Source organism: Biomphalaria glabrata, chromosome 9 (assembly GCF_947242115.1).
Source record: "Biomphalaria glabrata chromosome 9, xgBioGlab47.1, whole genome shotgun sequence".
Classification (NCBI taxonomy): domain Eukaryota; kingdom Metazoa; phylum Mollusca; class Gastropoda; family Planorbidae; genus Biomphalaria; species Biomphalaria glabrata.
In genome coordinates this window covers 12,658,106-12,946,463 of record NC_074719.1, presented here as the reverse complement: position 1 = coordinate 12,946,463, position 288,358 = coordinate 12,658,106, and the positions used below count along the sequence as shown (strand labels likewise).

Here is a 288,358-nt window from a genome sequence, read left to right as displayed (position 1 = left end):
CAGTCACAAATCACGTCCGCATCTCAGCGGGTAACAATAAGAACAATTACTACTAGTGACACTGGAGCTTCAACTATAGATATCCATTGAAATACGAATAATACCTTAATATTCAATAAGCACATAATGAAATCAACTCTCAAATATAATTAATCAACAATCATTAGTCCATCGACTTTCATGCTATATACATATATATACACCAGTCCAGGAAGCAACGTCCAACCTTCCTGGACCGGGAGCAAAACCTTACTGACTTGACTTGACTTGACTGAACTCAAAGTCAACTTTATTCATTCTACTTCCTGTTTTCTACATCAGGAATTCCACGTGTCTTTTCAACTCTTAACATGACGTGAACTTAAGATCATGCAATGTCAACTAAGACTGTGACATGGTGACAACGTATATTTTTGGATAGATAGATAGATAGATAGATAGATAGATAGATAGATAGATAGATAGATAGATAGATAGATAGATAGATAGATAGATACACTGGAGGATCCAGGGGGCGATAAGGACGATTGCAAACAAATTTTACAGAGAAATCACACTATTTATATACGAATTCTATACTAATGTTAATATTTTATACAAATTATTTCTATTATAACCTATTTTTGGATTGTATCGCCCCCTCCCTCTTGTATGTTGGCCGATTTGGTGAGCCGGGGTGGGACGATTGTATCAATTCCACCATCCTCCGACCCTTAAATTTCGAGTTTTTGGGGCTTCCAATTTTTTTCGCAGAAATCAAGGGTTGTCAAAATAATTAGTTACCTATATATATCTACTTATTGATAAATATCTTAACTAATTAAATTATGTTCTGGTATCTTGACCGCTGCTGTCGCCGTGTGGAGTGAGGTGAGTGACTGCAGCGACTCCCCACTTGTGGGTGGGGGCGGTCCATATTTAAAGCAGAAATCATAGTGTATGAAAACAATTAGTTGAGAATCTTTAGACTAGATTTGACTAGAAGCTACTTAATGATATTTGTACCCATTTGTATATTATGTCACATCACACATTAATCTCAAATTAAATCATTAGTAAATATAAAATGAAAAAGGGTTTTACCAGGTGGTAGGAGCGATAGATGTAATCACCTTCTCCCTACCAGGCAATCCATTACTTATTCTTGTGTATTATAGTTAATTTATATATGTTATATCTTATACTATAAATTACATTCTATGGAATCGCCCAAACTCATATTCTTAATGCCAAATGCAATTATCAGCAATAATTATACAAAGGAGAGAGGACTCTTACTGTCTCTTACATGATAACCGGCCCCGACGAAAATATGACGTTTTAAAGCAGAATAATAATAATTAATAATAATAATAATAATAATTTTATTTATAAAGCGCTGTTAACAAACAAAATGTAGGCTAAAGGCGCTGTAATAACATTACAAACACAAACACGACAATTTGGATCAAAAACTAATCTAAAAAAGTTTTAAACAAGTAGGTCTTAATGTTCTTCTTAAATGTGGTAGAGCATGTTGTCTGTATGAGATCAATGGGGAGTGAGTTCCAAACCTTTGGTCCGTGCACTGAAAAAGCCCGCAGACCGTAGCTTTTGAAGGAGAAACGTGGCGCCACTAAAAGCGTGGAGTCCATTGAGCGCAGGGCTCTCTGGGGGACATATGGAGTAATCAGTTCTCTAAGGTACAAGGGCATCTCATTGTTATGTATACACTGATGACAAAGTGTGGCGACCTTGTAATCGATTCTCGCTTTCACGGGAAGCCAATGGAGCGTGCGCAAGAGCGTAGTAGCAGAATCTTGTCTTGTTTTTCTAAGTACTATTCTGTGCGGCGTTGTTCTGTATACGTTGCAGTTTGGCTATTTCGTCATCAGGTATACCTGCTAGCACGGCGTTACAGTAATCAAGGTGGGAGAGTATGAATGCCACAGCTAGCGTTTTTGTTGACTCCGTTGTTAAATATGGTCGGATCTGGCCTAATCTACGCAGCTGCAGATAAAGACCCTTGCAGAGCTGACTAGGTGTGGGTCGAAAGATAGTGTTGAGTCGAAGAAAACTCCAGGATTCCGCACTACATGGACTTAAATAAGGAAGCTGGCAGTTCGTGATAAAAAGAGAACCTGTGCTTTCAACTTTTGAGACGTTGTTCCGAGTGCCAATCTTAATTAATTCTGTCATATCTTCGTTCATCTTGAGCTTATTTTCAACCATCCAATTGCTCACCCTTTGCAACGGTACTACTGATTTTCTCTGCCAGATGCGACACCTCTGAAGGTACTGAGGAATCGTATAACTGTGAGTCATCGGCAAAGAAATGGTATAGGATGCCGGTTGGCCGTATGACACCGCTGAGTGGATATGTATACATAGTGAACAGTACGGGGCCTAGAACTGATCCCTGGGTACTCCGTACTTCAAGATTAAGCTTGTTGATTCTGTTCCGTTAACAACGACACTTTGGGTGCGTTCAGTCAGGTAGGATCCAAGCCATTTTAGGACGATTCCTGCTAAACCAAAAGTGGCAGAGAATCTGGCCATCATAATTCCATTGTCAAAGGCTGCGGACAAGTCCAGCATTGAAAGAATTGAGATGTGGCCTATGTCGGAATTGTGAAGTAAGTCGTTTAGTACTCTGACCACTGCTATCTCTGTTCTTCGGCACTTCCTATATGTAGATTGAAATTCTTCCAAGAGACAGTAGGCCCTACTGTTCAAGATGAGAAAGAAACACGATGCGCTCCAGAAGCTTTGACAGGAAGGGAAGATTTGATACCGGGCGATAGTTTTTTTTAGACATTCCGGGTCAAGACTGGATTTTTTTAAAAAGGGCCTGACAATTGCATGCTTAAATTGCTGTGGTACAATGCCTGAAGTCAGTGAAGAGTTCACAATGTTAGTAATTGTGGGTACAAGCTCATCTAAACATTCAAGGAGCAAGGAGGTTGGAATGAGATCAAGGTCACATGACTTATTTTGACATAATCTTCAGTTCAGATACAACCTAAACTCGCTATACCCCTCAGCCACAGTATCTCTTTACATTCATTTAGCGTACACTTATACTTTTTAAATTAATAATTATAAACCTTATACATACATTCAAAATTAATAACATGTTACATGTAATAAAGAGAAACTAAAAAAGATTTATTTTTCTTACAAAATTAGATAAATTGGCAACACGAAAAAAATAATTCTTGACTTACTTTAGGTAGTGAGCTAGCTAGAAATAACTTGACAAGACTTTCCCCTCGCAAATAAAAATTAATATCTCCATTGTCATTTGTCATACAAACTATATAGATCTAGAACTAGATCTAATCATCTAGATCTATAATTAGATAAGGCTCCTTTGAAGAATGTTACGCAAGTGGCAGCGCCGCGCTGTCTATCGCAAAGGTCATCATGTCACAAGGTTACTATCTAACATTTACTGCGTGTGCGCAGTTGAGATCACATCAGTACGTCATCATACGTGTGGATAGACAGCTGCCAAGTTATTGACCTGAAAAACTAGTGGCCTTCGTTGGGAAGTTGCACCATAGAATCTACTAGAACTAGTATGACATTACTCGTTTAACCTTACAATTACTTGACCTAGGCCAATGTCATATATCAGGAATAATAGGCCTTTTTTTTACCGGGTTATGGTGTACTATGCTGTTCGTATCCGATTCATTTCTTAATGTGATACTACTGTTTACATAATAAATAAATCTTCATCTCTAAGCTGTCAGAAGATAAGTTATTGCCTTAATAATTAAAATTGTATTCAAATTATTAATACATTTTTAATTTATATATAAATATATATATATTATTAATATATATAGATCTGTGCTCTATTTAGTCTTATTTAGTTTGTCAAGTGATTAATGAAACTTACAACTAAAACGAAGTTCGTATCAAAATTCTTTTTTTAAAACAACATGTGAATCAGTATTGCATTCAATGAGTTAGTTAATAAATAAATATACTGTATAATGATCCATTGACACTTTTTCTGTTGTGACCTTAGATGCAAATTTTGTGTACCGAGGCGTGAGTCTATGAATGAAGCTTGAGTTATTAATAATTAACAAAGAAGTCCATGACCTTTTTTTAAAAAAAGTTACCTTCCCTTAATTTTTTCCATTTAAAAATGGTGTAATTTTTGAAAATCTGCTTGCATATATAATTTAAAAAAATTAAATGATTCACTTTCGGAAAAGAAAAAAAAATAGCCGTTGCATCAGAACTTCAGTGGAAACGTCTAGTAGTGGAACTTGATAGGCTAAGTACGAGTAGCGAACCAGGCCCTTGCAGGTCTCCCTGGGTGAGCTTTTGTTTTTGTTTTTTTATCTTACTCGGGGTAGGGATGGAACAAATAGCCGGTACGTGACGTTTTGGCGCCACCGTTTTGGCCCGGCGTTTTGGCGACGAGACGTTTTGGCGCGAGACGTTTTGGCGACGGGACGTTTTGGCGCGAGATATTATTTGACGATTATTTAATAAGCACGTAGCTTTTATCACAATGTTTATTTCACTCTACCATAATATTGTATGTATAGTATGAATTCTAACATATGTCTTAACACAAACACTCATGCAAAACATAGATATGAATAATTCTTTTAAAAGAAATAATACAATAAACGTACATAATGTATTTAGCGCCAAAAACGTCCCGTCGCCAAAACGGCTCGCGCCAAAACAACCTTCGCGCCAAAACGGCGGGGCCAAAAAGGCGTCGTCAAAACGGCGTCGCCAAAACGGCGTCGCCAAAACGGCGTCGCCAAAACGTCCTGCTTAGCTGTTCTCGGCCACTTGTAGCGAGTGGGGTCCAGGAACGGGGACGGTGCGCTGTGTACGCGGCACGGTCCGGTCTGGCCCAGTCAACCGATATGACCGTCTACCGCTGGGAGCCCTCAGACAGGACAGGAGTTGGAGAATCCCATGTCCAGGCCTGGTAGTTGGATAAAAGCCTTTCTAACGACCAACGAATGAATGGTGCCCCTGCAGGCGCCGATTCCCTACTGGACTTCATCGAATGTAGATGTAAAAAAAATGTGTTTCTAGCAGTGACCAATGCAAGAAGACGCTTAGCGTCAGGGCTTCTCCCCAAACCCCAATGTCGGAGCTTACAGCGCTCAATTAGACCCCCTAGCTTCTAAAAGCAGGGCCACCTTTTGTTTTTGCCGAAGTTTGAGAAACACTGCTCTAGTTGAGATATGACCATTATTGTTTTTCTCTATTATATATACATACATACATATATATATTATATATATATATATATATATATATATATATATATATATATATATATACATGGGCGTAGCCAGGGAAGGGGGGTTTGGGGTTCAAACCCCCCCCCCCGAAATGAAATCTCCCCCCCCTAGGGGGGGGGGGGGAGACGGACTTTGGTGACTGATTTTTTGCTTTGATTTTCTTTATTTTAGGTGAGATTTTAATACTAAACCATCGCTTGCCCCAGCGCAGCCAACGGGGTTTTGAGTTTAAAACCCCAACCATGGGGTTTAGAGTTTAAAACCCCAACCATGGGGTTTTGAGTTTGAAACCCCCTACCAAGGGGGGGGGGGAAGGGAAAGACGGACTTTAGTGACTGATTTTTTGCTTTGATTTTGTTAATTTTAGGTGAGATTTTAATACTAAACCATTACTGCCCCAGCACAGCTAAAGGGGTTTTGAGTTTAAAACCCCTACCAGGGGGTTTTGAGTTTTAAAACCCCTAATCCCCAAATTCCAAGTGCACAGTTAAGGAAAATTTTGATTTTAAAACCCCCTCCAAAATTTACGATAGACCTCCTCTTCAATATAAAAAAAAAGCAAATTACACACTAAAATTATTTGAGCGTAGCCAATCCAATCGGGGTTTTGAGTTTAAACCCCTTTTCTACAGATGGCTTTTTTTTTAAGTTTAAACCCCCTCCAGATGGTTTTGAGTTTAAGATCCCCCTAAAGAGCATTTTGAACTGGGAAACCCCCAACAGATGATTTTGACGATAAAACTTCTCTTTTCGATATAAAATCTAAAGCAAACTACAGTCACTTAATTCCAAGAGCGTATTCAAGAGAGGTTACACATTTTTACCAGTGGCTGGGCTCCATTAATAAACTGCAGTGAATAGTCATCTGCCGAAATTGAAAAACACTAAATGTGGCTCAACAAAAATGGCTAAGACAGATTTTAGGAGTCAGTTATAGAGATCGGGTCTAAATCAAGGAAATCCTATGCCGAACTGGGAGTCGACCCCTTAGTAAGATTGTACAAGAGCGACGCATGAGGTTTGCTGGACATGTTCTCCGACAAAATGAATTGCGCATAAGAAGAGTTGCAATGATATCCTAGTACAATTTAGCGCCACACTTTCATGGAGGTCTTCAGAGCAGGTGGGAAGAGGCTTCAGACATTGCTAGTGACTGATTTTTGTGGAAACATCTTGCCGCCAAATACGCCGAACGGCGCGGTAGGGTCTAAGTCAATAAGAATAGCAGATTAGGTTTTTTAAATAGCTGGATAATACACTGTAGATACCTCAGAATATGCATTTTGTTAGCTTTCAATACAGGAAATAGTGCTTGGCGGCGGGGCTATGCCCCGCGCTCGGGGAGCTCCCGGCGCTCCCCAGACCCCCTTGCTAGCAAGAACGGGGAGTTTACAATTTTTTTCACTAACTCCAGAAAGTACCTATTTTAGAGTAGAAAGAATGAAGGGTCAGACGCAACTCATTCATGGAGGTCCTCATGGCGGGTGGGATGAGGCTTCAGACATTACCAGTGACAGATTTTTATGGAAACAGCTTGACGTGAAATGCTCCGAACAGCGAAGGAGGATCTAAGTCAGTAAGAATAGCACATTAGGTTTTTGAAATAAAACTTTTTAATAGCAGGAAAATGCAGTGTAGATACCTCAGAATATTTATTTTGTTGGCTTTCAATACCAGAAATAGTGCTTGGCGGCGGGGCTTCGCCCCACGCTGGCGCTCCTCCAGACCCCCTTGCTAGTAATGGCGGGGAATCTACAATTTTACGGAAATAGCTTAACAGCAAATGCGCCGAACGGCGCGGGAGGGTGTAAGTCAGTAAGAATAGCACATTAGGTTTTTGAAATAGAACTTTTTAATAGCAGGAAAATGCAGTGTAGATACCTCAGAATATGCATTTTGTTGGTTTTCAATATCAGAAATAGTGCTTGGCGGCGGGGCTTCGCCCCGCGCTGGGGAGCTCCTAGCGCTCCACCAGACCCCCTTGCTAGTAATAGCGGGGAATCTACAATTTTTCCACTAACTCATGGAAGAACCTATTCTAGGGCACAATAAACGTCTTCCGAAAGAATGAAGGGTCAGAATGTAATAAAGATTATGTACACACATAAATACATATAATTTTTTTTCCGCGGGGGGGGGAGAAAAAAATCCCCCCAACCCCCCCCCCGAAAAAAAATCCTGGCTACGCCCATGTATATATATATATATATATATATATATATCCATCCATCCATCCCTGTGGCGCTACAGCCTATGGAAGGCTCTGGCCTGCTTTAACACATCCTTCCATTTAGATATCTCCTGGGCCTTTCGACTCCAAGCCCTAACCCCAAGCTGCTTCAGATCTGCTTCCTCATCATCAATCCATCGCATTCGGGGTCTGCCTTAGGTCGCCTATCCTTTGGTTTTTGCCTGTATATGATTTTCGCTCCTCTGTTGTCTGACATTCTTTCAAGGTGACCTCCCCAACGTAGTCTGTTCTTTTTTATTTCGTTCACTATTGGTGGGTCTTCATACAATTGATATATCTCATGGTTAGTGCGTGTCCTCCACCCTGTTTTGTCCTGTATGGCACCATAGATTTTCCTAAGAATTTTTCTTTCCCATGTGTTAAGTAAATTATCAGATGTCTTTGTCAGTGTCCAGGTCTCACTTCCATACATTGCTGCTGGTCTTATTATAGTTTTGTATATTATTTTCTTGGATTTCCTGGAAATCGTTTTGCTCTTAAGTAAATGGTGGGTGCTATAAAATGCCCTGTTGCCTCCTGCTATTCTTTCCTTTATTTCTGTTAGTAGGTCATTTTTGAAATTAATAGTACTTCCTAGATATTTGAAAGTTTGGATGTTTTGATTTTGATATTTTGTCCCTCTGTTTGATTGTCTCTTGTCATTGTGATGTACTTGGTTTTACTGTCATTGACCTCAAGTCCTGCTGGTCGAGATGCTTCTTCTAGTTGTATGAAGGCTCTAGCGATGTCAGAGGTTTCTTTACCCAATAAGGCAATGTCATCGGCATAAGCAAGGTATTGTAGAGGTTGGCTGTATATCGTCCCTGTTGATTGTGGACCCGTGTTTTCTCTCCTGAAGTAGTTAGTAATAGTTCCCCTTGTGTTTATGTGTATATTTCTTATAACTCTCTCCAGTGTTAAATTGAAAAGCATGCAGGAAAGTGCGTCTCCTTGTCTTAATCCTCGTTTAATCCTAAATTCCCGTGAGTGTTCTCCTTGTATTATGACTGTACTTTTTGAGTTGTTTAATGTCATATGTATAAGTCTTTTCAGCTTGTTGGGTATTCCAAAATCCTGTTGAGTGTCATATAGGTATTTCCTTCTGATACTATCATAAGCCATTTTATAGTCTATAAAGAGTTGGTGGATTGGTATGTTGTATTCATGGCATTTTTCTAGTATACATCTTAGTGTGAAGATGTGGTCGGTTGTGGATTTGTTGGGTCTGAAACCACATTGGTAGTCACCTAAGATTTCTTCTGAATATTTTCCAAGTCTCTTAGTTATAAGCCTAGACAGTATCTTATAAGTCACATTTAGTAGAGAGATTCCTCTGTAATTACAACACTTTAACTTGGATCCTTTTTTTGTGTATTGGGGTTATAAGAGCCGTTTCCCATTCTGTTGGTATTACTTCTTCTTCCCAAATTCTTGATATTAGTCTGTGTATTTTGGAATGTAAGTCTTTCCCTCCATATTTAATTAGTTCTGCTGTGATTTGGTCCTCTCCTGGTGCTTTGTGATTCTTCATGGTCCTAATTATTTCTGATGTTTCAATGAGTGTTGGAGGGTTCACTAAGGGATCTGGTTCCCCATGTGGCAGTTCATATTCTCCATTGTCTCCATCTTCAGTGGTATTTAGGATCTCCTCAAAGTATTCAGCCCATCTCTCAATGACCCTGTTGTTTTCTGTAATAAGCTGACCATCTTTGTTCTCACACACGTGTGATCTAGCTTGAAATCCGTTCTTTTCATCTTTAATTTTCATGTACATTCCTCTCATGTCTCCCTCCTTTGCTAGTTCCTCAATTTGAGTAATATTGGACTTTTCCTATTCCCGTTTTTTCTTTCTTACAACTTTTGTGGCCCTTCTTCTTGCTTCATTGTATTGCTGTCTAGTGTTCCTGGTTTCTCTCTGTAGCATTATCATTCGGGCATTGTTCTTCTCTTCTATAGTTTGTCTGCATTCATCATCATACCACCCTATTTTCTCGTGTGCTTTTTTGTTTAAATCCAACTACCTCTTCTGCTGTTCTTTTGATAGCATGCTTTATTATTTCCCAATGCTCATTTATGTTATTTTCGCTGTCCTTTTCTAATGTTGTCAGTTGCGTATGGAGTGCCATTCTATAAGTTTCTGCAACAAGTGGATCCTTTGTGAGTTTTTGACTATCATATTGCTGTGCTCTCTTTCTTTGGTAATTGTGTATGGTACTTATTCTTTGTCTAAGTTTAGCTTTTACTAGTAGGTGGTCTGAGTCAGCATTAGCTCCTCTGAAACTTCTTACATCTAGTATGTCTGATCCATGTCTCTTATCTATGAGTATATGATCTATTTGATTCTGGGTGTTGCCATCAGGTGAGATCCAGGTAACCTTGTGAATATTCTTATGTTGGAATTTTGTGATGCTGATAGACATTCCTTTTCCTGATGCAAAATCCACTAATCTTATGCCATTATTGTTGGTCTCTTCATGTAAGCTTTCTTTGCCAATTGTTGGTCTGAATGTTGGTTCCTTTCCAATTTTTGCATTGAAATCTCCTAGGACTATTTTGATGTCATGCTTTGGTGCTTCATCATAAATTCTTTCCAGTCCATCATAGAAGGCTTCTTTTGTGTTATCATCTGCATCTTCAGTAGGGGCATGAACATTGATAAATGATATGTTGAAGAATTTTCCTTTCAAACGTAGTGAGCAGAGTCTATCACTTAGAGGTTTAAATCCAATGACATTACCTACCATTTCCTTTTTAACAGCAAAACCTGTACCTAAGTTGTTAGTGCTTCCACCACTATAAAATATAGTATACTCCTTGGTTCTGAGAATGTCCGAGTTTTCCACTTGATTTCCTGTAGGGCTATAAGGGGTATTCTATATTTCTTTAACACTTCAGTAAGTTGGGCTAGCGCACCTGCTCTATAAAGGCATGTCGCAAAACAAAAATCATGTCCTTTTCCAGGCCTAGGTCGTTTTCCGTTGAGATCTGTCCGGGTTTTCTTGTGTGTATTAGCTTTCGTAACAGTATTTTTTATATGACTGAGTTGTTAGCCCTGTGCATAACCATCTGGGGGGCTGCCCCTTTCAGCTCTCTGGATAATTGCCTTTATTTTCGGGTAAGGTGCCCTAGCCTTTGTGGATCCCTCCACTTCCTGCAAGGCAGCAGGTTTGATTTTGGTCCACCCCGGGTATTTTATTTCTCCGGTACCCACCATATCTGGAGGGCATTCCCCTATCCGCCACCTGGGGAGGCGCTCGATGTGAGATCAAAAACTGCACACGTCAGAAAAATAGACTAATTGGACAGAAAGGCAAGGTGCTAGGACACAGCCTTGTTTTACCCCGTTTGATACTTCGAAGGGCTCTGATGGTTCTCATATATATATATAGTGTTTGGATTTACTGGGCGTTAGGGTTAGAGTTAGGAAAAAATCGAGTCCCCCACTCAAAATATTATGGATATGCTAGTAGTCGATGACCTCTGGAATTTCATTAAAAACCATCGTAAAAGCATTATAGAAAATCATATACCAACTGAATACATGGCAAACAAAATAAATAAATGCTGGTTTAATAATAGACTAAAGAAGCTTTGTAAACAGAAGGAAAACCTATATAGAAAATGTAAAGAAACTAATGCAGAAAGAGTTTACAAAAAGTATATAAAAATTAAACACTTAACCCAAAAAGTAAGCAGACAGCTGCAGAGTGAATACATAAACAATGTAATATCTAAAGATAACAACAAAAACCTATGGTCATACATTAAGTCTAAGAAAATGGAAACAACAGGCATAGCACCATTAAAAGATGAACATAACATAATACATAATGATAATGAAACTAAAGCAAACATCCTAAACAAATACTTTGCATCAGCATTCTCAGCCCCAGGAGACAAAGACATATTACTGAATTTGAACCAAGTAGACAACATAGAAGATATAGTAGTACAAGAAAATGGAATTCAAAAACTATTAGCCAACACCAAACCAAATAAAGCGTCTGGACCTGATGGTATTCCAGCTAGATTACTCAAAGAACTAAGCAATGAGCTAGCCCCAGTGTTCAAAATATTCTTTCAGGCTTCACTTAACCAGGGCAGAGTACCAAAGGACTGGAAAGAAGCTAATGTCACCCCCCTATTTAAAAAAGGAGAAAAATCTGACCAAGGAAACTACAGACCAGTAACACTTACCAGCATCACATGTAAAATCCTAGAACATATAATATGCAGCAACATCATAAACCACTGAGACAAACATAATGTCCTCACACCATACCAACATGGCTTTAGGAAATATAGATCATGTGAAACACAACTAATAGGACTAATTGATGATTTTTCAAAAGGTTTAGATAATAGTGAACAAATAGATGCTATCTTACTAGATTTTTCTAAGGCTTTTGACAAAGTTCACCACCATAGTTTGCTTAAAAAATTAAAATACTTCGGCATTAATGGTTCACTGCATCAGTGGATTAAAGATTTTCTGATAGGGAGAGAACAAACTAAAATAATAAATGGCTCTAAATCAACACCGATAACAGTAAACTCAGGTGTACCTCAAGGAACAGTCTTGGGTCCACTACTATTTTTAATTTACATAAATGATTAACCAAATTGCATTACTTCAGGAACAAAAGTCAGATTATTTGCAGACGATTGCATAATATATAGAACAATAAAAACAACACAAGACACAGATATTTTACAAAGAGAATTAGATGAATTACAGAAATGGGAATCAAATTGGAGCATGTCTTTCCACCCAGAAAATGTCAGTTGTTAAGAGTAACAAAAAAACTAAAACAAATTAATTCCACTTATCTTATTCATGGCAAACCAGTAACACAGACTAAAAACGCAAAATACCTGGGTGTTATAATAAATGAAAAACTGTCATGGAATCCACATATTGATGAAACTACAAAAAAATCAAACAAAGCATTAGGATTTATTAAAAGAAATTTCTATAAATCAAATAAGAACATAAAACTAAAATGTTATTTAACCTTGGTTAGGCCAATAATAGAATATGCATCCTCCGTTTGGGACCCCTCAACTCAAGAAAACATTTGGAAACTGGAACAGACACAAAATAGAGCAGTGAGATTCATAACAAACGAATATTCACATTTGACTAGAGTAACACATTTAGTAAATCACTAAATTTAGAAAGCCTTCAGGACAGAAGGCTCAAAAGTAAAGTAGCAATCATACATAAAACAGTGAACCATAATCTTCAAATACAAAAACAAAATTTAATAAAATACTCTGAAAGACACAAAGATAAAGGCACATTTCTCGTCCCATATGCTAGGACACATTTGTACAAATACTTCTTCTTCCCTAGTGCTATTAGAGCATGGAATGGGTTGCCTGAGCTAGCCAGGAAAACCAGTGACTTGGCAGAATTTAAGTCATTGGTTAATATGCATGACTAAATGCATGACGCGTAGGACGTAATCATCTTCTTTTTTGAAGTAACGTCTGTATTATATAAGATAAGATAAGATAGATAGATAGATAAAGATAGATAGATAGATAGATAGATAGATAGATAGATAGATAGATAGATAGATAGATAGATAGATAGATAGATAGATAGATAGATAGATAGATAGATAGATAGATAGATAGATGAAGTCAACTGCTTTGATTTTACTTAATCTCTTGAAACTTAAATTTAGATCAAAACAAGGTTACAAAGACAGTTTGTGTAGAAACACAAACTTAAAATCGGCCCCCGAAGTTGTCCACCCAGGCAGGTAAAAGGCAGGAAAGAAGGTTGACAGATCTTGTATGGTGCCCCAGCGGTCCAGCAGACCAAAGGATAGGGGAAAGTGAATGTGAAGTTAAACTCGAACCTGGCTTAACTGATGTCTTATAATGAATATCTAATTGATCTAATTGTTTTGTGAAGGGTCAATCTCTTATTCAATTCCTCAAGAATAACTTTTCCGTAAAAAAAAATAAATCCTTTAGTTAATTGGTGAATGTCCTTTGCATTGCATTGCAGTTGACGCGATAATACGAAAACTAACTTTTTTTTTTTTAAATTATGTCTAACTTATATGCATACTAAATAGAATTATTTCTTTAAATATTTTTTTTTTGGTAAATGTAGTAATTAGTAGGACAGAACTTACATAACGTAGCAATGCAAATGTAAAAAAAATTATATTTTTACCATAAGTCTTAAAACCATTTGCATAAATTTGTTAAAAATATGGTAAATTGTTATCTCGCCTACTAAAGCGGTTCCCGTGTTTGTTACTATTAATAGTGAATAGTTGTAAAAGTGGTTTATTTTTATGAAAAAAAACTGCTGGCATAAGTGCTTAAAAAATAAAATTTTTCGCTTTTAGAAAAGAAAAAAGTAGCCGTTGCATCAGAACTTTGAATGGACTAAAATATTATGATGTCGGATTTTCACTATCTTTTCTAGTTTTCGAGATCTAAACGGGACGGACGGACGGACAGACATTTCGCACAAAACTAATAGCGTCTTTTCCCCTTTCGGGGGCCACTAAAAATGGATTAAGGACATATGTAGAATAGTTTTTAATTTCATTATCCTTAACTTAAACAATAAGACAAGATCGAAAAAATACTATTAACTTTCGTGAGAATGTTTTAAAAAAAAAAATAAAAAAAAATAGTATTAGCACTATCTTTATTTTTCCATTCACAGCTTCTTATAAGTATACACATCAGGAAGCACGAGAGACTGGAAGAAAATGAATGTAACGGATAGTATGTTCGATAAGTTGGCAGTAAACTACCAGACTACAACGTTTTCAATTAATACAAGTAAACCTCAAGTAATTGTTAGAAATGATTACAACTTCTACTGTTTTCTGGGCTCTCAAGATTATTTGTACCCTTTCCAAGCTTTCAATTGTTTTATCAATCCTTTGTTATCTCTCTTGGGACTCTTTATCAATGGACTATGTCTGATCATACTGACCAAAAGTGGACTCAGGAAGACGTCTAACATTTTGCTTTTTGCACTAGTTTTGGCTGACTCCATGAATATGTTTACAAACCTAAATTTTGGCGACAAGATTCGATTATTTGGACCAATAAAGTCCAAACCTGGCTACTGCACATATGAATATGATACCACAATGAACCAGTTTCTCTACGTCTCACAGCAATTTTTTATCTTTGTAGGAGTTTGGGGCCGGACAATCAGCGCTTCGATCCCGATAATTATTACCATCGAACGAATATTCGCTGTGTACTTTCCCGTGACGTTTACTAGGATAGTCAACATTAAATCAGTTACTGTATCCTGTGGTATAGCTTATATCATTTGGCTGCCCTCCGCCATTGTCCAGACGTTTTATAGGCGATTGGACTATATCCAGCTGTCTAGCGGAAATAAAGTTGCCTTTATCACCAGCACCGAATTTCTGATTAAAAACTTCAGCATACTGTACACGTTGTCAGCATACGCCCTGGAAGCTTTGGCGTCATGGGTGCCCATCTGTTTTATCAGTTTAGGCTGCGTTCTTATCGGCATCAAGGTCTATGTTTCCATCTCTCATCGGCGGAAGCTGACCAACGTGAGCAAAAAGCACAACTGGTCACCCAGAACCACTCGGACTCTAGTGACTACATGCCTTATATTCGTTATCACCCACACCATTACCACACTGATTAGCGTGTTTGCAACAGTGGAACTCAAATCTCCATTATTGACTTTTTTAATTGTGGAAATATCAGCGTTTGTCAACATCCTTTGCTGTACCAGCAACTTCCTTGTCTATTTCCTCTATAATGAAAAACTTAGTAAGATATTCTTTGATTTGATTCATACAAGAAAACTTGGTATCGATTAGAAGGCCTAAAGAATTTTTGTTCGGAGTGTTTCGAGAAGTGACATTTCTAAACTGAACCTTGTGTAGGTCTTATGTAGGAAAATTGTTTGATTTTAACTGATACAAATAACTATTTAAATACTAGTTTTACCATTATTCATATATTAGCATACATAATTTAGATATTGTTAGGCACTTAGTTTATATTGTTACGTATTTCTGAATCTTCTGGCTAGATGTATTAGTTGGCAAACAAATAAAAACACAGCAAAGAACTTGACGACTAAACTTTCAGTTGCATATAAATTTAATGACTATTAACTCTAACATTACTGTAACATGTAGCGTAGAAGACTGTACAATATCTGTCAGTTTACAGTTAGCTATACTTCGTTGCACTGCATCTCTTCACTTCGTTGCACTTCATCTCTTCTCAACTTGCATCGAGCCGTATTCCACAGAACAGACCAACGACACACTTCCCAGTGTCGCTCCAGGTCTCCCAAAGCTGAACCAAGTCGTACTCAAGTCTACCGAATCAGAGCCGCACACGTCTTACATCGACTGTATCGACTGTAACGGCTCAAGTCCACTGTAGTTCGCTGTATAGACTTTAACGACAGTAGTCCACTCCAGTTAACTCTACCCTAGTTAACTTGCATCGAGTCGTACACATTTCTCTTCCACAGAGCCGCACACGTCTTACATCGTCTGTATCGACTGTAACGGCTCATACGACTCCATACGACTGACTTTCACATTAACTCTCTGGCTTATATAGAGTCCCTAATCGCTTGTCCAAAGTTGCACAAACACGGCTAGTATTCTCTGAAATAACACGTGAGGAAACGTCACATCCTGTCTCTATTTATACACGTAGATTCCAGAAAACACTCGATGCAGTGTCATCAAGTCGGGGTCACACGTAGTGACCTTTATCTGTCACTGTTCATTAGTAACTGTCCCCCTACTTAGATCTGTTCGTCCCCTGGAACAACACGTGTGGACACGTCACATCCTGTCTTTGTTTGCACATGTAGATTCCAGGGAACACTAGTTGCTGTGTCATCTCGCCGGGGTCATACGTTGACCTCTACCTATCACTGTTCATTTGTAACACTGCCCCCTTCTTAGATCTGTTCGTCCCGAACAGATTCTACTTCATCACGATACTGATGAAATCGATCGACGATCAATTAGGAAGCTTTGGTGGTTGCCCCCTTCTTAGAGATGTTCTTTCAATCTGGCAGTTGTCCATCTTCTTTGCATAGAAGAATGGGAGCCAAATCCTAATTTTTCAGCAGTTCCTCACAAATGTTTTCATCAATCTTGGTATGGAAACATCGACCTTCAGATGACGACATTAGGCACTCTTGTCGAGAAAATTCATCAGCATTCTAACGAGTTCGTGCTTCACTGGCTGAGTTTTACATTTTTAAGCATCTTTTTCCAGATGGGTTAGGGCTTTTTCCAGAGCTTCTTCAGAGATGACCAGGTTCATTACAGTACAGCAATATTCACATGTTCTTCTTACAACAGCAACTGACTTTGGCTTTGTACGATGCCTGTTGGGTTGATCTTCTCGTACAGTTTTATTTGTACAGTTCTATCTCAGATGGTTACTCACTTCACAGTTCTGGCATCTTACACTTGTTCTGTCCTTCTTGCTTCTGGCTTGATTATCGTTCTTCTAAAACCTCTGTTATACTTCATCAACCTATTCTCATGAGGAATGTTCTTAGATTATTCTTTAGTGGCTTCACACTTTCAACTGATTCGTAAGGCTTTCTTCTTTGGTTTGATGGTCCCGGACATAATCTTTTCTAACAACATGGGCTGTGGAGTTTCATTAGTGCAGGTGGGGGTCTATCAACGGGAGAAGTGGTGGGCTTGTTTTCTAACAACATGGGCTGTGGAGTTTCATAAATGCAGGTGGGGGTCTATCAGTGGGAGAAGGGGTGGATTTGTATCTTGATCTTGTTAGAGCCATCCACGTTTCACTCTGCATGTGTCGCTTTCTCCGCCTCCTCAATTTGATATTTCTTTGGTTGCGTTGATGTCGTTGTCGTTGTCTTGCTTTATTGTCGATCAATGCTGATGGCAGCGACTTAGCACATAGGAAGGCATTGCATTTCATAGCTGTAGTCATCAAAACTGTTGATCTAACAAGTTGCTTCAGCATTATTCTTCGATGGGTGCTTTGCGAATGAGCTGCAAGTCCACTTGAAGGTAAGGTGTCAAACACGTCATCACCTTCATCCGAGTCTGGAGCACTCGCCTGTGGGGCAGGTTGATAACATTCAACGTGCAAAGGTCCATCAACTTCAGCATCAGATTCTATTGTGTTTCCTTGACTTTGACCAGGACTTCTCGCGCTGATCTTGACAGCTGGACAAGCTTCTGTCCAGTTTAGAGCTTCTTGGTGTGTTTCTTGGCATTCACAGTCTTCTTGCAAAGCTACGTACGTACAGTTCTTGTCAAACGCATTGTTGCAGTAATCAAGTTTCGAGTTCCTCTCGTAGACACTGGCAGATAGAAGACAGAAGTCTTTAAGGCCCACAGCAACAGGCTTGGACGCAGACCCAACGTTGTCTTGATCTGTTTGGCTGGTTGAGGTACTCATATCAGGTTTATCTGTAGCTAAAGCTTCGGTCAAACTATAGGTCTCTTCTATTGTTTCTTCAGAGGTCTCATTCTGCTTTTCGTTGAAATAGTAACAGCTACCGTCTCTTTTCATTTTTTGTGGGCCACATTCGTTTGGTTTGCTATCACAGTCACAGACAGCACAACCATCACCAACATGCCTATCGTAATTGTCTGTATCGCCACATCCTTGGTTGGACAATGGTGTAGCTCTTTCATCTGTCGACTCAATCTGATACTGCTGAGTGTTCAGTAGCTCGTTCATCATGTTTCTCGTTTGTTCTTCTGTCTTGTTGGGCGTGGTAGCTATTTGTTCATTCTCATTCATGATGCTGATCAACTGGTTAAATGAAGAAAATCTAGTGTTGATTTCTGATTCTATCTTCTTAATGCTCTCTTTCACCGAGTTCATTTTGTATTGCAAAGTTCTCAGGAGCTCCGTCATATTAAGTTTGATTTCAAATTGGCAGGTGTCCGGATTCTCATCTTCCTCCAACAGGGCTTGTCTGAGACGTGCTGTTAGCGTTTCCTTATTTCCGTTAAGCTGTAGACCTCTTTCTCGAAGCTCTTGTCTAAGTTCTTTCATGTCAAGTTCAAAAAGAAGTTTAATGGAACACATTCTAGCCAGAAAGATCCCACTTCTGACACCAATTGTTACGTATTTCTGAATCTTCTGGCTAGATGTATTAGTTGGCAAACAAATAAAAACACAGCAAAGAACTTGACGACTAAACTTTCAGTTGCATATAAATTTAATGACTATTAACTCTAACATTACTGTAACATGTAGCGTAGAAGACTGTACAATATCTGTCAGTTTACAGTTAGCTATACTTCGTTGCACTGCATCTCTTCACTTCGTTGCACTTCATCTCTTCTCAACTTGCATCGAGCCGTATTCCACAGAACAGACCAACGACACACTTCCCAGTGTCGCTCCAGGTCTCCCAAAGCTGAACCAAGTCGTACTCAAGTCTACCGAATCAGAGCCGCACACGTCTTACATCGACTGTATCGACTGTAACGGCTCAAGTCCACTGTAGTTCGCTGTATAGACTTTAACGACAGTAGTCCACTCCAGTTAACTCTACCCTAGTTAACTTGCATCGAGTCGTACACATTTCTCTTCCACAGAGCCGCACACGTCTTACATCGTCTGTATCGACTGTAACGGCTCATACGACTCCATACGACTGACTTTCACATTAACTCTCTGGCTTATATAGAGTCCCTAATCGCTTGTCCAAAGTTGCACAAACACGGCTAGTATTCTCTGAAATAACACGTGAGGAAACGTCACATCCTGTCTTTGTTTGCACATGTAGATTCCAGGGAACACTAGTTGCTGTGTCATCTCGCCGGGGTCATACGTTGACCTCTACCTATCACTGTTCATTTGTAACAATATTATTAGTTAGTTATATTGAACGGGACTAGTGACGCTTGGGATATTTTGGGTTAGAGACTGAAAAATCTGTTAGCGATAAGATTCTCTTGGATAAAGACGTGTTTTATTTGACAGAGACTCTGACTGTGGCCTTTTATTGAATTAAACTTATTATTCAGTGTTCATCAGTGTTGACCACATCTTTTCACTAGTTAAAATCAATGTGTGTTAATTATCTGTGTCGTTCAACTACATTGAATACACCCGAACAAGAAACCCAAACGCTTGCTGAGTAAATGAAATCTAACAATCATCTACAGTTGACTTCAGTACAGAAAAAACATCCATCACAATATATAAAATTATATTCTCAATTTTTCCCCTCCTACAATTTTCAATAACACAAAATTGGTCACCTCCTCGTCTTTGACTTTGATTAGAAACACTGAAGAATTTGTTAAAACCCTTTGATCATTGGTCCGCATGAAAAATGTTTGTTAAGCTCTATGATGACTGACAAAATAGCTTTTAAAGGTACATTTTTGAAGGTACATTTTTGAAGGTTCATTCAATTCCGTTACATCTCTTAGTTGAACTTTAATCAACACGGGTAGTTGCTAGTCAAAAGTTTACGACTTTGTTTTTCTTTTGGTTGACCAGTATTACAGGTTACTACTACAATCTGTTAATTAGAAGGCCAATTTCTGAACAATGTAAAGTTTCCTCGAAGTCCCTTTAGTAGGTCTTCCATGTTGAGCTATTCCACCAGTTCTTTTCTTTAATATTCTCCGTAATAAAATAGCTATAGCTACAACTCTGAGCCATAGTTGGCATATTGCATGCCCCTGTAAAGTATCCTGGGGACGCCCATAGTTCCGGCATCCCCACTGCTCTTTTGTTTAAGAAAAAATTGATAAAAGCAATTGTTCAAAGTGTGAAAGTGTGACAAATATCATCAAAGAAAAAAGTAGGGAGTCAAAAAATGTGTAGAATAATATAGTTCTTTCACATAAAAATCTTTCACTTGCAGAAGTTACATAGAACATGAAATAATGTTCACAAAAAATAGAATACTGTTTATAGCCTATAGAAAATTAATAAAGTAAATAACTGTACGTTTACAAAACCAAGTGTTATGTTATTGTTAGTATTTTAATGTAGACCTTAAATTTTGTTTTGTTTGTACCCCGTTAAGCGAATTCTTAATTACGCAAAAACATTTCTTACAAAATGTAAATTTTTTAAAATATCATTCATGAGCTATTTAATTTTTTCTAAGCATTGAATTCTAACACAAACATTATGACAACAGAATCATCAACACTCACTTTGAAACCTTTTTCTGAAACACAATAGAAGTTTAGAAAAGAGGCCATCATTTCTCTTGAATTGCAAACAGGGGTTAATTGTATGATGCATTGGTGGAGATAACTGAAAACACTACGAATGACTGAATACTAGAATAATGATCTCTGTATTAAATTAAGAAGTGTTTAATTAATGTGTTACATCTTTTATATGACATACTATATTTATTATTTATGTTAAATCAGCATTGGAAGCATTGAAAGAATTTTAAAAAGGGTTGATATACTTAAGCCAGGATAAAAATCTCACTAATATTATTCTGGAAGCAATAGGAATGTTACGAGAACATAAGACGCTTTTGTAATAAACATAGAACTGCAAAGTCCATACATATATTTAGCTTGATACAAAAGATAAGCAATATCAATAGTCTTTATACTTTTTACATCTTTTGTTTCACTAACTTCCCTTCTTTTTCTTTCAATAAGCATTCACACTATTCCACATTCACACCATTCCACATTCACACTATTTCACATTCACATCATTCCATATTCACACCATTCCACATTCACACCATTCCACATTCACACCATTCCACATTCACACCATTCCACATTCACACCATTCCACATTCACACCATTCCACATTCACACTATTCCACATTCACACCATTCCACATTCACACCATTCCACATTCACATCATTCCATATTCACACCATTCCACATTCACACCATTCCACATTCACACCATTCTACAATCGCACCATTCCACATTTGCACCATTCCACATTTGCACCAGTCCATATTTGCACAATTCCACATTTGCACCATTCCAAATTTAGACCATTCCACATTTGCACCATTCCAAATTTAGACCATTCCAAATTTAGACCATTCCACATTTACATTAAGATGATTCCACATACAGACCATTTTACATTCAGACCATTTTACATACAGACCATTCCACATTTAGAACATTCCACATTCAGACCATTTCACATTCACACCATTCCACATTCACACCATTCCACATACAGACCATTACACTATTTTAAAATCTTCTTTTTCTATACCATACTTGATACAACAATAAAAGCATTTAAAGAAAGATTTAAGGTATTGATATTGAAAAAAAAATTGAGATATTGAAATAATGATTGGAAATTTAAAAAAAACAAGGTTACAAAGAGAGTTTGTGTTATCACACTAGCTCAGAGGCGGCCCCCGTCGAAGTCGGATCCATGTCGGATCCGCCTATTCGCAAGGAATATTCAAGATGTGATTTAATTTTGATGGTTAAAAGTAATGATGTTTGAAAGATTCATTTACCGTTATAAAAAAAAATGTTTTTTCTCTTTTAAATGTTTCGGATGTTCCTTCTAAGTTAAAAATTATTAACTTCTCGATGGACGACGGAGGATGGCACTGAGAATATAAACCCTGCCTGGTCATGCAGTTTGCGCACTGGACTGCCGTTCGGATTTATCGATGGTAATGGTTCACACAATGCCCGCTCCCATCCCCCGTCGTCCTGCGGGAGGTTTGGACTAGGAAGTAAACAATCTTCAACTCTGAAGGAACAACCAAAACATGTAAAAGAAACAAACAAACAACCCGGGACCGTCGTGATAATCAATTCAGCACGCACGACCAGGCATTGCTGTTAACTTAATAACAAACTGGTTACAAACTAATATCCTATTATTGATAAAGAGATATATTACACAATACGGCATGGAATCAACCGAATATGTACAATATGTCAGACGAGCGATTTTAGATCATCTTTTAGCATTGATTTGTAATTGAAAAAAAAAATGAAAAAAACACATATAACTTGCTTGTACTTCGATGTCTCAGCACAGTTATCAACAGAGCTATTGGCATTTTCAATTAAACAGAACTAGAATGAGGATGTAGATCTACATCTTATCTTATCTTATGCAATACATAAACTAAACTTCTGATTTAGCACTGCTAAGATCTGTATCTACTAGATCTAGATCTATAATATAAATTTGGAATAATTTAGATGTAATTTAGAATAGATTTATGCCAAAAAAAATCCTAGATAGTCTATCAATAGACTAAATGCAACATTAAATTGAAAAATAGTATATTAGTTTTAGTATATTAGAACATTGCAATTTGGAATTCAAAATCTACTTTTTATGTCTAGAAATTGAAATTCTATATCTTAATTTAGTCTATATCAGTCTAAACTAGACCTAGAAATTCTAGATCTAGACTCTACAAAGATTTTAATTACAATATAAATCCAGATCTAGTTTAAAAAATCTAGATATACTGTAAAAAAAATAATCTAGATCTAGTTTAAAAAATCTAGATTAGGAAAAAAATTCATTACGTCACACGGCCTAGTTAGATTTTAAAAAATGGCTTCATCAATACGAGCCAGTTATCGAGGGATCATAGACATTGGTGCACCGAGTGAATTCTTTTAGAATTACAATAATGAAGAATTCATTCATATGACGCCAAAGGAAAAAAATCCATTACGTCACAATGGGCTAGTAACAATAATTGTTTTTATTAACAAGAGAGATTTCTTGAGGGTGCCTGACCTCTGTTCCACAGAGTTCTAATAGAACTCATTTAAAAATATTATAAATATTATTTACATGAAAGCCGCATTTTTTGTGCATTTTGTCTGTCAGTCTGTCCGTCCGTCATGTTAATATCGAAAAAAAAAACAATTAAAAACTATTGAAAATTTGATTAACCTTTAATTTTCCTTCCGAAACATCGCAATAGTGAGAGAAAAAGAGAATTCTAGATAAATCTAAAACCATTAATTAAATTTATTGAATGGTTTCGTATAAAAAATTAGATGTACCATAACCTTCCGGAGATATTTTTTACCAAATTTCGGTGTTAGAAAGTTGTTTTTCTTTAAAATCGGAACATAATATTAACGATAATTACATTTTAAAACGTTTAGCTAGAAAAGTAACTGTAATGTACGACAGAACTGCGATTTTACAAAAATAGAGTTAGAATGTGTTTCATAAAAATCCGGAACAACCGATATTCGTAAATGAGAAGAAAATAATTTGTTTTATTTAATAGAAGAGGGATTTCAAACAGTTATTTGTGTTAGTAGATTTTTCATATAAAATTCGGTACTATTTTGGCGACGATTTGTAAGAAAATTTAAGTAATGTAACAAATGCGGAACATTCTTAACATATAAAACAAAAACCTCTCTTAAATTCAATGTAAAATAAGTCTAAAAAGTGTTTTTCAATAATCGTTTCTAGTTAATTACTTCCTTTTTAAAAAATTCTGAACGACCTATTATCGATATTTTTGAAAAAAAAAGTCATTTGACATAAAAAAAAAATTAAGTTGAAAATACGGAACGATTTGATATCGATAATTAAACTAATGTGAGCAGGTCAGGCAGGCGCGAGTGGGAGACCTATTCTCTTCTGCTCAACATTAAATTATTTAACAGTAGGCAGATGTTAGCGCTACTGGGTGGGCTCAATCTGTGACACCTCAATCTACGACCAACGGGCTAGAGTCACCTAAGCAACCAGACATACTAAACTATACTAACTAACTAAGAAGAAGCAATAACGAAACTTTACTTCAAATTAAATAAAACAAAGAGACACTTATTTACATAAAAATAAATCAATAGTAAAATATAATATATACACTACAATGAAAACAACTAATACTAACCCTCTAAATCTACGCCACTACAAACACTAACAAACTAACCAAACTAACTAACACAAACTGATCAAACCAACTATCTAACTAAATCACTACAACTACTACACTAGACCTAGATCTACACAAACACACTACAATAAACTAGTCTAGATCTTCAATATCCTACTACTATAAACAACTCATAACTAAAACTAAAACAAGAACATCTTAGTATTCACTAAGAACAGAAACAAACTATAACTAACCACTAATGTCTAAGTCTAAGGCAACACTACACTAGTCACTACAGAAACAAAATATGAAAATAACACTAGATTTCCTAGCCTAGATCTACACTCTACAGCAGCAATAACACAGCAGTAATATTCAGCAGCTAAAAGCAGTTTAAAGCAGCAGTTAAAAGCAGTAGCAATAGCAAACTTACAGGCCGTCCCAGGTACAGAATAATAAAATAATTAGACGACAGACCACAAAGATCTTCAGCTGTCACACAGACAGATATGGTACTGACCACTGGTCAAATGTACACTCAACTGTTTTAAGACAGCATGTAGTACATTACTTTTATACTATTCCGCACTAACCTATATAAATATGCGGAAGTACAATTATAAAATCTGACACTAACCTATAAAAATAAAATATATAAAAATAGATCTAACCTATACAACAAAAATACATATAAAAAATAGCAAAATTGCATATAAAACTAGCTCTGGGAGCGCAAGCTCACACTAAAGTGACGTATTTTCAAATAATACAAGTTTAATTGTGGTATTCAGGCGAGACCAAAACCTACAAGACATATTAGTGCACACTAAACCCCACAACATTTCGAATGAACCTGGCACTTGGCCTTGTAAGCGACGTAACTGTCAGATCTGCAAACACACACTCGCCACCCCCACCATCACCTGTCCTAAAATGACCATTAACATCGGTGGCAAATTTAACTGTAATAGTAGAGGAGTCGGTACGTGACGTTTTGGCGCCGCCGTTTTGGCCCCGCCTTTTTGGCGACGGGACGTTTTGGCGCGAGCCGTTTTGGCGACGGGACGTTTTGGCGCGAGATATCATTTGACGATAATTTAATAAGCACCTAGCTTTTATAACAACGTTTATTTCACTCTACCATAATATGTATGTATAGTATGAATTCTAACACAGTTCAGCGAATTGTTTTTTTTTTAATTATAAAGGTTTTGCTTATTTCATTAATATAGGCCTATAATAAGTCTATAAGCCTATAATAAGTCTATAAGCCTATAATAAGTCAGATTCCTGAATGGTAATGACAGGCTATATGTGAGTTCTGCTAATCGCACTGGATGACATTTTTGGATTTCTTTCCAAAAGATTTTTTTTATTTGACGTTAGTGTAATATACGAACTAGCTAAGTGTCACACTTTAATATAACAAAACCATGTTAACATCTAAAGCTCTATTACGCTGAATGACAATAACTCCACACATAGTAAAGATCAAGACACGGAATGTGGTCATTACAAACTCTAACGTGAAAAGATATATTTTTAGAAATTGGGTAGGGGTGATTTGGGTGACACATCTCGCATTGACGCAGGCAGAGTTAAACAAATGAAGACAAGACCAGCACCGATCACTGGTCGTTGGCGTCATGCGTCTGGCGATCATCTCCTTGGGAATGGTCATTACATGTGACACCTATCCCGCCCCCTCTCTTCTCACATTTCACTCCTTGTATATACTCTTTCCTCCACCCCTCCCCTCTCTCACGCGATTTTTGTTTTTAATTTTAAAGTAATATCTTAAAAAACTTTTTTGAAAATAAAAGTGTGCCTCTTAATAAACACACATGCACAAGCCAAATGTTTATTAAACACAAACACACATTTACATTTAGTACGTGAAAAATATGTCTTAACACAAACACTCATGCAAAACATAGATATGAATAATTCTTTTAAAAGAAAAAAAAATAAACGTACATAATGTATTTCGCGCCAAAACGTCCCGTCGCCAAAACGGCTCGCGCCAAAACGACCTTCGCGCCAAAACGGCGCCAAAACGGCGGCGCTAAAACGTCCTGCTTCGTAGAGGAGTCATATATGCTATAATATGCTCAAGGTGTCAAATGATCTATATTGGGGACACAGGCAGAACCTTAAAAACACGACTCCAAGAACACCTTAGAGACATTCGTAATTTTGCAACTAAGCCCGTCTCTATCCATTTTAATAACACAACTCATAGGGGTACCACCGACCTCCTCGTCACTGCCATACAACAATGCAACGACAAAAACACCCGTCTGCAGATCGAAAACGAACTTATTTACATGTCAGGTACCCTCCAACCTAACGGTATCAACAACCAGAACACTTGTATTTAATATGCGATGGGCACTAACACTAAGCCCCTTTTCCCATTTATCTTTGCCTGGCATCTCCGCCCCCTTCCGATTTCCCACGCTTTTACACCACCGTAGCTCATTTCTTTTCTGCCTCGATAGAGAACAACATCGGACAGATAAGTTAAGTTGACTATTTTGTGTTAAGTGTTTGTTATTTTTTGTTTGTTTTGTAGCTGATAAAGGCCTCGTGGCGCAAACGTCCTTTGTTTAATTTGGTCCGGCAGGGTTACATATATGCATGTTTTTTTCATATTTCCTATTGCTATAAGAGCCAGGAATAAATTGGAAGAGTTTTGATTAACATGCATGACTAGATTGACCTAGGGAAACGCGTAGGCCGTAATCATCTTTTATTTGTATTTTATTTTATATGATACGAAAAGATACAAAAAGAACGGTTATTTTTTAAATTAACACTTATTTTTTTACAATTACTAAGATCAGCCACGATATCCATTGAGTGTTCTTCTTCTTCTAGCCAGCTTTTTGCTGCTGAGCTGTCAGCTCTTTTGCAGGCTGTGACAAGAAAAAATAGTGTGCTGTTTTCTTCAGTTGTTCAGCACTGGTGTACCGGGTGTTGGTTATGTTGGGCTGTAGTGGTAGTAGGGTTTTCCTAAGGTGGATTAGGAAGGGGCATTCAAAGAGGATATGGTTACGGCTTCATAAGGGTGGGCGCAGTGTCTACAAATGGAGAGTTGTGTGCAATATATTTTGTTAAGATGGCAATTTATTACTGTTAATACAGTTTGTTAGGCATGGTCATTTCTTTGTACATGGCTCTGCCTGTGTTTCCTGGTGCCCATTGGTTGAGCCACTCCTCTTTGTGAATGTTGACTAACATTGACCTTAGGGTGAGGTAGTTAAAAGACATATCTGTTTGTTCAATAGATGATCCTGTTTTTTTATTTTTTATCGGCCTTTTCATTTTCCATGATTCCAATGTGTCCAGGGATCCACTGTAATGTAATATTGATATTTAATTTTAACATCATTTGATGTATTATCACAATTAATGTTTTCAACTCTCTTGGGCTGTTTGAGGTGCTGCTTTTAAGTGTTTGAAGAGTGGATTGGGAGTCTTTAAAGACAACAATATCTGATGGTGATTGTACTCCTTCATAAAAAAAATTTCCACTGTCTGTAATGCTATGGTAAAAAAAAGTAAAGTTTCCCTTTCAGACCTAGTGGTCTATAGGGCAGAGGATGTAAAGGTCATCTGATTCTGTGGCCTACTGTTAACGAGGGTGTCATGTGGCCAGCACAACGACCACACCGCCTTTACTTTTCCCAACTAATGTCAGGTACCCATTAGAGCTGGGTGGACTCAGAGGCGCCCAAGGATCCCGAAATAAAAATCCCAGTCTTCACCAGGTTTCGAACCCGGGAACCCCGGTTCAGAAGCCAAGCGCTTTACCGCTCAGCCACCGCGCCTCTTTAATGCTATGGTAATTGCCTCAATTTCGGCTTAGAAGTTTGAGCAGTAGTCGCCACAGGGTGTATTTATTTCAAAGTGTTTATTTTTAGGAAAGACCAAGAAGGCACCAAGACCAGCATTGAATCCATTGAGCATCAGATACGCGAATCACTTCTATTTGCAAAGTAGTTTGTAGGCCTCAAAATGATTATTTGAATATTTATCATTTAAAAGCATTATTCAAACGATCCTTTTAAAATAAGACATTTCAATATGTATCCGCCACGCCATTTCGACCCGTATTGCGCACTCAATATAATCGAATTTCCTCAGAGCATTTAACCAACGTTCTGGAACTTCTGTTGACGTCTTCTGCTGACCAAAACAAGCCTATTCCAATAGATTTCGTTTAACTTGAAGATGATGATGTCAAATTAAGATTAAGACTACGCTACATGTGCCTTGATTTTCACTCATACTTCAGTGTCAACTTTTTCCCCTTCCTTACGTTACTTAATTTGACCAGCCCTTTTGAATAGGTTGTATAGTGAACTGTAGACATCAGAAAAATACTTTTGAATAGGTTGTATAGTGAACTGTAGACATCAGAAAAATACTTTTGAATAGGTTGTATAGTGAACTGTAGACATCAGAAAAATACTTTTGAATAGGTTGTATAGTGAACTGTAGACATCAGAAAAATACTTTTGAATAGGTTGTATAGTGAACTGTAGACATCAGAAGAATACTTTTGAATAGGTTGTATAGTGAACTGTAGACATCAGAAGAAGAATAGTTGGGGAAAAGTAAAGGCGGTTGGTCGTTGTGCTGGTACCCGTTAGAGCTGGGTGGACTCAGAGGCGCCCAAGCATCCCGAAATAAAAATCCCAGTCTTCACCAGGTTTTGAACCCGGGAACCCCGGTTCAGAAGCCAAGTGCTTTACTGCTCAGCCACATATATGTTAAGAGTTTAAAAGACACGTGGAATTTCTGATGTAGAAAACAGGAAGTAGAATGAATAATGTTGTCTTTGAGTTCAGTCAAGTAAGTCAAGTGGTATCCTTTAGACCGGGCGGTCAAGCATATCTTACTCCGGGACAGGCAGTAGCGACTTAGAAAAGTCGAGTATTAATTTTAGTTAGAAAGTAACTTTTGGGCAGTTGATGCCAGTGATCTTTTTGAGACATGTATTTCTAGTAGTTATACTGTATTTTTATGTACAGTGTTACCCGCTGAGATGCGGACGTGATTTGTAATCTACTCTGGAGAGTTTAACGTATTGGATATTTTTTATACCGCTGTTATGCGGATAGGATTTTCTTGACTTGTAGCACTAACAAGGAGTGCAGTATTATTATTATTGTTGTCAAATAAACTTTATATTTGTCTGCTGAAACGGACTTAAGTCAATTTGTGGTATATATGTTTGTCACGTGTCAAGAGTATTCCAGGAAGCACGAACCCAGCATTGCACGACCTTCGCATTCTTCAACATTACACCATTTAACCTTTGGGGTCTATGTTGGTCACTTCTGGGAATCATTGGTTTAAATGGACGCTTTTTTCACCAGCGCTTTTCAATGGTTCCTAAACGCTTTATGTTTAAATATTGTAAAAAGAAAAAAAATACGGACTATTAGAGAATAGCCTAGTTCTGCGCGTAAAAACCACTTATTTACAGTTAAGTATTTATGGTAACTCAAGGAAAATAATAAATTGGTTGTAAGTCTTACTACTGAGCACTGTCCACATAATGAAAAATCAATGAAAATATGTAAATTTCAAAGTCTTGGATCCGAGATTTCTTGCAAACAAACTCATCTCATCTCTGGCTGTGGTAGTGTCTGGGTATAAGTCACCAACCAGCTTCCTCCAGGCTTCTTGTTTCAGCGCTAGTCTTATCTTGTCCATTTGCTTGACGTCTGTTTCCATAAAGCGTCGCCATGTTTTCCTGTGCCGTCCCCTCTTCCTCTTTGCTTAGGGTTCCAGATGAGGGTTTGACGTAATGTTGGATGCAGGCTTATGAAGAGCGTGGCCTATTCATCTACAGCGTCTCATAAGGATATCTATTTCAATAGGCTGCTGCTTTGTTTTTTCCTCATTCTAGACCTTGTCTGGCTACCGGATTATAAGAATCTTCCTGAGACACGTATTAATTAATACCTTGATTTTGGTCCTCGGCACCAAAATCAGACTGATGCGCTCCTTGGTCATGGCCACATTTTTATATGCTTGCGAGTCTTAGACGCTGACAGCAGAGCTAGAGAGGAGGATCCTAGCTATGGAATTGAGATGCTACAGAAGGATCCTAGGCATCACTTTCAGAGACCGCATCGCAAACCAAGAGATTAAAGACAGGGTTACTGCAGCGATCGGACCTCATGATGACCTGCTAACTATTGTAAAGAAACGCACGCTTAAAATATATGGCCATATTACAAGACCCACGGGGATCAGGGAACAGTACCAGGAAAAAGAAGAAGAGGCAGACAGAGAAAGCGATGGGAGGACAATATAAAAGAATGGACGGTCCTACCATTGATAGAGGTTTTAAACAAGGCAAAAGACAGGGAGGAATGGACAAAAGACGGTCGACAAATTTTGCTTGGTGCCCCAACGGACCAACAGACTAAGTGATAGGTAAAGGTAATGGTGACGCTTCTTCAAGTCTCTGGTCTTTAAGTAATATTGGCAAAACAATAAAAAATTATAGCGAAATGAAACATTTTTTTTTAAAACCTAAATGTACAATGATCTAGTCATTTAAAAAACTTTGCTGGAAGCCACATTTTTAATTGGGAGATAATAAATTAATAAAATAATCACTATGTCGCACAAGAAAAATGTTATCTGTTCAGGTAGGAGATCTATTTTTAAACAGTTAGTTTGTCAGTCTTAAATCATATTATCAATTATTTAGATAAGAGATAAGATAATATCATTTTTATTTGTTCAATCAAATGGAAATTCAGTTTGACTACAATTGACAACATCAGCGTAACTACTGTACAATTACAATATAGATGAAAAATTCGAACAACATTCACACACGAAACACATACACATTCACAACCAGCGCTTTATGAATTTGACTTCTATGTACTTCTCGATGACGACAGCTTATCTTGTAACACTCTGACCGAAAGTGGGATAAAGGAGTTTTTAAATCTTTCTGTTTTAGTCCTAATGGAAAGGAGACGACCACTTCGTTCAGATCTTATGTAACAGTGGTTTAATGGGTGCAGGTTGTCCTTAAGAATCGAGAGTGTTTTGGAAAGGCATTTTTTATGAAAAAGATCTTCAAGAGATGGTAGCTGTGTTCGAGTGATATGCGATGCTTTTTTAATTAGTCTATTTAGTCTAAGTCTTTGTGCCAGTGAAGTATTACCATACCAGCAGGTGATGGCAAAGTTAATTAGACTGCTGATGGTTGCTGTATAGAAAAGTGTAATAATTGTTTGTCGATGTTAAATTTTCTTAGCTTTCTGAGATAGAAGAGTCGCTGGTGAATTTTGTGTAGAGGTATTGGAAGTGTTCACTCCATTTGATGGTTGTTCCTAGGTATTTATATTCTTGTACTTGTTCTATGGTTTGGTTGTTTATCTAAATTTCTGCAATATGGCCTTTATGTTTCCTAAAATCAATAATTGTTTTCTGAACATTTAAAATTAGAAAGTTATCTATACACCATTGGTAAAAGGTGTTAATTGTTGAATGGTACAGATTTTTGTCACCTGCAATAAGGCCATGATTGCTGTGTCGTCAGCAAATTTTATGATGGGAGTGTCAGCTGATAGGCTTTGAATATCCTTTGTATATATGGTATACAATGCTGGTGACAGGACGCACCCCTGCGGCGCTCCAGTGCTAAGCTCTCTCGTACCTGACACATGTCCGTTCACTTTTACATATTGTGGGCGTTTGATAAGAAAGTTTAGAATCCAAGCTTGTATGTTTTTGTTAACGTTAAATTCAGATAGTTTTTGTATCATGCGATGTGGTTGGATGGTGTTGAATGCAGATGAAAAATCTACGAATAATACTCTGGCGTAGTGTCTCTGAGTATCAAGATGATGGTATAGACAATTCAGCATGAATAGCATTGCATCTTCTGTACTTCTTGACGGTCTGTAATCGAACTGGTGCGGGTCAAGACGTGTTTCGACTTCTTTCAGTAGATGTTTTAAAATCATTTTCTCCAGTCACTTCATTGGAATTGATGTAAGGGCTACGGGTCGTTGTTGGAAGCAATGATCTTCTTTTTGGGTACTGGAATTATTTCAGATGTCTTACAAATGGAAGGTATTTTGTGCGTTTGCCAAGACTTGTTGAATATAGCACAAAAGATATAAGCCAGTTGTTCCGCACATAGCTTTACAAGATTGCCACTTTATTTGTCGGGTCCCGATGCTTTCGCGGTGTTTACTTGTTTAAATATTTTAGTCACTTCTTTATTAAACAGTTCTTGAGACTGGTTTATATTACTGTTTTCAAATGTTGCCAATAAATCATGGTGGTCATTCTCGAAGTTGTGGCAGTCAAATCGGCTGTAGAAATCATTTAATTCATTGACAAATTTGTTATTGTCAGCGACGGACATTAGTTCGCGCTTGGGTACGTAGCCAGTAATTTGTTTCAAGCCACTCCAACAAGCTTTAGAGTTATTTTTCTTGAAAGACCTTTCAATTTTTTCCTTGAATCTCTCTTTTCCTTCAAATAATTTCTTTTTAAGGGCTTTTTTGGCTGCGATAAGAACTGCTCTTGAACATTTTTAGCGGCCCCCGAAAGGGGAAAAGACGCTATTAGTTTTGTGTGGCCTGTCTGTCCGTCTGTTCGTCCGTCCCGTTTAGATCTCAGAAACTAAAAGAGAAAATGAAAATCGGACATCATGATATTTTAGATCATTCAATGTTCTGATGCAACGGCTACTTTTTTCTTTTCCGAAAGTGAACCATCTTATTTTTTAAATTATATATGCACGCAGATTTTTGTTTAAATTACACCACTTTTCAAGGAAAAACTTCAGGGGAAGTAAGTCTTATTAAAAAGTTCACAAGCTTCTTCATTAATAAATAAAGCTTCATTCATAGATTCGCGCATTGGTACAAAAGGTCACAATTGAAAAAGTATCAATGGATCATTATAAAACAGATTTTCCATTTATTAACTAACTCATTGAATAGAATACTGATTCAAATGTTGTTGTTTTTTTTTAATAATTTTAATACGAACTTCGTATCAATTGTAAGTTTAAAAAAAACGAACTACTTTTATACCGCTCAGTTTTCAAACCTCGTCATTAGGCTATATACTTGACAACAATCTAAATTACAATAAATAGAGGCCAGACATAAATCTAGATTTAGATTCAATTGTATCATGATTGTGTTAAACAATTTGAACAAAACTTACATTTATAATCCATTAAGAAAATAGTATATCTTCTAACAGCTTAGGGGTGCAGATTTTTTTTTTTTTATGTCAGCAGTAGTATCACATCAAGAAGTGAATCTGTAACCCAGTAGTAGGCCTACTAATCCTGATCACACTATTGACCTAGATCTGGTAGGTCTAGATTCTATTTATAGATCTAGTCTAGATTCTAATCAAGATTAGGCTATAGATTTAGTTCTGGATTTTTATCTTCAACGTTTGAAGTTTTTGTTCAATAGACCGTTGGGAGGCAAGGGCCAAACAGATCAACGTACTAACGTGTACAGCAAAAATTGTGTTCACTTGCTTTTTTTTTTCTTTCATGAAACAAGTATTTACAGTGCTTTTAATATCGCATTGGTATGGTAGGCCAGAGGCACCACTTCTTTTCTTTAATAGTCTCCGTAATAAAATAGTGGAAGCTACAACTTTGAGCCATGGGTGGCATAAGGCCTGCCCCTTGCAAAACTCCCTGCGGACGCCCATGGCTTCGACAACCCCACTGCTCTTAAGTTTAAGAAAAAAAAAGATACAAGCAAATGTACAAAATGTGACAAAGATCATAAAGAAAAATGTGGGAGTCAAAAACATGTAGGCTAATAGAGTTGTTTCACATAAAATCTTTCATTTGCAGAAGTTACATAAAACCTAAAATAATGTAGACAAAAACATATAACAATGTTTATAGACTATAGAAAATTAATGAAATACCCGTTCATTCAGGTGCAGGGAGTGACACTTAATATAGCTCGCGTACTGAGTTCTTCAGAAGTGACATAATGTTGTTGAACGGGATCAGAATGAACAGGAAACCAATGTGAAGGTCATGTTACAGGAGTTCCAGTTGTCCCGTCTCCAACACCGAGTAGCCATTTTGTGAAATGTTGTTCGTCAGTGCTCTCATATTTGTCGTCAGTTTAAGTACATGTATCTGACGCCACAAATGTTGCTTGTTAATCCAACTGGCGACAGTGAGTGTTCGGGATGCACGCAGAATGACAGGGAGTATTTGTCGGAAATCTTCACCCAATAGTATTGTCTTCACTCCTAATGGGTGTGTCTCACCTGTGGAATACGTATGCATGTGTCAGTGGCGCTTCGTCCAATATGATCAATTGGGATTGCAGACTATGTTGCGCGTGTTGCGAGGTTTGATATTGCATGTGGAAGTAGCGGTGAGCTTCAACGAATGTGTATTACGTCCACCCGGTAACAATGTTGCAGCTATTCCTGTAGATGCAACTGTTTTAGGAATGTCTCCCCTGGCTCTGATGGTATGAATCAGGGTTTTGTAGACAAAGGTTTTCGCTGTTCCTGCGGGACCATCTAAGAAGAAGCAGGTTTGTCGCGGATGGGAGTCGGTGTATGCAGTGTCCAAAACAGTGTCGACAGCGTGCTTTTGTTCTGTGTTGAGTTTGTCCTAGTAAATTTCCGCAGTTCGTTGGTGTATTTACGTCTCTATGGAGACCTGGCAACCACTGGCCAGATTTTTCGCTTTGACCAGGCGCTGGATCAAGACTAAAAGAATATTTCCCGGGGGGGAGGGGATAACCTAGTTGATTTGTAATATCGCCAGTATAGAAAGAAAATAAAACATATTGTTATGACTTTGCCATGCGCACCGCCATCCAAGATAGTGCAGAAAGAAGGTGCGCACTATCAGTGACCAGACAAATCGGATGTTGATATAAGAGACTAACGATTTCCGCCCAAGGAGAGAGAGCCAATATGGAGATGCTGTACTCAAGGCAAATGCCCTTTGTGTTTGTCATGTCTCTATGTAAATAAACTTCCATGGCCTCGTTGAGTTGCCTCACTTAAGTTACAACAATTGGTGTCAGAAGTGGGATTATAATCAACTCAACGAGAGGAGGTAGGCTTTGATTACAATGACATATTTGAAGCTATTACATCAGCTCTCAATTAAAGAGCTACGACAAGAGCTTCGGGACCGAGGTTTAAAACCCGTCGGTAGCAGGGAAACGCTCACGGATCGTCTGCGGCAAGCCCTGATCGATGAAGAAGAAGATCCGGAGACCTACACATTTGAAATTGAACTTGGGATTGTTGAGTTCTTAGGCAGGATACAGGAAGAAATTGATGCAATGCGTGCACAAATCAATAGGATGGGGAGTAAAGTAGATGAAAGTGTATTGCAAGTAGAAGGCCGAATAGACTAAAGTGATAAAATTGAGTCGCAAGCAAAAGGAGGAATAAACTCGTTAGGGAAGGAGCAGTTGCCTGGTCAGGACTGTGGCTGCACAAACAGTGGTGATGGAGGCGCTGGGGATTGGAGAGCTGTCTGTGACTGTGTTGTGGGCAAGTCTGGCGGGGATGACTTTCATGGCGAGAAACGTGACAACGATAGCAATGGGATATACAGAATTGAAAGAAAAGAAACAAATGAAGAAACTAGAGAAGTCTGTTATGAGCCTGAAACTTTTGTTCCTGGTATACCTGCAACGGGCCGGACAGATCAAGATAACGTTGGGTCTGCGTCCAAGCTGGCTGCTGTGGACCTTAAAGACCTCTGTTTATCTGTCAGTACCTTTCATAAGAACTCAAGCCATGAAAGCCTCAAGACCGTTTCTGATTCCTTGCCTTTGATGTCGTCGAGGGAAATTGCGAATACGGGCCCCAACAATTGCCGAGACAGAAACAACGAATTTGACTTTGGCAGCGGCATAAGAGAGAATTCGATGCTTGGCAACTGCATCCAGGCGATTGACATGAACTGTGTATGCGGCGTCCTGCGGGGACAGTGCCCATGCCAAGAAACCCAGCTACAAGATCTGAACTTGACAGAAATGTGTACTTCTGCCCACTTCAGTGAGAATGACTTGAACGGTTGTGAATTAATTCCAGCGAAACCTGATGTAGCGGTGGAAGAACATTACAAGGATGCTTCATCGGCATACCGTACAGATGAGGCTGAGAAAGACTATGTGCCTGAAACCATGGCTACCAGAGGGCCTACAACTGTGTCACGAGACATCCATGGAAAAGGTCCGCTGACTCAGCGTCTTGGAACAACAACCGTGGAATCTACAAAGATCGCCACAACCTCCATTTGTGTTACGTGGCTGGCAACCATGACCGCCACTAACTCTCCCTGTGTCATCTGGCTGGCATCAGCGACTATCGTCATGAGGTCAAAGCGTAGACTGGCCAACTGGAAGAAGAGGAAGCGACGGCCTCGGAAAACTGTGCAGATGGCTTCGTGGACAACAGGCTCTCTGCCGCCTGTGGCTCCCACTGATCGACCTCCACCTGAACTGTCAAACATCAGCTGCAGTGTTTCTTTTCGGGACGAAAAGTGCTATGACGGGGGCAATGTTATGACTTTGCCATGCGCACCGCCATCCAAGATAGTGCAGAAAGAAGGTGCGCACTATCAGTGACCAGACGAATCGGATGTTGATTTAAGAGACTAACGATTTCCGCCCAAGGAGAGAGAGCCAATATGGAGATGCTGTACTCAAGGCAAATGCCCTTTGTGTTTGTCATGTCTCTATGTAAATAAACGTCCATGTCCTCGTTGAGTTGCCTCACTTAAGTTACAACAATATATAAATAATAGAATCAATAGCGCAGTAGAGCAGACTCACAGACCTATAAAATAAAATATCGCCAGCTTATAAGTGATTTCAAGAGAGAGAAAGGTAGAATGGCTAGAGAGTCGGCGTGCGTGCGTGGTGTCTAGCATGGTTGGGCGACGTAAATAATTATTCTCCTCCCCCTCTCTTTTTTTCTGAGCCGCGCTCTCTGTCGCCGCAAAAGTTACGTGGGCGATTTCTAGTCCGACTTGCAGAAATAGAAGTTTTCTATATAACACCCTTATTACTGATCAATTTATTTGATGTTACTTTTTATTCTTTTGCGCGTGTCTTGTGTCTCAAGTAGAACAACATACGTAGTAATTTACTGAATAACACACTCGTCAGCAGACAATATAGTTATTCAAATGAAATAAATACATAGGCAATCCAGCCATAAAGGCGCATTGGTGGAGATAAACAATGGCATCAAGAATCAGATGTAAATCCAAAAACAAATACATTTCATTATGATACTTAATAATACTTTATTCGATGCAACATAAATTATTGATCACACGTCCTCCTCTCTGAGGACCAAGTAACAACTACTGCTTTCACATCATGGTCAGTTTGAAATCGAGATCACGTGATAAAAGCACAAGTCACGAGTCTCAAACGAGGCTGTGACAATCTTTCCATGGCTTTTTCATCGAGGGATTTCGGCGTGCGTGCGTGGTGTCACGCATGGTTGGGCGATATAAAGAATTATATATACAGATAAAGAAGCATTTGTTTGTTTTTAAATATATTAGGCCTGCGTATTTACCTTTTAGTTTTTACTCTTTGTATAAAATGTTTTAAAATTTATAAAAACATGACATTTCAAAGTCTTGGACCCGATATAAGGATATCTACTTCAATTGGCTGCTACTTTATTATTTCCTCTATCAAGATCTTGTCTTGCCACCGGACTATAAGAATCTTCCTGAGGCAGGTATTGATGAATACCTGGGTTTTTTTCTCTATAAATAGTATAGGCTTAACAGTGGCATTGTACAGTCTGATCTTAGTCAAACAAACTGACGCTATCAAATTACCAATATCTGAACTAAAGACAAGGCTTTTAATGATAAGTAATCTAAAAAAAAAAAACAACTTTGTACCATGTAAAAATGCCAATGACCAGTTTTTTTTAACTGGATATAATTGAAAATTAGAACGAAATTAAATATATTTGTGTAAACATAAGCTAATTTTAAAACAAAAACTTCGCTGGAAGCCATATTCTCAAATGGAAGATAAAAATAGAATCCTAGTGTCGCACGAGATACACTTTTACCGTCTACTTTCAAATTATTTCTCATATTATCAATTATTCATTCTTTGTTGTCTAAAACAAAAACACAGCAAGAACGTAGCAATTGCACATTTATTTTCTTTATTTTTCTAATATAATTCTAAAAGTATTTCGTTAATCTGCCATCAAGACTTTATTGTAAATCATACAAGTCAAAAAGAAATTATTTCAATTGAGTAGATTTCTCTGTATCATGTTTAATTTGGCTTCCCAGCGCCCGAGGTCATGATCGTTCCAAGTATTAGAACTATGTCTAAAAAACTATTGAGTATGTAATTACGATTAGTGTCTGACATTTTTTACTTTTCGTATCTCGGAGTTACACATTGCTTTATGAACTGAATTAGAGTCTAGAGGGTGGGGGAAATAACCAGGATAATAACTGTAAACTGTTCGATATAATCTTCGGAAAAAAAAAAATTCTTTCTCTACTACATACAATATTCTCATTGCTATTATTTTGAAATATATATTTTGAAACTGTATTAAAGCTGAATTTTTTTTCTGATTTAGAACATCTGGCAAAGATTTTAATTCAATCTTAAATTCAAGCTTACTTTGTTCCGTTCGAACATATTCGTAGCTTGTCGACGTGACTGTTTCTGATCTAAGTCAGACTTGATGAAATGTATCCAATGTTTCCGTATGTTTCCGTATGTTCTTGCTTTATTTGTAATTTTTTTTTTCTATGTCTCAAAAGCGAAAATTTGATTTGTGAAAGTGGGCTTTGTTTTTTGTTTTTTCTAGCGCCGTACAAATAGAAGTGGGAAATGAAACAATTTAAGGAAGTAGAAAACGACCTTAGTATCTCAAACCCATGGGTGTCTATTTGATTAAGTCGTAATACATTCTTTTCATATATATCTTTAATTTTCCTTTCACACATGTGTAAAGTACAGTTTGTACATTTATATGGAAATTCGTTCATCCATTTATACAGTGGGTCCTAAGTACATTTTCAACCTATTTAATTATTTTTTCTAGTACTAACAAATGTATTTATGTCCAACATAGATTTGCCTAATAAAGCAATAGGTATTTAGTATAACATTAAATGGGTAATATAAAATATTGTTATTTAGTTCTACTGTTAACTATTTAATTATGTATATTGTTGTGGTACGATTAAGAATTAGTTATTTGTTTCATAGAAAGGGAAAGTTTTGACCTAGAGACAATGACGCGACTAATGAAAACGAGACGAGGATTTGAGAAAGAATAGCGAAATGTCAACAGACGACTTTTGTTATGGACGTTGAGATTTAGCTTGAGTTCCCATCGTTATTAGCGGCATCGGAAAGGGGAAAAGACGCTATTATTTTTCTGTTGAATGTCTGTCTGTCCATCCGCCCGTCCGTCCCGTTTAGATCTCTTAAAATACACCAGTTTTACAACTATTCACTATTAATAGTAACAAACAAGGGAGGCTCTTTAGTAGGAAAGTTGACAATCCACCATATTTTTAACACTTTTATGCAAATGATTTTAGATTTTTTTGTCAAAAATTATTTTTTTTACATTTCTATTGCTAAGTTAAGTAAGTTCTGTCATACTAACAACTAAATTTACAGACAAAAAAAAATGTTTACTTTTTTTAAAGAGAAAAAATCTATATAGTATGCATATAAGATGGACATAATTTAAAACAACAATTAATAAGTAGTTTTTCATATTATTGCGTGAGCTGCAGTGCCGCACTATAGACATATAACACTTAACTAAAGGAATAAAAAAATATTTTATTAAATATTTTTTTACAGAAATATTTTAATTTTGAGGAATAAGAGATTGACCCTTTACAAAACAATTAGATCAATTCACTATAAGACATCAGTTAGGCCAGGTTCACATCTAACTTCACAAGATCTGTCAGCCTTCTTTCTCCATTCATTTGTCTTTGATATAATTTCATTCTGATGTTCTTTCTGAAAATATTGAAACCTGCCTTTTTACCTGCCTGGGTTTTGAAGCCGGTTTTGAGTTTATGTTTCCACACAAACTGTCTTAGTAGCTTTGTTATTAAACGTCTTATTCGACATTTGCTGTCAGCGTATACTTACTTATATTGTAGGTCTTCGTTTGTGTTATTTGATTTTGTTATTTGAATGTTACTCCCGTTTGAATTATCTGCATAAGTCACAACTCGAAAGTGTCTAGCAATATATGACTCATTCACCACTCATGTCTAGTTCTTCCACTTGAAATGTTATTACTTACCCTGTGCCTAGAGCAACTCAACTTTTTCACATCGATACCGAAACGGCGAAATTTCCCCAGAACGATTTTTTTTTCTTTTCGCAATTTCGATATTTTTTGTATTAAACCGACATTGGCTTTCTAATGTTTAATACCAATATATATATATATATCCCTTTAGACATATTCAAGTAATAAAAGAAATGATATTTTTAAAACTAATTCTTAGATGAATATTACGCCATTAGAATCAATAAGTTTTTTTAAGTATTTTTTTTCTAAACTTCTCGCAAAAAAGAGGGGACTTTTTTTTTTAAATATGAGATTTCACCTCTTAATTCCCAAGGATGGTGGCTGAGTGGTGAAGCGCTTGGCTTCCGATCCTGGGTTGAATTTCAGGATTTTAGGGTGCCCCTGAGTCCAAACAACCCTAATGGCTACCCGACTTTACTTGGAGAAAGTAAAGACGGTTGGTTATTGTGATGGCCACATGACACCCTGCTTGTTAACCGTTAGCCAAAGAAACAGATGACCTTTACATCATCTGCCCCATAGATCGTAAGGTCTGAAATGGTAACTTTATTTTACTTTCTTCTCAATCATGGACCTGCGTAGAAGTTATTAGGTTTGTATCTGGAGTAGAAATTTAAAAATTATAGTTTTGAAAGTTAATTTTAACACTTGAAAGGTCGATATTTGTGCAAGCTTATCTCCTCTTGGAATAATAACTTATTGGGCTGGAACTGTGTTTTTCGTTTATGAACATGGAAGAGTGTATATTTATCTATTTCATTTTTTCATTTTTGTGTTAACTAAGCCTGAGGCCTGAGACGGCAACCAAATGTAAAGGGGACTAATTTAGCTTATACCACCACTTCAGTCAAGTATTATTTCTTTCCCTTGTTTGAGATACCGAACAAAGTAATTTATTACCAATAGTTAATTAACTAATTGGTTGTTGTTTTTTAGCGGCCCCCGTAAGGGGAAAAAGCCGCTATTAGGTTTGTGCAAAATGTCCGTCTGTCCGTCTGTCCGTCTGTCCGTCTGTCCGTCTGTCCGTCTGTCCGTCTGTCCGTCTGTCCGTCTGTCACACTCAGATCTCGAAAACTAGAAGAGATATGAAAAATATTATTTCATCATTAAATCCGGCTTGAAAAGTTTAGGTGCAACGGCTACTTTTGGTTTTCTAAAAGCAAACCGTTTAATTTATAAAATTAATTATGCAAGCGATTTTTTCATAAAAATACACCAATTCTAAAACAATTACGTAAATGTAAGGGAGGCAATGTTACAATATGCTAACAAAGATGAATAATTTTTGTGTATTTTCAGTATCACTAAGTCAAATATATTTTTAAAATGTACAGGAAATGTTTACAACAAATACAAATAATAGTTAAAGACGTTTTTTCTGGTCAACTAGCTGCTAAAATTAAAAGAAAACATTTCTGTTTGTTTATAAAGGCTAATAATGCACTTTGTATGTAAATATCACGCACATTTTTTTAAATGGACTTTTTATGCAGCGATTTTCGTGCAGTAGCGTAACGTCGCAACATGATCAGGTGCTAAACCAATTCCTTAAACTTTTTTTAAAAATCAGATTTTATTTATTTTTTGTTTAGTGCCCCCATCCGAATAAAAGAAGCTTATTTTTGTGCGTTTTGTCTGTTGGTCGGTCTGTCCGTCACGATTAGATTTAAAAAACTAGAACTCTAAAAGCTATTGAAAATCTGATTTACCCTTTAATGTTCCTCCCATAACATCTCAATAGTTTTAAGTATCTAAAATTGATTGTTCCGGATTTTTTTGTGCAAAACTAATCAACGCCAACAAATGTTTGTTTGCTCTTCTAACTTATATTACATTCAATTTCCATGCTTAAACGTTGCAAAAACACATTATCAATAATATGTTGTTCCGTTTTTTATGTAAATAGCATATTAATGCTAAATCATAATCTCTATACTGACTTATATTTCATTAAGTGTAAAAATGTTCCGGATATTGTTTTATAAAACATGAATTATGCCTAATGATTGTTTGAAATCGCATAAGGCTTTTAAAAAAAAGTAATTTACTAGAATTGATTACTGAAAATTACTTTTTAGACATTTAATTTTCTTGTAAAACATAACATAGAAGTTTTGTAATCGATAAAGAAAGTTCCGGATTTTGTTTCTTACAAATCGTCGCCAGAAATTTCCGAATTTATTTAAAAATCTACTAACGCCAAATAATTGTTTGAACTCCCTCTTCTAATTAATAAACAAATAATCTTCTCATTTACGAAATAATGTTTTTACGGATTTTTATGAAAAATATTTTAACTCACTACTCTCTTACAGTACATTTAACTTTCTACCTAAAACATTAAAAAATCTAATTATCGTTAATATTATGTTCCGATTTTTAAGGAAAACAGAATCCAAACATCAAAGTAAGGTATGAAAATCTCTCCACGTGGCTGTAGTACATCTAATTTTTATACGAGACCATCCAAAAAATTTAATTAACGGTATTACATTTATCTGAAATTCTCTTTTTCTTTTACTATTTATACAAACATCCGGAACAATCTATTATATAAACTTTTCAATTGTGTTCATACCTAAAAATTATTGCGATGTTTTGAAACGTAAAATAAAGGTTAATCAATTTTTAATAACTTTTAGTTGTTTTTTTTATATCAAGATAACGGACAGACCGACTGACAGACAAAACGCAAAAACAATGTGGCTTTGATCCTTTTTAAATAATATCTATTAGAACTCAGTGCACCAATGTCTATGAACCCTCGTTAAATATCTCGTGTAAATAAAGACATTTTTTTTATGGTACCGGTACTAGCCTATTGTGAGGTAATGGAATTTTTTTTCTTTGACGTCATATGAATGGACTCTTTAAATGTAATGTTAAAAGAACGCACTCGGTGCACCAATGTCTATTAACCCTCGAAAAAATTGCTTGTATTAATGAAAACATATTTTAGTCTAACTAAGCCGTGTGACGTAGTGTTTTTTTTTTCCTTTGACGTCACATGGAATGAATTCTTTAAATGAAATGCTAAAAGAACGCACTCGGTGCACCAATGTCTATGAACACTCGAGAAATGGCTCGTGTTGATAAAGGTGATTTTTAGTCTAGCTAGGCCTTGTGACGTAGTGTTTTTTTTTCCTTTGACGTCATATGGAATGAATTCTTTAAATGAAATGCTAAAAGAACGCACTCGGTGCACCAATGTCTATGAACACTCGATAAAAGGCTCTTAATGATGAAGGCGATTTTTATTCTAGCTAGGCCGTGTGACGTAGTGTTTTTTTTTCCTTTGACGTCATATGGAATGAATTCTTTAAATGAAATGAAAAAAGAACTCGGTATAGTAATGTTTATTAAGCCTCGTTATGTGACTCGCGTTTAAAAAAGGAATGATATCTTGATTTAGATCTAATCTAGATTTTTTAAACTAGATCTAGATTTTTATTACAGTATATCTAGATCTGGATTTATATTCTAATTAAAATTATTTTAGAGTCTAGATCTAGAATTTCTAGATCTAGTTTAGACTAAAATAGACTAGATTAAGATGTAGAATTTCAATTTCTAAACTTAAAGTGTAAAAAAAAATTTTCATTTCCAAACGTTTTGATCAATATTGTAATGTTTTAATATACTAAAACTAATCTACTATTTTTTTATTAAATTTAAATTTAAATTTACGGCAAATGAATCTTTGAAACATTATTACTTTTGACCATCGGATGGCTGCCTGGTCGAGCGGTTTGCGCGCTGGACTGTCGTTCAGATTTATGGATGGCCAAGGGTTCAAACCCTGCCCGCTCCCATCCCCCGTCGTCCTGCGGGAGGTTTGGACTAGGAAGTAATTATCTTCAACTCTGAAGGAACATCCGAAACGTGTAAAACATTTTACATCAAAATTAAATCACCTCTTGAATATTATTTGCGAATATGCAGATCCGACAGGGATCCGACTTCGACGGGGGCCGCCTCTGAGTTTGTGTAACACAAACTCTCTTTGTAATCTTGTTTTATTCTTGTATTGTCAGGTAAAAAAAATAATTGTGCACAATTTCAGCTTGATCCGAAATTGGGTGTGGTAGAAATAACGTGTACAAACTTTTTACCTGACAGGCAGACGAACAGACAGACAAAGTTAGTTGATATAAGCTTTTTTTTAAAGGGACACTGATGTTCCGTTATGTTTCAGATTCACGGTTCACGATTTTGTTAAGATCGAATTTTTTTAATTCACCTTTGATAAGGTGGCGAAATCTTTAGCAACGGATATTAACCTGCGTAAAGTATACTATAATTACACAACATCTACTTCGACCTAGACGTTAAAAATGTATTGCTTAAAGATGATAGGCCCACAAATGTTGAAAACATCTTCATTTAAAAGTATAGTTCAGTTTGATCCACTACTATCAAATCAGTATTTTAATTTCTCGGAAAATGTCAAGAACTAGTCATACATATCATCACAATTTCAAAATGAATTTATTTATCGTCTGGCGTCCACAGTTGATAGTCAAACAAATAGTAAATTTAAACTAATAAATATCAGGACCTTTGATTTCGTTCGACTTTTGTCTTTGTTAATCAAGAACACATTTACATATTAAATTGTTTTTGTTTTTTTGGGTGGGGGATTTACTGGAATACACTTCAAAGAAACATCCTCGATGTCAGAAAATAAAAGTTTTGATCATATTTCATGATTAAACTGTTGACCACACTGTTATGATAATAACGCCCTGATATCAGACTACATATCTACATTCAAAAGCATTTTGTGATGAAAAGATGTTTGTAATTCGCATAAAATGACTGTTTTAATTTATTAAGACTTTCTGTAGCCAATATTTAAACGTTGTAATTTTTTTTTTATTTTTAAACATTTTTGATGTCTTTTGATCATGTTCAACATCAGGATTGATGGTAGATATTGCAATAGTTCTTCCAGTAAGAAGAGCGCAGGACTAAAGCAATGTTTCTCAAACTTTTACTAATGGTATTTCCCCTAAACCCAAAAGAAAAATGCGTCCGATCCTCCCACCTTATCCAACTACTGGGTCTGGGACAGGGGCGTAGCTAGGAATTTTCAATCGTTTGGGGGCCCGTGGGCTGGACCTCTTTGGGGGACCCCTGCATTTTGCGTAACATTTAATTTTTAACGTAAAAAAACACTCATATGGGGGACCCCCTCAAGTGGGGGTCCGGGGGATTTTCACATTCTCCCCCCCCCCTCATCTCCCCACCCTAGCTAAGCCACTGGTCTGGGAAAAACTTTAAGTTAGGAGGCCACACGTTTTCATGCTAACGTTTTAAAAACTCACTATCCTTAGGTCTACATCATTGCCAATAAGCTGAAGCTCCAGCTCTGTGTGTGCAAGAAGGGCGTAATCATCCTCATAAAGAAGCTCAGTAACAATAACATTTTTAATTTTAGCAGGGGTACTAGCTCGAAAGTTAAATACTTTGCTATTGGTGCGTAATTTTTAGTAGATACCCTAATGAATACTCAGAAAGACACAAAGATAAAGGCACATTCCTCATCCCATATACTAGGACAAATTTGTAGAAATACTCCTTCTTCCCTAGTGCTATTAGAGCATGAAATAGGTTGCCTGAGCTAGCCAGGAAAACCAGTGACTTGGCAGAACTTAAGTCAATGGTTAATATGCATGACTAAATGCATGACGCGTAAGACGTAATCAACTTCTTTTTTGAAGTAACGTCTGTATTATATAAGATAAGATAAGATGTAGACGTTGCCACATTTTAATCAGCATTACGAAGAGTCTCCAGGTCCTATTGGCTTCACATTGGTATTTAGGAGCCTATTTTTTGCGACGTTACTAATTTCCCTTGATCCTCAGTCGCTCTACAGCTGCTCGTGCTCTAGCGATGCGGGCTCTGATATCTACATCAGTTCCTCCGAGTTTGTCTAGGATACTGCCAATAATATGCGAGGCTTTCCACCTCTTCCAGCACTGAGATTGGTGTCTCGTTGGGTACATTGGTCTTGAATACCTTACTCTTTGGTGTCTCGTTGGGTACATTGGTCTTGAACACCTTACTCTTTGGTGTCTGGGGTACATTGGTCTTGAACACCTTACTCTTTGGTGTCTCGTTGGGTACATTGGTCTTGAACACCTTACTCTTTGGTGTCTCGTTGGGTACATTGGTCTTGAACACCTTACGCTTTGGTGTCTGGGGTACATTGGTCTTGAACACCTTACTCTTTGGTGTCTCGTTGGGTACATTGGTCTTGAACACCTTACTCTTTGGTGTCTCGTTGGGTACATTGGTCTTGAACACCTTACTCTTTGGTGTCTGGGGTACATTGGTCTTGAACACCATACTCTTCCTTCTTGTAATGGTAAGGCTCAGTAGAGTTGTGTTTTCCGCAATTGTGCTGGTATTTTCCCGCATCTGTTGTTAAGAAAGAAGAGCCAGGACGTCTGCTAAGTCAAGGTTATCTAACAACTTTCAAAGTGTCAACTGGATACTGCTTCGCGTTTGGTCTGTTGACGTGGGATAATAAACCTTTTAGTAATCGGCTGTTCTGTTTGTCTAAAAAAACATTGTATTATTGTGCCAGAAAGCCGCTGGTTAGTTTATCCATTGTTTTCAAGGGTTGTACGATGGTGCTCATCCTGGGCACTGCTGGAGGTGTAGTTACTTCCTACAACAGTCTTAAAATATTTACATGGTGGCTAATTTGTTTCTTATTTTCTTGATGAAAGTAAACTGCTGTAAATGCTTTTTAATATAAATCAAATGTTATATAACAAAATCTGATGTTGACGACGGATATTTTTGTGATAGATAGATAGATAGATAGATAGATAGATAGATAGATAGATAGATAGATAGATAGATAGATAGATAGATAGAGGCGACTGTATTGATTTTACTTAATCTCTTGAAACTTAAATTGAGGTAAAAACAAGGTAACAAAGACAGTTTGTGTGGAAACACAAACTCAAAATCGGCCCCCGAAGTGGTCCAACCAGGCAGGTAAAAAGGCAGATTTTAATATTTTCAGAAAAAAATATCGTAATGAAATTCTATCAAAGGCAAATGACAGAGAAGAATGGAGAAAGAAGGTTGACAGATCCTGTGTGGTGCCCTAAAGGTCCAGAAAACCAAGGGATAGGTGAAAGTAAATGTGAAGTTAGATGTAAACCTGGCCTAACTGATGTCTTATAAGGAGTATCTAATTGATGTAATTGTTTTGTTAAATGTCAGTCTTTTCTTCGAAGCCTCAAAAAAAAAACATTTCCTTAAAAAAAAAAAAAAGAACATATTTTATAAGTGTTCCGCCCAGTGCAGTTCGCGCGATAATATGAAAAACTACTAATTAATTGTTGTTTTAAATTATGTCCAACTTAATTGCATAGTAGATAGATTTTTTCTCTTTAAAAAAAAAAGTTAAATTTTGTTTGTAAATTTAGTATTTAGTCTGACAAAACTTACATAACTTTGTAATACAATTGTAAAAATATTTTTTTTTTAAATCTAAAACCATTTGCTTAAATGTGTTTAAAAAATGGTTTAAACAGTGTACATCTCCCTTTCGTAAACGCCTCCAGTGCTTGTTACTATTAATAGTGAATAGTTGTAGAAATGGTGTATTTTTATGAAAAAACTGCTTGCATAATTGATTTTAAAAATTAGATTTTCCGCTTTCAGAAAAGTAGCCGTTGCATCAGAAATTTGAACGATCTAAAATATGATGTCCTATTTTTATTTTATTTTCTAGTTTCTGAGATCTAAATGGGACGGACAGACAGGCCACTCAAAACTAATAGCGTCTTTTCTCCTTTCGGGGGCCGCTAAAAATTGGATTAAGGACATTTGTAGAATTATTTTTAGTCTCATTATGCTCAACGTAAACAATAAGAAAGATAGGCAAGTTAGTTAATATTAAGATGGAGAAAATATTAATAACTTTCTTGGGAATGTTTTTTTTTAAAGAAAAAAAAGTAGTATTACAAATACCTTTCTTTTTCCATTCACAGCTTCTTATAATTATACACATCAGGAGGCTCGAGAGATGCAAAGAAAATGAATGTAACCGATAGTATGTTCGATAAATTGGCAGAAAAATACCAGACTATAACGTTTCCAATTAATACAAGTAAACCTCAAGTAATAGTAAGAAATGATTACAACTTCTACTGTTTTCTGGGGTCTCAAGAGTATTTGTACCCTTTCCAAGCTTTCAATTGTTTCATCAATCCTTTGTTTTCTCTCTTGGGACTCTTTATTAATGGACTATGTCTGGTCATACTTACCAAAAGTGGACTCAGGAAGACGTCTAATATTTTGCTTTTTGCACTAGTTTTGGCTGACTCCATGAATTTGTTTAAATACCTAAATTTTGGCGACAAGATTCGATTATTTGGACCTATTAAGTCCAAACCTGGCTACTGCACATTTGAGTACGATACCACAATGAACCAGTTTCTCTACGTCTCACAGCATTTTTTTATATTTGTAGGAATTTGGGGCCAGACAATCAGCGCTTCGATCCCGATGATTATTACCATCGAACGAATATTTGCTGTGTACTTTCCCATGACGTTTACTAGGATAGTCAACATAAAATCAGTTACTGTATCCTGTGGTATAGCTTACATCATTTGGCTACCCTACGCCATTGTTCAGACTTTTTATAGACGATTAGACTATATCCAACTGTCCAGCGGAAATAATGTTGCCTTTATCACCAGCACCGAATTTCTGATTAAAAACTTTAGCATACTGTACACGTTGTTAGCATACGCCCTGGAAGCTTTGACGTCATGGGTGCCCATCTGTTTTATCAGTTTAGGCTGCGTTCTCATCGGCATCAAGGTCTATGTTTCCATTTCTCATCGGCGGAAGCTGACCAACGTGAGCAAAAAGCACAACTGGTCACCCAGAACCACTCGGACTCTAGTGACCACATGTCTTATATTCGCTATCATTCACACCATTACCGCACTCATTAGCGTGTTTGCAACAGTGGATCTCAAATCTCCATTATTGACTTTTTTAATTGTGGAAATATCAGCGTTTCTCAACATCCTTTGCTGTACCAGCAACTTCCTTGTCTATTTCCTCTGTAATGAAAAACTTAGTAAGATATTCTTTGACTTGATTCGTACAAGAAAACATGGTATCGATTAGAAAGCCTAGAATAGTGTTTCCAGAAGTAAACTGAACGTTTTTTGCAATTTTTCATTACAAAATTGGTCACCTCCTCTTCTTTGACTGTGATAAGAAACCCTTTGATCATTGGTCAATTTTAAAATAAAACATTCCACACGACAAAAGTTTGTTAGCTTTTTGATGACTGACATACACAAAATAGCGTTTGTATTTATTTTTAAGGTGCAATTATTTCCAAAACATCTCTTACTTTAACTTTAACAAGACACTCGCTAGAGAAAAATTTAAGATTTTGTTTTTGTTTCGCTTGACCAGTATTACAGGTTACCACTTCTATCTCTGCAGTAGAACGCCAGTTTCTGTTGTCATGGGTCTCAAGATTATTTGTACCTTTTTCAGGCATTCAATTGTTCCATCAATCCTTTGTTTTCTCTCTTGGGACTCTTTATCAATGGACTATGTCTGATCATACTAACCAAAAGTGGACCCAGGAAGACGTCTAACATTTTGCTTTTTGCACTAGTTTTGGCCATGAATATGTTTACAAACCTAGATTTTGGAGACACGATTCGATTATTTGTACCTATTAACTCCAAACCTGGCTACTGCACATATGAATACGATACTACAATGAACCAGTTTCTCTACGTCACACAGCAATTTTTTATCTTAGTAGGAATTTGGGGCCAGACAATCAGCGCTACGATCCCGATGATTATTACCATCGAACGAATATTCGCTGTGTACTTTCCCGTGACGTTTACTAGGATAGTCAACATATAATCAGTTACTGTATCCTGTGGTGTAGCTTACATTTTTTGGCTGCCCTACGCCATTGTCCAGACTTTTTACAGGCGATTAGACTATATCCAGCTGTGCAGCGGAAATAAAGTCGCCTTTTCCACCAGCACCGAATTTCTGATTAAAAACTTTAGCATGCTGTACACGTTCGCAGCATACGCCCTGGAAGCTTTGACGTCATGGGTGCCCATCTGTTTTATCAGTTTAGGCTGCGTCTTCATCGGCATTAAGGCCTATGTTTCCATCTCTCGTCGGCGGAAGCTGACCAACGTGAAGAAAAACCACTCGGACACTGTTAGGGTGGGATTTCTGATTAGCTAGGGTATGATATGATGGTCCCGTATCCCCAACCTGAACAGAGTAACGCAAGAACATAAAGGTAACAGCATGTAAAATACACACATTGAATAAAATTTATTCAACTGAACATTTACTCAATACCAACAGTTGTTCAACGTGAATGATATTAATGCTAACGTAAGGTAATGTCCATTAGTTAACAACAAGGTTGTACTTTTAACAATTTAATGAATGTATGAAATATGATGATATGAGTGATAAATAAAAGTCAATAGTATGTTCCAAGGAAACACAAAGTATACATATTATGCAACGAAATATATCACACCTTCAACTCGAGGCCATAATTCAATCACGACGCATCCTACACTCAAGGCCTTAGATACACGGGCCATACCAAACCACACTGTGAATCAAGCCTGCGTCCCTATTAAGAAACACATATTCCTTGAGATCGTCGTCCACACGATCATTGGAACAACGAATTTTCGAGCTACACACTAAGAATAATAAAGTAAATAAATAACTTACCCAATACTGGGGAAGAAAACCCATGAGAGAAACTCACAGGAGATCTAGCCTCAGCACACAACAGAAGCAAAACAAGTAAGCAAAAATGACAACAAAAGCGCGTTCCTAGAAACCAAAACTCACAATCTCTTATGGTACCCAAAGGAAAACACCAAAAGAAGATGCGCATGACAACCACATGTCTTATATTCGCTATCACCCACACCATTTCCGCACTGATAAGCGTGTTTGTATCTGTGGATGCCAAATCTCCTTTACTTACTTTTTTAATAGTGGAAATATCAGCGTTCATTAACATCCTATGCTGTACATGGTTGATCTCCAAGAGCTGAGCCGAAGGCTCTTCGAGCTCTAAGTTTGAAAAAAACCCTGTTTGGGCGCCAAACAGTAAAAAAAACACAAAAAAAACCTGTGTGAACACAGTTTTGTTTATGAGAGTCAATGCCTATGTAAAACATTGCTTTTTCCGATGCCTTTGGTACCGGACTCATGCTTGGCTGGACATGGCCGGAGGCCGAGGACACCGGGAGCCTCCGTCATTTTTCTTCGTTGTACCAACCTAACTGTGGGGGACTCGCCATTTAATGTAGCCTAACCACTTCCTCTAATGGTCGTTTCCACACGAGCGCTACGATGAGGCAGAGTAGCTCGCTCGCGTACCAGCAACTTCATTGTCTATCCATATTGGGTTGTTTAAATATCGAGACCTATGGATGAATGGCGTTGGTATATTTAGATGTTGATGTAGTTAATATTCTAGACGAAGCTTTTTTTTCCCCATTCCACTTATATCTTTATATATACTTAAAGTAAGTTGAGTATATACTTTGTTATTTAAAGTATCGGAACCATATCTGTTAGTTATGGGAGTAAAAGTTTATTGGTAGATACATGGATTTAGTTTTTCCTTTTAAGGCATTCTTACGTCGTTTAAAATCCATGAGAGTAGACTGGAGCTGTGAGTGTGCGAAGGCATTGAAGAGAGTGCAGGCCTGTCTGTGTAACTATCCTATTCTTCGATTGCCTTATTCTTCTCTACTGTTTTATCTCCAGACTGATGCCTCAGACAAAGGGATCTCTGGCATTCTAAGCCAGTGTGTGAATGGTATGTTGCATCCTATAAAATTATGTGAGCCGTAAGTTGTTGCCTCGGGAGCAGAAGTATCTTACCATTAAACCTGAAGGAGTGGCCATTGTATATTCAATAGAAAAAGGGACAGTTATTGGCCGGGAAAAAAATTTAATCTCCAGACTGACCACAAGGCTTTATGTTAATTTAGGAGCACTAACTGTACCAATGCACGCATTACAAGATGGGCGCTAGTGTTACAAGATTATTCCTTTGATGTTGTTCGCGTCTGAGGAAAGGACAATCTGCTTGCTGATCCGTGCTCAAGATAGACTTTCCAAGGTGCAGCTACATAAGTTACATATTTATGTATTTTTGGTATATACATGTCTTATGCATTTTAATGTTCGAACATTAATGTGTACGTTGTGGGAAAGCAAGGTGTAGAATTATTATTTAATTAATAAATTCACAGTATTAAAATGTTCCAAATTCAAACTAACTAACATACTAAATGCAACATAATATCATCTAACATAAAGTGCAAACATTTTCAAACAATAATGTATACATTGGAACATACGGTCCTCACTTCCTCATAATTTTCATTCAAAAACAGACTGTCACGCAGCATACAGTTTCTTAGAAAGGTAGTTAGTTTATAGGACAGGAGCAATGACCATTCCTTTCTATCAATCTTGCATCTTGTTGCGACGGCCTCAAAGTGTGTTAAATATGCCATCAGGTCATCGTCTTCCTTCATTCCCTGGAAGCTCTTGTCAAGTTTATCTAAAACATTTCTAGGCCGCACCTCTGCCTGTGTTGCCGTCCCAGTTACATATTTATGTATTTTTGGTATATACATGTCTTATGCATTTTAATGTTCGAACATTAATGTGTACGTTGTGGGAAAGCAAGGTGTAGAATTATTATTTAATTAATAAATTCACAGTATTAAAATGTTCCAAATTCAAACTAACTAACATACTAAATGCAACATAATATCATCTAACATAAAGTGCAAACATTTTCAAACAATAATGTATACATTGGAACATTAAAATGCATAAGACATGTATATACCATGTATATACATGTATATACCAAAAATACATAAATATGTAACTTATGTAGCTGCACATTGGAAAGTCTATCTTGAGCACGGATCAGCAAGCAGATTGTCCTTTCCTCAGACGCGAACAACATCAAAGGAATAATCTTGTAACACTAGCGCCCATCTTGTAATGCGTGCATTGGTACAGTTAGTGCTCCTAAATTAACATAAAGCCTTGTGGTCAGTCTGGAGATTAAATTTTTTTCCCGGCCAATAACTGTCCCTTTTTCTATTGAATATACAATGGCCACTCCTTCAGGTAATGGTAAAATACTTCTGCTCCCGAGGCAACAACTTACGGCTCACATAATTTTATAGGATGCAACATACCATTCACACACTGGCTTGGAATCTGAGGCTACTAGTATTGTGTTGGATTGTCCTGTGGCAACTATATTTCGACGCTGTGGTCTGAGTGAGGCACTTTCCTCCGACGTGGGATACTGCACAGATAGGTTTCTTTCTTTGCCATTTAACCGCAGGCTCTAGGCTTTAGTTGAGCTCTTGTACAATTAGTAGACTTTTTTTGGTTCCCATATTGTATATAATTTAAATATAATACAGCCAAGTAGTGTACATTGTATTTACCATGGAAACTAGGTTGACAATTACTGCCCAGTTTATAAGTGATGGTCGTTCTCTGGGGTACGAAGGTGAAAGGTTAGAGAGGTATGTGGCTGAGCAGAAAGAAGACTATGAAAAATCTAAGAAAGAGGAGTTTGAACGAGAAAAGGCTAGATTTGAGAGAGAGGAAAGATTGAAAGCAGAGGCGAAGGCAGAGGAGAAAGCCAGATTTGAACGTGAGGATAAGGCCAAGCGTGAGGAACACGAAAGGTGGAAAGAAAGAGATGCCAGGGAGGAACTCAAGAGGAAAGAGGAGATGGAACTAGAAAAAATGAAGGAAAAGTCAGCAACAGCGGCTGGGACGGCAACACAGGCAGAGGTGCGGCCTAGAAATGTTTTAGATAAACTTGACAAGAGCTTCCAGGGAATGAAGGAAGACGATGACCTGATGGCATATTTAACACACTTTGAGGCCGTCGCAACAAGATGCAAGATTGATAGAAAGGAATGGTCATTGCTCCTGTCCTATAAACTAACTACCTTTCTAAGAAACTGTATGCTGCGTGACAGTCTGTTTTTGAATGAAAATTATGAGGAAGTGAGGACCGTATTACTCCGACATGCGGATATAAACGCGGAAACCTGCCGCAAGAGGTTCCACCGGGTAAAACCACGACAGAACGACTTTAGGGGTTTTGTCACAGAGCTGCGAAATGCGTTGGACAATTGGTTGAAAATGGCTGAAGTAGGCAAGACTGTGGAAGAAGTGAAAGAGTTGCTGGTGAAAGATAGAATACTTGAGAATGTGTCCGGTGATGTGTACAAGCAACTGATAATAAGTAAGAAAGGCACCGTTGATGATATGATTGATGTTATTAAAGGTTTTAAGGTTGCTAGTTCGGGTGTGTCGCTTGCTAAGGAAGACAAAGTGTATGTTGCGGCAGCGTGTAGTGAGCCTGTGATGAATCGGAGTCCTGGGGGCAAAAGGATGGAGATCGCTTGCTTCAGTTGTGGGGAAAGGGTTCCAAACACTTACCCGATTAATTCAACTGATAGGGAAGACGATTGTAATACTGTGGTCAGAGCACATGAGCAGAGGCCAAGTGATAGATGACTAGAGGGCCGTCGCGAGTCCAAGAGTCGTCGTGACTATAAGCTGATTCCGGATCGTTACACAGTGACAGTTAGAAATTTACCATATAATGTTAACTGGCAGAAGTTAAAGGATAGGTTTAGAGATGTTGGTTTGGTGGGATTTGTGGAGGTTTTGATGGCGAATGGGAAGTCAATGGGTGTAGGTCATGTTAGGCTCAGGAACCTGGCAGACGTTGCGAGAGCAGTTAAATATTTGGACAAGTCCAAATTTGGAGGTAGGAATATTGTGGTTGTCCCTCATCGTATAAGCACGCGGGGATAACTTGATGATAACTAGGGTACTCTGGTAAATTCATATTGGGTTGTTTAAATATCGAGACCTACGGATGAATGGTGTTGGTATATTTAGATGTTGATGTAGTCAATATTCTAGACGAAGTGTTTTTTTTTCATTCCACTTATATCTTTATATATACTTAAAGTAAGTTGAGTATAGAATTTGTTATTTAAAGTATCGGAACCATATCTGTTAGTTATGGGAGTAAAAGTTTATTGGTAGATACGTGGATTTAGTTTTTCCTATTAAGGCATTCTTACGTCGTTTAAAATCCATGAGAGTAGACTGAAGCTGTGAGTGTGCGAAGGCATTGAAGAGAGTGCAGGCCTGTCTGTGTAAGTATCCTATTCTTCGATTGCCTGATTCTTCTCTACTGTTTTATCTCCAGACTGATGCCTCAGACAAAGGGATATCTGGCATTCTAAGCCAGTGTGTGAATGGTATGTTGCATCCTATAAAATTATGTGAGCCGTAAGTTGTTGCCTCGGAAGCAGAAGTATTTTACCATTAAACCTGAAGGAGTAGCTATTGTATATTCAATAGAAAAAGGGACAGTTATTGGCCGGGAAAAAAATTTAATCTCCAGACTGACCACAAGGCTTTATGTTACTTTAGGAGCACTAACTGTACCAATGCACGCATTACAAGATGGGCGCTAGTGTTACAAGATTATTCCTTTGATGTTGTTCACGTCTGAGGAAAGGACAATCTGCTTGCTGATCCGTGCTCAAGATAGACTTTCCAATGTGCAGCTACATGAGCTACATACTTATGTATTTTTGGTATAAACATGTCTTATGCATTTTAATGTTCCAATGTATACATTATTATTTGAAAATGTTTGCACTTTATGTTAGATGATATTATGTTGCATTTAGTATTATTGACATTAATTTGTTGATTATGCATTTTAAATTTGATCGGTTGGTAGATTGTGATTTTGTGAATGGTTCATAGTGTCATGTGGATACTTTGGTAAAAAGTATAATTGGTAATTATTCTTCTAAGTTGTTATGTTTGGAAGAGTGATGTTATTGTTCTGAGATGTCATCTGGAAAGTCATAATTGTTGTCAAATCTGTTTGCTTTCTCAGAAGACTTTCTGATGTGTTTTCTGTTTCTTCTGTAGACCTTATTTCCACTTTTGACATTATATGATCTAGGCTTAGAATGCTTCGAAACTACTGTTCCTGGTTTCCACTTAGAATTAAGTTGCATTCTGACTGCCGTTCCGTCTTGTAGTGGATTTTGACTCTTAACTCCTTTCCTCTTATCATAATAATGTTTCTGAGACTGTTTCTCGGAGTCAAAGTGTTTCTTCACCACCTTGAGATCTGGTGTCTTGGTAGGTATTAGCGGTTCTGACACATTTTGATTCTGATGTTCAGCACACCTGCTACAATCCCTAACTGTCACTTCAATGTCTGCATTCATGCCTGGCCAATACATGACTTCTCTGGCTCGCTGCTTACGCTTGACTATTCCTAAGTGAGACTTGTGAATCAGATTTAGCATGTATTTACGTAAGCTTGGTGGCATGACTATTCTCAGACCTTTGTATATAATACCATCCGAAGTTGATAACTGGTCTCTTAAATCCCAATATGGCCTGACTTCAATTGGAGTCTCGCTTCTTGTGTCTGGCCAACCAGTCATAATTACTTCCAGAAGCATTGAAAGTTCCTTGCTTGTACAGTCTTTAATTTCACTGTATTTCGAATCACTTACAGAGATCATATGCACTGAATCATCTGTAAATTCACATGTCTGTGTATCAGTATTTGGTAGATGTGCACGAGAAAGTGTATCGGAGATAAACATTTCCTTGCCTTTTCTATAACAGACTTTCAGATCATACCACTGCAGTCTTATTAGCATCTTCTGTATTCTCATTGGTGCTGACAATAGAGGTTTCTTGAAGATTTGCTCCAGAGGTTTGTGATCATTATAAACTGTTACTTCTTTACCAAATATGTAGCAGTGAAATTTGCTTGTACTATACACAATTGAGAGCATTTCCTTCTCAATTTGAGCATATCTTGTTTCTGTATCTGTGAGAGCTCTTGATGCGTATGCAATTATACGACCTTCCTGGAGTAATACTGCTCCCAGGCCATCTTTACTTGCATCACATTCTATCTCTACGTTCTTGTTGACATCATAATATGCTAAAACTGGAGGGTTTGTACAAAGATGTTTCAATTCTTTGAAACTCTTGTTTTGTTCATGATTCCATTGAAATTCTATATCATCTTTTAGAAGCTTTCGTATTGGAGCATCTGCTTGACTTAGATTAGGAATAAATTTTGCTAGGTACTGAATTAAACCTAGAAATCTTCTGATTCCATCTTTGTCTTGAGGAGCTGGCATGTCAATAATTGCCTTTATCTTTGCTGGATCTGGTTCTAAACCTTTCTCTGACAAGATATGGCCCATATAAGGTACTCTGTTTTGCCTTATCTTGCACTTGTCATAGTTCAGCTTTAGATTGTACTCCGTTGCTCTTTGCATGACTTGTTTCAAAATGTGATCATGATGCTCAACATCTTTACCAGCTACTAGAATGTCGTCTATGATGACATATGCTCCTTCAATACCTTGAAGCATTTCATCCATAATTCTTTGGTAAATTTCTGGCGCTGATTTGATACCAAAAGGTAATCGTAACCATCTATATCTTCCCAGAGGTGTGTTGAAAGTTGTGAGAAATGAAGATTCTCTTTCAAGCTTTATTTGCATAAACCCTGACTTGGCATCGAGAACTGAGAATATCTTCGAATCTGGAATATTAGTGATCACATCTTCAATAGTTTTCATCAGGTGATGTTCCCGCCTGATAGCTTTATTGAGATCTTTTGGATCAATACATATTCTAACTTTGTCATTCCTGAACGAAACAACCATGGAGCTAACCCATTCAGTAGGTTCATGTACTGGAGTAATAAATCCATCAGCTTGCATTTCTTTAAGTTTTTCTTCAACTTTATTGCGTAGAGATGCTGCTAAGCGACGCGGTGGATGAATAACTCCTTTAGCATTTTCCTGTAATTGAATCTTGTATTCTCCTGGCAGTGTTCCAGTAGTTTTCAGCATTTCAGGAAATTCTCTTTGTAACTCGTCTTCTGCCTTGGATTCTATGCTGTCTATCCGTTGTAGTAGTCCCAAACATTCTGCTGTGTCACCACTCAAAATGTTCTCTTGGCTAATGTCTACTACCTCAAACCTTGCTTTCACCTCTTGGATATTATTTTTCAAAGGTAGCACCACTGCTCCTACAGTCTTAATAACATGATTAGTGTAAGACTTGAGCGACTTTGCTGAATAAGCAAGTTTTACTTTGTCTTTGAGCTTTTCAAACTCCGACTTGACAAGAATGTTACATCTTGCACCAGTGTCAATACGAAAAATTAATGTCTTGCCATGCACGACTAGTTTTACAGTCCACTTGTCTTCAACGACATTGATATTCTCAATATTACCTTTTTTATACTGGCTACTTGCAGTGCTAAAAGGTACAATATTTTCATCACTGTGGCTGTCATCTTCTACCATATTGACGTTGCGTCTTTTTCTGCACATTTGAAACCAGTGATTTTTCTTTTTGCAGAAATTGCATGTGGTTCCTATTGCTGGACATTTTCCCTTTTCGTGGTTCTTGCCGCATTTACTACATAATTTATCTGAGTTGTCTTTAGACTTCTGCTTTAGTACATTGTGTGACTGTCTCTTGATTGCTAGAACTTCTTGGCCCCTAAACATTTTCACTTGGCTTTGTGACAATTCATATTGTTGTCCAATTTCAATAACCTTGCTAAGGGTCAACTTCTGTCCCCGATCAAGTAGTCTTAATTGTACCTTTTCGTGTATGACTCCACTAATAATCAAATCAATAAGCATATCGTCTGGGTTGTCATACTCACAGTCCATAATGAGAAGCTTTAGGTCTTTAATAAAGTTATCAAAACTTTCTCCTTCTTCCTGCTTTCTCTGATGTGCTCTAAATCTAGACACTCTTTTATTTTGTCTTGGCCTTATGTAGTCTTCTATTTTCTTTAATAGCAATTGCGGATCTCCCTCTTCACTATCATTAATATTTAGAGTTTTGTAAACTTCACGGCCTTGTTGACCTATCCACATTCCCAGCCATCCGGCTTTTTGTTTACTATCGGCACCAGCTAACGGTCCTTTGAAACAAAAGCTCACCTGCTGTTGAAACCTTAAAAACTCTTGATACAGATCTTTAGCATTCCAATTCAAGATTGGTTGCTCAAAATAAAAAGAAGCCATTATTAGATTAATAAAAACCTTTGTCTGGACAGCTTTTCAAGTTTTATTCTGACACCATGTAGAATATTCGTGTTACACAAATAACAAAACTAGTGTTTAAGAGGGAAGACATATTAGGAACTCCGTTTATTACGTAAACACAAGCGGTGTTGCACTGACGCGCTAGTGTGCAAATGTACATATAATACTATTATGTTACACCCTCCGCAATTTTCAGCAACACAAAATTGGTCACCTACACGTCTTTGTAATTAGAAAAACTAAAGAATTTGTTAAAACTTTTTGATCATTGGTCAGTTTTAAAGTGAAGCATTCCGCATGGCTGTTTTCTCACTAGACTTCATTTTCTAGTTTCGCTCCTTCCGGATTTCCTAAAGACAATAGCATTGAACAGCTTTTGGCATTTTATCTGGGCAGTTAGGTCATTAATGAAGGTCATGAGAAAAGCTCATGACAGAGCGGAGCTAGAGGGTCATTTTCCCTGATTTTTCGTACATCATGGTTCTTATTTTACATTCCTGGATCCAGCAAAAATATCCGTTACGGCACTCTTGCTGCTCTTATGGTTAAGAAAAAAATAAAGATTTTAAAAAATTGTTCAAAGTGTGACAAAAATCATACAAGAAAACTTTGTGAGTCAATAATGTGTAGAATAATAAGACTCCTTCACTTACAATCTTTCACTTGCAGAAGATACATAAAACCTAAAATAATGTAGCCAAAAAAATATAACACTGTTTAAAGCCAAAGTGAAAGTGTCTTATTAGTGCTTTAGATTATTGTTGGTGTTATTAGATTGTGTGTATTATCTCAAGTAATTCTAATTCTTAACCTTGATTAACGATTTGTATGGTTCACATAAGTAGCCTAGAATTTCCGACCTTAACCTAGAATTTCCGACCTTAACCTAGAATTTCCGACCTTAACCTAGAATTTCCGACCTTAACCTAGAATTTCGTTTGTACGTTAACCTAATTCTTAATTTCGCAAGAAAAAAACTTCATTGGAAACCGTACTTTATTTTAAAATCTTTCAGGAGTTATTTATGTTTTTCTCTGCATTGAATTCTAAATGAAACATTTCGACTATAAAAGCATGAACATTCAGTTTGAAACCTTTATCTGAAAAGCAATGGGAGTGTTGAATAGAGGCAATCATTCCTGTTGGACTAAACACAGGGGTGAAATGTATGATGCATTGGTGGAGATTAGGAAAGACATGAATACTAGAGGATCTAAGAAATGTTTGAATAACGTGTTCGATATTTATATGACATACTACATTACAGCAGCCTATAGTACATGTTTTATCCGCATTAGAAGCATTGAACATTGAGCATTGAAGTTAACAAATTGTAGACAGACCTAAGAATGGATACAATTTTCATTAATATTATCCTGGAAGCAATAGGACTGTTACGAGAATATAAGACGCATTAGTAATAAACAACATAGAACTGCAAAGTCTATACATAATTTAAGCTTGATGCTTAGGGTCTTTATGATTACTATATCCTTTGTCTTCCTTTCTCCTTTTCCTTTCAATTCGCACCATTCCACATTCGCACCATTCCACGTTCAAACATTCCACATTCAAACCATTCCACGTTCACACCATTCCACATTCACACTATTCCACATTCACACCATTTCACATTCAAACCATTCCACATTCACACTATTCCACATTCGCACCATTCCACATTCACACCATTTCACATTCGCACCATTTCAAATTCCCACTATTTAACATTCGCACCACGCTGTGTATCGACCGTAACAAAAAATCTGGCTACTGTTATGCAGTAGATGCTGTTAAAAAAATTTTCACCATCAGAAATATTTAGGATATGAATAATAAAACGTATGTTTGAAATTAGTTCCCCGTTCAGACCTTGCGATCTTTAGGGTAGATCAGTGATTCCCAAAGTGGTCTACATAGACCTCAGGAGTGTACGACAACTTCCAAAGGGCCTACGAGAGAGTAAAAAAATAATTGAGGGTCTACGATCTTATCTAAGGAGGTCGAGAACTTAAATTTGATTTCCCTTTATAGGAATAAATATGATTTGTACCTTAGTTAATTTTATAAATTTTAACCCTGTTTTACGAATGAACTTTTTTTAAAATTTAATTGTAATCTTATTAAAATAGCTTAATTAGACTTGGACTTAATCTAATTTCCTCCTGAGCCGTTCGGTACACAGACCGGCAAGGTCTCTCCATAGAGATAACATGAAACTAATATGAAACATGGTTGAATCCAAAATGAAGTGTAGGCACTACAGTGTTGGTTATTCAAAATGTGTTTTTATCTTTTCCTTCATTGCCTATGTGCCTTTTGTGCAACAAAGTCCTAAGTAATGACGTCCTGGAGCCATCTAAGCTGAAGGATCATTAGATATGATGACACTCTGATAAAATAGATAAAGATATGAATTACTTTTAAACAAGGAAATGTTGTTTGTTTTTCTTGAGGGTTTGAATAAGAGATTGACCCTTTACAAAACAATTAGATCAATTAGATAATCATTATAAGTCATCAGTAAGGCCAGGTTCACATCTAAATTCACCCTCATCTTCACCTATCCCTTAGTCTGTTGAACCCTTTGGGGCACCACACAAGATCTGTTAATCGTCTTTCTTCATTCCTTTCTGTTCCTCGCTTTTGATAGAATTTCTCTCAATAACAGGTCTGTTTGTTCTTTTATGTTGCATTCCCATCGTTTTCTTTGTCTGCCTATTCTCTTTTTCCTGGTAATGTTTCCCGAAGGAAGGTCTTTGCGAACCCTATAAGAACATTGAAATATTGCCGTAGAAATTAATTAATGAAGGGAAAAGAAGGCATTACAAATTTTCCCAATTTCCAAATTTAAAATACGCTCTTTTCCTATTTTCAGCTGAGGTTTGAGGATATTCTTAATAGGGTAACACCTCAATGGAAAATCAATCCATGTGAAAAAGATCTAGAAGAGACGGGTGTAACATTATAAAAGGAACTACTCAGAATAAGTAGTAAAGAAGAATTTAAAGTGCAATTGTATAAAAAAAAACGATAGCAGCTCTTCTCGCTTCAAAACGATTCTACCTAATACTTATCTGATATTATATAATATACCCAATAAGTTTCTTTTTTTTTTCATCTTCATATCTAGTGGATAAAGGTTTGAGCAAAATTTCCAGTCTTCTTATAAAACAATAAAAAAGTAAAGCACTAACTAAGAAGTTGTTGATATTAAACCTAACTAAATTCAAGCCCAATATCTAAACTTTATTATTAATATAACAGCCCACTATAAGCGTTTGTCTTTTGTCAAGCCCAATATTGAAACTTTATTATTATTATAACAGCCCACTATAAGCGTTTGTCTTTTGTCAAGCCCAATATTGAAACTTTATTATTATTATAACAGCCCACTATAAGCGTTTGTCTTTTATTTGGTATGGTAGTGGACTCATTGGTAAAGGGGGGGGGGGGAGAAATCCCTTAATTTGAAATCTCAGACATCACCGAGATTCGAGCCCAAAAGTCATGGTTCAGAAGCCAAGCGCTTAACCACTAAGCCACCGCCCCTACCCTCGTGATGAAATTAATGACCATGAAAACAATGTTTCAATCTTTTTTTTTCTATTCCATACTTTATACAACAATAAAAGCATTGAAAGAGAGAGATTTGAGATATTGAAAGAGAGAGATTTGAGATATTGAAAGAAAGATTTGAGATATTGAAAGAAAATGTTAGATATTGAAAATTAATCTATTTGATTGACAAACAGTGTCAACGGGTGTCTTCTTTTTCGACATTTCTGGATTAAATGTATCACAAAGACTAAACCTTGATCTAGGTCTGTCAGTACGTTGACTTTGTTGACATTTTAAAAATATTTTTTCCCACAGAGATCAAAGTTGTTGTTTTTTTAAAGTTAGTTTTACATTTTGAAATGCAAATCTTTAATAGATTTGTTGCCAATTTATTTTCCTTTCAAAAGAGATCAAACATGTGCTTGCAGCAAGAACTAAGAATATTTCTCTCTTTGTTGCCACGAATAAAACTGTATGATATACAGCGAATTCCAGGTATCTTGTTACCTTTACTAATAATAGATTTAAATGGCGAGTATTTTAAGGTTACGCTATTTAACCTTGAAGCAAAATTTACAGAATCGGGTATAACAGATCCAATAGTTATTCTTAATAATGCTAGAACTGTCCATTATTCGGGTTTGGCTTCTATAATTTCAGAATTAAACTTCACACTCGAGTTATTACCCCTCTATTTATCTTTCCTCAATCCAATGGATACATGTTTTTCTAAATTAAAATAAAACAAACAAACTGCTCTTATAGTGTGATAAAAAAGGGAATTGCAAAGGTGGGAAAGTGAATCAAAAACCCTAAATGTATGTGTTTTCGTCAGAGGAAAATTCAAAATCATGGCATATTTTTTATTCATGAAATAAAAAAAAATTATTCTTTCCTCATGCCGATTTGACCAGAGTGGGGCTACAAAACAGCGTGACGCAAAGATTAAACCTATGATAACGCATCCAGGATAAAATTTGACTTGGACAAGCTGAAAGACCCCCAAGTAGCTGCCATATTCTAAGCACAAGTAGGAGGACGCTTTGCAGCCCTCAATATCTTGGACTCCAATGACCAGGATATCGATACGCAAGTCAATATGCTAAACACAGCAGTCACAGATACAGCCCTGGAAATATTAGGGAAGCTCCGCCCGCCCAAAAAACCCTGGGTAACAGAGGATATACTCCAACTCTGTGACAAGCGACGGGAGCTTAAATGGAAAAAGCTGTCAGACCCAAAATATGTCCACGAATACAAAAGCGTCAACAAACGGATTAGAAAGGGAATGAAAGAAGCGAAGAAAAAGTGGATAGAGAATAAGTGTCAAGAAATTGAACAGGGACTTAATAGGAACAACAGCAAAAAAGCGTACCAATTAGTAAAGGACCTCACTACCTCAAAGCATGGAAGAACCAACACAATACAAGACAAAAACAACAAATGCTTAACCGAGGACAAAGATGTGTTGAAAAAATATGGACGGAATACTGTTCAGAGTTGTATAACTTTGAAATCTCGGGAGATCCAGAGATACTAAATGTCCCGGCAGTTTCCAACATTGACGACTATCCGATTCTTCGCTCGGAAGTAGCAGCAGCAGTAAAAGCTCTGAAAAGGGAAAAATCTGCCGGAGTTGACAACATTCCTGGCGAACTTCTTCAGGCGGGAGGAGAAACTATGATAAACGCACTCTATATGATTTGCAACAAGATCTGGCAATCAGGAGATTGGCCCAAACCCTGAACCCAATCACTCATAATAACCCTTCCAAAGAAAGGCAACTTACAACTCTGTCAAAACTATCGCACCATCAGCCTCATAAGTCATCCCAGCAAAGTACTGTTAAAAATCATATTAAACCGGCTAAAACCGATAGCAGACAACATCATATCAGAAGAACAAGCAGGTTTTAGACAAGGTCGCAGCACAACAGAGCAAATCCTAAACCTCAGAATACTCTGTGAGAAATATCTCCAACACCAAGAGAATCTTTTCCATGTCTTTATTGATTTCAAGAAAGCTTTCGATCGAGTATGGCACGGAGCACTCTGGGCGACAATGGAAAAGTACAACATTAATAAAAACATAATCAAAGTTATCCAGAACCTCTACAAGGATGCCACCAGTGCGGTGTACTTCAACAATAATATTGGGGACTGGTTCAAAACCACAGTTGGAGTAAGACAAGGCTGCCTACTGTCACCAACACTCTTCAATATCTTCCTTGAAAGGATAATGGAAGATGCCCTCGAGGGCTATGAAGGTACTGTTAGCATTGGAGGAAAAAGAATTACTAACTTGCGCTTCGCAGATGACATTGACGGCCTAGCAGGGACAGAAGAAGAACTAGCTGACCTGGTGATGCGCATTGACAAGACTTCCGCAGCATATGGCATGCAAATAAATGCCGGAAAAACTCAAATTATGACCAATAGCCATCAGGGCTTTAAAAGAGGCATCAGTATTGGAGGTGAAAGCTAACTAGTGTTAACAGCTTTAAATACCTCGAGCTATTGTCTCAGATGAGGGAACAAAACCCGAATTATTGGCCCGAATAGCACAGTCCACAGCAGCCCTTTCAAAACTTAAAATAATATGGAAAGATAAGGGCTTAGCCCTCGGCACCAAAATCAGACTGATGCGCTCTCTGGTCATGGCCACATTTTTATATGCTTGCGAGTCGTGGACGTTGAATGCAGAGCTTGAGAGGAGGATCCTAGCAATGGAATTGAGATGCTACAGAAGGATCCTAGGCATCACATTCAAAGACCGCATCACAAACCAAGAAATCAGAGACAGGGTTACTGTAGCGATCGGAGCCCATGATGACCTGCTAACTATTGTGAAAAGACGAAAGCTTAAAACCTTTGGCCACATTACAAGATCTACGGGGCTCGAAAAGACCTTCCTTCAGGGAACAGTGCCAGGGAAAAGAAGAAGAGGCAGACAGAAAAAGCGATGGGAGGACAGCATTAAAGAATGGACAGGCCTGCCATTGAGAGAGGTTCTAAACAATGCAAAAAAAAGGGAGGAATGGAGAAAGACGGTCGACAAATCTTGCCTGGTGCCCCAACGGTCCAACAGACCAAGGGATAGGTAAAGATAAAGGTAAACGCATCCACAGTGAGTGGCCGTCTGTCTAGCCTGCGGATACGTCTGCTGGACATAAATCCAAAAGCAACATTTCTTAACTGTGATAATCACTCTCTCTGCTGAGATAGATCCAACAATTGTCACCTTTTTTGGAACTATACATGAATTGTTCAACTTTTTTTCCAAATTAACCCCAGAGATGGGCCAAACTGAAAGAAGATGAAGCCGGGATTTAAAAAAAAAAAAAGAGTAATACAAGAGAAGAAGCTACGTCGGCAATTTCCTTGCATCTCGACAAAATCATCATACTGTTGGAGAACCTTTTTAAATCAACAACTGAAAGAATGGACACTAGAAGCAGTGCACAGAATCTGTTCTGTTGTCACACATAGATATTAACATTAACATACTGTAGACATTTATTAATAATAATGATAATTATAACGGAGACTGTGATTATCAAAGTAGACATAGAAGACTCTCTTTTTATTTCCGTCAAATCATTTTGCTTTCGCACAAAACATAAACAACAAACAATGACATAATATCATATAATATTAGCACATCCTTCCTTTTAAAGTTCTTAAGACTGATATTTACTAGTAACTTTAACAATTCGACCACTTCTGGTTGTCTTGACTAGCACAACAAGTTCTCTAGACGTTGGTCTATAACTGTCTGTTTATTTTGTTCGAACAGTTTGCAGTTCATTGTCTTCATAGGTATCATAATATCCAAAGATGTCTTCATCAAAACACTTGTTCAAAAAGCGTTGATTTCTTCTGAATGTTTTTCCATCGTTTGTTTTTATGATGTAAGATCTGGGTGATGAATGTTTTTTAATGACAACTGCTTACTGCCATCTTTGTCCTAGAGTGTCCTAGACGAACTCTCACTTTCTCTCCGACAGAGTAATCTTTAGGTAATCTTGCTTATGCATCGTATTTGTTTTTCATCTGTCGTTCGTTGAGTAATGTCTCTGCCTTTTCAGCTACCGATGGTTTCAATAGTTTGTGATCAGTTGGAATGATTCCCTTTTCTCTAGACGTTGGTCTATAACTGTCTGTTTCGTTTGTTCCAACAGTTTGCAGTTCATTGTCTTCATCGGTATCATAGTACCAAGAGGTGTCTTCATCGAAACTCTTATGTAAAAAGCGTTGATTTCTTCTGTATGTTTTTCCATCGTTTGTCTTTATGATGTAAGATCTGGGTGCTTAATGGGTTTTTTTTATGACAACTGCTTTCTGCCATGTTTGACCTAGACGAACTCTCCGACAGAATAATCTTTAGGTAGTCTTGCTTTTGCATCGTATTTCAATTTGCTTTTCATCTGTCGTTCGTTGAGTAATGTCTCTGCATTTTCAGCTACCGATGGTTTCAATAGTTTGGGATCAGTTGGAATGATTCCCTGAGTCTTCTACTCGTCAGCAGTTGTGATGGTGAATACGGCAGTCCGCTTAACGGAGTATTTCTATACTCGAGCATAGCGAAATATGGATCTTTCCCATTTTTATATGCTTTGAATCCTTTTGCTTTCGCACAAAAGATAAACAACAAAATGACGTAATATCTTATAATATTAGCACAGAATCTTCTAAATGCATTGGAAAGTTAAGAATTGTTTGCCTATCTGGAATTCTGGTCAAAAGCTCCTGCGCCCAATCAATATAGTTCAGAAGAAACTACAAAAGTCTGAACTGCACATATGGGAAGCTGCTGAAGAAATTAGTACCCTTTCATGCTTTCTGCAAAATGATGAGAAATTGACAAAAACCCAATCCATCGAAAAAGCAAAAGACGGTAGTGAATACTATGGATTCCATGTAATCAAAACAACCAGAAGAAAGAAAAGACTTGATGGGAAGTTGAGTTCTAATGTAGGACTGTCAATAGAACTGCATTTCAAACGTGTTGCGACAGAAGTGCTGGACAGATTTCATTTGGAAAATGGATGCCTTTGGGTTTCTTCTTGAACCAAGACACCTGTTGGATGATGAAACGATTATGACAAACTGTGTTACTTTTTCCTGTTTGTATGATGAAATAAATGGCAAATCGCTTGTTCAATGATGTCATTAATGCACGAGCACTTTTCATCAGTGAAGTCACAAATACTAGAAAGTATCGATGTAGTTGATGTTACAGATGACTTTGCTGCACAGAATTCACGACGTTAAGCGATATGAATTGAGATTTGTCACGTGTGCATTATTTAGCTAAGAAACAACGGTATTGTTCCGTAAAAGAGTCTTAATGATTATTTTTTGTTAAGTTTACTGATATACTGAACCAATTTGATTTTGGGCTTATATACTTTTTGCGTACAATATCTCATGTCATATGTCGAATGTCAAAATGCAAGGGGCCCCCGGAAAAAGAGTTCAATCCCCCCGGGCCTCCAAATTCCTAGATACGCCCCTGCGTTCACGACTAAACCCTGAGTTATAGTAGAGACTTAGAGATGGGCTACTTGACATAGATATAAACGTTCACTACTAAACCCTGAGTTTAAGTAGAGACATAGATTTCAGATTTCATCCAAGTTTCACATTTTTTTAACGAAATTTGTTTCCTGTGCGAGACCCCATCCAATTGGAGGCCCTATGCAACTGCCTAGTTTGTCTATGCCTTAGGCCGACCCTATATATATATAGGCCTATAGGTCTATGTAGACCACTTTGGGAATCACTGGTTTAAATCGACGCATTTTTCACCAGCGCTTTTCAATTATTCCTAAACACTTTATGTTTAAATATTGTAAAAAGAAAAAAAAGATAACTTTAGACTGTTACATAAAAGCCAGGGATTTACCTTTATTAATGTGAATTCAAGGGAACCAACAAACTGATTGTAAGTCTTATTACTGAGTATCAGTAATATCCCTTTTGCATATGGCTGCCCACGTGTAATGGTAAAACTGAAATTTATCATATTATTTGAATATTAAGTAGCATTTGATTTGTATTTATATAAAGCCGATTTGTTAACCTTTTAGTCTGCACTCTGCGTAATCATCTCATCTCTTGTTGTGGTCCCGTCTGGGCTTAGGCCACCAACCAGCTACTTACAGGCGCCTGGGCTCTGGGCAAGTCTAATCTTGTCCATCTGCTTGACTTCTGTTTCCGAATCAGGCGCCATGTATTCCTGGGCCGTCCCGTCTTCCTCTTTCCTTGGGGGTTCTAGGTGAGGGATTGACTTGTAATGTTAGATGCAGGCTTATGGAGAGGGTGGCCTATCCATTTACAGCGTCTCAGAAGGATATCTACTTCAATAGGCTGCTGCTTTGTTCTTTGCTCATTCGAGATCTTGTCTGGCCACCGGACCAAAAGAATCTTCCTAAGGCAAGATATTGGTGAATATCTGTATTTATTTTTTCGTAATGGGGACGCTTCTTCGAGTCTCTGCTCTATAAGTAGTATTAGCTTAACAATGGTATTAAGAACCCGATCTTGTTGTAAACAAACTGACGCTATGAAATTATAATATGATATTATCAAATAAATTATCAATTATTCATTCTTTGTTGTCTAAAACAAAAACAGCAAGAACGTAGCAATTGCACATTTATTTTCTTTATTTTTCTAATATAATTCTAAAAGTATTTCGTTAATCTGCCATCAAGACTTTATTGTAAATCATACAAGTCAAAAAGAAATTATTTCAATTGAGTAGATTTCTCTGTATCATGTTTAATTTGGCTTCCCAGCGCCCGAGGTCATGATCGTTCCAAGTATTAGAACTATGTCTAAAAAACTATTGAGTATGTAATTACGATTAGTGTCTGACATTTTTTACTTTTCGTATCTCGGAGTTACACATTGCTTTATGAACTGAATTAGAGTCTAGAGGTGGGGAGGGGAAAGCCCCAAATAATAACGATAAAAATGTTCGATAGAATACTCGGAAAAAATCGTTCACTGTCTACTACGTAGTTTACGAGATCTAAACTACGTATTGCTATTGTTTTGAAATATTTTTCTAGATTGTAATAAAGATTTTTTTTCCTGATCGCAAAGATTCTAATTAAATCATATCAATTTAAGCTTTCTTTGTTCCGTTCGAACATATTCGTAGGTTTACTATTTGACTGTTTATGGTCTAAGTCAGACATTCTGAAATGTCTCCAATGTTTTCTATCGCAGTACAAATAGAAGTGGGGAAAATAAAACAATGAGTAGCTATTCGTAATACAATCCTTTCACATAGATCTTAAATAGTATTTTCCTTTCATAGATAGGCCTATGAATAGTACAGTTTGTACATTTATATGTTCATTCATTTATACAGTAAGCCATACATAGCCTACATTTTCAATCTATTTAATTATTTTTCTAGTATTAAAAATGTATGTATGTCCAACATAGATTCGTCCAAGACAGCAATCGGTATTAAGTAAGTAAAGTTGTTCTATCTGTTGTTCAGTTTTACTGTTGCTCACGTTTAATTATATATACTAGTCGACCGGCGCGTAGCATACGCCGCTATTTTGAGGGGGCAGCCTTAGGCCACTGCAACCTATGTGACCGCAGTGGACCCCGCACTTTCATAGAACTCGCACGTTCATAGAACCCGCGCTAATTCTAGGTGTATAAATTATTAAATTAAACCATTAACTAACAGATTTCCCGTGCCCTCCTGTCAATTTACCAGGAGCTCCTGGAAGTCTCCCGAAATCGCAAAATATACAAAAAAAAGTCATTAAAATATATGGAAATATATAGACGAAAATAGTCATTTTGGGGTGTCATTCAATATGGAACACCAATCCTACGCGCGATAAATAAATAGGCATTATGCATGAGCCGTAATTGTGGAATCTGGTGAAGGAAGCTTCTCGCGCCTCAAACTAAGGAAGAATTACGTGAGGTCAACAATTATCAAAGTTCTGTACGTAGTAAAGAATTAATAAAATGCATAAACGAATTTATTTTCTAATACAAACTCTTAAATTTCACTTATGATCCGCTTCCCTACCCAAACTTGGCCCCGCGAAATTCGTTACGCATTGGGCCCCACAATAGTTAAGTCCGACCCTGCTATTTAGTGATGGGTGAATATACATAGTAGATTACTTGTTCTCTTTTCATGACGTCACAATGGTCCGGCGCTGCTATTTAGTGATTTTTTGCTCCCCCCTCCCCCGAAAAAAATATATATGTTTGTACTGATGGATGTGTGTGTACATAATTAATCTCTATTACATTCTGAACTTCATTCTTCTGGAAAACCTTTATTGTGACATAGAATAAGTTCTTCCTGGAGTTAGTGAAAAAATTGTAGACTCAGCCCTTGCCAGCAAGGAGTCTGGAGGAGCGCTGGTAGCTCCCCCAGCACGGGGCGGAGCCCCGCCGCCAAGCAGAATTTCTGGTAATAAAAGCCAATTAAATGCATATTCTGAGGTACCTACAGTGCATTATTTGATATTAAAACTTTTTGTTTCAAAAACCTAATGTGCTATTCTTACTTCGACCCTCCCGCGCCGTTCGGCGCATTTGCTGGCAAGCTGTTTCCACAAAAATCTGTCACTGGCAATGTCTGAAGCCTCCTCCAACCTGCTCTGAGGCCCTCCATGAAAGTGTGGCGCCAAGTTGTCATGTAACTCTTATTATGCGTAATTCATTTTGTCGGAGAACATGTCGCGCAAACCTCATGCGAGGCTCTGTCACAATCTTACTAAGGGGTCGACTCCCATTTCGGCATAGGATTTCCTTGATTTAGACCCGATCTCTATAACAGACTCCTAAAATCCTTCTTAGCCATATTTGTAGAGCCACATTTAGTTATTTTCAATTTCATTGCACTTTATTAATGGAGCCCAGGCACTGGTAGACATGTGTTACTTCTGTTGACTACGATCTTGGAATTAGGTGACTATTTTGCATTAGATGTTATATCGAAAAGGGAAGTTTTATCGTCAAAATCATCTGTTGGGGGGTTTTAAACTAAAATATATCTGGAGTTGTTGTTTTTTTTTTAAATTCAAAACCACATTTAGCTATGGTCATATAATTTGGTGACTGTAGTTCGCTTTAGAAATAATATTGAAGAAAGAGGCTTTCAACCTTAAAACGCTCTGTAAGGGGTTTATAAACTCAAAACTATCTTGAGGGGGTTAAAAAAGCCATCTGTAGGATAAGAGTTGAAACTCAAAACTCCCCATTGCCTTGGATACGCTCAAAGAATTTTAGTGCGTAATTTGCTTTTTTTTTATATTGAAGAGGTATTTTTAGCTTCAAACCCAGCTGAAGAGGGGTTTAAACTCAAAACACCTTTGGCTACGCTCATACAATTTTGAGTGTGTAATTTGCTTTTTTATATTGAAGAGGGGTTTATATCGTAAATTTTGGAGAGGGGTTTAAAATCAAAATCTTCTTGCTCTTGAAATTTTGGGATTGTCGTTTGCATTTTTTTTTTGTTTTATACAAGAGGGGGATTTAAACTCAAAACCCCTTGGTAGTGGGTTTCAAACTCATAACCCCCTGGTAGGTTGTTTTTTTTAACTTAAAACCCCCTGGTAGGGATTTTCAAACTCAAAACCCCTTGTAGGATTTTTTAAACTTAAAACCCCCTGGTAGGGGGTTTTCAAACAAAAAAAACCTGGTAGGGGGTTTTAAACTTAAAACCCCCTGGTAGGGGTTTTCAAACTCAAAATCCCTGGTATGGGGTTTTAAACTCAAAACTCCCTTGGCAAGTGATGGTTAAGTATTAAAATTTCACCTAAAATAAACAAAAATTAAAGCAAAAGATCAGTCACTAAACTCCGATTTCATTTCGGGGGGGGGGGGGGGGGGGCGGGGGTTTGAACCCTAAACCCCCCTGGCTACGCCCATGATATAGATAGATGACTTTGCTACACGCAAGGCTCGTAAAGTAGTTCTGTACGTAGTAAAGAATGAATAAAATGCATAGACGAATTTATTTTCTAATACAAACTCTAAAATTTCACTTATGATCCGCTTCCCTAACCAAACTTGGCCCCCGCGAAATCCGTTACGCATATGGCCCCACAATAGAAAGGGAAAGTTGTGACTTTGACAATGACGCGACTAGTAAAAACAAGACTAGGAATTGGGGAAAAATAGCAAAAAGTAAACGGACTACTTGTGACGGCTTTAGAGCGAGGCAGCTTTTAGGTACATAGAGATTTAGCTTGACGACATTCGACGGTTACCTTCGTTATTATTAAATGTCTTGTTCGACTTTCGCTGTCAGCGTCGATTAACTTATATAGTTGGCCTTTCGCCTGTGTTATTGGATCTATTTTTTTTAGTGTTATCTCCGTTTGACTTGTCTGCATAAGACACAACAAGAAGTGCCTAACTAGGGTAATTTCCCTCTACCGAACAAGTTAATTAAGCTCTAATGCCGCAATTTTTACGTTCGAATTTTAAAGCTCCATAATGGCTAGTCCTAGGAAAAAAATGGAAACATCTATAAACTCGTCATCCATTTGTCAGTAAAAATAGCTATATTGTTTTGTTACGCTATGCATAGTTACAGTAAAATATGATGTTGAAGAGGGTCAGGTCAATGAGGTCCAGCGCTAACATTAAGATTAACGAACACTAACTGTACACTAACGAACACTTCATGTTATTGTATTTAAAAATAATATTATCTTTATTTTTTTATTTTAATGTCAATTTCTTTTTACACCAACTCAAGACTGACAGATTATTGTCACTTTTCCCTCTTTTAATTACTCCCTTCTCTGCTAAACCCTCAACTTTACAAAGGGCCATATAGGCCTACTGTGTGACCTACCTAGATCTAGTTGACCAAAAAAAACAACAACAACTGCGTGACCCCGCGTGTCTAGCCCGCTCACTCCGCTCAGTGAATGTGACCTAATTTGGTACCTGATCGATCCAGCTACTTTTTTTTTTCTGGTACTGCGTTGATGATACCATGCTAGGTACCTACCTAGGCTGGTCAATCAGAGAGTGAAAAGAGAGAGACAGAGAGAGCAGGATTGTGCCACTCATAAAAACATTATTTCATTCACATCATATCCAACTCTTTATCTTCTTATCTTATATGATACAGACGTTACTTCAAAAAAGAAGATGATAACGTCCTACGCGTCATGCCTTTAGTCATGCATATTAAAAAATTAACCAATGGACCTAAATTCTGCCAAGTCACTGGTTTTCCTGGCTAGCTCAGGCAACCCATTCCATGCGCTAGAGAAGAAAGAGCATTTGTACAAATTTGTCCTAGCATATGGAACGAGGAATTTGCTTTTATCTTTGAGTCTTTCTGAGTATTTATTTAAAATTTGTTTTTGTATTTGAAGATTATGGTTCAGTGTTTTATTTATAATTGCTACTTTACTTTTAAGTCTTCTATCCTGAAGGCTTTTTAAATTTCGTGATTTTACTAAAGGTGTAACTCTAGCCAAATGTTAATATTCGCCTAGTAGGGCCTACTTGATAAGTTATGACAGATTCCAAGTTAGCAGAGACTAAAGAAAGATCTGGTCGTGATAGTGATAGGAGGAGAGTCTTTGTTTTGCAAAAGAGAAGCTAGGTTAGTAGAATTGCACAGGCCATAAACTTTTTTACCAGACAGATCAGTGTCATCATAGCCCCAGGAATGTGAATGGCATTTAGATCTTCAGCTATGATAGTGTCTACAGTTATTGTCTCTCTGACATCTAAAGCCAGTTCTTGTTTTGGTCGATTATAAACATTGATGCAATTCTATTATTTTTCCAAATTTCTAACACCAAAGTATCTGTACTACCCTGGCTCAAGTCTAGGCGACCAGAGCATTAGACACAAATGTAACCAGGCCTCGGCAATCCCCACGGGAGTGGCGGAAAACATAGTACCCAGGTATTGAGACACTTCTTTTTTCAGCAATCAGGGCATTCTTGTAGTAAGGCAACATCCACACACTCTTTGTGGAGCAGGTTAGTTATTTCAAGTGTCTTTGGAATAAGTCCTCGGATGTTACATTGAAGTACTTTGAAAGTTTTAGCATCACATGTTGCTTTACCTTTCCAGCTAAATTAGCCTGAGTGGCACTTACTTTCCCCGTATGAGGTGTTGGGTTAATTTTTTTTCTGAGGCTTGTGTTTTTTTTTTTTTGTTTTTTTTTTTTTGTTGTTGTTGTTGTTGTTGTGTTCGTTTTTGGGGAAAAGGATGTTATCAGGGTTTGTGTGTTGGGAAGAACGGTAGCTCTTTTTTCACAACGTGGCCCGTTCTCCCTATGTAGCAACGTTGCGAGGCGATTAGTAGCACATTTTCCGATGCCATGCCTTACGCCCTTCACCTGGCTAGCGGAGCCTGTTATGGTCTGCTCAGACCCAGTTTTCTTTGTATTTATTATCGACATAAGTATGGGTTCCTCCAGGGGTAGGAGATTTTGGTTGCCCCTTAGAGCGAGCAGTGAAAACAGTCCAGACATGAACATTGGACTATGGAACGATCAAAGACGTGTTCCTCCAGCCACTCACTTGTAAGGGCAGAGTTTAATCCACGAAAGTGGAGTGAGGCTGGAGACCTTTTTGTAACCACATGTTTAGAGACCGAAAATTTTAATGGCTTGACCCTTCACTAGTCTCCAGGGCGGCGGCTGATCAGTTCAGCATAGCTATTGACCCCAACAGACACAGTCTATACAACAGACGAACGTGCAGGGGTTGAGGCAATCAGAGCTTAGCATTTTCCCCAAATCTCACCAGCAGAACTCTGCACCAGGAGAGGGTGAGAGCCTGCTAGGAAAGTTGGGGCTCCCGCAACGTTAGCCCTTTTCGGAACACCCCAAGAGCAAATGGGTAAACTTACTCCAGATAGATAGATAGATACATAGATACATAGATAGATGCTTTGATCTTACTTGACCTCTTGAGGCTTAAATTGCGAATATAAAAAAAGTATTTGATTAAGGACATTTGGAGAATAAATTCTTAATTTCATTATCCTCAACGTAAACATTAAGACGAGGTTGACAAGTTAATTAAAATCGAGAAAATATTAATAACTTTCTTGAGAAAGCTTTTAAAATAAGAAAATATAACATAGTACCAGGTATTAGCACTACCTTTGTTTTTCCATTCACAGGTTTTTGAGAAAGGCTAATTATACCTATCAGGAGTCAAACGAGATTCAAAGAAAATGAATGTAACGGATAGTATGTTTGATAATTTAGCAGAAAACTACCAGACAACAACGTTTGCAATTAATACAAGTAAACCTCAAGTAATTGTTAGAAATGATTACAACTTCTACTGTTTTCTGGGCTCTCAAGAGTATTTGTATCCTTTCAAGGCATTCAATAGTTTCATCAATCCTTTGTTATCTCTTTTGGGACTCTTTATCAATGGACTATGTCTGATCATACTGACGAAAAGTGGACTTAGGAAGACGTCTAACATTTTGCTTTTTGCACTAGTTTTGGCTGACTCCATGAATATGTTTACAAACCTGGATTTTGGCGACAGGATTCGATTATTTGGACCTATTAAGTCCAAACCTGGCTACTGCACATATGAGTACGATACCACAATGAACCAGTTTCTCTATGTCTCACAGCAATTTTTTTATCTTTGTAGGAGTTTGGGGCCGGACAATTAGCGCTTCGATCCCGATGATTATTACCATCGAACGAATATTTGCTGTGTATTTTCCCGTGACGTTTACTAGAATAGTCAACATATAATCAGTTACTGCATCCTGTGGTATAACTTACATCATTTGGCTACCCTACGCCATTGTCCAGACTTTTTACAGGCGATTGGACTATATCCAGCTGTCCAGCGGAAATAAAGTCGCATTTTCCACCAGCACCGAATTTCTGATTAAAAACTTTAGCATACTGTACACGTTCTTAGCATACGCTCTGGAAGCTTTGACGTCATGGGTGCCCATCTGTTTTATCAGTTTAGGCTGCGTCTTCATCGGCATTAAGGTCTATGTTTCCATCTCTCGTCGGCGGAAGCTGACCAACGTGAGCAAAAAGCACAATTGGTCACCCAGAACCACTCGGACTCTAGTGACCACATGTCTTATATTCGCTGTCACCCACGCCATTGCCTCACTGATAAGTGTGCTTGTTACTGTGGATGCCAAATCTCCTTTACTGACTTTTTTAATTGTGGAAATATCAGCGTTCATTAACATCCTGTGCTGTACCAGCAACTATTTCCTCTGTAACAAAAAACTTAGGCAGATATTCTTGGATTTGGTTCATGTGGGAACGAGAAAAAAAGGACACCGTTTGGGAGATCAAAAGTAGTGTGACGAAAGATGGACGCTGTAAACACAGAAACCTTCTCCCAGACACCTCCTCCCCCACTGGTCAACAAAAGTGATTGGACCATAGCGCACTGGGCATTCAACAAGCATGAAAGTTTCGCTAAGTAAAAACAATTAATACAAATAGTTTCAATTGCACAGATTTATTATTGTTAGTCTAGATCTATTGAAAATTAATTAGATGATTGATTCAAAATAATTGATTCAATTTCACTCAAAATAAGCTTTGGTTATTTTTTTTATTTTACTTGTTTGTTCGGTTGACTAGTACTACATGTGACTACTAATCTGCAATACAATTGCGTGCTTGTCAAGTCGCCAAATATTTCTTCACATGGCAGTTTGATCCCGACAAAATTGATGCAAGGAGACTAGTTCACTCAAGGGTGGTCTAATCAATAAATATATCTCTTTTTTGTGATCAGCTCGCTAAATGGATTTGAATAAGCTCCACTGGTGTTGTTCAATCTCATTGAAAAATAGAACAACCAGAAAATGTTCTTTTAAAAAACTAAACTCTAAGATACTATCCGCTCCTTTAAAAATAGAAAGTAAAGCTCTTTCAACATTTCTGATGAGGGTGTTACCTGGCTAACACAACTTCCGTTCATTTAGGTTTTTTCCACAACAGTGTAATGGTTCAACTTTTTGCATGTCAAAATGTGGGCAAGAAATGTTTTTCATTGTCTCAGTCAATGAGTTTAACAATAACAAGCTTAACAAAAATGTAGTCTGCCTGTCTTTGTTATTACCATTACTGTATGAAAATAGAGTCACGGTAACCCAAACTTAGTCATATATATAAAAACCTACGAAAGAAAAGTGAATAAGTGTACCGTTATTATGTTCTCAAACCTACAGTATTTTTCAAAGATAGTGTAATGAACAACAATATAAACAATATTGGTTTAAAAAAGTGTTTTACATTTTTTGTCGATGAGAAGAAGACCTCTATTTTCAAGCAAAATGAGAACGTATGAGGTCGAGGCAGACTTTTGTTTTTGTGATTTCGTATTGTATTTCATAATTACGTTAATTTTAGTAAAAATTTCACTTAACCTAAAATATTCATTTATCTGAAATGGGTCCAGTCCCAATAGTTTCGGGCTATCATAACTCCACTGTAAATAACAAAACCAATTTACTTTAATGCTTATTTGTTGTAATAGATTAAAAGAACACTGCAACAAGGTTTGAAACATTCAGGTCTTTATTTCTCCAAAGAGTATCTTACATGTGTTGAAAAATACAGATGAGAAATGAACCAAGCAGGTATTCACTGTACAAGAGCACTATTTAAGTAAAAAAAAACTCTTTCAAACAAAGGAAGAGCAAGACAGGATGTACACCGCAAACAAAACTTCACAATATGTAGACATCATATATCCAGAAACTGTAATGCAGTGATAAGAAAAAATGATTCACACTCAAGCATGCCAATTCAAATAGCTGTTTTATGCATACATTAAAAGTCTACTTCACACAAAGATAACACATATTTCTTCACACACTAGACTCATTTTAGTTAGAACAAAATTGTTGTTTTTTTTCTCTTTTTAAAACAATGTTAATGATAATACCAAATAAACGAAAATAAAATCATCAAAAACTTAATGTTATTCTTAAATGTAAAAGATGAAACCAGCAAACATAATAGCCAGTCAGACACACAAAGTTGAAAGTTAGTGCAGAGACTAGGATTTGGCAGCAGCCTTGACCTGTGCCTGTTGGAACTGGTGCTGTAGCTTGTTGAGAGAATCACGATGTGACTCTGCTTTCTTTTCCAATTCTTTTATAAGATTATCATGGCGCTTGCTAAACAACAGAAAGAAATATATATATGAGATAAGACTTAAAGCAAATATTTAACAGAAATTGTCAAGAACTGTAAAAAATCTTTTCCAAAAACAATTATTATTTCTACTATCTATAATCCAAATCTTCAGCTAGGCTGTTAGTGTGCATTGAAATAATACTACATTATAATGTCATAGCTTAAACTTCAATAACACTTATATGAGACAGAACAACTGGCCCATCTAGAAAACAATTAGTTAGATCTGACCTTAAAAATAATAATCAGATATTAAACGCAGAACGGCACAGTGGCTGAGTGGTTAAGTGCTTGGCTTCCAAACCTGGGGCCCTGGGTTTGAATCTCAATGAAGACTGATATTTTGAATTCTGGGATTTTAAAGGCTCTAATGGATACGTGACTTAAGTTGGGGAAAGATATTATATTGTTCAATAATACTGGAGATATACGAACCATATTATATTGTTCAATGATACTGGAGATAAAGATTTTATAGTTACATAGAAGAGTTAAAGATACCATAAATGTCTTTGAAGTGTACATGATCAGCTTTATCTGTATCAAATCATATCTAGTTTTTTTTTTATTTTCTGTACAAAGACAGTAAATTGTTCATAGTTTTTTTTTTACAGCTTTTGTTATTTAACTCAGCTGTTTCCTGTCAACACTATTTTGTATATAAGATGGATTTTGATCCAAAGAGATTGTAAATAATAATGTTCTAGATTTATATATATATATAACCTATATATATTTATAAGTATTTTGTATAATTATTGTTATTCTACTTACAGCTCGCCATTAATATAATCTATACGTTTCTGGACATTTTGCTTGGCTTCAGACAAATCTTGTTTGATCAATGCAGGACCCACCATTTTGAAGACACCAGCACCATCTTCTAGCCTGTCTAGCTCCTAATTAGACAAAAACAAAGAGTATAACTTCAAATGATATTGTGAATTACTTCAAATGACATTGTGTATTACTTCAAATAATTGTATATTGTGTACTACCAAGTCATAGTATGCATAAAATGCACTTGAAAAATAAAATGAAGACAAACCTCTTTAACAAGGCTATTTTCACTCAATTGACCTTCCAGTTGTTGTCGCAAACCAATGTGCTTGGCCACATCTAAAGATTTAGAATGAAAAAAAAAACACATTTAGACATCTGGATCTAAAAAATCTTGAACAAACTAAAAGGAGTTACCTTGTATATGAATCAAATGTCATAACTTGAGTTATGTTAATCAAATGTCAACTTGAGTTATGTGAATCAAATGTCATAATTTGAGTTATGTGAATCAAATGTCATAACCAAGTTATGTCTTATCATCTTTCATTATTAACACTGTATATCTACATAACAATAATTCACTATATTAAGTTTAAGTTAAGTGTCCTTTAAGATACAAATTCAATTTTGATCTGTATTTTTAGAGTGAGAATGAATTGTCTGAATTGAATTGATCATTTCACATCTGATTTCATGACATCATAGTATCATAATGAATGATCATCATGACATCATCATGCCGCTTCTTAGTGAAACTTCACCATTGAGCCATTGACACTGTGTGAAGTGTTGGTGAGTCACAAAAAGTCACTTATCTTAACCCTCTTAAGACGGATCATTTTAGCATGTCTTGTGCCAAAAAGAAGGAGCACTATTTCCAGCCTTAACACTTCTCTTACAAAAAAATTCCTAACAAATAAACTAATTACTTTACATACACAAAACTATATAATTATTGAAGAGAAATGAATGAACTAATTTAATCTTATGGAATTTATCTGAAATGTTAGCATTTATTAAAATAAACCAAGCTGATTTTAATAATTTATGCACATAAAATTCAAAAAAAATTTTTTCAAAACAGAACAGAATTATAAAGGTAAGAATTTTTTAAGAAGTTTTAGACTTGAATAAGCCCTAATACATGTGTATGTGTTTAGGATAACAAGGCACATGAATACACTTCAGACACTTCTATCACATTATTTTACTACTTTTCTCCCCCCCCATCCCCCCCCCCCCCCAGGTACCATGGAAACAAACACCTTCATTATTGTCACAGTGACAGTCACCCATTTATGACCCAGGGATCGTTTTTTTGAGCTGTTTGTTGATCAGAAAGTTGGCATCATATTTATTAGTCTCCCTGACAAATGTTTGAACTAAATTGATAGTAAAAAAAGAGTATAAAACAGTCCATTGGGTGCTAATTCACTGCTAATCCCTTGGTTCTCAAATGGGTCTTCTCTATCCAGCTACCCACCCTTACCTCTAAACCATGTTACCAAGAATAGACAACATCAACACATACTAGATCTAGATCTAGTATTAGTGTAAACTGCCCTTATTTTTATTAATTCTAGCATATTTTAAATAAAATCAGAGTCAGTGAGTTTGCTTTCATCAATATCAATGGTTGACATGTTAAAATTTTCACCTCTCACAGGCTAACTTCAAAAAATAAAAATTTTAAAAATTATCGCATTAAAACAGCGAAGGAAGCCGCCATTACAGTCTATTAATGTGTAAAAATAGTAAGAACTAATCCTATGGTTGGAAACATCGCTGCCGATAGGTCTGCCAGCTCATCTTTTTCGCCAAATAGCCTTGGGCCGATAGATTGGCCGCGTCGTCTTAAAGAAGGTTAATTTTCCACTAATCTAGATTCTAGATATAGACCTATACTGGCTATACATATATACTACCCTACCTACATCTAATCTTATAAATTACATTTAACATGTTCTTTCAAAGCAGAAAATAAGACTTATAAGAGTCTGATTATTAGATTATTTAGATATAGAATATAGATAGATCTAACGATATGTCCTACTAAATAAGCATGATTATAATTATAATATAATTATACCAGTATAACCCAGTATCCATGCATGTGGATGATGTGGACATGGTCATGGCATGGTGACTATGATGGTAAAATTCTTAAATAAATTAAATTGAGACAATGACATTGACAATTGACTCATAACTCATTGTCATAGACTCACAGTGACAGTCACATTCACATTGTCACTTATCTCTTAAGTTAAACTTAAATCTTCTACACTTCTAGACCGGTAGAATAGTTCTCTAGATTGTCTAGATCTATTGTAGTCTAGAGTCTAGATCATACTTTAATTTTAATCTTAAATCAAATGAATGTACCTTTCTGTACACTTTGAAATTTATCAAGCTCATTTTGTAGCCGTTTCTGTAGACCGTCTGCCATTTTGAAACAACAACTGAGCAATATGAGAAACTAGTTTTCATTGGTTTAATACCCCAAAAATATGCAATAAAAATTCATGTTATAGAATGTGATGGAACAACATTAAGAAATATTTGTAGCTCAGTGATGATGCTAATTATACTGATCTTCAAATAGCTTTGGAAAAGAACAAAATATAGATAAATAAAAGCAAAAGTCAATAATGAAATATAAATGATCCTCATTCGATCTAGTCTACGAATTGAAATTGTTAAAAATGCTTAGAGCTTTTCTTTTGCTAATAATAATGATCTTGTACTTCAAAAAAGAAGATGTGTATTGAGGGGGTTCAAGGGGGGCACGATGCCGCGGTCGCCACCCTTAGGAGGGCGCCACCCACAACCTGTATTTCTATGTGATGTTCATGGAAGATTGGGGGCGCCAATAAAGTACCTAGCTCTGGGCGCACGTTTTGCTCACTACGCCTCTGCACTGTTAGCAGCATGTTATAAATGTTATTTTAAGACACCCCACTGATATCATATCATCTTTGCCTGTGGTCCTGCCTCGGGAATAGCTAGCCACCAACCATCTTCCTCCAGGCATCTGTGCGAGTCTTTCCAACTGTCAACATGCTCTCACTTATTGTCTGCTGTTTTTCCAAGTTCATGGATCGTTATTTTGTTCTGTGAATATTCTGTTAAGCTGGAACGTTTTACACACTCTTATCAGCATTGTTTCACGTTAGGCTTCTCTGTCATGGCTCTTCATCCCTCTCTGTTGTAAACTACTTTGCTATTTTTAAGGGTGGGAGTTATAATATAGTTTGTATTAATTTTGGTATATGATTATCAAAGTTCAGTAGCGTATTAAAAATGTAGAGTTTTTTTTTTTTATTTATTTCTTTTAAATTCATTTTGAATTCGGGGCCAGGTTTACCTGTACTATATAATAGGCAGCACAATTAGCTTTAGCCTATTATAGGTATATAGCTTAAAAAGTGGTATTTGGACACAATAAATGATCTAGATTCTATATCTAGGTTTTATCATAAATCTAGATTATTTTTTCAATGCTATTTGACTTTGTGAGATACTTGGCAACAAAGGGCAGGCTACTCTTGTGCATTAGATCTATTAGTGATATGTTCTTGTATATACCCTTAACTTAACAAATTAAGAAAATCTAGCTAGGTCTATTAGATCTAGAACTAGAGATCTATTCTATTTAAGCTGTTGAATAATAAAAATTGTAACAATAGTTCTAAGACCGAATGTCGACCATTCATTCAAAAAGTTCTTGCTTTTTCTTTAGAATCAAAAGTCGTGTAAGACTCGATAAGGTACGTAATTCAAGTACTGAAAATCTAATTAATCTAATTGTCACTACAGGCAAGGTAACATAGTCTTTACAGACCACTACAGTCACTACTAGAATAGATCTAGATCTAATTCATAGTAATTCGGCTAATCAATAATCATGCATGCTAATCATGACAGCTAATAATAATTATAATACAATGCCCAATACCTACTTAACCTGATCTATTCCATGCCTATGTGTATGACTATGTAAAGTAAAGTATGTATCATTGTGGCTATACTTAGTAAATATATATATATACGTTAGTCAAAATATTAGTTAATATATTATATAAGTGATTAGTAATAAATGAAAAAAGTTATCATGGAACCCTCATATTGATGAAATTATTTTAAAAAATCAAACAAAGCATTAGAGTCTAGTCATTAGTACCATTTCATTAGGCAAGGCTATGATGATACTATGATTAGGGTTTATTAAAAAAAAAAAAATTTATCAATCAAACAGGAATATAGGTTTAATTAAAATATATATTAGAATATATATTTGCATCCTCTGTTTGAGACCCGCAACTCAAAGAAACAAAGAAACCAGATCTAGAACAGACATAAAATAGAGCTGTGAAATTTATAACAAAAAAATATTCACATTTGATTAGAGTAATAGTAAAATAATAAAATTTAGAGACACTTCAGCAAAGAAGAATAAAAAGAAAAGTAAATTAATACAAAACCAAAACCCAATAAAATACTTAGAAAGTCACTAAGATTAAGGCACATTTCTTATTCATATGTTACAACAAATTTGTACAAGTGCCCCTTCTTCCCTAGTGCAGTTAAAGCATCCCATAGAATCAGTTGCCTGAATCAATTAGGAAAACCAACAGCTTAACTTAGTGTTGACAAGACAACTATAGCCTACTGTGGTTGCCTGGAAATGACGCATACATGAAAAACAAGCCAACACCTTAAGGCATATAAGTATGGTGCTATGCATATAAGCCACTTCAGGCTATGTACTAATGTTTACACAGCCATAACCAACCAGTTTTTGTTGCTGAAGAAATTCAGACTGAATGATTTCTTGCACAAAACTTTCTTCTGTTTTGCAAAAAAGTGTCAGATTTACTTCAGACTGCAGTTACTTTGCTTGACACACCAAGTGATACTAAGACCTTCAACAGTCAGCAAATGCTGTAGCCTAGGACTGGGCAAAAACTCCATTGCTTTCAGTACTCTAAAGATATCAGCAAAACAGCTATAGTGGCATAACCAGTAAGACTCCAAATAAGTGTGACTTAGATGATTAGTATTGTAAAAGATATATTTGTAATATGACTGCGTTTGTAACTAAGAGTTACCTCCCTTAGCTTAGTCTTGAGGGAGATGTTGCATAGGTATGGAGCTAGTAACAAAAGTGTATTATACATCCTAGTTTTAAAAAGAAGTCAAATTAAGCCGTAAAAAAAGAAGGCAGCACTGGCCAATAATGTGATGCAAGAAACATTTGTGTTACAAGTAACGCACACTGGTTAAAAAATAGAAATATGTATAACAGTTGGGAGAGATTCAGTTGTTCTGACAGTACTCAAGAAGAATGGATTTAGTGGAGTAGTATTGAAATATGTTCTTGTTAAAAGAAATTTTGAGTCAATATTGTTGTTCTCTAATAAGAATGCTACACCTTATTTAGAAGTGGAAACAGCATATCTTACTTAAATCATTTTGAAACATTGGTTATAATGTTGATTAAAATTCAAACATGGATTAATTACAACAATGAATATGTAAAGTCCTTAAATTGTACACCTTCACACCCAATGTCTGTACATCACATCTCCACAGTTTTAGAAACCCTGTTATTATGGGAGTCTACATAGTACTTACTACACTACTATTAATACTTAAAATAGTAATATGATCTTTTTTAGTTCTGAATCTAAATTTCTAAATTAAGATCTCAAAATTATAATCTAGATCTATTTAGTTCAATGTATTTACTTAACTTTAGTTAAAAGTAAAAGGTTTTATCTTCTGTGTTCAAGGTAGGTCACAGATACACTTCACAAGATGTGAATCCCCCAAGACAAATACCAAGAGAAAAACCAGCAGTCCAGAAAAAATCCTTTCTAAGTGGATTACCACTTTTGGTAGGAATTTTTTTTTTAATACCACAAGATATTACTGTTTGTATTTGTGCATTTTAAACATAGATCAAATAGATTAGACACTAGTCAAAAATATATTCTTTTGATAAATTAAAAATGAACACATAATGAGAGACAATGCTTTATTTAGTTGTTTCATATTTAAGAAGCTTTTTTTTTTAATCTACTGTAAACAAGAGATTATGGCAAGTGCAGATTATAGGCCTCACTCTGTTATAAAGTATTCTTCAGAACATCAAAGCAGCTGATGTGTTAACCTGTCCAGTGTGATGGTTCTACATGAGCACATATCTTTTTGATATCTAAAAGTTTTCTATTTATTTTACACAGATTGTGCCTCTGGCTACTTTTGGACTAGGCACTTGGCAGATACAGAGGCGAGAATGGAAATTAAAGTTGATCAAAGAGATGGAAGAAAAAATGCAGGCTACTCCGGTTCCCTTACCAGAAGAGTAATTTCTATTAAGAACTGTTGTTGTTTTTAAACAAATAATTAAATATATAATGCACAATGTGTAGTAAAACTGAATTGATAATGTGAACATTTAAAAAATTAATGTGGTAGATTATTAAAGTAGAAATAAAATGTGCCTATAATCTGTAGCTTACTAGGGTATTCTTTGGTTAGCACTATATCTCCTAATTGTGTATCTATCCATCAGAGCATAATGAAGTTGGTTATATACCAAAGCTGCAATGCTAAAAAAAAAAGAAAGGCTTTAACATGATTCTATTTCATTAAAAAAATATACAGAAACCTTCTCTTAAATACTGTATTTTATTTAATTACTTTAAGCAAATAGTAGAAAGGTTTAGTTATAATTTGTATTGCTTTGTATTTGTAACCCTTCCTTTTTAGTGAATGCATCATCTAATTAATTAATTACAAATTAACAATTACAAATGTTTGTTTATTTGCTTGACAGTTTAAAGGAATTAAAAAACATGGAATACAGAAAAGTAAAAGTACGAGGAACATTTGATCACTCCAAAGAGCTCTTCATCGGACCTCGTTCAAACCTCCATGCTGCTGACACAATGGGAGGAGAAAACAAGGCAGCATCTATGGGCGTGCATGTTGTGACTCCATTTAAATTAGCAGACAGGGAGTAAGTCCTTGCTGTCCTCAATCCCTACTTGACAGACGTTTTCTTTCATCCATTTAAAGCACTAAATTATTTTAAAATGCTGTTTTGCTACAGTTTATATAAAAAAAATGAAGATATTATTTCACACATACTTCTGCCAAAAGCTTGTCATTTTACACAAAGCACATTAACTTTTTCTCTCAATAATTATTTTCCATGTTCCGACAGCTATTCATTTTGCTCATAAATATTTTACTACCCTGTTATGGTTAAACTTAAATAACTTTTTTTTTTTTTATCAGAAAATGTTATATTTGGTATACAATTAAAGAATGCACACCCTTTGTAGATAATTAAAATTGATGTATATAAAACCAAAATAAATTTGTTTTTTTGGATAATGAAACTTAAAACTTCATGACTGTGGACAAGTCTTCCTTAAAACTAGATCTAGACAAGATCTAGGCATTATTTTTTTATTCAAATGGAATAAAAAGTCCTTTTTATGATAGTTTTTTATATTTTCACAAAACTTAATATATTACATATATATATAAAATATATATGTTGATTGTCCTGAGATCACTATCTCATGTCACACCCCCTATAAAAAATTAATATAGAAAAATAGATCTTTTTTTACACCCAACTCTTTAAAAACATTGTTTGTTTGTAAAAACACAATGAAAATGAAAAAAAAAATCAATTTTTCCAAAGGGAAACTAATCAAGATTTATTTAAAAGCATTTTGTAAGGAAAGAAAATAAAACAACTGACTTTTTAAGCATCGAAGATAATATCGTTGATTTGGCTGCAGAATGAGGTAAAATCAATGATAATATCGTAGATTAGGAAACAAAGAGTTATGTGTAATGGCTAGATATATTTCCAGAATCTGCAGAGTGCCTTTTTATATCTCACAGTGTCATTTAATGCCCAATTCAACTATTTAATATTAAATATTGACTTGTAGTAACATTAGGAAATATGGGTTAATCAGGGTTGGCTAAGAACCATTAAAAGTTTAATTTTCAAATATCTTTTGAACATTTAATTTTGTAGTTTATCTGTACAATTTTGTTCTTTACATGCTATCATATTTCTGTTTAAATCATTAGTGAAACAATTCTTGTCAATCGAGGTCATGTGAAATTTCAGAATCGTCCTCCTCAAATGAGATCAGCTGGTCAGGTGTGTAATAGAGAGTTAATTTTTAATATTAGAACCTTATACATTAAATTTTTTTTTTAATTTGTGTAGTTTTTGTTTTTTAAGATTAACTTTGTTTACCGAGTTGTTTTTTTTTCACCTGTTAACTTTGAGGCTACTTTTTCTTGTCATAAATACACTATATCCTTTCTTATTAAACCTTTATGATCTTTAATGTATGACTTTACTATGTGATTGTCTACAGGTTGAAGGAGAAGTTGATCTTGTAGGCATTGTTAGACTGAGTGATAAGGTAAAAATGGCTATAAATCGATTTTTTTTTAATTTTTCTTTTACAAAATAGCTACTGTTGATTCTAAACAACAGACATCAGTTGGGCAATAGTTAGATTATAACACATAGTTACATATTTGTCTCTCACAATGTCTGCACCCTTCCTAAGTATTGACATTGGAAAAATTAGTCTTGAAACTTTGATATGCGTTTATAGAATTGTTATAGATTTTACTTTTAGAAGTAAGGTTTATACGTTTTCTTTGTTGTTTTTTTTCTTCCAAACAAAAATATTTGTGTTTTTCATCATCAGAATATGTATATGAAATCCAACCCTTTAAAAGATGGTTTCTGGTTGAGCCGGGAAGTAGAGGAAATGGCAGATATTGCTGGGACATCGGAAGTGTTCATTGATGCAGACATAAGTAAGCTCAGCTCCCTTAAACCATAATCAACAAAACAACTTATTTTTGGTACTGTGAAAAGAAAAACATTTATTAAAAGCAACAAGAAAAAATACAAAGTATTAGTAAATTTGTATTGTTTATACAGCTAGAAACTGAAAAATTACTTGAGTGTTGGGATATTGTTTTGGGTTTATACACAATCTTGTTTATTTTTTTTTTAAATTGATTGTATGTAAAATGTCACATTATGAGCCTCACACAGTTTTGTTAAGGTTGGCAGTGTTATATTGTAACAGTAAGCAAAGTATTAAGCATGAAAGTTGATAGTGGAAATTATTACTTTTATTTAAAAGGTTACTTGTATAAGAAGGTTTAGATGATGAAAAGTAAAAAGCATAACACTAACCAGTACACATATTTATACAAGAGTGACAGTAGCTTGGCAAAGGTAATTGGGGTTAGTAACTGTGTTGGCTACCCAACATTCTTCTAAGTCACTGAACATACAATACTTTACTTAGGATGTGAACATATCTTTTTCCTAGGGTTTAATAAAGTTTATTCCCACCAACAGATTCAAGTGTACCAGGTGGACCTGAAGGAGGACAGACTATTGTTTCCTTACGAAATGAACATTTAACTTATGTCATTACATGGTAAGCTACTATATGTCTTGAGTATGTAACTTTTTTTTTTTTTTTTTATTACTAGCACAGCATTAAGTCAAATTGTTCTTTCTTGATAAAATAAAAATTGTGAAAAAAACAATCAGAACAATCCAAACAATCTTCAGTCAGATTCAATTGGAATAGTTCTTGTCTAAGTATCAACATACAACAAAAGTTGTGGCTTTATTTGATTCTTTTTCGTTACCCTGGTATAAATGTTAAATTTCCATAACTACAGAAATAAAGAAAGTATATAAATACATATAACCACTATGAATATCCTATATGTATTTGTGCAAAGTATCACATGTCATCTGAATGTTAATTACTGTACACTATTTGTTTATTGATTAATTGTTCACTATAATTAATATTAAAATGTACATGAAACATATAGTTTCAAACAAAACAGATTGAACAAATGGATGATTTCAACCAGTTTAGTAGGCTGAATAGTTTAACATTTAATGGTATATTTCAGGTATACATTGTCTGCTTTAACCATGTACCTGTGGTGGAGAAACTACAGAAATCCTAGAATAAGCCGTTCAATGTTACAAACAGTGAAACAGAATTTTAGAAAGACTTAACCCAAAAACACTATTTTATATGAAAATATTTATATCAAGTGAAATATTTCACTTCAAAAACATTTAGCTTTTAATATTTTTGTTGGCTAATGTTTGTTAAATGACATTGTACATAGTTATAAAAAATAAAGGATTTTCTAAATTATAAACATTCATAATTGTGATAGCTTTTGTATCCATAAGTTTTGAGAGAAGTGTATATGTTTCTTCTTTACTATCACTTAAAGTTACTTTCAACTAACAAAAGAATAAGATGAATTTTTAAAATGGAACCTAAATCAAGCATGTCATTCCACTCAGATTACATCCAATTAATAGAAGATAAAAGAAATAAAAAAAACAACTAACAAACATATTTAGTTGAAATATGGATCCCTCTTTGAAGTCAAGCTTATGATACCATAGAGATGACCAAATAAATGCAGTGAACTTTATGTTCACATTAACACAAACAAGAATAACACCATTAGTTAGAATTATGTAATTTAGAGACACTCAGCAAACATACATTTGCATAAAACATTAAACCATAACTTTCAAAAAACAAGGATAATAATCATATTTTTATTCCTTAGACTTAAGTAAGTTAATATACATAGGAAACTTTTGTTCCTATTTCATATAGAGCATAAACTTATCACTTACATCATGAACATGCATGGGTAATTTTTTTTTAAAGGAACCTCCACTTGCTTATTAAATGCCATTGAATTATTTTTGTTAGAACTTTCTTTTAGACATGAGTGGTTAGGCACTTGGCTTCCGAACCTGGGGATCCTGGGTTTGAATCTTGGTGTAGACTGGGATTTTGAATTACGGGGTTTTTAGGGCACCTCTAGGGTCCACCCAACTCTAATGGGTACCTAATTTATTTGGGGAAAGTAAAGGCGTTTAATCATTGTGCTGGCCACATGGAACCCTGCTCATTAACCATTGGCCAAAAAAAATGGATGCCCTTAACATCATCTACCCTATAGATTGCAAAGGCCTGAAAGGGGAACCTTACTTTTACTTTTTATTAAAAATATGCATACAATTATCTTTTTTTTTTTAAATAATGATTTTAGCTCCCATTTGATTACATTACTACCTTTCAAGTTGTTAATTTTTAATTAGTTTCCTGCTAAACTAATGAGGATGATAAAAGTTCACATTACTAGTTTTTAGGCATTTCTGAACTGTTTGGACATATCATACTCCTATTATTAATATCACTCCTCATGGATCTCACTTAAAAGTTTTACAAATTATTTATTGAAACATATGGAGCATAAAAAGCAGCAGCTGAGAAAAGTGACTATTAATAGAATGAGGCCTACAATTACCCACTGAACAACTACAATTATCAGTGTGAAATTTGCCAAAGTTTCATTACATTTAAGACAACCAGGTAATGGCTGCATATTTGTTGCATTTGTACAACTGTACATTGTGTTTCTTGTGTCCACAACTAAAACTGTTCCTAGTGATAGAAAAACAAATAATATTTTTTTTTATAATCCAAACTATTCATTGAATAGTAGTCTACATATTGTGATTTAATTTGTTTACATTTGATTATGAAAAAAAAAATTATGTTCTGCATAAGTAATTTCTACCTAGTCAATGAACATATAGTCTACATTAAGTTAGGCCTACTAGGTAATTTAAAAAAGAGTAATTTTAAAATCAGTATTGATGACTTTTTCATCAATTTAGTTTCATAAGGTAATCAAAGGATTTGATCCTTTTTATTCAGGTATGTAAGAGCTCAGTTAAATTCCTGCTGGTCTCAGCTGGAATTGTGTGGTTACTACAATGCTGTTCTTAAGCATTAATTATGTTAATAATGCAAATTGAAATTGTAGTATTAAAAAACACACAATTATCCAAGTTAGAATACACAATAGAATTCAATGTCAATGAGAACTCCACAGAAATTCTTCTTCTTGAAACTGTCAGGTAGAGTTGAGCCTTCATCTCTTGGAGACTCTAGGCCAGCAAAAGTGAACAAGAGCTCCCTCTCACTGTCTGGCAGGGGTCAAACTTGTGGCCAGAAGGCGCGTACACTGGGACCCTGCCATTTTCCTTTTCTATACCAGGCTAACCGTGTGGAACATGCTATTTATGGAACGGCCCCTTGAAGAACAGCAGATGGATTTGTGACAAGGTTGTGGGAGCTTTTTTACAACTCTGTACAGTGCAAAGAGGATGCTCTTGTAACCCTTTAGGCACCCCCACAGGAGTCTTGTTTTGCTACTCTTTGACCTAATCGTTTCCACTTGGGCACCACTATGAGGCAGGCTAGCTTGCCCAGGACTCCACAGAAATAGATTCAACATCAATCTTAAACTTTTGGACCCTTTAAATAAGCTTGTCTTCTTTATTGACACTTTCCCCAACTAAGTTAAGTTAGGGTTACCAAAAAATTCATCAAATTCAATTTTGGTTTTTAATTACCTCCTCTGGTATATTTAGCCTTCTTAGAGAATTAAAGCAAAAATAATTAAATGTGCAGAAACAAAAACTTTTGCTTTCTCTGGCAACTTTGACACATTTTATTAATAAAAATGTATATAATCTATCTTCTGAAAATAATTTAGTGTAAGATGAACATACATAAAAAGTCTTTCATCATTTAGCACTTGAAAAGACATAGTTACTTCTTACCATAAATTAGCCAGGCTGTGTGAAAGAGAAACAAAATCAGGGTCAGGCCACAACCAACTTTGACAATGGCAGGGAATTTCCATTGTCCATTTTTGGGCCTTTCTTTGTGGCCTCTTGTGTAGAAGTAAGGCACAGTGAAGAATACAAGAGTAACACAGGCATCAACAATCAGGTATATTGGTAGGACTGGTATCATTTGACAATCTGTGAAATAGATGCTGCCTGCCAAACAATAATCATTGCAATTAGTAGAAGTACTTTTGAAACGAGCAATATATAAAAATACTTTAAAAAAAAAAAAAAAAAAGCTTATACAAAGGAAAGAAATGCTCAATTACTGGCATTTCTTTTCAATACTGCAAGATCTATTTCCCCTTTTCTACATTAAAAAAATAATTAATTACTGTTAACTAATTTGGAGTCAATTTTTTTTTAATTGATCCATGTGTTGTCATTGATAATGAATTATTATGCAAAGTTTCAACATGATCCGAGAGTAGGAAGTGGGAGAAAAAATGTATGTGTCAAAGAATCCTGACAAACAGTCCGAGGGAGTTTAAATATAAACTTTGTAATGATAAAGAATGCTAAGTAAGGGATAACATTTTTCTAAAAATTAAATGAGTTCAATTATTTATTGCTAACATGTTATATCCAAATAAATATATTGTTTCCAAAGTGTGTTGTTTAATTAGTTTAATTACACGTTACCAAGTGATTTGTTTTGCACGCCTGATTAACGTCTGTTATTATTTGTCTGACCTAACAGACAAAGCAAATAATTGTAGTAGAAAGCTGAATGGGTAACTCACCAATAACTAACTTTGTTGCTGTGTAAGCAAGCAGAACTAGAGAAACACCTGTGGATAGTACGTATCATTATTACAGACCTATAATCAAAAATTATTTTTTCTCCCTTTATACTTATAGTAACTTGTTCAAGATGAATTGAACTAACTAAATCTCGATCCGTCTTGTGAAGATTGATTTCCTCTCCTGTTTGTCTGACAATTTACTTTAGATCTTTGTGTTGAAAATCCAATGTAATTAATAGTTTAATTTTTGTTGTTGGCCGATTTCGTGGGGTGGGGAGGGGGCGATGGCATTGATCCCCCCTTAAACTTTTGAGTGGGGGGGGCGGTCCAATTTATTTGTAAAAATCAAGGTTGTTAACAGAATCAATTAAATATCTATATGATTAAAACTTGTTATTGATATTTTAACCGATCTTAATATTATTTCGTTCCTCTGTTGGCCGATGGGGGGGTGGCGAATGCATCTTCTGCCCTTTCACCTAAACCCTTTAAAAGGGGGGGGGGGAGTCCTACTTTTATGGAGAAATCATAGTTTGTGAACAAAATTAGTTGAATTAATATATAAATTTTATATTATGTCTCGTCTCTCCCCTTCTGGTATCTTGGCCAGTGGGGTGGGGGTGATTGCATCTACTGCCCTCCCCACTCTAGCCCTCTGAGTGTGTGTGTGGGGGGGGGGTCCTATTTATATGGAAAAATCATAGTTTGTGAACAAAATTAGTTGTATATCTATATAATATAATTTTAAGCTAAATATTGATATTTGAACCCATTTGTATATATTATGTCGTACACCACTCTGATCTCAAATTTTATAATTAGTAAATATAAAATGAAAAAAGGTTGTACCAGGTGGGAGGGGCGTTACATGCATTCGCCTTCCGCCCGTCGGACAAACCAATACATTTTTCTTTTTGTATTTTAGTTAAGAAATGGCAAAAGTTTTAAAAAATCTGTCACTAATATAATTTATGTATGCCATAAATTAAATTCTTAGGCTATATCGAGTCGCCCCACCTCCTATTCTTTAATGCCAAATGCAATCATTAGCAGAAATTATAAAAAGGGGCGAGGATTAATCGTTTTCACTCTACCGCCCCCCCCCCCACACACACACACATATATACATAGGCTACATATATATGCTTTATGCGCGTTTATGCTTACGGTAAGGGTTTACTGGGCGTTAGGGTTAGGGTTCAGACCCCCCCCCCCATCAAATTTCTGGATCCGCTAGTGATATATATTTATACGCTTTTAAATTATTTTTTTTTTTATTTTGCTTGTTTAATTATACTATCTCTCTTTACTTAATTGCTGTGAAATAGATACGTTATCTATAGAGCTCTACATGTAAATAATAACTGAAGGAAACATGAATTAATTATTGTTACATTCAAAAATGTTGATTTTAAATTTGACTCTTAAGTAGCGACGCAGTGTACTAGATCAGATGAAGCCGAGAGGACAGGAAAGAGCTTGGAAGCCATTAAAAAACTAGCCAAGAGACCGTGGAGAGTGGCGTGTTTTTACTGAGGCCCCATGCTCCATGAGGAACGCCAAGGAAAACATTAGATGATGATGATGGCATTTAAAATACCCTTTTAAGCTACCGTTGATTACTTAATTTAAGCTAATTCAGGTGCATGCTATTAAAAGTTGGCTGAAAGGCTGCCTGGTTGTGCGGTATACGCTCTGGACTGTCGTCTCGATTGTCCCGGGTTCATACCCTGCCCGTTGTCATCTCCTCGTCGTCCTGCGGGAGACTTGGACCAGGAACTTAGGAAGTAGATTCAAGTCTGAAGGAACGTCCGAAACATCAAAACATTTAACAAACATTTTCGTGTGGTAGGACTAACCATGCCCGCTGCCCTGCCTGGAGTTTGGATTAGGGCATGGTCCAGATAATCTTCATTTTTGAAGACACTTCGAAAACGTGCTTAAAAGGATTTAATAACAATCTACCGACATTTATTTCGACTGTTTAAAAATAAAGCCGACTTACTGATTATAGAAATGACAAGACAGCCGACATGAAAGGAATATTTGCGTGGACTTTTTGGTTTCTTGTGTAAATCCTTTGCGCTCGATTTCCTGTTAGCTGTTTCTGAGCCCAGGTCGCTCTTGGACTCAATGGCCAGGCTGACGTAGTCAACTCCCACGTTCGTAATGCCTTCCTCATCGCGTTCACTGATTTCTCCTGGGTCTGAGATTGGTGCTGTGTCTTTAAACTCAGCTACAGTTTCTAAAGTGCAGTTGCTAATTATCGACTCCGTAGCACTGTCAGGTAAACTGTACTCTATTTGGCTACCCGTTACCTCCATTCAGGATACACGAATAAATTGTTTAATACGAAATTAAGCATACTAAGAGATTCTTAAAACACGCATTTGACGATATGAATCTCCTTGTATCTTTGTTACACATCTTCTTGCCTATAGAAGATGGATATGTTTTCCACATCAGCATAGCACGACCGTGTTTCGGGCTATCCTGTGAATAGTTCTAAGTCTTAACGCTAATGTGTCAGGCTTCCTGGTTTGTTTTTTTAACATCTCATTTTGTAATCAATCTGAACTTTTTGGTTTAGACTGTATGAGTTCATCAAAGTACTTCACATCTTAAGTGTTCTCTGATGTGTCATTCATGGGTCTAGAAACTTGCCTCCAACTCTAGATCCATCATGAATTGGCTGTAATGAGGAAGGAAGAAACGAAGACTATATTAAACAATTTTAAAAGACTTAAATTAAATCTGCAATATGAAACCAAGATCTTTTAATAATTTTAAAAGACTTTAAAGTAAGACAACGGAAAAACTACTAAATACTTGGGAAGATTCTTAGGAAAATCTATGGTACTTAACAAGATGTAACAGGGTGGAGGACACGCACTACAACCATGAGATATATCAATTGTATGAAGACCCACAGATAGTGACAGAAATAAAGAAAAAAAAAAAAAGAACAGACTAAGTTGGGCAGGTCACCTTGAAAGAATGTCAGATAACAGAGGAGCGAAAATTGTATACAGGCAAAAACCAAAAGGCAGGCGACCCAAAGGCAGACCCCGAATGCGATGGATTGATGATGTGGAGACAGATCTACAACAGCTTGGGGTTAGGGCTTGGAGACGAAAGGCTCAGAAGAGATCTGAATGGAGGGATGTGTTGAAGCAGGCCAGAGCCCTCCATGGGTTGTAGCGCCACAGTGATGTATGGATGGAAAGTCTTCAATATGCAACCAAGCACTATAATCAATATTACAAGACTTTAGTAAGTCTGAATCATGAAAACAAGATATCTCAGATCTAAAGCCACGTTTAGTGTATCGGCGAAAATGTTTGAATTGGTAATAAGAAAGATGCCATTAGAACATATTCTGTATAAGAGATTCGTATGTATTTGCCGTTATATTCAACCCAGAACTTTTGATGGGGAGGGGGAGGGAGCAATCGCCCCTACGCCCCCCACCCCCGGGACACTAACTTGCAGTCAGTATTCAGCGTGCTTGAGCCATTGAAGTAGATCTTATTAGGTAACATGTGCACCGTTGTAGACCTACGTTAAATGCACACTAGCTCCAGCTGGAATAAACTGCCCAGTGTGCAGCCGAACATTCCGGACTCACATAGGTCTCACCAGCCACATGAGGAGGCACAAAACCCCAGTGCAAAGCCCTCAGCCCCCTGGATGACAAAAGTGGTCATCATCGAACCACGATGGACGAACTAGCATATATATATATATATATATATATATATATATATATATATATATATATATATATATATATATGGCTCCTTTTGTCTCGAAAGGCAATGGATGCGCCCAAATGAGTCACTGGTTTTAGCTTAATCTTGAGACGGGGCAGAATCTGGTGTGGCTAATCAAGCCAATTCTAGAACGGCAGACTTTGCCACAATTCGTACATGTGTATGCCTCTGATTTAGGGCTAGCAGACAGGGCAGCTTTCTTTTTATCCCTCTTGATTAAAGCCGCTTCAATTCTTTTGTTCTCAGCAAGGGTTGTCCCAGCACGCACAGTCTGTCTCCATGCACTCCGGTCTTTGGCTATGTTTTCCCACATACTTTCGCTGATGCCTGAGGCTCTCATGTCTCGCTTGCAGACATCTCTATATGTTAGTCTTGGGCGGCCCTTGGGTCTGACTCCTTCCACAAGCTCAGCATATAAGATATCTTTCGGGATTCTGCCATCTGGCATGCGGGTGACATGTCCGAGCCAGCGTAATCTTCTTTGTGTCAGGAGAGCATACATGCTGTTCATATTGGCCAATCTTAAAACTTCCTGATTGGAGACATGGTCCCTCCAAGAGATGCCCATTATGCGTCTCAGGCAGCGCAAGTGGAAACTAGTATATATATATATATACTATATACGTTTAAAATGCCTAGGGGTCTATATAGCTCCTCCTTCTTGGTCGTAGATGAGCATTTCATTTCCTATGAACTCGAAGATGGCAAGATGGCTACGAAGTCCAATCTTTGGTTTGAAATCTCGACCACACACAAAGCACTGGTAGGTTGGTTCTGTTGAAGACTAGCCTACTTTTTCTCTTGTTGTTATATATATATATATATATATATATATATATATATATATATATAAGGAGGCGCGGTGGCTTCCGAACCGGGGGTTCCGGGTTCGAATCCTGGTGAAGACTGGGATTTTAAATTCGGAATCTTTGGGCGCCTCTGAGTCCACCCAGCTCTAATGGGTACCTGACATTAATTGGGGAAAAGTAAAGGCGGTTAGTCGTTGCGCTGGCCACTTGACACCCTCGAAAGCCGTAGGCCACAGAAACAGATGACTCTTACCTCATCTGCCCTATAGACCACAAGGTCTAAAATGGGAAATTTGCTTTACTTTCCTCTTTCGTTATTTGCTGATGGCTGTCCTCTTTGTATCAAAGCTTGAATCCCTACATGCACGTCTCCACGCTATGAGGAGAAGTCGAATCAAGGAGTTAGGACATGGCCGATTCCATATTCCACGAGGGAGCTTTAGAGTATCTTTATATGCCTTACCAAATTTAGAATATTCGTATATCCATTGAGGGTTTTAGAATATTCTTATATCCCTTGAGGGCTTTAGAGTATCCTTATATCCCTTGGGGGCTTTAGAGTATCCTTATATCCCTTGGGGGCTTTAGAGTATCCTTATATCCCTTGGGGGCTTTAGAGTATCCTTATATCCCTTGGGGGCTTTAGGGTATCCTTATATCCCTTGGGGGCTTTAGGGTATCCTTATATCCCTTGGGAAGGCAATTGTCAGGCATACGGACTACGTGTTCATCCCGTAGATGGGACATTTTCGCTGTGGCATGGTTTATATGGATATTGATAATATGTGACAAGTGTAAACATTCGCATTATGGAAGTGGTAAAAGCAATTCACCTGTTGAATGTTTCTTACAGGCAGAGAGAGAGAGAGAGAGAGCGAAATATATTTCTTATTTCCTATTTCTAGGATTATGGCGTTGTTTTTTTTTTCTGGACAAAGGACTACCTGGCATAAAGATCTTGAACACACCACTCCTCCAAACCTTTTTAAAATAAATTGATTTAGAAGACCGCTAAATTATGTTAAAATATAATGTAGATAAACCAACCTGTATAATATATATATAGGTCTATAAGATAAACGATATATTTTATATTTGAGTAAATAAAATTCTCTGGATATTTACTAACTATGTTAATAATCTCAAGAGACACATGTTCCTGTCTTCAACCCGGACATCAAAGTGCTACACACATAGCAAACTACACAGTCGTGACAGTAACAGCGATGTTTAGGAGTAGGCAAAATGTTTAAAATCCTGTTTTTGTGAGGCAATCTGAATCGCATTACGATGCGTGTTGACAAGGCCTAGTAACTTGAGCTGGTTTACAGAGGCAGCTCTAGATCTATAATCATAGGCGCATGCAGTGGGGTGCAAGGTGGTGCACGTACAACACCCCCCCCCCTGTATTCTGAGTAGCCTAATTCTAGCCAATTTTTGCACCTTCAAACCCATTAATAATAATGAATGAATGAATATTCATTCGTTTCTAACATAATAATAATTTATAGAGCGCTGTTAAATTAGCAACTGAGAAGGTAGTGCCTCCACCAAAGTACAGTTGTAAGAATAGGCCCTAAGTTATTATTGTATCAGACTTGCCTAGGAGGCTTATCAGGAATTGATGTGGACCATGTACGTGCATCCCTTCTCAATGAATTTTGAGTATCGAAGCTTTAGACAATTTGTTTGTGCACCTACAAATCAACTGACTTCTTTAAAGTGGCAACTTATACCAGTAGTGCTTGGGGTAGGTACAGTTGTAAGGATATGCAATTGTTGTAATAAAACTAGAATAAGCTAATCAGGAGTTGTGGTCGACCATATTAAGCTTTAATAATATTCCATGGCACTATAGTCTTGACGTTATGTTTTCATTTCCACATAATTAGCCAGCCTAAAGTGTGATTAAAGTTGTTTTTTTTTTTCTTGGATGAGAAATCCTTGCCAGCAGTCTTTCGGTGTGAACAAAAGTGAAGAGTGCAGTCATCTTGGAAAATGCATTAAGCTACGTATAATGGAGTTGCGGTCGATGTTAGCACTTGATAAAATAGCAGGTTAAACACGTCCACCAGATTACGATGGCCGAAGATACAAGAAAGTTCTTCAATACCCTCGTCTGAGTCGAAACATTGATTTGGATCAACGAGCGCTGGCAGCAGCAAGAAACCAAAAAGGAGCAGCAGCATCATGATTTAACTGCCTATGCAGAGCCTGTTAGTTTCGCAGTCATTGCTGCAACTGTGATGAAACTACAGACATCTCAGGCACTGTATAGATTACTCAATTGTTTTGTCACACATTACATTCTTCTTTTTGGGGGGAATTGGGGCCCACCAATATATTCTTGAGCCCGGGCCCACGGGTACCTTGCTACGCCACTGGTGTGATGGTCACCATTTCTTTCTTTAATATCCTCCGTAACAAGAAATTTAAAGCTACGACTATGAGCCATTATATTAAGTCTCAACTTTTGCACACAAAAAATCCTGCGGGCGCCCATAATTTGCAGAAACGAGGATATGTCTCTATGTATGGTGACAGCAGAAGATGTCACCTAGGAGAGGGCGGTGAGACTACTCGTTCCCATCTCTATCCTTAATAGTCAAAAGGCTGTGAGTTTTTTGAGTTTTTATAGCCATCCATTTTTCTTACAAATGAATTTATTTGCTACAATGAGTCATTTTCGAAAAAAAAAATGTATGAGAGATGAACAAAAACTCCTTTTTTCTTAGTAGCGTTAGAAGCAATTTTTAGCGGCCCCCGAAAGGAGAAAAGATCTCTTAAACTAGAAAAGATAGTAAAAATCCGACATCCTAATATTTTAGACCATTCAAAGTTCTGATGCAACGGCTACTTTTTTCTTTTCTGACAGAGAATAATCTATTTTTTTAAATCAAGCAGGGTTTTTTCATAAAAATACACCATTTTTACAACTATCGACTATAAATAGTAACAAACACTGGATGCTATTTAGTATGGCAGATTTCCTTATGCAAACGGTTTTACATTTTTTGCAACAAAAACGGATTTTTTTTTCTGGAGGCTTGGAATAAGAGATTGACCCTTTACAAAACAATTAGATCAATTAAATAATCATTATAAGCCAGGTTCACATCCCTTGGTCTGCTGGACGTTGGGGTCCAAGATCTGTCAACCTTCTTTTTCCATACTTCTCTGTCATTTGCCTTTGATAGAATTTCATTCTGATATTCTTTCTGAAAATAGTGAAACCTGCCTTTTTACCTGCCTGGATGGACCACTTCGGGGGCCGATTTTGAGTTTGTGTTTCTACACAAACTGTCTTTGTAACCTTGTTTTTTCTTTCTTTTTTACATTCTTGAATATCTATGCTATAGTCTACAATACGAAAGAATGGGGGAAAAAAGGAGTTAATAGAATCCTTTAGCCTGACGTCTGGCATGTTAACCCTGTGTTTGAAAATGTATTTTGATATATATATAATAAAGATCTATATAGATCTATAGATATGTAAATATCTTTAAAGTAATTTTTCTGCTTGACTTCTAAACTTTACTCAACTTTATTGCTTTTCGATTTTCCAGTCCAGTTTCCTCAGTTTTTATAAACATATCCCGTCATACTTTTGTTATTAATCATTCAAAATGGCGTTGAAAGAAGCAGTACACGAAAGTAAGTAAACAAATACATTGTTCACCTGTTTATACATCATATCTAACTAGATATAGATTCTAGAATATAGATCTAATATCTAGACGCTCGGTCGTGGTTGCTCGGTTTTCAAGTTCTGTCTTTTTACTGTCACAGTCTCACTAGCTGACTAGTCTCACTCATCACTTCACTATCAAATTAATAATCAATCAATTTTATCAGTGTATCAATGATGAGTCAATGAATGATCGATCAATTCATTCAATCTCATCTGAATGAATTAGGATTCTGATCATAATAAATATGATATTCCTTCATATTCAATGATGTTCATAATCTAAATTGACTAAATCTTCATAATCAAAATCAAACTTTAAATTTACATGTAAATTATTACTAAATAGTAAATTTACTAAATTTCATATGATAGTGACAGTCATACTCATATCATGAAAATATGATAATGACGATAATGATAGTGATCGTAGATGATAGTTTAATCATCATAGTCAATGAAGTCTATTATAATTATCTATATTTCGGTTATATCCTATTTCTATATTAACTATTAGATCTATATACTATAAACATATATAGACATTCTGACATAGATTAGGGAGGTGAAATAAAAATTTATCTTGGAAAAAAAACAATTTTTGTTAGTACATCATTAAAATACTTTAACAGAACTTTTCAATAGTGTATGAATTATGACTGTATAATGTATAACAGTTAGAAAGTTATGATTTTTTGTGGTGTTTTGAGCTAACATATGGCCTATGTAATAAAAACATCAAAAACGCAATCTCTAAATTATCAGACGTTTTTTACTTCCGCACTTCCGTTTTTTTTTTCGCCTAGCTATATAAATCTATAGTCATTTCCGTCTAGTGAACACGTTAAGCCCTGCTGCTCTAATTTTTATGTTTGAATTTTTATAGCTCCGTAAAGGTTAGTCGTGGGAAAAAAACTGTAAACATCTATAAACTCATCATCCATTTGTCTATAAAAACAGATATGTTGTTTTGTTACTCTATGCAGTTAAAATAAAATATGATGTAAAAAAAGGTCAGGTCAATGCGTCCTAAAACTAACATTAACGAACACCATTCCCCGCTTTGTAACTTAGTGAACACTCTCAGTGTGCTAACTAACAGCTATCTTGTTTAGCTGGTACCTAAATTTTCTAAAAAAAATCTCCTTCACCCTGGACCTACCCTCCTTCTGTCCTAGAAGAAAAAAAATGGCATTGTCCTACCAGTGCTCTTTGAACCCATGTAAAACCCTTGTTTTTCAGAGTAAACAAAACTAAATGTGTCTGAACTATAAAGAAATGGAGTCCTGGTATAAACAAAATAATAGATTAGTTTCGTCATACATAAAATCTGAACGAAGTGGTCGTCTCCTTTCCATTAGGACTAAAACAGAAAGATTTTAAAACTCCTTTATCCCACTTTCAGTCAGAGTGTTTTAAGATCATCTGTCGTCATAGAGAAGTACATAGAAGTCTAATTCATATAGCGCTGGTTGTAAGTGTGTATGTATTTCGTGTGTGAATGTTGTTTGTATTTTTTCATCTATATTGTTACGTACAGTAGTTACGCGGAGGTTGTCAATTGTATTGAATTTCCATTTGATTAAATCAATAAAAAATTATCTTATCTCTTATAACACTGATTGAAGTGATTCACAGTGCTCCTGTGGGCCTGTTGACAGTGTTGCTAGTGTTGTTGTTGTTTTTTTTTTCATTTTATTAAGTCATTTAAGTAAAGTAAAATCATAACATAAAGACATTTACAATGTACATCTCAATCTAGATTCTATGTCTATCCTATCTATAATTATTAATTTCAAAATTTATATTGTATAGTATACTACTAGATCTAGATCTAGACTTTGCCGCTAATTGTGTGGTAATGTTGATGATGGGAGTGGGCATTCAGTGATCACTGTGTGTCTACTGGGAAGTGGGCCTGGCCTGAGAGTAGCCATATCCCATGAGTTAGCTAAACAGATCTAGGTCTAGAAATCTTGATCTAGTATTGTAGTACTACTAGCCTAGTAGACTATGTCTATAGTGTAATTAACATTAATAATGTGATTAATGTCTATTGTGAGCAATAGATTGAGCTTTCAACATTCTAATTTCAGGAACATTTTATTTCTCATTTTCAAACTGGCTATTAATTTATTGACATATAATATAATTTAGATCTCTATATCAATTTTAATTCCCAAGAATAGATCTAGACTGTCTAGAGACATTTAAAGCAGCAGACAATTTTTTTAAAGTAAAAAAAAAAACGAAATACAAAAATCAAACAAAATAATAAATTGACTTATTGGTTAATTTTGTAATTGATTAGTTTCCCTTGTTGGTATCAAACAAAATAATTAATAATCAGTAAGTAATTGGATTATTGGTTATTTTTTTAAAAATTCATGTATTGTCTAGAAGGCATTGAATAATTGTGTAAATGTTTGGAACTCACTCCCCATGGATCTCAAACTTCATTACATTCAAGAGGAACATTAAGACTAATTTGTTCAAAAGTTTTTTTTAGATAATATTGTCTCTCATTTTTATCTTTGTTATGTTATCACAGCCTATTGAGCCTACATTTTGTTTATTACTATTAAGTATTAGCTTGATCAGAAATGGGTGTTGGAGAAATAGCATGTTCAAACTTTTTAGTAGACAGACAGAGTTAGTTGATATAAGTTTTGTACAAATAGGTCAAATACAATTACCACTAATAATGAAAAATGTATATATATTTTTTTACTAAGAAGAGATGAAAGCCTTGTCAATAACTTTGTTGTTTTGTATGATTGGACAGAAATCATCAATGAAGTAATAAAACAGCAAAGAAAACCTGGAGAATGGAAAGTTCTAGTAGTGGATAGTCTGAGCAAGAGAATGATCTCTGCCTGCTGCAAGATGCATGAAATAATGTCTGAAGGAATCACATGTAAGCTTTACCTGTTTGTTTTTTTTGTTTGTTTTTTGGTATGTGCTTATGTTTTGTGTGTTAGTCTTGTGACCTGCCAAAGGTTGCCAAAGAATGTTTTTTGGTCTTCGTCAACTCTACTGTATTTTTGTTCACCTTCCTAGTTTCATTTTTTTCTACATAGTATCCAGATATCTTTGACCCAAATACCTCAACTTACTTACTTAGACTTAGATCCTCCAGCGCCATTTGGCACATTGGGTCATTTATTCAGATATCATTCTTATTTAGAAAATGGTTAACTATCCCATATTGTATTACCTTTACTTGACACATAAAAAAAATACTTTGATACTAAAATCTTATATATATATATATATATATATATATATATATATATATTACACTAGTCCTTTATGTCAGACTATCACACTTAAAAAACTTTGTTTTATTTGTACTTTTACCTCCATTATGACATTGTCTCAAGACTTAAGTCTAAAGAAAATCTTTTTATCTATTTTCAGTGGTCGAAGATATTAACAAAAGAAGGGAACCTTTGCCTCTGCTAGAAGCAATTTATCTCATTACACCTATTGATAAGGTATATTCCAAGATTTGTACTTGTAGTGTACAGTAGTAAAACTAAAGTACTTCATTATTTTTATTGTGACCTTTGATTCCATTGTTCAAGAAACTAGAACAATCGAAATTTGTTATGCCACTATTTTACCATAATAGTATCGAATGAGCTTTTATTTTGTTAAGATTCTTTTTCTTTAGAAGTGGAATGGAACCATGCACAGTCAGAGTTATCACTTCATGTTATATTGAGTGACAACTATATAACAATAAAACAAATCTTCCTATCAAATGGACATTTCTTTGTTTTATAAATGTTACTAGGGATTACGGGCATGACATGGCCTAAAGTGTGCCGATGTGCCAAAAAAAAAAAAAAAAAAAGCTCAAACAATATAATGTTACCTTTACTTTTGTACTATATTAGGTTTACTGCTGTAATAAATCAGTTTATCTGGTATAAGAATATTGATAAAGCTAACATTTTATTGCTTAGCACATCATATATCGATTCAGCACTAAAAGAGCTGACCTTTGAACTTCATATGGATCTTAAAAATTTATTCTTACATAAGACAAGTCATTATTTTTATTAACATTTTTTTTTAACACATGACATATTGTTTTCTTTATCACCAGTCTATAAAAGGGATGATAGCTGATTTTCAAAATCCTAACAATACACAGTATAAAGCTGCTCATGTTTATTTCACAGAAGGTTAGTTGGTTCATTATTTCTGGTTAGTGCCACTCTATGTCACATTTGATCAACAATAATACTATGGTCTTTTTTTTTTTTTTTCTTTTATCCTAACTGGTTAGGTTTAATAAGAAAAAAAAAAGTTTAAAGTTTCTTATAATCTATGAAAATGTCTACAATCATTCTTGTGTAGGATTAATTTTAAAAGTAAAATTTGAATAAAATGTTTCATTTCTATTTTTGAGAACACCTTTTTTTTTCTAAATGTGCAGCCTGTCCCGATGAATCTTTCAATGAATTATGCAAGTCAACTAGTGCCAAGTTTATTAAGACTTTGAAAGAAATCAACATAGCATTTTTGCCCTATGAATCTCAGGTGAGTGGATTGTTATGAATGTTAATATTCATCAAAATATTACATCCCCATCTTAATAATGAAAATAACTAGGTTAACACTTTGAATCAGTTTTTGAATTAAGAAAAGAAGCTTGTTACGAGTAATCATAACATAAATGATTATTAGACATATTAAAAAAAGAATTTTATATTAGCACAGCTACCAGCTCTTGAATAACTATTTTATCTATAGTATGAAAGATTCCTTTACACAACTTTTAAGTTCTTCAAGACAATATGCACCTATTACAATGGTTAGCTGCTCTCAATAAAGGCTAGAACAGAGAGATATAAAAAATATATGTCAGTCAGGGTGTTTCAAGGTTCTTTCTCATCACAGAGAAGGACATTGGAGCCCAACTCATCAAGTGTTAATTGTGTGTATGTTGTTTGTGATTGCATCTATATTGTTATTATTGTAGAACCATAGTGATGTTGAATTAAATTAATTGTTCTCAAACAATTTCCATTTATTAGGATCAATAAAATTATCTCATTTATATATATATATTTAGCATTTTATAGAAATGTCATTTGAACTCCATTTTAGAACTTATGATAAAATAAATATTTGTGTTTGTTTTAGAGATACTTTCACAGTATTTGCTACAATTTTGTCTTAGGTTTACTCCTTAGACTCTCCAGAAACATTTCAGTTCTATTACAACCCAAACAAATCTTCTGGTCGCACCATCAACCTGGAAAGATGTGCTGAACAGATTGCCACTTTGTGTGCAACCCTTGGGGAATACCCAGCAGTCAGATACAGATCGTAAGTCAAGTATCCTGCAGTGTGATGTGAAGATAATGTTTATTCTTATCAATTATAAAGTCTACATAATGCTTATAAGTTGTAATGCCCATGATTGTTTCTTTGCTGTGGTTAAGAGAGAAATTCTTTTGTTTCCAGAGACTTTGATCGCAATGCAGAGTTTGCTCAGTTAGTGCAGCAGAAACTTGATGCTTACAGAGCGGATGATCACACAATGGGAGAGGTAGACACTTTTGAAGTCTGCTTTTTATTAACTCATTCATACAAAACTTTTTTTTTTTTTTTGACATTTGTATGAAAATAAAATTCAATTGCAATCATATGGAGTTTTTGGCTAAGCATTCGCTGCCTTAACTTCTGCTAAATTGAAAACTTTTAATTTTACATTTCAGGGACCCCAAAAAGATCGCTCGATGTTACTGATTTTAGACAGAGGCTTTGATCCCATCTCCCCCTTGCTTCATGAACTGACATTCCAGGCTATGGCTTACGACCTCCTCCCTATAGAGAATGATGTTTACAAGTAAATCAATTTTTTTGCTTGGTTGGTTAATGCATGCTTTGAAAGCTTTTAATTGCTTGTCAAATTTTAATCTAGTTTTATAGAAGCATATATTGTTTGTAATTTTAAAAAATGCATTTATAAGAAATATTGTCTTTCAGGTATGAAAATACAAGTGGCAATGAAGTAACAGAAAAAGAATGCCTGCTGGATGAGAATGATGAACTCTGGGTTGAGTTGCGACATCAGCACATGGCTATTGTATCACAGTAAGGAGGGATTGTTACTTTTTTTCATATCTGTATATTAAGATTTTCTTATTTTGTTGTTCTTGCATATGTTCAAATTAATGTATTGTTACGACTTGGGAGTACACTAAAGATAGTTAACTCACTGATTGTCAGGTTGCTGATATCCCTTCTGATTGCAGAAGCACAATTCAGCTATTAACAGTCAATACTCCAAGTAAAAAGAATTAATTTCACAGTTCTTCTAATAAAATGTTCCTATCCCTATTCACAAAAAAAAAAACGATTCAAAAAAACAATCCTCTGTTGAAAAATCAGCATTCATAACTCTAGTTAGTTAACACATCAACACACTCGTTCCGGTCAGTTTCGCCTCTAAGCATAAACAAAATTCAAAAAGTTCTCACGTGGAAAAAATGGTCAGTCGGGGAGAAACAAGTTTACAACAGTATATATGTTTGTTGATAGAAAAAGAAAGAGTACATGTAACACATATTTGACTCATAATTAATGCTCTGTGCTTTTAATCTGAAGTACATAAAATTTCTAGAGTGGTTCTTAATTCAGTGAGATCTGAGATATCCTAAAATTACAGTTTAAAACTCCAGGCTTCACCAACATTAGAACTTAAAGCTATCAGCCTAGCACTTAACCTTTGGGTCCTCATGGAGGATGTATTAATGGCTTGGTTTTATGCTAACCACACAACGAAACTGAGACTTTTTGAATTTCAAACTGCACTACTACATTGCAGGCAGGTGACAAAGAAACTCAAACAATTTGCGGAATCTAAGCGTATGAACACATCAGACAAAACAAACATCAGAGACTTGAGCCAGATGTTAAAGAAAGCCCCACAGTACCAGAAAGAACTCAGCAAGTATTCAGCACATTTTCATTTGGCAGAGGACTGCATGAGACAGTACCAGAAACATGTGGATAAGTTATGCAAAGTTGAGCAGGTCAGGATAAGACAGCTTCACCATATATTGCTTTAGAAATGCTAATTTGTTTTTTTTCATCACAGTTTTTATATATTTCAAATTTTTTTTTCCAGAAAGATGAGGTACTCAAAATTATTGCATAATATAGTTCATTTAATAAGTCAAATGTTTATTAAGTAATTGGCTCTTAATAAAGTAAATGCTTAAATAATAAAAAAATGGTGCTGTTAAATTACACGCATCAGCCTAATTCACCGTAAGTGACAAAATGTGAAATGAATAAAGGAATCTCATTAATTTTTTTTTCTTCTTGTATGGGTAACAATCTAAATCAAATTTGTAATTTATCAAGGCAATCATCAATATTTATTGTAAGTTACATTAAAGTCAATAAGGACACAGTATGCTAGAATCACTATTACAACGCTTGTTATCTTAAAGCAACAGAAATGGCATATGGCATATTTAAACCTTTTAAAACACCAATACAATTTTTTTTAAAATATTTATTTCATGAGCCTTTTGGTTGTTTTAGGATCTGGCAATGGGAACTGATGCTGATGGAGAAAAGATACGAGATCATATGAGAAACATTGTTCCTATACTATTAGATCAAAACATCACTGCCTATGACAAGATTCGTATCATCTTATTGTATATCATCCATAAAGCGGGTAAGTGAATAACTTTGACATTGAATCTTAGTTTAAATTTATTTGAAAATATTTTGTTGTGGGGTTCTTGTTTGAGAGTTGATGTATTTGTATTAATAGTCTCTCCATAGCACAGCAGCACACACAAGGGACACAAAGTTTATGGAACTTGAATCCCTTAGAAACCTAATCCATAGAATAATGTATATCTCAATGTGGAAATGAATTAGAAATCAATACAGCATAAGCTATCTTTGGAAGTTAGGAAATAATAAAATTGACAAAACAATAATGAATCTTTTGTATGCAGCTACCATCAGTAGTTTTATTACCCTTGGTGTTATTATGGTTACACTTAAATGTCACAAAGACATTGACTAATTAAGAAAGAACCTTAAATACCTCAAGAACAGCTATTATCTCTTGAAACATTTATATTATGGAAAATGCCTTTCCAAAACATAAAATCCTTAAAGACAATTTGCATTCATTACACTACATGAGATCTGGAAGAAGTGATCAGCTCCTCTCCATTAAGGCTAGAATAGACAGGTTTAAAAACTCCTCTATTCCTCTATCAGTTGGGGTGTTTCAAGGGCATTTGTCTTAGCTGAAAAGTACACTCATTATGCTGTGGTCTTTTTTTTTTAAGCTCTTTGTGTTGCATCTGCATTGTCATTGTTACTGTAGTAATGCTGAGGTGGACAACTGTAGTTCAACTGAATTTCCATTTGACAACAATAGAGCTTGACTGACTGAAAGAACTCACCCCCATGTGCGACTTTAGTAGAGTCACATTAATTTAATTTTTTTATCTTTATTCTTTCATGCTGGTACATCAGACTTATCTACATAATAACTCGGAGGATATTCCAGCTACCGTCGCCTCAGCGTGGCGCCTCCGTGGAAACGTCCGCCGGGGGATGCGGATAGGCAAAGAATGGTAGCGCACATAGCTCTCAGTGAGCTACCACTCGTATGGTCGAGAGACTGTACACTGCACGTGGTAGGGATGTAACAAAGGCTCGCTAACCCGTCCAACCCCCCACTGATTCGTTCCCCAACGGGGGCCATACGCGCTGTGATGGACCCTCGCACGGGTTCGGTGGGACAGTATAGGCATACGAAAGGCCCCCACGCGGCTCGGCCTCCGGCCTCGCACGAGAGGGGGATACTCGTGTGGGGCTCAAGGGGGTCGTGTCCTGCGACATACCGGACGAGAGTACATGATCGTTTCGCATAAGGCGGGATTTCGGACAGAGGGATTGGTGAAGAGCCGATGCCTCATCCTGGCCATGGATAAAAGCCTTTCCCTGGTCAAGAGGTCCATAAAAGGGAACCGGAAGTTCTCGGACCTTCAGGACATCTGAAACAGGAAACAGGAAACATAATAACTGATCAAAGTTTTAACTTGAATTTTTTTAGTAATCTAAAACACATTTTTTTCCCTTGTGATGTACATGTGAAAGTATCTCCTCTTGACCAAATATGCAGACATGCATGACATTAACATAAATTCAAACATATTTTTACAGGTATCTCTGAAGAAAATTTAGCTAAATTAGTTCAACATGCCCAGATTCCAATGGAGGAAAAGTGTATTATAACTAATACACAGAACCTGGCTGTCCCAATCATACAAGATGTGAGTAGTGTCGAGTATACAGCTTTTGTAGCAGCATAGAATGTAAAATATGATAGAATTTTGTTTGTTTCTTTCTTTCAACAGCTTTAAACTACATAGTAAATGATCACTATACATGATATGTTTAAAAGACATAAGTTTCAACCAAAACATCTTTATTTCAGTTGTGTGTTATCTTTTCTAAAACATGTATAATATTTAAGATAAATTCTTTAAAATAAAGTACTGCTAAATAAAAAAAAAAATCTTAAAGCTAGTTAACTTGTGTTTTGTCAGGCTATGCATGCTAGCATGGCATCTTGAGGGCTAGTTAAGTTGTTGTGGGTTGTTTTGTTTTTGTCACAATATAATATAGTTTATATGAAGGAATCAACAAGACCAGTCCTGAAGTAAATAGTGATACATTATTTTGTTTAGCAGGATTGTTGTATTTGATTGCAAAGTCCAAGATTTGTACTACTTGTAATGTAAAGATAGTTTTATGGACATTGTTCTTAATTTCAAGCAAATTTGTTTTCCAGCCAATAATAGTGTTTTTGTTGTTTGTTTTTTTTACTTTAATTAATATTTCTTACACTCTCTCTCAATTCTGTATTCTCTTTGCCTTAAAGATAATAAATGATGAGTATCTAACTGTAGTGTTGACAGTAGAATCACTGGCAGGGTCCACTTCATGGTACACTTGGGATTATTTTATTAACTCTTTAAACACATTCTAGGAATTTTGTTTCCTTAATATATTAACATCTGAATAGAGTTTCTTTTAGTTACTTGAAGTTTCAAATATGCTTTTATTTCAACCGCATGACTGGCGTATGCATTGTTGAGTCAAATATCTGCTAGAAAGCGTGTCAGTTGTTTTCAGTTTCAGTCGTTACTCTTCAGTACACAGCATCATTAACTGGCTAATACGTTTTGTTTTGATGATGTTCATTTTATTTTATTCCAGCTTTGTTTCTAATCTCCTTCTGTGTGTAGATTTTGTTATGCATAGGTGCATCATCGTCTCATGTTTTCTTTTTCTTATTTTGAAATCAACTCCTCATGTGCCTTGTTCACTCTGTGTGTGTGTGTAAATTACATTCATTCATAAATTTAAATTGTGATCAAATGTTTAGTTTTAGCTTTTGTATTTTATTTTTATTTTTTACATCTTATTAGTTAAGAAACTTACTAACTAGAACAGTTGAAGTATTATACAAATTAGTTCAAGGCTCAATTTTCTATATCAAATAAAATAATAGATCAATGTTACATTAAGGTTAAATTGAAAATAGTAGTTTAGTTTTTAAAAAGAAAGTCTCCCAAATTATTTTTTTATGAAGTTAAATTGAGTTGATTTTAATAAGTCAGACTATATTTTTGATAGTCATTTAATCTCAATGGCTTTTCAGACATTTAGTTGGCTAGAATACATTTTATCCATAGACTATACTTAGATAGATTTTTCCACTAGACAAGCACACAGTAATGCTACACTTACCTATATATATCTTGAAGCTCCGCTACTTTTCTTTCCTCTCTCACGCTTCTGATTGCTGCCCTTAGCCCACAACGGGTAAGAAGGGTATTCTGAATGAGAGTTATGGAACCTTTCAAGGACAGGTAATTCTATAAGGATCCTGCTTGGTAACCTCCCTTACATTCATAATTGCAGTTTATTTATACATTTTAAAAAACTTTTTTTGAGTAATATAAACAGGGCTCATTCTAAAAATTTCAATAAGTTTTTTTTTTCCTCTTACCTAGTCATAGATTTTTTTTTTAAATTTAGGACTAAATGTTAGATGTATAACAAGTTCTTAATTCAGAGACTGCATGTACCTTTTTTTAGCTAGTTATTTATCATTAAATAATTAGGACTATTTCCAACAAAATCTACAGCAATTTGCAACAATTTTTAAATCATATTCATTTAATACCTTATTACATTATGTACCTATTACACTAAAAGTCAGTGTCTATATATTCTGTGAATGGAATGAGCCCTCCTTGTAACTGTGTAATAAAACTTAAAAAACAATTCTGTTTGATTATCAATTTGCTGCCAACGTTCAACACATTACTCATAAGATAGTTTGATTTGAGTTTAGTATTTTAGTCTTTTTGAGAATATGCATGTGGTGAACTGGATTTTAGCTTTTGATTTTATTTTTTTATTATTGAAGATTAACAGAATTGAAAAAAAAAAAAAAAAAAAAAACGAGGATAATTTTATGAGATAATAGTTACATCAAAATGCTCCTTTATCATTGCAGTATAAAATAATGTTTTTTACAAGAAACTTTAAACCTTGTTTAAAGCAGCTTAGTTACCATGTCTGAATGACTGATTGCCATTCCATCCTATATCCATACACTGGTGTGGTTGTAACACTTGATACATGTTTCTCTCAAAATGCTTAGCTTTAACACATTGTTTTAGTTTCCCAGCTGTTTTTTTCCCTTCCACATCTGCTTGACTAGTGGGCTTTGTTTAGCTCCCTTTTCTTTTGTATAATCCTCTTATGGTTGTTTTAATAGTTGTCACTACATGAGCCATATAATAACATTATTGTAGGAGTCAAGTATGTTTTTAAATGTACTTTTTCATATTACTGTGGCTTCTCACATTTTTGAGTCATTTTCTTTTCCTTAACAGAACTGTTTATTATTTTGAAATGACAATTAGTCTTATCATATGGTTACATTTTACAGGAATGCTTAACTGAAGCTTAAGCACTAGGTCGGCTCCAATTATTTGATTTACAGGTATTAGTTTCCTATGAGATACAGGAGTCTACAAGGCTAGTAGTGCTTACTTATTTTTGTGTCCAGTGATGGTTTCATTTGGTCAGTGTAGAGATTCACTTTTTTCCCCCACTTTTCCAACATAAGTCAGCTCCCAACTGGACACTTGCAGACACATGCATTTGTAAAAATGTGTGGCTGAGTAAAATAAATCACCTGGCTTTCTAACTAAAGAGCTTTAGTGAAATACCCGATACATAGTAAGACTTTTTTTAGATTTGACTTAAGCTGAGTTGTACTTGCTGAGCCTCTAAAGACAGTACTGAAACCCCCTCCATAATATCCAACTCCATCACATGTTCACAAAAGAAATACTAAGCAGGCTATGGCAGCATAAGCTCTAATAATGAATGCAGAATTAAAATACTCCAGCTTTGACAGACTTGAAATGAAAACCTTTTTTTTTTGTCAGGGCTTTATTATTCTGCTACCATCACCTTATATTATAATGATTGTGGACTACTAATGATACCTTGTAATAGGTCTAATAAGCATTGATTGTAGCAACATTTTATTACCAAATTATTATTATGCAACTCATTATTATGATAACAACAATAATGTTATGATAAGATAACAAACTCTGCTTTTTTCTTAAATTATTGTGCAAAACTATATTTAAACCTTTTCAAACACCAGTACTGCTTCTTTATTTATTTATTATTTGTTTGGAAACTGGGATACATGATTAGTCTGAACTACCATTTTATTTATGTATGTATATTTTTTAAAATCATCTTTTTAGATTTGTTTTTTAATGTATCTATTTAGTAATGTTGAAAATGTCTGTTTAAAAGAAATAAATATCAACAAATGTTAATAGTGTACAATGAAGGCAATAGTGATAAACTTGCACAGGTTTTGTTAGCATCAAAGCTGTAATGGGAGATCAAAGTATGAGTCTATTGTATGAAACAAAGCTGTTAATAGTGTGTGCTGATCAGTTTGTTGTAATCATGTTGCTCATACTACAGGAGATTTACAGTAATACCAGTTCAATTTTGTAGAAAGCTTCTATTTATAAATATATACAGGATGTGTTTCATGTTTGCTCCCATTATTCAATCTAAATTCTTACACTTTTCATTGACACACTTAATTTTTTTGTTTTGAATTCACATTTGAATATAACTAAAAAGATTTAGCACTCATGTATTTGTTATTGTCATGTATATTTGTTATAGTCATGCTTGAGTTTAACCAATGTATGTAAATACATCGATAGACTGCAAGTGTGTGTGTAACACTGTATCTGTGACTAATATGTAATGTTTTCTTGACATGGCTTTGTTTTAATAGGGGGGCAGGCGAAAAACACTGCAGCCATACCAACCGTTTAATCGCAAGGTGAGAGCTTCTGAACACACCTACCAGATGTCCAGATGGGTCCCATACATCAAAGATATTTTAGAGGTATTAGTGAAATTTAAAAGAAAACATATTGAGTAAAAAAATGAGGGTAATATAATCATATAGAAACATTTTTCTTTATTATTAATTGAAAAAAAAACATTTGTTGGTATTGGTTATGTATGTATGTTTTGAACAATGGTTCTATCACCAGGATGCTATTGAAGATAAACTAGAAGCCAAACATTTTCCATTCCTTTCCGGAGGGGCAAACTCTAGACCCCACATCCCAGGACCTCAGAGAAGGTTTGTTGTTTTTCACTTTAAAATGTAATATTTCATCTATAAAATTATTTTTTTTCAAGAATAAAGAATAAAGGGGTATGTACTAGATTTAAGCACTTATATGGTAGCTCTGTCCTAATTTTTATACCAGCATTTTGGTGAATCTGTTTCTTAGATAATTCCTTAAGTAACAGTCAACACATTTATATTGGCTTGCTCTCAATTAGTGCTTGGGAGGATTTTTTTTTTCTGGAGACCTGTTAGAAACAAGTTTTTGGTAGGAATTAACCCCTTGCACATTAAGATTAGCATGTTTTATAAATCTTGAAAAAAAAAATTACTGCAATTAAAATTCTGAAACAATTCAAGAGAAACAATCCCTTCTAGGATTTTAACGGCACATATTTCCATTATATGGTACTTTTTATGATACCTATTTTTTTCTAATAGGCTTCATTTTAACATACTTTAGCTGCTCTGATCATGTGGTATGCATTCTAGACTTTTGTTTCAATTGTCTTGGGTTCAAACCCTGCCCACCACCATTCCCCACCTTTCTGCGGATGTAATAACCGTCAGTTGAAGAAAACAAAGTGAAGAGAACTTTTCATTTGACTTTTGCTAAGAATAGTGTGAAAGTGAGACTCTGTTTTCAGTGCAAGATATGGTCAGTGGCACCAGGAGAAGGGAAAACAAAGTTACAAGTCAGGTCCAAGGCTGATTGTTTTCATCATTGGTGGTGTGACCTACTCTGAGATGAGATGTGCTTACAGTGTGACACAGTCTGCCAAGAACTGGGAGGTCCTCATAGGTAATAGGTTTTCTCTCTCGAGACTGTTTGGATACAAAAATTGTCTGTCATAATATTTTGCAGATTTTTTTTACATTTATTGACACTTTTTCTCTAATTAAAGCTTTTTAATTGAGATAGAATGCTTCGATTTTTTTAGTATAGCAATGTTTAGGAAGCCCCCTTTGACATTTTAGACTACCGGTACTGTTACATTATTTTATATATATAGCCAAAGCCCTAGCTGACTTACTCATTTATCCACTTATCACTGATTTCCCCACTTGTGGCCAAAAATATGTAATTTTAACATGTTTTTACCATTTATCTGGAACAATACTGACTTTAAAAAATAATTCATGTGCGGTAGCATTATAATGCTGGTTGTTCCATTGAAGAATGGAAAAAAGATTTTTTTTTTCCCAAAAATAAACAACATATATCCAATCAGCTATTTCAACTTACTGAAGCATGAGTATCAGGGATACCCAAGTATATAAGATTGCTATAGATACTATGAAAAATCATTTTAAAAAATTGTCTTTGGGGACAAACAGGAAATTTTGCTTACTAGTAATAAAATTTCATTGTGTTAATTTTGTTTTTCAAATTTTAACAGGTGCTACTCACATCTTAACACCTGAAGGCTTCCTAAGTGACCTACGCAGTTTAAGTACAAGTCAGGCTTAGAACTGGAGTCAAGGATTATGTATTTCATCTCTCACAGTTTAGACACAATGATTGTTTCATCTCTCTCACTCTAGATTCAATGATTGTCTAATGTATCTCTGAACTCTGTATATTTTCTCCTTCACTCTGGACAAATTCATTTCAAATCTCTTTCTTTTAGCCCATTCAAAATAGGGGTCATCAGAAGAAAAAAATGTGTGTTTTTAGAGTGTAATGTTATTATGTATACAATGTCATGTTTTATCTCAGATAATGTGATTAATACATCCCCTGTCATGTTCCACTTTCTGTCAGCAATGACACACATAGTAAGCTCAGTTTAGTTAATGAATATGTTCTTCAGGGTAGACTGACTATACTATGCTTTACTCTTAGAGAACATAGGAGACTAACCATGAATTTCATCTCAATGTTCATGGCTGAGCTCTTTGTAAGTTTCTCAAATCGCATTGCTTCTTTTTATCTTCACTACATGTTCATTTATTGCTATGTTCAAGTCTGTGTTAGAATCACTAGAATCCATTTTTTTTTTTGGGGTATATTTTCCTATTCTTAATTGATTATTCATTATAATAATTCTTGCACCTACTGCTTTGGAACAATTGCACCTTTTTCTTAATTTGTAATGATATAATACTCAAACCAAGAACAATTTTTTTTTCTAAATGTTTTTTATCATTCAAAAAAAAAGAAATGTATTTGGGACCACTATTTATTCAATATCCTGTGAATTTAAGTTACAGTCAAAAGAGCCAGAATGTAATACAGTACATGTGAAATGTAGTCATTCATTTCTATTATGTCTTTTTTTTTCTACGCTAATTATTTATGATAAACATAATGTCAAAATTTGATGTGCAATAAATACTTGACTACTAAGTCAGTTTATATTTTCCATTTGTTTCACCTAGTTGGTTGTTATGTTAACAATTGCAAAATAATGTGATATCTTTGTTTGTGGATTCCTTAGTTGAGCTATATAACTGTATATAGATGTGTAGATGTTGATGTGATAGACATTTCACAGGAAGTAAAAACATTTTATTAGTAACTTGTGTTTCATATATGGAATGAAAAGATAGAATTGTGCAACTGTCATGTAACCTATTGTTGTCACCTACTTAAAGAAATGTTGAAGTTTTGAGACTTTGTATGAACCATGCTAGTAAAGCTAAAACAAAAATCTAAACCATACTACTTAATTTTAAAGAAATAAGACTAAATAGAACAATTGAATTGTATTTTAATTTAATTATCTCATTCTTTTTTGTTGCTGTTTTGTTTTGTTTTTTACCCCGGTAAAATAATATTTCACTTGAACTAGAAATGAATATAATGCAGTCTATGTTTTCTTGTCCAATTTTATAATAAATGATCTTATGCAATTTAACCATTTAATTTCTTTGTATATATTTTCACAAACCATTACAAGTATAAGGAATTTTCAAAATATTTTTTTTCTTTTACTTTCCTTGTAAAGTATCTAGGTATTTTAATCAATGTAAGCCAAACCCTGTTTATGTTCAGAATGAGTTTGAAAAGTAGATGAAGTATGTGACAGAACAGATTGCATGCTATTCTGCTTCATTGCCATCAAAAGTGGCAGCTGAAAACCTGGGCAGGGAATTCATAGGATTTGTAATAATGTAGAGCCAGAATGTCAACAAAATAAAAGAGTGAAGACACTTCTACTTTCCATGGCCTGTAATAGTTAATTTCATTTTTATTTTATATTAGTTTTTAAGCATTTTGCAAATCATTAAATATTGCATGGTTGTAGCTGCTATCTTCAGGCTTCAAGATAAGCCTTATAAAGATTACATCAAACATTGACATGATTCTTGTCTGTGGTCTGTTCTGCAAGTAACATATACAAAGACATAATGTCCATAAACATCTTTTTATTTGTATAAACTGACTTATAGTGTTCCATTATATACCTGCTCACCTGACTTTTAATCTCCTTTAATGGAAATAATTATAACCATGATCCCCAGCACACTTTTAACCCTTTAACTACTTTCCTTTCACAATTTATAATCTTTGTGCCAATGTCAAAGAATTGACGAACTCCTTGACGCTATAGCATTCTGAGATAAATGAAGCATTTGAAACAAATTAATTATTTTGTTCATCATTCCAAATTAAAAGTAAAAGATTTCTTTCAACCAACATTGTTGTCTCTGGGTGTCTTGGTAAATCTGAAGATTTGTATGTGTTAGAATAGCCAATGTGAACTAGTTCTCCTGTCTTGCTGAGATGTATGTAGCCCGCAGTGTTGATATCAATCTTGTGTTTCCAATCTCTTCACCTATCTATCTCCACAATACAATTCTGATTTGGGCTTTATTCTTTTTAAGTTGACAATAAACTTGGATTCAGCAGTAAACTTTGTGTTATCTTGATTTTTTGTTTTGTTATTTATTATTCTATTGTGTGTAGGTCTAGATGAAATATTGTCTGTCAGTTAGTGTGTTTTCTGTTGTTGTTGTTGTTTTTTTTTGTGTTGCAGCCCAGGAAATATTACGAAAGAAATATTTATTTTAAAAGTATTCCATTTCTTTTGTTCTTCTTCAACAAAGATGAGATAGTGTGTCAATGTGTTATGCGCCAGGAGGTCTAGTAATCTGAACGCTCCAGCATGACAGTGAGAACGATGAAGAAGAAACAAATTTCAATCTCACTAATCAATGTAGGTCTAGAGTCTAGTCAATTCAGCTGCTAAATGTTGTTGTTGTTTTTTTAAATAAAATAATGTTAATGGATTAGTTAGTATATGGTTTGGTTAAGTGCAGCAGCATTTTTTTTTTCGGTGGTAAACCTTTCGTACAAGGTTCTTTTTTAAGCTAATGGAATTACAGTAGATGTCCCTCCCTTGTCAGTGAAAGTAGATGTACCTCCCTTTTCAGCTAGTGGGTCTGGAGATCTTTCAAGTATTCTAAAATTCAGCGCAATATCCTGCTATTCTTCTAGCAAAAAAAAAAAAATTAAGTGCAGGGCTAATATCAAATCTTGTATTCACTTCATGAGTGGAGCCCAGGGACTGGTAGAAAAACATAATAATAACAATCTTTGAGGGAAGGGGGTGAATATTTTTTTATTTTGGGGAGGGCATAACACCCCCATCCCAGCTACGCCTATAAAATGTGTTGACTGCATTAGTTTTTCCTCAGGCTGTTACTTAAATCAGGGCCGGCCTTAGGCATAGGCAACTAGGCAGCCGCCTATGTGGCCTCCGATTGGTGGGAGCCTCGCATAGGATTAAAAAGAATTAGATGAAAAAAAACAACAACGAAACTTGGATCGAATTTCAAATAGAGCAAAGCTCCATGATTGTTAGACTAGCTCCATGATTGCTCTATGTCTGTTAGACTAGCTCCGTGATTGCTCTATGTCTGTTAGACTAGCTCCATGATTGCTCTATGTCTGTTAGACTAGCTCCATGATTGCTCTATGTCTGTTAGACTAGCTCCATGATTGCTCTATGTCTGTTAGACTAGCTCCATGATTGCTCTATGTCTGTTAGACTAGCTCCATGATTGCTCTGTCTGTTAGACTAGCTCCATGATTGCTCTATGTCTGTTAGACTAGCTCCATGATTGCTCTATGTCTGTTAGACTAGCTCCATGATTGCTTTATGTCTGTTAGACTAGCTCCATGATTGCTCTATGTCTGTTAGACTAGCTCGAAGTTTTAACTATTACTCAAGGTTTAGTCACGAACGCTTAGATTGACTTGTTAGACTACCAATGTTAGAAGACCTTTTAGTGAAAATATCGAAACGTTATTTCGAGTCTGGTGCATAAAGGGCAAGCAAAAAGCGAATGACTTTAGAAGAAGTGGTCAGCGAGTCGGCTAATTTGATTGAAAAAAGTCACGGAACTTGCATGCTCAAGCGATGCAGAACTTGCAGCAGAAGAGAGCATATCGTCTTCGATTGGAGAGATCTAGGCTTATGGTAAAGTATCAACAACATATTGGTTTATTTCAATAGAGATACAGATATGTTTGTAATGAATTGCGTGATTTTATTTTTTCGTTGTTTATTTTTAATTTTAATTTGGGACTACTACTACTAATTAGGGCCTCTAATTCCCTAAGGCCGGCCCTGCTTGAATACTCGTAGATTAATTTATGAATGGAGCCCATCTACTGGTAGGAAAACATATTATTGTAAGAAATAGTTCAGGGGGATGGGGAAATCACCTCCCATCAACTACGCCCATGTATCATGAATGTAGTGATGACAATGGATCTCGAGGAATGGCGTCATGAAGATACCAGACAGCATAGAGCAAGTTGATAATTGTTTTATAATGTATTTATATAGGCCTGCAAAATTATATTTAGAAACTATCCAAGTGGTTGAAATGTAGATTTATATGGTTGCAAATTTGTTTTTAGAAATCTCAATATTATAAAAGTGGCGTGGTGGCTCACTTTTAAATTATGTTGTGGAATAAGATTTTTTTTTATTACTTTTTTTTTAAACAAGATTTACCTAGACCTAGATATGGATTCATGTATGTAGGCCAAGCTAAATGAAATTCTAAAATTGCTAATTTACAGGTATCTACCCGAGAAGCAGTGTACCACCCTTCCCCCTTCAGTCTGCCCCTTATGTTTCACACCATCACACATTTTTTTTTTTCAATCAGGGGGCGTAACTCCCAGTGATACCGTGTTGTTCACGCCCACTTTTTGTTTGCGCTAACAACAACAAAATGGTGTTGAAAAGTTTAGTTCGTGAAAGTAAGTTTAAAATTGTTGTAAAAAACATTTGTTGCTTGTTTTGGGTGGGTTACAAAAAAGATATCGAACTAGATTCTAGTATTCATAAGAAAATAAACAGTTTCAATTGCTATGCTAATCTTAGGATTGTTGGTGATTAGATCATTAATTGAGTTGGTTTTATTTTTTTGGTCTTTTAATAATTTCATTATAATCATTATGAGAATTACGTTTCAGTAGGCCTACATACACTATAATAAAGTATAATATAATTAATATAATGAGTGAAATGAAATTAATTAATTGAAGATTTTAAGACTACATATTCCAAACCTCCCTTAGGAGTTTGAACCGATAGTTTGATAAATTAGTCTCGTTTGAAACCAGCAGGTCAGGACTTTAAATTGCTTCAAGACGACGGTCCAGAGCGCATATCCAGCACATGACCAGGCATAATCTAGGCTCATTTCTTCCTGAGTCTAGATGAGTTTTTATACCAGATCTATGATTATATATATCTATGGAATATTCTAGAATATATCTCTATTTAGTTCTTTTTTATGCAAGTTTTAGACATAAGTTTGTTAATCTTGGTTTAATTAATTAGAATGTTGTAATATCTAGACTAGATGTACGTGTGTTTACTTTAAATATAGATCTATGCTAAGAGTCAGAAATAAGTATTTTCTTTTTTGTATCTTCCATTTCCTCTGTAAGTATTAGTTATTAAAATATGTCTCTTTTAGCTATAGCTATATCCAAATATTCTTTTACAGAAATTCTTAATGAAATTGTCAAACAGCACAAAATAACAGGAAAGGGAGAATGGAAAGTTCTTATTTTGGACACAGAAAGCACACACATAATATCTGCTTGTTGTAAGATGAAAGAAATAACAGCAGATGGAATTACTTGTAAACTAATTTTCATTTTATTAATATCATTTTAAAATTGTAATGATTTTAGTGTTTGAAATATGATTTATTGTAAAGAAAAGAAATTGAGGCCTCCATTATTTTTTTTCTTGTCAGTGGTTGAAGATTTGTACAAGAAAAGAGAACCTCTGCCATTACTAGAGGCAATTTATTTTATAACTCCTGTTGAGAAGGTAAACTCTTAAAAATAGTATCTGTAAGTTAATCACATTTTTGCTGGCTGAAATTTCATATTAAAATAAACAATACATTTTTTGAACATTAGGTTATATTTGAAATTCTAGCATTTAAAGTTGCTTAAATTAAGAGCAAAAGAAATTTTGCATTTATTTTTTTTATCTGAAATATTTTTTAAAGTTAATAAAAATAATTAAAATATCTACAAGTTGAGCTTTAGATAATGATGTTACAATGATAACTTTTATTAAGCCAATTAACTTACTTTTTTTTCTAGTCTGTTCATTCATTGATTTCTGATTTTAAAGACAGAAGTAGTAAACTTTACAAAGCAGCGCATGTTTATTTTACAGAAGGTACTCACTAAACATGTTTTTCAGTTAGTGTAATTAGTTCCATATATAGATTTTTTTTTAATGTAACTAAATTCATTTCTTCAGTTTTTGAAATAATTGTAATGAGTTGTTAACTAAATGTATCACTTTTAGTAGGCTATCAACAAATTTTGAATACTACTGCAATGTTTATCTGAAGGCCTATTTATACTACTTATATTATATTTGTGTTTAAGCATGTCCAGAAGATCTCTTTCATACACTGTGTAAAGCACCTGTGGCCAAATTTATTCAAACCCTCAAAGAAATTAATATTTCCTTTTTACCCTATGAATCTCAGGTAATTTTTGTTTTAGTTTGTAATTCACATTTAAATGCTTTAAAGGGAAACTCAGATGGTTTTTCAAATTTGTGTTATTGACATATTTAAATTCTGCATAAAAAGTTGTAATAGTAAACATTTTACCATTTTCTTTTAAATTCTTAGAAACATTTATATTTAATAAATTAGTCAGTAAATTCTTGACATCTCAAAAAAACATATGGTTCTTTGAGAATTTACTTTTAGCTCAGTCAAACGTCACTTCCCTCAACAATACTGAAAGAGAAAGAGATTTAACCAGTCATATCGTTTCATTCTTACAGTAGCTGTTAGGCTTAGTGACGGCCTAGTCCAGAGCTATAGTACAGTTATATATATATAGAGAGATATATATAGAGAGAGAGATCTAAAAGCATTAGGATAACCAACTCGAGAAAAAGTAGCTTTTTCATCCAAGTCCCTCCCTGTCTTAAAAAGGAAATAGATTGTGTGTCTGACTGATTCTAACAAACTGGTCAGTGTAAGGCTAGTCTAGACTATGTGTAGTCGGTCATGACAAGACAACCAAACAATAGTGTTTGTGTGTGTTGAGTGGTCAGGCGAGAAAATACATACTGCCGTATCATGCATGTAATTCTACTTTCAACACTCATTTTTTTCTTTGCTTACAAGATCTAGATCTAACTGCATAGACGAAGATATATTTCTTTTACGAGAATCTAAACTTTACTGTATGGTCTCCTGTTATACAATAAGTCAATAGATTAAATTAATAGGTTAGCGTGACGTCACATAGAAACCTGGTGAAAATCTGATCATTTTGGATGCGCAGGAGAATTACATCAGAAAAACATCAATTACTAAGTTATTACTTGAAATTTAAATAAAAAGAATAAAACATTCATTATCTGTACATCAAAACACATATTATTTTTAAAAAAATTGTCAAAACCATCGAAGTTTCTCTTTAAATAGCTGTCAATATTTTTTTGTAATTATCAAATCACAGTATTACATATGCTACCTGAATAACTCACCTAATATGTTAATATTCAGGTATTCAGTCTTGATTATCCAGAGGTGTTTCAATCACTTTATAAACCTGAGAATACTTCAGACCAAACACATTTGCTAGAAAGATGTGCTGAAAAAATTGCCACTTTGTGTGTTACACTTGGGGAGTTTCCTTCTGTGAGATTTGGATTGTATGTTTCTTACATTGTTATAATTATTGACCTAATATTTATTTCATTTAACTTATAATTTAGGATTATCTGTATGGAAAAAATAAATATGTGTAATAGATCTTAATTATGAATGATTAGCACTCCAATTTCTCTTTTTTTTTTTTTTTGTTGTTTCAATTTAGAGGTTTTGAAAGAAATGAAGCATTAGCCAAATTGGTTCAACAGAAATTAGATTCATATAAAGTAGATGAACCAGCCATGGGAGAGGTACATGTCTAAAATAAAGTTTCTCTTATGTAAAAATATCTACAAGAAAAGTTTTCAATTACCATAATGATAACATTGGCTTTTTATAACAAATGTCACTTAACTATTAGAAATAGAAAACTCAATTAAAATCCTAGTGTATCCACCAGGTACAAAACTCAGAACCCTTGATGCTGTGACATAGTGCTTTATTATCTCAGGCGTAACATAGCATTTGTAGGTTTGTTAGCATTGTAGGCTATTTTGTTTTTTACTTTAAAAGTCAAAATATATGTGATATGTGCTCTGGAATGAGATGGTCTCGAGTTCAAAACCTGCCCTCCGCCATTTCACCTGTCAACTTGCAGGAGGTTTAGGCTAGGATGTAATAATCTTCAACTCTAAAGGAACTTCTATAACGAAACAAATTTAGAAACAGCTATTTATAAAAGTTTCTTTTTCAGATATAGAGAAATATAAAGTAAGTAGAGTTTAACTGTTGCTATATTTGACCAGCATTTGTTCATCAAAACTATTTTCAATGTAATCAATAGAACAAGGTTTACTAATGACGTAATATATCCTGATAAAAATTGTATTGTTTACTTGTGTTTGAAACAGATTGTTGAAATTAGTCCTATATAGGCCTAGTACTATTCTGCCAGAAAGTAATTAAGCTTTCTGCCTGAATATTAAGTTAAATTAATAGAGCACTTAACTACTTTTTCTAACCCATCACCTTTTAAGGATGTCTGTTATCCTCTATCCTTTATTTTTTCCCAATGCACATTGGGATCTGCTGCATTGGGATCAGTTGCTGTCTCTACTTCTCATTCTGTACTTTGAACTCAGCTAAGAACTTGACAAGCTAACAGTCTGGTACTTTAAATTTTCCTCTAAATAAATTAAACTCCACTTACTTACCCAACATTCCGACACTGTTTTACCCACATGAAAGTCAAACATTTCTTAAATTACTATGAACAAATATTTTTTTAGGGACCGAATAAAGATCGTTCACTTTTGCTGATATTGGAAAGAGGATTTGATCCTATCACTCCACTTCTGCATGAATTGACACTGCAGGCTATGGCATATGACATTTTACCTTTACCTAATGATATCTATGAGTAAGTCTATATTCTATGTTTGACTTTACTTATTCACTTACACTAGCAGTTTTATTTTGGACATTAATTTCTTAGCTTAAAAAAATTATAAACATAAATTGCAAATTATTTTTTTTAAATATATATTATATAGAGAGACAGACAATTTTAACATTACTATTGTGACATTGAGAGTAAAAAAAAACATTGCATTATTTTCACACACAAAAAAGCTGTGACAGGTCAGGGTTAATGCATAAAAGAGACTTAAGATAGATCTAAGAGAAACAGATTTGCCAACTTAATTATAGGCCTAAGCCATTTGTAAACTGACCAGTTAAATATAATAAAAAATTGTTATAAGCTGATTAGCAAAGAGGATGCATAGCTACTTCTTTTCAGAATAAATTCAGGGATTGTGGAAAGCATTGACATTTATTAGGTACCCGTAGCTGCCTAGTATGTGCTTTGGACTGTGATTTGATGGTCCTGGGTTTGAACCCTGCTCACGTCCCAGGAGAAGGTTTGGGATAGGATGTAATTATCTTCAAATCTTAATTAAGTAACATCTAAAGCATTTAAAACAAACAAACAAGCTTACCACTTTTAAACTCCAAAACTGGAGTTCTCTGTATGGTTATAGGATTCTCAAGACTAAGTGAACAGCTTTATAAATAAAAATAGTAATATTAATAAACCATGGAACTAGTTACTTACATGAATCACCAAATATTGAAGTATTCACAAAAAGTATATGTTTGTTATAACTCTACCTACAGGTATGAGTGCCAAAATGGTGATGAAACACAAATCAAAGAGCATATATTAAATGAAAGTGATGATGTCTGGAAAGAGCTTCGACATAGCCATCTAGCAGTTTTCTCACAGTAAGTAAGGTTTCCCCAATCATTAAATAAATCCATATAGTTTCTAGAGCAGTGAATTGTGTTGTCATTGCACATAGCTGTTTAAAAAAAATATATGTTTTAGCCTCCTTATGCATGTCTACTAAAAACTACAATTAATTTAATTCAGACTAGTTACAAAGAAGTTAAAAGAGTTTGCAAAGTCTAAACAGATGGACTCTCCAGAGAATACAAGTGTCAGAGATTTAAGTTTAATGGTCAAAAAGGCACCACAGTTTCAGAAAGACTTCAACATGTATTCTGCCCATTTCATGCTGGCTAATCAATGTATGAAAAAATATCAAACCTATGTTGAACAATTATGCAAAGTTGAACAGGTGAGCTTTTGTATGGCACACAAAAAATGTCAAAAGTCATATATTTTTTTTGTAAGCCTATTATTTTTCTGGGAAACAATGTGACTTTTCTAAGAGTTATATAATAACTTTTATATAGGCCTATGCTAATATTAATAATAATAATAATGGCAATGTCTTTGATTCCAAAGGTTAAGGATGAGTGCTGTGTTTCATATGGCTATGCAAACCCAGTTGTGACTGTCAGCTGAGTTTCCAGCTCGTTTATGTAGGGGTAGACATAAGTTCCTTGAACTCCCAGGTCCCCCCAACCTTGACAGTGTAAACCAATGCAAAGAGTAATGGCACATAGAACTTTGGCTTACTGAACATCAAATATATGTCATTAAACTGAACAACAATTGTTCGACATGAAGAATATTAATAATTATGATAAGTTAACTTACATGCGTTTACAACAAGAATGAAAATTCAACAATTTAATGAATGTATGAATATTATGACATAAATGATGAATAAAGACCAATAGTATTTACAAGGCAACTACAAGTTATACATATTATACAAATGAAATGTAGCACACCTTAAGCTCGGTGGCACAATTTGATCAGGGCTCGCGAAGCCCACCTACAATCATTCACAATGCCATGGATGCCCGGACCATACCAAAACAAATCAGGCTTGACTACAACAGAGTCCCAAGCCTGCATCCCTAAACAAGAAAATATGCATCCCTTGAGACCGCCATTACAATATTAGAATAATAACGATTTCAAAACTACCCAGCGAGGAATATAACGTAAAATTAACTAACTTACCCAACACTGGGGAAAAAAAACACAACAGAGAACTCCATCTCAAATAAAAAACAAGCAGAGCAATGACACCAATATAGTGAGTCCTTAGAAACTAAAGCCCAAACCATTATGGTGCAAGAGAAACATCACACTAAAGCACTCTAGAAGTGCACAAAAGTGACCTCCAATTTTTAAGGCATGTCATGCAGACAAAGCCATTGTCTGACGGCGGTCTATATAAGTTTTCTTTTTGTCTTTGCACCTGTCTTCAACAAGGACTTTTCTTTGGGTCTCAAATGTGTGGGAGATCTCCGTCTATTTCAGAGGCCATAAACTGCTGCTAGCTACTTTCCTCTTTTCCAGTGAGGGAGAAATGGCAACTAATTTAAACATGGGATAAGTGTCCAACCCAGAGCAGCTGTCAAATGTTAATTCATGCATCTATGCTGTCCTCATCGGCCTCCAGTAGAACGTAGTTGTTTGTAATCTAGTTTTGCCAGTGTATGCCCATTATTGAGCAAAGTCATCTTTGATAGAAGCTTCAAGGATTAAATGCCTTTGATTGACAACCCAGATCTCAGAGCTTTACAAAAGTATGGTGAGAATCTCTGTTTTATAAACATTGATTTTTTTGCTATTTGAAGAAACTCATTCTGCCATCTGCCATACTGTCAAAATTTTAAGTCCCCAATCAGAACTATCCAGCTCCACAAACCATCTTCTTAATGTTTTTGACAACTTTACCTATCTGAGCAACACAGTGTCCAATGATGCATCTCTATCCAGAGAATAAGTTGACAGTCTAGCAAAGGCCAACAGCGCTTTTGGACGCCTAAGCAATGAATTGAATTGCATTACAATACAATTTCATTTGTCTTTGTAATCTGAGATTTACTTCCAAATTTATTTTCCTTCTCCAGGACTTGGCTTTAGGTACTGATGTAGATGGAGAGAAAATAAAAGATCATATGAAAAATATCATTCCAATTCTTTTAGACGAGGCCATAACAGCATATGACAAAATTCGCATTATTTTGTTGTACACAATACAAAAGGGTGGTATGTTGATCATTTTCATATTTAGTTATATGTTGACCTACATCTGTCTACTGTTACCCTAAAATGAAAACATAATATTATATGCTTTAAATGCAGGTTTATCTTCGGAGAACATTCAGAAGCTAATTGAGCATGCTTCCATTCCTAGGGAAATGAAAAGTATTATCACTGACATACAGAAACTTGGATTTCCAATTATTCAAGATGTAAGTAAACCAAATCATTTATTTATCCGTTTATTTAAATATCTTTATTAAATGTAAGTAAACCAAATCATTTATTTATCCGTTTATTTTAAATATCTTTATTAAATACAAATTTAGAAGCCAAAAAAAAGGTAAATCTGTAGTATTTTTAATCAAATATTTTTATAATTTGGTATGTAATATTGTACATGTAATTTTTTGTGCCATGTGATATGCATTTATATTTCTGTCTAATGTACAATTTCAGATTTAAAAAATGTTTTTTTGGTAAGATTTATTATATTGCATGTTAAATGAGTACTTGAAGCTTGACTAACAAAACAACTAATGTAGAGGCTAAAAATTATTTCAAGTTTATGCACTACACCTCTGGTTAGAGAGAGGGGGCCAAACATTTGCATGCAGTCTGTTTATGGATGTATTGTGCATTGGTTTGTTTTAGTATTTTTTACTTACCAAAAAATATTTGTTAACTTAATGTTTAAAGATTTGTTAAATACAAGGTAGCGAATTGATTGAACTATTAGAAACAACATAAATGAATGAATTTATTTCACTAAAAATTGGACAGTATTGACTGTGCCTGCAAATAAGACTACAGCTTCTAATCTCACTCCCTGCAATTAGCAAATAAAAAATATTGATGAAAGGACATAAAGCTATTAGGGAAATTTTATGCTAGCTTGTGCAGTCTCTATTTGAAGCAAAGTGTAAACTTCAAACTGGAAAGCTAACGTTCACGTTTGTCAAGAATCACACTATCAGTAAAGCAATTAAGTACAGTATATTACCTATGCTAATCACTTATCTTTCAAATGAAATTACAGAAAATATCTGCAATCATTGGGTAATATTGGGTAATATTTTCATTTATCATTAGCTTGTTGTATGTAGCATTTTATCTAAATATAGATTTATTTGGGGATTGTGTAATACTAGTAGAAAAACTAACATTGCAGTCAAAGTGTTAGCATGTATGTTATTTAAAAATTGCAATTAGTTTTTGTTTCCATCCATTTCTAATCAATATTTCCAATATGGAGTCTAAATCTGGATTTGGTCATATGCCCTGTCTACCCCAGGATCTAATAAATCTAATGTTAAACTGTAAATGTATAGAAAAACACATTGTGAAAAATTATTTTTAAAATTACAGGTTTAAAATTTGAATTTAACCGAACAAAATTGTTGAAATCAATGTATATCTTATTAACCTTTTTTTAATGCAAACAGATGATAGTTTTTAGTTCTATGCTAAATTATATCTATTGTGTTAGGAAGCTTTATCAAATATTTCACTTATGTACTGTCAAAAATGATACACTTTAGATGAAATATTTTATCTTTGCAATGCATTGGGGATCATTACTTAAGTTAGTTTTCTTTTTTTTTTTTTTTTTTATGATTTGACTAGTTTATGATTTGCTACGTAGTTCAGACTCAAAATTAATAAAAGGTGCAGCACATTAATTAAAGAATGATTTATTAAATAAAGCACAGCCTAAAAAAATTAGCCCAGCTATGTTTTAAAGCTATTTTATTTAAGCCATTTATTATTAGGACAAAACTCCTAAGCCACAGCAGCCATATTTACCAGTGAACCGCAAACCTCAGAATCTTGAAGACATCTACTCGACCTCACGATGGGTACCTTATATTCAGGACCTGATGGAGGTTTGTCATTATATAACTTTGTAAATAATTAAGTTTGATAACTAAAAAATGTGCTAGTAATTAATGAAATATGGTAAGCTATGATTATCCTGATTGTAATAAAATAAAAGAGACATGTATTTATAAATCTTATAGAAACAAAAAGACCTCATAAGACTATAATTCTTCCAACAGGAAGGTGTCAATGACAGATTAACAGCTGACAAATTTCCTTCAGTATCTGGCTTAACAGCAAGACAATATAATTCAGGGCCTAGACTCAGGTTATTGTTATTTTTATTAAAAAATATAATTTAAATACGGTCACTGGCGGATCCAGGGGGGGGGCGGTAGGGGCGATCGCCCCCCCCACTCGGCCGACCCCCCCCCCCCGAAGGGGGGGGGGGCGGACGAACTTTAGTATAGGATTCACATAATTTGTATACGAATTTATTACTTATGTTAAAAATATATACTAATTATTTATATTTCAATCTATTTTTAGATTATTTCGCCCCCCCCCTCTAGTATGTTGGCCGATTTGGTGGGGTCGGGAGGGGGCGATGGTATCAATCCCGCCCCCCCTACACTTTCGAGTGGGGGGGGCGGTTCAATTTATTGGTAGAAATCACAGCCTGCTAGCAAATCAATTAATTATCTATATCCTTGTAACTTGTTATTGATATTTTAACCGATCTTTATATTATGTCGTTCCCTGTTTGCCGATTGGTGGGGGGGGGGGGGGGGGGACGAATACCTCTTCTGCCCTTCCCACCTAAACCCTTTGAGTGGGGGGGGGGCGGTCCGTTTTTATGGAGAAATCATAGTTTGTGAACAAAATTAGTTGAATTAATATATAAATTTTATATTATGTTTCTCCGTTTTTGGTATTTTGGCCGATTCGTTGGGGTGAGGGGGGTGGGGCGATTGCATGTACTGCCCTCCCCACTCTAGTCCTCTGAGTGCTGGGGGGGGGCGGTCCTATTTTTATGGAGAATCATAGTTTGTGAAAAAAATTAGTTGAATATCTATATAATATAAACTACGTATTGATATGTGACCCATTGTAAATATGTCGTACCACACTCTAATCTCAAATTGTATCATTAGTAAATTTAAATGAAAAAGGGTTGTACCAGGTGGGAGGGGGGATACATGCAATCGCATTTCCCCCATCGGACAAATCAATACTTTTTCTTTTTGTATTATAGTTAAGAAATTACAAAATTAAAAAAATCTGTCACTAATATAATTTATATATACTATAAATTAAATTCTTATATCGAGTCGCCCCATACCTATTCTTTAATGACAAATGCAATCTTTAGCAGAAATTAGTAAAGGAGCGAGGATTAATCGTTTTCACTCTACCGCCATTCCCATTTCCAGACAGAGTTTTTGTAATTTCACATGAAGTTATCATAAGTATTTTAAGAAAGTCTTTGCATTGGAAAAGTTAGAATTCAAACGAAATTTTTCAGTATAAGCGTCATGATTGAGATGAGTTCTAAACTCAAATAACACTTTCATAGTCACCTTTTCCCAACCTTTTCAATCTGATATTTTTCTAGCTAAATAAATTTGGGACTATAACTCACAATTTATACTAGAGTTTTCTTGAATAATATTTATCGAATAAGTTTTTTTTCGGCGGCGATCCTCAAAGCCAAAATCTAAATACGTGGGGTATCCTATCTTTTCAAGGAACAAATCGGTTTTATTTGCAATATATTATGGGCCTATAAATTCAAATTAGAATATTTTTCAAGTACAACATTATTCGAAAGGTCGTTTTTTAATAGTATGAATAATGAGCTTCAGGTCAGGAGAATGCGTTTCTGCAGTGAAGAATACAAGAAAACGCTTTTGGCGTCGGGGCTTCGCCCCTAACTTCATTTATGGGTAATGAGTTGTAGATGTCAGGAGAATGCGTTTCTGCAGAGAATAATGCAAGAAAACGTTTTGGCGTCGGGGCTTCGCCCCTAACTTCATTTATGGGTAATGAGTTGTAGATGTCAGGAGAATGCGTTTCTGCAGAGAAGAATGCAAGAAAACGCTTTTGGCGTCGGGGCTTCGCCCCGAACTTCATTTATTGGTAATGAGTTGTAGATGTCAGGAAAATGCGTTTCTGCAGAGAAGAATGCAAGAAAACGCTTTTGGCGTCGGGGCTTCGCCCCGTACTCCATTGATGAATAATGAGCTGTACTTGTCAGGAGAATGCGTTTCTGCAGTGAAAAAAGCAAGAAAACGCTTATGGCGTCGGGGCTTCGCCCCGAACTACATTGTGAAGAATGAGCTGTACTTGTCAGGAGAATGCGTATCTGCAGTGAAAAAAGCAAGAAAACGCTTATGGCGTCGGGGCTTCGCCCCGAACTTCACCAGTGAACCTTATAGCGCTGCCCCAGTTGTTTTGTTTTTCGCAGAAGGTTGAGAAATGCTGCTTTTTTTATTCTCATATTATATATATATATATATATATATATATATATATATATATATATATATATATATATATATATACATATGTGTGTGTGTGTGTGTGCGTGCGTGTGTGTGTGTGCACGTTTATGCGTAGGGTTAGGGTTTACTGGGCGTTAGGGTTAGGGTTTGGAAAAAAATCGCCCCCCCCACTCCAAAGTTCTGGATCCGCTAGTGAATACGGTACTATAAATCACACAAATTAGAGAATTAAAGATTACATTCTTGTACTGCCAGTCAAGATCACTGTACATCATTATCATAATTTTAATTGAATTATTAATAGAATATATTACTGTAGCCTTTAAAAAAATACAATAGTTTCTGCACATAATTGTCATCTTTCCTTTGAGATTCTCATAGAGCCTCAGTAAAAACATGCCACTCTCCACAGTCTCTTGCTAGTTTTTTAATGGCTTCCCACCTCTTTCTGCACATAATAATTAAGACAAATTTTTGGTAGATATTTCAATCACTTTGAGAATGGGGTAGCTTGAATTATTCAAAGAAAATCAATTAATTTAATTTAGACAGCAAACTTACTTTAAGACTTAGGTCCTCAAGCACCGTTCGGTGCATTGGGCAGCAAACTGTCTCCATAAAGATCTGTCATTGGCAATGTCTGAAGCCTTCTCCCACCTGGTGTCCACTGTTGTGAGGTCCTCCATGAAGGTGTGGCGTCAAGTAATACGAGGACGTCCCTGTTTGTGCTTTCCTCGTATTGGCCTCCATGTCATCGCAACTCTTGGTATATGTAGTATTTTTTGTCGTAGAACATGTCCCGCAAACCTCATGTGACGCTCTGTCACAACCCCACTAAGTGTTCGACTCTCAGTTTGGCAAAGGATTTCCTTGTTTGAGACAGCAAAATGTCTTAGAAAAAAAAAACAGCAACTAGCTTGCAGTATGCAACATCTGTACTTTTTTTTGGTTCTCAAAATTTGAAATGCAATGTTTATGTAATTGGTTTGTTGTAAAATTGAAATAAGCCTTCTTATTAAGATCTTGCAATTATTTCTTTTGAAATCTTTGGCTGAACATACAGGTTCATCTATTACTTGACAGTACTTAGTTTACATGTTTTCAATCTTTGGAATTGTTAAAAAGGTCCTCAGGCTACCAGATCAAATGTGAATACATTACTTGTTTTAAGTAGGCCTAGCTTAGTGCTAATAAAATCCAAAATGTCAAATAGTATATGTAGGTTTACATACATATGTAATCCATGCGACAGATGATGTAAAAGTCATCTGTTACTATGGTCGATGGTAAACGGATGTTGTATTACCATTGCAATGACCCATTAATGTTGGGTGTACTCAAGACATACTGGAAATCACAATCCCTGGTATTTGCAATAAGACCCCTTATTTCGGAAGTGCTTTATCATCCAACCATCATGCCCTCACAGAATATTTTACACAGCTTTAAAGTAAATGGATATTAACCTGTACTTGTGGTCTTTAGTCCTACCTCATCTTACTAACCCAATAAATAGAGGGTATTATTTTTAAATTTATATAACAATGTTTGAAATGTCCAACTTAAGCTCTATAAGAGACATTATTTTTAGCGGCCCCCGTAAGGGGAAAAGGCCGCTATTAGGTTTGTGCAAAATGTCCGTCATGTAGCCAGCACAACGACCAACTGCCTTTACTTTTCCCCAACTAATATCAGGTACCCATTGGAGCTGGGTGGACTCAGAGGCGCCTAAGAATTCCGAAGTTGAAAATCCCAGTCTTCACCAGGATTCGAACCCGTGGCCCAAGGGTCGGAAGCCAAGCGCTTTACCGCTCAGTTACCGCGCCTCTGATGGCCTAATTCCCACATTCCCTCCTTATAATTGATGTAATTTTTTGAAAAGGCTCAATCTCTTTTTTTAGCGGCCCCCGTAAGGAGAAAAAGCCGCTATTAGGTTTGTGCAAAATGTCCGTCTGTCACACTCAGATCTTGAAAACTAGAAGAGATATGAAAAATATTATTTCATCATTAAATGCGGCTTGAAAAGTTTAGGTGCAACGGCTACTTTTGGTTTTCTAAAAGCAAACCGTTTAATTTATAAAATTAATTATGCAAGCGATTTTTTCATAAAAATACACCAATTCTAAAACAATTACGTAAATGTAAGGGAGGCAATGTTACAATATGCTAACAAAGAGGGATAATTTTTTGTGTATTTTCAGTATCACTAAGTCAAATATATTTTAAAAATGTACAGGAAATGTTTACAACAAATATAAATAATAGTTTAAGATGTTTTTTCTGGTCAACTAGCTGCTAAAATTAAAAGAAAACATTTCTGTTTGTTTATAAAGGCTAATAATGCATTTAGTATGTAAATATCACGCACATTTTTTTAAATGGACTTTTTATGCAGCGATTTTCGTGCAGTAGCGTAACTTCGCTACATGATCATGTGCTAATCCAATTCCTTAAACTTTTTTAAAAAATCAGATTTTATTTATTTTTTGTTTAGTGCTCCCATCCGAATAAAAGAAGATTATTTTTGTGCGTTTTGTCTGTTGGTCGGTCTGTCCGTCACGATTAGATTAAAAAAACTAGAACTCTAAAAGCTATTGAAAATCTGGTTTACCCTTGAATGTTCCTCCCGTAACATCTCAATAGTTTTAAGTATCTAAAAATTGATTGTTCCGGATTTTTTTGTGCAAAACTAAAAAAACACATTATCAATAATATGTTGTTCCGTTTTTTTATATAAATAAATGCTTAAACGTTGCAAAAACACATTATCAATAATATGTTGTTCCGTTTTTTATGCAAATAGCATATTAATGCTAAATCAAAATCTCTATACTGACTTATATTTCATTAAGTGTAAAAATGTTCCGGATATTGTTTTATAAAACATGAATTATGCCTAATGATTGTTTGAAATCGCATAATTTACTAATATTATACTTATATTATTTGACAATGCGTCACTATAATTTGGTTATCAATATCAAATTGTTCCGTATTTTCATCTTTAAACAAATTTTTTAAATATTGACAATAGGTTGTTTAGGGCTTTAAAAAAAAGTAATTTACTAGAATTGATTACTGAACATTACTTTTTAGACATTTAATTTTCTTGCTGAAACATAACATAGAAGTTTTGTAATCGATAAAGAATGTTCCGGATTTTGTTTCTTACAAATCGTCGCCAGAAAGTTCCGAATTTATTTAAAAATCTACTAACGCCAAATAATTGTTTGAACTCCCTCTTCTAATTAATAAACAAATAATCTTCTCATTTACGAAATAATGTTTTTACGGATTTTTATGAAAAATATTTTAACTCACTAATCTCTTACAGCACATTTAACTTTCAACCTAAAACATTATAAAATCTATCGTTAATATTATGTTCCGATTTTTAAGGAAAACAGAATCCATACACCAAAGTAAGGTATGAAAATCTCTCCACATGGCTGTAGTACATCTAATTTTTATACGAGACCATCCAAAACATTTAATTAACGGTATTACATTTATCTGAAATTCTCTTTTTCTTACTATTGATACAAACATCCGGAACAATCTATTATATAAACTTTTCAATTGTGTTCATACCTAAAAATTATTGCGATGTTTTGAAACGTAAAATAAAGGTTAATCAATTTTTAATAACTGACAGACAAAACGCAAAAACAATGCGGCTTTGATCCTCTTTAAATAAATTCTATTAGAACTCAGTGCACCAATGTCTATGAACCCTCGTTAAATATCTCTTGTAAATAAAGACATTTTTTTATGGTACCACTACTATATATAGCCTATTGTGAGGTAATGGAATTTTTTTTCTTTGACGTCATATGAATGGACTCTTTAAATGTAATGCTAAAAGAACGCACTCGGTGCACCAATGTCTATTAACCCACGAAAAATTGCTCGTATTGATGAAAACATATTTTATTCTAACTAAGCCATGTGACGTAGTGTTTTTTTTTCCTTTGACGTCATATGGAATGAATTCTTTAAAAGAAATGCTAAAAGAACGCACTCAGTGCACCAATGTCTATGAACACTCGATAAATGGCTCGTAATGATGAAGGCGATTTTTATTGTAGCTAGGCCGTATGACGTAGTGTTTTTTTTTTTCTTTGACGTCATATGGAATGAATTCTTTAAATGAAATGCTTAAAGAACGCACTCGGTGCACCAAAGTCTATAAACACTCAATAAATGGCTCGTATTGATGAAGGTGATTTTTAGTCTAGCTAGGCCGTGTGACGTAGTGTTTTTTTTTCCCTCTGACGTTATATGGAATTAATTCTTCAAATGAAATGCTTAAAGAACTCGGTATAGTAATTTTTTTTAAGCCTCGTTATGTGACTCGCGTTTAAAAAAGGAATGATATCTTGTTTAGATCTAATCTAGATTTTAAAAACTAGATCAAGATTTTTATTACATTATATCTAGATCTGGATTTATATTCTAATTAAAATTATTTTAGAGTCTAAATCTAGAATTTCTAGATCTAGTTTAGACTAAAATAGACTAGATTAAGATGTAGAATTTCAATTTCTAAACTTAAAGTGTAAAAAAAAGTGTAGATTTTCATTTCCAAACGTTTTGAACATTATTACTTTTGACCATCAAAATTAAATCACCTCTTGAATATTATTTGCGAATATGCAGATCTGACAGGGATCCGACTTCGACGAGGGCCGCCTCTGAGTTTGTGTAACACAAACTCTCTTTGTAATCTTGTTTTTAAATGTCTTAAGAAAAAAAAAAAAAGCCTTGTATGCTAGAAACTGCAACTTTGATTTATTTTGAAAATAAATGCTCTTTCTGCTGTCTCAGTGCTCGACTTCAGGATGCAGGCAAGAAAAGCAACAAAGCATTACCTCATCTCATTATATTTATACTGGGTGGAATGACTTATTCTGAAATGCGATGTGCGTATCATGTGACTGAATCTTCCACGAACTGGGAAGTCATCATAGGTAGTATCATATGGACTAAAATTTATATGCATACTGGCACAATAAAGTAGCCGGCACTGCTTTGATTTCTTTTCTTTTTTATGCAACATATTACTATAATTTATCTTTGACTGAATGTGATTCTTGCATTTTAAGGAATATTGTGTTCTTTGTGAGTCTAAACAATTCAAGGAAGAAAGTCTGACAGTAGACCTAAAATTATTTTGCCTAAAAAAATAGTGAAAACAATTATTGTCTGAATGATCACAGTCAATCTTTGTTGAGGGGCGCTGTGCATTTTATAAATGTGGGATGGGTGGACAAGACCAAATATTAGGTTTCTATTGCCTTTATGTATTGTGATGTGAATTCTATCTAATGGACTTAAGTGAAGTAATATAAATATGATAGGTACAGTAAACAATGTATAAGGAAATAAGTTATTTTGTGTGAAATTTGTATACCATAGAAATGAAAATTTTGCTGACATTGGCATATCAAGCAGTACTAAAAAAATATTTTGATTTTATTTCTAGGTTCAACTCACATTCTGACACCAACAAAGTTCTTAGAAGATGCCCAAAAATTAAGCACACAACAGATCATCTATGAAATCAATTCAACAGTGGTCACAGAAAATGAGATTGACACTACCCAAAATGGCAGCAAATAAGTCTTTGGGATACTTGCAATAGTACAGAATATTTTCTCTACAATACTCACATTTGTGATGTGATTGTTTTTCAAGACATTGACATCTTTTAATTTCAGAAAGATTAACTGAACAAAACTACTTTCAGCATTCCATTTGGTCCTTTAACTGAGACTAGTTTGATTATTTCATAAAATATTTGTACTAAGTGTGTATCCTATCTGTTAATGTCATTATGTTCTATTTTTATATTTAATTAATGGTAATGTGTCAATGATGGACAAACAACTTTACATTTGGACTAACAAAAATAAACGCAGACCAAGAGCCATGATAAATTAGAATCCATTGTTTAATGTCTTGTCAGTTTCCACCACTTATTTATCCAACTCTCTGTGCAATTTCTTTAGCCTTTGCCTTTTCCAACTTGGCCACTCTAGCTTGAGATTTGGAACCCATAACACCACCACCCCAATGTCTTCGGATCTGGAAGAGAAAGAAAAATTGTTTTTAAAAACATATTGATATTAATTTATTTATAAATATCTATTAATAAATCTATTAATAAGACACTGAAGAATAGCTTGTTCAGGGTTAAAAAGCTCAATATCAATATCACAGTAACATCAACAATATTTATGGTATCATCATTACAAGCAGTCATGAACAAAGAAATGGCTTAAAATGTTTTCCATACCTCATCATGTCTGTCATTGAAGTTGGTCTTTACAGCTTCAATCAACTTGTTAAGTAATGGTCTATCCTCACTGTTTAAGAAAGAAAAAGACTATTGTTAGGGACAATGTACAATTATACTAAAGAAAATTAAGCTAGCTTGTACAAGATAGTAAATGTTGAAAATTTCATATTTTGAGCACTAAGTCAGCTGAAACTATATTAATGCTTAAAATAGTGTGCTGAAGGCCACTTGAACCTTAGCAAACATTTTAACTTTTTTTTTTATTTATAAAACTAGAGCTCAGACACAGCCAAGGAGGTATCTTCAAAAAGAATTAAGCTTTTATACAAGATCATCATAGCTCTTTGTAATTTATAACATACAAGTTGCCTCACAACAAATATATCTTGCAATGATAATAACACTTCAATATGCAGTCCATACTAATTAATAACAATAATTCCAGACTTTAAACCACAGAAAATAAAAAAATATATTATTCTAAAAAGTAAACGTCTGGCAAAAAATTATATTATTTGCGATAACTGCAATCTAAAAAAGCCAACAAGATTCTCAATAACTAGACCACATGGTGAAACTAGACTGTGTGTCAAAATTGTATAATCTACATTACAAAATGTGTGCAAGATACAAAGTTGTATACATTCAGATGCACATGGTTCTAGTATTCTTTTCTTTAAAGATTTAATAATTACGCTATACTCTGAAAATTCCAAAAATTTCTAGGTTTAATTGTTTACAAAAATAAATACTGATGGTATACTGTGAGATTTGGGGGGTGGGGGGAGAGAATTATTAAATGTATATAAGCAAACTTTATCATTTTACAGATAATTTGAACAGTATTACTAATAAATATATGTAAAACCTAGTATGCTTGTTAATAACACAAATAAAAATTTGTCATTCTTTGCATAGAAAACTAGATCATAAACAGTTACCCCTCCTGCTTTTCATTATGTTGGAGGGTTTAGATGACTAGGTGAACTGTACACAGGTCTACATACAGTTTTATTTACTCCACAATTAATTAATTACAGCTTTATATAGCCCTATATGCTTATAAGCATGCTAAGAGCAATATGGTCCAATCTCATTTGTGGACCAGTGGGAGGGGGTATCTGGGAGAAGGTTTTCCATGCTGCCTGTAGGCGCTCAGTAAACGAGTCTGGTGTAGCATACTTAGCCTCTCAACCACGCTTCCCAGAAGGCCAAATAAAACTATTCCCAATTTTACCCCCCCCCCATTTTCCAGTTCTCAGCTTTGTTTTAAATATATAATTAAACTTTATTGCAATTACAAAAGAGCCTTTTCATATTATGCAATCATGTTTTTAGCAAACACTATATGAAAATGTTAACATTTATTTCCATATAAATTTAACAGGTCTCTAAAAAGCGCATTGATCAATGTAGGCGTTTCTAACAATAACATCAAGAGCTCAGACACAGCCAAGGAAGTATCTTCATTAGTAACTTAAGACAAATCTTAAGATCATCACAGCTCTTTTTCATAAGCATCAAACGATCAACATATAACTTTTTACAGACTTAATATAAGAGGTAACAAAAAAAAAAAAAAAAAAGAATATTAATTTATGCTTACGGGTGCACTTGAGAGAAAGCCAAACAAGCTGCAGTTTTTCTGTGGACAACCTGGCCCAATCTTGCTTTGCCCTTTACAATGCAATATGGTACACCCATCTTACGGCACAAAGCAGGAAGAAACAATACAATCTGTTGAAGAGAAAAATAATGCAGCACTGTATTTATTTATCTTGTAGGCAAATATCTTAAGTTGTTATGCTCACTGAGAAGGGTTTTTTTTAAACAGAATTTTCTACTCCAAATCTAAATTATGAGGATTTATTCACTTAACACAGGCTAGATAATTTCCATCACCAAAGTCCTCAACAGTACCTAACAATGATATCTGTACTATCAGCATAGGCTCCCCAAAAGGGATGAACATTACAATATGGTATTTTCTAATTCTAATTCACTCTGGGCGACAATGGAAAAGTACAACATTAATAAAAACATAATCAAAGTTATCCAGAACCTCTACAAGGAGGCCACCAGTGCGGTGTACTTCAACAATAATATTGGGGACTGGTTCAAAACCACAGTTGGAGTAAGACAAGGCTGCCTACTGTCACCAACACTCTTCAATATCTTCCTTGAAAGGATAATGGAAGATGCCCTCGAGGGCTATGAAGGTACTGTTAGCATTGGAGGAAGAAGAATTACTAACTTGCGCTTCGCAGATGACATTGACGGCCTAGCAGGGACAGAAGAAGAACTAGCTGACCTGGTGATGCGCATTGACAAGACTTCTGCAGCATATGGCATGCAAATAAATGCCGAAAAAACTCAAATTATGACCAATAGCCATCAGGGCTTTAAAAGAGGCATCAGTATTGGAGGTGAAAAGCTAACTAGTGTTAACAGCTTCAAATACCTCGGAGCTATTGTCTCAGATGAGGGAACAAAACCCGAATTATTGGCTCGAATAGCACAGTCCACAGCAGCCCTTTCAAAACTTAAAATAATATGGAAAGATAAGGGCTTAGCCCTCGGCACCAAAATTAGACTGATGCGCTCTCTGGTCATGGCCACATTTTTATATGCTTGCGAGTCGTGGACGTTGAATGCAGAGCTTGAGAGGAGGATCCTAGCAATGGAATTGAGATGCTACAGAAGGATCCTAGGCATCACATTCAAAGACCGCATCACAAACCAAGAAATCAGAGACAGGGTTACTGTAGCGATCGGAGCTCATGACGACCTGCTTACTATTGTGAAAAAACGAAAGCTTAAAACCTTTGGCCACATTACAAGATCTACGGGGCTCGCAAAGACCTTTCTTCAGGGAACAGTGCCAGGAAAAAGAAGAAGAGGCAGACAGAAAAAGCGATGGGAGGACAACATTAAAGAATGGACAGGCCTGCCATTGAGAGAGGTTCTGATCAAGGCAAAAAAAAGGGAGGAATGGAGAAAGACGGTCGACAAATCTTGCCTGGTGCCCCAACGGTCCAACAGACTAAGGGATAGGTAAAGGTAAAAGGTAAAAATTTTCTAATTAAAAAGCTTCTGTAATATTTATGCACGGTATGAGAGACTTACTGGCTGTTTTGCAAGGGTCATCTGGTATAAACATTGTAAGAAAAAAAGTTACACAACAGGATTACCAATTAAGATTTCTCAACCCAAATCTCTTTATGTAATGTACAGCAATATCAATAGAAAAACATGACGTGCCTGAACAGGAAGCAGGAGCAAACAGATGTGCATGCTGAATAGCTATTCCTTGACTAAACCTTAGTTTGATAAGGACATTATTGATAGAAATTGAAAAAAAAAAAATCTTGTCATTAAAAAAAAAGTGCTCAGACTGTCAAAAGTCATCCTTTAAAAAATCAGGTGAAGAAATTCTTACATCATGGCACTCTAAAATATTTACTATCACCAAAAGCCTTACCTCAATGGGATCAACATCATGTGCGATGACAACCAACTGAGCTTTTTTGGATTCAACCAGAGCTGTTACTGTGTTGATTCCTGACCTCACAACAGGTGGCCGTTTGGTGGGAACATCAGCTTTGCCAGCTACTCTGTCTTCAGCTCTACCTTGAAGACGAGCTTCTTTTTGCTTCTTAAGCTCTGGCCTGTATTTATCCATCAAGCGAAACAGTTGAGTTGCTGAAGATAAAATCAGTAGAGTAAAAAATATTTTTTTAATAATATCAGATGGTATTAAATAATGTTAGTTATATCTGTCGTGAGGTTGCAAGTATTTAAAATACTTTTGCTGTTTTAATACATGTACCAATACATGAATACATGGTAAGGAAAGTCTAGACAACATTGTGCTTAAATAGAAATTATGTGATGAACTGCTTAAAGACTACATGACCACATTATGAACCATGAAATAGTGGTGATGACTTATCCAAATGATGCATTACATTATTTTAAATGATCAATATAATTGTACTTAAAAAAAAAAAGGGGGTTCATGCACCAAAATAGTGGTGATGACTTATCCAAATGATGCATTACTATTACATTATTATAAATGATCAATATAATTGTACTTAAAAAAAAACGAGTCCATGCACCAAAATGCTTGTTCAGGGTTAAAAAGCTCAAATGTAAGTCTCAGCACAACATCAACCATAACATGATGGTCATCATCACAAGCATTGGGTAGACAATATTTCAAGAAAAATACAGTAAATCGCAGTTAACTTTATAGATCTATAATGTATCAAGAAATGTTTTCAAAGCCAAACCTGTTTGCCTATCAAGAGCCTGGGTGAACTGGTTGATAGGAGGGGGCACTTTGAGACGCTGATACAAAATCGCTCTTTGTCTTTGAAGACGAATATATTTTGGCCATTTTACAAAGCGGCTTAGATCTCGTTTTGGTTGAATATCCTGACCAATACCAAAATTCTTTGGCCTTTTTTCAAACAAGGGATTTACAACCTTTTTGGGCTCTACTTTCTTGGCAACCAAAGGTGCAGATGCCACCTTCTTCTTGCCCTTCTTTGATTTTGGTGGAGGCTGAAATTAAAAATAGCAAATGTCTAACCGTCTAACCAGAGGTAAAAATACAGCGCTAGAGTCTAGACTGGTTAAGTTAAAATAAAAGTAATGTTTTCAAAGATGGTTTTGGCATACTCATAGACATTTAAATTTAACACCATAGACGTTTAGTTGAGAATTCTTGTGAAAAAAATAGAGATAGTACATCAATTATAATTTTTTTTAAAAAGAGATTCTATTTAAATGGTGCTCAGGCGTCAAAAATCATCCTTTACAATCAGGTGAAGAAATTCTTACATCATGGCACCATTGAAAAGAGCTTACTGGGTGAGATACTCTACTCACTACTGGAACAAAATTATCGCAGCTTAACTGAATTTACTTTACATAATTACAAATTATAATTATTATTGAATTCTAGACTCAAGACCACTCAGAATCTATCTAGATCTAGAATTATACTGCATTCTAGAAGAGTTGATGTTTAAACAAAACACAGTTCTAGACTTCTAGATCTAGACTACATTTCTAGTCTTACACTTACATGAAAATCTAAATTTAGTCATCTACGACGACTACGATGATGGATCTACTGCTAGAGTCTAGACTAGAGTAACCCTACTCCCTAATGATCATAAATATCTAAAATAACCACACATAGATCTATCTTTGATCTACGTCCATTTTTTAATAAATGGCATCCTATAAAATCAACTTAGATTGTGTGTGTGACACTGTGATATAGATATACCGCTAAGTTTCTTTCAATTCGAAACTTGTTTATCTTCCATTGTTTTGAAATGTTAATTATAAGTACTGCAAATAATTTGACATATTTGGTATAATTTCTTTAAAATATTGATTTCAAAAATATAAGAACATAAATTCAATAAATGTAATGTTTACTATTACACAGATTGAAAGCGATTAAATTTATTTATATATCTAGTCTCTGTCTCTGCCACCTACCATGATTAGAAGGAAACCGGAAAAGACCTAAACTAATGATAGTACTTCCGTTTTGCTATTGGTAATATAAAAACTGAATTGGCTAATTGGAGAAAAAGAAAATAATTTATTCTTAATATTTTTATATTTAATACACATGGTCAACTCTTTTCATTTTCTATATTATTTAGATCTAAATATTATTAAATATTAGAGATCTATATTATTAAAAATATTATCTAAATCCAATTCGGGGCCTTCGCGAAATACTAAAATAAAAATATTTTTTTAAACTGTCACTAATCACCATCTCAAGGATCGGTTGATTCTAGAGCTATTACTTACTGTTCACTATGTAAGCCAACCGGCATTTTATAACACTTCTTTTCACTGGTTGCGTGTGGCTTCATAACGAGACAGCAAGATGTCACTTACAAAGGCCGCGGGATACACATTTGAGACCAAAAGAAAATTCGCTGCCGAGGACAGGCGTAGACAGCAAAAAGAAAATCAAAATCGACCACCTGCGGACAATGATTATGCCTGCGCTGGTTGTGGCAAAATATGTAGCTCAGTGTTGGGGCTGCGTAGACACGTGAAATTATGTATTTCTCATTAATCTTGAAGTCAAACCTTATTATTATTATTGCTCATGACTCACATGTGTTCGATTCCTCTGTTTCCGCAGAGATGTTGCATTTGGCAATAGTGGAACCTTTGCAAGGGTGAGTAACGTACTGGATGGTTGAGAATAAACACAAAATGAACGGAGATAAGAAAGGCTCTCGGAGTAATATTAAAAAAGTAGAAAGAACTAATTCACTATTCATCACGACCTGCCAGGTTCTTATTGTCAGTGTAATTTCTTTGACTCAACTCTTGTATTTTGATCCACAGGTCAACTCTGCAAGGGTCTCTATCAGAAGCTTCGCAGATTAGGCCAGATACGGGGCGGACTGGCTATTTAGGCAACCGGGCAAATGCCCGGTAGGCCGATTTCTAAATGGGCCAGTGGGGGTACCGAATGGGCCACTTAGGCCTAAATGTCAGTAAACGTGATTGCCCTCGCTTTACCCTTTATAAAAGAACTTAGCATATACTAACTATGCAATATAAGGCTAGATTAGCTCTGTGTTAACTTTGGTCGGTTTAGTATTTTCCCAGACATGCTTAGAGAGTTATGTCCCTCTTGAGCTAACAAAAAAAGCCATTGGATCTCAAACCAGCAGACGTGTACCAATAAAGTCAAAAAATGGCAAGATCATCAGCAGGGCTGGCCTTAGATAATTGGAGGCCCTATGTGAATTGAATTTGGTGGCCCCAAATTAAATAGAAAAATATAAAATAATCAACAAAAAAAAAGCCCAATTTATGTAAAACCTAGTAAGGCTTGTCTTCTTCAACAATAACATGCCTGGTCGTGCGGTTTGCGCGCTAGACCGTCGTTCAGATTTATCGATGGTCCCGGGTTCAAACCCTGACCGCTCCCACCCCCCGTCGTCCTGCGGGAGGTTTAGACTATGAAGTAATTATCTGAAGGAACATCCGAAACATGTAAAACATTTTATCCAAACAAATACTGGACACAAGTTAAAGCTATTTCTTCTCTTAAACAATTTTTTGTTGAGTCCTGTGCGAGGTCCCCACGAATCGGAGGCTGCCTAGTTTGCCTATGCATAAGACAAGCCCTGTAATCAGTGATCGTGCACTGCAAATGGGGCGATGGGTAGAGCATTATACAAACTCAACCAAAGCGTACATGTTATCTTGCACTATAAATGAATTGAGAGCAGCTATTGACAAGCTTAAATGTTGGAAAGCAGCCTGAGGAGTTGGAATTCTTGCAGAAACCATTTAGGCTGGAAAGCAAGACTTACTAAAGCCAAACTACGAACTGCTAAGCATGTCCCCCCCCCCCCCCCCGATTTAAAATGCATTCTTACAAGCTATGAAAAAAAAAAGCACTGTTGGAAAGGCGAGTGTACTACTTAAACGGCTGTAGATCTTATCAGAACGAATTTAGGGTTTTATAACAGATATATATTAGTTTCGACTTGCTGCAGCTACAGGAGCAGAGCAAAGAAGAAAAATAAAAGTTCCTTTATAGCCTATATCTTTTATCGACTAAAGGCCATGTTAGCAAAAGTGATTTGTTTGCCGTCTAGAAGAATTTTGTGTGTTCCAATTAGATACAGAAAATAGTGTCAAGCTTCCAATGAAAATTTGACAACTCCGCCTTTTGGACAGTCTCGATCAAGTTGGGAATAAAACAAGGATATTTCTGGCCCCAACACTTTTTGGTTGTGATCACCAGCGCCTTTAAAACCATGGAAGATAAGTACATATGCATAGTAGATTCGATGGAATCCTTTTTAACCTGGTTTGATTTTAAGTCAAAAGAAAACTGTTGATCGATGAAGATGCAGCACTCCCCTCCCATTCACAAGAAGGATTACAAATGATTTGGCAGCTGCATATCAAGAGCTCAATCTTACGTGACAAAAAAAAATAATGTCAAAGCCTCTGCAGCAATGGTTATCAATCGTAAGATTTAAAGTAGGGGCCTATTGTTGGAAAAAAAAATGCGGGTAAACAAAGTTCGAAAAAAAAAAAGTAAACCGTCTAGATTATTTAGAATTAAAAAATCTCTTTTGTGGAAGCCCTTGTTTTGTGGATTCCCTGGAGCTGTAGCCCCGCCTATTCTGCCTTAAATTTGGTCTTGTGTAGGCCCCTATCACTATCTCTTGCATAAGGTTCGCCGGCTCCTGATTTTTCCTCAGGGTTGACTTCCGAAGTCTTTCTTTTCTTTGGGTATGGCAAGGCAGCAGGAATTTAATTTCAGAGCTTTCCTTCTCCTATTTTACTTTTTTTTTTCATTGTAATTGATTAATTAAGGTGACAGAGAAAATAAGAAAAAAAAAGGATAACCGGAGAGCCAAGTTGGATTTTCTAATATTTCACATTCCGCAGAGCAGTCAGTCTCATGGAAGAAATACATTATTTCGTTTTTCAGTTTTCAAATTCAATTGTATGCGTGAAACAATCTTTTATTCATATTATACAGCACATCAGAGTAGGCCTATCCATAATCTCACCTCTATCTGTGGTCCTGACTGGGGCATAGACCACCAACCAGCTTCTTCCAGGCGTCTCGGTTCTGGGCGAGTCAGTCTCCACTTTTTGACCATCTTCTAAGTATTTGCTTCCAAAAACGCGGCGGCGTAGTAGTAGTGTTTGGAATATTTACGATTAGCGGTACGTCCAAAATTTGTTTCATAGTCAAGACAGTTTTACGGAGGATGTAGCCCTACAGTAGCTCTGAATTCCGTGGGTATTTGGTCTACTGAAGATGAGGTTGATTCCATAATAATGATTTCTTTGGCTCACTGGACCGTTAGTAGGCTACATCCTTTTCTTAATTTAAACACATCGACGGAACGTACTCATCAAAACAATAGAACTTAACTTTATAAAAGTGCATCGTTGAAACCGGTTGAAGCGCAAAATCAGTACAGATGCTGTCATGATAGTGAAAATTTTGAAAAAATAAATGGAACTATGAAAACATTGACTAGTATTGGTAAAGTTTTGTTACTAGAACCTAAGAATGTGCTCACAGCTGGGGAAGAGTACAGAACCGAACAGAAGTATTTCAAAACAAGAAAATGATTTTAGGCAAAAAAATTGGGGCGCTTAAAAAAACAACAAAGGGACGTGTAGACCTATTCCTCATAGGACCGGATTGTTCAATAAACAATATTAGCCGGTTTAAGTAATTTTTTGATATGGGAAATACACATGAATCCCCAGATTGGCATAAAGGAATGCTTTAAAAGGTGCTTCAACGCGTTGTCAGTCTCTTCGAAGCCTTCAAACTTCCAGAGCTAGGGCTTTTTTTTTTTTTTTAGCTCTTTACTTTTATCAGAAAATATCGGCTCAATGATTCATTGACGATTATCGTCATATTGATCTTTCTGATAATCGCGGTAAATGACTAAATGTAACAGTAAGGGAGTAAAATGTCTACAATATAAAGTTCACAACAAAAGATATTTGAGTTTGGGCGCTGAAAACACCATTATAATGCATTCCTGCATATCAGAATGCAGGAAAACGCTTGGCTTCCGGCTCCGTCCCTTACTTAGCTGCCGGAGCTAACAGGGCTCCAAAAATTTGAGAGAAACTGAGGTCTATATTATTCGCCTTAGAAACCGGACACAACAGAATGAGACAACATATGTTCCAGAAGCTAAAAAATTGGAACTAGCAAGATCCACCCTTGTGGAGGATGAATGCTATGTCCATCAAAACTGCATTCTTTATCAATTAAGAGGCCCGAACTAGACACTGGGCCAAAACATCCTTTCAGAAAGAAAACTATAATATATGGAGAGCTGCCTGATTTGGAAACCATTGCACTGCGCTGTTCATCTCGTGTATTGGTATAATCATCTGGACGCTCCAAAATAACAATGAGAACGGAGAAGAAGAATGAAGTCTGAAATACACTTTGTTTTGAACAAAATTACCTTCGTATTTTTATTTCGCTTCTTTAAAAGGAACTGCCACACTATAAAAGCATCTTCCCTAGGTACGCCACTGCTTGCGCGATGTCTAATGTTTTCAGCTTTAGCAGCCTACGCAGTTTCGAATACCAATATTCAAAGGTATAATAGGCTTGTGCGACGTTTATTTCAACAAATAATTGTGACCCAATAAACCCCACTGCTAGGTGGGTTAGTAAAGTACCGTAATGGTTTCAATTGCTACTTAAAATCCCCCTGCTCTAGTCACTGACTTCATAGTTTCAATAATATAGTGATTCATGGTAGAGTGATCGAGACCGATAAATCGGGTTGATGGGGCAAAAAGCCTTTTTAAACACAGACCTGGATTTAAAGGTTAAGTATATACCGTGGAAAAGTTTGATGCACCTGATTTTCCGTACGAACCGCACTGCCCGTTCATTTCTAGGTAGATCAAGAGTAATCTAGAATTATAAACAATGCCTCTTATTATTGCAATATCTTGAAAAGCACTAAAAAAAAACGTAATATAACAAGGTCTAGTAGCTTAAATTAGCAAGCAGCTGTGTTTTGAGTTAAAAGCATGGAAGATCTTATCTTATCTTATATAATACAGACGTTACTTCAAAAAAGAAGATGATTACGTCCTACGCGTCATGCATTTAGTCATGCATATTAACCAATGACTTAAATTCTGCCAAGTCACTGGTTTTCCTGGCTAGCTCAGGCAACCCATTCCATGCTCTAATAGCACTAGGGAAGAAGGAGTATTTGTACAAATTTGTCCTAGCATATGGGACGAGGAATGTGCCTTTATCTTTGTGTCTTTCAGAGTATTTTATTAAATTTTGTTTTTGTATTTGAAGATTATGGTTCAGTGTTTTATGTATGATTGCTACTTTACTTTTGAGCCTTCTGTCCTGAAGGCTTTCTAAATTTAGTGATTTTACTAAAGATGACATTAGACAGTGACACTAACCTACTAATTATGTTAGTAAAAAGGCCTATACAACATGTACACTTTTGGAAGGCCCTATTGAAGCATATATAGATCTATCTTCTTTTTTTTTTTTTTGAAGTAAAGTCTGTAATATATATATATACATGTATATAAGATTTAGATCTACTCTATATTTGATCACCGTTAGAAGCACGATAGCGTAAAAATAGCCAGGACATGAGACACGGAAGTGACGAATGACACCAGTAAAATGTCAGTGAACCGTTATTTATCACGACTTAAGATTCTTAAATAGTGATCCTGAGCTGGAATGTTTGAAAATATAACTGGAAACTCAGTAAGTGAAATGAGATAGATCTAAATTTATGGACAGATCTAGATATACATGTTCACATATCTGAATATAGACTCTTTAGTTTTATTTATACTATTTATAGTTTATTCATTTAATTCATTACTTATTGAGACTTATTCACGTTATTGACTTTGACTTTAAAATTTACTTTTTAAAGTTTATTGACTAAACTAAAAATCTAAGACTTATCACTTAGTTCTAAGTTAAGTAAATGAATGTTTGAATAAAATTAAATGAATTTCATTTGGTGATTTGGCAATAAATAAAATAAATTTGCAGTTATTGAACTTTAATTGAAGTTATTGTTGAGATTGAAATTGAGAGTGAGTTAAAACTGAAATTAGATCTAAATCTAATCTAGAATCTAGATTATTTCTAGATCTAGATCTCTAGATCTAAAAAGTTTTTAAAAATCTGAGTTTAGAATAGAATAGTAGAATAATCTTATGATTATCCGACAGAATATAAGTATAGAATAGTCTATAACTATAATAGATCTAGAGGAGGTTCTTATATTTTGAACACTTCATCAAATTCTCCTTCCTTGAATGAAAGTTGAATGCGTCACTTTTTTTTTTTGTAATTCATTTGTTTTTATGTTTGGAGCAAAAATCCACAATTCGGAACTGGGCATGTCCAATTTTAGATAAGTTCCACTAATTTTGTTCCGTTTTTACAAAGCAGATGGCAGTTTTTTAGATTCTCGGTAACCATGTATGTAAAGCTGTTGTTTTAACCTTCCCTGGCAATTCATACCCATATAAGGGATGAGGGCTATATTTTGAGCCTGTTTGATCATAGGCTGATAGGCATATCAAAATAAGCTAGTAGTGTCACAAACTATGAAACAGGCAGTAGAGGGAAGGGGGAGAGAGTCATGAAAAGAATTATAAGTTAAGCATCTATGGGAGGGAGGGGGTGTTAAGGTGTAACAAAACGAACATCCAAATTATGAAAACAAGAATAGGGTCCTTGGATGGGAATTAAAAGAAAGACAGAGAGAAAATATGTGTAGCCTAGTTGAAAATATTATGTTTATTAAATTATAATAATTAATTTATAGATCTATAATCTATATAAATTTATTTCTGTTTCTACACATAGATTACATAGGTATTTTAATAAATAAACTATAAACGATTTATATATATTTAGAGAGAGAGAGAGAGAGAGTATATGAGGAAATAGACTATAAATACATACAAAGTGAATCTACTTCTTTTACTACATTCCAATAATATTGAAGTAACACAGATATAATTTATTAGCAATTACATAGTGGTGTTCAATGACAGTGCTCACTGTCCAAATGAAGGTGAAAGCCCAAAAACTCTGTTCAACATAGGAGCATGAAGTGACCCAATTTATTTTAAAATATAATCTTGACTATGGGTGGTAATATAAAGGAACACAGCTGTTTTTATTGTCCTTTAGTTGAAGAATAAGAATCTGCTTTCATTTTTTTTTGTAAGTTAACCCTTCACCAAATAAAAAAATAAAATAAAAATTTGACCTAGTTCCAGAAAGTCTGTGTCCAGTTATAAGAATCTACCATAGATCTGCCTAGCCTAAGGCAGACATGCCTACAGTCTCGCATTATGCGGAACCGTCCCGCAAAATCATCAAAAAGCTCACATGTTCCGCCGTTCCGCATTCACGATTTTTGGTTCCGTCAAGTCTGAATTCCGACACTAAAAAAAATCGCAGCTTTTTCATTATTTATTAATAGTGCGAATTGAAAATACTGAGTGCAAAATAAAATATATATATATATATGTCTGTGTTTATTGTCTACATTTCATCTACTCCCGGACCCGGTGTGTCCTAAATTTACGAAGAAATGGTTGAAGACTAGTTCTAGACATAGATCTAGATCTACTGATCTAGTAGTCTAGGTCTAGATATTAGATCTATTCTTATAATCTAGTAAGTGCTAATTAGCCAAATATTCCATTCAAATCCCTTTCTTTTCACGACAATGGGTGGCTCTACTAGATCTAGTCTAGACTATGTCACTAGACTACTAGAATAGAATGAATAGATCTATTTAATTATATCTAGATCTAGTAGATCTAGTCTAGATTTTTTTTTTAGATTTTAGATGATTTGATAGATCAAATAGATCTGACTATTCTAACACTAACTCCTTGAACTGGTTTCTAAGTAATCTAAGAAACTTTCAAAAGGATTTAAAAAAAAAAACGTTATTAAAGATCTTGACCTAAATGTAATTAATTAACTTAGACTTAGACACAGTGAGTAAGGCTAAGGCCTAAATAAGGCTATTAGATCTAATTATTAATATTACATAGTCTAAATTAGTTTCTAGATCTAGAAGCAGGGCTAGCACTAGATAACTAGAAGTAGACTCTAGATCTAGATCTATCTAGAAATAGACTTAGAAGGTGATAGATCTCTAGATTCTAGATTTCTATGTATCATTATGTAAATTTAGTTCTTAATAAGTCTATTATAGACTATAGATTTAGACATAAATATTTAGATCTATAATATAATTATTATAATCTGTGTTCTTAGACTTAAAGGACTTATTAGATATAGATCTAGTCTAGACTAGTACTAGTAGACTCTTAAATTATTTTAGATCTAGAACTATAGACAACATCTAGCGTGACTAGAGTAGAGCCCTAGAAGTAGAAAAGGATAGATAATCAAGTAGATCTAGAATAATCTAGACTAGATCTAGTCAATAGATTTAGACCAAGTAGTAACAAATAAAAATAGAAAGTAACATTTGAGTCTAGGTCATTAGAATACATTTTGGTTAGAATTCATCATATAAAATAGGAGTTAGAGCTATTGATTTCAAACAAAGGACATAATTATGAATTAAAGGTTTTCTTACTTTTAATTATACTATTTACATCTAATTTATAAGATTCAAACTAGTATTGTTATTAAAGTAAAAAATTGAAGTTTTATTTATTGCGTACAATATGGCTGACAAACGTAAACGTGTATATGTTCCACACTGGGGCCCAAAATTCCACATTTTCAACCTGAGTGTTCCACATTCTGGGTCTTGGGGGTAGGCATGTCTGCTAAGGTCTATCTATAATAGATCTAATAACAAATTTATCTTTGTAAAAACAATTTTAGTTAGTACACATTAACACATCATTAAAATACTTTAACAGAACTTTCCAATGAGAATGGTGTATAAATTATGACTGTAAAATCATCATGTTTAACAATTAGCTAGAAAGTTATGTTTTATTTTATGGCGTTTTGACATAAAAATTGATCGCAATAGAATAAGTGAGAGCAAAGCTTGTCACTGGCTAAGCCAGGCGAGACACCCCTCAGGTCAAAAGTTCAAAGTTAAAGTTGAGTTTTGTAGACTATAGATTTACTTATTAAATAAGAAAGTTAATAGTAGATTCTATCTAGTATTAGTAGTGAATTTCTAGTTCACAAAGCTGATTTCATTTATATTTATGAACTTTACTTGTTTAGAATGTAAATATTGAAGGAAGTAAACAAATTATCAGGTCTTGAGCTACAAAAAATTTCAAGAGTGGTGTGGACCAACAAAATATATTAAAAGTGTGATTAAAATAGTCTGAAACATTTTTTTTCAAATGTGCTTTTAATTACGTGCCCATATTTTTAGTTTAGTAAGCAAAAACTATTTGAATATATGCAGAAAATGAGGCCTTACATGGCCTGATGTGGTTTTATGTCTTTTAAGAAATTTCTTTATCAAAAACTGTAAATCCATTAGCTAACAATGCTAACCGTATTTTCAACTTTTCGATATGACGTGCATAAGATATTTAGCATGATAAAACTTGGTAGAATTATAGCCAGGCATGATATCTTGCATGAAAAAAAATTAATGTTTGATTATTTTCCTGATAAAACAAAATAGGGGTATTTTTCATAATAAATTTAAAAGATATAATTAAAATTAAACAAAATCCTAATTAAGCATTAAATAGGCCATTGTCTAAAGTAGTTGATAACACTTCTTTAAAATTTCTCACATTTCATTAAAAAGGATATTTATAATAAATTTTCAAGTGCAGCCTGTGTGAAAAAACATCAAAAAAAGCGATCTCTAAATTATTGGTCGCTTTTTTAATTCTGCACTTCCGGGTTTTTTCGCCTAGCTATATGATAGAATCTAGGTATATGATAGAATCTGGGTAGATCTAGATCTATATATTATACTAGACTAGATCTAGGTCATGATACTAGATAACTAGATCTAGAGAATCTAGAATTAGATTCAGATTGTCCCAGATTGAGATTACTGAGTGATTAGTTCTATAGTAATTTTCATCTTCTGAACACCCCCTATTTTCCGATATTAGCGAACACCCCACAATATTTGTTAAAAAGAGCAGACTGTCCCACATTATGTGGAACCATCTCACAAAATCATCAACGCCATTCCGCATTCGTGATTTTTTGTGCTGCCAAGTCTAAATTCCAAACAAGAAGATAATATTATTTTTAAACACAATAACATGAAGTGTTCGTTAGTGTACTGAGAGTGTTTGTTAAGTTACAAAGTGGGGAATGGTGTTCATTAATGTTAGCACTGGACCTCATTGACCTGACCCTCTTCAACATCATATTTTATTGTAACTATGCGTAGCATAACAAAACAATATATCTAATTTTATTGACTAATGGAGTTATAGATGTTTCCAGCTTTTTCCTAGGACTATTCATTACAGAACTATAAAAATTCAAACATAAAAATTTTGGTGGCAGCGCTTAATTTGTTCGTAAGATGAAAATCACCATAGATCTACTTCTAGATTAGATTATCATTCGATAGATAGATCAAGGCTCTAGACTATAATTTTAGTAAAATTATAATAATCTAAATCTAAGGTTCAATATTGTCATTATTGACATTGTATCGAGATTGAGATTAGTTCTAGATTTAGACTCTCTCTTAATCCTGTTGTGTACTCCCAGGGGAGCATAGGGTGCAACCACACCTCTCCACCGAACTCGGTTCTGAGCAGATTTCTTCATCTGCTCCCATGTCATTCCAGTACCTTCAGCTTCACTGATGACTGACCTCTTCCAGGTTTGCTTGGGTCTGCCAACTTTCCTCTTTCCTTGTGGGTTCCAGTCAAGTGCCTGCCTTGCAACATTGGTAGATGGTTTTCGCAGGGTGTGTCCTATCCAGCTCCATTTTCGTTTTGTGATGTCTTGGGCTATGGGCTTTTGTCTAGTTCTCTCCCACAAATTGATAGAAGTTATCTTTTCTGGCCACCTAATTCTTAATATCTGGTGTAGGCTTCTGTTAACAAAAGTCTGGAGCTTTTCCATATTGGTTTTAATGACTCTCCAAGTTTCTGAACCGTATAGAAGGACAGACTTAACGTTTGTATTATAGCTTCGTATTTTGTTATGTAGAGATAGTGCCTTAGAGCACCTGAGATGAACTCCTATTGAAAAATCAGAGCAGGAAGGACTAGTCCTCCCGTAGTGCTCTGGCAAGAAACTTAGCCGTCCGGCGTAGTGCCTCATAGCTACCATACAAGTCGAGTGACTGCACAGGCAAGTCCCCCCTTAGCTTGCGGAGCTGGGGACACTCGTACAAGACATGCGACACTGTTTCGACGCTCTCTCCACAGTGACGGCATCGGGAGTCAAAGTTAGTGCTGAACCGGGCAAAGTATGCCCCAATAGGACAATGTTCCGTCCTGCACTGTGCAACTATTGACTGCTCTGACCTCCTCAGTCGCCACCATGGATCGTCGCGATCTGGGTGACGCATGTGCTGCCAGACACCACGTGCTCTGTCGGATTCCTCCCAGGACTTTAACCACTTCTCATGAATGAGTGCTCGGATTTGTGCCGTTGCTTGTAAGTACATGCTTGGTGCTTCGAGGTGTGTGGCTGCCATTGCACCCTCCCTTGCGAGGGCGTCTGCCGTTTCATTGCCCCTCACGCCGCAATGTGAAGGCGCCCACTGCATAATAACGACAGCTCCAATAGCTCGGCGGATGTTATCTGTGGCGCCGATTGCCTCTTCTATTACGGGCGACCCTCCCCCGCCGCCACCCATTACTTGGAGACTGGAGCGAGAGTCAGTGACCAACACCACCGTAGTGGCGCTAGTCTCGCGTTGTAGCATTCGGGCCCTAATGGCCTCAAATGCCCTAGTTATTCCTGTGAGTTCGGCATCCATGGAACATGCGGCGTAGCCGCATGGACCAGAGAGCCTGTCTGGTTCAGTCCGGTCGGGGTAGACGATAAGGGCCCCATACCCCGATCTGTCGGGGTCCCTCATTACCGACCCATCGGTATAACAGAAAATGGCATCTGATGGGTAGGATTTTATGGTTATGGATGCCAAATTTTGAAGAATGGCAGGTGTAAGTCGCCTCTTGGTGGCTCCCTCTTGCCCTAACAGGGACAGGTTTATTTGTGGGGCCGGCAATCTTCTCCACGGAGGGCACATACTAATTCTCCTAATAGGGATTCTATCAGTGGAGAGCCCAGCTGAATTAGACAAATTCCATATTTGTTTTAATGACTCTCCAAGTTTCTGAACCGTATAGAAGGACAGACTTAACGTTTGTATTATAGATTCGTATTTTGTTATGTAGAGATAGTGCCTTAGAGCACCAGATTGTTTGAAGAGTTGAAAAGGCAGACCTAGCTTTATTGATCCGAATTAGTATATCATCATCAGCTCCACCATCTTTACTAACTCTACTTCCCAGATAAGTGAAGTGGTCCATATCAAGGATATTCTCTCCCTGTAGCATGATTGGGTTCTCTTGTCTGTTGTTGATCCTCATAACTTCTGTTTTCTTTTTGTTGATTAGTAGTCCAGTCTTTTTCGCTATTTCTGAGAGTCTGGTGAGTTTGGTCTGAGCATTTTGTTGTGTATGGGAAAGGAGGCAGATATCATGGGCGAAATCCAGGTCCAATAAATGTTGTGTTAGTGTCCATTGTATGCCGCTTTTATTATCTAAGACTGTCTGTCTCATGACATAATCAATCACCAGCAAAAATATCAAGGGCGAAAGCATACATCCCTGTCTTACTCCTGTTTTTACTTGATTTAGACTCTAGACTATAATAATCTAAGGATCATTTTTGATGACTGTCAATAATGTCTTTAATGACAAATCTTTTTAGATCTAGAGTCTAAGCCTAACAGTAAGACTATTCAGTTCTGACTAGAGTAAATGATGCTACCCCCTAGTGTTAAGATACTTAACCAAACATTGCACTGAATCTTTGCATTTATTTTGATGGTAATAGCGAAACAAGTCAATTCCATTATGCATCATCCATTTCTTTATAGTTTAGACACATTTGTAAAAAAATGTTTTACATGTTTCGGATGTTCCTTCAGAGTTGAAGATAATTACTTCCTAGTCCAAACCTCCCGCAGGACAACGGGGGATGGGAGCGGGCAGGGTTTGAACCCGGGACCATCGATAAATCTGAATGACAGTCCAGCGTGCAAACCGCACGACCAGGCAGCCATCCATTTAGTTTCATTTACATCTAAAGACAATTTTTTTTTTTACATAGAATCAAAGTGCATTGCTATAATAACGTCATTTTTGTTTACTTCATGGGAAGAATGAATTATGTCATGGGTTAGTTTTTTTTTTTTCAAATAATGCATTACCTAAACAAAACCTAATTATGCTTCTAATTAGGCAGGGAAATACATGAAATGAATTTAAGCTATCCCTTGCTATCCATATATGAAAATTTAGGTTAATTAGCCTGTTTCAGTCATTGAACACTCCCTATCTCAGCTTCCAAAAGAATTGAACATTTTAATGTTGAAAATACACATCAAAGAGATATAACTCAAAGAAGAAAAATATTCTATTATTATTTTTTATTGTTATTTTTTCAAAATAATGCAATGCAAAATAAAAGATTGTGAATCATTCTGTTAAGCTCTGTATTATATGTTAAAAAACAAATACCTAACACATGTATGTTCGAATCTTTAAGGTAGGGGTATAAATAATGTTAGAAACTTTCTGCATTTGAAAGCATCAACTTTACCCTCTTTGACATCAAGTCTAATTTTAACTATGATTGGTAATACAGTAACACATATCTACTTTTATCTGACGTTATTTCAATACATCTAGCCAATTATAATTATTTATCAAGTCATTAATTAATAATATTAAATCAGAGTAATTTCATTATTTTTTTTTTTTTATGCTTGACTACTAGATCTAGTCAAAGCTAGTCTAAACTCTAGTAGTGTAGATCTAAATTTTACTATTACATGATTATTTATTTAATAATTTATTAATTAAGCCTACTACGTTCACTCTTGATGCTTGATACTGATTATCAGGGATAGTTACAAGGCCAGAGGAGTGGGAGGGGTGACAGATGACTGAAAATGTGGAATTACCAACAGTTGCTTCAAAGAATTTAATTTATAATGTAATATTAAATAAAATATTCTCTTGTCTTAGGCTGACTTAGTGTCTTACTAGTCTTAGACTTTTAAAAGGTATAAAAATTTATATAAGCAAAAGACGAAAAAGAAACATTTCCTCATTTATTGATCTAAAAAATAAAAATCAATGAGTTCATAATTAACATATTTTACTAAATTAAAATTTAAGCCTTCCTACATTCTAAATATGCATTCACTACAGTATAAATTAATTAGATCTACTACAAAAATCAGAATTCTTCATTTGATTGAACAGAATACAATACTATACAAAACATTCTAATACTTAATTTCATTATATGAAACACAAAAATATGAACAGATAGAATGGGAGAAAATTATACCATTTCTGTGGAGAAAGCTTGCCGTCCTATGTGCCAAATGGCACAGAAGGTCTAAGTAAGACTGTTTGGTAAAAAAAACCCTGTTTGTATTTTTTGTGTATGAATAATTGTGATCAATCAAATAAAGAATTATAATTATGCTATTTCTAGAGGGTATGTCTTGATTATTACAATGTTGGCTTGTTTTTATAGGATATAAATTCAAATAGTCAGGTATTTTTTTTATTAAAATTTCAATTTTAAATTAACTTCTAGTTCAAACTAATAAGTCTTCATCTTCCTATTCTATTGCAAATCAATGTTTCAATTCACTAATTTTCATACTAAATTGGACAGGCGATTTATATTTTTTATTAATTAGTTTAATATTCTAGAAATATGTATTATTAAAATCTCTACTTTATTTTTTATCTAAACATGATCTCTTTAATATATAATGATAAAAGGGTAAAAAGTATAGATTTCTGCTAGAGCACTTGGTCAGTTGTGACAAAGGCCACAAATTTTCAGATTTTTCAATAGTAAATTTCTTGACTTTAAAATTGATCTCTCTTGTCTTTTACTTGTTGAACAAGGATAAATGTAATGTCATAAAATATCCAGTACTTTTTAGCAATGCTAAGTTAAATAGTTTTGACAACAAAGGTAACTTTTGACAATTTTTTTGTACAGGTTATTCCTATACTTTTCCTGTTCATGAGCTGAGTAAAGAACTGCCTCATATCAAGATGAGCTCCTCAGCGGCAGCACAGATGATGAGGTTCGTCTCAGGTTATCAATTAGCCTTTTCTTTTTCTTATTACATTTTTTTGATATGCATCCCAGAGTCAAATAAATAAGGATAGATATATATCAATTATAGAAATAGTAGCAAAACTTGTAGGCAAGTTAGTACAAGTAAGTTTATTCTTTCCTTCATTTAATAAGCTTTTGTTCTTGGGCAAAGACTATGAAATGATAATATTTTTATAGTTAAAACTAAACAAGAAAGGTGCATTTTTTGGTATTTTTGTTTTTTGCAGAATATTAAATATTGAAACTATTGCGGATTTCGTTTTAAAGAAAATTTAAAATATTTTAATGATTTAGTTTTCAATCACAACTATTTAGCATACAATACAAGTATAATTCTATTTGATGATAGACTCACATAGATTATCTTGAAGATATTAAACTTTTCATATTTTAATTCTGTAGGCAAGCAGACGCTGTAAAGAATACAATGACAGGTAACCTTTTAGAATTATTTTTATTACAAAAATATCTTAGCTAATTTAAACTGAAATATAATGATATTTAAAAAAAAATGTTGTTGCCTTGTTTTATTGATAGCAATGTAGTCTAAAACACTGAAAAATATTCAGTTATAAAAAAATATTTTGTCTATTCTGTTTAGAATCTGGCAAAGCATTTTCTGATCTTTGGGTGACTAGACAAAAATTAGAAGATCTGTACAAGAAGATGCTGCTGCTGGATTTGGAATATGCCCTTGACAAGAAGGTGGAACAAGAATTGTAAGTTATTTCCTAATACAAGCCCTGTATAGAATCTGACTAAAAGTGTGTGCAGCTCACATTTTGTACTGTCTCGTTTTTAATATATTAAGTACTTTGAATCAACCAACTGTTCATCATAGATATTAGTTAGGTATACAATAGCAACAAAATTTAGTTAATCTTGTATATAGCTGCTGTAAACATTTAGTTGTCTTGCATACTGTAGCAATGAAAATTCAGTTATTTTTATATCCAGTTGCACTAAAAAGTTAGTCATGTATACAGTAGCAATGTCTTGCATACGATAGGAATTAAAATTTAGTTGGTTTTGTATACAGTTGCATTAAAAGTTAGTCTTGTATACTGTAGCATTAAAAGTTAGTCTTGTATATAGTAGCATTAAAAGTTAGTCTTGTATACAGTAGCATTAAAAGTTAGTCTTGTATACAGTAGCATTAAAAGTTAGTCTTGTATACAGTTGCATTAAAAGTTGGTCTTGTATACAGTTGCATTAATAGTTGGTCTTGTATACAGTAGCATTAAAAGTTAATCTTGTATACAGTTGCATTAATAGTTGGTTTTGTATACAGTAGCATAAAAAGTTAGTGTTGTATACAGTGCATTAAAAGTTAATCTTGTATACAGTTGCATTAATAGTTGGTTTTGTATACAGTTGCATTAAAAGTTAGTCTTGTATACAGTAGCATTAAAAGTTAGTCTTGTATACAGTTGCATTAATAGTTGGTCTTGTATACAGTTGCATTAAAAGTTAGTCTTGTATACAGTTGCATTAAAAGTTAGTCTTGTATACAGTAGCATTAAAAGTTAATCTTGTATACAGTTGCATTAATAGTTGGTCTTGTATACAGTTGCATTAAAAGTTAGTCTTGTTAGTCAGTAGCAATGTATTTTCCCCTAGCCCCCATACATTTTTGATGTATTTTAGAAAGTACATTTTGTGTGTATTATCAGGTGGAATCATGCATTTAAGAACCAGATCAATACACTGCAATCACAAGCTAAAGATAGACAGGTGATCTTTGATACTTTTCACAATTTAAAATAATTATGAAAATTATTATTATATTTATTTGAAAAAAAATGATGATAGGCATATATCAAAATGAGGAATGAGTAAAACAAGGCACGTTTTCTGATGTTGGTCAGTTAGATTTGTACCCAATATCTTTGGTTCCAGAGGCGTACACCTTTTCTGTTAAACTACACTCGCAACAGAAAATAGGTCAACAAAATAAAGATTTGAGGGAAGAAAAGTTCATGAACATTAATATGAAAAATATTTATTTTGTAGCAATAAGCCATTCTAATTAGTATATATGGAACTGGCAATGTTGCTTCAATAAAAAAAGTGTGTGGCTAAATATAATTTTAGCCTGTAACCTGAAACCAAATATTTTTTGAGCATACTTGTACTGTTTCTTGGAAAACGTGTATATCCGTATGTTTATGAGGTATGGTCTTGAATACCATGCTATATGATGAAAATATAAAATATATATTAAATAAATGTATTCTTTACTTGACATGATATCTACACACATCTTGGGTTCTAGATAATTGACATGAAGAAGAAGACATTATCTTAGCTCATAAGAAAAGCCCTACAATTATGCCTCTTTTGGTTCATTTAATAATTATTTTTATCGAAATAGAGTTATATAGTATTTTTTTTTTATACAGAATCCCAAAAAGGTAGAGGCCCAAGCCAGCTTGAATCTTTTTCTTGAAACAGCCAGTGGTTTTTACTTGCAGGTTTGTCACATTACTCACCTGGCACTAAGATGTTGAAGTAAATTCAGAATTTTAGATGTGAATCCAACTAAGCAGATTTATTGTTTATTTTGGTCAGTTCATATATTATATTATAAAGGTGTTTCGTTTGCAGATTGTGACAATAATTTTTTATTTTTTTCAGTTTCTTCAAATGATTTGCTCTACCTTCAAATTGGATCTTCCCTTCAGGCGCAAATCTGCTGCATTTGGTATTATGCGAGGTAAGGAATGGGTTAAAAAGCTAAATGTCACAGACAAAATAGTTAACTTAGTGTAAATTGCACTTTAATAAATTTTATGAATACATAGCATGAAAATGTAAATAGTGAACATCATGAGTTAAGTTTGTTGACTGCAGCTAGTTGAGGAAGTTAGTCAAGTGAAGTTAGTAGACGAAGTGAGTTGATATAAGCTTTCTAAAAAAGATAAAAAGGGTGGGTGGAAGAGAAATTCAATCTAGAGAGAACTCAAGAATGGCAGTATGATGTTCCAATATCCATAGGTTATTACTAGTTTTTTTTACAAAACATATATCAACTCAGTCTGTCTGTCTGTCTGGTAAAAAGTTTGCACACATTTTTCTCCCGACACCAAATCTCGGATCAAACGGATATTTTGCACAATTATTTCTTTTACCCAACAACACAAGAATCAATAAAAAAAAAACAATTAGTAACTATTGGTAATTAATTATTTTGTTAGGTAGCTTGAACAAGGGAATGAAATTGTACTTCACTGGAGTAGTGGTATAAGCTGAAGTACAATCTTCTAATTTCATACACACCTCATTAGCAGAGTGGTTAGAATGTCATCTTGAGTCATGAGTTAAATTTTGGGTCGTTACCCCCCTTTTTTAAAAATAAATTAAAAAAAAAATGATCACAGTAAAATTCACTCAGATATCAATTTCTTTCTCTCCTTCTCTCTCCCCCCCCCCCCCCCCCCCCCCCCTCCCATTTTCCCCAACTGGTCCAGATAAAGTGAAATGATCATAGCATATTACTTATGGCTCCATCTATTTCATAAGACAGTGGTTTTGGTTTCATCTTGAGATGGGGCAGGATCTGGTGTAGCTAATCAAGCTAATTCCGGAGCGGCATATTTTGCCACAGTTCGTGCATGTGTTGCTAGCTGGTAGGGCAGCTTTCTTTTTTTTTTTCCTGACTAGGGCAGCACAGTCTGTCTCCATGCACTCTGGTCTTGGGCTTTTTTCTCTCACATACTTTCGTTGATGTCTGTGTTTGCAGATCTCTATACCTTAGTCTTGGGCGGCCCTTGGGTCTGACTCCCTCCTGAAGCTCAGCATTAAAGATATCTTTCAGGATTTTACTACCTGGCATGTCCAATCCAGTGTAGTCTTTAGGAGAGCATAGATGCTTTGCGTATTGGCCAATTTCAAAATGTCCTTATTGGAGACATGATCTCTCCAGGAGTACACATTATGCCTCTCAGGCAGTGCAAGTGGAACCTATTTTATCTGTGCTCTTGACCAGCTCTCACTGCCGTAAAAAAGAAGTGCTGACAACACAGGCATCGTAGACAAGGATATGGTTGCAGTTGTCAATTTGGCATTTTCCCAGACACACTTGGAGAGATTGGCCATTGCTATAGAAGCCTTTCTTATTCTTTTTCTCAGCTCAGTGTCTAAATATAGGTTGCTGGCAATTGTTGATCCTTAGTAGATAAATTCCTGCACCACCATAAGGGTTTGGTTTCCAATATGTATCACAGGTATTTCTGTGGCGTGTTATGCCAGGATTTTTGGTCTTGGAGAGGCTTATTGTAAGGCATAACACTTGACAAGCAGCTGCCAGGGCATTCACTAGCCTCTGAAATCCTACTTATGAGTGCTGGATCATCAGATTTCAGCAGCTCCCTAAGAACAGCAGCTCCCTAATCAAGATAGGACATCTTTTCCTTTTGGCTTTAAGACATAGTGTTCTGAGAAAGCTAAAAAACATGAAATTGCACTAAACAAAATCAGTTGGTAAAAATATTTCTTATCGCACTTATTTATTATTGTTGGTCTAGATCTATTAAAAACGTAATTAAAAAAGGTTTTGTTTGTAAAATGTTTTCTATGTTACTGATGTTCCTTCAGAGTTGAAGATAATTTACTTCTTAGTCCAAACCTCCCTCAGGATGACGGGGGATGGGAGCGGGCAGGGTTTGAACCCGGGACCATCGATAAGTCCGAACGACACTCCAGCACGCAAACCGCACGACCCGGCAGCCATCCATAAAATAATTGATCCACACTTATTGATAAAATTACACTTCCTATCAGCTTTGTTGTTTTTTTTTTATAGTATTTTTGAATTTTTTTCTTGTTTCTATCTGATTTTGTCTTGTGGCAAGAAAAAAAAGGGAAGCTCATCAAATGTTTAATATTTCTTCATTAAATGTTCTCCAGAGAACACAATGAACTACAAAACAATTGTCACTCCCAAAAAGAGTTCCTGTCTTTATATTTGTTGTCACTGCTTAGTTCATCTGGGAGATCTCGCACGTTATCGTCAGCAGACAGAACAGGCCCAGACCTACTACAGACATGCTGCTAATCTTTCTCCAAATAATGGTGATTCATTTTTTAAATGTGAAACTTTCTTGATTTAGAAATATCATGTGTTATTGAAATAGTTCTGTTTGGACATACTTTTTTTCATTTTAATTTATTATTATTATTTTTTAAAGTTTGTTAATATTGAATAAAAGAAATATTTATTTTTTAAATATTACTTAAGAATTAACAATACTAAATGAATATACTACTTGTAAAGATAGTTGATGATTATTTATTAAAATGTTACTTTATACCAGGCCAACCTTACAATCAGTTAGCCATCTTGGAAGCCTCAAGGGGAGATAAGCTGTCCACTGTGTTTTATTATGTGCGCAGTCTTGCTGTCAGACATCCTTTTCCTGTGGCAGCAACAAATTTAGAAAAATTCTATTCTAAGCTCATAAAAGACATGTAAGAATTTTATCATTTTATAGAATATTTCGGTTTATAGTTTCTTATATACCAAGCAAACGTTTCTTATCTTATGAAATACAGACCTTATTTAAAAAAAAAAGATGATTATGTCTTACATGTAAAAAATTAGTTGATTTTTATTATTTTGTTTTAAAGTGTTTCTGTTATATATAGCCCAATTACAAAAAACTTAGTTTAGCATATTTGTGACATATATATTTTTTTTGCAAAGGTCATTTTTCTGTCAAGATTTTCTGTCAATTTTGTTTGATCTTGAACAAAAATGTGTTTGTGTTGTTACTAAATAGTGTTTGTACAAAGTTATTGCAATATTTTCATTTTGATTTGCCCTAACTAGGCGTTCAGACTTTGATGGTCCTAATTTGACAATGAGTGAAGTCATTACTGCCTTTATGCACTTCCAGGCTTTATTGCACATGTCCACAGGTAAGCAATTCAATCTGAAATACAGCTTTTGAACATATATTTTTCAAAATCTGTTTGATGACAAGTATATATTGTTGTATATATTTTTGGTCAACCTGACATAAATTATCTCAAATTTTTTTTTTTTTTTTCAAGGTCTAGATAGAGCTTCAAACTTAAAGACAAAAATTGTGGTTGGTCTGGGAAATCACATCCGAGGGCAGAGTGTCTCCGCTGCTCACTTAACTGGCATTGTGGCTATTTCCATCTTTGCTCTCCATAGAGCTAGGTTTGACACAAGTGAATCTGGAGAATCTGTGAAGAAAACTTTGCTGTCTAGTGAAGAGGAAAAAATTGTACAAATACATCTTAGTTTTATTGGTGAGTCAATACCATTGTGTACAATATTTGGTTGCTGGGCTTCAAAAATACACATTTCTTAACATCATAACAGAGTGAATAAGTAAAAATTATATTAAACCAAATTAAGAAATTTACTTTAAAAAAAGTTTAGAAACATGAATTTAGTAAGGTTTTTTTGAGAAATTATAAAAGTAGTTACTTTTTAAGATTTTTGATCAAAGATAAAAAAATATTTCATTTAGATGTACTTAATAGTTTTGATTCAGTAACAGATTTTGTTAAGACATTAAACCACTGTTGGCTTAATACTATTTTACTGGCTTGAATAGTATGCTTTCAGTTCATTTTAAAGACATACTCTTTGTACAGAAGCAATGGTAGGACATACAATGTGATCATGCTTGTTATACAGCACTAAAAGAGATCTAAATGAAGATTTGTTTTAATGTGTATGATGCAATCAAACTGATTTCCTGTTTCATCAATAAAGTAAAAAGTGTGAACTGTACTTTCTCAGTCAAACTTTTGGAAACACTGCTTCAACACACTCCCAAGGAAGATGGCAAAGCCAGGGATTTTCCCACACTGTCAGCTATCAAAGTGTTATTTGATTGGTTGTATCTGAATAAAGATCTTTTACAAGGAAGAGAGTTCAATAACACAAGGTAGATTAACCTCGAATCAACAGTTTATTTATTGTATGTCTTTAACTAAGTTCAAAATTCAAATGTTGTGATGATTTAGTATTGTGCTTTTTTTTTTTTCAAGTAAGATAAAATTATATTAATTGTTCATTTATTTATTTGTAGCTGATTTATAATTCTTCTCCCTTTTACCCAGCATTTGGTCAGATTTGTGTAAACTATTGAACACATTGCAGTGGTTGCTGAATGAAAACAACAAAGCTTCAGATTTCACTAAATGTGAGTGGCTAATAGTGGTTTGTAATGTAATCTATCTTTGTGCTACAATCTAAATGTTCTGTATAGATTGTTCTATTGTTTGAAAGCTATATAATAATTTAATGCATTCTGTATGTTTAGTATAGACTGTGTTTTATTGTCAACAGATGAGGATACACCATTACCAGAAGATACAGATCTGAGATGTTTTCAACCATTGGAACCTACGTACAGGTAATAAAGCTAATACCTTTACTGGTTGTCTACAATATTTTCTTTTGTTGAGGTCATGTCTCTGGTAAAGTATATTTCAACTATTTTCCATTATCACTAATAATTATCAACTTATTTTACTACCATTTTACAGTAATAAATACTTGATTTCTAACAGCAATTTCAACTTCAACAAAGCCCTAAATGAAGACCTGAGTGGGGCTTGTGAGAGGGATCTCCGCTGTCAGCGACTTTTAGCTCATGGCAAGTGGTTGGCTCAAGATCTCCCCAAACTTAAGTTGGTCATCTACCAACCAACCAAGTCTATCAGAACTCAGTTTTCCACACAGAAAGGTTTGCAAATAATTACATATCTGACAATGTTGCTTCAAGCTTCAGCTTGTGTTTTCTAGATAAGAAAAAGAAAACAACATGCTTGATCACCTTGTTACTTGTTACATCTAATTAGAAATGCCCAGATAATAAACATTGAAACCTTTAAAAAGCCCACTAAATATAACTTATGTACTTGAAATCATTCAGCATATGTTTCATGAATATTTGTTGTTTCTTAGTTGCACAGAACACTGATAGTCCAACCCTTCCTTCCCAAAAGTCATCTCAGCGACAAAATGTGGCAATGCAGGTGAGTTTCATTTGTGGAACATTAAAGTTGTAACATTGAATAAAGGTGGAACTACTAGAAATTGGTACACTTGTTGGAAATAAACATCCTGTCTTAATTAAAGGTGTAGGGGGTGGCTGTAAGCACCATAATGCAAGCGGTGTGGTGATTTTGTTCACCATTACCTGGGAAGTTCCACTGTGACAGAAACGTGAAATAATGATAGGAGTACTTCATTTGTCTTTGTGATGTTTTTTGGTGTAAAATCAGAGTATGTCCAAATGAGAGCTGATCCTTGTGTTATTTTTTGTATTTGTCTAAGACTATCATGAAGAAACAGATGCAGAAAAGAATGGAACAAACTAAAAGCTCAACAAGTACTAGTCCTCTATCTGTAAGTAACTCAAATAAAAGACAAACCATTTACTATTAACACAACTTTTATTGAAAAAAAAAAAAAAGAAAATGCATTCTACATTTTTAAATGATGTTTGGAAATGAAAGTTTCTAATTACATTCTATACACGTTTGAAGAAAACATTCTTAATAGTTCCTGTTTTTTTTAAATAACTTTTTGGGGAATTCATTTCACTACTGTAATGATAGGATGATGTAAGAACATGCTGCAATAGACTTTCTTCTTTTGTCTTGCATTCTAACCTCATTTGGAGAGTAGCTTAGTTTGCAAGCTTTTTCCAAGGCCCAAAACTAATTCAAGCATTGTCTTCCTATATAATCTATGTTCTGATTGAAGAGTGGTTGGGATTTGTGTTACAATATAAATCCCAAGTTAACAAGAATAAAAAGGTTTAATATTCGCCTCGTGCCATTAATCATATGTTATTTCATCATTACTATTATTAAATACTCTTTGATAGCTTAAGACAAAAAAGAAATGGCCTTGGTGTTTTGGATTAGTCCCCTGTGAGGTTGGACTAAGTCTGTTTGGTTTTTATCTACAGGTGATATCAGAGGAGGGTAAATATGCAACACCAGATACTACCCCCAGGGCTACTCCATCAGTAGTAGGTCAAGATGCTGTACATCAGTCCACCAATCAGAAGCAAGCCTCTGGCACTAGACAGGCTGGAGTTATTAACATACATCACAAAGGCAGTAACCAGAAGAACTTGCCTCCCAGGTATCACTTCATTTAGACCAATAATAAAAAAAAAAAGTTTTAGACTAATATTCTGTATCAACTACTCAAACAATTTGAGTTGCAATAAGGAATAACTGATTTAAAAAAAAATTATTTTATCATTTGATACACGTTAGTCTCAGATCTTCAGTCCTTTACTTGTTATAAACAAACAGGGCACAAGCCTAAATTGTGCTGGTGTGCCATAAAATCTAAATCTATAAACAAACACATTTTTTTTCTGTATTCCTGTTCTGTTTTTCATATCACATGTATTATTTAAATCTTATAGTCTATTTCCTGATTGTAGTTGGTAATGAAACAATTCTCAGAAGATATTTGTACATAATATATGAGTGCTTGAAGTTTAGTTATAAACATGAATCAATATTTTAAGCGTAGTAATAAAAACTTACTCAAAGCTTTGGCTTCAGTGTTTAGTTAATTTAGTCAGTTTTGTGCTATTTTGACAATGGACCCTTTTCTTGTGTTAATATTAATAATTTGTAAATCCTGTAGAAGATACATACAAATTCATCTTTGAGGAATGAAATTCTTAATTGTTATATTTTTTCCTAGACTGTCAGCTAAAGTCGCAGGAGCACACAATTCAAATCTGAGTCCAAGACTTCAAAAGAAGTTAGCTCCCAACACAGCAAGAAATGCAAATAATGCTGTTGTCATGCAGTCAAATAAAACTGAAATTTTAGATGCCAATAAAGACGGCAGTAAAGATGCACTGTCATTCATAGAACAAGATTCCTATCCCAGTCTTAATATAGATAACTACCCTGCATTACCTAGCCAGAGAAACCCTGCATCATTGATACCTGTAGATGGTGCTTCCAGCCAAAAGAACTTTCTTGCCAGCCCTCAGTGGGGAGTGTTAAATCTTGGCAGGGATTCTACAAGCACTTCTACAACCAATCCACTCTTGGCAATGGGAAACAGTGCCTCTTCCCCATCCCTTGACAGCACATCAGAGTCAACCCATTCTCCCCAACCCTCACCAAGGATGATTTCACCCTTCTCAGTTCCAGACCAGAACATAAGGCCAATGGAGCAGTCCATGCTGGATCAGGGTATGTCAGGCCTGAGTGCTGACTTTCTGTCAGCTATTAGGTCAGCGAGCCAGATCATTCAGCAGCAACAACAGCAACAAAGTTTTCATGCCATGCAACAGCTTCAGCAAAATTTGGATCCGCAGTCACAGTTTCAGCGACCACCATACCTAAACCAGCAGCAGTCTAACCAAGGGATGAGAAATCCTCTGAACTTTTTCTCTAATCAACCATCTATGAACCCTAACAACAGTTTATATAAACAGACTGCCAGTAATCCTGTCCCTGCAAACAATACCCAAAACTTAGGCCAGAATGCTAATCCATATTCATCTAGTTTAAACCAAAGTCTCAAGATGAATTCACAATCCTCATTGGGAAATTTGAATATCCCACCACCACAAAGGGGCCCTCCATCATTGATGCTTGACTCCAGACAAGCCAGTACATCCCCTGTCAGAGGTTATCAGGCTTCTAGAGTGGACGTCTCTTCAGAACCGTATATGACTAACTCATCAGGTTTGTACCTTAGACTAGGTGTCCATCTATTTGATATTTAATAAATTAATTTACATTTATTTAATTCTATGTTATTGACTTCTTGAAAAGTTTCGCTATACTACTGTAATTCATCCAAGTAGCCATTTTCTCAATCTTATTTATTTGGGCACTAACTTGATGTAAAAATGATGTTTGTTTTGTATTCAAGTGTCCTTGGCTCCAGTTGGATTTATTCCCCCAACAGCTGCAAGCCAAACTCAGCCAACTGGACTAGGTAATCCTAACTTCAACTCTTCACTTAGGTCTGGTGTACCTGTTGGGGCTGGAAGAGCTGCTAATACTAGTAAGTAGACACATGAGTGCAAAAGTAAACTGTGAATTTCTCTTTTGTTACTTAACAAGATCCCATTTTTTGTTTGTTTCTTGAGTGTCATTAGGCAATACACTACCAATTCACCTCACACCTTTTCAATCATATCCTCTTAAGTAGTACATTGTCAGATGATTAGTTAGTTCAATCTTTCAACATGTTTAGTCAGTTCTTCTTTCAGGCAATTTGAATGTTTACTGAGAATGTTTTTTTCAGGTCAGCAGCATTCATTTCTAGGAGGAGGAGCAGGAAGTTCCCATCTGAACAGCCAGAACTATGTTCCTCAGCAGATGTCTACCATGAAGCCCCAACAGTCTGGTGTGTTGTATAAAAACATCCCACTGCCTGGTACTGCTATTAATGGAATGGGTGGCTCTAACAATTTAGCAAGTCTCTTCATGTCCGGACAAAATTTATCACAAGGTAAACTCTTGTGATATTTATTTGTATTGATTTTTGTGTGAATGCTGGATTGGTTCCTATCACAATATTCTTTGTACCTAATTATATACTCTCTGTTCAGGTCAGTCCCATGGTTCACTACAACAGCAAGGCTACAATAGAGGAGGACAACCCAGTAACAGTAATCTAATGCAAGACTCAAGGCTTTCCAGTAGTTTTCTTGGCCATGCTGCTGTAAGCTGGATGTTTTTGTTTTATTGACATTAACTTTGTTTTCCATTTTGTTTTGATTTGAAGCACACAATTTGTTTTTTTTTTGTAGTTACACTAAACATAAAATTGATCTTCTCTCCTAGGGAACACCTAAACCTGAAAAACAGAATGCAACTCCACAATTTAAGTATGTTGTTGTGTTTTATGATGATCTAGTTTCTAAGTTTTATGATGGTAATATAGTGATAACTTTGCTCATCAATCTTGATTATCAGATAGAGGTATCTGTAGTGTTTCTCCATGTCGGTTTCCCTCATATGTATACGTACTTTACAGTCATCAGCAACACCCAATGAAACAAGCCACTAACAATCAGCAGTCAATGATACGTGCTGTGATGGATCCACCATTTCTGCAGGCCAGTGGGGAGTACACTTTGTTTAGCAATAACAACATGCCAGGATGGCCCACATCACTGGTCAAGACAACCCCTAACCAGATAATGAAGGGAGCACCAGGGAAAGGTAATAGTCTTTTTTTTTTTTTTTTTTTTTTCAACAAGTGATACATTTTATGGGAATGTGTTTCATGTGTCACACAAAAATATGTCATGCTGTTGCTACCTCTTTCAGACAAGACAAGAATTACCACTTTCCATTTGTGATTCTAAGTTAGTGCTGGGATGACTAATTCAGTTTTCTTTGTACTTTGTCAAGCCTATCCTAACTATTTGATAGGTCTCCATAGCTACTGAACTAGTTTAAAAGACAAAGTTCAAATGATTTAACATGGGTTAATATGAACAAAGAATGGAGACACATTGTTTAGGATATAGAATTTTAAATTTTCTTTATTATTGCAGACTTTTTCCTGAAAGTATATCCAATTTAAAACATTTCAGTTTTTTAATTAATTATATAATTAATGTGTAGCAAGTTATGTCTAATTAATGAAATTTAATTCTTTTGTCATAAGAGATTTATTTAAATGTAATTTTCTCATTTCCAATATAAATTCAGTTTTCATTTTCAAATATCTAAACCACACAGGGCTATATTCAAGTTGCAATGATACATTGTCCAATTTTTGTTGTTTTATGGTTTATTGTACTGCACAGTAAAATAGTGTGTTTTATGAAGTTTATACAATAACCATAAGAAAAGCAAACAAATTTGATGTACATCTAATTGGTGCATGTACTGTTTGTTTAGGCTCAGGTTCTAGTGGTCTAATGTCTTCAAATCAGATGATGTCTAGTGCTGGCCATTCTGAAACTGGAACTAATTTACAGGTTGGTTCAACTGCTAGTGATCTAATGTGTGAATTTGTCTTGCATTTAATGGTGCTGGTATCTTTTTTTTTTTTAATCTTGCTTCTGACATATTGTGCTTGTGTGTTTATGACAGTGTGTGCTTCTGACAGTGTGCTTAAGTGTTTATGACAGTGTGTGCTTCTGACACAGTGTGCTTGTGTGTATGACAGTGTGTGCTTCTGACACAGTGTGCTTGTATGTCTATTGGTTTAGCAGGAATCGTCCTAAAATGGCTTGGATCCTACCTGACTGAACGCACCCAAAGTGTCGTTGTTAACGGAACAGAATCAACAAGCTTACTCTTGAAGTACGGAGTACCCCAAGGATCAGTTCTAGGCCCAGTACTGTTCACTATGTATACATATCCACTCAGCGGTGTCATATGGCCAACTGGCATCCTATACATTTCTTTGCCGATGACTCACAGTTATACGATTCCTGAGTACCCTCAGAGGTGTCGCATCTGGCAGAGAAAATCAGTAGTACCGTTGCAAGGGTGAGCGATTGGATGGTTGAAAATAAGCTCAAGATGAACGAAGATAAGACAGAAATAATTAAGATTGGCACTAGGAACAAAAGTCGAAAACACAGATTCTCTTTTTATCACGAACTGCCAGCTTCCTTATGTCCATGTAGTGCGGAATGTTGGATTTTTCTTCGACTCAACACTATTTTTGACCCACACATAAGTCAGCTCTGCAAGGGTCTTTATCTGCATAGATTAGGCCAGATCCGACCATATTTAACAACGGAGTCAACAAAAACGCTAGCTGTGGCATTCATACTCTCCCGCCTTGACTACTGTAACGTCATGCTAGCAGGTATACCTGATGACAAAATAGCCAAACTGCAACGTATACAGAACAACGCCGCACTAATAGTCCTTAGAAAAACTAGACAAGATTCTGCTACTACGCTCTTGCGCACGCTCCATTGGCTTCCAGTGAAAGCGAGAATCGATTACAAGGTCGCCACACTTTGTCATCAGTGTATATATAACAATGAGATGCCCTTGTACCTTAGAGAAATTATTACTCCATATGTCCCCCAGAGAGCCCTGCGCTCAATGGACTCAACGCTTTTAGTGGTGCCACGTTTCTCCCTCATAAGCTACGGTCTGCGGGCTTTTTCAGTGCACGGACCAAAGGTTTGGAACTCACTCGCCATTGATCTCAGACAGACAACATGCTATACCACTTTTAAGAAGAACATTAATACCTACTTGTTTAAAACTTTTTTAGATTAGTTTTTGATTAATATTGTGGTGTTTGTGTTTGTAATGTTATTACAGCGCCTTGAGCCTACATTTTGTTTGTTAACAGTGCTTTATAAATAAAATTATTATTATTATGACAGTGTGTGCGTCTGACACAGTGTGCTTGTGTGTTTATGACAGTGTGTGCTTCTGACATAGGAAAACAATAAAATCATAATAGTAAAAAAGTGCAGAGGGATATCACTGACCTGCACAAGCTTCATAACACTGTCATGACTATACACATAACATCTGCACATGTAATGTTATGTTTACACTTATTGTATGTGTTGCTTTCTATTCTCCAGGGTTTATGGTCTAACACTGGACCATCTCCTCTAGAAAGACTCCTAGAACAACAGCGAGGTCAGAGACAAACTGATGGCTGAGTAGTCTTAGGGTAGAAGTCACTTGGATGACAGAAATGACCTGATTCTTCTATTAGTCCATAGACGGACACTTGAGAAAACTGGCTTGCAAAAAGTATGTAGCTGACCGATCAACTGACCAGTGTGCAAAGTATTTGATCAGGCTGCAATGCTTTTCTTTTCAAATGTATTGTAATCTCTCATTGAGCCCACTAGCGCACTAGTTACCTTCAGAATGGGACAAAGTGAGTTGGAATGGTAGACAGATATTGTCAATAAAGGCTTACTAATTCAATGAAGATTTACTCGATGGTTAGTTGGGCAAATGTTATGCCTGGCAGGAATTGTTCAGTTTGATGTGGGTCTCTCTTTTTTTTTTCTCTATATTTTTATCTTCATTATTGTGAAGTTGTTTTGGACTGAGATGTGAGAACACTTCATTGATTTCAACACCACTGTATACACACAAGTATAGTGTGCTGAGGTCATGGCCTCAAGTCTTCCACTGCTGTATCTAATGGAAGACAAATCTTTTGCGTTTTAATGACACTTGTGTAGATAATCATTATGTGAGATTCTGACCCTTTTATTTTGTTCATGTCAAGCAATGTAAATAGGATAAGAGCTGCTAGCACTGCTGTGTTGTGCATGAGTCCAGTAATTCTCTGTGCTATTGCCAGTGGCTGGTAATGTCTGCACCTCAAGTTCTTTTTGAACCCTTCCTTCTCTAGCCCTGTATCTTGCTATTTTTTAATTAGAAACATTTTTTTTTTATCTAACTGATCTTATTCTATATATCACAAAAGTAAATTAAAGAACTGGATCTTTTCTAGCTAGAGTTTTTTTCCTTCACTTCTTTGAGACAAAGTTCAAGAAACTTTCAAGTCTTGAAAGTTACTGGTTTTATTTGATTCATGTTTTGTTTATTGTAAAGAAAATGATATTTATTGGATAAGGAGATAATGGATTTAAACACACTATGATTAGTTGCAATAAATTCAGAGACAAATGTCCCATTGGTTGTGTTTTAATTTCAATGTTATTTAACATTATTTCAATAATGGTGTAATTGCTCAACTATCAAACACTCAGTCCTTGTATACAAGTAAAAGTTTGAAGTAGGTCAGAGCTACAGAAGTGGTAGTTAAGGGGAGGTATCCCTAGAGAATATTGAGTTTTAGGTCTAGGATATCGATTTTTAACTAATAACATAATTAAGTAGATCAATCATTTTTCTTTACATTACAATCATTTTTATTGCTTAAATCTGTGTCCAAAACATGTTTTTTTAATGTTTTTGTAAGGGCTATGAGACAAAATCTTAATAAAATTTATACTTTAAACTCATTTTTCTCAAAATGTTAGTTTTTGCACATGTCATTGTGCCTTACTAGGAATTTCTCCTAAACTACTTGATAGATTTTTAATGAAATTTGAAACACTTCTTAAGGACATCATTAACTTTACTCGTACAATGATTTTTTTTCAATATTTTATTTACTTTTTTTTAAAAAGTATTTTTAATTAATATTTATCCTGTTTTTTTTAGGTCTAAAAAATACTTAAAAATTCAAAAATTTTTAAAAAATTTAACATACTTAAATCTTTAATTCTGACGTTGTATCAATTTAGAGGATCCTATTTTATCTTTTAATTCAATTTCATGTACTTCTGATCAATAGTTTTTACAAAATTGACAGAATTTTAATTTGTATACAATAAACAATATGGCCGCCGTTACCATGGCAACCATCATTCAAAAAACTTTTTTTTAGCATTATTTATTTTAGAATATCATTATATGTTACCATAACAAATTTCAAAGGCCTAACTTTAGAAATAACAAAAATAAAATTTTCAGGGATACCTCCCCTTAATAAATCAGTAGATGTTAGTCATCTAAAACTTATGCGATGATTGTTCCAAGGTTTGTTTTACAATTGTACATTGGCAAGAATACTTCACATCATTTAGACATATTTTAACTCCAGATTCATGCATGACCAAACTCTCTAGATCCATAGATCAGCAATAAACTATATACATGCCAACTCTCAATATTAATTAGTAATGAACTATATACATACTACTCTCCAGATCAATTAGAATTAAAATCCATACATACTAAAATCACTAGATTCAACAATAAATAAGCATAATGTATATTATGATTTACATTCAGTTCATTATTTTTTTTTTTTAGATATGTAGTGCACTAACTTGTTCCAACTCATTTAGCCTATCCTACTTTTGGAGATGAAATGATAAGGGTGATGTGGGTGGTGGAGGGACTTTGAGGGGTTTGTTGTTATCAATTATTAGTGCATACTAGAAATATCCCCAACACTCAGCTGCTTGAGCTTGGATTGAGGACTAACAAAATTAGGAGCTAAAACTCAGGATTGTAGATTTACAATCTTCCTTTTACACTTGAGAGTTGTTTTTTTGTTCTGTAAGGGTTATTTGTCTAGTGAAGTATTGACTATTCAGTTCAAGGTTAATTATTTCTGAACATGGCACATATAAAAGGTCTCATGGATTTCAAATCGTCAGAAGATTTCAAGTACAAATTACTGAGATGACACAATCGAAGGACTTAAAAATGGTAGCATTTTAAAGAGTGACTTCCCCTTGCATATATTTACCAGAATTACTTCCCTTACATGTTATTTTGATCGTTTATTTTCATCTGATATCTTTGTTTAATGTCTCAAAAATATGAGCCTTGGTTATACTCTGTCTTCTAATGACTTCATCCACTCTATTTCTTTCTTGCGCTAGGGAGGGCTTTCTCATCTTCTCTTTTTGCTTCAACTGCGTCTGCTTTAGGATTGTCTCCCTTTCTGGCTCCATTTTCTGAACTTCCTTCAACTGCATCTATTGAAATGGATAACGTAAGACTAGGTAAATGAATCTAAAAGTTAAGTAGGTTGGTGTAGCTAACGGAGCCAGCGCCCCATTAGTTGTGAAACAAAAGTCGTAGAGTTCAAGACAGAAGGAAAACAAAACGCTGGGCATCATAAGAAAAATGGTCGCGACAAAAAGAAAGCATGGAGGAGAATAATGGATAATCTGGCCCGGACTTAGGGATGATGAGGCTCTATGCACATTTTCAAATGAGATCACGAGGCCGTGGAGGACTGGCTATATGGGCACTCGGGCAAATGCCCGGAGGGCCGGTAGGACCACATTAATCATCTTTATTGAAATCAAGTCTGTATTTATAAGATAAGGGCCGCATGGATGTCACTAAGGCACGTATTAAATTGTTGAAGGTTTTACAGTATTCTCTTACACAAGGGGCCCTCTCAGCAACGTATGTATATTTACTGTATGCATGTGTACAGCTATCGATACATTAACAGAATGATTTTGAGAACAGATATACCTATAATTGGATGTCCATCATATAATATACAATTTATGGGTCGGATGAAATAGAAATGCCCGGCCCGATTTTGACACCTAGTCCGCCCCTGTCACGAGGCACTATTATTACGATTAAAAGGCTCCGTCCTTGCAACTAGGGGGGTCTAGGTGACTGATGTGCACAGCTCGCCACCACCGGTACATGTTCTTCTGAGATTCAGAAATGCATTATCTAAACATTAATACCACCCTGAGCACGGGCGCACGTAATACCAGTTAAAAATGCTATCGATAGGTTTTTAAACTGAAGAAGCGAATCTTGCCATCTCACACACGTGGAGACTAGGTGAGATTCACGCACGATCCTACGGCCCACTCGCTTGGTGTAAGACGAATGCAGCCAGTAACTGGAGGAGTTGGAACTAAAAAGCCAGGCTTCAAGGAAGTCCGTCAGTGACTCGGTGTATAGTGCTATTATCGTTTATGCAAAGTCTCCTCCGTCCCAGACCTATTGTAAAAGAGTATGCCTAAGAAAAGCCTTAGCTAGCCTCTAATATGGTTTACTGGTGCAACGATTTATCTCTTGGGGAAAAAAAGTGCCTCAAAGCCCTGTGCAGTCACAATTTTCGCAAACCCAACAGTCCGGGTCCGCTATTGTGCACTAAATAAGCTTGTGGACTTTTTTGTCTTTCAATCGCAAGTGTCAGATGTTCCATCTTCTTTACTTCTGCAAGTTGAACTACATTCTAATTCTGAACTAGAGTTACCAACCCTTTCCAATGTTCTATTTTTAAAACAATTTAGGCCTTCAAAAGTGTAAGTTGGATGACCAAGACGTGGCAACTTACTTCAAGAGATGTTCTAGCTCGACCTGGTAGTGGAGGCGGATAGAAGACTGGCTGACTGAGGTCCACGTGACTGTGTTGTAGTATACTGATTCTATCGTCCACAGCCAACTCCAGCTGCCTATACGGAGACGTCCATACAAAGTCATTTTACAAGAAGGAATGCATTGATAAAAACAAAGTATGTGATAGAGTTGAGATGCCAATGTTGCCAGAGTTGAGATGCCAGTGTTGCCCTAGACACCTTCAAATGTTCTAACTCTTTCATACGGGGCTTCCTGATCGTGCGGTAAGCGCTTCGGATTGTCGTCTTTATGATACCGAGTTTGAACCTTGACCACTTCCACGCCCCTGTCGTCCTGTAAGAGGCTTAGACTTGGCCGTAAAAATCTTCATTTATAAAGGAACGCCCGAATCATGTATTGCAAACAAAAAGTGCTCTAAAGACCTACTATAGAGACTATTACTAATGTACTAATTAAGTCTGTTTTGATACACGCCACTAAAGGCAAACACTATCTAACATTGGGACAACTTGAGCGTTCAATGAACAAAAAAAAAGCCAGTTTATGTTTTATTGATAGAGCATGCTCAACGCCTCTAACTGTGAATCACTAGCTCAAGGTTAGCTCAAAGTTGAGGTTTTGGCGTCGAGTTGTGAGTTAACCTCTGACTATGAATCGAAAGCCAAAAGACAATCAGGGCTAATGCAAGCCAAAATTGTATCATGATCTGAAGGCAACTGGCTTTTGAAAGATCAAACTTCACATCTATCTTCGTCTACACTACACAAACAATGAGATTATTATGATCTTTGATTTCCAAGGAAGAGATTCGGAACCTTTGTTCTGATCTTTGATTTCCAAGGAAGAGGTTCAGAACCTTTGTTCTGATCTTTGATTTCCAAGGAAGAGGTTCAGAACCTTTGTTCTGATCTTTGATTTCCAAGGAAGAGATTCAGAATTTTTCAGCAGTATCGGTTCTAAGTTGTTTTTTTTTTAATTAGAACCTCCCTCTATCTCACATCATCCCGATAATGATCATACTCTTATAATAGTTCAGACTTTCAGGTTTGTTGGACTTTGTTATTTTAGGAGACTAGTTGAAAGTCTAATTATTGTTAACATACTGCACCATGGGATAAGAGTGGAGAGGAGAAGTGGAGAGGAAGAAACATAACCAACATAGTATTGAGTGACCCCCCCCCCCCCGTATCTAGAAATGTTACAATTTAACACGTCAAGCAACAAGACCCAGAAGACAATGTTATAGTTACGTTAATTTATTCGTTGTTTTGGTTGAATAACTCATGTCAATGATGTGTAATGCATTGTCCAGTCAGTGACACCACACTTGCAGCTTTTCACATTGGCATTTATGCACTCTGTACCCGACATGTCGGTTATTTAAGAAAGGAGACCTACGATATGATAGACAGTAGTGTTGCCAACTGTTCATTCACTGAAGCGGATCAGTGCTCTCTTTCTGCATATTTTGAACAGGGCCAACGCTGAAACAGCTTGAAATAAAAACTTGCTAATGCATTGCGGACATTATCATGGTCCACATAAGTAGGCGTAGCAGTTGTAGTTTGTGGTGGGCTCAGAGGTTAAGACTGTTCAATATTGGATTCGAGATAAAGTATGTCGATGAGCCATAGTTAATAAATTTAATAATGGTATAATTAAATCGCTGTTAAGTTACAAATATGCCAACTAGTTTTATTCCCTTTTTTAAAAACTTTCTCATGGTTTATGAAAAAATTGAGATACGACCCTGGTTAAGATGGTCCAATCTCACCCTCTTAGTGTTCCGTTGTCGTTTGAATTTAAATCTACACTTGTAAGACAAACTTTCCTAACGTATATTAAAGATTATTATTATTATTATTATGTCAGAAAAGAACGAGTAGGCCTATTCATTCTCTGGCACTGCCAGGGCCGAGTTTAATTAAAGAGAAACAAAATTCATCGTAGTCCCCAGTTTCCACTGAGGAATTTTTTGGTGATGTGGCAGGTCTGCAGCAGTACCGCCCTCTGACAGGCAACGAGGATGTTCCTAGGAATATGAAGGGCCTTGAAGGTGTCTGTGAGGTCAGTTGTTATAATCCCCTCGGTTGATATAACAATGGGGTATATTGCTATTTTGGATAATTTCCATAGACGCTTAATCTCCAAGCCAAGGTTCCCATATTTTCTTTGTTTTTCTTAGTTTTACTTAAATTATGAGACAGTGGTACGGCGATGTCGATAATTATAGCGGTTTTTTCTTTTTTTTTAAATCAACAAACAGAAGATCAGGGCGATTGAAATCTACCGTTTTGTCGGTCAGAATAGGCATATCCCAATACAGCAGATGTTCAGTAGACTCGAGAACCTCTTGTGGCAAATATTTATAATAAGGAGAAGTATCCTTACCGATCAAATTGTGCGTCAAAGCCAAGTGTTGGTGTATTAACTTTGCAACTTGGTTAACCTAGGTAAGCTGATTCTGATAAGGCTGAACATCCTGCCATAATGTGTTCAATCGACTCACCCATATTTTTACATTTTCGGCTTTTGTCAACAATATTGAGTTTTAGGATATTCTTCTCGTAATTTTTTGTCCTAATTACTCTGTTGCTGTAACAAAGCCTTCAGTTTCAGGGTAGAGATGACCTGCTTTGAGTTATGTTAAGGAAGCAGCTTTTCAATGTTGTCAATTGTTGTCCCCATCTAATAAAGCCGGGAATTTTCCGTGGAGGTTTTTTTCTTCCCATTGGCGAATCTTATGCCCTACGTCGTCCAAACCGACATTGACATCAGCATTGTGTAGGTTCAGAGGGTTGCTTCGGAGTCATATTTGCGTATGAAGGAAGCTAGTTGATTGCTGGAGGCGAGCAGTTTTGATCGTATTTTTAAAACTTGCATCTTACACAATTAGAAGATGTTCTGCAATCCACGACCCCCATTCTTCCTGGGCAGGTATAGGCCTAACCTTATGGTGGAGGACTTGGGGTGTAAGCATCGAAATTTGGTTAGTAATTTTCTAGTAAGTCTGTCAATGTCATGTAGGTTGGTGTCAGTCCATTTAATAACACCGAATCTGTAGAGGAGCACTGGGACGGCCCAGCTATTTATTGCAGTGATGAGGTTACTGCCAGACAGTTTGGTGTTGAGGATTTTATTTACTCTTTGCTTATATTTACCAAGAAAGTCCTCTTTTAATTTCTTATGGTTTATCTTGACATTCTGGTTTATGACAAGATATTTATAAAGAGAGGCAGAGTTCAATTCCTCGATGCCTTCAAAGCAATGTTAGTGTTGGCTGCCTTGCCCTTTTTAATGCTTATGATGCTACACTTATCCAGGCCAAAAGACATACATATATCGTCACTAAAGCATGTTACCGTTTTGATTAAGGTGTGTAACTTTTGCTCGGTTTCTGCATATAGCTTTAGATCATCCATGTATAATAAGTGGAACACACATTTTGTACATTTAGTGTCAACCCTAAAACTGTTTGTAGTGTCATGGAGTAATGTAGAGGATTTATTGCTAGGCAGAACCAGAGTGGAGATAGTGAGTCACCCTGGTATATACCTCTTCTTATGTGCACAGAACCTAGTTCATCGAGATTAAGGTGCAGATTTATCTTCCAATTATCCATACAGACTTTTAATAGTTTTTTTTTTAAATTCTTGGATTGATTCTATGAATATCCAGGGTTTTTAATAGCCAATCATGCGGAACTGAATCGCATGCTTTTTTGTAGTCGATGTAACACACGTGTACGTTTCTCCTTCTTCTATTAGCTTGGTGAAATATAATACCATCTATAGTATAATACCATCTATAGTATAATTCCATCTATAGTATAATACCATCTATAGTATAATTCCATCTATAGTATAATACCATCTATAGTATAATTCCATCTATAGTATAATACCATCTATAGTATAATACCATCTATAGTATAATACCATCTATAGTATAATTCCATCTATAGTATAATACCATCTATAGTATAATTCCATCTATAGTATAATACCATCTATAGTATAATTCCATCTGTAGTATAATACCATCTATAGTATAATACCATCTATAGTTAGCTGTAATTTATAGCCGATCAACTCTTCAATGCAACCTTGTTGTTCCTCTGCTAGTAGATTATTATTATTATTATTATTTGAAGCAGAGTAATGGCGGCTATCATCTCCTATATATGTAGCACCAAAGACCGTGTCGATAGACAGCTTTGAAAACCTCTACACATATTAAAAAGCACTGAGAGAAATGTAGATAATTATCGTATAGTTACGGACCACTTGTCGTCTGCTGTTGCCACTCTTTCTTTCCACTTTAGCCCCAATCTTTATTAACATTAGCACTTTGTCGTGTTGGCTTGACATCTTTCAATCTTTTTTTAGCCATACCAGACTAGATCAAGCTTTTGTGCACAACAAAGTATGTATTATCAGCAAATCAAAACGTATGCGCACACACACACATCACTGGCGGATCCAGAACTTTTGAGTGGGGGGGGGCGATTTTTTTCCAAACCCCAACCCTAATGCCCAGTAAACCCTAACCCTATGCATAAACGTGCGTATATATATATATATATATATATATATATATATATATATATATGTGAGAATTTTAAAACAGCAGCATTTCTCAACCTTTGGTGAAAAACAAAACAACTGGGGCATCGCTATAAGGTTTTCAAGTGGGGTTCGGGGCGAAGCCCCGACGACAAAAGCGTTTTCTTGCTTTTTTCACTGCAGAAAAGTATTCTCCTGACATTTACAGCTCATTATTCATCAGTGGAGTTCGGGGCGAAGCCCCGCCGCCAAAAGCGTTTTCTTGCATTCTTCACTGTAGAAACGCATTCTCCTGACATCTACAACTCATTATTTATCAATGGAGTTCGGGGCGAAGCCCCGACGACAAAAGCGTTTTCTTGCATTCTTCACTGTAGAAACGCATTCTCCTGACATCTACAACTCATTTTTTATCAATGGAGTTCGGGGCGAAGCCCCGACGACAAAAGTGTTTTCTTGCATTATTCATTGCAATAACGCATTCTCCTGACATCTACAACTCATTATTCATCAATGGAGTTCGGGGCGAAGCCCCGTCGCCAAAAGAGTTTTCTTGCATACTTCACTGCAGAAACGTATTCTCCTGACCTAAAACTCATTATTCATACTATTAAAAAAGGACCTTTTGAATAATGTCGTGCTTGAAAAATATTATAATATGAATTTATAGGCCCTTAATACATTGCAAAAAATCCGATTTGTTCCTTGAAAAGATAAGATACCCCACATATTTAGATTTTGGCTTTGAGGATCTCCGCCGAAAAAAAATTATTCGATAGGGGCCTAAATAATATTCAATAAAATCAAAGTATAAATTGTGAGTTATAGTCCCAAATTTATTTAACTAGAAAAATATCAGATTGAGTAAAGGTTAGAAAAAGGCGACTATGAAAAAATGATTAGGGTTTAGAACTCATCTCAATCGTGACTCTTATACTGAAAAATTGCGTTTGAATTCTAATTTTTTGTATGCAAAGTCTTTCTTAAAATAGTTATGATAAATTCATGTGAAATTACACAAACTCTGTCTGGAAATGAGAGGGGCGGTAGAGTGAAAACGATTAATCCTCGCACCTTTAATAATTTCTGCTAAAGATTGCATTTGGCATTAAAGAATAGGGGTCGGGCGACTCGATATAAGAATTTAATTTATAGTATATATAAATTATATTAGTGACAGATGTTTTTGTTTTCTAATTTCCTAACTGTAATACAAAAAGAAAAAGTATTGGTTTGTCCGATGGGAGAAAGGCGATTGCATGAATCGCCCCTCCCACCTGGTACAACCCTTTTTCATTTAAATTTTACTAATGATAAAATTTGAGATTAGAGTGTGGTACGACATATTTACAATGGGTCACATATCAATATGTAGTTTATATTATATAGATATTCAACTAATTTTGTTCACAAACTATGATTCTCCATAAAAATAGGACCGCCCCCCCCCACTCAGAGAGCTAGAGTGGGAAGGGCAGTACATGCAATTTCCCCCTCCCCCAACCTCACCGAAACGGCCAAGATACAAGAATGCGAGCGACATAATATAAATCTATATATTAATTCAACTAATTTTGTTTACAAACTATGATTTCTCCATTAAAGTAGGACCGCCACCCCCCTCAAAAGGTTTAGGTGGGAAGGGCAGTAGAGATAAATTGGCAAACAGGGAACGAAATAATACAAAGATCGGTTAAAATATCAATAACAAGTTTTAATCACATAGATATTTAATTGATTCTGTTAGCAAGCTGTGATTTCTAGAAAGAAATTGGACCGCCCCCCCCACTCGAAAGTTTATGGGGGGGGGCGGGATTGATACCATCGCCCCCTCCCGACCCCACCAAATTGGCCAACATACTAGAGGGGGGGGGCGAAATAATCTAAAAATAGGTTGAAATATAAATAATTAGTATATATTATTAACATAAGTAATGAATTCGTATACAAATTGTGTGAATTCTATACTAAAATTCGTCCGACCCCCCCCCCCCCCCTTCGGGGGTCGGCCGAGTGGGGGGGGGGGCGATCGCCCCTACCGCCCCCCCCCCCTGGATCCGCCAGTGACACACATGCACACACATAGGCCTATATGCATATACACATATCATCTACAAGCAAACCAGATGTTTGTGACGTTCATTCTTTGTTTCGAAAAAAAAAATCAATACAAGAATTACTAACTCCATGTTTTTTACTTTGTGCGAGTTATGAAGGTGTAAGTAAGGCATTATATATGTGGCCAGATGTTCGCCCAACACTACAAACCTCATATAGGCCAAAATAGCTTAGAACTCTTGACCATTCCAGTAACATGGTGCTACCGCTACTCAATAAAATATTATAAAATAATCCATCCGGGTATATCTTACTATTACACTTTCACAGAAATCTAAACGATAAGTAGATCTAGCAGTCTTTATAAGTGGGCAAACTTATTATGCTTGCAATATGGAGTTATAAAATGAACTGCGTTAATATTAACAGCAAATAAATAAATAAATATATATATATATATATATATATATATATATATAAATACACTAAGACAGGGGTGGGCAACCTTTTTTGACCGAGGGCCGCATAAAAAAAAATTGGGCATTGGAGGGCCGCATAAATATAGATTTTATTTTTGAACCCCCCCCCCCCCCCCCCCCCCCCCAATTTGGGAATTACAACAAGAGTTAGCAATTTCTTGAACTAATTTTACGAATCTTTTTTTTTTTTTTTTGTATTTTGTATTTGTCTGTTTACATCCTAACATACTATCGCATTTCACCAAATGTTCAGTAGTACTTATTATGCAGTATATAACTGTTTACTCTTGTGCTTAATGTTCCTGAAACGTCAAACTAGCTTACTAGTTGTTGTTTTTCTTGTGACTTGTGTCTTATACAGTCAATCAGCATCGACCTGTTCTAACACTTGATAATTTTCAAAAGCTTAATGAATCTGGTTCCAAATAATGTTAAAGTTTTTAAAGTGTGGATATACAGCTTCTGACCCCCATGAAGCTCCCGCGAAAGAATTGACTGGATCTTCTCTTTAGGTCATAATTTGCTAGGAGGTTTGTCCTCTGGAGCTGAATCGGCTTCTGCATTAAATGGTGAGCTGAGGGTATTGAAAACTGGTTCCAGGTTCTTGACGTCTTAAGATTTGCTTTCAAATTCCACGATCCTTTCACTAGAAATAGTTTCGATTTCAGCTTATGAAAATAACAAAACCTGTTTTCACTTACTTGTCTCAAGAAATGGAATAGCTTTGTTTGAAAGGATTTAACATGCACAAGTATTTCATGCGCAAGCAATACATTTCAGTATTTCCAATGATAAACATGAAGTCTGTCTTAAATTCTTCATTAGATATATTAGTAACAAGGTCACAGTCAATATTCTTTTATGGAACCAAACAATTTCTTCCTTAAGATCCCATATTCTTCTTATGCTAGGCTAGCGGATACTACTATGTTACCGAACATCGGAATGTTTTTTTTCCAAACCTTCAAGTATTCGGAACTGCCAGTCAGGGCCGGCCTTAGAGAAGCAAGGTGAATTTGGTGGCTCCAAATAAAATAGAAAAATAAAAAATAATCAGCGAAAAAACTAAAATGAAGCAATTTATTAAAAACCTTGTTTACTTCAACAATATCATTGAGGACAAATTTCGCTATTTCTTCTCTGAAATGCACACTCTGTGCAAGGACCCCAGCAATCATGGGCCAAGAGCAGTTGCATGGTTTGCTTATGTCTTAAGTAGCGTTATGTCAAACATATTAATATTTATACTTTTTATCCTACGAAATATGAGATTTTTTATGCAGCTTTATGTACTTTTTCATGTTATGAGATAATGGTTGGGATAGTGTTATTTACTCTATTCAAAAGCCAGTTTTTCTCAATCAAGCACGGACTGCATCAGTTATTACCTTTAACATTTTGTATAAGAAAACCCAACACTTTCAACACAGTTCTTAATAGCATTGAATAAAAACTGTTGTTAGTCTCTTTTGACTGAATGTTTTGAAATATTGTTTTTAGAATAATCTTCGTTTACTTTAAACTTTTTAGACTAACGTTTAGAGACAATGTTTCTTTAGCCTCTTCATTGTAAGTGATAAGAACCAAAAGATTCAATAATTTCTATTGGTGTTTACAATTATTTATTTGCAATATATTTGCATTTTTATATGTGTAATGTGTGGGACCACCAGATTTCTTTAGGTGTCCGCGGGCCGCATAAAACACTTCGGCGGGCTGCATGTGGCCCGCGGGCCGTAATTTGCCCACCCCTGCACTAAGATATTTAGTATTTTTTGTTTTTTTTATTTAGTTTGCAGCATTGAGGGTCAAGTTAGTGTCTTTGATATTTTTACAAACTTTATATAAAATCACTCTGTCTGTCTATCTGGTAAAAAGTTTGATCATGTTTTTTCTCCCATTTCCCATTCTCGGGTAAAGTTAAGACTGCACAATTATTCATTGAGCCTGACAAGACATGAATCAATAAAACAAAACCCAATTAGTTAATTAATTGTTTGTTATTAATTATTTTGTTAGATATCGAAATAAGGGGAATAGATGCTACTTAATGAGAGATGTGATGTATATATGGATTTGGTCGCCTTATTACGTTTTGACACTTTTTTCTCCCACTTCCCGTTCGCGGATCAAGATGAAATTTTACATAATTATTCATAGTTGATGAAAATACTCGGATCAATCCAAAATTCAACCAATTAATTAATTATTTAGTACTAATTAATTAATTTAGTTTTAAATAGCAGAAAGCGAGCTAGACCCTGTAATTTTAAGATACATGGCAGTTATTAGCAGTTCTTTCTCCTTACATAAGATTTGTTTTCAAAAAGTATTTTTTTTCTATTGATTGTTTAGTTTAACTTTAAAATTTTATCCTATCATTAAGTTCTTCCTTACAAAAATGATCAAGTCTCATTCACAGGAGCTACTTACTTTTTGTCATACTCTGCTATTTCAGCCTCTACATTTAGATCTTTTGGTCGGTCTAAAGATTAGAAACAAAAGAACAACTAGTGTCTATGAGATGGTTAGATCAGAACAACAGCAAACTAAGTTTCAGAGTAAAAAACAAACAAACAAAAAACAACATAAAAAATACTCAAAAAAAAAAAAAGACAATACCTCCTTTAAACAATTTATAGAGTGATTGTTTTTCTCTTGCAAATGAATGAATGCTCGATTAAAAACCATTAAACTGGCGCTCACATCCCCCTTCTCTCCGAGAAAGAATCATGGTTAAGCGAATGTATAGATCTAGTACACTTTATAATATTCTAATGATAAGAATTTAGATCTAGACGATGCACACAATTTTCCAGAACATTAATAAATTAAACTCTACAGTCAGAAAAGGCTTACATTCGAAATTCCAGAAAGCGATAGGCCTTTCAAGCACGCTAAAGTCCTTTCAAAACCAATGTTGGATATAGACCTATAGATCTAAATCTCTAGCTAAATTTACATTTATTTAATTTTTTACTTTAAAAATCATAACAGTCAAACTATAGATTTCCCCGTGTGACCAACGAGCTAGTAATTCTTTTCTCAGCGATATACATCAGCTGTTAAAATTCTAGAAAAATCGTTAGAGCCGTTTTTTGAGATCTGCGTGCCTCCATGAAGTTCTGACTTGAATAGAGGTATTGTAAAAAATATTTAATTGAGTCTCTGTGCCACAATAGATCACATATTCCAAAGAACTTTATATCAAAGTCTTCTTTGTGATGAGCCTAAGAGTGTAAGGTTCTTGGAACTCCTGGACTTTGAAGCTCCCTTCCATCGGCCAAGGCATCAGATAAAAGCAGCCACAGCATGGAGTAGAACTAAAGAGAAATGAAAAACATTTCAACCTATACCTCTTACAGAAGACTTTTCAACATCCTCTGACGTATGTACAGTAAAAGTAAAGTCAAGTCTATAAGGGCAGATGATGTAAAGGTCATCTGTTTCTGTGGCCTACGGTTTACGAGGGTGTCATGTGGCCAGCACAACCACCAACCGCTTTTACTTTTCCCCAACTAATGTCAGGGTGGACTCAGAGGCGCCCAAAGATCCCGAAATAAAAAAAATCCCAGTCGTCACCAGGATTTGAACCCAGGACCTTGGTTAGGAAACCAAGCGATATACCGCTCAGCCCCCACGCCTCCCTCTAAGGAAAAATAAAAGTGAAATGTATCACTAGTAAGAAATTACCAAATTTGGCAACTCATCTCAGTACAACAAACATCATGCTTCAATAGTGTAGCAGTTTTGTTGTTGTTATCGACTTAACGGATTCGCATTTGGCATAGTCATAGCCAGTTTTCAACAGTTCAAATTTGTATTTCTCGTTGTCCCGTCAGCATTTACCGTATTGGCTTCAGTCAGTTGTACAACATCGCAGAGTGTAGCCCGGACAACTTCCTTGCCAACCAATGGCTTCAGTCAGTTGTACAACATCGCAGAGTGTAGCCCGGACAACTTCCTTGCCAACCAATGGCTTCAGTCAGTTGTACAACATCGCAGAGTGTAGCCCGGACAACTTCCTTTCCAACCAATGGGTTCAGTCAGTTGTATAACATCGCAGAGTGTAGCCCGGGCAACTTCCTTTCCAACCAATGGCTTCAGTCAGTTGTTTAACATCGCAGAGTGTAGCCCGGGCAACTTCCTTTCCAACCAATGGCTTCAGTCAGTTGTACAACATCGCAGAGTGTAGCCCAGACAACTTCCTTTCCAACCAATGGCTTCAGTCAGTTGTACAACATCGCAGAGTGTAGCCCAGACAACTTCCTTGCCAACCAATGGGTTCAGTCAGTTGTACAACATCGCAGAGTGTAGCCCAGACAACTTCCTTGCCAACCAATGGCTTCAGTCAGTTGTACAACATCGCAGAGTGTAGCCCAGACAACTTCCTTGCCAACCAATGGCTTCAGTCAGTTGTACAACATCGCAGAGTGTAGCCCAGACAACTTCCTTTCTAACCAATGGGTTCAGTCAGTTGTACAACATCGCAAAGTGTAGCCCAGACAACTTCCTTTCCAACCAATGGGTTCAGTCAGTTGTACAACATCGCAGAGTGTAGCCCAGACAACTTCCTTTCCAACCAATGGGTTCAGTCAGTTGTACAACATCGCAGAGTGTAGCCCAGACAACTTCCTTACCAACCAATGGCTTCAGTCAGTTGTACAACATCGCAGAGTGTAGCCCGGACAACTTCCTTTCCAACCAATGGGTTAAGTCAGTTGTATAACATCGCAGAGTGTAGCCCGGGCAACTTCCTTTCCAACCAATGGCTTCAGTCAGTTGTACAACATCGCAGAGTGTAGCCCGGGCAACTTCCTTTCCAACCAATGGGTTCAGTCAGTTGTACAACATCGCAGAGTGTATCCCAGACAACTTCCTTTCCAACCAATAGGTTCAGTCAGTTGTACAACATCGCAGAGTGTAGCCCAGACAACTTCCTTTCCAACCAATGGCTTCAGTCAGTTGTACAACATCGCAGAGTGTAGCCCAGACAACTTCCTTGCCAACCAATGGCTTCAGTCAGTTGTACAACATCGCAGAGTGTAGCCCAGACAACTTCCTTGCCAACCAATGGCTTCAGTCAGTTGTACAACATCGCAGAGTGTAGCCCAGACAACTTCCTTTCCAACCAATGGGTTCAGTCAGTTGTACAACATCGCAGAGTGTAGCCCAGACAACTTCCTTGCCAACCAATGGCTTCAGTCAGTTGTACAACATCGCAGAGTGTAGCCCAGACAACTTCCTTTCCAACCAATGGGTTCAGTCAGTTGTACAACATCACAAAGTGTAGCCCAGACAACTTCCTTGCCAACCAATGGGTTCATTCAGTTGTACAACATCGCAGAGTGTAGCCCAGACAACTTCCTTTCCAACCAATGGGTTCAGTCAGTTGTACAACATCGCAGAGTGTAGCCCAGACAACTTCCTTGCCAACCAATGGGTTCAGTCAGTTGTACAACATCGCAGAGTGTAGCCCGGACAACTTCCTTTCCAACCAATGGGTTCAGTCAGTTGTATAACATCGCAGAGTGTAGCCAGGGCAACTTCCTTTCCAACCAATGGCTTCAGTCAGTTGTACAACATCGCAGAGTGTAGCCCGGGCAACTTCCTTTCCAACCAATGGGTTCAGTCAGTTGTACAACATCGCAGAGTGTAGCCCAGACAACTTCCTTTCCAACCAATGGGTTCAGTCAGTTGTACAACATCGCAGAGTGTAGCCCAGACAACTTCCTTTCCAACCAATGGGTTCAGTCAGTTGTACAACATCGCAGAGTGTAGCCCAGACAACTTCCTTGCCAACCAATGGCTTCAGTCAGTTGTACAACATCGCAGAGTGTAGCCCAGACAACTTCCTTTCCAACCAATGGGTTCAGTCAGTTGTACAACATCGCAGAGTGTAGCCCAGACAACTTCCTTTCCAACCAATGGGTTCAGTCAGTTGTACAACATCGCAGAGTGTAGCCCAGACAACTTCCTTGCCAACCAATGGCTTCAGTCAGTTGTACAACATCGCAGAGTGTAGCCCAGACAACTTCCTTTCCAACCAATGGGTTCAGTCAGTTGTACAACATCGCAAAGTGTAGCCCAGACAACTTCCTTTCCAACCAATGGGTTCAGTCAGTTGTACAACATCGCAGAGTGTAGCCCAGACAACTTCCTTTCCAACCAATGGGTTCAGTCAGTTGTACAACATCGCAGAGTGTAGCCCAGACAACTTCCTTGCCAACCTATGGCTTCAGTCAGTTGTACAACATCGCAGAGTGTAGCCCGGACAACTTCCTTTCCAACCAATGGGTTCAGTCAGTTGTATAACATCGCAGAGTGTAGCCCGGGCAACTTCCTTTCCAACCAATGGGTTCAGTCAGTTGTACAACATCGCAGAATGTAGCCCAGACAACTTCCTTTCCAACCAATGGGTTCAGTCAGTTGTACAACATCGCAGAGTGTAGCCCAGACAATTTCCTTGCCAACCAATGGGTTCAGTCAGTTGTACAACATCGCAGAGTGTAGCCCAGACAACTTCCTTTCCAACCAATGGCTTCAGTCAGTTGTACAACATCGCAGAGTGGGGCCCGGGCAACTTCCTTGCCAACCAATGGCTTCAGTTGTATAACATCGCAGAGTGTAGCCCAGACAACTTCCTTGCCAACCAATGGCTTCAGTCAGTTGTACAACATCGCAGAGTGTAGCCCAGACAACTTCCTTTCCAACCAATGGGTTCAGTCAGTTGTACAACATCGCAGAGTGTAGCCCAGACAACTTCCTTTCCAACCAATGGGTTCAGTCAGTTGTACAACATCGCAGAGTGTAGCCCAGACAACTTCCTTGCCAACCAATGGCTTCAGTCAGTTGTACAACATCGCAGAGTGTAGCCCAGACAACTTCCTTTCCAACCAATGGGTTCAGTCAGTTGTACAACATCGCAAAGTGTAGCCCAGACAACTTCCTTTCCAACCAATGGGTTCAGTCAGTTGTACAACATCGCAGAGTGTAGCCCAGACAACTTCCTTTCCAACCAATGGGTTCAGTCAGTTGTACAACATCGCAGAGTGTAGCCCAGACAACTTCCTTGCCAACCAATGGCTTCAGTCAGTTGTACAACATCGCAGAGTGTAGCCCGGACAACTTCCTTTCCAACCAATGGGTTCAGTCAGTTGTATAACATCGCAGAGTGTAGCCCGGGCAACTTCCTTTCCAACCAATGGGTTCAGTCAGTTGTACAACATCGCAGAATGTAGCCCAGACAACTTCCTTTCCAACCAATGGGTTCAGTCAGTTGTACAACATCGCAGAGTGTAGCCCAGACAATTTCCTTGCCAACCAATGGGTTCAGTCAGTTGTACAACATCGCAGAGTGTAGCCCAGACAACTTCCTTTCCAACCAATGGCTTCAGTCAGTTGTACAACATCGCAGAGTGTAGCCCAGACAACTTCCTTGCCAACCAATGGGTTCAGTCAGTTGTACAACATCGCAGAGTGTAGCCCAGGCAACTTCCTTTCCAACCAATGGGTTCAGTTGTACAACATCGCAGAGTGTAGCCCAGACAACTTCCTTTCCAACCAATGGGTTCAGTTGTACAACATCGCAGAGTGTAGCCCAGACAACTTCCTTTCCAACCAATGGCTTCAGTTGTACAACATCGCAGAGTGTAGCCCAGACAACTTCCTTTCCAACCAATGGGTTCAGTTGTACAACATCGCAGAGTGTAGCCCAGACAACTTCCTTGCCAACCAATGGCTTCAGTCAGTTGTACAACATCGCAGAGTGTAGCCCAGACAACTTCCTTTCCAACCAATGGCTTCAGTTGTACAACATCGCAGAGTGTAGCCCAGACAACTTCCTTGCCAACCAATGGCTTCAGTCAGTTGTACAACATCGCAGAGTGGAGCCCAGACAACTTCCTTTCCAACCAATGGGTTCAGTCAGTTGTACAACATCGCAGAGTGTAGCCCAGACAACTTCCTTTCCAACCAATGGGTTCAGTCAGTTGTACAACATCGCAGAGTGTAGCCCAGACAACTTCCTTGCCAACCAATGGCTTCAGTCAGTTGTACAACATCGCAGAGTGTAGCCCAGACAACTTCCTTGCCAACCAATGGGTTCAGTCAGTTGTACAACATCGCAGAGTGTAGCCCAGACAACTTCCTTGCCAACCAATGGGTTCAGTCAGTTGTACAACATCGCAGAGTGTAGCCCAGACAACTTCCTTGCCAACCAATGGCTTCAGTCAGTTGTACAACATCGCAGAGTGTAGCCCGGACAACTTCCTTTCCAACCAATGGGTTCAGTCAGTTGTATAACATCGCAGAGTGTAGCCCGGGCAACTTCCTTTCCAACCAATGGGTTCAGTCAGTTGTACAACATCGCAGAATGTAGCCCAGACAACTTCCTTTCCAACCAATGGGTTCAGTCAGTTGTACAACATCGCAGAGTGTAGCCCAGACAATTTCCTTGCCAACCAATGGGTTCAGTCAGTTGTACAACATCGCAGAGTGTAGCCCAGACAACTTCCTTTCCAACCAATGGCTTCAGTCAGTTGTACAACATCGCAGAGTGGGGCCCGGGCAACTTCCTTGCCAACCAATGGCTTCAGTTGTATAACATCGCAGAGTGTAGCCCAGGCAACTTCCTTGCCAACCAATGGGTTCAGTCAGTTGTACAACATCGCAGAGTGTAGCCCAGGCAACTTCCTTTCCAACCAATGGGTTCAGTTGTACAACATCGCAGAGTGTAGCCCAGACAACTTCCTTTCCAACCAATGGGTTCAGTTGTACAACATCGCAGAGTGTAGCCCAGACAACTTCCTTTCCAACCAATGGCTTCAGTTGTACAACATCGCAGAGTGTAGCCCAGACAACTTCCTTTCCAACCAATGGGTTCAGTTGTACAACATCGCAGAGTGTAGCCCAGACAACTTCCTTGCCAACCAATGGCTTCAGTCAGTTGTACAACATCGCAGAGTGTAGCCCAGACAACTTCCTTTCCAACCAATGGCTTCAGTTGTACAACATCGCAGAGTGTAGCCCAGACAACTTCCTTGCCAACCAATGGCTTCAGTCAGTTGTACAACATCGCAGAGTGGAGCCCAGACAACTTCCTTTCCAACCAATGGGTTCAGTCAGTTGTACAACATCGCAGAGTGTAGCCCAGACAACTTCCTTTCCAACCAATGGGTTCAGTCAGTTGTACAACATCGCAGAGTGTAGCCCAGACAACTTCCTTGCAAACCAATGGGTTCAGTCAGTTGTACAACATCGCAGAGTGTAGCCCAGACAACTTCCTTGCCAACCAATGGCTTCAGTCAGTTGTACAACATCGCAGAGTGTAGCCCAGACAACTTCCTTGCCAACCAATGGCTTCAGTCAGTTGTACAACATCGCAGAGTGTAGCCCAGACAACTTCCTTGCCAACCAATGGGTTCAGTCAGTTGTACAACATCGCAGAGTGTAGCCCGGGCAACTTCCTTGCCAACCAATGGCTTCAGTCAGTTGTACAACATCGCAGAGTGTAGCCCAGACAACTTCCTTGCCACCCAATGGGTTCAGTCAGTTGTACAACATCGCAGAGTGTAGCCCAGACAACTTCCTTGCCAACCAATGGGTTCAGTCAGTTGTACAACATCGCAGAGTGTAGCCCAGACAACTTCCTTGCAAACCAATGGGTTCAGTCAGTTGTACAACATCGCAGAGTGTAGCCCAGACAACTTCCTTGCCAACCAATGGCTTCAGTCAGTTGTACAACATCGCAGAGTGTAGCCCAGACAACTTCCTTGCCAACCAATGGCTTCAGTCAGTTGTACAACATCGCAGAGTGTAGCCCAGACAACTTCCTTGCCAACCAATGGGTTCAGTCAGTTGTACAACATCGCAGAGTGTAGCCCGGGCAACTTCCTTGCCAACCAATGGCTTCAGTCAGTTGTACAACATCGCAGAGTGTAGCCCAGACAACTTCCTTGCCACCCAATGGGTTCAGTCAGTTGTACAACATCGCAGAGTGTAGCCCAGACAACTTCCTTGCCAACCAATGGGTTCAGTCAGTTGTACAACATCGCAGAGTGTAGCCCAGACAACTTCCTTGCCAACCAATGGCTTCAGTCAGTTGTACAACATCGCAGAGTGTAGCCCGGGCAACTTCCTTGCCACCCAATGGGTTCAGTCAGTTGTACAACATCGCAGAGTGTAGCCCAGACAACTTCCTTGCCAACCAATGGGTTCAGTCAGTTGTACAACATCGCAGAGTGTAGCCCAGACAACTTCCTTGCCAACCAATGGCTTCAGTCAGTTGTACAACATCGCAGAGTGTAGCCCGGGCAACTTCCTTGCCACCCAATGGGTTCAGTCAGTTGTACAACATCGCAGAGTGTAGCCCAGACAACTTCCTTGCCAACCAATGGGTTCAGTCAGTTGTACAACATCGCAGAGTGTAGCCCAGACAACTTCCTTGCCAACCAATGGCTTCAGTCAGTTGTACAACATCGCAGAGTGTAGCCCGGACAACTTCCTTGCCACCCAATGGGTTCCAAGCTGGCCAAAATAAAGATCTAACAAATCAGGTCAACAAAGTTGAGGACAAAGTAGGAATGAGTTGATGTCGAACGGAACTGACCTATGGCTCAATATAATACGGGTATTGTTTGAAGTTTTGGTCTAGGCGGCCATTTTGTTTTCGAATAAAAGAAATTGAAGTTAATCTGTAGATCTATACTTAATGGACAAATAAGAATTGTAAAGATTATACGATTTTGAAAACACCGAAGCTTCGTAATAGCCAGCTCTATTCTAGAAAATAACGCAAAGGATAGCTGAGAGGTGGTTTATATAGGCCTATGTATATTTTTCCCTTCACTATTCTCAGAACTGGCAACTAAGTATTAGTTCATTGTTAAGGCGTAAGGGCAATAACTCTCCTGTCATATTCACGGATTCGATCTCCAACCTAGAGGCCATCGTAGGGCTAGGACAGGTGAATGACTTGCAGTGGTGGAACTACTTCTAAAGCACATAGTTTTATTTAGCGAATTGTGGTCTGGTCGGCCAGGGCAGAGGCGACATTGGATCGAAAACCGAGGTCCGAACGGCACTCTTGCACGTAGGAGAGGGTACGATCCGTAGCAGACAAACCGAGTGTTGGCACTTTGGTCTGAAAACTAGGACGCTTCAGACAAAGGTCGTGAGCTATGGAGGCAGATGAGTAGAACAGATCGAAAGGATGCGTGGTGGTAATGTCATCGAGCAGGCCGTCCCAGTTCCCAGTAGGTCACTGTCCACTTGATGTTTACTTCGGACGTTTTCGAGAACACTATGACACACGGTGCCGCCTCTGTCTCGGGGACAATGAGACAGTATGAATGTCGTGTTTTGTATGAAGGACGATTGGGACAAGGATATGAGAGAGAGAGAGAGAGAGAGAAGAGAGAGAGAGAGAAAGAGAGAAGAGAGAGAGAGAGAGAGAGAGGGAGAGAGCTAGTCCGTGTTCAGCAACCAATCTGTCCTTTAACTGGGACAACACAACCTTAAGACTCACTGCCCGCTTTCTTTCACGTGTTTGAAGGGAGTAATCTCAGCATGAATTTCTGCACAAGAGGTTTCTGATTCTGGTAATAATTGTAACAGATCCATTTTTGTGTATATGAAAGGGCTACGGCCTTCTTTTTTTGGTATCTATCACATGTGTGGTTTGTGTTCGTGCGTGTGCGTGTGTGTGGGGGCATTATCTCCCTACTCCAAAGTTTCGTGTGTGCCGATTAGACGAATAGAAATTTTTGCTGATCTGTTGGTCCAGAAAGTAGAACATTAAAAAGAGACTATTGCTGTCAGTTGTAAGCCAAAGTACCTAAGAATTGAACCAGGTGATGGTCATTTACGGTCAGTTGTCGAGTAGTGACTGAAATATTTGCATAGAGTTGGCTACTAAACTAAACAAGAATGTTCCTAAAGCAAGATTAGTTAACTCTGATTAGTTGTGTCTATTGGTGTAGTCTAATGACGTAGTCTATTGGTGTAGTTGAATAGCGTAGTCTATTGGTGTAGTCTAATGTCATAGTCTATTGGTGTAGACTAATGACGTAGTCTATTGGTGTAGTTGAATAGCGTAGTCTATTGGTGTAGTCTAATGACATAGTCTATTGGTGTAGTCTAATGACGTAGTCTATTGGTGTAGTCTAATGACGTAGTCTATTGGTGTAGTCTAACGACGTAGTCTATTGGTGTAGTTGAATAGAGTAGTCTATTGGTGTAGTCTAATGGCGTAGTCTATTGGTGTAGTCTAATGACGTAGTCTATTGGTGTAGTCTAATGGCGTAGTCTATTGGTGAAGTCTAATGACGTAGTCTATTGGTGTAGTCTAATGACGTAGTCTATTGGTGTAGTCTAATGGCGTAGTCTATTGGTGTAGTCTAATGACATAGTCTATTGGTGTAGTCTAATGACGTAGTCTATTGGTGCAGTCTAATGTCATAGTCTATTGGTGCAGTCTAATGTCATAGTCTATTGGTGCAGTCTAATGACGTAGTCTATTGGTGCAGTCTAATGTCATAGTCTATTGGTGCAGTCTAATGTCATAGTCTATTGGTGCAGTCTAATGTCATAGTCTATTGGTGCAGTCTAATGTCATAGTCTATTGGTGCAGTCTAATGTCATAGTCTATTGGTGCAGTCTAATGTCATAGTCTATTGGTGCAGTCTGATGTCATAGTCTATTGGTGCAGTCTAATGTCATAGTCTATTGGTGTAGTCTAATGTCATAGTCTATTGGTGCAGTCTAATGTCATAGTCTATTGGTGCAGTCTAATGTCATAGTCTATTGGTGCAGTCTAATGTCATAGTCTATTGGTGCAGTCTAATGTCATAGTCTATTGGTGTAGTCTAATGTCATAGTCTATTGGTGCAGTCTAATGTCATAGTCTATTGGTGCAGTCTAATGTCATAGTCTATTGGTGTAGTCTAATGACGTAGTCTATTGGTGTAGTCTAATGACGTAGTCTATTGGTGCAGTCTAATGTCATAGTTTATTGGTGTAGTCTAATGACGTAGTCTATTGGTGTAGTCTAATGACGTAGTCTATTGTTGCAGTCTAATGTCATAGTTTATTGGTGCAGTCTAATGTCATAGTTTATTGGTGTAGTCTAATGACGTAGTCTATTGGTGTAGTCTAATGACGTAGTCTATTGGTGTATTCATATGTGTTAAAAGACGTCAAACGTTAATGGCTTAAAAATGATATTATCATATAATCCCTCCTCTTTTTTTTTTCTACTGTGATAATTTTTAAGAATATCAAAGTCATTGTATGTATTTCCCTTGTCTGGTATCAACATTTCCCTGAAAAGGTACCGCTTATCTGCTAGCAGTTAGCTAAATTATCTTTACACTAACATTGACTTCAAATAATTGTCTCTTTTACACCAGTCATTGCAGTATACGGTTTAATCAATTGTATTTCTTTTACTGTTTTTTTTTTTACAATACCTTTATTCAAGTCAGAACTTTATGAAACCTGCAGGAACTTGCACGGACGCTGATAAAAACAAAACAAAACCGGCTTTAAAGATTTTCCTAGAACTATAACAGTTGATGTCTGTATCACAATCCTAACAATAGACTCCTACCTGTAGGTCTTCTGCTGCTCTCACTGCTGTAACTAATTGGAGACGAGGCTCCAGAAGATAGAGAAGAAGCAGACGAGTTTCTCTCCATGGAGGGATGACTTCCCTTTGAGTGACCGCCTTTACTGTCTTTCTTCTTTTTGGACGAGCTGCGTTGCTTTCCAAGCTGGTCATTTGATGAGGACTGTCCAAATTCATTGGCGTCTTTCGGATGATCCTGTGGTGGACTCTCCACATTGGACTTATTGACGTCTGCAAAATGACCTAGAAAGCGTTACTGTTAAGAATGACTCCAGCAGCTAAATATTTTTGCTTTAGCTGATACGTTTTAGAAATAGATTTTAGAAAAAAAGGTTGGCAACTTTTTGGGGCTACTGTGCTAAACAAAAATCTTTTGAAATTTCAATAAAATACAAAGTCGATCAAAGGTAGGTTTTGAAATAAATTGTTATCATGAAACACACACTTACAATTATTTGCGCAACAATACTAAATGTCTGACAAGGCGTGGTAGGACGACCATGTCCAGACTCAGGATTGGTCACACTTACATCACTCACTCCTTTGTGCTAAAGAGAGAGGAGTCTCCACTTTGTGAGTATTGTGACTCTCGTCTCAATGTCGAACATATCCTCATTGATTGCCCAGATACCAGGATATTAGGGGACAATTTTTAAGAGCGCACAACTTGAAAACGCTGTTCGATAGTGTTGACCCTGGGAAGGTACTGGGCTTTGTCCGGGAGGTGGGGTTGTCCACGAAGTTTTGATTTGTGAAATTGTGAACATATAATATTTACAAAAGATTTTTACTAAATTATTAAATTTTCACAACCTTTACTATTTTATTTTAACAGTGAATAGACCTTGTTTTTAATAACTTAACTAAATAAAATTTAGCCCTTGTGGTATGAAAGGAGAGTAACCTTTTAGGGATTACGGGCACGACAAGGCCTAAATTGTGCCGATGTGCCGAAAACTCAAACTCATATTTTATAAATTTTTGATTCAAATGTTTCACAGAGTTATGGCTGCTAAAAGTATATTAAAATTTCTCTGTGTAAATCGATGTAGGGAAATTCAGTTCAAGTGTCACTTATCTACAATGTATTTCTGAGATTTGTTTTAACTGTCAATCAGTTTGAACCAATTTTCACATATAAGAAAAGATCATCCTTGAGGCGTTACACCCCACGGAGCACTCTGACCTGCTTCAACACATCCTTCCAATCAGATCTCTCTTTAGTGTTTCGTCTCTATGCCCGAACTTTTAAGTTGTCTTAAGTCTGCCTCTACATCCCCAATCCATACTTATAGAAAATTGTCTATAAATACCATTATCTGTACATTGAAGGAAAAGTGTCAGTCTTACGGATACACATACGTTAAATTCTAATCGTTTATTTTTATAATTTATTTGTTTCTTGATGTCTTTCTACACAGACTTATTGGCGCTTCGGTTTTCTATGATGGAGGTACAAAAGTCCATAGTCAACATGGCTTTCTATACGTTTCCAAAGTTTTTGTGTGTAATTAAATGTTTAATAACATCAGCAGAAAGTGTTTCTATCATTTAATGATACCACCAACAGTAAATGATTATCATGATCATTCTTACAACTTGTTAGATTTACCCTATAAATATATGGTACGTAAAACTAAGAGGCTACTTAATCTTGGATGGACCAATTTTTAGTGGACACCCTCAACTCAAGAAAACATAAAGAAACCAAAACAGACGCAGAACAAAGCCTTGAGATTTATAAAAAAAAACAAAAACAAATATTTAAATTTGACTGAGTAGCACTATCATTAAAATTACTAAATTTAGAGATAGGGGCCTACTTATGGACAGAAGACTAAAAAGTAAAGCAATGATACATAAAACGCTGAACCATATTTACACCCAGAAAACCAAACCTAATAAGATACTCAGAATAACACAAAGATAATGGCGCACTTCCAATTTCATATACTAGGACACATTCGTACAAGTGCTCCATGTTCCCCATTGCTATTATAGCATGGAATTGGTTGCCTGAGCCAGCCAGGAATAACTTAACAGAGTTGAAGTCTTTGATTAACATGCAAGACTAGATGGATTACTATGACGTTACATTCTTCTCTTTTGAAGGTACTTGCCTAATTTATAAGATGTGTAAATGCAACTCATTTGGTAGTGTCAAAGAGCTTTTATAAAGAAAAAAAGAGCCAACATCTTCATAAATAAATATCTAGATTTAGGTGTCATTGGTTTGAATATTAAAGTTGGTAGACGGTTATTCACCCTTGTAAAAACCCAGATAAGCATGAGTTCTAAACCTCTTGACGCTACTTTGCCTACTCATAAGAATAAAGAACAAGAAGTTAAACACTCGGTTTGTGAAATGAAGGTTATGAGATCAAAGCTATATGTGATCATGAATGGTCAGGACCTCATTACGTCCAGCTAGCTGTAATAGGAGACAAACATCCAGAGGAAGGACTTTTTTTTTTTTGAAGAAACGTCTGTAAATGATAAGACTGTTGTTAGCTATTCCAGTTACAGGGAAGTCTTTAGAACGTCAAGATAAAGTCAACTTCTTGACATTGAAATGACATGTACATTTTACGTATACAATGTCACGTCAACCTTCAGACGTTCTCCCTTGATTGAAGCACCTACCTATGTATGTGTGTAGTGCTTCAAATGTGACACTAAACAAAAAAACAAAACTTTAAAACAAAAATAATGTCAAACTCACCGCGGACAGCATTAGATTTCTTGGACCCACAGCAAGCTAATCCCATCACTTAGGTCGGTCCAGACGAATAATGGTGTGGTGGATGTTACAGGACTACATTCATTTCAAAACAGAACAATTAATGGAGGAAAAAAAATCTAATAATTAACATCATTTAGTTATCAAAGTGAAATAGTTTAAATGTTAAAATGACTAGAAAAACAAAGTCAATTCAGTCATTCCATTCCCTCTTACATGACGTAGACATGACGTTTCTTAATTTCGCTGCTTCTTTTTCATAACCATCCCACAATACGCTTTCAATTTCTCTTATATGATCTTATCTTATAAGATACAGACGTTACTTCAAAAAAAGATGATTACAGACCACATTCCAGTTATTGACAGTATTGTGACTTCTTTCACAGTGGGACTTTATTCAAATTGTTTTCTTTGCATTCACTTGTAAAGAAATGTTTGTCAAATGTTTTAGAGGTTCATTCAAATGTTTGTCCAATGTTTTAGCCTACATGTTTCAGAGGCTCATTCAAATGTTTGTCAAATGTTTTAGCCTACATGTTTCAGAGGCTCATTCAAATGTTTGTCAAATGTTTTAGCCTACATGTTTCAGAGGCTCATTCAAATGTTTGTCAAATGTTTTAGCCTACATGTTTCAGAGGCTCATTCAAATGTTTGTCAAATGTTTTAGCCTACATGTTTCAGAGGCTCATTCAAATGTTTGTCAAATGTTTTAGCCTACATGTTTCAGAGGCTCATTCAAATGTTTGTCAAATGTTTTAGCCTACATGTTTCAGAGGCTCATTCAAATGTTTGTCAAATGTTTTAGCCTACATGTTTCAGAGGCTCATTCAAATGTTTGTCAAATGTTTTAGCCTACATGTTTCAGAGGCTCATTCAAATGTTTGTCAAATGTTTTAGCCTACATGTTTCAGAGGCTCATTCAAATGTTTGTCAAATGTTTTAGCCTACATGTTTCAGAGGCTCATTCAAATGTTTGTCAAATGTTTTAGCCTACATGTTTCAGAGGCTCATTCAAATGTTTGTCAAATGTTTTAGCCTACATGTTTCAGAGGCTCATTCAAATGTTTGTCAAATGTTTTAGCCTACATGTTTCAGAGGCTCATTCAAATGTTTGTCAAATGTTTTAGCCTACATGTTTCAGAGGCTCATTCAAATGTTTGTCAAATGTTTTAGCCTACATGTTTCAGAGGCTCATTCAAATGTTTGTCAAATGTTTTAGCCTACATGTTTCAGAGGCTCATTCAAATGTTTGTCAAATGTTTTAGCCTACATGTTTCAGAGGCTCATTCAAATGTTTGTCAAATGTTTTAGCCTACATGTTTCAGAGGCTCATTCAAATGTTTGTCAAATGTTTTAGCCTACATGTTTCAGAGGCTCATTCAAATGTTTGTCAAATGTTTTAGCCTACATGTTTCAGAGGCTCATTCAAATGTTTGTCAAATGTTTTAGCCTACATGTTTCAGAGGCTCATTCAAAGTTGAAGATAGTTTAATTCCTAGTTCAAAACTCCCTTAGGACGACGAGGGATGGCAGCGGGCAGGGTATGAACCCAGCACCTTCGAGAAGTCTGAACGACAGTCCAGCGCGCTTGTCGCACGATCAGGCAGCCATCCTTGTATAGAGTATAGAGTATAGAGATAGCAAAGGATGCAGTTGTAGGTTGAGTTTCGTTTGAAAATAAAATAAAAAAATATTATTACAATTTTAAATTCTAGTATTTTGTAAGTTAAAAAAAAACCAACAAAACAAAAATTTCCAATCAGCATTTTTTAAAACTAAAAAAAAAAAAGTAAAATGTTTCGCATCGGATCTTCCTTCAGAGTTGGGCAGGGTTTGAACCCGGGACCGACCAGGCAGCCAACCTATTATTATTATTCCTTCCACTTTCAACAATTAAACACATAAACAAGAAAACATTTACAGTAGGGAACAGGACAAATGTTTGTATTGGATGTACAATTGTGTGTTGTGACCTTGCCAGGTAAGACGAGAATGTTTAAAATAAAACATTGAATACTAACTGTAATGTGCCAGTCGTTCTTCTATGTGTCCACCCATCCTAAGGGTTTGTAACCATTTATTTTTAATGACAAACATGTAGATATAATATATCTGCATTATAAAACCACTACGCTAATTAAGAGGGCATACTTCTAAATCTATATACATTACAATCTACGCAGGATGCTTGAACACTAAAACTTGTCAAAGTGAGTAGCTTAAGGATCTAATATTTGCATTGACATATAGATGAGAAGAAACTATATACTATAATAAATATCATATCATTCAATATCTAGATGTAGTAGAAAGTTCAGCTAGAGCTCGGCATAAAACTGTAAAGATTTATATTCTACGAAATAAATGCAGGTCTAGAATTAGATCAAAATCTATATTATCTTAATTCTTATAATGTTAAAAAATCTGTGAGATCTACCTATATACACAAAATCTAAAGCTTAGATAGTGCCGCCAGAGTCAAGCCTTATACCAAACAGGAACATCCAATACGTGTTCAAATCAAAACTTTGACTAGTCAATTTTAAGAAACAAAGAATCGAATTTTTAATGTAAAAAGATATTCTGCACAAATAGAACCAAATCGTAAACAAACAACATTGAACCAGGTGCGAATCTATCTCTTCTATACAACTTATAATTCAAATCAACAATGGTTATCACGTGACAGTTTTTTCCCCTCGCTGTTTTGTTCATGGTTATCACGTGACCGTTCGTTTTTTTTGGTGAATGAAGACCATTACATATTTTCCTCCATGGCTAGACATGGCTAGATCTGTCGGTGTATCCAGTGCACAGAGTTGTTATTTTTTTATTGGTGTGAACATTTTAGCAGTGCATAATTACATTTTCTAAGGCTTTCCTTTTTTTAAGCTCCTTTTTAAAGCGCCTTTTATTTTAGCTCCTCCCCCCCCCCACCTTCATTTACTTGCCAACGTTGAGGTTTATTTCAGTCCTGACATTGTTTAGTTTGCAGTGAACATCTCAACTAGAGTACGATTAGTATGAATCAATGACTAAATACTATTATATTATATTTTATCTTTACTTTTATAGTTCCGAACCTTAGCCACCGACATCTTCCGTTGTGGGAGGTTTGGTCTAGGACTTCAATCATTAATTCTGAAGGAACTTGCGAAACATGGAAAACAAAACACATTGGACATCAAAACACACACTAGGTCTATGTACACATCAAAACAAACACTTGGTCTATGTATACATCTAAACACACACTAGGTCTATGTACACATCTAAACACACACTAGGTCTATGTACACATCTAAACACACACTAGGTCTATGCACACATCTAAACACACAAGATATCTATGTATACATCTAAACACACACTAGGTCTATGTACACATCTAAACACCCACGAGATCTATGTACACATTTAAACACACACTAGGTCTATGCACACATCTAAACACACAAGATATCTATGTACACATCTAAACACACACTAGGTCTATGTACACATCTAAACACACAAGATATCTATGTACACATCTAAACACCCACGAGGTCTATGTACACATCTAAACACCCACGAGGTCTATGTACACATTTAAACACGAGATCTACGTACACATTTAAACACTCACGGCGTCTCCTGGCCGTTTCTTCCAATCAAAGTCTAAGTGTATCCATACTCTCTTACTTCCTTGTTCCTACTAGTACTCTCTTTAGTGTCTATAAATAAACATGAGTCCACAAGATTAGTCCATTCTTAGTTTATTAATATTATTACAGATTCAATTTGTTTCTTTTCGAGTTCCCAGCCCCCCCCCTATTTTTTTCCCACCGAATTCAACCAGAACTACAAGATATGAAAAAGAAATGGAACTACTTGAATAGACATGACAAAGCTAGATAAAAGATCTGCTGACGTGAAGATGTTAGTCTAAGTGACATTTTGTATGACTTCGTCATCAGTTTGCTTGGAATAGTAGATCATGTTTTATTTTTGGACAATTCTGTAACAAGGTCAAGGTGATAGAGGAACAATAGCTGTTAGTTGAGAAACTCCCAGGTAGACTTGAGCTGCACATTAAAACAGCGCTAATTAAAAAACGGGACTTTTTTTTCTTTTTTTTTTTTAAATATTGGTTGTATGTTTGATATTGAAGGCGCTATGGCTGAGAGGTAAAAGGCTTGTTTCCGAACCAGAGGTCCCGGGTTCGAATCCCGTTTAAGACATGGATTTTAAATTTGGGAACCTTTTGAGGCGCCTCTGAGGCACCTGACATAAGACACAAGTTAAGGCGGTTGGTCGTTGTGCTGGCCCTATGACACCCTCGTTAACCGTGGGCCACAAAAACACCATCTGCCCTATAGATAGCAAGGTCTGAGAGGGAAATTTTACTTTTACTCTATGTTTGATATTGATTTTGGCTTGCTTTGTTATGATTATTATTTTGGAAACTATTGAAACCAACAACAACACATTGTCCAATGTCTCTTCGTCTCCGAATACATTGTGAGGAGTTGACGCCACGGGATCACTTTTACTTGTAGGTTTAGGACGTTCCTTTAATGAAGAGTATTGCATTCTAGCTCAAACGTCCTTCATGAAGCCGGGGGATGGTAGCGGGCAGGGTTCAAACCCAGCACCACCGAGACGAGTACGGAGCACATACCGCAGGACCAGGCAGCCGTGTTACGATGCCTTAAGTCTTTAAATGCGAACCCCTTTCTTCCCCCTCCCTGTTCTGATTTAAGCCAAAAGAGATGAAAGTTGTTTTTAGTTTATCGCCTCCTCTCATAATATCAAGGCCACATACCCTTTAGGTTTACCATGCGGGATTCTTAGTGTCGGTCCACATTCGGTTTTCTGTAAGTCTTTTATTATGTCATGCCTTTTTTATACCTGATATTTTTAGACATCTCAACGGATTTTCCCTATTTTACCAATTCTAAATAAATCTCTTAACAATTGTTTTCGCTGCCAGTACGTCAAGGTGACCAGGCGCGGACTGGCTATATTCAGGCAAATGCTCGGTGGGCGGCGGTGGGCCGGTACCCAAATGGGCCGGTAGGGTCATCTAAAGGGCCTCATGAATGCCACTATGGCACGCATAGAATTGTTAAAGGTTGTATAATATTCTTTTATAAAAGTGGCCCTCTGAGCGTAGTGTTTAACAAAAAAAATCGTTTACAGACTTAACCTAATACTAATTTAATTTAACACATTTTTCGAAATAATGTAATAGATAGTGCTACTAGTAGGCTTAATCCTTTTAGGGCCTACATTCTTAGCGATGAAAAGGGTCATAAGTGACTCATAAGGCCTATGTTTATAATAAATATATTGATTATGTGTACAGTTATCGATACATTATTAAAAATAACAACAATGATTTTGAGGACAGATAGGCCTATACTTGGAGGCCTATCGTATGATACACAATTTATTGGCCGGAGAGTATAGGAATGCCAGGGGCGATTTTGACACCCAGTCCGACCTGAATGTCACCTGGTGAATGTTACGATGTGTAGCTTGCATGATCTTTTGCAATAAACAAAGTTGGTTAAATTATTAATTACATATTCCTGAAAATTAAATGTTAAAAGGGTGAAGGATTATTGCATAAATGAGAAAGACAAAGAAAAGAATTAAAAAAAAAAAGATACCACCAATGTATGACAGTCTGGAGCTAATTATGTCTATGTGATCGGAGTTCTGCGAAACATTGAGTCACCTAAGCTAACAAAATATCTTAAAACAACTATTTACTAAACACGTGGAGTCGCCATTTTTTTAGTGTGAATTTAATTTAGAACAATAAGAGTCTTATAAATAAACCAAAGAAGAGAATACTTCACGCTTGGGTGATTGCGAGGATTTGTAAACAAAGTCTACTCTGTATGGTTTTCAAAGCCAACAGAAGCTTTTACCTGTCGTAAGCAATTCTTTTAAACTAGGACTATGTATAGATCCACTTCCTCTTTGCTCTCAAGACATTGAAATGTTACAGTCGGGTAGTGAATATTTGGTCCTGACTCTTCACTGTTAGCTTGATGAAGTGACGATGTGTCCTCTAATAACATTTGCGTCACATCAAGCTAGAGTTGTTAAATAAAAGATTCCCACCACCCACAGAGTCCTCAGATCTAAACAGCTTGTAAATTAGAACCACAAATTATATTTGTTTCAGTCTGAAAGTTGTTCTGTAATCCCTTCCCTCCATTTCTCTCTCTCTCTTTCTATTTCATGCTCTGCCTGTCTGTCTGTCTGTCTGTCTGTCTGTCTGTCTATCTATCTATCTATCTATCTATCTATCTATCTATCTATCTATCTATCTATCTATCTATCTATCTATCTATCTATCTATCTATCTATCTATCTATCTATAATCTATAATCTATCTGCCTCTCTCTCTCTCTCAAGCTTTCGCTTTATGATATTGTTGTAAACTTTAAGGGAGGCAACTCAAAGATGTGTCAAGGTCAAAGATGTGTCAAGGTCAAAGATGAAAGATGTGAGACGATCATAATGAACATAAAGAGGTCAGTCCTGGCTATCAGGTCTTGTCTTTTAATTTTTTTCTTTCCAATAAATTACACAACAACAACAGATTTAAACTCTTCTAGGTTGGTCTCGACAAATATAAACATGATTTTTCTAGACATAGGCTACGAGTCAGCTTTCAGTTATCTGCAAGGTATTGCATTGAGCTCCGCTTGAATAATTACTTCAAAATAAGTCTGATATATGCGTGATCTTAGAAACTTATTTAAGTATGTACTTTTTTTTTTAAAAAATAGTTGTATTCTAAGAAATAATAACAATTACGAAGGATATAAATAACTAAGAAATTCATTGCATGCGTTGAGATAAATTTAAAACTGATGTTCACGAGTGTCGGAATTTTTGAACAATTAAATGTCAAACTTGTTTTTAGATTAATGCCAGGTAGGAACTACAGAAAAACAACAACAAGGTTAATAGTGCTAAACCAATTCTCCACTAGATTTCAGCTTAGGAAGTTACACAATAATCGTGTGATATTTTGATCTAGTTGATCAATTTAACTATTTTATTATAAAATAATTTTTAAAAGCATTATCTTTCTCGATTTGTACTTCCTACAAGTGCTCCTTCGTCCCTTGTGCCATAAGAGAATGCAATGGGTTGCCTGAATCAGCCAGGAAAACCAACGACTTAGCAGAGTTGAAGTCATTGATTAACGTGCATGACTAGATTGACACATGAAGTAACGTCTGTATTTTTATAAGATAATATGAAATGCGTAGGATGTAATTATCTTCTTTTTTTTTTTGAAGTAACGTCTGTAATATATAAGATAAGATAAACACATTCTGGTAGGAATGTTGAAGAAACAAACATTTTCATCTTTTCCAAAACCTTGTGCGTTGTTCATGTTTCTGTTGGGTATGAAGTCGATCAAGAGTTACAGACCTGATCCCCTTTCAGACCCTGGGCAGATGGCGTGAAGCTCGATGGCTCCAAATGTAGACGGTTCACGAGGGTGTCATGTGGCCAACACAACGACCCATCGATTTTACTTTCCCAAACTAATCTCAGGTACTTATCAGAATGGAGAGATCAACTTTGAGATCTTTTGTAAATAATGTTTCAAGACAAAGATTAAGAAAAATTCCTCTTTCAGCAACAAGATAGATGGAGTTGATGAAGATTGTGAGGCTGGAATGGGAGGAGGACCCCCCCCCCCCCCAGTTTTTTATTTTTTCTTTCTTTCTTTTATTTCGCGTTCCAGACAAGTGAAAAACTTGTAGAGACAAAAATAAAACAATATTGTTTGTGGCAAGACTGAGGATATATAGTATTATTTTTTTTTACTTATTTCGGCGAATTCGCTAACACCCATATGTGTCAGATTTCCACTTAGATCTAGACATCGAATTCCATTCTCCGGATTATTAATTTGAATATGTCATCTATTTGATCTACAAGGTTGACTTGTTTTAGAGGTGTAGACCAGATCTATATTTAGAAAGACACGCCTGGTCAATTACTGTTAAAACGATTACAATCAAAAGGCTCGAAAACCTTGAACTTTGCTATTAAATCAGATCATTAGAACTTAAAGGTATATTGAGTTTTAGTCTCTGCGTCTGTCATTCCCCCCTCACATAAGTAAGCCACTTTGTGTGTTTTGGGGGGGGCAATCAATAAGCATTTGGCACAACATTCTATTGACACCTTCTAACTCTAACTCTAACTTGTGGCTAAATTAGTAATATCTTTCCCGTTTAGTTTGTTGTTCAATTAGTCAAATGTACCTCCAATGTATTTCTATGCAAACAAGGACATTTTTTTTTCACACACTGTCCCTTAAGTCTCTAAGTAAAAAAACTAAAGAGTTTGGAAGATAGCGTTAGGCTGGGGCGGCCTTTGATAATTTGAGGACCTAGGCGAAGTGAATTGGGTGGCCCCACATGAAATTAAAAAAAAAAACAAAAACAAAATAAACAGTGAAACATGGTTACAAAGACAGTTTGTGTGGAAACACAAACTCAAAATCGGCCCCCGAAGTGGTCCACCCAGTCAGGTAAAAAGGCAGGTATCAATATTTTCAGAAAGAACATTAGAATTAAATTCTATCAAATGACAGAGAAGAATGGAGAAAGAAGGTTGACAGATCTTGTGTGGTGCCCCAGCGGTCCAAAGGATATGTGAAAGTGAATGTGAAGTTAAATGCAAACCTGGCCTAACTGATGTCTTATAATGAATATCTAATTGATCTAATTGTTTTGTAAAGGGTCAATCTCTTATTCAAAGCCTCAAAAAGAGGGAAAAAAAACATTTCCGTAAAAAAATTTCCTTTAGTTATGTGTACTATATTTTTTATTCAGAATTACAGTTCACGCGATAGTATGAAACCTTACTTATTAATTGTTGTTTTAAATTATGTCCAACTTATATACATACTAATTTTCTCTTTAAAAAAGTTAACATTGTTTTTGGGTAAATGTAGTAGTTAGTAGGACAGAACTTACATAACGTAGCAATACCAATGTAAAAAAAATATTTTTTTTAACAAAAAATCTAAAACCATTTGCATAAATGTGTTTAAAATATGATTTGTGTTAATCTTCTACTAAAGAGCCTCCCGTGTTTGTTACTATTAATAGTGAATAGTTGTACAAGTGATGTATTTATCTGAAAAAACTGCTTGCATAAGTGATGTAAAAAATTAGATTTTTCGCTTTTAGAAAAGAAAAAAGTAGCCGATGCATCAGAACTTTAAATGGACTAAAATATTATGATGTCGGATTTTCACTATCTTTTCTAGTTTACGAGATCTAAACGGGACGGACGGATAGACATTTCACACAAAACTAATAGCGTCTTTTCCCCTATCGGGGGCCGCTAAAAATAAAATTACGTAATTTATTTACGACCTAGTCAGGCTAGTATACTCCAACAATAACATAGTGCACATGTTTAGCTATTTCCCGTGCGAGGCTGCGAGGCCTCCACCAATCGGAAGCCCTAGGCTGCTGCCTAGTTAGCCTATGCCTAAGGCCGGCCCTTCTTTAAGTCAGGATAATGATATAAGTAACAAAAAAGCTGATAATTAATACAGTTATCTCATTTTCATTGGTTAAGTATTGGCATGATTAGAAAATCGATATTCCCATCGCATTACCTTATAGCAACTGATGAAACAAGGTAGCTGCTACAGCTTTGCAAACAAAAAACCATCGACCTACAAGTAATGAGAGAACCTCCCGACAACCTTGGTTAGGCCAATAATAGAATATGCATCCTCCGTTTGGGACCCCTCAACTCAAGAAAACATTAAGAAACTAGAACAGACACGAAATAGAGCAGTGAGATTCATAAAAAAACGAATATTCACATTTGACTAGAGTAACACCTTTAGTAAAATCACTAAATTTAGAAAGCCTTCAAGACGAAGACTCAAAAGTAAAGTAGCATTTATACATAAAACCAGTGGCGAAGCTAGAGTATATGATGCCTGGTGCGGTACCTCATCTTGATGCCCCCCCCCCAAAAAAAAAAACAACAAACAAACCAACTAACTAATTAATAACATTGCAAAACCTTACTTTTTTTTTCAAAATAATATATATTCATTAATCAAATATTGTTAATTCTTTCATGACCTTAATGACCTTTCATGACCGCAGCATTATCATAGCCTTGACCCCTGCAATTTCTCTAGAATCATCTCAGCGATTCCAGCAGCATGCGTGTCCTTTGTGTCGATGAAGTCAACAAAAGACTCACGAACCTGCACCCCGTCATTATCCATGACAACATACCGTAAAATTTGGGAAATTTGATCCAGCTTTGAGATGTCAGGTGTACTGTCAAAAATAATAGAGAAATATTTGGCTTGTTTTACTTGCTGTATGATTTGTTTTTTTAGCGTGATCCCCCAATTTTGTAATAAATTCAATTTGTATTTGTGGAGACATATAGGTATCCTGTCTGGAACAAAGCTTAGTTCGAAGCACATGCTCCCTCGAGAGTGGATCGTACTTTGATAATAATTTTACTAACTCTCCAGGTTTTCGTCTCTTGTATAATCAAATCTTGGGCCTTGTTGTCAATATTGTTCCCTACTCTCAGGCAAACTTCAAGTTCCCTCCAAGCAAGCGATGACTGAATGTGAGCTCTGCTGGTCTCATGTTTTTCTATTTTCTGGGATAAACTCCACCACTCATTGAATCCATCTTTGGATTTAAATGAAGATTTGGTACTTGATCTTGTTGAGAAGAGTGTGCAGGGGAAGCAAAATAAGGATTCTTTTTTTTTTCGGCGAATAACACATCCACTTTCTTTGAACTTTCTCACCGTTTGACATTTGCCTGAAAAAACAAGCCTTTGAAAGCTTTCTAGCCTTTCCTTTTGCTGATTTTTGATGTCTATACGCCTCTCTGAATTGACTGTCCATACGCTGAACTGTTTCAGATCCTTGAGTGAGAAGGTGTATGCGAATATTATCTGTGATGACATCAGGCCAATCTCCAATGTCGTTCAGTCTAGAGTTTATTATCCTGCTTTCTGTGTTGTTTACACTGTCTGATGGTTCAGCTTCTTCAGTATGAATTTTTGAGGACATGCTTGTGTGCTGTCCTTTAGTCTCTAGAACCTGCGGTATTGAAGTATTTTCTTCTTTTCACGATGTCGGCCTCATCATTTTTTTTCTGGATTTAATGATAATCGTCTCATCTTGCTTTGTTGCTTTTTAATTATTCAGTTAATTCATACCCATTAACAGCTCGCCTATAGTCGGTGGACTCTGGCAATGATGTGACTTGAAATTGTCTCGATGCTTCTTTAGACTTAAGAAATTTAAGAAACGCATCTCACTGCGGTCAAAGAAACTGCTTTATGCGGATGACATTGTCCTCTGGTCAACCGGCAAGAAAGCCGACCAAATACAGGCGGCATTACAAGCAGACCTCCAAACCATCTCCTCGTATTGCGACAGATGACAGATTCAGATAAACATTGCCAAAACGACCTGGTCCCTGTTCAGTCTAGGGATCGACATTCTTAAGGCTCCATTCGAGCTTCCACTCGGTGCGCTGCGACTCCAACGTGAAAACATGCCAAATATCTAGGGGTGACCCTGGATAGAAAGTTGTCAATGCTTCAGCACGTCCAGGATGTTGAAAGAAAAGCCTCGGAGAAGTTAGTGTTGCTAAGGAAGCTGGCCAGCACAAAGTGGGGTGCCAAAGCTGACATGCTACGCACATTGTACTTAGGGGCAGTCAGATCACAAGTATATGCTAGTAAAACTGCCCTCGAATAACTCGACCGAGTACAATCACAGGCACTAAGGTTCATTTGTGGCACCTTTCAGACAAGCCCAACAAACGCTGCTGAAATCTTAACAAACGTGGCCCCTTTACGTTTAAGGAGGGAGAGGGCGGTACTTACAGCCTACGAGCGCTATAAAAGGGGCGACTCTAGGCTACCCACCTCAATATTAGTGCGACAGTGGAGAGAGAGAAACCGCATAAAATGCAATCGTTTTTCCACATTGCGGCCAATTTGTCAAAATCAGCTGGGCTCTCCACTGACAGAATCCCAATTAGAATAATTAGTACTTGCCCTCCGTGGAGGAGAAGTCGGCCCCACAAATAAGCATGTCCCTTATAGGGCAAGAGGGAGCCACCAAGAGGCGATTAACACCTGCCATACTCCAAAAACTTGGCATCAGCTACACTAAAGTCCTACCCATCAGATGCCATTTTCTGTTATACCGATGGGTCGGTAATAAGGGACCCCGATAGATCTGGGTCTGGGGCCCTTATAGTCTACCCAGACTGGACAGAACCAGAGATGCCGATTTCTCCGACTGAGCTTAAAAGGGTTTTGAGGTGCCAGCCAGATTAGTCAGTCTTGAGCATTGTTCATCGTTTTGTTTACGTTACAGTATTACAATTAATTAGTTAGTTGTAAAAAACACCTCGTAGAAAACAAAGGTTAGCTTAATTAAAAATATTGACATTACAATAGAATTATTTCCAAAATTAAACTTTAAAGAATCATAAAGAAATGAATAAACTAAGACAGTTGTTTAGAACTAGAGTTTAGAAATATATTTGTAAACTCAATATCTAGATTAAACCAATGGACTAAACAATGAAGTAAAAAAAAGGTTGGCCTATCTTCTTCTTCTTCTCCATATTACAGAGCATTGATCAGTGTAGTAACAACATGTACCGTGTGTCCGAAATAAATCTAGTAAATTAGATTCAAACTGTTCTATAGCTTACATTGTATGGAAGAAATAGTCAAGGAGATGAAACAAAATAGCGACATGACTAGTTGACTAGTCATGTTTAAAATACAGTAGTTTATGTTTGTTCGTGTCCATACAATTAGTCGTTTTTACTGAAAAGCTCAGGGAAATAGGAAATTAATACACACTGGGGGAATTTTGGTGCCCCTCTCCACTTGGTGCCCTGTGCGGCCAGCACCACCCGCACATTGGTAGCTACGCCACTGCATAAAACACAGAACCATAATCATGAAATACAAAAAAATATTTGATAAAATACTCTGAAAGACACAAAATAGAGGCGTCCTCCTCATCCCATATGCTAGGACAATTTTGTACAAATGCTCCTTCTTCCCTAGTGCTATTAGAGCATGGAATGGGTTGCCTGAGCTAGCCAGGAAAACCAGTGACTTGGCAGAATTTAAGTCATTGGTTAATATGCATGACAAAATGCATGACGCGTAGGACGTAATCATATTCTTTTTTGAAGTAACGTCTGTATTATATAAGAAGACAAGGGGACACAACAGAAAGGGAAAAGAAACAAGAAAAACATAAAAAATACGTTTAAAAAAACAACAAAGCTTTTATTAAGCGAACTTGTATCAATTAGTTTGGATAAGTCATGTAATTGAGTTTTTAATAGATCTAGACAAACAATAAAAAAGCAATTATACAAATAAATTATAAACAAGGTTACAAAAGACAGTTTGTGTGGAAACACAAACTCAAAATCGGCCCCCGAAGTGGTCCACCCAGGCAGGCTTCAATATTTTCAGAAAGAACATCCAAATGAAATTATATAAAAGACAAATGAGAGATAAGAATGGAGAAAGAAGGTTAACAGATCTTGTGTAGTGCCCCAACGGTGCCGCAGATCAAAGGATAGGTGTAAGTGAATGTAAAGTTAGATGTGAACCTGGCCTAACTAGTGCCCCTTTTAGACCTTGTGGTCTATAGGGCAGATGATGTAAAGTTCATCTGTTTTTGTGGCCTACGGTTAGCGAGGGTGTCATGTAGCCAGCACAACGACCAACCGCCTATACTTTTCCCAACTAATGTCAGGTACCCATTAGAGCTGAGTGGACTCAGAGGCGCCCAAAGATTCCAAAGTTGAAAATCCCAGTCTTCACCAGGATTCGAACCCGGGACCCCCGGTTCAAGCGCTTTACCGCTCAGCCACCGCGCCTCCCCTGGCCTAACTGATGTCCTATATTTGATCTATTTTTTTTTTTTTTTTTTTTTTATTTTTAAATTTATAAAATGATATTTTTAATGAAATAAAATAATATTCTACCTCAGAAATTGTTCATTGATTTTTTTTTGAATTTTTTTTTTAAAAAGGAAACCTCAGAATTTGCGCTATTCTTTTTTTTTTTTTTTTTTTTTTTTAAAGGAAACCTCAGAATTTGCGCTATTCAGTTTTAGCTTTATCATCATAGGAATCCTTGGGCCTTGGGCCTCTTTTCTTTGCCTCTTTTTTGGGCTTTAAGTGCCTCTTTTATGGGCCATCTTGCCTCTTTTGTGGGCTTTTTTTTTTTTTTTTTTTTTTTAATATGTTTTTATTTGTAAGTTATCATAATTTACAAGTATTAAATCATAAACAATTGAAAAGTGATTAACCTAAAAATATAATAACAGTCATAGAAATATTTAATATCAAAGACATACTACCTAACCAATGAACCCCCTAAAGACAGAAAAATGATACAAGTATACTCTACTCCAGAACAATCAACACAATATCAGATATCCCTGACGCCCAACACCCTATTTCTAAAAAAATACATGAGCATTGTACAGGTATATGAAATCAAACTAGATAATTCTCTACCCTAATGTCCATTATTTTCCTAAATGTTAATTCCAAGTGATTAGGATCAAACACCTTATTATTATGTAGACATTTGAGCCAGCTAGCCCAAACAAGATTCCTGTATTCGGAAATAATAATCAAGTTAAAGTTATGTATCATTTTATTTTTTAGTTTTGGCAGCTTGTTTAAAATAATAGACCAGTTAACATTTACATAATTGCCACAGTTTGCTTCCAATAGGTCCATTACAGTACTTCTAACTTTAAGGAATAATGGACATTCCAAATACATGTGTTTTTTGTTATCCGCATTTTCAAGGTGGCATAATTGTTTTGAAAAGGCTCAATCTCTTATTCGAAATAAAAACAAATGTTCAGAAAAATGAAGTTTATAAGATTACTATTCATTTTCAATTAGGTCTAACTTATAATGCATACTAATTAGCTTTTTCTCTTTAAAAAACTGCTTGCATAACTGATTTTAAAAATTAGATTTTTCGCTTTCAGAAAAAAAAAAGTAGCCGTTGCATCAGAACTTTGAATGGTCTAAAATATTGTGATGTCGGATTTTCAATATCTTTTCTAATTTACGAGATCTAAACGGGACGGACGGACAGACGGACAGACATTTCGCACAAAACTAATAGCGTCTTTTCCCCTTTCGGGGGCCGCTAAAAATGTATATTTTATATTTTGCTTGTTAATGCTAGAGATATCCATTAATAAATAGATTTTAAAAGACCGTCTGTCGGTTGGTTTGATACATTGATTAAGACGCAGAACATCTCCAATAATAAAAAGGTCATTTATTTTTTGTGCACCGGGTCACGAAAAGACTTTATTTACCTTTTGTAAGATCAACCCTATTTTTTTTTTTTAACTTACAAAATATGACTCAAGACTTTCGATCTGTGACGTGACACGCGCTATTGGTGTAAACTCTCCACAAGTTGCGACGTCGCAGGTCAGTGTTGAGGCCTGTTATAACGATCGGCCTCTTTGAGTGTCGCGCCTTGCTTATTAACTAATATAATAATAACTCTAAAAGCAAGACTTGATACTCAAAGAGGCCGATCGTTATAACAGGCCTCAACACTGACCTGCGACGTCGCAACTTGTGTGTCGCGTCTTGCTTTTATAGTTATTATTTAAAATGTTGACTAAATCTTTGCTACAAAACCAAGGGCAGTAACTAAACTGGGGACGGGCTTTTTTAAAAGTCAGCATTCTTTTTGAGACCTAGTGCATTCCTTGTGCTTGAAAACATTTGGAAAGACTTCTCTTCATTTGTTTCTCAATGCGAGGTTTTATACTGCCGTCCGCTTCCGTGAGAAACGTATAGTTTAAAAAAATACAAGATTACAAAGAGAGTTTGTGTTGCCACACAAACTCAGAGGCGGCCCCCGTGGGAGACGGATCCCTGGTCGACTGAGGATGGCATCGAGCAGGGTATGAAACTGAGACCATAGAGATAATCAGTCCTGCGCGCTAACCGCACGACCAGGCATTGCTCTTAATCTAATGACAAACTGGTTACAAACGAATAGCCTACTATTGATAATATACCTACACATTACGGAATGACAACTACCGGATATGTACAATATGTCAGAAGAGCGATTTTAGATAATCTTTTGGTATTGAGCATTTTCATTTAGGCCTAAATGGAACTAGAATGAGGATGTAAATCTACCTAAATTAAACTACTAATTTAGCACTCTCAATATCTATATCTACTAGATATATATCTAAAATATATAGGCCTATTTGGGATAATATAGATGTAATTTAGATAAGATTTATATACAAAAAAAACAACAACCCGATAATCAAATAGACAAATTGCAATATGAAATATTAAAATAGTAGATTAGTTTTAGTATTTTATAACATTGCAATATTGACATATGGACAATCTAGACTTTAGAAATAAAAATCTACACTTTAAGCCTAGAAATTAAAATTATAGATCTTGATCTAGTCTAAATCATGGCTGTCTGGTAGTGCGGTTTGCGCGCTGGACTGTCGTTTGGATTCATCGATGGTCCCAGGTTCAAACCCTGCCCGCTTCCATCCCCCGTCGTCCTACTGGAGGTTTGGACTACAACTCTGAAGGAACATCCGAAACATGTAAAACAACAAACATTCCAAACTAGACCAAGAAATTTTAAATCTAGATTCTATAATGATTTTAATTAGAACTTAAAATCTAAATCTAGTTTTAAAAATCTAGCTCTAGTGTAAGAAAAAAATTTAGATCTAGTGTAAAAAATCTAGCTCTAGTGTAAAAAAAATCTAGATCTAGTGTAAAAAAAATCTAGATCTAGTGTAAAAAAATCTAGATTAGATCTAAATCTAGCTATTATGTCTTTTTAAAATGCGAGTAACATTACGAGGTTTAATAAACAATATCAGGTGACCGAGCCTCGCTCGGATGAATAATTTGTTAAGGAAGGATATATACCCGAAGTCATTTTGGGATAATTTTTGTAATTATGAAAATGAACGATCGGGTAAAGACTATGAATACGAAGAGTTGCTTTTTCGTTCTGTCAGTTCTCAATGTAATTGTACATGGCGATTTGAATAGAAAGTCTCCCCAACAGTAGGCCTATAGAAAACCACAGCTCACGTCTTAACGTTTTACATTGCTTCTTTCGTGTGAAACTATTGGGCTATTATAGGCTTGGAAGAAAGTCTTTACAGTGTATCTTCTAAAATGGTTACTTTCTGACATTTAATATTGTAATTAATATATTCATTATGGCTCTGAGACATGGACACTTTACAGAAAACAACTAAGACTTCTTGAGTGCTTTCACCAAAGATGCTTGCGCTCCATCATGGACATACGGTGGCAGGACCGCACTACAAACAGCGATGTCCTTGCCAACGCAGGTATGGACAGTATAGAGGGACTTCTTATGGTCCGACAGTTGCACTGGGTAGGGCACGTATCCCGTATGGGAGACGAACGTATGCCAATGGCAGTCTTTTTTTGGTGAGCTAAAAGGTGGTCGACGTAACAGAGGTGCCCCACGGAAACGCTTTAAAGACCAGCTTAGGCGTCAACTTTCTTTAGCTGACATAGAAGAGAGCCCCTGGCTGCATGCGACCTCCGAACGAAACAGCCGGAGGTCACTCACGAAGGCCGCGGGATACACATTTGAGACCAAAAGAAAATCTGCTGCCGAGGACAAACGCAGACGGTGAAAAGAAAATCTAAATCGACCACCTGCGGACAATGGTTATGCTTGCCCTGGTTGTGGTAAAATATGTAGGTCACAACTGGGGCGGGAAATACTGCATTCCTCACTAATCTTCGGACTCGAAGACAAGCCTTATTATTATGGCTTTAGTAAGAATCATCAAGTTATGCAAAATCTCTACGTTATAGTGTAAAACGTGCACCTAGTAACAAAGTAAAATCGCGCATTTTTTCATAAGAGTTAAAAACATCGCTTTAGTATTCTAAAGAAGCGTTATTGTGAGGCATCTCTGTTACTTTGACAACCTTTCAGCTTACTAAAAATAAAACATTGCCAAAAATATGTTCGTCCCCCATACGAATAAGTGCCCTGCGATGCGTGACTGTCGGATTATAAGAAGTTCATACCATTTTGCAAGAATATCGATGGTTGTATTGCGGTCTTTGGTGAAGTTGTTCAAGAAGTCTTAGCTGCTTTCTATAAAGTACTCATATCTCAGATCCACATAGAGGGGTTGAGAGAATCACTGGTTGACACTGATTTTTGTAGACAGGCGGAGCGATTTATTTCGCCACACTCTCGCTTGGAGGCGTCCAAAAGCACGACTTACCCTGATCACATATCAACCTCCCTTTAAAGTAGTTTAAAGCAATGCGTCATTTGATACTATGGTTCACAGATATGTGAAGTAGTCTACCACGTTAAGGAATGCCTATTCGCGCTGATCTTTGGGGCTGAGTAGATTTTATTGGGTGACTTCTGGAACATGACTTCAGTTTTACAGAGGTTTATAGGTTAACCAAAAAAAGCAGCAGCGTGATGAAAATTCGTTGACAGCGAGCTGGATATCATCAGGGCCAGCCTTAGGCCTATGCTGCCGGCAGCAGTGGACCCCTAAGATTCAAAAGCCCCGCGCTAACTCTAGGTGTAAATTATTAAATTAAACCATTATAATTTGTAATATGGTTCACGTGGTCTCCTTGTTTTCAAGGAGCTTCTGGAAATCTCCTGAACTTCATAAAAATGTCCTTAAAAAGACAAAATTGTCATTTTGGGGTGTCAATCAATATGGTAAACGCCAGTCCTACGCGTGATATAAAAAAACGGCATCGTCAGCGTTCATTTAACAAAAATGTAATGCAAATACGAATTTATTTTCTAATTCAAATTTTTTATTTTTACTTATTATCCTTATCCATACCCTTACTGGTCCGCGCGCAATCCATTTCACATAGGGCCCCTCAAATGTTAGGGCCGGCCCTGGTTGTGCAAGTAAGGCATAGATAAGCTGTGTTATGACCATTTCCTATGATTTGGTATTAGACAGCAGACTTCGAAGCTTAAACACATTGCAATAATTCACCAGCAAAATAATAACAAAGTAAAAGCTACCTACAGGTGTACGCAATTAAAGTGTAAACAATTTATAAAGCCTTTAAAACACAATAACTAATCATACATAAAGATATTTAATTTCATTATTTTTCTTCCATAGTTTCATAATGGATCAATGTACAATGAGATGGTGCGCAAATGTTTAATTAGGCCAATTGAATCATTAAAACTTGTTCTTGTTTGCGAAGAAATGTCTTAGTGTACTGCTGTGAGCCTAGTGACGTAAGCGGTGTCAAGTTTTTTTTCCCATTGACGTCATACAGAAAATTTCATTCATAAAACATTCTAGCCAAAATTAATTTTTCGATAATGAGCCATTTTGAAACCGATATAACGGTCGACCTCGAGTTTTCCCGATGTGGCCAATGAGTTGAGAATTTTTTTCTCACAATTATGCACATACCGTGAAATTTTAAAGAAAATCGTTAGAGCCGTTTTCGAAATAAAATTTATATATATATATATATATATATATATATAAATATATATACATACATACAAGAATTGCTCGCTTAAGAGTATAGGATTACTATACCGAGTTGTTTTAGCATTTCATTTAAAGAATTTATTCCATATGACGTCAAAGGAAAAAAATCCACTACGTCACACGGCCTAGTTAGACTAAAAAATATCATCTATACGAGCAGCTTGTTGAGGGTTCATAGGCATTGGTGCACCGAGTGATTTCTATTAGCATTTCATTTAAAGAATTAACTCCATATGACGTCAAAGGAAAAAAATTCCATTACGTCACACGTCCTAGTTAAACTAAAAAATGTCATCTATACGAGCAGCTTGTCGAGTGTTCATAGACATTGGTGCACCGAGTGAGATCTTTTAGCATTTCATTTAAAGAATTAACTCTATATGACGTCAAAGGAAAAAAATTCCATTACGTCACACGTCCTAGTTAGACTAAAAAATGTCATCTTTACGAGCAGCTTCTCGAGGGATCATAGACATTGGTGCACCGAGTTTGTTCTTTTAGCATTTCATTTGATGGGCTAGTTAGACTTAATATATATATATATAAACGGATTAAAGACGCTTTTTTTTTTGTTTTGTCTGTCAGTCTGTCTGTCCGTTATGTTAATAGCGAGAAAAAAAAAGACTAAAAGCTATTGAAAATCTGATTAAAATTTAATTTCCCTTCCGAAACATCGCATTAGTTTTAAGTTTCTATAATAGATTGTTCCGGATGTTTATATATTTATAGTGAGAGAAAATAAGAATTCCAGATTAATCAAATGCCGTTAATTAAATTTGTGGGATGGTCTGTTATGAAAATTACATGTACCATAGTGTTATGGAGGTTTTTTTAAACCATACTTTGGTGTTAGGAAGTTGTTTTCCTTAAAAATCGGAGCATAATATTAACAATAATTAGATTTTCTAACGCTTTAGCTAGAAAGTTAAATGTTAAACTATTTTTCATAAAAAATCCGGAACAACCAATTTTCGTAAATGAGAAAATTATTTGTTTTATTTATTACAAGAGGGATTTCAAACATTTATTAGCGTTATTAGATTTTTCATATAAAATTCGGATCATTTTTGGCGACGATTTGTAAGAAAATTAAGGTAATGTAGTTCGATTTCTTTTTCGAAACAAAATCCGGAACATTATTTACCGATTAAACAACTTTTATTATATTTCGACAAGAAAATTAACTGTAAAATAAGTCTAAAAATTGATTTTCAATAGTCGTTTCTAGTTAATTACTTTCTTATTTTAAAATCCTGAATAACCTATTGTCGATATTTTTGAAAAAAAAATTATTTGACATAAAGTTGTTTTAAATTAAAAATTCGGAACAATTGATATTGATAAATAAACTATAGTGACGTTGTGTCAAAGAATATAAGTGTAATATTAGTCAATAATGCGATTTTAAACAATTATTTGACATAATTTATTTTTTATAAAACAATATCCGGAAAAACTTTATAGTTAATGAAATATAAATCAGTATAGATATTTTAATTTAGCATTTATATTGCTATTTACATTAAAAACCGGAACAATATATTAAAGATCATGTGTTTCTTGCAACGTTTAAGCATGGAAATAAAATCTAATATAAGTTAGAAGAGCAAACAAATATTCATTAACATTGATTTGTTTTTCACAAAACATCCGGAACAATCTATTATAGATACTTAAAACTATTGCAATATTTCTGAATGAAAAATTAAAGGTTAAATCAGATTTACAATAGCCTCTAGTGTTATTTGTTAATCTAATCGTGACGGACAGACCGACCGACAGACAAAACGCACAAAAATAATCTTCTTTTATTTGGATGGGGGTACTAAACAAAAAATAAATAAAATCTGATTTTTTTAAAAAGTTTAAGGAATTGGTTTAGCACCTGGTCATGTTGCGACGTTACGCTACTGCACGAAAGTCGCTGCATAAAAAGACCATTAACAAAAATGTGCGTGATATTTACATACAAAATGCATTATTAGCCTTTATAAACAAACAGAAATGTTTTCTTTTAATTTTATTAGCTAGTTGACCAGAAAAAACACCTTTAACTATTATTTATATTTGTTGTAAACATTTCTTGTACATTTTATCAATATATTTGACTTAGTGATACTGAAAATACACAAAAATTGTCTATCTTTGTTAGCATATTGTAACATTGCCTCCCTTACATTTACCTAATTGTTTTAGAATTGGTGTATTTTTATGAAAAAATCGCTTGCATAATTAATTTTATAAATTAAACGGTTTGCTTTTAGAAAACCAAAAGTAGCCGTTGCACCTAAACTTTTCAAGCCGCATTTAATGATGAAATAATATTTTTCATATCTCTTCTAGTTTTCGAGATCTGAGTGTGACAGACGGACAGACGGACAGACGGACAGACGGACATTTTGCACAAACCTAATAGCGGCTTTTTCCCCTTACGGGGGCCGCTAAAAAAGGAGATCGACCTGAATTAGAAGCCAACACAGTAACCGCTTGGCTAGTTACAGTAGTTACAGTAGTTATCTTTTGCCTCCATTTCATGTTTGTGTTTACTAAGCCTGAGACAACAGCCTAATAAAAAGTGGACTAATTCAGCTTATACCACTACTTCAATCAAGTACTATTTCTTTCCCCTGTTTGAGATATCAAACAAAGTAATTTATTACCAATAGTTCATTAACAAATTGGTTAAATAAAAAAAAAGATTCTTATGTTGTCAGGTATAACAAACAATTGTGCAAAATTTCAGCTTTATCCGAGATTGGGTGTGGGAGAAATAACGTGTACAAACTTTTGGCCAGCAGACAGACACACAGACAGATTGACAGAGTGAGTTGATATAAGCTTTGTAAAAAAAAAAAGATGGCACATGAAAGTTATGAAGACAGCATCAAGAAATAGACGGGTCTGAAGGATAGTAAAGTTTCCTACGGATGTCTAGCAAGTGGTGCTGGACATTTCAAACAGTGTTTTAGGTGTAGAAGTTATGAAACGGACGTCACAAGTATTAGTCTCAGAGATCTCTGAGGCTCGCCCTAGTGTTTTATAACTAGGATGTTCCTGCTTGACACAGGTGTAAAACTATTGGTGGCTAGATAGAAAACACCTGTATGTGTTTGTTGTATCTGGATGCGGGTGGCAGAACAAAAAAAGCTCTGGAAATAAAGACCCCCAATGAAAATATCATTACGATGAAGTGATGTGAATCTATTGTACACGAACTGCTGTCACGGTACTGTGGGAGCCTAGAAAGCGGGGGAAGGTAATTAAAGTGAATTGGGTCATGTTGTTTAAGTGCGAATTATGGAACTTTGGTAGTTAATCACAAAGAATTCAAATCGCAATATTTTAATTTTAATCGTAAAGAAAGATTCTCCACCGTCGTAATTTATTTTGCTCTCTTACTTTGTACCTTACAGTGAATAAGTCTTTTTAGCGGCCCCGAAAAGGGAATAGACGCTATTAGTTTTGTGTGGTCTGTATGTACGTTCTTCCGTCCGTCCCGTTTAGATCTCGTAAACTAGAAAAGATATTGAAAATGCGACATCATGATATTTAAGACCTTTCTCAGTTCTGATGCCACGGCTACTTTTTTTTCTTTTCTGGAAGCGAAAAATTTAATTTTTAAAATCAACTATGCAAGAAGTTTTTTTTTCTTAAAAATACACCACTTGTACAACTATTCACTATTAATAGTAACAAACAAGGGAGGCTATTTAATAAGGGATATGATTATATACCATATTTTGAATACATTTATGTAAACGGTTTTAGATTTTTTGTCCAAAAAAAATTATTGCTAAGCTAAGCAAGTTCTCTCATACTAACTACTACATTCACAAAATAAATGTTTACCTGTTTTTAATGAGAAAAAATCTATTTAATGTGCATATAAGTGGAACATAATTTAAAACAAAAAATATGAAGTAGTTTTTCATAATATCGCGTGAACTGAAAGGTTGCACACCTCACTGTCCTTGTAACCATGTTGTTTTTTCTCGTCCATCCGTACGTGACTGCGTTTGTCACATTTAGATTGCAAAAACTAGAAAAGAAAACTCAGTTATTATGATATTTTAGATCTTACAAAGTTATGGCGCAAGCGAACCGTTTCATTTTAAAACTTAAATATCAAGCATGGTAATAAAGGGAAGTAAGTCTCTACCAAGGGGATCCATTTTAAATTTCTACCAGTACACATAGTCTTTTTTTTTTTTTTTTAAATTGGTTTTTATAAAAGCAGCACGGAAACCTTCTCTCAAAAACCCTCACCACCGACTGGTTGCTTTAAAAAATCAAAAGCCAAAAAAAAAAAAAAAAATCCTAAACGCATCAAATGCATGATTGTATGACTAGATATGATAGAAGCGAGTTATTCATTTTTTAAGGTAAAGGATTAATAACGCAGTTGGTCATGCAGTGCCATGACCTCCAAAACAAAGGAGGGATATGTTAGACCCCCAAAAGTCTCAAATGGTCAGTATTTTTTTGTACTGGCCATGTAAGATGAAAAGCCGCTATCGGTTTTATGTATATGTCGGTCTGTCACGTGTACATCAAAAAAAAAAAAAAGAAAAACAATTGAAAAGCGAATCTCTCCCTTTGGGCAAAAATGATGTAATGTATTATAATTGGAAATCTTATTATCGATAATAGGTTTTCGGTTCTTTGAATTTGATTAGACAATTAAAACAGGTCCCTGGTATGAATATTCCTTGTCATTCGGCAGATCTTGTGGGGGCCGCCTCTGATTGTGTCATAACACAATGTCACCCTGTCCAATCGAATACACACACGAACTGCCAGCAGACCAAAATCATTTAGATGTGAATTGTATTAAAGAATGAAACGATTTGTTCCATAAAATTTTCTTTTTAGCAATTTAAATATTTCTGTATGAAGTCTGTGTTGGAATTTTCATCTTTAAAGGATAACTTAAAATATACAGGAAATAGATGGCTTTGATTAGCTATGTTGCCTGAGTAATTAAGAAGGCAGACAATTAATTATGTGCACTTTTTTAGCTCTGTAGAATCAAATTTCTTATTATTTTGTTGACACCAGTGTTCGTTTAATAGAAAGCCCTTGACATTGTTTAGAATCGAACATTTATCAAGAAAACCACCAGTGTGTCATAGCGATTGGTGGGACTTTTTCTTTTCAGGACCAGAGGGGACTCTTCCCCAGTTAACTACGCCCCTGTGAAGCAGACCCATCAGGGTTCTTTATACTTAGTTTCACCATTAAGTTGTTCGCCTGTTGTCTGCTCCTGCTCCACAATTGAACATGTTCGCCAGATAGCCGGCGGGGCGTACAGAGATAAAGACCCGGCCCAGTACTGAGATATCTCCAGGGAAGTACAGGCTCATACCGCACTGAGACCTTGAAATGATAACGGCTGTTTGATGACAGGTTATCGGAGTCTTAAATCTGGTGATAACATCTTGGATTTCTTTTTCGGTAACGGGAACTCTTAAAAGACGAGCTTTACGTGCGAGAGAAACAAAACAAGGAGACTGGACTGGATACAAAATGGCGGAATTGAGATGAAACAAGAAAAACTAAAGAAAAATATTTTTTTAAAAATACTAAAAGCTTATAGAAAGTGTCATTGTATTAATTAGTTTGGATCAGTCATGCAATTAAATTTGATCTAGAGTTCTAGACCAACAACAATAAATCTGTGCGATTAGAAATATTTTTACCAATAGCTTTTGATTAGCGATATTTCATGTTTAGGCTATAGCTATCTCACTACGCTATAATCCTATCATTTATCTGGACAATTGGGGGTGGGGGAATGTCTGTGTGAATTTCACTGTAATTGTTTTTTAAAAGCATTCATAAAAAGGAGGGGGGGGGGGGGAACGACGTGAATTCATCCTCCTCAAGCCGACATACTAACCACTCTACTAGAGAAGAGATATGAAAATAGAAGATTGTATAGTTATCTATTGTTTGTTTCAAACCTACTATAAAGCGGCAACCTATATTCAGTGTATACCACAAATTCAGTCAAGTACAATTTCTTTCCCTTGGTCGAAATACCAATAGTTTATTAACTAATTGGTTAATATTTAAAAACTATGGATTCTTGCGTTGTCAGGTAAAACAAATAATTGGGCAAAATTTCAGCTTGGCTGTAGGAAAACAAGTGTACAAACTTTTACGAGACAGACGAGTTGGTATAAGCTTTGTAAAAATGATATGAAAAAAAAATGAAAATGCCACATTTCTGCCATTGTCGTTCAAACCCTGTATCAGTGTATGTAGATATTATATTAATAGACAAGATTATTAATCTGTTCACCGACTCACCACTTTGTCCTAGATGATTAAATCCTAATATGTTATTATAATGTTATTCGAGATCTTTGCCCAAGGAAATAAAATGCAAATTACGAGCTAAACTCGAGCTAGATAACAGGATTCAAATTCGATGCAGCTTTATGTAATGTATAGATCTGCACTGAGTTACCTTTAAACTGCTAACATCTTGTTGCGAGACAGAATTGTATTACTCTTATATGTTAACTTCTTCGTATGATTCCTTTTCAAGCCAATGTTAAATCTAGATCTAGACCTAATTATGTAGCCAAATTTATATTTACTTTTTTTTTTTTTTTTTTTTACTTTGAAAATTATATCGATCAAACTAGAGTTTTCCCTGTGTGGCCACTAATTTTTTAGCATCTAGTTTGCAATTTTTTTTTAATGCAGTGTACTTGACATCGTTTAACATATTTCTTTCTTTCCCAATCTTCCAATTTTTTAATTTCTTGCGTATTTCTTAGGCTACCTTTTATCGCCCTTCTTATTTCTCCGTATCAGTTTTTCTTCTTTATCTATGCTACTGTTTTGTATTGCTTTGGTAAAGTACACCAGATCTTAAAACTAGAAAACTAAACAGATTCCAACGTACACATTCATCACCCATCTCCCCTCTTCAAATTGAAAATTCTGGATGCTTCTTTTATTTGCAAGTTAATTTGTGTCTACATTCTTTGCCATTTTGTTGGTACGAATGCGTGTAGAAAATTACCTTGTTACATGTTCTGCTAGGAAATGTTTGTCCTGGTCCAATGGTGGCCCACACAAGATGAAAGTAGGGCCCCAAGGCGAAGTTAGACAACCTCAGTCATAGGATATTGAGTGTGTACAAGTAAATGACATGCCATTTAGACCGAGAGCTGGGGAGAGAAAGAGAGAGAGAGAAAGGGGGAGAGAAAGAGAGAGAGGGTGAGAGAAAGAGACAGAGAAGGTGAGAGAAAGAGAGATATAGAGAGAAAGAAATTGAGGAAGAGAGAGAGGGGGAGAAAGAGGGGGAGAAAGAGAGAGAGGGGGGGGGAAGAAAGAGAGATATAGAGAGAACGAAATTGAGAAAGAGAGAGAGAAGAAGAGAGAAAAAGATAGGGAGAGAACAAGAGAGAAAGAGAGAGAGATTGAAAGAGATTGAAAAGAGAGAGAAAGAGGGAGAGGATGATAGAAAAAGAGAGTCTATAATATTAGTCCAGACAGAGAGAGAGACACTCGGAATAAAAGAGTAAGAAAGTTTTGCAAGGTTGTGAAATGGTAAAGGTATCATCAAAAGGACTATCAATATTTGTGCATGCCAGCTGCTATAAATAGCCTGTTGACCTATTTAAATGATTTCAATCCCCTTCCCTCAGGGATCGACCCGGAGATAGTTTACCTTTTCTTACATCATAGTAAAAGCTCCCTATGTTTCAGTAGGACAACACCTTGTGAGACCAGGTGGTGGGAGGGGGGGGGCGGAGAAGGATAGAACTTGAGAAAGAAAGAAAGAAAGAATGTCGTATCCCCCCTAAAAGCGAGGGTGGTGGGAGGTGCTCTTGTGTTAAAACAAAATCTATTTATAATTGTGATCGTCTGAGAACCAGGGCACGCATGCCTCGCATGGGCAGTCTTACGCCAGCTTGAAAGGGGGGGGGGGGGAGAGCATAAATAGACAGTCATTCGCCCACTGGTTAGCATATCGCCTATAAAAGTTGGCGACATTTGGTTCATTTCGCACCATCACCGAAACCTCATTAGGATATATCTACAATCATAACAACTACAGTCAGTTGACTTGACCAGTAAGTACATTGTATTTGACCTGCTCGTGATATTTCTATTACGTTTTTAAATCTCTCCCCCCTCCCCCTTTTTTTTTTTTAGTTGTCACTCCATCAACGAACAGTAACAACAATCACTCCTAGTAGTATTTACTTTTATTTTCAGTGCCGGATTTACATGGTGTATCTGTAAGAGGCACATACTCTCTATCGAATAAATGTAGAACTAAATAGATATTATATTCTTCATTTCTTTACTTTGCTTATAGTACAATAGGTCTGTTAAGAAAACTTAAGATCCCCGGCGCAGCGGCTGTTTGCATCAGATGCAGGTCACAACTGGGTTAGCTGCCTTGTCATGTAATACACTGCACTCATTCTTAATTTTCGTAATCGAAGACATTTCCATGAACACGTGGATGTGGAAGATTCAAGATGAGTACCGTGTTTCACAGGGGATTAAGTAGGTCATTAAAAGGTGTGTTTTGGACAGGGCGGGGTGTGACGCAATATGTAGGCTAACAAGTAATTTTTCGTACTCCAAAATATTTCAAAATCAAACCTCAAAGTTTCGCAGTACTAGAATTCATGTACTACAGACCGTAAATCTAGTATATATCCGGTATACCTGTTGTGTATGTCTATACCGGGACAGCGCTTCCGTGTTTCATGTTTTAAAATAGATCTAAGTCATGGTTGCCGCCTATGTACTTGAAAACTTCTTTCCACTGATGACCTCATGGCTTGGCTACTTACTAAACTGTATTCGCCTCCTAGCTTGTTCTAGCTCGTTAGATGCTATTTATATATCACTCAAGCTTCACCCTCAGCAAATATGTTAATTAATCCTTCATTCTTTGTTGTTGTTTAATTTCGGTAACGAACTTTGTTCATTTTCCTTCTAAATTAAAACAGCTTGTGACCAGACCAATTATCAACCGGACTTATCGATTGACGCACTTTGGAATTCCAAGCCAGATAAACAAGAGTTCCTGATAAAGGAATATATCGAAGCATACAGGAGGCGACGTCGTGTCCTGATCAAATATGGCAGTAAGTCATAGTCTTACAAAACTAAGGCATGAATTGTCCAGGCTTTAATACTTGAAATAGTCACAAGTATTTTAATATTAGAAAAGGGATGAACTATAATTAAATACTCAGCTTGTAGAATAAATACAGGTCTGTAAAGTGAACTTTCCGATTCTAAATTTAGAGACACACACACACTTTTCTTAATATAGACATTCTAACAGGACACGGACATTCCGCATATGCTTACATTTGTATGAAGCCATGTCTTCCGGGTAAATAGATCCTCTTTTTTTATTTCCCAAGAAATATAGTGTATTTTTTTTTTCAAATCTTTTATTGTAATTTACTCAATAGGGGACAAAATAACGTTATTGTACTGTTATAAAATGTATAGTGACAGCTTAAAAAACAACTTCAATGAATGTTGCTGCTTCAACATACGTGTAGGCCTATTCTAATCTCAACCTACCCAGGAAGTAACGGAATTATATACAATCTGTGAAGTGACGACATTGATATGGGTAGGACAACGTTATGCTCTAGACAGAAGTGTGGGTGAGGGGGGGGGGTAGATACTCAGTCCATCCCTCTCGCCCCTTCCCCGAAATTTATTTTGGAAACTAAATTCATTCTTAGATTGACGGTAAACGTCGCTATTGGTGAATGAAAAAAAATTAAGCAAAATTACTGACTCGATGCTTGGATGTCTGTAAGCGGAGGCTCTGTACAGGATTTCCTTGTAGAAGCCGATACGATACGCTCCTCAATCTTCATTATGTATGTAATTAATAATATTAATAAATATAAAAGCGTGTCATCTGTGTAAAGAAAGTCTATTCATTTTATCTGATTTTCTATATTTTATTTATATATCAAACTCATATTTTGTTTTAGGTCATTGGTTAATATGCATGACTGAATGCATGACGGTCAGGACGTAATCGTCTTCTTTTCTGAAGTAACGTCTGTATTATGTAAGATATATATATATATATATATAGCCTATATATATATATATATTTCATGTGTAGGCTGTCTTTAAGTCCGAGTCTCTGTGTTGCTTGCCTTAGTCTTACACTGACGTAACTAGGGCCCTTTCCACACCCACACCCCCATTTGGTTTCACAGGCAGTTTCACTCTTCATCACCCACCCCCTGTACTCTTACTACACCCCCCCCCTCCCCAAACTAAACAAGAAATACAAAGATCGAGGGAAGAAAAAACAACAATCTAGATTTAAAAAAAAAAGTTTTGAAAGACTTTAAATAGAAAATAATGTCAATGTTATTTCTTAACATTTTAAAGCTTTCCCTTTCCGCTGATATCAGTACAAAATAACATAACACACAAACACACATACGCACGCTTGTAGTCTAGTCACACTCACACAATCGTACGTACACACTCATATAGTCAAACCGAGGATTAGCTTATAAACCTCCAATACATAAGAGTTTAGATTTGTTTTAGCTCAGTAGCCAATTTTATTTTTGGTTGTCGATTCACAGCCCAGGCCTTTTAGAAATATACTTCACAATTATAAGGGTCTACATACTTGGATACAACTAGTCTATAAATAGACACTACCAAGCAGTGCACACATATCGATTAATTTGTTTAAACAAAGTTTGCTGGAAGAAAAACAACTTACTCAGTACTCTTAGTCTGATAGTACAATAGGATTTATCACTCTACGTTTCTGGAGGAATCAGGGCAAGCTGTTTAGTAAGGACAGAAGGGCAACGATCAGTGTAGTCAGGGGTCTGGGTCCCTTCTTCGTGAAAACCAAAGCCCTTTTTTATTTAAAAATGACCTTTACGAACTATGGAAAAGGTCAACAAACGTTTAAACCTGGAAACTACAAGCTTCCCTTTCCCATACCCCCCCCCCCCAAAGTCCTAAAAAAAAAAAAAAAAAAGGTTTCGCTGTTTTAAAGTCAATAGTTGTAGTTTTAGTTCGTTAACTCTGAACTTTGACCAAATCCAACTTTGAGATAACAGTGAACCAGTGAAACACAGTGACGTTTTAATATCAGTCTAACTAAAGGACGCTGTTTGGTGACATTAAAATGGTGGCTTTCATCAGCTCAGTGAATTATCTCAATAGTCCCTACTTAATTTACAATTGACTTCACTAATATAAGTTGGCAGTTTCGCTTTCACACTACGCTTAACCTGAAATGGACTAGGTGTTAAAAAATGGATGGCTGCCTGGTCGTGTGGTATGCGCTCTGGGCTGTCGTCTACATGGTTGCGAGTTCGAAGCCAAGAGCTTAACCACTCAGTCACCACAGCCTCACTATTTTGAGTGCGCATGCGTGGAACCAGTGGCTTCAGGTGAGAAAAAATGGACCCGACATTTTGAACCTGTTATCACTTGAGATCAAAACACAATTCTCTGCTATGACGGTCCATAACTCACTTGCCTCCCTCTTGATCTGTTCTGTCTGCGCCGCTGAATAATTTCCCGATAAATTTTAGGCAGAGTGGTAAAAGAACAACAACAACTTCTCCTGACGTATTTTGCCGTATCGAATGGTTATATCATCCATTATCACAACCAACACACACACACACGCACAGACACACCCTCACTGGTCAGCTGATCATAGCGAGCCGCTAACGCCACAAATGTTTTTTTGACCCGTTTACAAGCACGTGCTGATTACACACACAAACAAACACGAGCTCTCTTGTCATTTTCTCCCCTCTCTCACAATCCTCAAACACTGTTTGGTTGTTTGCGAAATAAGGTCAATACCTCTTGTTCAATGGTTCTCACACCGTACACATCTTCACCGAGTGATACAAGAAAATTTAATAGCCATAAAAAAGATGATTCTGGGGACCAGAGCGTGATGCTAGTCGCAGTCGCTCACATTAAGAAAGTCGCTAAACAAACCAGTTAGTCATTTCTGTTTAGTATGGAGACAAAGACCTCGAGTGAGAATAGAAGATTTCTTCACATCAATCTGTAATGTGTCAAAACCACTTTCTACAACCAGTTAAATCTTTCTTTAACTCATCTTTACAACAACACATATTTTAACATAATGACATCCAAAATAAAAATTAATAACAACACACACACCATAACATAACATCATTATCCAACATAACATAACATCAACATCCAACATAACATCATTATCCAACATAACATATCATCAGCATCAGAATAACATCATTACCCAACATAACATAACATCATTATATAACATCATTATCCAACAGAAGATAATAAATTGAGCTTTAGTTTTATACATCCCGGGACTCTTTCGTGACGACAATCCAAAGCGCATAGACAAACTATCAGTCGACCATTTAAGAAAACATAACTGCATCCAACATAACAATAACATCTTGGGTGAACACTTTTTTTTTGTTATAAGTAAAATCCTGTTCCATTTAAAATATTTAAAAAAATCAATTGCTTGAGAGATAACCTTTTAATTTTTGTATCAGGATATGGTGACAAAAAATCTTGACTCTAAAACTTATTTAAACAAATAATGTATGCATCACGAGGTTCTCCTGTTTACCTCATTCCAAAAAATGCAATAATGACTTTTCACATGTTGCTATTAAAAAGGAATGCACTTTTAAGTGGGTCACTGATGTAACTGCAGCGAAACACCGAGTCGGAGTGCGCATATCTCCGTGATAGATAATCGCTCAATATATAGGCCAGGTGTCATTGACGAGCTCTCCATCATTGGAAGAAGTTTTCAATGTGAACTGAATCAAATCTTGTGTCAGTTTTCTGTATTGGCTTTTTGTTTAGTTTTCTTAGTTGGCAATTCTGATCATGGTAAGTTGGTGTAACGTCTTGATACTAGCATCTGACCGCCACACTTTATTTGATTTAAATCTACTATCGTTTTGCAAAGATGTTTCTTTGCATTTAGGCAGCCAAAAAAATATTAAATGATTAACTGAATTATTTAATTAAAAACTTATAGAACTTTGTATATTTAGCTGATTTTCTAAAATAAAAAAAAGTTCAATTATTGGTTACTCGATGTTTTTTTTTTTTTTGGTGTGTGTGTGTGTGGGGGGGGCAATTACACACTGTATAAATGAGCTAGTATGGCAGCACTCTTCCCTCTCCTACGTTTTGTGTCTTGAGTCCTTGGTGAATACAAGATGGACTTGTCACTTACATTGGTATTCTGATCAGATCCTACTGTAGTTCCTTCTTAAGTACTTACTATAGTACCTGATGATACATGTCCTCTGCTTGCGGGGACTTTCCAAGGATGAAGTGCCACTTGACCAAAAGCCCAGCGAAGCGTGAGACATTAACGTTTAGCTTTCACTATCTGAATACATCTATTTCTTGGTCTTCCTTTGCTATATATACAGATATCTGTTCTGTGCTGCTCGATTTGGATGGTAGTCTTATTAGGTGACCAAAGAATTGTCTTTCCATGTGCCATATTTAAAAAATTGAATTTATAAGATTTATATTTTATGACATCAACCATCCCGCATCGTTTCTTGTCGCCATTGGCCACTTTACCCTCCAGTGGCCACTTTACCCGCTAGTGGCCACTTTACCCGCCATTTAAACATCTTTGTCTTTAGGGAGAATTTATTTTTATTTTTTTTTTAATTTTTTTCTCTCTTTGAGTCGTCACGTGGGTTGAGACTAACTTGTTATGGTCAAACTAAACAAAAAAAAAATTCAAATAAGATCGTGTAAAAGAAACAACCTATCATGTTTTTCTTCTATAGGCCTCCAAGTCTCATCCAGTTAAAACCAGTAAAACAGTTTTGAAAAGATTCTTGGATCTCGAACAGCCAAAAGAATACTGCCAGGTGGAATACATTTGGATTGACGGCACAGGAGAAGGCATCAGGTCAAAGGGCAGAACTTTGGATTTCGTCCCCAAGGAAGCAAAAGGTAATAAATGAACAGACACAATAGTCTGCCTCTCTGGTTCTGCCTATCTGTCTCTCTCTCTCTCTCTTTGTTTAATAGGAGCACAGATTTAGCAACGTAACACTGTCCGACAAGTGAACACATGCCAATGTCTCTCTCTGCATGTCATTTAAAATAATTAATAACAATACTTTAATAATAACAACAACATATTAATATTCAACACGCTTCTTTATAATTAGAGAAACAAATCCAATGGATATCTAGTTTATTTTTTACGAGTCGTATGACTTTGCACAGCCCTAGGTATAGATACTTTTGGAACTGGGGGCAACCCAGGGCTAGCTCCTTCAATAGATGTGTCGTATTTGTTACTATAGTGTTCTTTCAAAGTTGACACATTTTTTTCCTTATGTTTCACCCCTATCACTTACCCCGCCCAGCTTTGGTTCTGACCTAGATCTCGTAGTTGTGAGTTTTGAAGCTTAGGCTATTAGTGTGTAGTTTATATTGTTATCACTATTGCGGTTAGTTATCCTGGAGTAAGGGACATTTTTTTTACACAAAAGCCGAGTGCACTGTGACCTCCGACTTCCGTACTGTAAACCAGTTTCAGCCAGGAATGTAAATAAAAGGCTTTAAGTTGGTCAGTCCAATAAACAGTGTGTTGACAACCTGCTTGACGGAAGGGTCAAGGATGAAATGATAAAACAGACGTGGGGGTTGCTTTGTATTACATGGATAGTTTAGCGTGGATAAGCAGTTAGGGCTATCAAAACATGCGCGCACACACACACAAAGCTTCAGGGAAAAAAACGCTACCGAAAAAAAAAACCCACCAGTGTTGACATCTCGTGCAGGGATATCTAGGTGTTTATTTACGAATGTAGATCTAAATAATCTTTGCTCAACCAGGTTTAAAAGGAAGAAAAAAATAAAGAATATAAAAAAAGGGGGGGGGGTATTTCTATAAGGGAAAAAAAAATCTCATGCGCTGGACTTAGTGTGCCATTGTAAGCACAAACACAGACTGCTGATTGTCTGGTCGTGTGGTATGCGGTCTGGACTGTCGTCCCGGGTTCAAACCCTGCCAGAATTTCTCCACCTTCCCCGCCGTCCTGCGGGAGCTCCGTTTCCTCTGGGCTAAGATGCAATAATGTTGGACTCTGAAGAAACATCCAAAACGTGAAACAAAACAGACACCCAAAACAGAAGACATCAATCGCTCTGTAGGATTGTATTCAAATCGTAAATTGATAATAAAGCTCGTAGACTGCACACGCTCTAATTTTGATTAATAAAAAAAAAAAATTATACGATGATGGGGACATTTTGGCTACTTTAAGCTGTATGCACGCTATGTAGAGGTTACTAAAAAATACTGCCTTACTTCCCTTGAACTATATTTAGTTCTAGCGACCCTACAAGACATAGATGTAGCTTTTATTTAAAAAAAGGGGAGGGAGAAATGTCCGCTAATGGTGTTTGTATTTTATCTTCACCTCCTATCACGTGAGCAGATAGAACTAGTACGATTGAAAATACGTGTGTTTGTGTGTGTGTGTGTTAGTTTGTATAAGAGCTTCAGTTGACACAAGCTACAGAACTTGGTCAGGGAAAGAACTAATCCTAAAATTAGGTTACTTGATCAGCTGGCGAACTTTGCCCCTGACTTTGCTTCTCGGTCAAGGCCGTTTTCTTTCTTTCTCTCCAAGTTGACTAGATTGGAAAAAAAAGAAGTCATTTCTGTATGCTGGTTGATCCATGTTGCATTATATATTTCACGTCACCACAGCATGCCTGGTGACTGGCTAGTGACTGGTTAGTCCTACTTTCTATGACCCACCCAAAGTACACTGGACCCATTCTTTAAACTCAAGGTCACATTTGGGGCCTCAGGCACATTTTAAGTACCTAAGTAAATCCGAGTAGGCCTACTCTGTACTGACCAAAAAAAAAAAAACGAATTAAGGCGTAGCATAAGTGTAGTTAATAAAATACCTTTTTGAAAATTGGTATAAACCAACGAAGTGAGTAAGCAAGAATGAGCATTATTACATTGTTTTGCTATTTAATAAAAGAGAACTTAGAATCTCATAGTATCGAAACTTTCCATTTCATGTAAAATCTGTCTTTACATTTAACAATACATGAAATACTGTTCAAGATTTGAAAGTAACTTTTTTTTGCATTTGTATTTTTAACAATGATTTCCATGACATTATTATTTTCCTTTGTGTGGGTCATTTAAAAATATCACTAAACTTGACATTACTAACTTAATCACTTTGTCTCTAGTATAGTACAATTTATTTTGTCTCTGGTATATAACTATTAATTTTGTCTGTTTGTAGTAGGCCTATAATTCGTTTCATTTTGTCAGTTTCTAGTATTTAACTTCATTTTTGCTGTCTTTACTATGGTACAATTCATTTTGACTGTCTTGAGTAAAGAACAATCCATTATGTCTGTCTAAGTGTCTATAGTATAGCAAAAATTCCTTTTGTCTTGTCTCTAGTATATTTCAATTCATTTTTTTTTGCCTCTAGAATGCCCAATATGGAATTACGATGGCTCTAGCACCTGGCAGTCTGATGGATGCAACTCTGATCTCTACCTGTACCCTAGAGCCTTATTTAGGGATCCATTCAGGGGAGGCAACAACAAGCTCGTCATGTGTGATGTCTACAAGCACAACAAGGAACCAGTTGGTAAGTACATTTGTACTGTATAGAAATATGTTTCATTATTCCTTTTTTTTTTGGATGGGGGGGGGGGAGTAAAATCTCATTAAAACGATACTAAAACATCTCATGTCTGCTTGTGGCCCCGTCATGGTGCCAGGTCACCAACCAGTTTTCTCAAGGCATCACGACTTTGGGCGAGTCTCTCCAACTGCCCCCACGTCTTGCCCATCTGCTTGGCATCTGCTTCCAAATCACGGCGCCATGTATTCCTGGGCTTTCCTCTCTTTCTTTTTCCTGGTGAGTTCCAGGTGAGGGTTTGCCTAATTATGTTGGATGCAGGATTGCAAAATGTGTGACCAATACATCTCCAGCGTCTCTGAAGGATATCTACTTCAATGGGCTGCTGAAGGATATCTACTTCAATGGGCTGCTGAAGGATATCTACTTCAATGGGCTGCTGAAGGATATCTACTTCAATGGGCTGCTGAAGGATATCTACTTCAATGGGCTGCTGAAGGATATCTACTTCAATGGGCTGCTGAAGGATATCCACTTCAATGGGCTGCTGGTTTGTTCTTTGCCACTTGAAACAAGGACAGTACAATCAACTGCAAGATAAATGTGTTAACATCTTTGGTCCAAAACTAATAAGAACAAATTATTACGTTTATCTTTCTGTTTCCAATGGAAACATGGTCTAGATCAAACATGAACTGGTTTAGTTCTTCATTACATATTCAATGCAGTGATTCTCATCTTGTGTAACTCTGGGGGTTTACAACCAAAGACTTTTGGTGGGCGATAGCGTACGTGTTTTTTTTAACAAATCCATGTAATGGTGAATGAAGGGAAAGGTTGTGTGTGTGTATGTGTGTAAAAATGAGACTGAATTTGGGAGATGAGAAATTTGTAAATTCTTGATTTCTTAACTAACTAACTAACGAACCATTGAAATTAGAATGTTCAGTCCTCTGTTTAGTCCTCTGTTTATTCCTCTGTTCAGTCCTCTGTTTAGTCCTCTGCTCAATCCTCTGTTTAGTCCTCTGTTCAGTCCTCTGTTTAGTCCTCTGTTCAGTCCTCTGTTTAGTCCTCTGTTCTGTCCTCTCTTCAGTTTTCGTGCTGCTCACTGAGCAACTAAATGAAACTAATTGATCTTTTATCATTTGATAACATCTACACATTCAATGTAGAAAAAAAATTACTTGGTACTAAAAAAATTTTTTTTTCAGAAAGCAATAAAAGAAACACTTGCGCTGACGTCATGGAGAAAGCAAAAGACCTGGCCCCATGGTTTGGAATTGAACAGGAGTACTCTCTTCTAGATTTTGATGGCTACCCTCTAGGATGGCCCAAACAGGGCTTCCCAGGCCCACAGGGTAACAATAACATTTTCTGTGTAGTGGCTGCGTTATAATGTCTTGTAGTGAAATGATCTTGTATTATAATGTCTTGTAGTGAAATGATCTTGTATTATAATGTTTTGTAGTGAAATGATCTTGTTATTTAATGACAAAAAAATAGATAAAAGATAAATGTCATGATTGAAAGGACTTGTCAAAGGTCTAATCTATTTTGAAAATCTGTAACGTTGGTGACTAAAGATAGCCACCAACAAGAAGTGATTTTAAGTGGGCGGTGACTTCAACTATAAATGTCAAGTTGTTGTAATCTCGACTCAATACATAGGGCAAAAACTGTGTGTGTGTGTGTGTGTATGTGTTTAATAATACAAGTTATGACTGAACAGAACTACTTAACTATTGGTATTACTACGCCAGTGATTGTGCTTTTGTACTTAGCTAATGATCTATTTTTAACAACATTGAATCTTCCAGGTCCTTACTACTGCGGGGTGGGCTCAGACAAGGTGTACGGCAGGGACGTGGTGGAGGCCCACTACAGGGCATGCCTTTATGCTGGCATCACAATCAGTGGCATCAATGCAGAGGTCATGCCCTCACAGGTAATGCTCTTCCCAGCCCTGAGTTTCTGCTCTTAATTAAATAGATCTACGTATAAGGGACTAGGCTATCATTTGCTAACTGCAGAAGTTTTTTTTTTCATATCGCATATAAATGACTTAACAGGTGGTGAAAGAAACAGCAGTGACACCCAAATTACTCTTTAAAAGTGTTTAACTATAGTAAAGTGCTATTAAACACAATTAGTAGTACACATTTAATGCTCATAAGGTGAACATAAAGTCCAGCTTTTCTATACCATGAAACAAACTCAAACTCCATAAACACTAGGCCTATATCTGTTATATGTATCCTGTTATTGTGGTATATAAGGAACTACACATCTACAGGATTCAGACCTATTATAATTAGCCAAAATAATCTAATCATATTGAAATAGAAATAGTCATTAGGTATTTAATTATCTCAGGCAAATAATAACATGCACACAAAATCATTTTTTTTGTTTGTAAAATAACTGCACACATCCTCGGGATTCCAAGATAGTGTCCTATAATCATCTGCCACTATGCCATATCCGTTTCGTTGCTCGGTACTATCAGGCCCCTAGAACAATGTGTAGAATGGGCTCGGTCTTGGACTTTTTGTGTGGTGATGAGGCCTAACATTAAAATGAGTTCAGACTATGTTTAAAAAGAATGCATTCCATCTGTGGTCTAGTATAAAAGTCTAAATAATAACAGATTTAATTGGACTTAAAAGTGATATTTTATTGTGTAAGTGTATTTCTAACGAACATCTTTTAAACCTTGTTAATGTAGCCACCATTGAAAGTTTGTAGACTATATCTTAGTTTAATTACATGAATCTAGTCTGCATTGTTTCTTCCAATCTAGTTGAATTACATGAATCTAGTGTGCATTCTGAATTGTTTCTTCCAATCCAGTGGGAGTTCCAGGTTGGTCCTTGTGAAGGAATCAAGATGGGAGACGAGCTCTGGGTGGCCAGATACATTCTGCTGAGAGTGGCTGAAGAGTTTGATGTCAGGGTGACATTTGATCCCAAACCAATACCCGGCAACTGGAACGGAGCTGGAGCCCACTGCAACTACAGCACTAAGCCTATGAGAGAGGACGGTGGATTGGCGTAAGTGTTTGCAAAACAACATTGTTTCATTGTTTAGTAAGACAACTTCATCAGTGTACTAGACACGCTTGACTTTTAGATACCATTATACTTTAGTTTCTGTTTAATGAGAGGCAGGAAAAGGAGGGGGGGGGGGTGAATCAAAACATACCAAACGCCAAATGCGTGGACCCCTCCCCTCCAGTGATGGAGCTCGTGTTCGTTTTGGCTAAATACATTCTGATGTAACAATGGGTAGGACATTGCAGTTGAGGTGATACAGGGAAGAGTGACTTGAACTAGGAGACAGAGAGACAGAGTGGCGTAGCTAGGGTGGGAGGGGGAGGAGGAGGAGGAGGGAGAATTTGAAAATCCCCCTGGCTCCCCACTTGAGGGGGGCCCCAAATGAATATTTTTTACATTAAAAATTAAATATCACGCAAAATGCAGGGCCCCCCCCAGGCCCCCAAACGATGGAAAATTCCTAGTTACGCCCCTAGAAAGACAGAAGGATGTTTGTTCTAGTTTTGAAGTGACTTGGAGTTTGTTTCAATTGTTCCACATCTTGTGGCTTTATTACTCTCAACATAAAAATCAATAAACGTTAAGCTTATTAAAAAAAAGAAGTTTAAGTCCTATATATCTCTTAGTTCTGATTTAAGGAAAAAAAGCAACAAATTGCCAAGGTTTAGTAAGACTAGTCTAGAGGGAAAACTATCAACCTATTCATACCTTCTCGCCACCAAAGCATAGAAAAGAAAATACCCTCCTCCTGTCCTTTAACCCTATCAAAGATGGAGTGCTGCCTGGTCGTGTTGTATGCACTTAGGACTGTCTACTGATAGTCTTGAAGATGCCTGGTTCGAACCCTGCCCGCCGCCATCCCCTGTCGTCCTGCAGGAGGTTAGGGTTTGGAGGTGATTATTTTCAAATCTGAAGGAACATCTGAAATATTTAAAACAAAAAACATTTGCCACTTGTACAGTTTCATCATCAATGTCATCATTCTTGTTCCTCTTATTTTCAGAGAGATTGAGAAAGCCATTGACAAACTGAGCTTGAAACAGAAAGAACACATCCGGGCTTATGATCCAAAGAATGGCCAGGACAATGCAAGACGTCTTCTAGGCTCCCATGAAACATCCAGCATTGACCAGTTCTCTGCTGGTGTCGCCAACAGGTACATTTGTTTTTGTTTAACAAGCAATAAGTGTAAAACATCTGTAATTTATATAGTACAAAGTGTCTTATGGGAAATATGCCAACAAAAGTTTTTAAATTGTTGGTGTGGATAACAAATTTAATAATTGTTCAAATATATTTCAATGGGTTATGCCCCTTTGCATAGGCTAGTCATTCCCTGGTCTAAGTGTGGCTCTTGACCATGGTGGCTTCACAGTAGACAACATTCATGAATTTAACTCCACAAGCCTTGAATTGGTTTGTTTCCATTAGCCTTAATCAACAAGAACAATAATAGTAGTTTTGTTCATTTGTAAATAGTTCTAAGAAAAGTAATTAAAAAAAAAAAGAATGTTTTGTACAAAAATTGAAAAGATATTTCCTCATTGCTGCTTTCCTGATAATCTGTCTTATTTATATAATGGAAAGTTCCATGAATGTAAAATTTAGAATTGATTCAAAAGGCTCAAAAAAATGTTAAGTGATAATTCTGCAGTCAGATGAGCTAAGAACATGTCTATAGGGAGTATTTCAATGCGTATGTTTTTCTGTGTTCCAACAGAGGTGCCAGTATTCGTATTCCAAGACAGGTAGCGGAGGACAAGAAAGGTTATTTGGAGGACAGAAGACCAGCCTCCAACTGTGATCCTTACTCCGTGACAGAGATTGTTGTCAGAACCACTGTATTAGAATAAAGCCTAGTTGCTTGTGCCACTGACCATTGACCACTTGGACCACTAGCTTCATCCTCAACCAAGGTTATTTTAAAACTTCTTGCATATTGGGGCATGAAGCAGGAAGAAATTATCAACTTGTAAATATTTCAAGATGTCATTTTGTACTTTTTGTTTCCTAACTAGAAGTTTTTAGTTTGTCATGTATTTCCTTTAATAGAACACCACATGAAGAGGAATTTTAATATTAATTTTTATGTGTATTCTTTCAGCATTGAGTTCACTATATAATATTTACAAAATAATGTTATTTTTCTGCAAGTCCCATATTGTGCCTATGTTTAAAATGATTGAAAACAAATTGGCCATGACACAGAACTCAGGTCTATGATGTTTAACATAATTCTTAATCTAAATCATAAATAACACTTAATCTAACATTCCAAGGAGAGACTTTAAACTGAATCTTATTAATATTTGTGACTTACTTGATAAGCTTATGAAAGATTTACACTAAAATGGACTTGTCAAATCTTATAATTTATTGTTAGATAGATGTTTGCATTAGTCGATTAAAGTAATTAATTCTTTTGTATTTACCATCAAATTTAATGTATGTTGAATTATGTAACATAGCTGGGTTCCATTTTATTTTACCACAAAGTTTCATGTTAGCATTGTGGTCTTCTTTAGGTAAAGTTTGATATGATAGTTTGTATCATTATACATGTATCATCAAACATATATATTGTTTTGTTTTTTTTATGTTAAGGGAGATGAACAGTATATAAAACTAGGGTATTCAAAGATGAACAACTCAAGTTATATGTTTAACCCATTGATGCTTAAAGCGCAGAAAACATTGGGATATTTTTTTTTAAGCATTAGCTGTAGACTAAGTAAAACAACAACAACAACAAAAATAACAAGCAGTATAGGCATGAATGGGTTAAATTTTGTTTCATAGCATGAATTGGTTACACGTGAGGGGGGGGTGTTGTGTTCGGTCAGTACAGAGAGTCTTAGAGTGTGATGTGAATACCCTGTTTGTATTATAGGCTGTCTTTCATAAGGGTATTCATTCAAGGGTTACAGTTAGACCCTCAGTCACACAAAGGCATATTTACATGATATATAATGAGACCTTTGATTAGTGAGTTTAAACTATGAGAGTCTTCTATAGTCACCTTTGAACCACGTGAGAGTGAACTTTTGTGAAACATTGAATGACATTTAGAATAAAAACTTTGACATGTCTTTCACTTAGCTGAGCTGTTGTATCAATGAAATAGCATATAATGTGGATGTGTGAGTGGATATAAAAATTTTAACACATTGTTTAAAATTGATTTATTGATGTAGATTTATTATTGTCTGTTTATATGATTGTTACATGTTTTAACTGTTTAAACATTAAATATTGTCAAAAATTGCTATCTGTAGGTTTTAGTTTCTTTTTGTTTTGTTGTTTATTTACCGTATGTATTAAAGTTGATCTGAAATACATTTTGTTGGCGGATAGTTCCAATGTTGGTATTTATTTATGACAAATAGATAGTTTCCTTCTGGCTTTAAATAACTAGATAGTCCCACTGTTCTGACTATGAATAACTAATTAGTTCCAATGTTGGTATTTATTTATGACAAATAGATAGTTTCCTTCTGGCTTTAAATAACTAGATAGTCCCACTGTTCTGACTATGAATAACTAATTAGTTCCAATGTTGGTATTTATTTATGACAAATAGATAGTTTCCTTCTGGCTTTAAATAACTAGATAGTCCCACTGTTCTGACTATGAATAACTAATTAGTTCCAATGTTGGTATTTATTTATGACAAATAGATAGTTTCCTTCTGGCTTTAAATAACTAGATAGTCCCACTGTTCTGACTATGAATAACTAATTAGTTCCAATGTTGGTATTTATTTATGACAAATAGATAGTTTCCTTCTGGCTTTAAATAACTAGATAGTCCCACTGTTCTGACTATGAATAACTTAATAGTTCCAATGTTGGTATTTATTTATGACAAATAGATAGTTTCCTTCTGGCTTTAAATAACTAGATAGTCCCACTGTTCTGACTATGAATAACTTAATAGTTCCAATGTTGGTATTTATTTATGACAAATAGATAGTTTCCTTCTGGCTTTAAATAACTAGATAGTCCCACTGTTCTGACTATGAATAACTAATTAGTTCCAATGTTGGTATTTATTTATGACAAATAGATAGTTTCCTTCTGGCTTTAAATAACTAGATAGTCCCACTGTTCTGACTATGAATAACTTAATAGTTCCAATGTTGGTATTTATTTATGACAAATAGATAGTTTCCTTCTGGCTTTAAATAACTAGATAGTCCCACTGTTCTGACCATGAATAACTTAATAGTTCCAATGTTGGTATTTATTTATGACAAATAGATAGTTTCCTTCTGGCTTTAAATAACTAGATAGTCCCACTGTTCTGACCATGAATAACTAATTAGTTCCAATGTTGGTATTTATTTATGACAAATAGATAGTTTCCTTCTGGCTTTAAATAACTAGATAGTCCCACTGTTCTGACCATGAATAACCTAATAGTTCCAATATTCCGACCTGACTCTATAAAGTGAGCCAATAAATGTCAAAAATACATTTTGAAAAACAAAATATGCGTATCGAATTTTTAAAAATTAGTAAATGAGATTAAAAATTTAGAAGAACTCTATTTTCTTGATTCACAAATGTTACTTCTAAATTTATTAATATTATTAAATGCTTTGGGGCTTCCACAGAAATCCAGCTCAGGGCCTTCACTTGCTAAACTCTGACACTGATTCTTAAGTTTGATTGACTTTATAATTCCACTGCTCTGTATATGAATAACTAAACATGTCCTGGCTTTGAATTACTAAATAGTTCATAGTTCTATGAATAACTAGATAGTTGCAAATATCACAAATATAAAGACATATTCATCGTTCCATAGGCTAGGACAAATTTGTAAATGCTTTTTCTTTCATAGTGCTATTAGAGCATGGAATGGGTTGCTTGAGTCAGTTATGATTCAGTCATTGATTAACTGGCATGACTAGATTGACCTAGGAGCAGGCATAGTGCGTAATAAAGTAGTGAAAATTGTCATTTTGGGGTGTCCATCAATATGGAAAATGCAAATCCTACAAGCGCTAAAAAAAAAAAGCATCGTCAGCTTTTATCTAATTAAAAATGTAAAAGACAAATGTACTTTCTAATACAAATCTGAAATTTTCACTTATTATCCTTATCCCTACCCAGACTGGGCCCCGCGCAATCCGGTTCGCATAGGGCCCCGCAATAGTTGGGCCGGCCCTGTGTATAGCTCATAATTTGACCACAAGTAGATAGATGTACAAGGTGATCTGATGAGCTTCAACTACAAGCAGTGGTTAAGTTAAAATGGAAGTTGAGTTAAAGTTTGATTTAAACTCAATGAAGACATGAACCACTTCCTGCTCCTCCTTCTAGAGAGCTGACCGCGGACACACGTTTTGAATCTCCTGCCATTAAATCTGATCAAAATTTCATTTCTCTGGAACTCTGGGACTTTGGTGCCCGTCTGAAAAGAACGATAATTAAATTCCTGTCCAATCCCCGGTTAATTTCTCTTGTTTTTACTTTTTTTTTTCAAGCGTCCGGCGCCACACAGAAGAATAGAATTAATTTCTTGTTCTCTCTTTCCTTTCTCATTCATATTCCAAAGACGTTGGCGGAGAGAGAGAGAGAGAGAATGAGAGAGAAAAAGAGAGTTGGAGAGAGAGAAAGAGAGGGGGGGATAGAATTAAAAATAAAGAGAGAAAGGAGGAACAGGCGAGAAAGAGAGAGGTAGATATAAACAGAGAAAGAGAGTCAGAGAGTGAATGAGAGAGAGAGAGAAAGAGGGGGGGGGTGAACATGTATAAAATGGACATTGAAAGAAAGAGAATGAAAGAGAGAGAGAAAGAGAGAGAGAGGGGTGGGTGAGCATGTATAAAATGGACATTGAAAGAAAGAGAATGAAAGAGAGAGAGAAAGAGAGAGAGAGGGGTGGGTGAGCATGTATAAAATGGACATTGAAAGAAAGAGAATGAAAGAGAGAGAGAAAGAGAGAGAGAGGGGTGGGTGAGCATGTATAAAATGGACATTGAAAGAAAGAGAATGAAAGAAAGAGAGAGGAGGAATGAAAGGCAGGGGAACATAAAGAGACTGTAATAAAATGTAGGGCGTGGCTGAGGGCGCCATGAGACTTGTACATTTGTCAAAGAAAAAAAAAAGGCCTCGTGGTCTCCAGCGAGAGTCAGGAGAGAGGAAGCGACAGACTATTTTCAAAATGTCCCATCACCTTCGCTCGCGCCCGGACACCCAGGGACAAAATACGGCACGCGACTTAACACAAAACTAGGGTGGAGTCCTGTTCCTGCCGTCCGACTGACCTCACAAGACATTGAGAAACAATTTCTATTTCCATCGGACCGCGGCCATGACGGAGAGTAGCCGGCACGCGCTCAAGAGCAAATAACTCGAGGCAAGAGTGGCTTGTTAAATGTTGTGCTAGGGTCGTCTCCCCTCGTCTACTCATGACACACTCAGCGGCACGGGGGTGGCCCCCGACGCGCGGAAGTTCTATAAAATAAAAGCCGCGCGTGCGAGAGAGGGCGCGTGAAGAGGGCGCAAGAGGAGCCCAATCAAAATCGTATTCACAGATTGTTTGAAATGTGTGTTGATGTTTTAACCGCCGACTCGACTGTGAACATTTTTAGGGCAAACTTCAACATGAACGGGAAAACCACATTTCTTGTTCACTACGCCATATTTGAACGGGGAATTTTTTTTTTTTTTTTTTTTTTTTTTTTTTTTTAAGATGATTAAAAATGATGTCAGAATTCAATCATGCATGAAGGAGTATTTTTAAACTTTTAAAAGGATCCAAAATATTATTAAAAATTCTTTAATGTATTGGAAAATACAAGTGTCACGTAAAGTAAATAATCGTATTATTTGTTTAATATTAAAAAAAAAACCGCTAACATATGTAGTATTTTGAAACCTTAATAGAAACTTAGTTTTGAAATATAAAAATCGATTTTGAAAATAAAAAAATAAATAGCGGACCATAACATAATTTTTACAGCTACAGAAATATGGACTGACAAGACGATTATTTGGGTCGCTCATCTTACACTGAAGAAAACTTTTGATCTTCAATTTAAGAGACCAAATAAAACCACTTCCATAGTGCTTCCAAAACGTAGCATCCTTATAAAAAAAATGTTTTAAATTATGTTTGACAAATATGGCCTAAATCTCTAAAATTACTTCGAGTTGTTAAATCTAAATTTTTAATCTAAATCTTATATAAAAGCGAAATTTTTGTTTCCGCGATTTAACTACTGCAAAGATCAAATGATAATTGATAGCAATATTATAGATCACTACCAATCAGAATGATTCTCTTTGGGAGATCTCGATGGCCTTGTAGTCTGTTCGACCGAACCTGTGTTGCTGCAAGGTGGACACTGTCCGATAGGAGCCTACTTCGCTAGGATCCGAGAGAATCACGATCACAGATGTGAACACTGTCACACGGAAGACGAGACAGTAGAAGACATCCTCAACGACTGCAGGGTGGTCATAAACACAATCGAAGATACGACTAGTCTTGAAAAAGAAATGGTGCATGCGAGGATCTTGAACCGTAAGGAGACAGGCAAACCCTACAGAACACTGCCAGATACCTGGACGGACCCTTAGTACATGGAGGCTTACAAATGGTGGCTTTGTCTGTGGTTCGTCCCCCATTAAAACCTGCCCATTGCTTCGATATATTTAAATTCACCATTTTCTCTCATGAAAAATTAGGTTTCTAGTGCTGCCATTTTAAATGTAACATGTATGCATGTAACATGTACGTTTAGGTAACATGTATGCACAATTCATTGTTTCAGCACTTAGCGTCACGTTATGTAACTACCATTGTACAGCACATTTCTTATTAGTCACGTGATTAAAACACTTTGTGTGATAACATCTAACCAGTACACAGGGAAGTGACCGTTTATCATATCAGGTTCTGGGAATGCAATGGGCCAAGTTATTTCAACGCGCGAAACGTGAGGGCGATAAGTGTCAGCCTCGCTTTCACTTGTCGGACCGAGACCAGTCGTTACAGTAGGCCTGACTGCAGACCTGTGACGTGGCAACATCGACTCATGATCAGTCGACAGCCAGGATTAGAGTCTCTTCTTTAGGACAGGTCCATCCATTCTTTAATGTTGACATGCCAGCGCTTCCTTTGTCTGCCTCTTTTTCTTCCCCTGGCACTGTTCCATGTCTGGCACTGTTCCATGTCTGGCACTGTACCATGTCTGGCACTGTTCCATGTCTGTCATTGTTCCATGTCTGGCACTGTTCCATGTCTGGCACTGTTCCATGTCTGGCATTGTTCTATGTCTGGCACTGTTCCATGTCTGGCATTGTTCCATGTCTGGCATTGTTCCATGTCTGGCACTGTTCCATGTCTGGCATTGTTCCATGTCTGGCACTGTTCCATGTCTGGCACTGTTCCATGTCTGGTACTGTTCCATGTCTAGCACTGTTCCATGTCTGGCACTGTTCCATGTCTGGCATTGTTCCATGTCTGGCATTGTTCCATGTCTGGCACTGTTCCATGTCTGGCACTGTACCATGTCTGGCACTGTTCCTGGCACTGTTCCATGTCTGGGCACAGTTCCATGTCTAGCATTGTTCCATGTCTGGCACTGTACCATGTCTGGCACTGTACCATGTCTGGCACTGTTCCATGTCTGGCACTGTACCATGTCTGGCATTGTTCCATGTCTGGCACTGTTCCATGTCTGGCACTGTGCCATGTCTGGCATTATTTCATGTCTGGCATTATTTCATGTCTGGCATTGTTCCATGTCTGGCATTGTTCCATGTCTGGCATTGTTCAATGTCTGGCACTGTACCATGTCTGGCACTGTTCCATGTCTGGCACTGTTCCATGTCTGGCATTGTTCCATGTCTGGCACTGTTCCATGTCTGGCATTGTTCCATGTCTGGCACTGTTCCATGTCTGGCACTGTTCTATGTCTGGCATTGTTCCATGTCTGGCACTGTTCCATGTCTGGCATTGTTCCATGTCTGGCACTGTTCCATGTCTGTCATTGTTCCATGTCTGGCATTGTTCCATGTCTGGCACTGTTCCATGTCTGGCAATGTTCCATGTCTGGCATTGTTCCATGTCTGGCACTGTTCCATGTCTGGCATTGTTCCATGTCTGGCATTGTTCCATGTCTGGTACTGTACCATGTCTGGCACTGTTCCATGTCTGGCACTGTTCCATGTCTGGCATTGTTCCATGTCTGGCACTGTTCCATGTCTGGCATTGTTCCATGTCTGGCATTGTTCCATGTCTGGCATTGTTCCATGTCTGGCACTGTTCCTTGTCTGGCATTGTTCCATGTCTGGTACTGTTCCATGTCTGGCACTGTTCCATGTCTGGCACTGTTCCATGTCTGGCATTGTTCCATGTCTGGCACTGTTCCATGTCTGGCATTGTTCCATGTCTGGCACTGTACCATGTCTTTGCGAGGATCTCATTTTATGGCCGTACAATTTTAACATGCGTTTTCTTTTTGACAGTGGTCAGAAGGTCATCATGGGGCCCGATCACTACTGTGGTCCTGTTTTAAATGCCTACGTCACAGTCTATGAATGTGATACCCAGACTCCCTTTGTAACAGCTAAAGGGTCACAACAGAAGAAAACAAAAAGAGTAAAAGCGAGAAGCCTAGTTCAAAGAGCCTACGAAAGCGACTAACTATTTGTAACAGACCTTATAAGAGACAAATTTCAGGACTGAGTTCTGGTCAGCCTGGGTCTCCTGTTTACTGTAGAGGAGAAGGGGGGCAATTCAGGTTGTTGACTTCAAAACTGTTGTATTGTTTTACTTGGTGAGATGTTTTTGTTGAACATAATGTAACTCATAATAAGGCAGTGTGGTTTTGTTCCTAGTCCAGGACAGTTGGACTTATTGGAAATAGATATAGTCTAAGTGTAGACTCTAATTATTTCTCTGTGTTGTCACTATTCAGTCTATGGAATATTAAGCTGGTATATTTATAATCGATACTGGATATTAGAAATGTCTGAACTGATTCTGTATTATAGTGCAGATAATGTAATAAACATGTTACACGTCTGTGAATTGGCATTCTGAATCTTATTTTGTCGTTGTATGTGTCGTTATGGTATTGCCCAGGACTTGGGTACATTTAGTATTACACATACGTATATTAGAGAGAAAATGAGTCTTAACACTAACTATTTGTAACAAACCTTATAAGAGACAAATAACTTGTAGTATACAATTGTATATATTGTTAGATTTGTTCTATGTGAAAAAGTGATTTTTAATACTTAATAGGGAGGGACAACTATGTTTTTAGCGTTATAGGAGAAAGGAGTTTGAAATAGAGTGATATTGTCTTAAAAAGATATCTTTTTTTTTTAAACATACTTAAAAGGTTTATTCTGTATAGTCCTCAATACATTTATATCTTTTTTTTAAGTCACGTCTGTAATATATAAGATAATTTAAGATAGTTTAAAATTAAGCAAATAAAGTATTGTATTGTATAGAATGTACACTTTGGTTTCTTATAGTTATAATGTTTTTTGTTTGGTGTAATGCACAAATTGTAAGACAAATTTCCATACGGACAATAAAGATTATTATTATTATTATTAATTTGTGTGGAAACGTGTATTTCAAGGGAGCTCTTTGGTAAGACGCTTGACAGTATGGACAACACACCCGCCATCTTGGAACCTAATAACGAGCCTAAGTCTAAGGCTTTAACCAAACAAATCCCTAGCGATCAGGGAACATGAAAAGCACCAAGATACCTGTGTGTAGTCGCTGAATGAACTCTTAATGCTGTGTCTCTTCTATGTATGTGTATTTTTCTGTTGTGTTGACTTTATATGAGAAAGGAGTCCTTGTAATCACAACAAATTTCCATAAGGATCAATAAAGCAGTCTTAGTCTTAGTATTAATGGGGCTATCATTAGAAATGTTGAAGTTGTGGGTAAACAATATGTGTGTGAATAGCACCCTATTATTTTATCAAGAATTATTTACACTATCTAAGGTAGCCAACCATTTAAGCAAAGACACTGTTTTTTCACTGACCGAATCAACTATCACCAGCCAATGTACCCGACACTAATCTAATCAACTGTAACCAAAAATTTACTGTTATTTACCAAAATAACTGTCACTAAACTATGTAACAGACTAATCCAAAAACGGTTTCTTTGCTATTAATTGCAGATATCTTTTTTTTTCTTACTGAAATTAAAAATAAAATAAAACCAGAAACTCCTGTTCATATAAAGTAGATAATTTTCTGAGGGCTCTAGTTAATGATTTTAAAAAGCTCTACCTTTCGATTCAATGACAAAAGAAAAAGAAACTGTCCGGCCAGGAGCCAGAAGATCGATACCGTCACACAGCCAATGCCTCCACAAGTGCTCTCCTGGTTCCGTACTCTAGGCTAGGACCTAGATGAAGGGCGGTAACTTATTAAGCATGATTGGCTTCTCAGGTGGGTCATTACCTGCGATTACCTGCCCCTGGTTCTATCATTATTTTTCCTTCATTAGCTTTTTGATGACGGCGGGTCTTGGGAAGGCGTGTCCGCTAGGGGCAGATAATGACAGTGCTGCCACCCGTGTACTACTACTGACTGCCCTCTGGCTCGGCAGGAAGGTTGGCATGCGGGAGTGACTTCGCAGAATAAAAAAAAAAAATGAAGCGACCATCGGAAGGTATCATCATAAAGCGGACACTCCTTGAGCCAGGAGTGGTGATTTGTAAGAGGATAGAAAGAGACGCTTGCACATTAGACCAGGTCTTCAGAAACAATAAAGGAAATGGTTTCCCGGGGATTATATATTAATCTTTAACCCTAACCCTATGCTGATGTTTGGGGTTGTAGGGTTGCAGCCCTCTACTGCTAATTCAACCTTCCATAAAGACGTTTTTGTTAACTAACACAATAATTGAAATGGAATCGCGTATTCCACTTTTATGAACAAAACGTAATTCTGTAGTAACAATTATTCACTGAGTTTTAAACTAAGTGTAGGAACATACTAAATTCCAATAAAATCATGAGATGTTAGTATCTTTACTGTATGCAATACAGTTCTCTAAATAAAGTCTACTTGTATCTTTTTCATGAAACTTCTGTGTGTGTGAATGTCTCAGAAAGTAAGTTTAGACCTTACTGGTCAATAGGGACATTGCCCTTCAGGACTCTGAAGATCATGCATTTTGTGTGAGATGTATGCGGACTTTCACGTGTCTAGAGCGGGAAAATAGGACAAACAAATGAGCGCAGGAGCTGTGAGCAGTTTCTGAACAAAGTCTTTACATTATTTTTTTTTTTCAATGTAATATTTTGAAGAGGGAAGTAAAACGAAATATAGCCCACAAAAGAGGCAGGAGGACCCCCCCAAAAAAAGAGGCATATAATGACCCCAATAAAGAGGCATATAATGCCCAAAAAAAGAGGCAAAGAAAAGAGGATTCATATGATGACAAAGTTAAAATTGATTAGAACAAATTCTGAGGTTTCCTTTTAAAAAAAAATTGCTTCGCTTTCAACATTCGCTTTAAGTCTACCTCTTATGGAGCGTATATCTCAAGGGATGAGGAATAGGAGCGTTTGTTTTTGGCTAATGGGTTTCCAATGAAACGACGACATGGTCTTTGACAACTAATGTTAATAGAAGTCACTTTGTTTAGAGTGGAACGAAAGGCCAAGCGAGATACATGATCTGAGAGGGTGTGTATTTTTGTAGTAAGTTTGATTTTGTTTAGACACCAATCTCATGTTGTTACTACTAGATCTACATCTCTTTTCAAATAAAAACTATGTATATTTATAAATAAACTTTATTTTCAAGTTTGTGTCAAATAGAGAAATAGAAAAAATGGCCATTATTACAAGGTCTTCGGGGCTCGCAAAGAAATTCCTTCAGGGAACATTACCAGGAAAAAGAAGAGGCGGACAGAGAAAGCGATGGGAAGACAACATAAAAGAATGGACGGGCCTTTGGCTTCTTATGGCGTTGAGCCTATTAAATTCATAAATGCTGGCATCAAAAGTTTGGCGCATAACTAGTGCTTGCGAGAAAACATTCATAATTTTACAACATTTTTGCACAGGATTCCAGCAATAGTTGCTTTTATCTGACTTATTTTCTGCTAATAATTGTGATTTATGAAAGACTTCGTAGTGGGACCAATTCGAGTTCATGTGACAACTCCATTAAACCAATAAGAATCTGGGTATAACTTTCCATGTAAAGTTTTACCAGAATCTGTAAGTACCTGGACATGTGATCTGTACGATTTTGAGGGCCCATATTGGTCCCTTTATAGAGTCATCCGAATATATTCACAATAACGTCGATCTCTATAAAGGTCTTAAGTTTCTTGTTTATCGTTTAGTATTATAATGAATTGACGTCTACTAGAAGCACTGTATACGATACATTCGACAATGCTTTAGATTAGTATTAGACTTTAAAGTGTATAAGATGCTTTTTTTTTTTAATTTATGACGCTAAAAGTGTTGCTTTTAAAGAGAACACTATAAAATCTTAAAACAATTTACTGGAATTCATGCGTGGCCCTACCGGCCCGATTGGATACCGGCCCACCGGGCATTTGCTGAATGCCCATATAGTAAGTCGGCCCCTGGATCCTAAATTTTTGAAAACATTATATGCAGTACAACCAGGTCCTTGTAGTTATATGAGTAAAAGAATACGAACACTTTAAAAGACACAAGAGATTAAAAAAAATGAAAACATATCTACTTATCTTAAAATTGTAATAGAGTCATTATAGAGATATAATTGGCAATGACTTTCTAGTCTTTTGTACTGATCACTTACCTACATTAAAGATACTAAATAATAAGCCTTATGTGTAAGTCTAAAAGGGGAGAAACTGTTTGGATGCAAACAAGAAACAGGAAAGATATGGCCAGAGACTTCTAAATATGATGAACACTTCAATTGAAAAGACAAGATCTCAATAAAAATGATGTCATATTTGAATAGAATTCAGCTTTAAATTGTACTTCTTTAATAAAAAGTGTCTACTAAATCTAGATGTCAATATAGATTCTATTCTATAGATAAAAAAACGACTGACCTTTTAAAAAGGTTTTCCTTTGATCTTTCTAGCGTTTGATGCAAGCCACGTGACCAGAAAAGTGAGGACAGCAACGCTGATCCTATGCCTAATAGAGGACTTTGTGACATCGTTGTAAGTGTTGTTTACGCGACTAAAACAAGCAGGTCGCAACTGGGTTTGCGTTGTCATGTGAAACACTGCACTAATCCCTTATCTTCGGAATCGAAGAGATTATTATTGTTATTATTGATGATCTATCAATTAACTGAAATAAACATTCAATTTAAAAACAACTCTACTACGCTGAAAAGTCATGTTTTTTTTTTAATATTCAAGTTTACATTTTTATTTCTTTTGTTTAATTTGAAAAATTATAACTGTCAAACCAGAGTTTTCACGGTGTGCCCCACGAGCTGGTCATTCGTTTCTCAGTCATATACATCAACTATACAATTTCTAAGAACATCGTTAGGAAGGTTTTTGTGGCCAGGTTCCACACTCCATTCAAATTATGACTCGAATTGAGATACTGTAAAAAGATTTATAAATAAAAACACTATAACAGTATATTCTTGAACATAAAATTTACACGCGCGATTAAAATAATATATCAAAATGAGCGAATACAATATTTTTCTTTTGCTAGTATATAGTTCTATGTCTATGGGTCAAGCCCATATCTTAAAAAAAAAGGTGAATTAAAAAATATAGGATCGAAATCAAAACATCGTAACAAATGTGTGTAAAATTGTAACTAATGTGAGTAGCATTGTAACAAATGTGTGTAACATTGTAACAAAAAAAAAAGGTGAATTAAAAAATATAGGATCAAAATCAAAACACTGAAACAAATGTGTGTAACATTGTAGCATTGTAACAAAATGTGTGTAACACAGTTACAAACTATTAAGAGTATAAACAACAAAACTTGATGCCGAGACAGAAAGTGGACGAGAAGAAACAATCTTCGAAGTTTCTGGAATTCTGAAAACACTTTGGAGAAATCTTGATTCTTTTTTTTTTCTCTTTTTGTTTTCTTATTCCCGACATCCAAAGTTGAACAAATTTTAAAAAGTCCGATTTTATTGATAGAAATAAAAAAGAAACGAATGAAATTTTTATTTTTAAACTTTTTTGTTTGTCTGAAATAAGCTAAAAAAAAAAAATGGTTCTGTAAATGATGAACTCTCGTCTGCTCCAATCCGTCCTCTGTAAATGGCCATGTCTGCTCGTTAGCTCAATTGTTCACCGCCATCCGCAAGAGAGCATCTCGGGTCTTTTACTTTTCCCCCCTCAACATTCTGAAGAGTTCCAAAAATTGTTCCGCACCACACTTTCCCACTTCCATTTACCCCACCCCCTCTCCCCTCTCCGCTCTTGTCTGCAACGGATTCGGAGGCTTGCAGTGGAGTTGGCATGCAGTGGATGAAAGAAAAGTCTGGGTGATAGGGCGCGAGGGGGTGAGGGGGGGGGGAGTCAAAGTGGATTACAGAAGAGTTCAATTTGAAATGAATGTCCACTTTCTCTCCACTTAACACTGGGAATGAGAACACTTCTTCAGGGGTCGGAGGTCAAGTTCTTTTCACTGGAATACAGAAGACAAACTTCCGTATGTTTCAATGTAGCGCCGTGATTGACAGGCATTCACTAGGTTTTTCTGGATTTTCTTCTTTTTTCTATTTTCTAGGTTTATGCATTTTTCAGTCTTACGTTTCGTCGAAGTCACAAATCTTCCCCCTCCCCCTCCACCCAATTTCAGTTACCCTCCCCCTTATTGGCACAAGCTTCTTCTTCACTAGCTACTGAAAGTTGATTTTTACCAAGCTTCTATCAACTCACTTTGTCTGGTCAAAATGTTTTACACGTTATTTCTCCCACTTCCTGTTCTCGGGTCAAGTTTGAAACATGCATAATTATTTTTTGTGGGTGACAACACAAGAATTAATAAAAAAAAATTAACCAAATATTTAATCAGTCGTAACAAAATAATTTTCTTTTATATGGAAAATGTACCAAGTAAACGGGAGATAAGCCTTGCAAAACAGATAGATATGGCAGCGATTGAAGGGTGCTCTCTCCCCAAATCGCGCATAGGATTCTTGTCAATATGCAAGACAGCAGACGTGTACAAGTCGCAAGACCAGGAGAGTAACTTGTGCATTTGTAAACTGTTTGTATTAATATAAATTGTGGAACACAATTTCAATCAATATGAGCGAGGTTTTAAAAATTGTGTATATGTATTAAAAAAAACTTCTGAATATTTAATTATAAACAAACAAAAGGGGTTGCCTTAAGCATTAGTTATAGCTTCAAACATTAAATCAAACTAAATCGTTGAAGGAGCATTAATTTCATATTGCAGAAGTTCATTAAAACTTGAATAAACATCTTTTTAAAGAAATATCAACATTAGTTGTACTAATAATAAATACACAACTTTCAACTTCAATGTATATGCAGAAACATAAAGAAAATAAGGATATTTTAAATAATTTTAGTACAACTCATTCTAAGCATTGGGTTCGAATATCGGTGATGACTGGGATTTTGAATTTCGGGATTTTTAGGGCGCTCTGAGTTCATCCAACTCTGATGGGTACCTGACACTAGTTTTGGAAAAAAAAAGGCGGTTGGTCGTTGTGCTGGCCATATGACACCTGTGGTGATTGTGTTTGTAGGTAGTATTGTGGATGGCACTTGATAGAATCTTGGGTGTAAGGATGAACGATTTCTAGGTTTGTTTGTTGTTATTTCTTTGGTCCGTTGGTTGGGGTAGAGTGACGTCCCTTGAGAGATTGTAACCTGTAAATGACGCCATCAAATGTGGAACTATTAAACATACAACAAACTGGGAAAACTGCCTTCTACTGTCCTTCTTCTCTTGGTCTCAAAACAACAATAACAATCTCTCAAGTACGATCCAGGCGATGGTCAAATCTGATGTTTACAAGCACTTTTAGTTTCAAGAATAAAAACGGGAATCTTATTGTGGCTTTTTCTCTGTGATGGCACAAGTTATAATTGGATTGATAATGGTGTTTAGTGGAAGTAGTTTATTAGTAGCAATTTTTTGTTTGTTTGTTTAATTCTAAAAATAGATTTTGTATTGCGCGTCTTTCATGTTCAATCGAGACCAATCATCAAAGTAGGCCTCAACACTAACCTAGGACGTCGCAACCTGTGGGCAGGGGAGACCAATAGCTCGTTGCCACGTCATACACACCTGTAACCTATCTGCGAGGTTTTGGTCGTAGCTGCCCACGGGTTGCAAGGGTGCAGGTCAGTGTTCAGGCCGTCTAGGACGAGTGGTCTCGGGCTCAAGGCGCTAGGGTTCACGGGCTCAAGGCGCTAGGGTTCACGGGCTCAAGGCGCTAGGGTTCACGGGCTCAAGGAGCTAGGGTTCAGCCTCTTTCTGAACAAAGCAAGTGGGGAGTGGTATCCAAGGAAAGTTTACCGTGTAGGGCAGTGTAGGCGCTCATCAAAAACAAATCAGCTCGGCTGTTTAGTTGTCTACCAGCAGTTTGATGCTACAAGTCAACGACCGTCCTCAACACAAAGTAGAGAGAATGAGAGAATAATAGAAAAGAGGTGAAAGAGTTGAAGGACGAAAAAAAAAGAGAAATAAAATTAAGATAGCGAGAGAGAGAGAGAGAGCGAGAGACGTAGAGAAGATGAGAGAGAGAAGCAGCGGGAGATAGGAAGAGAGGAAGAGAGAGGAGGGAGAGAGGAAGAGAGAGGGAGATAGAAAGAGAGGAAGAGAGGAGGAAGGGAGAGGGAGAGATGAAGAGAGAGGAGCGAGAGAGAGGAAGAGAGGGAGAGAAAGGGAGATAGGAAGAGACGAAGAGAGAAGAGGGAGAGAGGGAGAGAGAGGGAGATAGGAAGAGAGGGAGATAGGAAGAGAAGAGGGAGGGAGAGGAGGGAGAGAGAGGAAGAGAGAGGGAGTGAGAGGGAGATAGGAAGAGAGGGAGATAGGAAGAGAAGAGGGAGGGAGAGGAGGGAGAGAGAGGAAGAGAAGAAGAGAGAGGTGGGAAAGAGAGGGAAATAGGAAGAGAGGGAGAGAGAGAGAGAGGAGGAAGAGAGAGGAGGAAGAGAGAGGGAGATAGGAAGAGAGGGAGATAGGGAGAGAAGAGGGAGGGAGAGGAGGGAGAGAGAGGGAGATAGATAGAAAGAGAGGTAGAGGAGGGAGAGAGGAAGAGAGAGGAGAGATAGGAAGAGAGAGGAGGAAAAGAGAGAGGAGGGAGAGAGAGGAGGGAGAGAGGAAGGGAGGAAGAGAGAGGAGGAAGAGAGAGGAAGAGAGAGGTAGAGAAGAAGAGAGAGGGAGAGAGAGGTAGAGAAGAAGAGAGAGGGAGAGAGAGAATTAATAGAGTGATAGAATACTGACAATAAGAGATATAAAGTTCTCGATAAAAAGAACTGGACCTGAAGTGAGAAAGAAAGAATGAGAAAGAAATCAAGAGACACACAACCAACAGACTTCCAGACAGAAAGAGAAGAATGAAATATTTATACGCCTCATTTGTAAAAAGGTAAAACCAAACATTTATTCCAATCCTATTTCATGTATTATCTCGGTGTATTTGTTTCAAGTCTTGATTAGAACTTTACCCAGGTCACGTTCATAAGTTTCTTTTTGCTGACAGATCAAAAGAGACTTTGAACAATGAGATGCAAAGACTATGACCTACATGAGCTGAAAGAGAGATACAGTGTCATAAAGTCATACCACATCTCCCCCCGCCCCTCTCTCTATTTCTTTGCTCTGGTCCAACGTCGATTTTTATTTCTGCTCCCCCAGACTCCCCCTTCTCACCAATTTTATTTTTATTTTCGTCCAATTACCCGAGCCAAAAGGCGTAACATCAAATCAGGGACTTCCGACCCTGCGCGGCAATTGGATTTGTGTATAATTCTTGTTTCCATGGCAACACAAACGGTGGCGGTGATTTCGTTAGCCCGTTTCATGAACGGGGCCTAATTTGTCTGATTGGCCTGGCGATCAAACATAAAATTACTACGGAGCTTCGGCTTGGCTATTTTTACTTCAGCGCATACATATGTAGATATTTATTATTTTTACTCAAAGAAACTGAAGTTTAAGACACAGACCATACTTGCATGTAAGTCCTCATAAGCAGTATAGGAATAAATGTTATGAATGAAATAACATAACAAGGTTAGATTCGAGTTATCCAGTTTTATGTTTATTAGTTACAAATGTTTTTAAACCAATCACGTTCTGCGCATGACCATCCATTGAATTGGGTTACTTAGAGATTTACACTGTACATGGCAGTGTTTTTTTTTCCTTCTTATTGAAGTATTGGTCCTGGTCTGAAGCATAAGAAATGCGTTTTTTAGAAATGCGTTTTTTATAAGCTCCCAAAAGGGGAAAAGCGCTATTAGTTTTGTGTGGTTCATCTGTTCGTTCGTCCGTCTGTCATGCCTTATGATCTCAAAAAACTAGAAAAGAGAGTGAAAATGGTTATTTCATAATATTTTACATCTTGCAAAGTTTAGGTGCATACTGAACTGTATTCTTTTTACAATTAATTTTGTAAGGCTTTTTTTTTTAAATAAAAATACACCATTTTTACAACTATTTACTATTAATAGAAAAAAATAAGAGAGAGGCAATATTAAGTAACGGGTATGTCTTCACATTACTAGTATTAGCCTAGTATTAGCCTAGTATTAGCCTAGTATTAGCCTAGTATTAGTCTAGTATTAGCCTAGTATTAGCCTAGTATTAGCCTAGTATTAGTGTAGTATTAGCCTAGTATTAGCCTAGTATTAGCCTATTATTAGTCTAGTATTAGCCTAGTATTAGCCTAGTATTAGCCTATTATTAGTCTAGTATTAGCCTAGTATTAGCCTAGTATTAGCCTAGTATTAGCCTAGTATTAGCCTATTATTAGTCTAGTATTAGCCTAGTATTAGCCTAGTATTAGCCTAGTATTAGTGTAGTATTAGCCTAGTATTAGCCTAGTATTAGCCTAGTATTATAATAAAAAGCGATAATAACAACATGAATATATCTCCGTAACCCGAGGCATCTTACTGTCAGCCGGCAGAGCTGCAAAACAATACAATCATATGGACAACATTTTGGACACACATATATTTCTAATATTTCTACTCGCACAGATTTATTATTGTTAGTCTAGATCTATTAACATTTTAATTACATGACTGATCCAAACTAATTGCTACACATTAAGATAAGTTTTTTTTTTGCTTAAAAAGTACTTTGATTTGTGTTTTGGTTGATATTTTTTAAATCTGTATAGACTGACCTCAGTGCAGACTTTCACATCCAGTCCTACTCAACATCATGCTTTGACCATCAGTTTGTAGTTCTAGGCCCTATCTTATGAGCCACTTGGCCTGAGTGGTCGCTACCAATATGCTATGTACTACTCAAATAATTAGCCAAAGGACACAAAAATCCTTTTTCGTTTCTTCTAAGTCCGCACTTGCTGCTTCGGTTTGGCTTAAGGGAAAGAAAAAAAAAAGAAACGCCAGAATTTTTCCAGAAATTGATTTGCTCATTAGTTGAGCCCAGTTACACCAAGTCAGCTTCATCCATGTGAGCGATGAGCAGGAAGTGATTGGGTCAATTCATTTTCTCTTGCTTCTTTTTTTTTCTTTTTTTTTTTTTCAGTTTGCTGCCATGTTTCCGATGGCCAGAATTGACCCGGGTCTCTAGACTAAAACCTGTCTTAACGCAGTTCCAAGTTTATAAATGAATTAACTCTTTGACTGCCATCAATGCAGGTCAGACATGCCAGTCTCCATTGACATTTGAACTTATAATTTCTTTGTCATTGAGAATATTTGCGAAGAATAAAAAAAATAATCTTTTATAAATCAAATTAATATATTAGTTTAGTTTGTATCGTGGTTGAAAAATTAAAGCTCTCCCAAATAGATTTGAAATTCGAAATTGTACTGTATTTATTGAAGTTCAAATCTGGATTTTTTTTTTTTTTGTTGTTGTCAATATAGTAGAAGAGATCAGTTGGGGAAAGTAAAGGCGGTTGGTCGTTGTGCTGGCCACATGACAACTCATTAACCGTGGGCCATAGAAACAGATAACCTTTACATCATCTGCCCTATAAATTGGGAAACTTTTTATAGAAGACGAAAGGTTAGGAATATTATTTTTTAAATAATAAAGTTGGCAATAGTCTAGGAGCTTCAATATTAGCTGAGCATTATATTTTGAAGAAGCTTCTCTAATAGGGAAAAATTGGGATGTAAAGTTAAGAATAAAGGTCAAGATAGTTTTGAATAAAATAATCTATCGATAATAAGACTCCAGACCCTTTGGCAAGAAAACTAAATGTAATACAAGCGCTTTCAAAGAATCATTGGGCGTTGTTTTTTCACTTGAAACAAACCTATTATCGATTATAAGATTTTTGACTTAAAGGAGAAAATAACTTTTCAATAGCTTTTCTATTTTGTGTTATCAAAACGTGACAGACCGACAGACAGACGACACAGAGCTAAAAGTGGCTTTTAATCTTACGTGGGCCGCTAAAAATAAACAAAAAAAACACAAAAGATTTTTTGAGTCTTTTCGGGAACAAGCACAGCTCCCCCCCCCCCCCCTCCTTTCGTGTACATGGAAGGCATGAACTGAATGCTAAGTTTTGGACCTCAAAAATGACTATGTCCGCTTCTACTAGATCAAGTCGTACCATGATAAATGTTTTGAGCTAATTTCTTTTTTCGATTACTTTTGTGTAGCCCAATGTTCATGCTTACATCATGCTCAGTGTGATATGGTCTAATCGCTTTTATTTTGGGTGTGGACCTATACAAAAGCAATTTAAAAATCTCTATATATAATTCCCCTCATGGCTAAACAGTCTTCGAAATACAAAATAATGGAAAGAACACTCTTTTATTTCTTCAAGTCGGACAAGAGTTACCCCACGTAACTTTAGTGGCGAAAAAAAGAGGGGGGGGGGGTGTGAAAGAATAAGTAGTATTCACCCGTCACTAAATAGCACGGCCGGACTCAACCATTGTGGGGCCCTGTGCGAAACGGATTTCGCGGGGCCAAGTTTGGGTAGGGATACGGATAATAAGTGAAAATTAAGAGTTTGTATTAGAAAATAAATTCGTCTATGCATTTTATTAATTGTTTACTACGTACAGAATTACTTTAAGAGCCTTGCGTGTAGCGAAGTCATACAGTATATCATAAAAATTCTATTTACAACATAGATCACGCTCAATAGCAAGAATTACCAAATGTTTCAATCTATCTACGAGAATTGTCGACCTAATTCTTCATTAGTTTGAGAAGCGAGAAGCTTCTTTCACCAAATTCCACAATTTCGGGTATTACATAATGCCGTTATTTTTAATCGCGCTTAGGAATGCCGTTTTCCATATTGAATGACACCCCAAAATGACAATTTGTGTCTATATATTTCAGGAGATTTGTATGAGTTTACAAAAGATTTTATTATTTTCCGGAGATTTCCAGGATTTCGTATATTTTGCAATTTCAGGAGATTTCAAGGAGATCAGGTGGCCGCGGGAAATCTGTAATATGTTATAAATGGTTTAATTTAATAGTTTACACCTAGAATTAGCGCGGGTACTATGAAAGTGCGGGACCCACTGCGGTCGCATAGGTAGCAGTGGCCTAAGGCAAAATAGAGGCGTAGGCTACGCCGTAGGTAGACTAGTATAAAATATTTCTGCTAAAGTCGGGATTGAAAATTAGGACCCCCTTTATAAATATCCTATTATAAAGACTTATCCCCACGAAGCAGTGGCATAGCAAGGTACCCGCGGACCTGGGTTCAGGAATACGACGTTAGGCCACCTCTCTGGAAAGTTGAATGCAACTGAGCGCAAACTAACCCTTAACCTACTGTATCCAACAGTCTTTCATTACCGTAAGAATTTATAATGCATCACATGGGCGTGGCCAGGATTTTTTTTCGGAGGGGGGGGGATTTGGGGGGTGGAGCCCCGTCGCCAAGCACTATTTCTGGTATTGAAAGCCAACAAAATGCATATTCTGAGGTATCTACAGTGCAATTTCCTGCTATAAAAAGTTTTATTTCAAAAACCTAATGTGCTATTCTTACTTACTTAGACCCTCCCGCGCCGTTTGGCGCATTTGCCGTCAAGCTGTTTCCATAAAAATCTGTCACTGTCTAAAGCCTCTGAGGATCTCCATGAATGTGTGGCGTCAAGTTGTACTAGGATGTCATCGCAACTCTTATTATGCGTAATTCATTTTGTCGGAGAACATGTCCCGCAAACCTCATGCGACGCTCTGTCACAACCTTACTAAGGAGTCGACTCCCAGTTCGACACAGAATTTCCTTGATTTAGACCCGATAACTGACTCCTAAAATCTGTCTTAGCCATCTTTGTTGAGCCACATTTAGTGTTTTTCAATTTCGGCACTTTATTAATGGAGCCCCGCCACTGGTAGAAATGTGTAACCTCTCTTGAATACGCTCTTGGAATTAAGTGACTGTAGTTTGCTTTAGATTTTATATTGAAAAGAGAAGTTTTATCGTCAAAATCATCTGTTGTGGGTTTTAAACTAAAAAATCTCTGGAGTTTTTTTTTTTTTTTTTAAATTCAACCCCCCATTTAGAATTTAGTAACTGTAGTTTGCTTTAGAATAATATTGAAGATACTGGTTTTCCACCTCAAAATGCTCTGTTGGGGGATCTTAAACTCAAAACCATCTGGAGGGGTTTTCAAAGCCATCTGTAGGAGAGGGGTTTAAACTCAAAACCCCCTATTGGATTGGCTACGCTCAAATAATTTTAGTGTGTAATTTGCTTTTTTATATTGAAGAGGTATTTTTTAGCATCAAACCCCTCTGAAGGGGGTTTAAACTCAAAACCCCTTTGGCTACGCTCATAGATCTTGAAGTGAGTAATTGGCTTCTTTTTATATATTGAAGATGTATTTTTTAGCTTCAAACTCCACTGGAGGGGAGTTTAAACTCAAAACCCCTTTGACTACACTCATAACATTTTGAGTATATAATTTGCTTTGTTTTTATTATTAAAGAGGTATTTTTTACCTTCAAACCCTGCTGAAGGGGGGGGGGTTAAACTCAAAACTTTGTCAAAACCCATTTAGCTACGCTCATAACATTTTGAGTTCGTAATTTGCTTTTTTTTTTATATTGAAGAGGTATTTTTAGCTTCAAACCCTACTGAAGAGGGGGAGGGGTAAACTCAAAACCCTTTTGGTTATGCTCATAGAATTTTGAGTGTGTAATTTGCTTTTTTTATATTGAAGAGGGGGTTTATCGTATATTTTCGAGGGGGTTTTAAAATCAAAATCTTCCTTAACTGTGCTTTTTGAATTTGGGGATTGTCGTTTGCATTTTTTTTGTTTTGTTTTATAGAAGAGGGAGATTTAACTGCGAAAACCCCTGTTAGGGGTTTTTAAACTCGAACCCCCCTGGTAGGGGGTTTTAAACTCGAACCCCCCTGGTAAGGGTTTTTAAATTCGAACCCCCCTGGTAGGGGATTTTAAACTCAAAACTTCCTTGGTTGTGCTGGGGCAAGTGATGGTTTAGTATTAAAATCTCACCTAAAATAAACAAAATCGAAGCAAAAAATCCGTCACTAAATTCCGATTGGTTTGGACCCCCCCCCCTCTGGCTACGCCCATGATGCATCATTGGTAGAGAAGCATTGGGAGGTTCTATTGGTGGATCAGTATTACATCAATTATAGTATACTGGAGCAACGGTATTGTGTAACGGTATAGTAGTTATGATATTGTATCATTTATTACATCTTTGGTATTGAGTGATTGGTATTTTAATATTAGCGATGTTGCATGGGTTTAAAAAAATTAGTATTGTAATATTGGTATTCTAGTAGTGGTATTGTAATATTGGTAATCTAGTAGTGATATTTTAATATTGATATTCTAGTACTGGTATTGTAACATTGGTATTCTAGTAGTGGTATGATTGCATTACTATTTTAGCACTTGTATAGCATCGTTATTATTGTAGCATTGACATTGCACTATTCTATAGTAGTATTTTATAGAAGTATTGGTACTGCAGCATTGGGTATATTAGAAAAACAAGTAGGTATCTTATTTGAAACAAGTAGGTATCTTATATGAAACAAGTAGGTATCTTATATGAAACAAGTAGGTATCTTATTTGAAACAAGTAGGTATCTTATATGAAACAAGTAGGTATCTTATTTGAAACAAGTAGCTATCTAATTTGAAACAAGTAGTTATCTTATTTAAAAAAAGTAACTATCTTATTTGAAACAAGTAGCTATCTTATTTGAAACAAGTAGGTATCTTATTTGAAGCAAGTAGGTATCTTATTTGAAACAAGTAGGTATCTTATTTGAAACAAGTAGCTATCTAATTTGAAACAAGTAGTTATCTTATTTGAAACAAGTAGGTATCTTATTTGAAACAAGTAATTATCTTATTTGAAACAAGTAGGTATCTTATTTGAAGCAAGTAGCTATCTTATTTGAAACAAGTAGGTATCTTATTTGAAGCAAGTAGGTATTTTATTTGAAACAAGTAGGTATCTTATTTGAAACAAGTAGGTATCTTATTTGAAACAAGTAATTATCTTATTTGAAACAAGTAGGTATCTTATTTGAAGCAAGTAGCTATCTTATTTGAAACAAGTAGGTATCTTATTTTCATCGATTGGAATCTAGTTTTAAGAAATATAGACGTCTCATGATGGAAGAAGTTGGATGGGTTCCATGGATGCAAGATATTCATGTCGACAAAAAAAAATTGGATATCTGATCCAAGCAAACATTTGAACGCTTGACTGAGTCGACGGAATGTTTCCAATCATCTTCCCGCAGCGCGGCAGACGACAGTGATGATAGACTATGACGTAATTCCCAGCGATCTCCTCGGCGGTTGGTCGGCAGCCTTTTGACAGAATCGATCAGCGCTCGTGCAGGCAGCGGTGGGCGTGGCCTGCTCACGCGCGTCATGTGATGAACTCCGCGACCAATATTGTTTTAGCTAATTGTGGACAAATGTAGGAGAGTAGTCGTACACCCCCCGCACACACACACAAACCAGCAACCTCCCCTCCTGACTGCGACTCGACTTTATTCCCCACTAACCAAAGGTTCGTCGTTTTATTTTCTGACATTTTTTTTCTGTTACCAAATTGAATGATAAAGGAGGGGGGTACTATGGGGGAGGGGGGTTCATTTAATATTTCTCCTACTGTTACAACCCACTTGACTTTTAGATTCTTCCCCCCTCCTCCCTCAATTCGCGCTCCCCCCCCCCCCCCATACTGTCTCTTCGTCCACCCTGCTCTTGGAGCCAACTCCTGTATCGTCCACTGAATGGAATGAGCGAGAGATTATAAAACGAACTTTGTCCAAGTCTCATTCCCATTCTGAGTGATGCCACTGACAGGGCATTCAGTTCCATCGTGTTTCTCGGATTAACTTGGACTATGTCTTTAAAAATGTCTCTGGTTACACTCCGTGTTAAATGTGATATGACCGAGTTCTTCCCAGTGGATGTGCTGCTTCAACAGTAGAGTGAATATCTTTACTACTAGTATACATGCCAAGATAATCTCACAATAGTATAGACATTCCATACATACAGTGAGTTGTATAACCAACGATTCAAATTGTGTAAGTGTCATATCTTTGATCAGGGCCGGATTTTAAAAAGTGGAGGTCTTAGGCAGGAATTTTTGTGGACACTACTATTTTGTAGACTTTAAAAAATGCTCTTAATCTAGCTAGGGTACAGGTGCATTAGGGTACAGGTGCATTAGGGTACAGGTGCATTAGGGTACTTACACATTCTTCTCAAGTTTAATGTTTGTTAAAAACGCTAAACTGTTTTTAGCTTGTGGGATAGTTCCCGGGTGGTTGCACTGTCTATACTCTCGTAAATCCGGCCCTGTCTTATACAGATTTAGGAGTAATATTTTTTACCTCATATATATATATATATATATATATATATATATATATACACACACACACACATAATTTTTGACGTTGTTTAAATATACAATATAATTTTCGAATTAGACTTTGAACAAATACCCCCCCCCCAAAAGAAAAAACACCAAAAATCACGAAGATGTTTTAAACCCAGTTGCATTTCGCGTTCGTTTAAGTTGGTGTCAGTGAAGAGCAGACACTTCCTTACAGAAGAACGTTACACGCTTTACAAAACGATGAAACAAATCGTGCACATATGTGCAACCTGCATGTGTTTTTTTTTAATTTAATATCATTGAGAAATCTTGCAATTAACCGAATCCCACTGTGACCAAACAATACAAGAACAGACAGGTGTAGAACAAGGATTTGTGTTTCACACTGTTTCCGGTGTCCACCCCACGGGTCATTTATTTGGCCTTAGAGTCTCTTAAAAAGGCGGATTTCAATGTTTTCATCACGAATATCTCAAGCTATGAAGTAGAAACTATCATGCACCCTAACCCTATCTCCACCCATACAAGGTAGACAAGTTGATTCGTCTATTAGTATTAGTGTTACAGTATCCCTAAGTATTCAATGAACTGATCGTTATGAATATATAGTTCAGTGTGAGTCTGACCTACCGGATATGATTAGATTGACATCTAATTGATGGTTAACTTACGGACGGAAAGGGGGCGCTATAGTTGAATGGCTGATTTCTCAACCATAGCTATTTCCTTTACGTTGGTCGTGTCTTAGGGGCCTTTCGATTCAGCGATGACAGATATTGCTGCATGCTTCAGTGTTCATTAACGACGAGGCAACATTACACACTGCCTAATCAAATGTTATTTAAAATACATATTATTGCAGGCATTCAAAGTATGGATTCCACATCCATTTTAATTTAAACATACATTAATGTATTTGATGATGTAGACATAGCATTTGAAACAGATAACATACAGTGTTTATATTTTGTATAACTTTCTTTTAGAAAATAACTAGGCTGCATACATAAATGTTATTAAATATACTAAAATTATCATAATTCATATTTTAATATAGACTCTCAAAGTTTTTCTTTTCTATTAATAGTAAATAGTTTAAAAAATGGTGTATTCTTATGGAAAAACTAAACAGCTATTTTACACAAATTACTAATTATTATTTTTCGTAAAATTTTTCTTTAGCCATAATCCCTTATTAGACACTAGGCATATAACCTGGCACTAGGGTGATGTTATGACATTGAATCCTTCAATTTATTAAGGAAATATGATCGAAAATAAATTCTTTTAAAATTGAGGATGCATCTTTTGCTTGTAATTCAATAATTGCTTAAAAAGATTCTTTGTTTATATGTATTTCTATATTTGTTTAAAATACATTTGTTGGCGAAAGCAATATCTACCTAGCTGTTGAAAGCAATATCTACCTAGCTGTTGAAAGCAATATCTACCTAGCTGTTGAAAGCAATATCTACCTAGTAGAAGGAAGTAGTCTCTACTATTTATCTATTTGTAGTTTACTTGTTAGTTGATGTTCCACTGTGGATGCCAGAAGATAAATAAATTTAATTTGAAATAATTGTATGAGACATTTCTGACCGTCTTCACACTTTCACAAAGATTTGCTAGGAGTGGACCTGATTGAGCAACACGTCTCACAAAGATTTGCTAGTAGTGGACCTGATTGAGCTACACGTCTCACAAAGTAGATTCCCAACAGTTTGCACCTTCTTGAAATACTAAATTGCTAAGTACCCAGAATGTACGAAGTATTTCGTTAAGGAAAAGTTTGATATTTTCTGGTGTAGAGAGACTTTTTGTAGAATCAAATACTTTATGTGGACTACAATTCGCTGCAATATATTTTACCACCGTTGTCAGGACTTTTATTATGTAGTATTAGAGATTTGAATGTAAAGGTAATTAAGAATAAATTACTTACAATATGTGTGTATATATTAAATAAAAAATTATGTTTTCTTTTTGCTTTATAAATAGATGGGTCGAGAAGATCAGCCTAAGAGACTCTAAATATTTTACCATCGTTCTGTTTCGGACTGTAAAATATCCAAAAATGTTGCATCGATTTTAGTTTTACAAATATTCTTTCTACCATCGAAGTTGTACACATTGTCAATGATTTGAATATTTTTTTACAAAGCATATATCAACTCACTCTGTCTGCCCGGTAAAAAGTTTGTACACGTTATTTCTCCAACACTCAATCTTGGATCAAGCTGAAATTTTGTACAATTATTTTCTTTACCTTACAACTCAAGAATCAATACAAATAATTAAACAATTAGCTAATTTACTATTGGTAATTAATATTTTGTTTGGTATCTCGAACAAGGGAAGGAAATTGTACTTGATTGAAATGGTGCTATAAACTGAGTTATACTTAATGTGAAGTATTTGACTGTATACACCCGAGCATAATGTTCCGAAGCTTACTAGTTGCTATCCTTGTAATTGCTGTCAAATTACAGTCAGTCAGCATCGACCTGATCTTTAACTTGTTTATTTTCTTCCTAACCATCCTCGAATGCTTGGAAAACTGATTCCTCCTATATGAACGCCTCAGGAGAACCCTTTTAAAGTTCAACAACAGCAAAAAAAACAAACAAACACACACACACACGCACACACAAAACCGAAAGCAACTGTCATTGAATGGATACCAGCACATATAGAACTAGAATAAAAGTGAGAAGGCTGACACACTCGCCAAGTGTGAGAGAACAAACACACAATAAATATTGCACTCCATTCAGAAGAAATAAAGAAACTAATAGTGAATAGAATAAACGAGGAATGGTCAGGCTCTCATCCGAATCACATGAAGGACCACGCCTAATATAAGCAATCCCGACAGGATCAACGTCTAATCTTTCGTCTTGGAACCAGACACAACAGAATGAAACAACATATGTTCCGGAAGCTCAAAATTAGAACTAGCTAAATCTGCCCATGTGGAGTGTCACCACAGAATGCTGACAGTGTCTTTCAAAACCGCATTCTTTACCAAGAGACCCGAACAAGACGCTGGCCCCAAGGCACCCCAAGAAAACAATGGAGAGCTGCCTGATTTGGAAACCACGCTTCAACTTGGTGAGAACAAGGAAGATAAATTCTCATAGCTCACATATGTTAAATATGTGTACTGTTTCATTACTCTGTACATCAATGATATTCAATGCAACTTATAGCAAATTTTCTCGTTAAGAGTTGATGGTTAGGGTAATGTTCTTGAATTTATCCCCCCCCCCCCCCGATATTCTCAGTCAAAGCACGGGCTCCATCAGTTGTTACACTTGCCTTCTTGTTTCAACACTTTTAACACAGTTCTTCATAGCATTGGACAGATACTGGCCGGAATTTCTGTCTTTGGCTGAATGATTCGAAATATTCCCAAAAAGAGAATAATTAATAAGAATCAGGAGTTTCAAGAATTTCTATAAATATTTAAAAATTGTTTTAAAATATTTGCATTTTTATTGTACAATCTGTGGACACTCCTGATTTCTGTAGGTGTCCGCAGGCCGCATAAAACACTCTGGCGTGCCGCATGTGGCCCGCGGACCATAATTTGCCCATCCCTGGTGTAGACTGTATGATAAGTAACGTATGATGATTTATATGTATCAAATTAAAAAAAAAAAAAGAATTAAATAAAGTTACTAAAATAAAAATTGTTAATTATAAAACAATGAATTATGGAAGCTAAATATGTAAATAATTATATAACAAAAGACCTATTTTTAAACGACAAAAAATGAACCATATAACTTCTGGACTTGCATTTGTTTTGAGCATCGGAGAGTCCTCTTGGATACTATAAGACTAATTTCTAGGAAAAAAAAAGTCTTCAAATATTCACTTTATATATACTATCACGCTATTGAAGCTACGCAATGGAAAAAAAAAGTCTTCAAATAATCACCTTATATCTACTATCACGCTATCGAAGGTACGCAATGCTTGTGGGTGCTTTATTATCGATACTATATTCCTTATGGCCCTGATTGACTCATCACTAATTCTACCATTGCCGTGGACGAACAAAATACGGGAATTTAACCATATACTACCTTCCGTGTGCCTAGAACTACTAAGCACATTTCACGATCAAAACCACAGCCGTTACATTTATCAACAGTGATTCCTTATTCGCAATTTAGACCCAATATGTTTCTATTTTAAAGCCAGACATTTAGTCTATCAAAAACTACCAGAATAAACTTTCTTTCGTTTCTTTTTAAAACATTTTTTATGCTAACCTTTTTTTTTTCCTTGGCGAGAAACTTGCTTTGTATGCATTTTTTTTTTTTGGTCACATGATGCCGACATTGACTGAGGACGTGTTTTTATGTGTACAAATGTCTAAGAACAAATTGAAATGTAGATATCACTTTATTATTGTGTGTGTTAATGATGGAAGTAAAAAAAAAAGATAAATTGAATTCCTGGATGAGAGAGGGCGTTACAAAGCCAGAGTGAGAACAACAAAACGTTCCGACTAAACAACATAGAGCTTATGAAATACTTAACTCTTAAAGTACTGAGCTTTTTTACAAAATCGAATTACAATCCTAGTGTTTAGAGCAGTGGTTCCCAAACTTTTTTGTCTCGTAGACCCCTTGCCATGTTTTCTGGTTTTCTGTAGACCCCTGCTTAAGTTATATTGAATTTTTGAAAATTCAACAATTTCAAATGACACATTTTGTTTAAAATAATTTCTAACTAGTGAATCGAGTAGGGAACAGGTAATTTAAAACTACATTTCAAGTTGAATCTATTTTGTTTTTAATTTATTAACAAAATTCAAATTGAAACCCATTATAGAACAGTTAATACGTAAAGCATACAATCACTAAACACATTGGTGGAAACTTTTTGTTTTTCAAAGTTTGCAAGCTCACCATCCGTTACTACGGAGATTATGTTTCATATAGGAATTTGTTATTTTATGAAGTAGTTCTTCAAAACATTAAATATTAATGTGCCTTATGTTTCATTGTAAATGTTTTCACAAAGAACATTTTTTTCGTGGATTTCTTGATCCATAATAAATCGAATAAAAAAACACATCATTACCAGACAAGGTTGACTCTGCCAGCTGTATAGAGAAATATGTTGTTTGCAGAAATATGTTGTTTGCAAAGACTTACACAAGAAGAAAGAAAAATTTGACTACATTCCAACATAGCTCAAGAATTTAATGAACTCTTCTACAAATACATTGCCCTAACAACCAATGGGTCAGAGTTTGCATGGATGGTTCTCAGAAAGCCACCACAAACGGAGGAGCTGGAATACTCATTGGCCCAATGGAGAAAAAATAATTTAAAATTTAAGTTTATTGTAACTAATGAGCTCTATGATAACCACAGAGAAGAAATAGGAGCACTGGAACTAACAGCTACCATACTAACAAATCAACCAAGTTAGCTAAACAAGTTTTTTCGTGACCAATATAAAAATAGTCTTTCAAATCTTGAAATCACTCTGATGCTTCCTAAATAAAACCACTCACAATGTCTGGACTGACGTTCGGTGTTCACCTTGCCCTCTCGCATCTCCCGTCAGGATGTTTGGGCTAGGATGTAATTATCTACAGAATCTGAAGGTGCATCCAAAGCCTGTAAAACATTTTTTTTTACAAAGCATATTGTGTGGCCTTGTACAACCCAATAACAACAGCAAGAGCACTGTTCTCCAATGTTGAAATAGAAGGCTGACACACTTGCCAAATGTGAGAGCATTAAATATGGTAATATTGTGCGTGTGACTTTTATAATGTTTTTTAGGCGGCGCAACTGTTTATATGAAGCGTTGCCTTGCCAACATGTTACTTGTATAGTCGCGCCGTAATAAGGATCTTCTTATTTAGTTTAAATCTATTGAGTTTATATAGGAAAAATAGTCACTGGGCTGTTTTCATTGTCAGAGTTCCAAGGTGGTCCTATTCGGTCAGATCTAAAGTTCGGGTTCGGTTCGATGTTAGCGAAAAACTAGGTACATGTAATAATGTTTATTTCAATTATTTATTATTGATGCCAAACCCCTTCTGGCCTGTGGGCTGTTTTAATTTTCCGACACTCGTGTCCTGGGTAACTAAACAGAAAATATTTTTAAAAACATAAAAAACAAAAAGAGAAAAAAGTTCCCTTTCCAGACCTTGCGATCTATAGGGCAAATGATGTAAAGGTCATCTGTTCTGTGGCCTACTGTAACGATGGTGTCTTGTGGCCAGCACAAGGACCAACCGTCTTTACTTTTCCTCCACTAATGCCAGGTACCGATGAGAGTTCTTTTCAACAGATCTTTGACACAGGTGGCCCCATGCTCGCCCCTCCTAGCAGCTATCTCTTCTTTGATTTTAATTATTGCTTTTCTCACCGTGAATCATTAGCAAGAGTTGAGAGGTATCAGATATGTTTGGCGACAAGTGTAAACATTTTCAGCTCTGCTGCTCTATCTTTCAGTTTTAAGCTCAATACAACAGGAAAATTGTCCAAGACTAAAATAATTGTCAAATCATCTCGTTGAAAACTAAGTTGTTTTTCTTTCTAAAACAAAAATATCGCAAAATCTTTGATTCAGTTCGGTTAAGGTAAAGACGGTTCGTTCGGTTCGGTTAGTACCGATCAGTTTTAAAGTTCGGGTTCGGTTCGGTCGTGAGGTTCAAGTTCGGTTCCTTTCCCATCTCTAAACTAAACTGAGATGTAAAGGGACGTAAATATTGTTTTTGTTTCTATAAATAGACTAAAACGTTGTGTCTGTGTCTCTTTGTAGTGCGATCAAGAGTTTTTTTTTTTAGTAATATTGTAACTTATGTAACTCCAAAAAGAGTTAATGATTTTAAACAAAATGATTAAAGTTGTTTTTCATAAGCTATGCTATGTTGCTTGTTACAAATACACCTCTTGTGAAATGAAGACAATAAATTTAAACATGTTCAATATTTAGATTTTGTTATTTTACATATAAAACAGTACCCAGAATTGTTACAATAATGATAAAAACTGAGTTTACACCTCATATAATCGTATGAATCATTTTGCAATAGTCATTTCATTATATTGAGGATGTATTTAGATATAATAAATCTGTACTATAAAAAAAAGTCATACAAAATTGTTAAAAATTCAAAAAAAAAAGTAATAGTTAATGTACTTGTCCCCTACGAAAAATTTATATATATATATATATATATATATATATATATATATGTCGATTTGTCAAATAAACAAAAGCAAACTAAACCAACAAACAAAACAAACATTATCATTCATAATTTATTTTATTATTACTATGGGCGCCTTGTCTTTTGCGTAATGGCAGAGGAGGATCATGAGTAGATTTTCAAAAAATAACTTGATAAAAATCACATGATTCACTCACAAATCTTTCAAATTACTTTATTTTTACAAAAAAAGATCCACTTCCATCCTTACAGCAAGATGAACATGGATGACATTTGGAAGTGCACAGCAGAGGTCATCTCCGTATCCATTTGTTGAACACTTGGCAGTGTCTCGGTTGTAGTCTTGACAGTCGGTTAGGATTAACTCTTTCTCTGCGTATCATTCGTTATGCTCATTAGTATTTCTCTATCCTGTTATGATTAAACTTCAATAACCTTTTTGTTTGTTTGTTATCAGAAAATGTTATAGTTGGTATTAAAATGTAGGAGCAAGCATGATCTTTTTGCACAACACAAATTAAGGGGAGGTATCCCTAGAGAAAATCGAGTTTTAGGTCTAGGATATCGATTTTTAACTAATAACATAATTAAGTAGATCAATCATTTTTCATAACATTACAATCATTTTTATTGCTTAAATCTGTGTCTCAAACATGTTTTTTTATGTTTTTGTAAGGGCCGTGAGACAAAATCAAATCTTAATAAAATTTATACTTTAAACTCGTTTTTCTCAAAATGTTAGTTTTTGCACATGTCATTATGTATTACTAAGAATTTCTCCTAAACTACTTGATAGATTTTACTGAAATTTGAAACACTTCTTAAGGACACCATTTACTTTACACGTACAATGATTTTTTTTCAATATTTTATTTACTTTTTTTAAAAAAGTATTTTTAATTAATATTTATTTTGTTTTTTAGGTCTAAAAAATACTAAACATTAAAAAATTTGTAAAAAAAATTAACATACTTAAATCTTTAATTCTGACGTAGTACCAATTTAGAAGATCCTTTTTTCTTATCTTTTAATTCAATTTCATGTATTTCTTATCAATAGTTTTTACAAAATTCAGAGTTTTAATTTGTTAACAATAAACAATATGGCCGCCGTTACTATGGCAACCATCATTCAAAACTATTTTTTTTAGCATTATTTATTTTAGAATATCATTATATGTTACCATAACAAATTTCAAAGGCCTAGCTTTAGAAATAACAAATAAGATTTTCAGGGATACCTCCCCAGGTTATAAATCCAAACATCAGTTTAGTTTAATGGGGATCAAACCATCGTTGGCATCGTCAATTAGGAGAGAAAGAGTTAAGGGATTAACACGATACTAAGTTTGTATAAGAACCTTAATTTTGCTAGGCAGCACTGACTTATATGATGGGGTAGTTCCGGATCTCTTCTCAGTCACGTGGGTGTGTTGTTTACATTTAATGTCCTCATTGATTTCATTGTAATTTAAACATGAAAATAGTCTAGATCTAGACATCTTTAAGTAATAAAAAGTATGTTACAATAATTCACTAATTTTCAGATTATTTAGTAGGTCTACTAGATCTAGGCTAGCACTAAATCTAGATCTACATCTTATCATAGGAAGATATTTCCATTATTGCCATGTATAAGACCACAGTCACGTGACTTTTTATAAAGTAGGTCAGAGATTCGGAACTACCTCATTAGATCTAATGACATTGCGAAATAATTATTGGAGATGCTAGTTATCTGTTAAAACATTACAACAAATACCAAAATCTTTTTATATTTATTCTGAAGGCTTAAAATTCTTTCCATCTTTATAATGTCTAAGCTCTTCTTCCTTCACAAAATTTCTCTAGGCCAGTGGTTCCCAAACATTTTCCGTAACGGAACACTTCGCACATTCTGAGTAGTTAACGAAACACTTTTGCTTTTTTTTTTCGAGAGATGAAATTCACACGTTGACCTACAAGTTGATTATTTCATTAGTTTGTGGAGCACTGTGTTTTAATAGGGGCACTGTCGAATCCAGAGAGGGGGGAGGGGCGATCGCCCCACCCTCCATCTTGGCCGATTCGGTGAGGGGGAGGATGAGGGCGATTACATCTACTGAACTCCCCACTCTAAACATTTGAGTGGGTGCGCTCATTTTTTATCGCAGAAATCATAGTTTGTAAGCTGAAAGGAAGATGAATTGTTAGAAATTTTACCTCAATTCTTATCTGTTTAGTTGGCACCAATCACTTTCAATCTTTCCATTTGGCGTCCTTGACATTATTGACTTGAGCGTGAAAATCTTCATTTGGAAAAAAGAAAAGATGAACAGCTCTGTAAATTAATCATTTAGGTTTAAAAAAATTATTAAGTTCTTTAAAGAGCAAAGCAAAGATATTTTACTTTAAGAGCCACAGCAAAAGCGAATGGGCTAGGGTTTGTTAGCGTGGTGGGGGGGGGGGGGGGGCGTCGCTCTTAGACTTCTCCGTATTTAATACTTATCTGAGGCTCAATCTGAACAACTGATGGACTATTGTGTAGTGCAGTGGTGCTCAAGCTCACTCGGACGGCGGGCCATTTTAATATCCAACACTCGATTCGCGGGCCACATGACGAAAAAGGGGAAAAAAATGGAATTATACAATAAACCAATTTGTATTAGAAACCCGTGAATCTAGTATTTACATTAATTCATGAGAAGTTTATCCTAAACTACTTTTAAATATCCGGCTGTATAGTTGAGACGTCAAGTTGAAGAACTGAATCTAGAATTCTAGATGTTCTTCTAAGAGACGATACGATTACGTAGCATCGGTTTCGCACGATTCATCACTGAAAAAGTTTGTCCCACTAATAAGTCCTTGTAATTATTGGGAACAGATGAAGAATACTGTTCAGAACCGAGTTCGGTGGAAAGTTTTTGGCCCTATGCTCCCATGAGAGTGCACAGGATTAAGTCAGTAAGTCAATTATAGTGATCATCTAAAACACTTGTTTTTGGAGATTTCGAAATGTTTATGCAAGAAACACGGAGTAGAAATCAATAGTCTGCATCACTTGAAATGTATCAAGCAAGTGTGTCTAGTTTGTAAGTTTATCAGTTCCAGTTGTAGCTCTGTCTGGGATAGTGATACATTGGCGGCAGATGGATTTTAGAAACGACGAATATTGTTCAATCTGAACACGATCATCATCATATGGTCCATAGATTTTGTTTGTGAATAATTCAACGAGACCACAGAGGCTCGGTTTCATTTGACTTCTAAAAACTATCGCTGTCAACCATAGTTGTGGCACCATCAGTAGTCACTCCCACTAATTTCTCCAAGGGAAAAAGTGATGGTTGAAACTTTTTTGTCAGTGTATCGCAACTGGCGTTCCCATGCATGCTCCAAATAGCTACTGCTTTTCTGATTTCAAAACTGTTGTTTTTATCGCGAATAAATTCCAAAATTTTGAGCGGTATCAGATATGTCGCTAGACTTGTCAGCGGCAACAGAAAATAGACATGCAGTCGACTCATTTTCTTCTCATTTTAGGTAATTATTCTCATTCATCCTCCACTCTAGGTGTTATCTAACTATCGCGTCTCAAACTAAGAATGCCGCCTTTCTAGCGGCCCTCGACAAGGGGAAAAGACGCTATTAGTTTTTTGTGGCCTATCTATCCCGTTTAGATCTCGTAAACTAGAAAAAATAGTGAAAATCCGACATCACTATATTTAAAACCATTCAAAGTCAGTGGCGTAGCATCCATGGCGCGAAGAGGTTCAATGAACCCGGCCCCACGACCATTAGGGGCCCACAGCCTGTAACGTAGCAACAATGTTGCAACGGGGTTCGTTGCGCTTGCGCCCATTACTCGTGACTAGTTGAGGCCCACATGAAAACTTAGGGATGACACTAAAGTGAACAAAATAATAACACTTTAATAACACAGGTCTATAGAGATAGTCCTGATAGTCACGAATAAAAATTTCGACACAGCTGCTAATTATGCAATTTTCTCAAAGCTCAATTAGTTTCTTTTTTCTGTTATTTAAAATACAATTTTTAAAGATTATCTTTCATTATAGGGAAAGTGTCTTAAACTTTATAACACAATGTAGGATTAAACTGATTTTCCTGTTGTATGTAATTAAGTAACGAACTGCAGCACTTACAGTACTATTAAGAAACATTCGGTAACATTGTCCAGTACTAAAGTGTAAGCACAATCAACGTTGTGCTAAAATTGTTGGAAAGTGAGCAGCAAGATCTCCATAGAACAGAAAGTCATCTGAAGAAGTTCTAGAATGAAGTAAATCATTGTGTTTTAAAAACAGAGGCTGCTGCAGCTGGATCTTGATACATTTTTTTGTTGTTGTTGTTGTTTTAGCTCTACACGATTGCGGAAAGATTAAAACGTCAATTCGATGAGCCTACCACTAAGTACTAAGAAGAGAAAATTCAAGAGAAGACTTTTCAACTCAACGTACTTTACCGAACTATCAATGCCATTGTTTCTCAATTATATGACAGATTTCATGGGCAGACAAAAATCACAAAATGTTTAGTCGTTCAAGCCCAGTTTCATAGTTTTCATTTCACGTGCAAACGGCAAAGACGTCAATATGCTTTTTGTCTCACCTGGCCTAGATGATATTGATATAGAATAGTGTTCAGAAATGCAATCCTTAACAGAAGCTTTTCATAACGACATTTCAATACGAAATTTGTCTGCTTATTTTTTTATGGACTACTACATGGGATTTGGTTGTTGTTGTTTTTTTTGGTTGGTGTTCGGTGTTGTTGTTTCTATTTTCTATTTTATCATCAAGTTTTCCAAACATTTTATTAACACGCATGTCATTTCTCTTGTATCAGTTTGTTCAGCATAGCGGTCATTTTCGAAATTTTGATTGATCAAAAACTATTGCAAAATTGATATGATACAGAGAAGGTCGGCTTCGCTTGGTATTCTTGCCATAGAGAAACAGACAAACGTTTAAACTGACTTGTTACTGACATTTCTACTTAGAGGGCCAGAGAAATGTTAGTAAATAAATGTTAGGTCTATTTCCTGTTAAATAATGAACGTAGAACGTGTTCTCGTAATGAAAATGTGTATAGTGGGAAATAGAATTAAATAATGCAATAGAAATAAAATATTGCTTTAATCTATTGCACTACTTTCATGCTTATAGCATGCTCAGAGCGCTACGGTCCAATCTCATTTGTGGACCAGTTGGGGAACGGGGTATCTAGGAGAAGGTTTTCCGTGCTGCCTTTAGGCTCTCGGTAAACACAACTCTGCTCGAGTCGGGTGTCCAACCTCAAGCCTCCTTCATAGGTAGCCAAGCCAAGCCAAGTTCAAGCGTACTTAGCCTCTCGACCACGCTTCCCAGCACTTGAGCTCATAAAACATTTCTGTATTTATTTGAAACACCTTTACGTAGTTTAAATTCTGTTAAAATACACCACTTTGACAAAAAAATATTATTTTTGTTTTGTAAAATGTTTTATATGTTTCGGATGTTCCTTCAGAGTTGAAGATAGTTTACTTCCTAGTCCAAACCTCCCGCAGGACGACGGGGGATGGGAGTAGGCAAGGTTTGAACCCGAGACCATTGATAAATCCGAACGACACGACCAGGCAGCCATATTTGTATTGTTAAGTTATGTAAGTTCTATTATATTAAGTAAAAAAAATTTACGCACAAAAAAATGTTTACTATTATTTTCAAGAGAAAAAATCTATTTAGCATGCATATAAGTTGGACATAATTTAAAACAACAATAAATAAGTAGTTTTTCATATCATCACTTGAACAATAATGCCGCAACAATACTGTAGAGCGCTTAACCAAAGGAAAACAATTTTTTAATTTTTTTTTTATATTTATGGAAATGTTTTTTCTTGAGGAATAAGAGATTGTCCCTTTACAAAACAATTAGATCAATTATATATTCATTATAAGTCATCAGTTAGGCCAGATTTACATCTAACTTCACATTCACTTTCACCTATCCTTTAGTCTGTGGACCGCTGGGGCACCACACAAGATCTGTTTTTCTCCATTCTTTTCTGTCATTAGTCTTTGATAGAATTTCATTCTGATAATATTGAACCCTGCCTTTTTACCCGCCTGGGTGGACCACTTCGGGGGCCGATTTTCAGTTTGTGTTTCCTTTTTTATGTATTTGTTTGACTTTTTAAAGCTGTTGAATGTTATGTTCTTTAAAGGGAGCCACTCTTTCTTTTTAAAACAAATATATTGGCTTACTATCCGTACCAATCCATTAACCCTAACGTAGGGAAAGATATTTTTTAAACGTTTTTTTTCTTTGGACAATGGATTTTGTACACTTTGTGCCAACGTTTCGGCGGGACGGATAGAACCACGTCGCGGGCCGGATGTGGCCTGTGGGCCGTATTTTGGGTGTACTGTATGGGGGAGACTAACTTATGACAGAGGGATGTCATTGGAGGAAGGAAAGAACAAAGATATTTCTCGCTTGACGGAAACTGGAAGTCACAGAACAAAAAGAAAAGCCAAACCGCAGTGAACTTTGGTTTGTGCACACCAATTATTATATGGCTTAATTAAAATACTTGGCTTATCATTTACTTCCGTATTCTGTACAACGGATACGTCGTCTTCCTGGTCGAGTGGTAAGCGTTCTGGACTGTCGTCGCGATGGTTCTCTGTGGCAGGGCCGGCCTTAGGCCACTGCAGCCTATGCGGTGGCAGTGGGCCTTGCGCTTTCATAGGCCCCGCGCTAATTCTAAGTGTACATCATTAAATTAAACGATTATAACGTATGTAAAATAACAGGGTTTTCGCGACCTCATGAGTTTCCAGGGCCTCCAGGAAATCTCAAAATATACGATAAAGTCCTGAACTTTTTTGAATTTATTCAAATCTCTTGAAGAATAGAAGAAATGGACATTTTGGGGTGCCAATAAATAAAAAGTGACATTGCGAGCTTTCATTTGATAAAAATTTATTGCAAAGACGAAAGTAGGCCTATTTTCTAATTCAAAAAATTTTTTTTTGACATTATGCTTATCCCTACCCAGACTATGCCCCGCGCGATCCGTTTCGCATAGGGCCCCGCAAATGCTAGGGCCGGCCCTGCCTGTTCTCCCCCCTCCTCCCCCGCCCCCTCTGTCTTGGACATCTTCAACTCTCAAGAAACATCAGAAACATCAAAAAACGAATAATTAAACAAACCAACAGTTCACTATTAAGTGAGTTGCCTCACTGAACGAAAATGTCCAGAGTTCTCACGAGTGTCAGTTCAGAAGATTTCAGAATGTCAGTCTGCATGTAAACTATATTCGAGTTTGTCCTAGACTAGTTTTACTAAATCTAAGGCGCGTCTTATGTCATTAGATTATATTGTTTTTTTTTTTTTACAGTTTATATTAAAAACTACAAACTAAACACACATTTTATGAGTTCAAAATCTGTTTCTAAACATTTTCAGAGATTTGAGGAAAACCAGATTCAATGTCATTAGGTCACTCTGACACGCTTGTGTATCAAGTCCTGGAACAACAACTGGAGAGTTCCTTGGCATCAACAGGACGTCAACTCTGAGCGCAACATTTCATCATAATGCTGAGGTCACGCGCGGATGATCGAGCCACGTGACTTAACAGGCCTTCAGACAAATGATTGATTTTCTAACCAATATCATCAGGAAGTAATCGACAACTTGGTGTGAGAAACAGGACAAGCTTGTGGGAGACAACTCGTGTTGGTTTTCTAGGAGTACGTCCAACGTTTTGCGGTTCTCGTGTTTTTGTTAGTTTGAGGGGTCACCCTGGAGCGAGCTATGGTGGTCAACGACACGAGTTCTGGAGTTCGGCGCACACTGACTGATGGCGTAAGTAATTTTGTGTTTCTGCCTCAGTGTGTTTCTGCCTCAGTGTGTTTCTGCCTCATAGTGTTTCTGCCTCAGTGTGTTTCTGCCTCAGTGTGTTTCTGCCTCATTGTGTTTCTGCCTCATAGTGTTTCTGCCACAGTGTGTTTCTGCCTCAGTGCGTTTCTGCCTCAGTGTGTTTCTGCCTCAGTGTGTTTCTGCCTCATGGTGTTTCTGCCTCAGTGTGTTTCTGCCTCAGTGTGTTTCTGCCTCATAGTGTTTCTGCCTCATAGTGTTTCTGCCTCATAGTGTTTCTGCCTCAGTGTGTTTCTGCCTCAGTGTGTTTCTGCCTCAGTGTGTTTCTGCCTCAGTGTGTTTCTGCCTCAGTGTGTTTCTGCCTCAGTGTGTTTCTGCCTCAATTTGTTTCTGCCTCAGTGTGTTTCTGCCTCAAAGTGTTTCTGCCTCATAGTGTTTCTGCCTCAGTGTGTTTCTGCCTCATAGTGTTTCTGCCTCAGTGTGTTTCTGCCTCATAGTGTTTCTGTCTCATAGTGTTTCTGTCTCATAGTGTTTCTGTCTCATAGTGTTTCTGCCTCATAGTGTTTCTGCCTCATAGTGTTTCTGTCTCATAGTGTTTCTGTCTCATAGTGTTTCTGCCTCAGTGTGTTTCTGCCTCAGTGTGTTTCTGCCTCATAGTGTTTCTGCCTCATAGTGTTTCTGTCTCATAGTGTGTCTGCCTCAGTGTGTTTCTGCCTCAGTGTGTTTCTGCCTCATTGTGTTTCTGCCTCATTGTGTTTCTGCCTCAGTGTGTATGTACCTTGGTGCTTTTCTGTGCGTTTCTTCGTGAATCTATCAAACTATGTGCTATGGAAGACGAATATAAGTCTTCTTCAGCACACCAGGTGGTATAAAAGCACTTATCTAGTGCACATAAAAACAGTTTTGGTGAATTTAGTTATTCTGTTCAACAGCCTCTTGCCAAAAATAGTAACGTTGACCCCGATTCACTTGCTTTACTAGCAGACTTGGAGACAGCTGTGACTCATTTTACAAAGCTTATATATGTCTATCTGGTAAAATGTTTGTACACGTTATTTTTCTGACAACCAGTCTCGGATCAAGTTGAAATTTTGTAAAATTATTTCTTTTACTTACCAACATAAGAATCAATAAAAAAAAAATGTGTTAATTAACATTTGGTAATTAATCATTTTGTTAGGTATCCCGAACAAGGGAAAGAAATTTAATTTGACTGTTAAGGTGGTATAAGTTGAATTAGTCCCCTTTATTGTTTGTAGAAAGAAAAGTAAAAAAAAAATATTTTTGCAAGCAGATCCCTGGCCCAGTGGTTAGCGTATTCGCTTAAGGAGCCCCTAGCTCTCGAGTTCGAATTCAGGTCGCTCACTTTTTGACTTGAAAAGGAATATGGTGCAATATGGTGGAGTTTCCCGGTGTGCTCAGCCTCGATTCTAGCCCATGAGTCTTGGGATGCGAGCCGTCGGTAATGGGGATGTAAACATTTACATCTGCTTGGATCTTTCCCAGACATAAATCTGTTCTGACAGCAAGATGAAGGCTAAACTTTGGTGGGCCTGGAGCTCCAAGAAGCGTTTGTTTTGTTTTTCTCTCTTGACCTTAGTATGAAAAGATAAATAACTCTTTCTTAATTGCATGATACTTTTGGTGTTACGTTCTGCTACTATCAGCCACGAAATACTGATGCATGTAGTTTTTGATCCTAAATTCGATTATCCGATAGTAGGACAGGAGATTATTGAAAACACTTAAAGTTTAGCCACTAAATTCTCTATAAAGAAAAGGTTTGTGGCTAAATTGTTTGTTCATTCAGTCCATAGAAAATGATTCCTTTATGTCGTCTACAGAAAACAGTTTGTTCATTATATCTATAGACAACAGTTTGTTCATTATATCTGTACACAACAGTATGTTCATCATATCTATAGATATATAGATAGTTCATTCCGTCCACGGACAATGCCAATCAATAAAGTTGACTCCTACCCGCGATACGACGTAATTCCTGGTTCTCTGGTGCTCTGGGCACAGCAGGAAGACTATCTTCAGAGTCTCGTGTTACTAGAATGCAGGATGTGTACTTCCTGACCAAACAACAGGCTGACCGTTTTATGGAGTAGCAGCAACGTTTTAGTGAGAGAAAACGTTGACTGTCAATGCCCTCCTCAATGTTCTGGTTTGTTTGTTGACATCAGGCAATTACATCATTCTATTCCCACACTGCAAGATGGGGGCGGGGGGGATTACCTACTACACTCAAATAGATTATGTAATCTTGCTTCTTTTTCTTGCCACGATAAACTAGAAAGAAATAACAAGGAAGAATGTCTAACCATAATTTCATATACATGTTTGGACGTTTAAAAATACAATCTCTAGCATCTTATTTATTTGCATGTGTAGGAAATTATGTATTCCTAAAGTATAGCATATTACAAATTTTTTTTATCTTTAAAAGTAAAACAAGCAATATGATTTAAAAAATCAATTTCTTCTTTGTTCCGATAGAATCGGATCGGATATGATTGTATCTGATCCGGATGGCGTATGATCAGATCTAATGGAGACGGATCGGAATGGATCTGATCAGAATGGATCTGATCCGATTGGATTGAATCCAATAGGGTCGGCTTGAAATGGATGTGATCTAAATCAAAAGGATCGTCATTGAAAAACTAAACAATAAAAAGTAGCCAGCATGAGGATCGAACCCAATACATTCTCGTTATTAGCGCGGCTCTTCGTGGCCAGTTCCGGAAATTTCCGGATTTCCAGCGATCCAACCATCTTGCAACATTTTCCCATGTAGAGTGTGTAAGCTCATAGTAGAAACTGAAAAAAACAACAACTTACAATGACAGTTTCTGTGGAAACACAAACTCAAAATCGGCCCCCGAAAAAGGTCAGATCAGGCAGTTAAAAAGGCAAGTTTTAACATTTACAGAAATTTTATCCGAAACTAGGAACTACAAACTATCAACAACTACAAACTATCAACAACTACAAACTATCAACAACTACAAACTATTAAACAACTACAAACTATTAACAACTACAAACTATCAACAACTACAAACTATTAACAACTACAAACTATCAACAACTACAAACTATCAACAACTACAAACTATCAACAACTACAAACTATTAACAACTACAAAAAGATACAAAAAG

At 36.1% G+C, this 288,358-nt stretch overlaps 9 protein-coding genes and 2 non-coding genes across 22 annotated transcripts; 5 read left to right on the top strand and 6 right to left on the bottom strand.

Moving 5' to 3' along the window:
• Positions 1-79,122: 79,122 nt before the first annotated feature.
• LOC106050558 (prefoldin subunit 6-like) lies at positions 79,123-83,093 on the bottom strand. Its single transcript, XM_013205530.2, has 4 exons — positions 82,937-83,093; positions 80,817-80,887; positions 80,543-80,667; positions 79,123-79,749 (listed from the first exon to the last, which is right to left on the bottom strand). Exons 1-4 carry the CDS (start codon positions 82,998-83,000, stop codon positions 79,629-79,631), a joined length of 381 nt encoding a protein of 126 aa, XP_013060984.1. The 5' UTR covers positions 83,001-83,093; the 3' UTR covers positions 79,123-79,628.
• Positions 83,094-84,129: 1,036 nt separating this feature from the next.
• Positions 84,130-90,814, top strand: LOC106080316 (surfeit locus protein 1-like). The gene is made up of 9 exons (XM_056041632.1): positions 84,130-84,321; positions 86,347-86,451; positions 86,800-86,921; positions 87,396-87,578; positions 88,676-88,748; positions 88,972-89,019; positions 89,314-89,425; positions 89,982-90,063; positions 90,557-90,814. Exons 1-9 carry the CDS (start codon positions 84,253-84,255, stop codon positions 90,663-90,665), a joined length of 903 nt encoding a protein of 300 aa, XP_055897607.1. The 5' UTR covers positions 84,130-84,252; the 3' UTR covers positions 90,666-90,814.
• LOC106080317 (uncharacterized) lies at positions 90,062-99,968 on the bottom strand. 4 transcript variants are annotated; one of them, XM_056041635.1, is made up of 6 exons: positions 99,759-99,915; positions 98,965-99,087; positions 96,135-96,821; positions 94,127-94,174; positions 93,315-93,536; positions 90,062-92,127 (listed from the first exon to the last, which is right to left on the bottom strand). In XM_056041635.1, the coding sequence occupies exons 3-6, from the start codon at positions 96,451-96,453 to the stop codon at positions 91,913-91,915; spliced, it is 804 nt and encodes a 267-aa protein (XP_055897610.1). In that variant the 5' UTR covers positions 96,454-96,821; positions 98,965-99,087; positions 99,759-99,915; the 3' UTR covers positions 90,062-91,912. The 4 variants fall into 4 exon arrangements, with proteins under 4 accessions (XP_055897610.1, XP_055897611.1, XP_055897608.1 ...); XM_056041636.1 differs by lacking the exon at positions 98,965-99,087 and having other exon boundaries at positions 99,841-99,968; XM_056041633.1 differs by lacking the exon at positions 98,965-99,087 and having other exon boundaries at positions 99,759-99,919.
• Positions 99,969-102,212: 2,244 nt separating this feature from the next.
• LOC106075187 (syntaxin-binding protein 1-like) lies at positions 102,213-120,027 on the top strand. Of its 2 annotated transcripts, XM_056041049.1 has the most exons (17): positions 102,213-102,365; positions 105,185-105,316; positions 105,820-105,896; positions 106,514-106,592; positions 106,847-106,950; positions 107,594-107,742; positions 107,881-107,965; positions 108,135-108,265; positions 108,406-108,513; positions 109,247-109,454; positions 109,972-110,110; positions 111,625-111,734; positions 113,283-113,339; positions 115,823-115,936; positions 116,088-116,179; positions 116,815-116,969; positions 117,568-120,027. In XM_056041049.1, the coding sequence occupies exons 1-17, from the start codon at positions 102,338-102,340 to the stop codon at positions 117,636-117,638; spliced, it is 1,839 nt and encodes a 612-aa protein (XP_055897024.1). In that variant the 5' UTR covers positions 102,213-102,337; the 3' UTR covers positions 117,639-120,027. The 2 variants fall into 2 exon arrangements, with proteins under 2 accessions (XP_055897024.1, XP_055897026.1); XM_056041051.1 differs by lacking the exon at positions 113,283-113,339.
• A 2,254-nt stretch (positions 120,028-122,281) lies between these two features.
• LOC106075190 (syntaxin-binding protein 1-like) lies at positions 122,282-140,016 on the top strand. Its single transcript, XM_056040812.1, has 16 exons — positions 122,282-122,390; positions 123,146-123,283; positions 123,401-123,477; positions 123,759-123,837; positions 124,053-124,156; positions 125,195-125,343; positions 125,508-125,592; positions 126,571-126,701; positions 127,460-127,567; positions 127,716-127,923; positions 129,620-129,758; positions 129,855-129,964; positions 131,525-131,638; positions 131,813-131,901; positions 138,905-139,047; positions 139,563-140,016. Exons 1-16 carry the CDS (start codon positions 122,363-122,365, stop codon positions 139,697-139,699), a joined length of 1,839 nt encoding a protein of 612 aa, XP_055896787.1. The 5' UTR covers positions 122,282-122,362; the 3' UTR covers positions 139,700-140,016.
• LOC106075191 (60S ribosomal protein L7a-like) lies at positions 140,013-145,979 on the bottom strand. The gene is made up of 6 exons (XM_056040813.1): positions 145,899-145,979; positions 144,674-144,947; positions 143,860-144,080; positions 141,985-142,115; positions 140,376-140,445; positions 140,013-140,164 (listed from the first exon to the last, which is right to left on the bottom strand). The coding sequence occupies exons 1-6, from the start codon at positions 145,899-145,901 to the stop codon at positions 140,060-140,062; spliced, it is 804 nt and encodes a 267-aa protein (XP_055896788.1). The 5' UTR covers positions 145,902-145,979; the 3' UTR covers positions 140,013-140,059.
• Positions 140,262-140,334, bottom strand: LOC129928455 (small nucleolar RNA SNORD36). The gene has a single exon (XR_008779997.1). It is a non-coding gene; the product is annotated as a small nucleolar RNA SNORD36 (small nucleolar RNA).
• Positions 144,507-144,580, bottom strand: LOC129928456 (small nucleolar RNA SNORD36). The gene has a single exon (XR_008779998.1). It is a non-coding gene; the product is annotated as a small nucleolar RNA SNORD36 (small nucleolar RNA).
• A 5,601-nt stretch (positions 145,980-151,580) lies between the features above and the next one.
• On the top strand, positions 151,581-176,936 carry LOC106076311 (nonsense-mediated mRNA decay factor SMG7). The gene is made up of 26 exons (XM_056040876.1): positions 151,581-151,701; positions 161,179-161,266; positions 161,704-161,735; positions 161,903-162,020; positions 162,975-163,035; positions 163,704-163,775; positions 163,939-164,017; positions 166,210-166,374; positions 166,617-166,770; positions 167,132-167,220; positions 167,356-167,580; positions 168,080-168,227; positions 168,403-168,485; positions 168,632-168,698; positions 168,856-169,031; positions 169,253-169,323; positions 169,625-169,696; positions 170,265-170,443; positions 171,023-172,023; positions 172,214-172,348; positions 172,592-172,798; positions 172,899-173,011; positions 173,134-173,177; positions 173,327-173,514; positions 174,202-174,281; positions 175,866-176,936. The coding sequence occupies exons 2-26, from the start codon at positions 161,235-161,237 to the stop codon at positions 175,944-175,946; spliced, it is 3,672 nt and encodes a 1,223-aa protein (XP_055896851.1). The 5' UTR covers positions 151,581-151,701; positions 161,179-161,234; the 3' UTR covers positions 175,947-176,936.
• A 2-nt stretch (positions 176,937-176,938) lies between these two features.
• On the bottom strand, positions 176,939-207,320 carry LOC106076312 (uncharacterized). Of its 7 annotated transcripts, none has more exons than XM_056040877.1 (6): positions 207,250-207,320; positions 203,617-203,709; positions 200,877-201,137; positions 189,701-189,752; positions 180,143-180,260; positions 176,939-178,802 (listed from the first exon to the last, which is right to left on the bottom strand). In XM_056040877.1, exons 2-6 carry the CDS (start codon positions 203,660-203,662, stop codon positions 178,611-178,613), a joined length of 669 nt encoding a protein of 222 aa, XP_055896852.1. In that variant the 5' UTR covers positions 203,663-203,709; positions 207,250-207,320; the 3' UTR covers positions 176,939-178,610. The 7 variants fall into 7 exon arrangements, with proteins under 7 accessions (XP_055896852.1, XP_055896856.1, XP_055896857.1 ...); XM_056040881.1 differs by having other exon boundaries at positions 200,877-201,125; positions 207,250-207,319; XM_056040882.1 differs by having other exon boundaries at positions 200,877-201,125; positions 207,266-207,317.
• Positions 207,321-231,267: 23,947 nt separating this feature from the next.
• LOC106076313 (glutamine synthetase 2 cytoplasmic-like) lies at positions 231,268-246,334 on the top strand. 2 transcript variants are annotated; one of them, XM_013237168.2, is made up of 9 exons: positions 231,268-231,411; positions 232,306-232,443; positions 237,163-237,331; positions 239,860-240,021; positions 241,227-241,373; positions 241,833-241,960; positions 242,866-243,065; positions 244,072-244,224; positions 244,789-246,334. In XM_013237168.2, the coding sequence occupies exons 2-9, from the start codon at positions 232,438-232,440 to the stop codon at positions 244,919-244,921; spliced, it is 1,098 nt and encodes a 365-aa protein (XP_013092622.1). In that variant the 5' UTR covers positions 231,268-231,411; positions 232,306-232,437; the 3' UTR covers positions 244,922-246,334. The 2 variants fall into 2 exon arrangements, with proteins under 2 accessions (XP_013092622.1, XP_013092624.1); XM_013237170.2 differs by lacking the exons at positions 231,268-231,411; positions 232,306-232,443 and adding an exon at positions 236,082-236,236.
• The last annotated feature ends 42,024 nt before the right edge of the window (positions 246,335-288,358 follow it).

What these genes read in the sequence shown, in the direction of transcription:
- LOC106050558 (XM_013205530.2), bottom strand. Translation starts at nt 83,000, where the DNA reads ATGGCAGACGGTCTACAGAAACGGCTACAAAATGAGCTTGATAAATTT. An exon ending in AAAATAGCCTTGTTAAAGAG is followed by an intron (nt 80,668 to 80,816) that starts GTTTGTCTTCAT and finishes TTGTCTAATTAG; the next exon opens with GAGCTAGACAGGCTAGAAGA. An exon ending in GATTATATTAATGGCGAGCT is followed by an intron (nt 79,750 to 80,542) that starts GTAAGTAGAATA and finishes TCTGTTGTTTAG; the next exon opens with CAAGCGCCATGATAATCTTA.
- LOC106080316 (XM_056041632.1), top strand. Translation starts at nt 84,253, where the DNA reads ATGTCGACCATTCATTCAAAAAGTTCTTGCTTTTTCTTTAGAATCAAA. An exon ending in TAAGTGGATTACCACTTTTG is followed by an intron (nt 86,452 to 86,799) that starts GTAGGAATTTTT and finishes TATTTTACACAG; the next exon opens with ATTGTGCCTCTGGCTACTTT. An exon ending in AAATGAGATCAGCTGGTCAG is followed by an intron (nt 88,749 to 88,971) that starts GTGTGTAATAGA and finishes GATTGTCTACAG; the next exon opens with GTTGAAGGAGAAGTTGATCT.
- LOC106080317 (XM_056041636.1), bottom strand. Translation starts at nt 96,453, where the DNA reads ATGGAGGTAACGGGTAGCCAAATAGAGTACAGTTTACCTGACAGTGCT. An exon ending in TCTTGTCATTTCTATAATCA is followed by an intron (nt 94,175 to 96,134) that starts GTAAGTCGGCTT and finishes TACTATCCACAG; the next exon opens with GTGTTTCTCTAGTTCTGCTT. An exon ending in CACAGCCTGGCTAATTTATG is followed by an intron (nt 92,128 to 93,314) that starts GTAAGAAGTAAC and finishes TTCTATCACTAG; the next exon opens with GAACAGTTTTAGTTGTGGAC.
- LOC106075187 (XM_056041049.1), top strand. Translation starts at nt 102,338, where the DNA reads ATGGCGTTGAAAGAAGCAGTACACGAAA. An exon ending in ATGATCACACAATGGGAGAG is followed by an intron (nt 107,966 to 108,134) that starts GTAGACACTTTT and finishes TTTACATTTCAG; the next exon opens with GGACCCCAAAAAGATCGCTC. An exon ending in CTGTCCCAATCATACAAGAT is followed by an intron (nt 111,735 to 113,282) that starts GTGAGTAGTGTC and finishes TGCTGCCCTTAG; the next exon opens with CCCACAACGGGTAAGAAGGG.
- LOC106075190 (XM_056040812.1), top strand. Translation starts at nt 122,363, where the DNA reads ATGGTGTTGAAAAGTTTAGTTCGTGAAA. An exon ending in GCATGTTTATTTTACAGAAG is followed by an intron (nt 123,838 to 124,052) that starts GTACTCACTAAA and finishes TTTGTGTTTAAG; the next exon opens with CATGTCCAGAAGATCTCTTT. An exon ending in AATTATGCAAAGTTGAACAG is followed by an intron (nt 127,924 to 129,619) that starts GTGAGCTTTTGT and finishes TTCCTTCTCCAG; the next exon opens with GACTTGGCTTTAGGTACTGA.
- LOC106075191 (XM_056040813.1), bottom strand. An exon ending in ATGATGTTGATCCCATTGAG is followed by an intron (nt 142,116 to 143,859) that starts GTAAGGCTTTTG and finishes TCTCTTCAACAG; the next exon opens with ATTGTATTGTTTCTTCCTGC. An exon ending in GCTTTCTCTCAAGTGCACCC is followed by an intron (nt 140,446 to 141,984) that starts GTAAGCATAAAT and finishes TTTCTTAAACAG; the next exon opens with TGAGGATAGACCATTACTTA.
- LOC106076311 (XM_056040876.1), top strand. Translation starts at nt 161,235, where the DNA reads ATGAGCTCCTCAGCGGCAGCACAGATGATGAG. An exon ending in AATGCAACTCCACAATTTAA is followed by an intron (nt 173,178 to 173,326) that starts GTATGTTGTTGT and finishes CGTACTTTACAG; the next exon opens with TCATCAGCAACACCCAATGA. An exon ending in AAACTGGAACTAATTTACAG is followed by an intron (nt 174,282 to 175,865) that starts GTTGGTTCAACT and finishes TCTATTCTCCAG; the next exon opens with GGTTTATGGTCTAACACTGG.
- LOC106076312 (XM_056040877.1), bottom strand. Translation starts at nt 203,662, where the DNA reads ATGGGATTAGCTTGCTGTGGGTCCAAGAAATCTAATGCTGTCCGCG. An exon ending in GAGCAGCAGAAGACCTACAG is followed by an intron (nt 189,753 to 200,876) that starts GTAGGAGTCTAT and finishes TCTAATCTTTAG; the next exon opens with ACCGACCAAAAGATCTAAAT. An exon ending in GAGCTAGAACATCTCTTGAA is followed by an intron (nt 178,803 to 180,142) that starts GTAAGTTGCCAC and finishes CCATTTCAATAG; the next exon opens with ATGCAGTTGAAGGAAGTTCA.
- LOC106076313 (XM_013237168.2), top strand. An exon ending in GGGCTTCCCAGGCCCACAGG is followed by an intron (nt 241,374 to 241,832) that starts GTAACAATAACA and finishes TGAATCTTCCAG; the next exon opens with GTCCTTACTACTGCGGGGTG. An exon ending in AGAGAGGACGGTGGATTGGC is followed by an intron (nt 243,066 to 244,071) that starts GTAAGTGTTTGC and finishes TCTTATTTTCAG; the next exon opens with AGAGATTGAGAAAGCCATTG.